The sequence below is a fragment of the Pipistrellus hanaki genome (assembly GCF_964339955.1).
Source record: "Pipistrellus hanaki genome assembly, chromosome: 13".
Lineage (NCBI taxonomy): Eukaryota > Metazoa > Chordata > Mammalia > Chiroptera > Vespertilionidae > Pipistrellus > Pipistrellus hanaki.
This window is the reverse complement of record NC_140515.1, coordinates 54,288,150-54,576,507: the sequence shown is the minus strand read 5'-3', so window position 1 is coordinate 54,576,507 and position 288,358 is coordinate 54,288,150. Positions and strand designations below refer to the sequence as shown.

The window sequence follows — 288,358 nt, the reverse complement described above, 5'->3', positions numbered from 1 at the left end:
CAACCAAGAAGAGAGGAGCCACTCTGAGCACATGGAGCAGAGGGAGTTGAATGCAGGGGACTTGTTACTGAGATGAGTGATGGAAATGCCGAGATGTCTGGGAGAGTGAAGGAACCTAGAGAACCTAGAGCAGGAAGCCACTCCAGACAAGGGACAAAGGAAGGAGGTGGTGTCATCAGAGTTCAGGACCGGGAGACACCTGGGAGAGGAGGCCTGGAACCAAGATGGGAGCTGGCCAAGGAGGCCTGGGGCCACCTGGGGCCACGGCATGAAGATCATTCTCAGCCCCGCCTTGCCCCTCCTGCTGCCTTCCCTGCATCTATTGCTACCTCCCACAGGCCGAGCCTCTGCAGAGGTCAGAAAGCAAGCTGGTCTGGGAAACGCAGTCCCCCGGAGTCAGCCCCCCGGAGGCACAGAGTGGGCCAGGGGAAGCACGGAAGAATCCATCGGAGCGCAAACAGGCCACGAAGAACCAGCACCCGTTCTCTGAAGGAAAAGAACAACCTTGTGGGGAAGAATTTAAGGGGCTATTCAAGGAGATGGTCGTGGGAGGCTGCTTTGAGGCGGCCAGATGGAAACCAAAGATGACAAGGGGGTATCCAATCAAGGGGGGACCGGCAAACGAGGAACAGCCCCCAGGCCTGGGCCAAGGCCCGGAGGCCCCCTGCACACAGGGGTCAGGGGAAGAGTGCAGAGTGGAGGGTGGCGATGAGGATGGGCCAGGCGACATTCAGAGGGTTTCAGAGAAGGAAAGATTAACAGCTGATTGCCTTCAATAGAGAAAGGATTTTGAAAAACTTAAAAAAACAAAACTCAAATAGTTTCTATTAACTTTTAGACAAAGCAAAAGATAAAAAAATAATAAATAAATAAAACCCTTTCTTTCTTTCTTTTTTTTAAAATATATTTTATTGATTTTTTCACAGAGAGAAAGGGAGAGAGATAGAGAGCCAGAAACGTCGATGAGAGAGAGAAACATCGACCAGCTGCCTCTTGCATACCCCCCACCGGGGATGTGCCCACAACCAAGGTACATGCCCTTGACCGGAATCGAACCTGGGACCTTTTAGTCCGCAGACCGATGCTCTACCACTGAGCCAAACCGGTTTCGGCATAAATAAAACCCTTTCAATGTTCCAGGATTATGCAAATATGTTTTCTTTGTGAATGGGCTAATGCTATGTTCCTGGTAGTTCCTTCAGAACAGATAAAGCCTGTTAAGAATGCTGAGTACCGTAGATTGTGTTTTCTGGATCAGTTTTCCCCTAAATCCTCTAGGCGACTTCACCCATGGAAATGAGTAACAGCTCTTGATTCCATTTTTACCTCTGCCACCAACACGACTGCTCACATCCCCTCCTCTCACCTTCCGTGGGGCCCTACCAGGCGTGTGTAAACGCCTGTGGAAGTGTGACTTGTTTCAAATGCATTTAAGTCCACACTTTTATGCACAGTTCAACTTATTGTGTACTTCTTTGTGAATACATGTTAATCAATCTTAAATTTTAATGAGATGGAATTCTCAGGAATAGATGGTTCCATAAACTGTAAACTTCCACGGGGCCTTGTACAATGTCATGAAAGCACAAATGCCTGCAATTTTTATGAGCAACAATTCAGTAAGTCTGTGTTTGGTTAATTTTTTATTAAAATTTTTTTTTAACTGGGAGCCAGAATTATGTTAATTGATATGGGCGTTAAAAAGATCCCCAGAAGTTCTCTTTCTAGTCAGGATGGCATAACTGGAGCCAGACTTATCTTCTGGCTGGTAAGGACTAGAAAACTGGCCTATGAACCAGGAGATCAGGGTTCAATTCCCAGTCAGGGCACATGCCTGGGTTGCAGGCTTAGTCCTCAGTGTGGAGTGTTCAGGAGGCAGCCGATCCATGATTCTCTCTCACCACTGATGTTTCTAGCTCTCTCTTCCTCTCCCCTCCTCTCTGAAATCAATAAAAATACATTAAAAACAAACTAGAAAACAGAACAACATATACAAGGCAACCATTTTCAGACACTGGGCAACACTGATCTCCGAGGAAAAGATCCAACAGGATGAACCTGTTAGCACCTGGCTCGCTCCCTGGAGGTGCTTTGGCAGGGAGAGGGGTCCAAGCAGCTCAGAGGGTTCAGTCTGAGCTGAAGAAACGAAGGCTTTCACTCAGAAGATGAAGGGGCTGGATTACTGAGGCATCGTGCTGGAGAGGCAGAAGCTGCTTAAATAAATAGTTCTTAAAAGTGCACAGAGATCCCCTTCCTCTTCCCCTCCTGCCCCGGGGTCTGTTGCTGATTACTAGGCTCACGAGCACAGAGAGAAGATCCTCAAAGCTGAGAGGAGAAAGCCTAGAGAGCTGTGAGCAAAATAGTTGACACCAGGCTGGGAGACGGTGACATTCGGATCGGCTGGAAGAGACCCCAGGTGAGTCTTCAGTGGAGACCCCAGGTGAGTCGCAGCTTGGAAGTGGAGCCGACCCCATCTTAGAATTACACCTAGCCTGATCCACCCTCGGGAAATTTCAAAGCTTAACAACAAACCTCAGGAGGATCAAGCTGCCCTGCAAGTAACTGCCTGCCATTTAAAGGTCCAACACCCTCTGAAGGTCACAACAAAATTTAGCCCTCGCAAGTGTAAGTTCACAATGTATAGCATCCACTCAAAACTTACTAAATATATAAAGAAATGGGACGATGGCCCAAGGCAGATAGTGGGAATAGCCATGGGGAAATAGAGATGGTGGGATTAAAGGACAAGAGCTTTAAAACAACAATTACTAATGATTCAAAGGAAGGCAGAGACACTATACACATAGAGGTGGAAGATATTAAAAAAAATCATATAAAACTTGTACAGACAAAAAATAAAATATCTGACATGAAACATTCACCAGAAAGGATTAGTAGTAGATTAGGTTAAAGAAAAAAAAAAAAACACTGAAGAAAAATGTTCACTGATCTTGAAGACATTGTGATCAAAACTAAGCTAAAGCACAGTGGGAGGAAGAGATTTTTAAAAAATAGTAGAAAAGTGGCTTGTGGGACAACACCAAGCAATCTAACCTATGTGTGTGAGAGTCCTAGAAGGAGATGGAAACGACAAAAAAAAAAAATTTTTTTTAAAGAAATAGCCCAAAATTTTCAAATGTAATGAATATTATAAACCCATAGATCCAAGAAGTTCAATAAATGCCAAACAAGATAATCACAAAGAAAACCACACTAAGATTCATTATATTCAAGTTTCTGAAAACCATGATTAAAAGAAAATCTTAAAAACAACAAGAGAAAAACTACATATTTATTACATAAAGGGGAACAAAGCTATGAATTTCACAGACTTCCGTTCATAAGCTATGCAAATCATAAACAATACAGTGACATCATTAAAGTGCTAAAAAAGGGAAAAAATACCCATCAACCTAGAATTTTATTTTCACACAATCACAGAGCTTTAAAATATATAAATCAAAAATTTAAAGGAGAAATAGACAAATCCCACAAATGACCACAAAAGCTCTCTGAGTATTGATTTGGGAGTTACAAATAATTTTAGCAAGTAGGCACATCCTAAAATACAGGGTCTTCAAATAATGAGGATCATGGGTGTGTCACTGAACCAGTTCCCTGCTGATAAACATTGAGATTGTCCCCAACTTTTCTTCCCTAAAATCACAATTTCCCTATAAATTCCTCACGCACCTTCGCTGTGAGGGGGTCTCCCTGCTCCCGGGGGAGGGGCTACTGCATCGTGGGAAGGGACATTCCCACCTTTGTCAGTACCGCCCAGGCCTTCTCCCTCCTCCACCTCCCTTTCCTCCACTACCACCTCTTACAGTTCTTACTCCCTCTTTTAACTCCTGTTCTTTTTCTTCTTTCTCCTCTTCCTCCTTTTCTTGTTCTTATCATCTCTTGTTGAAGTTTCAAAATAAGGGGTGAACGCAGTGGGGAAAGAGAGGAGGAATATTGAGGCTGTAAAAGGAGCGGGAGAGTGAAAGGAAGGGAAGGAGAAAGGGACAGCTGCAAATATGATGCCACGTCTCTCCACCCGCCAATAAAATTTCATTTGCCAATACCATTAAACTCACCATCTCGCGGATTTCATTTCGAGGAGTGTTACAGGCTGATGCTATAAAAGAAGAGGCTCCAAGGGCAGCCACAGTCCATATGTGTGGGGGACAGAAGCTGGCTGTAGTCATTTACCGCTTCCCCCAGCAGGAGAGGAGGGCTATGTCCTCCCCCCTGAACCTGACGGGGCCCTTTGACCACTTCCAGGGGTCTTCAAACTACGGCCCGCGGGCCACATGCGGCCCGCAGAGGAGTCTGATCCGGCCCGCCAGGATTTTTGGGCAGTGAGCGCAGCCGAGGTGTTACAGTAGGAATTAGTAGTTCATATAGTCCGGCCCTCCAGCTCTCTGAGGGACCGTGATCTCGCCCCCACTTTAAAAAGTTTGAGGACCCCTGAGTCTTAGACAATAAATTAGAGGGGAGTGACACTGCCCGAATTTTCAGGCTCACGTCTTACAGAACAGCAGCTTTCAGTGTCTCAAATCATCTCTTGGGATCCAGACACCAGGCCGTTTGGAGTCCAAGTGACCCGTAGAGAGACCCACGTGGAGAGAAGTGAAGGCCCCTGGCTCACAGCAGGCCTGGCACCCGAGTCATCTCGGGAGTGGGCCTTTTCACCACAGCCAGGCTTTCCCAGTGGCTGCCGAGAGCAGATAGGACACTGCCTCCGAGGCCTGCCTAGAATGAAGGTTCCCCGGGAAAATAAAGGAGGGTCCCTATTTTAAGACACTAAACTTCAGAGTGTCTTATTATCCAGTAATATATAACTATTATACTTCCTGGAAGTGACAGGCTCGCTTCCTTATTTTTGAGAAAATGTCTGCCAATACCTTCGCCTGTGAGTTGCTCATTCAAGCAACAAAGGTGTTCCATGAACAAAGTAGCTAGTTCATCGCCTGACTCAGACAATGGCACACGCACTTTCTGTGGAGATGAACACTGCGCTTGGACATGCCGTGTAAGTGCTTTCTGTCATTCCCATCCCATCACATAGAACATTAAAAAGGCGTGTACACGAGGACTGCAATTCGATGAACTTACTATTTTGTACTGGTTCATCAAAGACATTCTTAATTGCAATTGGTGGTTGTTTTTTCTCTTCAGGCTCAAGGGGAGTACAGTGACCACTGCTGCCTGGATTCATGCCATTGCTTCTGCCATTGCTTCTGCACCATCAGTGTCAATGCCAACCCAGAGGAAAGGCTATGAAGTCTTAGTGCTATTACAAAAATTGCTTTGATTGCTAAGACCCTTGGAAAGAGCTTCAGAGACCCCTGGGGTCCACAGAACATACTTTAAGATCTGCTGGTTATGGTTTACAAATATTGTTCCTATACATATCTTTTTTTAAAAAATATATATTTTATTGATTTTTTACAGAGAGGGAGAGAGAAGCATAGAGAGTTAGAAACATCGATGAGAGAGAATCATTGATCAGCTGCCTCTTGCACACCCCCTACTGGGGATGTGCCCGCAACCAAGGTACATGCCCTTGACCGGAATTGAACCACAGACCTTGCAGTCCGCAGGCCGACGCTCTATTCACTGAGCAAACCGGTTTTGGCCTTATACATATCTTTTTTGGTTCTCACAGAAGCCTTGGAGGTGGGCACTCCTGGGATACCCCTTTTGTAAGGAGGAGGAAACCGAGACTCTGGGAGATTAAATGCCTTGTCTCTGGCTTCGGAGAGGCAGGAACGGAGAGGGACTTGAAGGGAATTCTTGTATTTTCTCCCATGGATCTTGGGAGGGCATCAAGATGGAAAACACTCCATCTCCATTTCAACTCATCTACTGATCCTCAGTGGGCCCAGACTCCGGAGGCAAGGAGGGTGCTCAAACACATTGGCGAATTCGGGGCGGAGACCAGCAGCTTTGTGGGGTGGCTCAGGAGGAAGACATCAGTGAAGTGGACACTCCTCTCCCCCTCCTGGGCCCCTGATCTCTGAGGATGACTCATGGAAGATTCTTGGAGGCCAGTATGAGTCCTTCTTCTCTCTGTCCATCTCAAAGACGGGGATCTGCAGCGAGGGCCAGAGTGTGGAGGAATGAGCTCATGACTGCCTGTCTTTGAAATATTATTTACTATTTTGGTTTTTAAAATTGCCCAAGACTTGTCAATCCTGCTAGTGTAAGAACCACATGGCTGGGCCCGCTGAGTTCCGGACACCTGCTCGAGGCAAAGCTGTGTCCTCCAGCAAGTGAGGCCTGGTGCTGATTTATGGCTCATTTTCAGTACACAATGCTGCAATTTCGTCAAATGATAGCGGTATCGATTCCAGAAGATTTTCTTTGCTGAAATGCAGGGCTGAGGTGCTAAATGGAGCCTGAGAGTGAGTAACAGCACTTTGCACTTCATCGATTTCATCGTCTGATCCTCCATTTTGATGTAACCGCCCAGAGCCCCCCACCAGAGGCCCTGGGTCTTTGTTGCCTGGTTCACTGGCCCTCACTTCTCCATAGAGGGCACTGGCTGTGAATACAGGGCAGACTCTCCAAGGAGGCAGGGGTCCAAACAGGGTCACAAGGAACTTAATCACCCTCGTTGTTGGGAAAGTCAAAGCCTCTGTGAGGAGCAGATTTGGATTCTCCTTCTAAATACATTGACCATCTCCCTCTAGTCCCAGTCTCAGGACAGGAAACCAAGTACTACATTCAGGTTTGAAAACAAAACAGAAAGAGTGAATCAGTGAATAAATGAAAGAAAGAGTGAATGAATGAATGAGAGAGAGAAAGAGAAGAGAGGAAAGGAGGGAAGAACAGACAAGAGAAACAAGACAGGAAGAGAAGGAGGAAACAAAAAGAACAAGGAATTAAGGAAGGAAGGAAAGGAGGAAGGAAGGAAGAAAGGGAGAAAAGAAAGAAGGAAAGAGGGAAGGAAGGAAAGAGAGAAGGAAAGAAGGAAAAAAGGAAGGCTCCTATAATCAGAACAAGCACTGTCAAGGCAAGGTGAGCCATGCTTTAAGTAGAATCGAACTATCTGCCAGTTCCAGCATTACTGTGAGATTAGAATTCCCTGAGGAAGAATCTGAGAAGGAGGCTCCCTGTCAGAATCAACGGGCTGTCTTCCCATCACCCTTAATATTGGCCAGAGTGTTTTTGGAACAGAAGATACAAGGCTGGGCTTCTCAGCCAGAGAGAAGCTGGTGACGGTGGAGGGAGCCCCAGCAGGTTGGGAGAGTTCCAAAGGATCCCAACTGAGGAAGGGCAGGCTAAGGGGGTTGGGATCCTGAGGCCAGAAGAAGAAATCGTTGGGGTGCCTCACTGGTAAAATCTGCCTTCGGTGAAAGGAGATGACACCACTATCCCATTAATTTAGTCACTCAACAGATATTTATTGACCTATCAAGAGCAGACACTGCTGGTTTTTCTGGAGGAGACAGACTAGAAGGGGAGCAAATACTAAATGAATCGGTTGAAACACATATGTGAGTACAGTGTGGCCTATACTTTGTAAAGAAACAGAGAGAGAAGCAAGGGCCCCCAATTAGATGGGGTGGGCCCAGCATCAGAGAAATCCCTCCAGGTCTGAGGAATGAGAAGAACTTAGCAGGGAGAGCTGGAAAGGGGATTCCACACATCTGTGAAGCCCGGGGGCTTGTTGGTTTGAGGGACCACACAGGTCAGTGCGTGTGAGCCTGAGGAGAAGGAGAAGAAGGAGAAGCAGAAGGCAAACTCAGGTGGGGAGACTGTGCAGGGCCGAAGGAGCAACAGCAGGAGCCTGCAGGTCATCCTGAGTGTGACAGGAGGCCACTGGCGGGTTTTAAACAAGAAAGCAGTATGATCTGAATTGCCTTTAAAAGAATCCCTCTTAGTTCATGGAGCGCAGTTGGGTTGGAGAGGAGCTAAAGACGTGGGGGTGCAGTTATAGGGGACCTTGGTCACCCAGGCAAGAAACGATGGTGGCCCTGCCCAAGGGGAGAAGGAAAGAAATGGGAAGACTAGGGCAGCGGTCGGCAAACTCATTAGTCAACAGAGCCAAATGTATCAACAGGACAACCATTGAAATTACTTTGGAGAGCCACATTTTTTAAACGTAAACTTCTTCTAATGCCACTTCTTCCAAATAGACTCACCCAGGTGGTGGCATTTTGTGGAAGAGCCACACTCAAAGGGGCCAAAAAGTGCATGTGGCTCTCAAGCCACAGTGTGCCGACCACGGGACCAGGGTTTTAGTTTGGAAGAGTAGCCAGGACTCGGCAACGGGTTGGCTGTGGGAAGCAAAGGGCAAAGGATCTGACTCCCACGTCTCCAGTGGGGACAGCATTTCCTGAAAGTGGGGAGACCGAGGCTTGAGGAGGAGAAAGGCTTCCTTCCTGACCTGGGAGGCAGCGGACTCACTCCTCCAAAGACTCTGGGACTGGCTGGGCCACGGGCTCCCTGGCTCCCACCCCACCTGCAGAGTGTGTGGGCTGCGTGGCACTGAAGGGGATTGCCCTGCCGATGCCAGGGCTGCACACCCTGCCAAAGAAAAAGCCCGCATCCAGTGGCATGGATGAAGAAGCTGAATGGGACTGAGTTCGGGAAAAGATATCAGTATTCCCCGGGGTGACCTCAGGACTCCTCTCCCAAGGGGGACCATGATTTTGATTATTTATTTATATCACCAATTTTAAAAAAAACTTGTGCACAGAGCATTATGCTAAGTGAAATAAGCCAGGCAGAGAAAGATAAATATTGCATGGTCTCACTCATTTGTGGACTATAATGAACAACATAAACTGATGAACAAAAAAAGATCCAGAGACTGAGAAACATCAATCAGAACGTCAAAGCTCAGGGAAGGTAGTTGACAGTGTGGGTAAGGGGGAGAGATCAACCAAAGGACTTATATGCATGCATATAAGCCTAACCAATGGTCACAGACAACAGGGAGGTGGGGGCATAAATGGGGTATAAGGACACATATGCAATACCTTAATGAATAAAAAAAATAATTTAAAAAACGTGTGCACCATACGACGGTCTAGTGCAGTGATTTCCAAATTTTTTAACCACAACACACATGAGAAATACAGTTACATGCCCTCATGCACACATGTACACACATACCTGACTCCCCTGAAGCCATCCTCTCCCTCACTACGTGGAACCCATTCTGGTATTCTGTAAAAACTGTAAAACCTGGTCGTCTCAATCCACTAAATGGATGTTATAGCTAATGGGTTGTGACCTAAAATCTGAGCAGCACCAGCCCAGGGCACAGATTCCAAACTCCCAGGTGACTAGCAGACAACAGCAAACACAAATCTATGCTTCCCTGTTGCTCTACTTGAATGGTTTCCTGGGAGTAGTCAGATTGTTATTTATATGCTGTGCTCAAATGAACATAAATCATTTCGTTTTCACTTCTTTCTTTGGGGGATGTTTCTGCTACACAGAATAATAGTGGCTGATGCCCTTATCCCACGTCTTGGATGCCACTCTGTGAGATGGGATGTCATATTCACTGAGGCGGCAGCAGCCTTATGTGGGCCACCGATGCTTCATTGAGGGGAAATGTCTCTTTAAAAAATAAAAAAGGTCAGGTCAATAACTGGGCAGGTGACCTCTTGGTTTCCCAATTATTATTCTCAAGAGAAGTGTTTTGTGACTCTCCGAGGAGGGAAATATGATAAGAATATGCATCTTGGTCCCTAAACTATAGTTAGACATTTTAAAATTAGATTTGTTTAAGCAGACACCGATGCCAGCAATCTGAAGATAGCCAAGCACTGGGAGAGTGGGGGAGAGATGGGGAGAAATGGGGACCCGCAGTAGAGTTAGCTGATCTTTGGCACTGACATGGCTTGACCTTCAGCCTCAGATGCAATGTGCCTTAGGTTCTTAGTGGACTTTATTTTTAAAACAAGGCCTTTTTATTCTCAGAAGTAAAGGAGGCATTTGTAAAAAATGTATCAGATGCTAACAAAGCATAAGAAAAAAGAAAGAGTGAAGGAGGGAGGGAAGGAGGGAAACAGGGACTAAAGAAAAGGCAGAAAGAAAAAGAAAAAAACAAATTAAACTCAACTGGAACCCCATCCCCTGGAGAAAACCACTAATAACATTGTGGTGTGTATCTCTCGGTTAATGCCTCAAATTGCATCTGATCTCATGCACACAAGTTTCTCAAGATGAATTCTTGTTCTTTCAGCTCAATATACTTCCCCTTGCCTTCTCTCTGACCTAAGGGCTCCACTTTGATTCTCAGGCAAAGGTCCAAGATCTCACTGAGACTGCGGCTCATCAGCCTATAATAGACAGACAGACAGAAAGACAGTCAGACGGATAGATATAAAACCTCTGGCTCACTCCAAACTCAGCCTCGGCCAAGTAATTCCTATACAGTGTGAGGCCCCAAGATCTATCAAAATGCCAGGCACATAGTAAGCGCTCAATAAATGCGTGTGGCATTGAACTGAAAATGCTGAGTTCATTACTAGGTCTCTCCCAAGGACAGACGGAGGATATTTATTGATGATTTGGACCAGGCAGCAGGCTTTTAGAACATATGAGTCAGACTAGAGTGATTAACCTGTAAAGACATAAAATTTAGGAGGGCCCGGGCCGGTCTGTTTGCCTGCCAAGAAAGCCATTACATTCCCTGAGAGGAAATCAGAAATTCTCTGGTCTCCAGATGGCGAAGACCTTCCCAGGCTCAGTGCAGAAATACAGGGAGAGGGTCACTCTGGAGGGCACTGGGCCATTCATGCCCTAACCCTCACGGAGTCCAGGGTAGCAGCTGGGAACTGGAGGGAGATTCTTACACCATGCTCCCTCTCTTCCCTAAAAAACATTGCCTGAGGGTTTTGCCTCATTCCTGTAACAAGGACAGGCTTAGAACATTCCTCTGTGTCTTATCTTTCATCCCCTTCAGTCTGCAATGGCCTTCAGGTCTTGGGCTTGAATTTTCACGCACTCACAACTATTATATTCTGGGCTTCAGGGGTCTATGTGTTGTTGGATCAACTGGCAGGAAGTCATTAGTACTTCTCAAGGTGGACACTGTCTCTAATGGCTACGATTGGCCCCAAGGGAACTAGTCACTAGTTACTAGTATATCCTACTCCGAGACATCTTTCTGTAACCGATTTTGGGAAATTTGGTCCCTCGAGCTCACTCTTTTCAAGATTGGATTCTTCCAAATGAGATTTTCATGAGGTAGCCAATGCTGTTGGGGCTTCTCCTATTCCTGTTGGGGGGCTTGCCACTGTCCTCATGCTGGCTCCCCACCCCCAACTGCCATGGGCTTTCACTCCCAACAGCCAGCACCTGCGAAGGAAGGCTGCCCTTGGGTTTCTGGGGCCCTGGTTGCCTACGTGCACAGGGAACAGGAAGTGCTTGGGAACTTGCATTTGCTTAGGGGCAACCCTTGGCCAATAGCATGAATACAGAGTAAAGACACTGCAGCTCCTCTGCCCTCATTTGGGAAAACCTCCATGGCACCAGAGCCCCTGAGGATGAGAAAAAGTTACCTTCCTGTCCTGGAGATTTCTGCCTATATTATGGCTAGTGATCAAGGTTTCAGCTACACCCACTCCTGCCTCTGCCCCTGCCCTGCAGCTATAAGGTTACAGCCCTAACCCATTCCTGCCCTTCTTCCCTCCCCCCACCTTTGGCCACATGGACTGGACCAGGGAAGGGCACCCTTTGCAGATGTTGCCAATGTCTTGCTCCCTCTACTCTGCCCCTGAGTTCTCAGCAGTGACAGTGCCCAGCAAGCTGACGCTTCCCACCCCTGGAACTCTTCTCTGCCTAGAGACCTCTTCTGGCCTAGGGAGCTTGGTCAGAGCAATGGGGTGGGGGTGGAGGGAGGTTGACTTAGGGTTAGGGGCGGGAGTTGGGAGATAAAGGCTCCAGCCTCCCCCTCCTCCTCAGAGGACCCCCGGTGGGATGGAGCCCTCGGTGCTCCTTGGGAGAACCTGCTCCTTAGCACATCGTCATTAGACTTCCTCCCTCCCTGTCTCACCTCCCCGTTGTCCCAGCAAACCCCGAGACTGGGACCTGGGTGCAGCCAGTTGATCTGGGGTGTGATTCCAGGAAACAGGGTCAGGAAGTGGGGAAGCAAAGGCAAGAGGAGGAAACACAAGAAGGATGTGTTCGTGCACACGCGGCTTCCGGGAGGGGTCTGAGCGTGTGTATACCACCCTTGGGGCCAATCGTAGCCATTGGAGACAGTGTCCACTCTGAGAAGCACTAATGAGGGCGTTGGGGACGAGCCCACCCAATCTTTGCCTTGTTGGCGGAGCACTGCCACCGGAGGGAGCGTTCGGGTCCTGGCACCTCTGCACCGTCGCTGGAGAAAGCCTCAGGCAGGGCGACCCAGAAAGCCAGCCGTGTGCACAGGAACGTCTGCAGCGATCTCCAGGGTGGGCCCGAGGGGTGTGGCTGGGGCCAGCGGGGTCTGCTACTTCCCTGAGTGAACGAGGCCTTGAAGCTAATGCACAGCGAGGCCCGAAGAGCAGAGGCTCACGCTGCATCTGCAACACAACCCCACACCCTATTTTTGCCTCCGAGGAGCCCACTTTATTTCTAAGTGCCGGCCCCCGGAACTTGTCCTGTTTCTGGCTCCAGAGGCAGATTCAGGCTCTGCTCAGCTGACAAATATGGCCTCTTAGGTCACCTTCCTTTCAGTTTACAGAGGATTTGAGTCTTTATTATGTCAAAGAAAGGAGAAAAAACACACAAAAATAAATGGGATACTTATTACGGCATTACACATTACCATTGCGGGATACTGCGGCATATCTTTTTTTTTTTCCTGGTGAATTATTAATAAAGCCAGTTTTTGTTTAATGCCTGCTAATAATTTCTAAAAACAGACCTACAGCTTCAGCTGTAAATGCACGTTCATAAATCATTCCACTGAAACCCAATTGTATGGTTAGCAAAAATCTCTGACTATAAATCAACTTCATCTTTGCAACTTTCTCTCTGGAATCCCTGCAGAATGGCAGGCAGACCCAAGCAAGACCCGGGAAGGCAAGACAGAGACGTTGAAATAAGACTTCCTAGGTCGGTGTGTAACAGCCTTGTCCAACAAATATCGAAGAGGATGGGAGTCTGGGAAAAGGGCATGGAGACAAGTCACTTTCCTACTGCTGACTGTGGCTCAGGAAGGGCTGAGCAGTGCCACACGACCGCCCCTGAACACCATCAGGTGCCCAGCTGTTCCCTCCGATCAACCCTAAGGAAATGGTGTTCCGATCCCTAATGAACAGAGTAGAAAACTGAGGTGCAAAGAGGCCTGGTAAGTGGCAAAGCTAGGAATGGAACCCAGGATGGTGTTAATGGCTTTGACCTTGGTCTTCCAAGGACTCTTTATTGGCAATCAAGTGGACTTGAAATCCATATCGTTCTTCCCACGAAAGAAAGGAATAAAAAAATACATACAGAGAGGAATTTGGGGGATGGAAATAAGGAAGTTGGCAATGCCCACTTTGGAAATCCTCCCAGGGAGATTCTGGTGTCCTCTCATTAAGAGCCGCTCATTTGATGTTGGATAAACTGACCCATCCCCATGTTACCAGGTTACAGTCCTCTCCTGGGCAGCCCTCGAACAGTGGGTATTGACTCAGTGCCCACAATACTGGGCTGGACACGAGGTTCGATGGGGATCTGAACCACACATGGCCCCCCGCTCCGAGTCTACCGCAGGAGTAAGCACGAATCCGATATGAAATCTTCTCATGATGTCACACAGCTCATCTCAGACCCTTAGGACCAGATGACTGAGTTACCAGTAGAAGGAAGTAAGTGTTAACAAGGTTGCCAAAGTCTTGGGTGAATGTGCCGAGGTGCTAAAGTTCCGCAGATGGCAGCTGAGAGGGGTGACCGAGTATGCGGAGTGCCTCGGAGAAGCAGGGTTGGTGACCAGGGAAGGCAGCAATTGCCTGGAAGTTTCTGGAAAAGTGGAGAAATAGACACTGTGGAGAATGTGTGTGAGGCGGGCGGGGTGGCCAAGGGACTTGCCCACTTGGACGTCAAAGCACGTACTTTAGTTTGAGAAAAATTTCCCCCTCGGGCCCCATCTAAGAAACGTCTGATTATCATGAAAACACCACGTTCTCTCCTCATTCCCAGTTGGATGCATCTTCAAGAAACTCAATTCTGCCTCTGCCTCTCCCCTTAGCAAGCTGTTGAAATCCACCCCCGTAGGCCTGCAGCCCCTGACCCAGCTCACTCCCTACTGGCTTCAGTGGGTATCTGCTGTTGCCCACACCCCCTCAAAGATTCTCACTGCTCCCCGTGTGCCTTCAGCAAAAGACCCCCTCCCTCCACCTCCACCCGCCAACGCTGGGCCCGTTCCTCCCAGCCCGGCTGGAACAGTACATCCGGGTAAGCCTTCCCCAGCCACCGTGGCAGGAGGCATCTCTCCCTTCTCTCGGTGCCGCCGGGATGCATTGGGGAGAGTTTACAGCTAGTGCAGGCTAAGAACGTGGTGTCCCTTTACACCTGGCACTGCAGGGTGTCATGTGGGGGGACAGAGAAGCAGGATGAGGAGGGGTCAGGCAAGTCTGCACTGGCCCCCAATTTGGCATCCCGCTTGGCAAAGCAGACGCCCTTCGGCGACACTCCTGTGACCTGCGCTGGCCTGTGAGCCTTCTCCAACCCGCATGCTCACCACCTCAGACGCTGCCTCCCAATTGGGCAAGCGTTTCCGTAAAAGACGTTCTGGTAAATACCATTTTCTCCTTCCCACACGTTCCCCGTGAGTCGTGGCAGCTCTAATATGTCTGCAGTCTGGGCACCTGACCGCTGCCTGGCCCGTCCGGCCAGCCCGCTCCCGGCTCCGGGCTGAGCTGTGGGCTGCCGGCCTCCCCCACTAGCCGGAGACTCGGGCAGTCGGCCTCTGCACCTGCGCAGCCTGCACAGCACCGAGCAGCCCTCATCCTTGCTAACGAGGAGCCACCTGCAGAAGGGCTCACAGGGGGCTCACTCGCTGGTTTGCAGGACCCCCAGAGTGAACCCTCCATGCCCGAGGGGTGCTCAGGCCATGACAGCCTGAGAAGCATGGCACCAGCCCGGGCACATTCAGGTGAGCTCTTAGGATAACACCATCGAGGGAGAGCCCCAAGCCCACCAGGCCGGGTCCTGGACGAGCTGACCCCTCAGGGAGGCACGTGAGGAGCTCCCTGACTGGCAGCCCCCGCTCCTCCCAGAGGACTCGGGACACGCCTTCAGAAGCACAGGAGCAGGGAAGCACAGGACCACGGACACGCAGGACCACGGGAGCACAGGACCAGAGAAGCAGCGGAAACAGCAGAAGCGGCTGCTGCCCCGCTGGAAGGCAGCCCCTCCCACCAACACGCCTGGGCTCCTGGGGGCAGGCTCTGCTCTGGAAACCCAAGCCTGGAGGGTGTGGATGCAACTCTGGGCAGAGTCCAGCTCCCTTCCCTGGAACTGGAACAATCTAGAGGCACCCACAGGGGCCAGCTCCCCTCATCAATTCTGCATCTTCCTGAAAATGTACTTTCTGAGCCCCTTAATTGCATTTCAGAGATAACCCTGCAAGCGGAGTGGCAGGAAGAGAAACCATAGAGAGAGGCTGGTGGTCAGGCTCTTTCTTCTAAATCAATCAAACATCTGCGACTAATGCAGCTTTGGGCTGCTCCTCAGGAAGCATTAGCCCTATTAGCGGGGGCTGGCAGGAACACACCATGAGATATTTATGGCCTGAGCACATGTGCATTACCGCGGGGGCCGGGAGGAGACCGCGCAGGTCAGCACGTCGGCTCGCCTCACCTTGCCTTGCCTTGGGGTCCACGCCATGCTGGGGGACAGAGGCCAGGTTTCCGGTCTTGGTGCCACACACCCTGACACGTGCACACGCAGAGGCCTGTGCCTTCCAGTCCTAACTGGGACCAGAGCTGGAAGATGCAGGCAAGTCACCCCAGTGGTCTGGGCTCTGGGCCTCAGTCAGAACGTGACAGACCTGGGGAGATGCCCTCTGAAGTCCCCTCTCTGTGTGCGGTGCGGGGAGGAGAGATGTTGTACTTAGAGCCGCCACTGTCTCCTAGGGAAGACACCCTCCGGTTTGACCAGAGACCCGGGCGGTCTGGGAGCTGCCTGCGGGAGTGGGGAGTATAGTGACCGTGCAGAGGGAAGGGCAGCGCTCTCAGGAGGAGGGCACAGGAGGAAGACCGTGAGGAGCGGTGAGGGAGGACACAGGGTTGCGCAGGACTCCTCACAGTCCACCGATCGTTCATGAAGGTCCTGGAAGAAGCAAGCGCCTCACGCCCGGGGCCGCTTTGGAAGTAGAATCGGGAAGGAAATGTGCTCTGTGGTGGACAGAAATGGGGCTGAAGGTAACAGAAGAGTCACAAAGACAGGGCAGAGAACAAGAAAACCCAGGCGTGCGGAACCGGGCCTCAAGGGTGTCCCCGGGTGGAGGCAGAGCTGGGCACCTCCGCCCACATGGGGTTCAGACCAGCAATGAGAGGGCAAGACAGGCCAGTCCCCCCACCTCGTTCTCCGGTGGAGGTAAGAGCCAGGGTGGAAGCTGCAAACCAAAGAGGGGCTGAGAGAGGGAGCACTGGGCGCCCAGAAAGAGAGCAGGGGTCCCAACGGAGAGGAGCTGTGAGGGCCAGGAAGCTCAGCATGTGGTGCCCCTGTGCCCACCCTCTCCACACCCCCAGCACCACGACTCCCCCCTACTCTGCAGCTCAGAGCTTTTCTCTTGTCTTACTGATGAGGAATCTTGACAAAACAGTCTCCTTCCCACCGCTAGGAAGGTTCTAGGGAAGAGAGCTATTTCTTTGCTCGGCCTGTTGCATTCACTCCTTTCTCCTGCCTTTTTTTTTTTTTTTTTTTTTTTTTTTTTTTTAATATATTTTATTGATTTTTCACAGAGAGGAAGAGAGAGGGATAGAGAGTCAGAAACATCGATGAGAGAGAGTCATTGATCAGCTACCTCCTACTGGGGATGTGCCCGCAACCAGCCTGCCGGTTCAGAGGACAACGTGGAAGCCCTGAGTCCTCCAGGAAAACAGCCCCAAGCAGCCTCCACTCCCCAGCCCTGCACAAGCACATTTCTTTGCTCCTGTCCTAACATTAAAATTCATGAGCTTCTGCATTGCTCACCATCATGTGTGTTTGTTTGTTTTCATACAAACATGATTTCCCCATCTCAGTCTCCCGGGCCACTTCACACTGTGGGAATATATACAACTTCCTGTTGGCCCGCACAGGAAGTCGAAGGCCGGGTACCTGAAGTACAACTGGACAGCCAGCTCCAAGAGACAGCGGCCGCCCCCTCGGCCAGCGCCGCACCGGGCGACTACGAAGGGCGTGGGCTTTTAGCTTGTACCTCATCACCTGGCAAAGCCCTTGAACGTTGGCAAAACATCTTCACCACCTGAATGCCATCGCATTTGGGGTCACAATGAAATAAAAGCGGGGGGCGGGAGGGAGTTAGTATCCTCGTGTACAGAGAGATTCCAGGCAGCCTGAAGCTCTGGAACAAGAAAATGATGCAAGCAGAGCTGAGACTCCTTTCTCAGTTGCCTAGCCCGTGAAGCATCCTGCTTTAGGGCAGCTGGTCAGCCAGCCTAACCTGGGACAGGAACTCTGCCTTTCCAAGAGGACATGAGGAGAGATCCCTTGGAGACAAATCAATCCCACATCCAAAACACACACACACACACACACACACACACACACACACATACTCCTTGCCCTTTGGGCTTGCAAACTTGTATTTTAAAATCAAAGCCTTCAGGAGCAGCTCTGACACCATGCTGCCGGCTCATCTGTGCCCGCTGAGAGACCTCTGCACACACCCAGAGCTGGAAGGCCTGGCTTCTGGCCACAGGGCATGGAGGGCACCTTCTGAATACAGTGGAAGGAAAGTTGGGGGGAAATCAGGCTTTTCTATCAGTCCTCCCCACAGCCCTTCATTTATAGATTGAAAGCTGGACACTCTGGTTACATACCAAAAATCTCATCATAGGTTGGAAACATCCTAATTCAAAAATGCATGTAATGCACCGAACTTCATAGCTTAGCCTGGCCTACCTTAAATGTGCTCAGAGCACTCACATTAGCGACAGCTGGGCAGCATCTCTGACACATGAGCACATCAGTTTACCCTTATGATCGTGTGCCTGAGTGGGAGCTGCGGCCCTCGGCCACTGCCCAGCACCATGGGAGGGTCTCCTGCCGCATATTGCTAGCCCGGAAATGCAAAGCACGGTTGCTACTGAATGCGTATCGCTCTGGCACCATCTTAACGCAGAAAAATCCCAAGCAAGCCATCCTAACAAGATGGACTGTCTGTACTCTCTCTGCCTGGCCCGCTTCCCACTCCGCATCCTGCAGAGAGCAGCTCGATGGCCTTGAACTGGAAACGAGGGTGAGTGTGAGCAGCGCAGCTGTCCAGCAGAGCTCGGCGTCCGTGGTGAGTGGGTCTGCACGTGGACACAGAGCAGCACACGGCGGCCTGGAACCCTGGCCCGGGGGTCGCAGGGTAGCAGCCTGCACGTGAACCTCTTAGGAGAGAGCCATGGGGGCCGGTGTGCCTGTGTGTGTGGGTCAGTGACCCGGTCACTCCCCTGCCGCTCCGCACCGGGCCCCTGGCTGCCCCAGCAGTACACGGGGCTCCAGGGGGGCGGCTGTGTACCCCAGGATGTTCCCTGCATCACGCTGGGAAACCACTCTGAGACGCCGTTTCTTCATCCTCAGGGCAGGGTGAACCCCTGAGTCCCCTCAGCCTTCCTTGGGTTATGGAGATGGAGAATCACATCCTAAAATCTGTTTTCAAAGGGCATTAGGTCCTGACCCCGGGGGCAAGAGGAAGGAAACTGGAACCAACGCCCACAAATGGCCACGGCCCTTGTGGAGTAAGCAGGTCCCTGCAGGAGATGGGGGTCTGCATGCACAGGGGTCCCACTGCCCGGGGAGGCGGGCCAGGGGGCAGAGTGCCACCCGCCCTGCCTTCCGCCTCTGCGGGTGCCAGGTGAGCGCTCGCTAACTCAGTGGCCCCTGAGGGCCGGGCGCATGAACGAGGTGTCAAAAATGGGAGAGGCAGAGACAGGGGCCGCACAGGCCCAGTGTCACCAGAGCGTCCAGCTTTCAAGAGCCATTTCCTAATTGTTAGAAGTCGGCCACTAATTCCATTAAAACAGCAAAATCGCCTGACTCATCATGGGCGAAACCAAACTCGGTCTCTTGGGGTGTTGGGGACTGCGGGGAAGTGGCTGCTGGGGTGCCAGGGGTCCAGGGGTCCAGGGAGGGAGGGAGGGAGGGAGGGAGGGATCACTCCCTGCCATGGAGAGAGGATGCGGAGCCAGGAAGCCAGTGCGTGGTGCAGAGAGAGCCAGCGGGTGCAGCAGACTGCCTGAAGCCCGGCTGGAGAGCCCCCTCCTCCCAGCACCCGCCCTGTCTGTCTCCGAGGCCGGCAGCTGCAGCAGGATGACTTGCAGGTTTTGCTGGCAAAGCATCTTCCCTCTGGCGGGGGCAGCTCCACCAGCTGCTGCTTCCGTTGCCGAGGCTGCGGGGCCAGTGAGCAAGGCTGTGGGACAGGGGTGGCCTCCCCCTGCCCCCCATCACCCCCTCGGGCACCCCTGTCTACCTCTGCAGGTGCCGAGGACGGCCTGGCCAGTCCAGCCCTCCCAATCCTCTGATTCATCTTCCCTCCCCCGGGAACGGATCTCCTGTCAGGCTCTGCCTTGCCTGCCATTCCCTTCTCTGTGGGTGGATATTGGCTAATTGATTGGGTTCTTGTCGCTGCTTTCTGCTCCAAAGGCAGTCAGGAAGGTCCCCAGGCATCTCTTTGGAGGGGACGATGACGAAGGTGGCATGGCTTCTAATTGCCCTAAATCACACTCTCATGGAATTGGCGGGGGCCCTTCTCACACACCCCACCCCTGCTTTCACCCCGGAGCCCCCCCCAAAAACATACAGACAAGCGGGAATTCACCCAGGGGTCCCTACCCCACAACACCACTCCCCTCCCCCTTCCCTGAACAGAAATGCCTGCCTCTTTGAAACGAGAGATTAAAAAAGCCATTTCACACGCAGCTTAGAAACAGACTTGCGAGCGGAGGATCAGGCCGCTCCTCAGAAGGCTTGGTTTGTTTCTCCAAAATATCCCAACGTGTCGGTATAAAGAAGGACTGCTAAATCAAATGTTGCAAAAATAAATGATTCAAGTGCCCTGCTCCTCTCTTCAGCCGTCCTGAATCTGCAAACTTTAGACCCGTTGCAAAGTTTGTCCTGCACGCCGTCAACCAGCTCCACCGAAGGCACCTCGGCGGAACGCTCATCCCCCAAAGGGTTTCAATACAGAGGAGCGACGGCTTACAGCGCCCCGTGGCCTCCTCACGCACCCGCTTGTGTTAATAAAGTTAATAAGAGAAAAGCACTGCCATTCTCCATTCATCTGGATTGCCCTACAAAGAAATCAAAATCAAACGTTCACTACGAAAATCCATTTTGAAACGTGGACACGAAGAGACGCAGGCCGAGTACAGCCTCCATCGCTCGATGCACAAACTGGCCTCGGTGTGTCACCACACCTCTCCAGACGCCAGTGCCCTTTAGGCAAAATGAGGTAAAGATCACAGACTGGATGACTGTTCACCACACTTCTCCAGACGCCAGTTCCCTTTAGGCAAAATGGGGTTAAGATCACAGACGGGATGACTGTTCTGAGCGCCATGAAATAATGCACACGTTTCTGTGTGTAGATCCGACTTTAAGAAAGCATTGACACACATTCAGTGGTTCTGGTTCACACGTACCTCCCAGGAATGCTGGGAGAATGGAAGGGGGTGGTGGACATGGCAGTGACCTGTGACCTCTAGACCCACCAACTGTTAGAGGAGGACAACATGCTCACAGAGCAGGTGGCCCCCTATGCCCTCCTGTCGGGTCTTGGCGGGCAAGAGGCAGTGGTCAGGGGGCAGAGAAAAGGCTGAAGGAAGTCGGGTCCCACCTGCACCAGCTTAGGCGTCATTGAACTCCTCTGTCCAAGTTCACCTGCCCGAGGGGTAAGCACAATAATCATTTCTTCACATGGTGAGTGCCAACGGGGTGTGCTAACTATGCAAATACGACTGCCCACACCTCTCCTCCTGTCCAACGAGCCAGAGGCCTCTGCCCTTGTTCCTTCCTGTGCTCTCCGCAGCTGCTGCAGTCCAGCCAGCCACATCCCGTGAGAGGGCACCTGTGGGCCAAACATCACTGGACGAGGTGACCTGGATGTGGCAGAGGAGAGTCTGCCCTAAGGGTTCCAGGCCTTCTCAGGCTCTGGTCTCCCCATCTCTTCACAGATCACCCTCTTTCCCTCTCCCATAAGCCCCCACGTCCTTGTGTGTAAAAGGGAAAGAAATGAAATACCATGGAAGAGAAGAGTCAGGTCTGAGTAGGAGATTCAGGAGGCAGGGCAAGGACAGAAGTGGGTGCCATCACCCTTTGGAGCATCTTTCTCTGGCCCCAGCAGTGACGCCATGCACCCAGAGTCACAAGGAAAGTGGCATCCAGGACTGGCGCCGAGGCACCCGGACCCCAAGGTCGTGTGTCGCTCTCAGTGCGGCTGGAAGTGAGCTGTGGGGCGTTTGGGGGACCCATCACCCCATCTTCAGAGGACTTTCCGGGACACGCAGCTTACGCAGGCCCTGCACCACCCACACTGAGCGGCCACCCACGCCGGCTTCCTGCCCCCTCTGATGGGAGCTGGGCCACCTTGGCGCTGCCCCCAACAGGGAGGGCATGGAGGGTGGAGCTGATGCCCATTCTCCTAGGACCTGTTCTCCCAGTCCCGGTATTTAGGTCACCCTTCCCACTCGCTGCGATGACTCACCGCTCCCCTCTGTCACAGTCTGATAAAGAACTTGAGCCATTAAGAAATAGAACAAATTACTAAATGGGAGGCACAAGAGAAACCCAGGATTAAATTAGTTCATTATCCATAAATCATAGATGACACTTCCTCTGCCTGATTCTTGTCTCTACCTCTGTCTGCTAGACTTGACACAGCAACAGCCTCCTCTGGGCAGGAGGGCAGGGGCTCAGAGGAACCCTCTTTCCCCTGAATGGGAACCCCGGGGGTGGCAACCAGCTTCAAGCTGGGGCACAGGAGTTGGGCTGGCTCAGGCCTCTATTGGCTGAGGGCTGTTCTCTGCGCTATAAGATCTTGAAACCAAGTCGCAAGATTTCCAGGGTGGGCATTGCAGGGCTCACTGTGCCATGGGCAGGGTTCTGCTGCTGAAGTGGTGGGTAGGGCTGAGCCGAAATGACTGTGTCACTTCTGTGGGTCATGTCACTTCTGTGTGTCATGTCACCTCTGTGGGTCATGTGACCTCTGTAGGTCCTGTCACTTCTGTGGGTCATGTGACCTCTGTGGGTCATGTGACCTCTGTGGGTCCTGTCACTTCTGTGGGTCATGTCACCTCTGTGGGCCACATCACCCTTGAGGGTGTGTCCCTTCTGAGGGGCACATCAACTGTGGGGGTCACATTGCCCATAAAGGGTTGTGTCACCTCTGTGAGGTGAGAGGCATGTCACCTCTTCAGAGCACATGACATCTTCAGAGTCTGTGTCATCCCCGGCATGGGACACACCCTCTGAGGAATGTCTCGTCTCTCATGGGCGTGTCCCAGGACTGGGTCCCTTGATGCCCTTCTGTCACAGCAGGAAATGGGAAGCCTGGGTCTCTCCTGGGGCCAAGCCGGCTTGGAGTGGACCAGCCCACCCAGTGCCAAGGATGCCAGGGTGTCTGACCCCCAGCCCGGGAGGAGATCCCTGCCCTGCTCTCAGCCACGGCCTCTCCCTGCAGGTCTGTGAGCTTCCACCAACCAGAGGAGGCGGGAGCCGGGGCTGCACCTCCGGGGGCAGGGGAGGAGGAGACTGGGAGGAGGCCTGATGGGCTGGCAGGGAGTGGACCCAGGAGGGTTGTGGAAACGGACAGGAGAGAGAGGTGCCTCCCCCTGCTGGCCACAGTGGGGAACAGTGAAGCAAGACCCGGCTGGGAACTGATGGAAGACACTCAAGCTGCTGAGATGTTCAGTGGGATAAGGAGCCACTCCTAGGCCATGGGTCAGGGATTCCCGGACAAACGGCCGTCTTCTGGACTCTCCGTGCAAGGGTGTTCTCCTAACCAGAGCTTCCTGGGATTGTGCAAGAGGATGGAACTACCCCCCAAGTCACCCCGACATCCTTTCTGCCCTCCAAAGGGCTACTGTGTTCCAACGGTGACAGCAGGCTGGAGCGAGGGGCAGGGCAGTGGAAGGGGGACCACACAGCTTGCTGTGTGCTGAGCCCCTGCCAGCAAGAAGTGGGCACGGGTTCTTATATAAAAGCAGGAAGTGCCCTGCGCTGCAGGCCTGCCTCTCCGAGCCCAGCAGGGCCCCTGTGCTCATTTCACAGATGAGGAAACTGAGGCCCAGGAAGTGACTTGTCCACGCTGAGGCTGATTTTAACCCAGGTCTGAAGTTCGAAGCCCATGCCTGATGACATCGCCATGTGACCCCTGGGTCGGGGCCCAAGAGGGAGGCCGAGAGCGGGCTGTTTTCTGGCGGCAGCCAAAGCCGGCATCGGCAGCAGGGCTTGGTCTTGCCACACTGTCCTGGCCACGCTGACGTCCTAATTGGGAGGAAGGTCAGATTTTTCCACATTCTCGGTATCCCAATTCATCTTGTCCATTCTGGCTCTCAGACCTGATCACTTCCCACCCCTGCCTCTTGCTTAACTGTTCCCTGGGCGGAATTCCAGTCTCAGCCGGAAGGGCACCATTCCCACTGAAGGCAGAAGTCAGAGCCTCTCCGCCCTGCAGTCTGACCAGCTCCCGGCAGGGCAGCCGGCTCGCAGAGCCCGCCTGCGGCCCACATGCGGAGACAGCGCACTGGCCGGCACTGGAGCTCACTGGGACCTCACTGGGACCTCACCGGCCACTCGACCGACCCTGATCTGTGCAGCGTCGCGAAGCGCTGCCTCGGTTCCCTTCCCCTGAATGCATTATAAAGTCAGAGGGAGACGAAGAAGTCTTTTAAGAATCCCCCAGCTCTCTTCATTAGCATGCAGAACGCTTTCCTGGCAGCACACAGGCTGTGATAAAACGGGAAGCTTCTTAACACAACATATATTTAATCCGTGGCATTCGTTCCCACATGAAATTCAATTGGGTATTTTAAGGGCGTTAACAAGGGCCCTCGGCTCGAGCTGTGAAAGAAGTGCAGGTGTGGCAGAGACGCGCGGGTGACTGAGGTGCCTCATCAAGTGATAAAGGCGTCGCGGGGGCGAGGCTGAAGGACAAACCTTCATTCTAATTCTGCACGTCGTCGCAGAGGGTAAGAGAGCGGGTTGGACGATGCCCGGGCGATGTCATGACCCACGGCCGTTGAAAAAAAAAAAAAAATCAATGAAACTTGCTCATTTGTTCCGTCTCTCTGGGAGCTCTCATCCGGGTGACTGATGGATATACTGCAGCTTGGGCCTCTGACCCCCTGAAAAGCACATTCTAACCTAGAGAGACGGACAATACGCCGGCTAGCAAATGAAAGCAATACTTTCCGATCGGGGAGGAGGGCAGGTCCCGGAGAGGGCATTCAGGTAAAGCATCTGTGAGCAGTGACTAGTGTTGGAGGGGTGACCTGAGGCACCAGCAGAAGCCCACCTGCACAGAGGGGACAGCCTGTCCCCTGCTTCTGCTACAGAACTACAGGGAAAGGATGGCTGGGTGGGCTGCTCATGTGAGGGAGGTAGCCGTCATGGAGAGAAACAGAAAGCTGCACCCCCCCCCCCCACACACACACACACACACAAATGGGAGCACCCGGTGTCCAGGCCTTGTCATCATGAAAGCCAGCCGTTAGTAGAAAGAAAACAAGTGAGATATCTTAGTGTCGCTGAGATGAGGGAGGGTGGCTCAATGCCCATAACACAACCTTCTGATGATAATTAGATGAACTCGACTCCATCCAAATTAAGGGTTTTGTTTAAAACAAACAAACAAACAAACAAAAAAACCAACAACAACTAACAGCTAGGTGAAGACTTGGAGAAGACTTGCATTGTCTAAAGTGAAGGAATGACTCTGGAGAATAAGAATTGGCAAAGTATAGCCCAGCTCCAGCTGGTTGCCTGTTTTTGTAAAGCGAGTTCTTGCGGACACAGCCGTGCCCATTCGTTTATGTATCGGCTACGGCTGCCTTTGTGCTGCCTCATCTGCGCTGAGTAGCTGTGACACGTGGTATCTCGCCGCTTATGGGAAAAGTCTGGGGAGCTCTGATCTAAAATATATAGGGAAGGCGCAGGAAATACACCAGAAAAATGCCACGTCTGTGAATAGATCATTCACTGGAGAGGAAATGGACTGGCTAACGACACGTGATAACATGAGAAGCGATCCAGAAATGACTGAAGCCTGTTTGTGTCTGATTTTCTTACTTGCAGCTCAAGGCCTCCTGACCAGTAGGAACAGTTTGAGAGCTGTAGGGATGAGAGAGGTGAGGGAATCCACAGCTTACTTCCAAGTGGAGATTGGAAGGTAGCAAGCCTTAGAGAACCACACACCCCAACACACACACACACACACACACACACACCCCTGATAAGAGAGATACAGAAGAGAAATGGCTGAGGCTGTATCTATACCTGAGAGTCCCTGCAACCCCTGCCCTCGTGGGACAGAGCAGGTCTCAGTCAGTTCCCTAGACGCAGAGATTAAGAGGAGACTCTTGTGGAAGTCATTTATGCAGAAATGTGAAGAAAGTGAAGAGAGCAAGAAGGCTAGAGGCAGGCGCCAAGCCAGGATGCGGTCCTAGCCGGAGTCTAGTTTCATCCAGACCCCACAGGGAGCTCTGGAGCAGGGCCTGTACCGCAGTGCTGGTTCCGCCTGGAGGGCAATAAGAATAGTCCGTCTCTGTTCCTGATTCCGGGCACAGAGCTCCTGCCACCCTCGGGATCTGCAGAGTGATGAGTGTCTTTGGGATATTCACGTGCTGACTGGGGACTGGGGGCCTGTAGAGCTTTGGAGGTGTGCTGGGGGCCGGAAGACCAAACCCGGAGGAGAGGGTTGGAACTTTCAGCCCTCCCCCCGGACCTCTGGGGAGGGGGGAGAGGCCGGACATAAGTTTGATCACCAATGGCCAGTGATGGAAACCGCCATGCCTGTGTGATGAAACCTCCATGAAACGCCCTAAACGACGAGGTGGGAGCTTTCCGGCTGGCGAACAGCTCGGGGTCCCGGGAGGGCGGTGACCAGAGAGGGCATGGAGCCCCTTTCCCTCCCTTTCCTTGCCCCGTGTGTTTCTCCCCTTCAGCTCCTCCTGAATTGTATCCTTTATGATAAACCAGTACTGTAAGGAGCCATTCTCGTGGCCAAAACAAGACGAGCACAGCAGTAGTTCGGAGGAAGACTGTAGGCCACAGAGGGACAAGCACCTCATGGCAGATGCCAGTGTGGCAGAATGTCAATTGCATTGTGCATTGTCACATCAGGAGACTGTCGCCATCCCAGGGAGACCAGTGTGGACAATGACAGGAACCAGAGGCCCCTCACCACCACCATGGCCTGGGCTCCACATGGCGATATCCCAGGCGCAATGGGGACGAGGGAAAGCCCCGAATGGACTAAACTTAAGCTCTTCACCAGCAGGCAGCGTGGAACTGCAGGACAGAAATGGGAAACAGCTAAGGAAAAAGCTACATTGGCCTGCCTGGTCTCGGATTTGCAATCACCACGTGTGCTCCTACTCAGACATAAAAGGACGCCATTAACAGGAACACACTATCAGCAAGTTCATTCATCACGGCCATTTTCACACTTGCATGACCAACTACAATCCTGGTGGTTGAAGCGGAGGCCTCCCTACTTAATTAGAGTGTTTTCTCAGCTTAACAGTTCACCCCCTGCCCTGGGTCTGCCCCGGCTCTCAGTGAAAGATGAAGCGCTTGAACTTCACAAGTGTTCTTTGTAGGGGTTCCCTCTTCCTCGGGCGCAGGGCCATGTTGGGTGTTACCAGGACAATCGCTCATGGCTGAGCGATCAGGTCCATTTCCAACCATGTTCGCTAATGACGCGGCCTTGTCTATGAACAGCAAGGTGATGGGAGCATTGGTGATTCCCTCACAGGACGGCTGGGTGGCCCTAGAAAACGACTTCCCTTAACCTCAGTTCTCTCATTTGTACAGCGGGGATAATGATAGAACCTTCTTCGAAAACTTAAGTGACACGATGATGTAAAGCAGTGTTTCCCAAACTTCTCTCATGATGAGAATCACCTGGTGGAGTTGTTAAAACACAGATTCCTGAATCCCAACTAAGAAGTGCTAAACTAGAATTTTTGGGAACATATAGGTAAAATTGTATACTTAACTAGTGCTCTAAGACAGATGTTATATACAGAGCACTAAGTTAGGTATGCAATTTTACCTATATGTTCCCAAAAATTCTAGTTTAGCACTTCTTAGTTGGGATTGTTTTAACAACTCCACCAGGTGATTCTCATCATGAGAGAAGTTTGGGAAACACTGATGTAAAGTTTCCTGGAAGGGCCTGGCATGCAGCCCTCAATTAATACTGGGTATTAGTAAGTTAACATGTCATTGAGCTGGCGACCTTTTGGTGCATGGAACAATGCTCAACCAACTGAGCCACACTGGCCAGGGGAAATGGTAACTATTTTTTATTTATTTATATTTTATTGATTTTTTTCAGAGAGGAAGGGAGAGAGATAGAGAGCTAGAAATGTTGATGAGAGAGAAAATCGACCAGCTGCCTCCCGCACACCCCCCACGGGGGATGTGCCCGCAACCAAGGCACATGCCCCTGACCGGAATCGAACCCGGGACCTTCCAGTCCACAGACCGACGCTCCACCACTGAGCCAAACCGGTTTCGGCAATGGTAACTATTTTTAAAACTGTTACTGACACATCAAAACAGAAAAGTACACTTATTATAATTATATATCTTGACAGGTTTCCCTAAACAGAACACACTCCTCTAACCAGTACCCAGATCACAAAGGAAAACATTGCCAGGCCCCAAGAGCCCCTTCTCCTGCCCCTTCTGTCACAAGTCTCCCCACAATGGCATGACTTTTAAAAAATATATATATTTTATTGATTTTTTACAGAGAGGAAGAAATAGGGACCGAGAGCTAGAAACATCGATGAGAGAGAAACATTGATCAGCCGCCTCCTGCACAACCCCCACCGGGGATGTGCCCGCAACATGCCCCTGACCGGAATCGATCCTGGGACTCTTCAGTCCGCAGACGGACGCTCTATCCACTGAGCCAAACCGGTTTTGGCAATGGCATGACTTTTATTAGCATAGAAGTCCTGACTTCTACTAGCATAGACTTCTGCCTGATTTTGTAGGTACCGGTACATAAATAGACTCATCCTCTGCATATGCTTTTGTGCCTGGCTTCATTCACATTGCACACAGTTGTACCTGGTTCATATTCATTCTTTTATGCTGTTCCATTGTGTGAATACAACTTAATATACTTATCCATTCTTCCGTTTTATGGGCTTTGGGGAGGTTTCAAGTTCAAGGTGATTATGAGTAAAGTTAGGCTAGAAATTCTTGCCTAAGTCTTTTAAATTTAAACTTTTTTATTCGGAGATCATTGTAAATCCACATGCAGCTATAAGAAATGACACAGAGACACCCTGTGTGCCTTTTACCCAGATTCCCTCAGAGATAACATCTCGCGGAACCTTAGGACACTAACACCACCACGATACTGACACAATCCACCACGGATCTTGCTCAGATTTCCCCTGCTTTACTTGTATGTATGTATGGGAGTGTGAGTGCTGTATTCCATAAATCTGTATCATATGTGTAAGTTCATGCACCTGCCACCACATGGGTAAGACCCAGAACAGCTCCATCACCGACAGCCACTGAGGAACACGAGGGCAGCTTGAAGGTGAATGCCACGTCGAACGCAGTTTTGTGAGAAACCTGAGCCAGCACCACGAAGCTAAGCCACCCTGCATTTCTGACCCTTACGAACTGTGTGTGATGTTTCCTTGTTTTAAGCTCTAAGTACTGAGGTGATTTGTTATACAGAAATAGGCCATTATTACAGATATCTTGTATCAGATGCTTGTTAAAACGTAGACCTCTGAGCCTCATCCCAGATCTAGCATCTGCCCTTTGTAAGTGCCCCCTGGCGATTCTGACAGGCATTGTATATTTGAATCCCTGCTCTTACCCTTGGTGCCACGCCTAAAACACGGGCATAATCAGGCCTGCTTCTGAGAGTCCTTGTTTACCTTGTTTCCTGTCTGATCTCCGGGTTAGGGAGGGAATACACAGAGCACAGCAGCAGGCCCTCCGGGCGCCCTGCCCAGGCCCCCTCACCGTTTCAATGCAGGCCCAGTGGGTGGCGGGGGACCGAGGGCACCAGTCCCGCTTTGCCAGGACCTTTTCCTTACAGCTAGAGCTCATTTTGCTGCCCGCCCCCCACAGCCACCATCGGCTCCCTTGCCTCTCGCGTAGAGTGACTCAGAGCGGCAAGTCCTGCTCTCAGAATCTCCTCAGGAACGAAGTTCCCCTCACCTAGGCCAGGGGTCGGCAAACAGAACCAAATAGCAACAGGACAACGACTGAAATTTCTCCGGAGAGCCACATTTTTTAAACTTAAACTTCTTCTAACGCCACTTCTTCAAAATAGGCTCGCCCAGGCCGTGGTATTTTGTGGAAGAGCCACACTCAAGAAGCCAACGAGCCGCATGTGGCTCGCGAGCCGCAGTTTGCCCACCACTGACATAGGTGCCGCCTTGCTGGGGAGAACACCGTTTATTGGCTGCCTCCCCTTTTCCGGGTCAGGCCCCATCCCCCCGAAGTGGCTGCCTTCACAGTCCAAACACACGACGTACATCCACGTCCTGCCCCAGGGCCTGCTGGGGCAATCCAACGAAGACCAGTACCTCACTCAGTGTTGGCACATAGCATCTGCTCCGATAATGCCTTTCACTGTATTTTTTTAAATCGCATGTCTGGTGAGTGAAGGACACAAGAATAAAATAACTAGGCTCATGACAAACTGTGAGAAAGCATCTGTAGTGTGAAAAACTCAAAGACAGCTACCCAGACTCTCGAATACACAAAATCGACTACAAACCAGCACCAACAATAATGATTTCAAGAGGAAATACCAGAAATTGGTAATCGGGCAAACACGGGGGGAGAAGGGGTACCAGATGGCCAAGACGTGCGTGAAGAGAAGTTCCAGGTCAGCAGTGATCAGAGGAATTCACCTTCCAGCGAGGAGTCCTCTTACCCCCACCAGGAGGGCGAACGTTAGGACGGTGAGCAGGTGGGAGCTCGGCCCTGCTGGGGTACGTGACCTGGATCCACTTTTCCGAACAAGTTGCAGGCAGCACGTAGCAAAATTTAGAATCCATTGGCTCCAGCACCCAGCACACCCAGCCCTGGGCACACACATCTCATGGAGATGCTCACGAAGGAGCAGGTGGTTCGCTGCGGGGTTTCGATGACGGGGAGTTGGAAGCAGGCTGGCGGTGCTCACGGGGGAAATGGATGCGTGAACGGTGACAGCGCATGCTTCCGAGTCAGACTCGGCGCTCAGAAGCGAAGCAGACGACTACAGATCGACACGCAGAGTGAGAAATGCGGGAACCGGGATTTAGGGCAACGTTCCATGATGTAAATTACACACGAACCCAAGGCGGCCCTGAATATTTCACAAGGCTATATGTATAGCTGAGGACGTATATCAAGTACATCTGAAAGGGTGGCGGAGGGTGCGGTGGGGTGGAGAGTAAGCCTCAAGAAGTCTAAAAAAAAATGACTCAACTGAGAAGAGCAAATTTTAAAACATAGCATGCTAACGGGGGAGTACCTTTATGACCACGGGATAGGGAAAGGTCTCTTAACTAAGACATGCACATTATAAACCTTATAGGAAAAAGACCGATAAATCTGCCAACATTATCATTTAAAACCTTTAACTCAATAATCACCATGTAAAAAAAAAAAAAATGAAAAGATAAGCCACCGCCGAGGAAGAAGAGATTTGAAATGCATGTAATTGAAAATGGTAGGTATTATTTATCTCTTGGTATCACTCACTGGTATTATTTGGAGAACCCCACATAATAGTTCATTTTTATTAAGTATTCACAAAGCACCAGGCGCTGGTCTAGGCACTTTATTTGGATTGGATTCATTGCAAAGCGACAAGGAAAGTATAAATGGCAAAGGATATGCACAGACAGCTCAGGAGTTACCCTGTCACCCTGTGTCCTACCATCACAACACAGAACGTTTGTTCCCTCCTCACTAGACATACCCTGATTCTCCCCCAGACCTTGGGAGACAATGGGACTTAACGAGGAAGAGCCATGTTTACCTTGGGGAACCAATACCCGGGTCCACTCGGACCCTCTGTCTCCTCTTTGGTAGGAGGATAAGTCTTGGAGGTGTGGTTTAAAGTGCTCAGCACAGTATTCAACACACAACAAATACCCAATAAATAATCTAAAATAACAGTAGCTCACATGTAGTAAGGACACGATCCTGAGTGCGTGCTCTCTCTCTCTCTCTCTCTCCTTTCTCTCTCTCTCTCTCTCTCTCTCTCTCTCTCTCTCTCTCTCTCTCTCTCTCTCTCTCTCTCCATATATATTCTTATTTAATCCCCCACCGCAGTTTTCTTGGCTAGGTGCTGGCATCATTCCCATTTCACAGATAAGGAATTTGAATGTTGGGGTGCTTAGGAGCCCACCCAGGTCATGTGATGGGATCTGAAGCCAGGCTCACACCCTGGACCCCCACATGGCACCTTCTTCTGTGGTAAACGGGCAGGGCTTCCTAAACCCACCCCCTCACCCTCCCTTTCTACTTAACATAAAAAGTACCCGGAACTCTAGAAATGTTGTCTACTGAGGCCGAATGTGTTTCTGAATTAGTGCTTCTCAGGCTTGGATGTGCAAGTGAACAAGGGGGGGTGAGGGGAGGGGAGGGGCGGTCTGGTTACAAAGCGTATTCTAACCCAGCAGAGGGGGCGAGAAAGTGCACGGCTACCACGCTGCCAGGTGGCCAGAGGCTACTGGTCCCCACACCTCTCTGTGGAAGTGGCCCTGATGGTCACTGACCCCCTCGTGACACACCCAATGGGCTCCTCCTGGTAGCGTGATGGTCATGTTTGTGCTTGTACTTGGGGAGGACAAGAGGGAGGTTCTACTAGCTTTCAAACACGGCTCAGGTCTCACACTCAACAGAGGCCGGGCTCAGCACATCAAACAACAGATTAAATTCCTGTGGAGACTGCATTGTTTTAATACGAGACTGCTCAGCGTGACACGGAGGAGGAGGGTGACTATTCTGGGCCCCGATCCGGTGGCAGCTGAGTTACTGGATGAATCATGTGGCTTGAGAGAGTCACATAATGTGTTCATCAGGCCCGCGCTCCTCCTGTGAGTCAGACCCCGGTTCCTGGCGGTAAAGGCAGGGGGGATGTGCCCGAGGCCGGGAACTGAAGTGTTAGTGGACATGCCTTCCGCAGAGGAGATGGAGAGGGCCTGGAAGGCGGGCTGTTGTGGGGTTTGCGGGCTTTGCCTGGGGACAGGGTCAGGGGTCACCAGCATCGTAAGCCCTCTCTTCCCGGCCCCCCTCACCTGGCGGGAGGGGAAGCTCATGGAGGAGAGGCATGGCTCAGAGGGAGCCATCACAGAAACGCCCAGGCGGTCCCAGGCCAGGGAGGAGAAGGCGCAGTCCAACTAGGGGGGCCCTCATTTCCTCCTTCTCCACCCCCTGTGAGGCTGGCTCTCACCTTGCCAGGTCCCCGAGACAGGGCGGCCACGCACCAGCCTGGCCACACCCTGCCACCAGCAACAGTCTGTCTCCTGCTTCAGAAGTAAAAGCTGGACTGGCCCGTCTGGTCAGTGGGCGGGTGGCCAAGGCAGCCCAGGCCCCGAAACCTGTCCCCACCCTCCCCTCCCCTGCCAGGGCCCAGCCCCTCCTGGACCAGGCTCCAAAGCAGGGCCAGGCAGGCAGGCGCACACACTCACCTGCCAGCACAGACTCCGGCCAGAGGCACCTGCCCACCTCCTGCTGATCGTCCTCCATCTCCAGGAACATGCTTCTCTCTTGGCTCCAAAACAGTCCGAACTCCTGTGACCTCCTCACCATTCTGCAACGGAAGGACCAAGGAAGGACATTTAACCTTCACTAATGACCTTGGACAACGGGGCTTTGGACAGTGCGGTCCACTTAGCCGCACCTCGCCCTCCGCGTATTCGCCGGTTTCACACCCGCAGGTTTCGCATCCGCAGATTCAACCCCGCGGGGTGAAAACAGTATTTTCCAATTCGCAATCGCAGATTCCACCAATGGACAGGGCCAACCACAGTCAGAAATTATGGGCGTGCCCGGCCGGCGTGGCTCAGTGCTTGAGCGTTGACCTATGAACCAGAGGGTCATGGTTCAATTCCCATTCAGGACACAGGCCTAGGTTGTCGGCTTGGTCCCCAGTGTGGGGCGTGCAGGAGGCAGCCAACCCATGATTCTCTCTCATCATTGATGTTTCTCCTCATCTCTCCCTTCCTCTCTGAAATAAATTTTAAAAATTATATATTTTTTAAAAGTTATAGGCGTGCCCAGGTGGGGTCGTTCAGTGTTTGAGCTTGGATTTATGAACTAAGACAGTGGTCAGCAAACTCATTAGTCAACAGAGCCAAATATTAATAGTATATCGATGGAAATCTCTTCTGAGAGCCCAATATTTTAAACTTAAACTTCTTCTAACGCCACTTCTTCCGAATAGACTCGCCCAGGCCGTGGTATTTTGTGGAAGAGCCACACTCAAGAGGCCAAAGAGCCACATGTGGCTCGCGAGCTGCAGTTTGCCGACCACGGAACTAAGCGGTAACAGGTTTGATTCCTAAGCGGTAATACAGAGGCCACGTGACCGATGAACCCTGAGGGCAGGAGAAGGGAAGGAGCTAGCATCTGCCATCCCCATGTCAGGGTCAGCCTGACAGGCCACAGATCTATCAATAGAATCTGTGCCATTGTTCGGCATGATTATAATATTATTGAGTGTTTACCCAGCTCCTGGGTCTCTGTGGGACCACTGCCCTCAGGCTGCAGCGTCCACTTTGCCTAGCACAGGAGCCCCCGGGGTGCTTACGAGTTTTGGTCTTCTGGGGAAACCCTTAACCTGGGAATGTGGGGAACAGAGGGGCTCCTGGCCTAGCCCCCCTGTTCTTGAGAGGGGCACTCTGAGGTGTGATGGACACTGAGCCAAGAGGGCGCCCTCCCTCTCTGGGACATTGTTCCTCATTGCTCCCCTACCTGGCTCCTTCCCTGCGTGATCCCACTTCCCCAGTCTCCGCTGGCTTTTCCTGGGAGCATTTCCCATGGAAACACTTGCAGGCAAAGGCTCATCTCGGGATTTGCTTCCGAAGAACCAGACCAGAACACCACTTGGCGGTAAGTGCCAGAGCCTGAATTCAAATTCAGATTCAACTGTTCACCGTGTACACTGCCTCAAAGAGAGCCACCCACCAGAAACAATGACAACAACTTAACCGCAAACCACGAATAGGAAGACAGGAGACCTACGCTGAACTCTCGCCGATGCTAGGCTGTGTGAGCCCCCCACCCCGCAGGCCTCAGGACTCCTGCAGACTCTGGCGTGTCCTCCTCTGACACCATGCCCGGCGCCATGACCGTGGGGACCGTCATTAGAGTTTGGGGAGCTGGGAAAGAGCTCCCTTAGCCTGGCAATCTTTTCCCTCTCCAACCTCCTTGCAAAGGCTGCGAGCTGGCGGAGGAGCCTGAAGCTCTGTGCATTCCGTGGTTCCCTCTTCGGCAGCCAAAGGAAAGGGTGCATCTCTGAGGTGTGAATTCGCACCTCCCTGCTTCTCCCACTCGCCCGCCCCAGGAGGCGAAGATACCCGCCAGGGCACTTGCAGTCCCTACATTCACCAAAGTGGCACTGAAGCCAAACACCTGGAGGTGGGGGCAGGGAGGAGAGCCTGTGCCCTGTCTTACCATTTGGGGCAAATTGTCCTAGAACAGGGAGACAAAATGGTATCTTTGTTACTACAGCTACTGCTCTGGGAGCTGAAGGTGCCTCTTGGGACTTCCGGGTCACACAGTTGGGGGGGGGGGGGGGCGGGCAGGGAGAGCTACCTGACGGCGGTGCCCTTGAGGCCCGTGACCCCAGGGAGGCACCTGGCCAGGCTGAGGCTGCATGGACCAGCTGGAGGTGGGGGCACCCCTGCACCCCCTTGCTGTACCGGAAGCACAGATGCATGGAGCTCCTCCTCTCGCCATAGGAAAGCAGAGAACCAACAAAGGAGTGGCAGAAGGAGGCGGGCGGACAGGAAGAACTGGAGGGGAGGGATTGGTTAAGGAGGAAATGCAAATGTGCCCACAATGTTTATTTCTTTCAAAATCAAAGGATCCGAACGTGGCAAACTGCTAGCCTGTACTGAATCCAGGAGTGGGCTAGGTTATTCTCTCACCTTTTCTGTGCTTAACACATTTGTCAAAGAATAGAAAAAATATGGAGGCAGTGCTGCGCTCTGATGTGTATTCAGACAGGAGTCACGCCGAGTCTCCATCTTGCACACACTGGTTTCCACAGAGGCCAGCAGCCCATCCCCTTCTCCTTCCCCTCCCATCGCTAAATAATTTTCTCTGTGTGTAGAATTTATACAATCACAGCACATAGTCTTAGTGCCTTTTTCCAGAATTCAATGAGTTTTCTTATCAATGTAATTATTTCGACACATTGTTCGAGTTAATTAGCTCTCCTTACGTTGATTTACTGTGAGAGCAAAAATGTTCTTAAGCTCAACAAAAAAGATTTTTAGAAGTCAGCAACATACGAATGCATGTTTATTATTGAAATTCCAGTTTCAAAAAATATTTACCTGTATTTTCCAATCACCCTACCAACCACTACCCAGACATCAATTTTTAAATATTTTGTGTCTTTCCTTTTGATTACTGTTAAGTACAGGTGAAAATATGCGATTTATACAAATTCATATTCTCTCTTTTCCCCTTTGCATTGCACCATAAGCATTTTATCATACCACTGAGAATTTTTTCTGCGTATAATTTAAAAAATATATATATTTTATTGATTTTTTGCAGAGAGGAAGGGAGAGGGATAGAGAGTTAGAAACATCGACGAGAGAGAAACACGGATAAGCTGCCTCCTGCACATCCCCTACTGGGGATGTGCCGGCAACCAAGATACATGCCTTTGACCGGAACCGAACCTGGGACCTTTCAGTCCGCAGGCAGACGCTCTATCCACTGAGCCAAACTGGCTAGGGCTCTATGTATCATTTCAATGGTTCCCCAATATGCATTTGAATAAGTGCATGCTAAATGGTTCACATGGCCACCCCTCGCCAGCATTTTTCATGGCTGGTAATTTCGCCATTCCTGTGGAGCTGAGGCAAACAGCTCCGGGTGTGAATGAATCTTTGACCCCCAACTGTGTTTACTGTCTCAGGGCAGTTTCCTAGAATTGGAGTTAGCAGGCGAAAGGGTGTGTGCGAGGGCTCAGGTTCTTCCCACCGGCTGCCAGATTGCCTTCTAGAAAGAATGTGACTGTGGAATGTGGCCACCAGAGAGGCTCTGCCTACAGTCAGCGTGGCAAGGGTTTCGGAAACCTACCTCATTGGTTGAATTTGCTTTTCTCCCATCATCAGTGAACTTGAACATTCTCCCCCCACTGTCTTGAGCATTTTCATGTCTACTTTTTTAAAATATATATATATATTATTGATTTTTTACAGAGAGGAAGAGAGAGGGATAGAGAGTTAGGAACATCAATGAGAGAGAATCATCGATCAGCTGCCTCCTGCACACCCCCTACTGGGGACGTGTCCACAACCAAGGTACATGCCCTTGACCGGAATCGAACCTGCGACCTTTCAGTCCGCAGGCCGACGCTCTATCCACTGAGCCAAACCGGTTTTGGCTTCATGTCTACTTTTGCTTGTTTATGGTCTTTGCCCGAGTGGTCTCTAGAGACGGAGTTTTGTCCTGAGCCACAGGTATAAGGCCTTTACCTACTCAGGACTGCATCACTTTTTTTTTTTTTTTTTTTAATCTTAAAAAATCGTTTTGCCCATTTACCTTTTGCTTCTGCACCAGGTAAGTAGGTCTCGACTGAGATTCCTTGCATTTGCCCACCTCTCCAGATTTGGGGGCAGCAGTGTGCCCTCTGACCTCAGTGCTGTGATGGGCCCAAGAAAAGCCATTGATTTTCAATTTTTCTCCCACCTTCTCTTGGTTAAGGATGGAAGTAAAAACTTGCATGTCGGAGCTGAAACCAGAAGAGGTTTATTTTTTCAGGGGCTTTTCCATTCCAAATTCAATTTATCCAACGGTTGTAGGACCAGCCAACCATTAGAGAAGTTGGATTTGTAATTAAAAAGTTTCCAAAAATAAACCTCCAGGTCCAGATGGTTACACTGGAGAAGTCTACCGAGCATCAAAGAGTTTTGCTTTTTGTATTTTTTGTTAATGCTTTGCCTGAATAGTTTTCTAGATCTAATCCTCTTTCCATTATCACAGATTTTCCCTTTTAGCGAAAATAAATTGCTCACTTGTCTAGTTACATATTTCTTTATGACCTCCGTGTTGACACTGGAATGGGGGTTGTGGTTAGTCTAGTCCCGTAGTCGGCACACTGAGGCTCTCGAGCCACATGCAGCTCTTTGGCCCCTTGAGTGTGGCTCTTCCACAAAATACCACGGCCTGGGCAAGTCCATTTTGAAGAAGTGGTGTTAGAAGAAGTTTGTTTAAAAAATTTGGCTCTCCAAAGAAATTTCAATCGTTGTCCTGTGGATATTTGGCTCTGTGGACTAATGAGTTTGCCGACCACTGTTCTAGCCGAATAAACATCCTAGTCCATCACCACATTCCCCTCCTAGTTTAGCATATTTTCTTATTCCTCCATTGGAGCCTTAATTCACTTTCCCTTTCTCTATATCCTTTATGACTTTGCTTTTAGAAATGTAAACGTGTGCAGATAGAAACGAGTGAGTGCCATGACATGGATTTGGATTTTCACCAGCGTCGATTAAAAAAGGTCAGCAGGACAACCCTTCCTCGCTGTCCTGCTTGGCCAAACTCAAGTGTGGTTTCCCTAACTTCCTATCTGTGGCTGTGTGGAGGGCAGGTACCCGGAGCCAGGACTTAAGCTGGGGGCTCCTAGAGTCAGGGTGTCCTCCTTTGGAGTACCCTGTCTCCCTCTTCTGGGCTATAGCATTGCCAGGCAAAAAGGCCAGGAGCATGGATAGAGTGTGAGCCTGCGGAATGAAAGGTCCCAGATTCGATTCTTGTCAAGGGCATGTACCTTGGTTGCTGGCATATCCCTAGTAGGGGGTGTGCAAGAGGCAGCTGACCGATGATTGTCTCTCATTGATGTTTCTAACTATCACGCTCTCTTCCTCTCAGTAGAAAATCAACAAAATATATTTAAAAAAAAAAAAAAAAAAAAGGCCAGGAGCAGGGGACGGCCTTCAGCTCTGCTCCTGAGACACCCACAGGGCCTTGGGTCAGTGCAAGAGATGGGAAACTGGCTGGAGTCTCATTTCTGCACAAGCGGTGTGCAGGTTACCAGTGCTTAGTGGGTCTCCAGTTCCATATCCACAACCGGGATTTTAGAAGCAGCAGATGGAGATGGTGCTGTTGGTGCCAGAACCCGGCCTGGGTGTCCGCTGAGCAGGCCAGACCCTCCAGGACCTGCCTTGCTCTCGCTGACGTCTTCCTGTCTGGCTCCTCGGCCATTTCTCCAGCCTGGTCTGGTTACCCCCAATTCCAGAATAAACTACCCTGTTTAGAGCCCAGTTCCTCAGGTTGGTCTTTGCCAACAGCCTGGAGCTGGTCTGCCACGTGCTCGCCATCTTCCTTCTGCTCAGAGCAGCTTCAGCCTCTCGCCTGCACTTTGTCCCACTCCGCCGCCGCTGCCGGAGCAGACAGTGCCCAGAGCAGCCAAAGGTGAACGTGGCTGCCCCGGGAAGGGAGTGCCAAGAAAGTGAGGCTTTTTACTTTCCCGATTTATTCTGAACGTGGGGTTCTGCCTCCCCAGGGCTTTCCTTCTGTAACCTGACCCGGCCACACCCTGCTTCCACGAAGGAGCAGAGCGGGACAAGCCCCTGGAATCAGGGCGGCCAAATTCCCTGAGACCAGTCACCAGGTGAGCCTGCCTGCCTTCCCCTCCCCTCCCCCTAAGTAACAGGCTATCATGTGATCCTCCTGACCACCGCGGAGAACCTGATGATCTGGGAATCGCACTACCTCTGCGCAGGGAAGTGGCCCTTCCACTTTCCTGTCCAAGGCCCTTTCACAACCTGTCGCCGCCCCACTGAGGAGGGCGCTGTCCAGGCCCCAGCACGTAGCCTTTCTCAGGGAAGGACCTGAGAGTGTAAGGCTTAGTTCCTTTTTATCTCACCCCCGGGACTGTCACTAGGGTCGTGCGGTCTGCACACTGCACGACTCCCCAGGATGCCGTTTACACAGACCCGGGGGGAATGGGGCAAGGCCCTGCTCAGCTCACCCGTCACGCGTCTTGTCTCATCCTGAGCCCTCCTATCCATCCATATCCTGTGACTCAAAAATCAGGGTTTGGCCAACCATGGTCCACAGACCTGCCGCCTGGTTTTGTAAAGTTGTATCGGCACCCGGCCACACCCGTTCATTCACATATTGTCTATGGCCACTTTTGCGCTAAAAGGGCAGAGTTGAGTAATGCCAGCAGAGACTGTGTGGCCCTCAACATACAAAAACAAACAAACAAACAAAAAAACACTATCTGGCCCTTTGCAGAAAACATGTGAGACGGGTCATGGAGCCGTCTCTCTCAGTGCTAATGTGCTTAGTTTCCTTTCCTTGTCTTCTCCCTCTCCCCGCTGCCCGAAACTTACCATCACAACTTGTGTGAGAATGTGGCCAGGAGCCCTGTATCTCCCCTTTCTACCACACGGCAGGCCAACACTACACTATTATTTATAATATTTGGCAAAACTATGCAGAAGGAAGACTCAATGGGAATAACTCTGAAGGGAATGAGACGATTTGGGTTCCAAAGTCCCAGCTGACCCTTTGCTGTGTGATCTTGGGCAAGCCGCCTAACCTCTGTCATCTTCACTTTCTTTGTAGAACAGAGATGGTGTTTGGAGATACCTTTCAGATGTACGCGGTCTCATCCCCCACCCTCCCTACATACACGCCCACATTTGTTTGTTGCCCTGAGGATGAACTCCGAAGTCTTAGGAGGTACACAGCAGGAAGTTAGGGTGACCTACAGTGTTCTTGGCCCCCTTGGGTGAAAGGGCTGTGCTTTCTCTGTCTTCATCCGCAGGAAACCATCTTCCTCCAGGTACCTGAGTGACCTTCCCATCCCTCAAACTCACTGGGTCCCCAATTGTAGATTCTCTGCCAACCTCACCTCCAGGTGGTGCATCCTTTAAACCCATCCCTATCGGGGAGGGCACCTGTGTTTTTCCCAAGTGGGTCTCTTGGGAACTCTGATCCAGGCCATTATGGTGAGTTGCCATGAAAACTTGAAAAGCCATTAAAAAAAAAATAAAAAATTAAAAAAATTAAAAAAAAATATATATATATATTGATTTTTTACAGAGAGGAAGAGAGAGGGATAGTTAGAAACATTGATGAGAGAGAATCATCGATCAGCTACCTCTTGCACACCCCCTACTGGGGATGTGCCCGCAACCAAGGTACATGCCCTTGACCAGAATCAAACCTGGGACCTTCCAGTCCGCAGGCCGATGCTCTATCCATTGAGCCAAACTGGTTTCGGCAAAAAAGCCATTTTTAAGTGCGCCAGCTTCTTCTTTGCTGTGTCTGGCTGCTTGGTCTCCCCGCCAGCAAGCAGGTTAGGAGTTCGAAACCGCTATTTGGGAGTGCCCTGAGAATGGCAGCTGCTTGAATGCCCAGGGAGAGTTGCTGCAATTCCTCTGTCCAGGGCTGTATGTGCAAGGCTTGGTGGTGTTCGTTTGGGGTGCTCAGGCCTCATTCCCCTTCCTTGGTGCTCAGCTGTGTCTTTGATAGCAGAGATTGCTCAATAGGCGTGTGTGTGTGTGTGTGTGTGTGTGTGTGACACCTGCTTACTAATACTTAATGGCTGGCTGCTGTCCCCACAGGACAAAGAATAATGGGTGACGAGGAAAATGCCAGAGAGCCAGTTCACAGGTCACAGGACTGTGCTTTTCAGAATTCCAGGTCCCACTTCCTCAGTCTCAGTGTAGTAAACAACCCCTTATTAGTACCAGCTGATTGTGTCTAAACTCCTTCCTCACCAGCACTGGAGACTGGAGATAGGGGGAAATATAGCAGGAACATCAGGTTTTAGGGATTTTTAGGGGTCAGTTTTAGGGACTCATGAATAATTTCCACCAGCAACACACAATTTAAAAGCCTTCCTCCCTCAAGAGTTTTACTGATTTCCAGACAATAAAACACCACTGATCATATCCTATCGCTGGTTCTGAGTAATGTAGAATATTGCAGTGCTTTACTATCTGAAGTTGTTGGAACCTTCCTGATTTATGAGACTTGGGCATTTCTCAAGAATTTAACCATTTAGCTTAGTCAGAATTGACAGCAAGAGGACTATTAGATTACAATGAACCAGCATGGCTCCAACTGTATGAGAAATACAATTCCAGGGAGGGCAGAGGCCGCAGGAATCCGAGACCAACGAAATGAATGTTGCAAGCTTCTGGGGCCACTGGTGGGCAGGGCAAAGGCCTGTGAGGCCAGCAAAAGCTAAAGATTAAAAAAAAGAAGAAGAAAGAAAATGTGAAAGAGCAAAGACTTAACATGAGGGGAAAAAAAGCTAGAGATAGAAGGGCTTAAAGAGAACCAGCTTTGTAGACAAGCAGAAAGGCTTTCCAAATAGGTATGGACTCCATACTGTGTATGGTTTTCATCTCAGCTACATGGGGGGCCTCATTCTCTAAAAGCAATGCAAATACCACACCGCATGTCCTGCACTGGCTAATTCCCATCTAAGTTTCCGCAGGGAAGTGAAATATCCAGAGATTGCTCCACGTGGCCACAGCCGGCTGGTGGTAAGTCAAGTGAAAGTACGGAAATAAGACGCAAGCATGTCTTTGAGCAAGACAAGCCTCTACCTAGCCAAGTCACAAGCTTGTACACAAAGAACACTGGGCCGAAACCGGTTTGGCTCAGTGGATAGAGCTTCAGCCTGCGGACTGAAGGGTCCCGGGTTCCATTTTGGTCAAGGGCATGTACCTTGGTTGCGGGCACATCCCCAGTAGGGGGTGTGCAAGAGGCAGCTGATCGATGATTCTCTCTCATCGATGTTTCTAACTCTCTATCCCTCTCTCTTCCTCTCTGTAAAAAATTAATAAATTATTTTTTTTTATAAAAAGAACACTGATCTTAAAGTCTGGCCCAGGGGCCCCATTTCCTCCCACTGGTAATCATAAAAGGGACACTATCAAGAAACAATGATCGGAAGGCGCACCAGAGAACGAACAAAAGCAGCGGACTCAGGAAGGCAGTTGACCCGGGATCGAAGAACAGCATCTTCAGAGCTCTTAGCTTGAGAGGGGGCCACCGGGTAGGGAGGGGAAGACCCAAAACAATCAGCCGATAGCTTCTGCTGGCCTCACAGGCCTTTGCCCTGCCCGCCAGTGGCCCCGGAAGCTCGCAAGCGCAGCTATTGCAAAATGAGGGCGAGGCCTGGAGAGAGCCAGGGCGGGGAGCCTCCAGGTCGGGATAGAACTTCTGCCCACAGTTCTGACTGTCCGTATGGGGCAGACTCTAGCTGAGGATAAATAACCGAGACGGGATTTCCGCTGCCACTCAGAAACAGCATTTGTAGCTTGAGTGCAAAGCAACTGATAAAACCAAGCAAATAATTGACGTCCTATGTCAGACGCATTGGGCAGGGAATGTAGACTCGCAGGCTCTGCCGGCCCACAGATGGGCAGCATCAAATGTATTGTAGTGCCTCGACTCTGCGGCTTCCATGACTCAGGCAACTAGGGTCCGAGGCCTGCTGCTCTGAGAGTTGGCACAGTCCCCATCTCACGCTCACGTTTTGCTGAAACAGGCTGCACTTCAGTGCGCAGTGCTGTCTGGCTGCCTGCGTCTGTGGTGCTGGCCATATGAGGCTGCTGGACACATGAGGCTGCGAGGTCATCCAGAGGCAGCGATTCACTCAAGATCACTGAAAACTGTCTGCTGCTGGAGGAGGTCACAGGGTGACCAGAGAGCCGCCTGCCAGTCATCTCCTGCAGATTGGCCCAGGCGCCTCCCTCTGCCATCTTACTCTGGCCATGGTGCCCCATCCCTCCCTTGGAAAGTAGCATTTTCGTCTTGAATAGGTGGATGTTAAAGATCTGCGAGGGCTTCACGAGTCAGCATATAGCAAGCTGGTTGGCACAGGAAGGTGAAATATGTCACGTGGGTCTGGTATCTTGGTATCAACAGTGAACTGTTTCTATTGCTGTCACTTCCAATTATAAAAACACTCATAGGTCAGAACTAGGAAACAGCTCTTTGTGAACTGGACAAACAGAGCAGTAGTGTTTGTAATGCACTTCTGCCCCACCCGGGCCATTGTGACGAAGTCTCGCCCGTTACCAAGAAGAAAATGGGGCCCCTCAGTTAGCTTGTCTCCACAGCAAGTGTGCAGTCATACAATGTGGCAAGTCTGAATTAGAAGTCTCAGCCTTCACATCTGGCACCCAAGGGACCCCTCTGTCGAAATGAATGCGAGGTTTAATAAGGGATAAGGAGGCTTGGGTATTCTGATGGTTCCTTTTTCAGTAATGCTGATATTGATCACACATGTTGTCAACTTGAGCCATGCAATAAAACATTTTCCATCAACTTTTCACCTAATACTTTCAGCAGCCTAGATCCATTATTTCACTAGAAGTGACACAATGGTGTTTTCTTAACCCTATCGCTTCTCTGAAACTTAGCTGATTCCTGAGTGAAGACCTTTCCCTGATCAGGCTGACCTGACACACAAAGAAGTCAGAGTAAATGTCTCCATCTTCCAGTTAGAACTCCTCAAAATAATGGATTGGTGGGTGGCTCCAAAGGTGACTTTTTTTCTTAACTATCATTATGACATCATAAATTATGTATTTCATGCTTCAGTCCAGTGTTGTTCTTGTTCAAACTACTCCATGTTTGGTAGATGGGAGTCCCTCCCAGTTGGCTCCTGGGTCCTTTTGACATGACCTTACTCTTTTTTTAAGTATGACAGCTTCAGCATGTGAGTGAGAGGAGGGTGTAAGCTACCCAGAAGGAACCTGAGTATACATGTAAGCAGCCAAAGGCAAAGGCAATGTATCACCTTCTCCCCTGAAAACCCGAGGCATGCCAGATTTATTCCAAGTTGCTACTTTCCTGAAGAGGGGCACTGTTAGTCGCCTTGGAGAGGGAATCACCTTGGTTATGACCCTAATCTTGATTGCTTCCCTGCTTTCTGCCACAAGATGGTCCAGCCTCAAGTTGTCCTTTCCCTGCCCTGTCCAGTGGGAGAGGCTGGGTGCTAGGGTGGGCCTTACTGCCAGGTTGTGATTGATCCTAGGCCTTTTCAATGGACAAAGCTATGCCATATGTGTCTTTCAGAAAGAGAAAAATAGATCCCAGTATTTTACTGGTATTTCTAATTGAAACATACGACCCTAGGATTTTTATTTGACTTTAATGTTATATTTTCTCTTGTGCTAAAAATCTTGGCTCTGAATTCCATGGACATAATGTTCACTTTTTCATATATAAATACACTTTCAAATGGCACCACCAATAGCACTGCTAAAAACAACTCCCTCTCCTAGCAATTGTTTTTTTCTAATACCTTTATTGGGGGGGGGGGGTTATTCTTGTTATATTGAATCTAATGTGCCCTTCAAATATAAACATAAATATATAAAATACATATATGAAGACATTTCAAAAGTGTTTTCTAGGTAATATTCTGAAACCAATTCTAGATAAACTTTCTTTAAAAAAATTAGTTTTAGAAGAAAACAAATTATACTAAGGGATGTGTGAACACGGGGCCACGTGTGGAGGGCACAGCACTGCAGAGCAGCCTTTCCTCAGAATGCCTCGCGTTCTGAACACTCACTGGATCCATGGCCCTATAGTAACTGGTGGTAAATACACCGGGCCATCATTGAAAACTCAAGAACATGCACAGCAGTTGTCTTGTTGTGACGATCACAGTGAAATTCATTCTGTAAAATAACATTGGAGTACGTTGCGCATAGATTAGCAAAGATCAAATCCTGTGATTGATTTTGAAAAACATTTACCAACCACTGTATGTTCAGGAATTTGAGGACTGCTGATTTTCTCTGCTAGCTCAATCTTCACAAAATTACATATGCTTTAGCCGGAGGTAAAATTTAACTACTAAAAAGGATTATGACAACCTTTTTCAAATAAAGCAAAATGAGTCAGTAGGAAAATAAGTTCCACTTGACAACCGGGTACATCATTTTCCTGAACCACTTGGCCCATTTGTAGCTGAAACCCCATTTACTAAGTGAACCTAGAAACTGCCCCCCCCACCCCTGCCCCCTCCACAGAAACCTGTCATTTGTCCAGCAAACAGTAATTAAGGGAGACAGGCGAGTCTGTCAAACAAAAATACCAAAGTGTCACTCAAATTATTTGTACCACATGTGCTGGAATCTGGCCATCTAAACTATCAACTAAAAAGTAAAGGCTATTTTGGTTCTAAAGCAGGAAAATCAGACATGTCTTGGCTCTTACTTTGGCACTAACCTACTTAATCTGACAAGTGAGACAAATTCATTGGAAACCTATCTGTTTTGCTTCAGTGTAATCTGTATATATTGCTTATTCTTTTGAGGGGAAATGATGTTGAAAACATTCAGTCTTTTTGGCAGTTAATCAACAAGTCATACAACCTTATGTCTAACAGTCAGAAATTTCCTAATTAACCATTAAAAAAATGCAACAGTCAAAACCATGAAACAGTTATTTGCTCTAGGTTACTGTTTTTATTTCCATAACCACCTTTCTGCTAGACAAGAACATTAGCAAAACCTGAGTCAGAAACGCTGTGTCCGTGACAATCCTGTTCTTTTTTCTTCTTCCAGTTACCACATGGAGCTTTTTCACAGTTCCAGAGGTTCTCATTTTAAAACATCAAAAAAGTACTACAATTGATGGCAGTTGTTGTTAAATAAAGTTCAATCAACTTTACAGAATTTTAGTATAAATTCAAGCATGTAAATTAACACAAAACTTAAAAAAAAACACACACCAAACAAACCCAAGTGCTAGCTCACCTCTGGTGCCATGAGATGTAACAGCACTATCTGTTTTTATATTTAGTGGTAAAAATATAATCCAGTTTTAGCACCGATCTACAAGATTACATGTTAATGAAGAGATAGGATTTGGCTTACTGGAAGATAACAGTCCTACTATCCCTCAGTGAGGAAATCGGTTCACTTTGCTGCATCCTGGCTCACAGAAAAGACTAACACGTGAGGAAGAAGAATAGTCTTTGTTAAGGCTTTTCAGTACTTAGATCACCTAAGTCAGTGGTAGGCCAGTGGTCAGCAAACCGCTGCTCGCGAGCCACATGTGGCTCTTTGGCCCCTTGAGTGTCCTAACGCCACTTCTTCAAAATAGAATCGCCCAGGCCGAAAACTGACTTCTGCGAATGGGCCACGAAATTTCAATGGCACTGTACATATGTGCCCGCAGATGGCATTTTGTGGAAGAGCCACACTCAAGGGGCCAAAGAGCTGCATATGGCTTGCGAGCCGCGGTTTGCCGACCGCTGACCTAGGTATTACTGTTGTGTTTTGCTGGAAGTGGAGAATTGCATCACACATAGGAGATCCCCAGGAGTTACACCGTTGTAGATATGTCAGGCTGGATCACATTTAAAATGCTGACCATGGCTTCGCAGCCTTAGAGTAGAGGAAAATCAGAAAAATTAATGCTAGTGATCAATTCCTATTTTTTACCCAAAATGCTATCTCATCACTCCATTTCAAAAGTGAAGTATTCTAAAAAGGTGACACATTTTTACATAAAAACACATTGAATGTTGATGCATTATATATCAGTTATTAGACATGGCAAACACAAGCAAAGAAAATAAAGTGCGACTTTACAGTATATAAAACATAAATACAGAAATCACTTTTTAAAATAGGCAATATAGACTGAAATATAAAAAGTGCCTGACGTAGCAAAGTTAGACAGAAATGAAAAAAATTTCAGTTGAAAAAATTACCATTTCTCAGAACAGCAGAGCGACAAACAATCTTTTATTAAAGCTATTAGATTCGGAGGCTCGTGTATATTTTGGCTTTGTGAGGGAGAAAGAAAGGCATTCTTCTAGAAGGCACTAACTGGTTTAAGTGTGCAATCAGCTTCACAGAGAAAACAGGTGCAAAGTACAGCCAAGAAGACTGCCTGGTTCTGTTGTGTTCCTTCCTCTTCCCGGGGACTGGCTGATGCGGAGGAGCTCCGTCAGGCAGAGCTTCCCCCATCACCCGGCGCTCAGTCCACAGTGTCACAGATCTCCTTCACCTTGTGGTTGAAATCCTCAGGCTGATCTGCATACACATAATGCCCCGCTCCAAGGATGGCCTGGGAAAGGAAAAGCAGGTGGTCAGGGAGGAGAAGGATTTACTAAAGCAATGACATAAGCAAAGATGCTTATCAATGAAAGTCAGAACAGCTATATGTAAACAAAACACAGGGCTTGATGCCCCATATGGGGCGTGCAGGAGGCAGCTGATCAATGATTCTCTCTCATCTTGATGTTTCTATCTCTCTCTCCCTCTCCCTTCTTCTCTGAAATCAATTTAAAAAATAAAAAAGAATACTCTGGTTTCTCTCCAAATCGCATAATGACAACATCAGCTATGACTGTCCCATAGCTGTGGCTGGAGAGGGGGCAGGAGAAACGGTACAAACCCTGAAGGGGTGTGTGTGTGTGTGTGTGTGTGTGTGTACGCATACACGTGCATGCGTGCACAGAGTGGGAGGCCCCATGAACTCTGGTTCACGCTCTGTACAGCGTGCTGTCCCTCACTGTCTGTTTGATATTCTATGATATTTATTTTACGAAAGCACTAACCTGTAATAAAGTGAACAACTTGCTTTTTATGGGAAAAAAAGAAAAGAAAAAAAAGAATAAGCAACACTGTTCTGAGGCAACTAGGTACTATATAGGCTGGGGTAAAAGTAGGTTTACAGTTAGTTATTCATATGGAAAATAATAAAATTAATAAATAACAATGCAAGAATCAACTATTTCATGTACCCACAACTGTAAACCTACTTTTGCCAAAGTAGATATTTCTTTCAAATAAAGAATCTGAGAGAATAAAGAGGAAAAAAATCTATTGAGCTTCATTAAAATTTTAACATGCAAAAATAAAAAAAATAAACAAATAAACCATTCCAAATTGACCACTGAGACAGGGCCCGCAGAGAAACTGAACAAAGTGAGCATGTGTTGCTTTGGGAGGTGGGACGTGGCCAAGGTGCTACTGGACCTACCCCTCTTCCAGGCTCTCCCACCTCAAAGACACTGTGGCTCTGAGGTCAGGCACAGCCGAAAGAAGGGCAGTTCACCGCCTGGACATGAAGACCAGTGTGGGTCCAGTCCTACCCCATCACAGCGATCCCAGATCAGACCGAGGCTGCAGCACGCAGCTCAGGTGTGAAAGCATAGGTGGCCAGCAATCTCACTGAAGGCAAAGATCAGAACAGATCTCACCTAACTGAAAACCCCCGAAAGCCACCCACTTACTATTGTCTTCACGTATGAGTGTGGTCGTAAGGACTGGATGCTGGTGCCAGAATTGCCGTCTATGCAGGACCGGGCGCCGTAGATCACCGAGACTGGAATGTCAGGGTCCATTTTGCCGATTCGCTGGAGCATCGGCCTTTTTGCCCATCCATAGGGAATAGTCATGTTTCTGAACGCTGTCTCACCACTTTAAGAAAAAGAAGAGAATCGCACGGATGACTTTGGGGAGGAGCATGTATCAAAACAGACTCGAATTAAGTTTCTTCCTCACTTAACAAAAACCTCAGCTTAAACAGAAAGCAATTTAGTAGAAACTGTAAGGAACAACCCCACAGAAGATTTATACCTCTGTATACACCCTGCAGAAGGTGTGTGCTTTGTTGGAAAAACATGGATGTCCAAACTCTAGTTAATTAAAGCCAAATCAAAATTTGCAGCCCTAACTCCATGTTATTAAATGATTAAATTTCCTATGGGAATAGTTAAAATGTATTTTTTTCACTCTAACTTTTTTCAAATATAGAAGACAATTTTTCCACAGGTTCATAGCACCAGCTTTTTATAGGCCTATAGCAAGGTAAGAAATTAAAATTAAGCATTTTTTGTGTATTGTTTATATTTTTAACATTTGACATCTTAAAACCTTGCTGGCTGAGAAAGAATGTGCCTCCAGGAACTAGCCATTTCTTAGAGGTGGCAAAGGACTCCACAGGGAACATGCCTTTGATATGCAAACGAACGAGTGCAGAATCCCGCCTCTTTGGTTGCCCAAACAATCTAGGAGGCAATATTCCTCTGCCTTACCCATCCAGGACCAGATAACCAGCACCTAGAGACTATCCCCACTCTTTGAGCCTACCGTCCTTACTCCACTGACCAGTCCCAAATGCCACCCTGCCTGCTGGGTGCCTTTCTGGAAGACCCCATAGAGGCTCTGACCTATTTTCCCTTTGCTCCTGTCTTCTGTCTCCTGTCCAAAGCCTGGCCTTTCTGTGATCTCTTGGAACCTGTGAATATAATGAACTGCTTTCTTGAGTCTTTCCTGCTTCTTGTAATCATGGCTACACAACACTTTGCAAACTCCAAGGATAGACCCATTTTGCTGTCATTCCTGCTTTTCTTACAGTATTAGGCGTAATTTTGAATTGCCTTTTATGAAGGCTTTAAGGTCCACTGTAAGAAAGGCTACCACAGGCACAAGTAATCATGAAATGTAAGTGAAGAGTAAGACACTAAGACCATGTAGGAAAACACATGATGTATCTGGGATAGACCACTAAAAATTGTAGGAATAAGTCAAAGTGTGTAGACCTAATCTACCAGATCCTACTGCCTGAGTCACAAAACTATCTCTTGAGGACTCCAAGCCTCTCCAGCCTCCCTCTAACCCACTTTATTAAAGAGTGAGGCCATAGTCACACCTCAATAGCTTCCATAGTCTCAATCTTAAATGAAGTAGGTATACATATTCGCTATCAAAAGTTAGGGAGGAAAAAAGTGAGGGAGACTGACTCTGCATCTAGCCTCTCGGCCTTTCATACTCAAGTCTCCATCTTAGATAGGATGAGGTACCACTTGGGGGCCATGGCCCAGCTACATTAGATGCAGCCCAGAACTTCTAAGCCTGACTCTTGAAACAGAGCTCAGAAATCACATTTTTAACAAGCTCCAAGAATTCTGGTACACACAGAAGCATGAGAACTGGAGTGCTCACCTTCATACTCCCTTCTTGATCCTCAACCTACCAACTCTAGGGTCTTGTCTTTCGGGCTCTTCCTAACTCCCCACCATCTTTGGGCTCTGTTTTCTCCCTTGGTTCCTTGCACACAATATCCCTATTTTTTTCAGTCTTATTTGTGTGTTTTTTTAAAATAAGAAACACCCATGTTTGGCCTTCTTGCTCCCTCTAGCTACTATGTTCTCTCATTCTCTCTATCCTTGTAATTACTGTCAAAATACATGCAGGATCTCTCTTCCCCTACCCCCACTCTTTACTTACTCCTCACCATTAAGAGCTGCTTAGTAACAAGAGGTGCAATCATCAAATGAACTTAAAAAATGCTGCATAACATCTCCCCCGAACTTGGGAGATTTATTACCCTTAGCAGAATAAAAGGTCCTAAGAAGATCCACGATACAGAAAACTATTTAGATTGCTTAATCCAGCACTCTTTTTTGGGAGAACCTTCCTTTTCAGTTTGGGGATGTGGTTTTATATGAAGTCTTCTTTCTCTCAACTCTGACGGTCTCTTACAGATGCCTGAGACCAAGACTTCCTCAAGTGATCCATAAGCATTTTAGGGGAAGAAAACAGGCCTTACTTTTCAAACTCCTATCAGAATCCAGTATTTTACACAAAAAGTGCTCCAAGAATAGATGAGTAACTTAAGAATTAGTCATTTAACTACTAATAACATCTCCTAGACTATTAGCATATTTTCAAAAAAGAAAAGTCTAAACTATGAACACAGTGCAGTCAGAATGATAAGCCTTACCTTGGAGTCTGGACATTACAGTGGTAGATGTATTCTGTCACAGTGTCATCTTCAAACATTGAAGCATACTTCCGTTTGAAATCAGGCCTTAAACGCTGTACTAGACTTAAACCTATTTAACAGAAAATGAATGTTTTAAATGGTCAGTGTTTTAAATTATAATTGACTTATAGGTTAATACATAAAGTTTCAGTGTTTGCTTATATAATGAGCATTACATGCTTACAACATACGTATTCAAATGTATATTTTAGGTGGAAAGAAACATGTATCCTAGAAGCTGCTCTCCTCAAGTTCCCTAAGGAGAGCTCAAAGTAAGAATTCAAGTGTTCCACAGTGACCCACAGATGCTCTTTAATTCAAAAGCATTGTTTTCTAAGGTTTTCTAAGGTTTGTTTTTGTAGGAAAATAGATTCTATTAAACATAGCAGATGAACAGAGCAGCTCATATCTAAAATGAACTTATATTTTACCAAGAGGTATATATTTCTGTGGAAAAAATAAATTCAGGGCTTCTGCTTGGGTCACTAACAATACTCCAGGCACCCACAGTGGTCCTATGGCCCTGAGGGGAGAACAGGGACAAGGCCCCAAAGGAAAGAAGATGAAGAGCAGGAACCATATTTCTGGGGCCCAGGGACTAACCAGTTTCCCTTTCTGCTATCACTTCCTATTATTCTAGCAAGATCTTAGTTCTTTAATGACATTCCTTCCTATTTCTGAAGGAATCATGCAGCTCCATCAAGAATTTGTATGATGTAGTTAATAGTCTACATCAGTGGTCGGCAAACTGCAGAGCTACGTATGGTTTGCCGCTCTATTGACTAATGAGTTTGCCGACCACTGGTCTACATTACTCTCTAGTATCACCACCACCTTCATGTGCAAGCAATAAATGGGAGGCATCCATCCTCTACCACTGTCTCCTAATTTCTTTTCATACTTTATTTTTCTGATCAAGTCAAAACCATTTACTACAAAGATTCTTAGGTAGTTCAGAGGAGGTCCAGACCACCACCATCTATGACAAAAAGGAAGGAAACTGCCTTGGCTTTGAGACTAAAACAGAGGAGCTGAGAGTCAAATGAACCTAAATCAAAGACTAAGTACTGGTTTCTCAAAATATGACTGGAAACACAAGAGTTTCCAAAATCTTTGCAGAAAAGAACTTATCTGCTTAGCCCTCCGACATTATAGGATGAGAAAAGATTCTGTGAGTGTTGCCGTCATTTCCATGGTAGATCAAGTCAGGCTTCAAAATCTGCAGCTGGACATGACCTCTGCAGCTGACAGGACCTCTGCAGCTGGACAGGACCTCTGCAGCTGGACAGGACCTCTGCAGCTGGATATCATCAGCCTGACAAGTGCTCTTTAATGGCCACCAACAGGTCCACAGAGCACTCCCCCCAGCCCAGTCCCTCAAAGACTCCTCATTGAGGAGAAGGGTCTGGTTTCATTCATCTTTATGCATGGACTGGTACTTTTTAGAGGAGAAAAAGTAAGGTTCAGTTTTTCTCTTTGTTTTTAAGATGTTGACTAACAATGGTGATCAACAAATACTTCTTTACTGCTCATCTATAAACATTCTGCTTTCCTAGGGTACAGATCTAAACACTCACCAAAGGGTCCTGCAATCCTGAGGCCAGCTAAAGGGTTAAAGGGAGTCAATACTGCTCCCAGGGCTCTGATCCAGACTGGAATTGGTCTGTCTTGATCAGCAAGGTCCGGTCGCTCAGGGAAACCCCAAGGCTCCACTAAAATGAGATGATTTACCCTGTTGGGAAAAGAACAGATTTACGTTCATTTGGCAAATTCACCCCAGTGTCAAGAATTAACACAATTTATGAAATAAAGACAAAAGAACCACCTTTAACAACCTTCATATTACAGACAAGACCAAGGACTGAATAGGTTACATCATGTTCTTATCCTATCAGACAAGACCAAGGACTGAATAGGTTACATCATGTTCTTATCCTATCTAGTAATGGGTAAATATGCAAATTAACTGTCACTCCGTCACAATGCTGTGGTACCTATAGCCACAAGATGGCGGCGCCCAGTCCTCTCAGCCTCGCTGGAGTCCCCCAGTCCCACGGGGGTGCCACTGTGAGCAGGCAGCGTGAGCAGCCTGGTGGAATGACTGCTTCGTCATCCCACGAAATGCTTGCATCACTGCCCTGGCGACAAGGCACGCGTTCTGTGCCCACCCGTGGATAGGCCTCTGGGCCACGCAGAGGCTCTGGGCAGCGGGCGCAGAGTGGCCAGGCCCTGCAGAGAGTTACTGGTGCACGGATTCATTACATATAAACTAGTTACATATAAACTTTTGAGATGTGATAGGATTTGAGAGGATATCTAAGAGTATATGATACTGTGTGACTATTCTTGAGAAATTGTATTTGTTGTTGTTTAAGCTACACTCTGACAGATGACCACTCAGAAAAATCCAGTGGTTCAATCGATCTCAAGGCAGACACTGCAGAAATGACTGAAGATTAATATTACACTCATAAAATAGTTTAGGAGGCATTAGGAGTTTAAGTGGGTTCAAAAGAACTTTAAATTGACTTTTCACAAACATAAGGATAATGTAGTAAAATGGGCTGAAAGGTACTTCCCAGTTTTGGATGCTATTTTGGTGAGCAGCACACCTACCGTACCATGACATCATGCTAAACTGGCCGCAGATGCTATCCTTCCCTAATTCTCTTCCTTACCGACAAGAGGTAGAAACTTTCCAGTCTAAACTCATAAAATTGTTTCATATCACTAATAGTTTTATTTTTCCATCCTTTGAAACTGCTTTCTGATGAAAGAAAGCCGTAACTCCCAGAGTACTTCCTTCCAGTGGCTATATTATATAGTAAATAAATATATCATTACTATATTATATAGTAAATCACGCAGATCTAAGCAGAGCATAAGGGTCTTCTTGACACAGATGATATTCAATTGTAAACAAAACAGCCAACAAATGCCAGCAAAAATCTCTCAGGGATGAATTGACAATGATTCTAAAGTCCCCTTCCTAAGTCATAAATGAATCAGAAAAGTAAAGAAACCAGCACACAGGGTAAAGGTGGCTATTATTCCTGATATTAAATGTTTTTCTCTTTTGCCAGCACACTTTTGTTCTCACTGCATTTTCTCCAACAGAAAGTTTCAGCACACAGACCCAGAGCTCCCAGGGCCCTTGGAGAAGCCAGCCCAATCTTCTGTCTCACAGGTTTGAGAAGGAATCTGAGGTACACTGTGTGATCTGCTCCAGGACAAAAAGCTAGTAAATGTAGTACAAGGATTAAAATGCACATCTCCTGACTTCAGGATACTAACAGATGCCAACAAGCCATTGGGCAGAAGGCTCTCTCCTAAGGACAAGCTAAGCACAAAAAAGGAAGATATTAGTAAAGGCAAAGCCCTTCACTTTTATCAACTCTAGGCTGGTCCTAATACTACACTCTAGATTTCATAACACCAAGATTTGTAGAATGTAACTATGAATCTGCGTGGAAATGTGCCATGCAAGATATTTCTATAGACCTTGAGTGCCTTCAATCATAAAAGTTCTATGAGACTATCCTATATAAAAGGCTATATGCAAATCGACCGAACGGGGGAATGACCAGCTGCTATGATGTGCACTGACCACCAGGTGGCAGACACTCAGTGCCGGACCTGCCCCCTGGTGGTCAGTGCACTCCCACAGGGAGAGCACCACTCAGCCAGAATCCCGGTCCATGACTGGCGAGTGCAGCAGCAATGGTGGGAGCCTCTCCCGCCTCCACAACAGCACTAAGGGTGTTTGACTGCCGGCTTTGGCCTGCTCCCCAGTCAGACATTCCCCAAGGGCTCCTGGACTGCACAGGCTGGGATGAGGGACCTCTGAGTGCACAAATTTCGTGCATTGGGCCTCTAGTTATTTTTATAATAGTGTAAAGAAGGGGAATGGGAATGAGTTTGTTTTGTTTTAATGGCAGAGACTATTTCTGACATTTTGACTTCCTCCTAAATTCCTCTTATACAGCCCACATTGAGATTTGAGGAAGGGAAAGGTCAGAGGTATGAGCAGAATTTATGAACTAGCCACCAATTTGAAAGTGGCAAAGATTAATGTTAAAACATAGTATTATTGTCTTGGCCAGTTTTTCTCAGTGGTTAGAGTGTTGGCTCTCACATTGAAGGGTCACAGGTTCGATTCCAGTTAAAGGCACATATCTTGGTTGTAGGCTCGATCCCCAAGAGGCAACCAACTGATGTTTCTCTCGCTCTGTCTCTTCCCCTCCCTTTTACTCCCTCTAAAAATCAATGGAGAAAAATAGCCTCAGGTAAGGATTAAAAAAAAAAATGGTATTATTCATTATTGACTTACCTCGTAAAGAAAAAAAATTATTCTACCCTAAAAGATGACTAAACTTTTGTTAAAATCTGTTGTAGGATATTGCGCAGTCTGCTCTAGACTCTCACAGACCTGCTAACCCAAGAAGGAAGAGGACAAAGGAAAATTCGAGGGAGGGAAAGTCAAGTTAAGTGATTGTTTTGGTTTTGCCTTAAATTTGGCTTGCCTGTTTACTACGGATCTGTAAAATATCATCTTTAGGTAAGAATGGCAGCTTAACAAATGAGAATAAATTGCTCTAATAACTGATCCTGTGTCATCTGCCATTCTTACCTAGCATAGTGCTTAGCACATAGCAGATGATCAGTAAACATTTGGAGTCTTGTTGTCCACATTTCCTTTCAGTCCTTGTCTTTAGGATATATAAATTTTGTAAAATATAATCAAGTAAAAAGCAGAGGAGCTATCGAGTCTGGATTTCCTGGTTTCCCAGATGACATGAGAACATCACAATAAGTTCTCATATTAATCTTGCAGGTTGTTACTCACTAGTGGATAGTAAAATCCATTTAGTCAGAGCCAGTCTGGCCTGATTGTTTTTTAATAAAATTATATAATGTGGAGTAGAAAATATATGTGTATCATTGCACTAAACTTTGTTTCACACACACACACACACACACACACACACAACTCATACTGAGGGTTCTAGTAAAAAAAAGTTTGAAAATCATTTTTTTTAAAGTTCTACAATAATGTCTAAACTGGAGTTATATATATCATCTACTTCCACTACCTCAGAAAACAACTATTCCTTATTTTTTATTGTAAGGCTTTAAAATGAGAGACTGTGCAAAGTTATTAAATAATAAATATAAAGTAAATGTTAGATAGTACAGTAGCAAAAATAGAAAGACTACTGGAGAAGAATTCATTCCAGGAAGCTGGGAAGACAGTGACAAGAACCACATGAGCAGTGAGTAATTTGACTTTCATCCTCCAGGAAAGACTAACCACAGGTTTTTGTATCACAGGTTATTATAACCCTGCAGTAGACCAAGTTCCTAGGCTATCTTCTTGCCTCCTTTTCTAATGAAAAGATCATCTCATTTGATAGTAGTTATTTGGTTTTAATGTAGTATAACTAAATTAGTATAGTAGCAATCCAGACCCTGGCCTCTCATATTCTGCAGCTGATAGCATGATGGGATTGTTAGTTCACATCTAGGATTAAGAAATGGGTCCACCCAGACACCACATATGAGTCATCCTATCAGACACCTTTGTCAAGAATCAGAGACTGACTTGAACTACATGAAAAACAAAGAACCAGCAGAGCAGGAACAAGAGGACAATAGCCCATCAATTTCAAAACATAAAGAGGCCCTAACCAGTTTAGCTCAGCGGATAGAGTGTCGGCCTGTGGAATGAAGGGTCCCAGGTTCAATTCCGGTCAAGGGCATGTGTCCTGGTTGTGGGCACATCCCCAGGGGAGGGTGTGCAGGAGGCAGCTGATCTATGTTTCCCTGTCATGATGTTTCTAACTCTATCCTCTTCCTTCCTCTCTGTAAGAAATCAATAAAATATATTAAAAAAACAAACAAAAAAAAAACATAAAGAGGCACTCTTCTCCAGCTTAGTCATTAGAGTAGGTCCTGAGTTGGAAGATGGTGAGGTGATTGCAGTATAAAGGGCAAAGTGATGGACAACACACAAGCTCTAACCCCTTGGGACAGCTGAATCTAAGTGCTAACAAAGGTATAAAACCTGACTTTCATAAATTTTAAGTTCTGCCACTAACCACATATATTATAACAAGGAGAATATTCAGAGCAAGAACTAAAATGCATAAGGGAGTCTGCAGGACCTACTTATGCAACAAGGAAAGGAAAAAAAGGATCAGAAAGAACTCCAGTGAGTGAACAAATGAGCAATGCTCAGATGGAGGTAGGCTCAGGTATTTCCATTGCCTCCAAGCCACTGGGGGAGAATGGGACAGTCCGGAGCACAACAAACTAAATACCTCCAACTTCAGATCAAGTAGAACCACCTTTCTTCTCAAGAAAGGCTGAGAAGAAATGTTCAGCCCACCTCTGCAGAGTCTGGGGACAGAGCCAGGCAAGATCAAAAGGTCAGATGATCTGAAAACCTTTTCCTGAAGAAGTAAAGACCAGTTGTAACCTACTCTGTTGTAACTTGTAAACACTTTCTAAGTTAGTTACTTAGTGTCCTTTTCTTTAGTTTATAAGAAATACCTGAAAGTTGGATAAGAGACATCTAGAGTAGATAGTTCCATACTTGCTTAGTTGATACTGGTAAAATGTAAAATGAAGCATATTAAAAATTTTAAGAGTTTATTTGAGCAAAAACAAATGTGAATCAGGCAGTGCCAACCAGAAGTAGTTAGGAATGCTCCATTAAGCAAAAGGAAAGACTGGCTGTTTGTGATTCGTTGTCCTTAGTTTTTGATTTCATAACCTTGAGACATTTGCAGGCTTAGATTCTGATTTGCTTACATAGGCCATGGCATTGGAGCCACATCAGTCTAGTAGCCTCCTTGTTTCATTCATTTAAAACTGGGCACCCTTGCCGAAGCCAGTTTGGCTCAGTGGTAGAGCGTCGGTCTGCGGACTGAAGGGTCCCAGGTTCGATTCCGGTCAAGGCATGTACCTTGGTTGCAGGCACATCCCCAGTAGGAGGTGTGCAGGAGGCAGCTGATGGATGTTTCTCTCTCATCGATGTTTCTAACTCTCTATCCTTCTCCCTTCCTCTCTGTAAAATAATCAATAAAATATACTAAAAAAATAAATAAATAAAACTGGAACCCACTATGTGCCAAGCACAGGATTTTAACTGAACTTCATTAATGATTGGGGATATTTGACAATCCAGAGAATCTCATTATTTTGAAATTAACCTGCATTGAATAATTTAAGTTATGCAGTTAAGAATTCAGGATTGACTATTCAACACATTCTACTCAGAGTTCTACTCAATATTTGTTAGCAATCAGCCAATTTAAACATGCTAATTATTTCAAGCTTTCTCGTATTCATCTATTGCTAATATTTGGTGGTTCTTGATCCTGACACTTTAGTTTTATTTCTAGTATTAGGCACAAACATTCAAATCTCAATTTCTATAAATGTAGTCAGTCCAAGACTGGAATCACTGGCTTTGTTTTAGGTACCTATTCTGTCAACCATGTCATTCAAAATATGTTGCTATTCTCTTTTATAGGTAATTTTAAAGTGATCATTCCCTTCTGAAAATCCTTATTTCTTTAAACATTCACAACTGCAAGTGAAAAATCTCCCTAACTTAAGTAGCAGATAGCCACGAAGAGACCAGGATTCTAAGACTCAGGGGTTTCATAACCAGAGTCTGGCCCATGTCACATCTCCAAGGGATAAATACTACAAGAGAGACCTCATAAACATCTGTTACGAAACAAAGGAAGTTCAATCCCCACAAATACCCTGTTGTCTTATACCAGAAAAGTATCCACTTCCTTCTCTCAGTGACAAACATTTGTCCCTAAGCGTAGGAACAATTAAAGGCAGTAATCCCAAACAGCCAACCAGGCGAAGGAAATTTGATTTTTTTTTTTTTTTTAAAAAGAACTGATCTGCCAGTTGAAAAAACTATCACTGTCTAGCACACACAGGACCATAAACTCTCCACAAAAGTCAAGTGTAAATGTTGACGTTTAAATAAAGAATCTGTATAGAAAAGTTGGCTGTTCCAGAGGAAGAAAACCTCAGGTACACAGGGCTGCTGCCCCACATGTACATGGAGCTATGCAATGGGCAGCCTCAGGGGTGCATAAAGGCACTCTGAAAATGACCATCACCCAATGTCTCATGCACAGACCTCAATGTCACAGTTGGTTGCAATTTTGGATTTAAAAATTAGTCCAATGGAAAAAATTCCTTGGCAACCAAAAATGCTGATTATTATTTGGTTCTTTCCAAAAGATAAACAAAAAAATGAACTTTTCTTCCATTTTTTTTTAAAGCACTCTAACGTGATCTTCCTTCAGAGAAGTAACATAAATAATAGGAAATAACACAAGAAAATCAGGTAGAGAAAGGAGGAGATGCTACAAAGATTCTGAGGCAAAAACTTATTAATTAAATGACTAGAAAAATAGTTCTATAGCAATAAATGTTAGGACATAGTATAATTATAAAACCCTTTAAAATACACTATGCAGGTATATTTTCTGTAGTTTAGAGGAAACTAAAGCTTAGAGGTTAAGTGATTTTGCTCTAAGCCAAAACATAGCACTAGGTATTCTAATTTCTAACCTTCTGGTTTCCTATTACAGCTTATTTCAACCAGGAAAAACCTGTTGGATCCATAAGTCTAATGATAATAATAGTAATCAATATCACAACAACTTTTATTTGTGGCTTCAACTGTATATATTCTAAGTTTAACAAATAGAAAGTCCCTTCTTAAGCTTCTATCAATATGTAGCATGTGAAATAGGAAAATCTGACATCATTATTTCAGCTACTAAATTGGCCATTAATTGTAATGTGTTTAGGGTCTTTTAAGAGAATCTGTCTTGTAAGGCTCAGATACAAAGCACCAAAGATAGAAACTAGAGACTAGCACAGGTGCTTCTCTTGTGTCACCATTACTTACCTTTTCGGGTACTTCAGTGAGTAAGCAGCAGCCAAGAACCCACCCAGGTTGTGTCCAAGCAAGATCATTTTATCCAATCCTAGGGCACATCTCCACTCTTCAATGGATTCCACAAACTGATTCTCCACTTCTTCCGCTTCATTGTCAAACATGGGTCTACTACTCCGTCCAAAGCCCAACAGGTCAAAAGCATAGACGGGTCTATCAGTGCAAAGATCTTCATAGTTCAGTGCCCAGAGTCCAAGGCCTCCTCCAAAACCATGGAGAAGGACAAGTGGAGTCTTATTTGGAACATCGTAAGAGAACTTCAGTGTCCATATTTTATTTCCATTAGATATACGAACAGCTTCTTTTTTATATATACAGGGGACACCTAATAAGAACATAAAAGAAAAAAACTGCTCAACTTCACTACCTCTGAGAAGGGAAAGTATTCTCAGAACAATCAGAAATTAATAATCTACAAATCAACTGGTTGCCATTCATATGATCTTAGTCTTTATATCATTCCTTAAAAAAAAAAAGAAAAAAAAAAGTATACATTTCACTAAAGCAAGTAATTCTTAACTATCGTATTTTACATCTAAGAAGGACAATCCATCTCAGACAAGTCTCAAGTTCGTATGGTCAAGGTCTTTGGCAAGTCATGTAGTTCTTTGGACTTCTTTCCACATTCCTCAAATGAGAGTCCTTCACCCCTAGAAATGGAGAGGAACTCAATATTCACTGAATCCGTTATTTGGAGGTCTCTATACTTGCAAACAAAACAAAAGAATGCCACCTTGAATTTTTCTAACACTTGAAGATTAAGCATTGAAGACTAAATTGCAGACTCAAAAGAAACCTTTTTCCCTAAAAAGTAAATAATAAATTTAGGAAAGGATTAACAGTCTCGTATTTAAACACATAACTAAATCTTAAGTCATTTCAGAGTTTAGAGGAAAAAAGGTGACATGTTATGGTAGGCACTCCTCAGCATAAGTGACAATAGTGTGAGTTCAAGTCCAAAATTCTCTCTGGAAAGTGCAAATCATTATCATTTTGTAGTTATAAAAATTCTTACTTGCCTTTAATGCTGTAAGACTAAATACTTTAAATATCTCCCAAAAAGACTAAAGATGAAACTAATCTGAAATTCATTTACATTAAATTATTAACTGAATGGCTATACACTTTAGATGTCCCCTTGTTTATTTGATGTTCACTTGCAGTGGACAACCAATGGAGAGCCAAGTTCACCCCCTGCATTATCACTTGCTTTCATGTCTGATATTGGACTTGGGGCCAATTCTCACTCCTATCTGCATCCCTAGAACTTAGCAGTAGGAAATCAGTATGTTTGTTAAATGCATGAGGTGGGCATTTAGTAGCCTTCCTTATCTCCTATCAAGAATTTCTGTTTGTTTTTGAAGCTTTAATGAGGAAAAAAACAATACCAAGCTCAAGGACATTCACTGTGTTTAGTGTGTCACTGGGTCCAAGGTTGGGTGTATAATTAGCAAACAGGACAAACATGAACAAAGACACACACAGTTACAGAATGAAAACTGATGCCTGGCATGGTTAACTCTCGCTTCCGCATCAGTCAGCAGCACGCTGGGGAGTCCCAAGCCGATGGGAACTCATGTGCAGACTCTGGGCATTGCTGGTTGCCCTCCAACACATCCACCTTCAGCAGCACCTGGTACATCTTCCTCAGAAATTTCTCATCACGCTCAGATCCATGAGTTGGCCTTTTAGGCATCGCAACCAGATGCAAGGTATTAGCCACCTTGAAGTGCCAACCACTCCACCTTGGATATAATACGTGCCATGAACACAGTCAAGGTTGAACTCCACAGAGTTGATGAGGACCTAGGTAACCTGGAGGCACAGGGGAAGCCACGTCCCACCACATGTGAGCTTAGCAGTTTGTAAGAATTTTTTTAGTAAACCACAATGACGTCTTTCACAGCTTTATAGAGAAGAAGATTACCCAAACATATAGGGTAGAAATTTATTTTCATGCTGAAAATCCATGTCAGATGATTGGCTGTCCCTTCCTATGGCTATATTCAGTTATGGTCACCCACTCCTGAAGCATTCAAATGCACAAACAAGAAAATTCATTTGTGGTAGAGTGGATGAAAAACATACGTGACATACACAACAAGTACTTGCACATACACACACAACAATCATATATGTGAACTGCATCACTTAATCCACGCCTCTAAATTGTATCAGCAGAAGAGAACTACTGGTATACCATAAACACAATTGTTAAAGTATACCCACAGATACCTGGGAACACCTAGACAGCACAAGTCTGGGTGAATTACAGTGTCCATAAGAAAGAAAGAAACAAAAAGGTTTCCACACCATTATAAATGTAGAATTAAAGAGACCTAGAATACTAGAACTGAAAGGAATTTTAAGGAGCCTCCTACCCCCTTGTTTTATAGGTAAACATCAAGAAGCTGAGAAAAGTGACTTGCCAAAGATCTTGTAATCACCTGATTGCTGATCTAGGCCTAGACTAGGTTACCTTGTTCTGGTCCAGACCTTGTTCCATTCTACAAGACATGTGCTCTGGACTGGCTATAGCCCATTCCTAAAGCATAGTCTAGGAACTTCTGGGGAACCCTTAAGACTCTTTTAGGAGATCTATGAGGTCAAATCTATTTTGATAATAATAAAAATCCTATATAATAAAAGGGTAATATGCAAATTGTCCCCTCGACCAGGAGTTCGATCGAGGGGCAAGGCTAGCTGGACAACTGCCTACAGCCCCTACCCCAGCTGGTCTGGCCCCACTGGTCCCTATGAATTTGTGCACCAGGCCACTAGTATTTTATATTTGCCATTTCACTCTTATTCTTTGAGGGTACATAGTGGAATTTTCCAGAGATCACAAAAGATGTGATTATCAACAGTCTAAATGCAGAAGCAAATATGAGAATCCAGATGCCTTATATTAAGTCAGACAGTAAAGAGATTTGTAAGCATGTAAACAATGCTACACTTACTACATTTCTATTTGAAAAGTAGTTATTTTTAGAAAATGTTACGTCTTTTAACTGTATAGGTTTATTACTATTATTTTAAAATAAATTAATAAATTAACATATTTTAAATTACTCAGTCTTAATTTCTAATATCGTAAATGACACCTATTACCGGTACCTATAAACAAAGCTCCTTAGGGTCCTTACTAAGAATATAACAGATACCCAGACCAAAAAGTTTGGGAGCCCCTGCTCTTCTTGCTCATGACATGAAAAAGAAAAAAAAAAAAAAGTTCTGCAAACAACTAACATACCACAAAATCTTAAGTTTCAGGACAATATGAATACTGAACCTATTTTAGCAAACAACTGTTAATGTATAAGAAGAAGGCCTTACATTTTAAAATTTTCTCTTCAGCTTCTTTAAGTTGTGATGTAGACGTAGGGCACCATGTGGGAAGCCAACCAGTTAGCCATCCTGACCTAGAGCATCAAAACAAAACACAAAGAGGTGAGGTAATGCTCTTCTCAACTCCCGACTATTAGACAGAGAAGAAAAGCAGAATAGAAAACTTGTTGAGGGTGAAGCTATCTACATATGACAAAATTCACCTGATAAGAACAAAGCGTTGTGGTAAATACTGGATTACAGACATTTAACTCCAACTGTGACCCTACAAGTGAATATCAAAGTCTACCTATGTTATTCTAAATAATCGGGGGTTAAAAATGGACAGACCAAGAAAAGACAAACCCTGGCCCAGTAGCTCAGCAGTGTTTCCCAAAGTGTGGGACACATACCCCCAGGGGTACGGGAAGAGTTAGGTGGGGGTACACGTTGCACCGGAGTTTGGTGGGGGTATGCACTGCACTGTGCTTAGCTGCACCAAATTCCATGTTCTCATGAGTACGAGGGGTACTCGGCGTTACGAAAATTATAGAAGGGGTACACATATGTCAGAAGTTTGGGAAACAATGGATTAGAGCATTGTCCAAGATTTTGAGTTCAATCCAAGTCAGTGCACACACAAGAATCAACCAATAAATGCATACATAAGTGAAACAACAAATCCTGTTTCTCTCTCTTCCTTCCCCCAGCTCTCTCTCTCTCAAAATCAATAAATAAAAATTGGGAGGGGAGGAGAGACAAAAAAAGGCATTCCCCTTCCCACTGTCAGGCAGCCTCTTACCAGTGTGGAAGTGCAAGCAAGTCAGAGACCATGAGAGGGTATAAAATATAACTGCTATCAGGATTGAGAGAAATCTTATTAAAATATGAGATTGCTTTTATAATAAGGCTTCCAATCTAATAGTTAAAAGTAGGACATTAAAGCCATCTCCTGTTTGTATTTCCTCCTTTCTATGCAGGGGCAGGGGAAGTGGAGTAAACTTATAGGTGGCCTATGGTGGCAAATTCCAGGAAATCCCTCTCAATCTAGCTAAATGGTAATGAAAATTATATAAGTCCAGAAGAAGAGGGACTGACTAAATCTGATGGCTCTGGCTTCATTTCTCTGTAATCCTCTCTTCTGTACTTTTCCCAGGGATTGGCCCTCGTACAATCTGACTAGAATGAACTGGTTAATTTTAGTGAAAAAACTTTGGGTTTCAACAAACAGTAAATGAAAAAAATGACCTAGTCACCTGGCAGAAGATAGCTGAACAAAGAGAAAAAGGAACCAGGCCCGAGGCATCAGGCGAGAAAGGTGTGGGGAGGCTGGAAGTGACATGCCTTGATGTAGCCAGCCAAGGAGAGGATGGACCCTCAACTCCTGCCCTGGCATCAGCAGAAGTTGCTTTTGACTTGATCGCCATAGATGAATGAGCTTATGTTAGGACATAGTATAATTATAAAACCCTTTAAAATACACTAAGCTGGTATCCCTTACCCTGTGGCAGGGTCACTCCAGTTCATCACCACACTGCCTTCTCTTTTTGTCTCCTCTTCTGCCTGCCTATAATCTTCTCTGCCTATTACTTGAAAGAACACTAGTGAATCCATTTAGGGCCCACTCAGATAATTCAGAATCATCTCATGATCTTTAACTGAATCAGTTAAAAGTCTGCAAAGTCTTTGTCATATCAAGTACCATTCACAGGTTCCAAGGATTAGAACATGGCCATACCTTTGGAAAGCATTATCTTTGGGGACCACTGTCACAAATAGAACATGAAGTGTGTCCCCAGATAAAATAGGTAGAAACATCCAATGAACGGTAGCTAGCATTACACTGATGACAATAACAGTAAGTCACTAAGATGATGCTCCATCGTTATGCAGTAATTCCTAAAGGAAGAATGTTGGCCAAGGTTTAGAAGGGGTTCAAAGAATTGTCATTCTGCATCATTCCTTGCCTCAAAGTTAAGGCACCTACAATGGAAAACTCAGTCTTTCTCCAGCTCTTTACCTGACACCCTAGTATCCTTTATGTCATTCTTATTCTCGCTCTATTCTCTAGTCATACAATATCCCCTGTTCTCTTGCTTCTTGGTTCTGAACATCCTTGGAATGTGCATCTCCCCTTCCTTTCGTGATTCACTACACTTCTCACCAACCTCAGATTAGATTTCATTTCCCCAACAGGATTAGATCAAGGTGGCAAGATGGCACCCTATACTCAAACTTTATTTTCTTACTTCCCAAGTTGTGTTATAAAATTCTTATTTATTCACTAGAGGTTGGTGCATGGATTCGTGCACTGGTGGGGTCCCTTGGCCTGGCCTGTGGGGACTGGGCTGAAAATGGCTCTCTGTCATCCCCCAAAGGGTCCCAGATTGCAAGAGGGTGGTTCTCGGGTGACTCACCCCAGAATCGGGCTCCCTCCTCTTTGGTTCCGGGTGCATCACCTGAGAACCACAGCTATTAAGTCACTGCAGCTTGCAGCTCCTGCACTGAACATCTGCCCCCTCGTGGTCACTGCACATCATAGCTACCGGTTGGACAGTCAGTCGCTTAGGCCAGTGGTCGGCAAACTCATTAGTCAACAGAGTCAAATATCAACAGTACAATGGTTAAAATTTCTTTTGAAAGCTGAAAATTGACTTCTGTGTATGGGCCACGAAGTTTCAATCGCACTGTATGTGCATGCCTGCACATGGTATTTTGTGAAAGAGCCACACTCAAGGGGCCAAAGAGCCACATGTGGCTCGCGAGCCACAGTTTGCTGACCACTGGCTTAGGCTTTTATAAATATAGATTAGAATCCTTACCCAACTGTAATTTCCTTGAAAGTTAAGGACTTTGTGCTTATAATTGTATTCTCAATTTATATTCCTATACCTTGCATATTAATATACATTGATGATATGAACAAAAAAAAGTTATTGCTTCATCTAAAATGAACTGGTTGCAATGAATTACAAGAGGATCACTTGAGTAATAAAAGAATTTTCTGGGATGATAATGAAGGTCTCTATCTTGACCCAAAATACAACCCATTAACACTTAATATTTAAGCAATCTATATATATAAAAGCCAAGCGACTGGAACAATCGGCCACTATGACATGCACTGCGGCCAGCCAACCAGCACGATAGAGGCGTGCCGACCAGCCAACCTCCTGTAGCCTCTTCCCGCTGCCGGCCCTGACTGGCACCAATCTGGGCAGGCCAGCTAGGCCCCACCATGCACGAATTCATGCACCAGGCCTCCAGTTCATTCTAATAAAATGGTATACCAAAAAAAGTAAATGGCTGGATTTGATAACTGGTTGGATATAAAGGTATAATAGAGGCTTCCTAGTTTGTCTAAATGCCACTAATGACGTCACAGAACACATGAATAAGAATAGATGTGAGTAGAGAAATGTGCTAAGTTTTGGATGGGTTGACCCAGCATCCAGCTTTTCTCAGCTTTGTAGGCTCATCCTTCTACATTTCCCTTCTCTGTAGAGTTCCTTTGGGCATTATGTATAACAGGCACTCAGTAACTGTTTTCTGAATAATTAAGTCACTCACAATCCAGATTACTCTCATTCCAAGTTATCTCTGTTTCATAGATGTAAAAAGGTTCAGAAATATTAAATACCAGGCAGGTCCAAGAGTACACAGCTAGTAAGTTACACGACACAAGTAGAGATTTGAGTTCAAAGCCCCTTTTTCATTCAGGTGTCTGCCTTCTTTATACTATATGAGTTCTCATTGCCTGTAGGATAAAGTCATATCCCTTAGGTCTGCAGAGAAGATACATTATAGCCTGTATTAGAATGAGGCTCTACTCCAATGGTCTCTGCTGTTAGCGTTAGACCTAACCTCCTTTATTATCAGCATAAGGTAAGACCTCTAGGCATCTCCCACAAATGTTCCATATAACTTATTATCAAAGTATGAACTAATGTAAAACATTAATATTAGCCTATTTGTAAACATATAAACCTATTTACTAATCAGCAATGAACTTGTTAATTTATTCAACACCTTTCCAACTGTTGGATAAAAGCGATTAATAAGCAGTTAAAAGAATCTCATGATGTTTAGAGCTTAAAAAATTTAAAGCCATTATTGAGCTGAAGCTCCTTCATTCTTATCCAGGAATAGTCACAAAGTTCCATATGTGGTCACAAAAATATGAACTAGTACCAAGAAGTTAGTTACAACTCAGTCCCATCAATTTTTTAAAATATCCCTCAAATTTTACACAGTTCTTGTCAGAGAGAATCAAAGGCCAATACAAAACAAGGTAAAAGAAAATAAGTGATATGAACTATAATCTACTATTATTCCAACTGACACCATAGACATGCAAATTCCATCTTTGTTTCAATCTTAAAAAAAATAATTACATTCTACAATGTACAAGACACTAGAGTTTAAAATGTCATATTCCAGCCTGTAATACAGGAATTTTGTCTACCTCTCATCATAAAACCAACTTTCAAAGGACAGGATGTCTTATCCAAGAGGCAAAGTAATATTTTTACATTTGCAAGCTTAGAACATTACATTAAAAATTACATTAAAAGTTTTCAACCACTAATGCTCCTCTTGTTTTCATCAAAGCAGGTAATTTTTTTAAAGTGGAGTTTTACATATCTCTATAGGGTGAAAAGCAGAGGGTCTACATTTTCCATCCTTCAGCTGATCAATCTTCGTTCACAAGTTCCCACACCTTAGCTTGCTACCTCTATTACTCTCTAGAACACCCATCCAACCTCATCCCCTGTCTGTGAGGTAAATTAATCTCATCCTCAAAGGGACTCTGCCCCTGTCACACGATCTTCTGTGTCATTCACTGTTGTTCTGCATTTCTAGTCTAGGAGGACTAGAACTAAGGGCATAAGACTGAAGCTTGTCAGATATCCAAACATTCTTCTGAGGTCAAAAAATTAAAAGTAAAAATTAAACTCATGTGGCTCACCTATAAAAGAGTGACCAACACACCAAGATGTCTATGTGCAATTTATATTACATTGTAATTTAGACTGCTTAACAAATTCAAGTGACATTGCATGTTAGTCTCTTCATAGCTTTTGGAAAATAAACAGAAAAGCAAAATTTAACTTCCAGACTTTAAGCAGATAATCAAGAAACACCATCATCCATTACTGAGGCTCTAAATTCAGAAGTGACCCAAGTATCAATCATAATATAAAGTAAAGCCATTCACAGGGAGGACATTTGTAGACCATATATCTGGTAAGGGGTTAATATCTAAAATACATTTAAAAAAAAAACTGATACAACTCAATAACAACAAAAAAACTCAATCAAAATGGGCAAAAGATTTGAATAGACATTTTTCCAAAGAAGACACAGATGGCTCACAGCCAGTGTGGCTCAGTGTTTGAGCACTGACCTACGAACCAGGAGATCATGGTTCGATTCCTGGTCAGGGCACATGCCTGGGGTTAAAGGCTCAATCCCCAGTGTGGGGTGTGCAGGGACAGCCAATCAATGCTTCTCTCTCATCACTGATGTTTCTCTCCCTCTTTTCCTCTCCCTCTCTGAAATTAATAAAAATATATATTCAAAATAAATAAATAATATATCATTAATGTTGTACTTATGTCCTATCCAATCAACATTTAAGTTTCTTGGTAATTCCTGTTGTGTTCTCTAAGTCACTGGAATATCTATAGTATTACTAAACCTGAATTGCACAATCCATAAATATTGTGAAACAGTGAAAGAGGTTTCAAAGTATTCTGAAGAAAATGTACAAAAATCTGGCCAATTTCCACACACTCTTGGCCACTTAAATAACATTTCTAATTAGGTTATAAGTAAAAAGGATTTCATTATATTACAATTTTATAAATGGCCTCTATCCCTATGCTAGTACTGTTAAGAGAAAAAAATTAGGTTTATTATCGGTCTCTATAGGCTACTGTAAGCACAGTATTCTATCTCATTTAGAGCAACTATGAAGTTTGATTTTTGTTATAAATATTCCAATTAGAGGTGCATATATACATATTCCTCTGAAGTAATTCCTCAACCAATAAATGATTGAAAACTTCCAAATTGGACATTATAACACTTGGACAAATAAAAGCCTTCTTTCCTGAGAAATTACTTTCTAAATTCCATTCTTGGAAAAAGAAGAGAGAAAAAGAGAGAGAGAGAGAGAGAGAGAGAGGGAGGGAGACTCATATACCCATAATTTAAGGGATTAACATGCCAGTTTTAAAAAGTAAATAATACTTAAATGCCTTATCACTAACCTTTAGATCAATGACAACACAGGCCCTCTAATATATTGTAACACATTAACATTCTTTTAACATTTTTTTTTTCATTTCTAACCTGTAATTTTTACTTAAAAGGTCAGAGTTGGAGAATCAGTATTTTAGACACAGCTCTGTGCTGCTTTTCCCCACAATTGTTTCCTACCTTCTCTCACACAGTAAGCAAAGCATTCTGGAGTCAGACACAGCATCAAACATACTTAAAGCAAGCTACATGTGCAATCTTCAATTTCTACTGTAATTTAAATTGCTTAACAAATTCAAGTGACACTGCATATTAGTTCTGAAGTAAGTTTATCCAATAGCCCAGTGGTCGGCAAACTGAGGCTTGCGAGCAATGGTTTGTTGCTCTGTTGACTAATGAGTTTGCCGACCACTACCTTAGGAAAAAACACTTAAAAAACATTTTAATAATGTACTAATGTCTTTAACCTGAAGTCAAAACTTCTGGATAAGGGCAATGCTTTACACAGTCGTCGGCAAACTCATTAGTCAACAGAGCGGCAAACTGCGGCCCGAGACAGTTTGCTGACCTGCATGGCTCAGTGGTTGAGTGTGGCCCTAATTACCAGGAGGCCATGGTTTGATTCCATCAGGGAACATGCCTGAGTTGCGGGCTATATTTCCAGTGGGGGCAATGCAGGAGTCAGCCAATCAATGATTCTCTCATAACTGATGTTTCTAGCTTTCTCTCCCTTTCTCTTCCTCTCTAAAATAAAAAAAAAATACATTTTAAAAAATAAAGTAAGTTCATTCGCTAGATCTGGGATGGAGAACATCTGGCCAGCTGGCTGTATAAGGCCCACAAAACCATTTGACCTGGCCCTGCCAAGGCATTAGGTGTAAGTTAATTGTTTGACCAAATACAGCAGGCTAATTTTTAAGTTGATAATTTTGTAAGGCCTGCGAATGTTATAAATATCCAAATGGCCTTTGGCAAAAAAAGTTTCCCCACCCCTGCACTAGATCAAGAAAATTAAAAATCCCAGGCCTCAACTTGAATATTTTTTAATAAAATCATCTTTCCACACAATTTTTTATAATTCTTAATTAGAGGTGGGCAATTATAGAACCAGGGAGCTGGACTAAAAACCTAACAATATAATGTTTCTGAACTATTACCTTTTATAATAATAATAAAAGGGTAATATGCTAATTAGACTGGATGTCCTTCCAGACAAAGCCGCAGGGGGTGGGGCCACTGCAAAGGCCCTTGCACGAATTTCGTGCATTGGGCCTCTAGTAAATAATATAAGTCAAATCTTTAAGGACTCGTTCAGAGATGTATACAATTCTGAAATGTATTATCCAGTGTTGTTTTCCTTAAATGGACCATACCTTAATTTTTTATTAACTTTGTCACAGGACTGAAATCAGTATTTGCTGGTCTGTGATTGGCATTTTGGAGAACAGGAACAACGGTGAAGCCTGGGTTGGCTCATTCAAGGTCAAGAAATAGAATCATATTCCTAATCTCTCCAAAATGATCTAAGTTCATAATCCTAATTGTTGTCCTACTCAAATTCAAACTCTGAATTTTTAAGAATATATCTTTTGCTGTCCTTAGAATACCTTAGGATGAAAAAATTTAAGTTCCACAGCTGCAAAATATATAATCAACTATTAGGGTTTTTTTTAATCTTAATGTTTGTATTAGCATAAATGTATTTAATTCAGTAAAAATTATTGAACTTTATAAGGTCTCTTAAGGCTTCTACCAGACATCTGAGTAAAGCAAAAAAGCTTTGTACTCAATGGGCTGACAAAAAAATATACAAATAACTATACTACATGATCACTGTATCTCTCCTGCCAGGTAAGTATACAGTATAGTTACACATATAACTATACTACAAAAGATGGTATAAGTGCCATAAAGAAAAGTTTAGGAAAATAACAAGGACCTTTAAAGAAGGGAGGTGTGACTGCTTCATGACCTGCTTCGCTAGGAATTTATGATCAGATCCCTCTGAGAGGTTTCTGTTTTGGGTCAGAAACAGTAGTGTGAACTAAGCCATGGGGAAATGGAGCAAGGAACATGTTTAGGAAACCATGAAAGACACAGCTTGGCTAGAGCCCAGGCACAGAGAGGAAATATGACTCCAAAGACAGACAGAAGCCACACTGCCAGCAAAGGGGCTCTGAAGTCAGGCTGAGGATATGTAGTAAAGCCTCTGAATGTACCTGCACTACAAACAACACTGTGCTTCTTGGGGATATAAAAGTAATGAAATAACCTATGTTGAGAGCATAGGAACAGAATGATTCTGCAATAATCTAGAAAAGGAAGGAGGGTGCAGGTGGCTCCAGGTGACAGTGGGAATGGAGAGGTGATGTTGTGCTTAGAACCTACTGGATTTGGTAACAAACTTGGTATTCAGAGTGATGAAGAAGGGAGAGGGGAGTTAAAAAGACAGGCCATAGTTCTGAATCTGGATGACCAGAAGAATCCTAATAAAAGTGGCCTAATAAAGTTAGTGAAGTCCAAGGGGAGAACTGAGCATTTTGTATTGTTTAGTTCAGGGAAAGAAAGGTGTAAATAAGTTCCTGGTCTGGACATATTACATTTGAGAAAACAGGTGCAAAATTTGGCACACAATTAGACATGGCACTAAACTATTGAAGAGGACTCCATAATAAGGATGAGATTTCAATTTTCTCCACCAACAAGGAGATATATCAAGGAGTGTGAGTAAACAAGACAGAAACTGAAGATGAAGACAGAATCTTGGAGAATGACTAGGTTTAAAGAAGGGGAAAAAGAAGAGAACCTAATAAAAGTGACACTGGTCTGAAGTAAGACAAGAAGCAAGAGCTAGAATGTTTGTTCAAAATTTCAAAAAGGGATAGCCGTCATGCATTGGGGGGGGGGGGGGGGGGGGGGGAGGAGGCTCTCCAGCCAGTAGCTGGGCAATCACAGTCCGATTTCTTAACACAACGAAATCACAGGCCTCCTTTACATGAGTGCCTTCTTCACAAAGCAAAGTACCCGAGCTAGCCAGGGAAGAGGGACCTCATAAAGTCAGAAAATGGAAGAGGTGACCTCATGACACTCAGCAGTGTGGACAAAAAGTTGTCACTGTAATAAATCTATCTGAAGAAGCCTCTCAGAGGGATCTGATCATAAATTCCTAACGAAGCAGGTCATGAAGCAGTCACACCTCAGGCCTCAAAACTTCCATAATAAAAGATTATATTTGCTTTAAGAAAGCCCTGTCCATTGTTTTGTGCACCTGGGTTTACACACTTAAAAAAAGGGAAGGGGTAGCCATCTTTAGAGTATCAGACACTGAAAAGGACCCAGGAAATATAAGTACCAAGAAAAATAAAAGCCCACTGAGATGTGTCATTGAAGAGTTCTATGATTTTTAAGAAATCAGATGGCAAAGGTTTGGAAGATGGCAACAAAGAGGAGTCACTGGTTTTAACCGTCTTTTAAAAGATAGAAATCCACTCACTCTCTTATCTCCAAGAACTATACTCAAAGTCTAATGCAAATCCTGTAGGATACTGGTAAATCCATTGGAGGGAAAAGAGAGCGGGGAGACACACACACACACACCCTTATTTCTAGCATCTGAAGACTCCCATGGTGCAAATACTACCACCATAGCTGATTTGGAGCTGCCAATGCGTGTCAAAATTCCTGAGAACTTAGCAATGGCTGCCAGGATGAGCCAACTACAGCATCACTGCAAACCACCTATTTCATAGTCTACTCTGCAATGAGCAATTCTGTGACAGCTTTCCTCAGAATTCAATGGATACTTACTCATTCTCTAGGACAACCTTACTCTATTCACAGAAGTCTACTCTACTCTTGTTACATTTAGCTTTCTCAACTGTATTACAACGGAGAGGGAACAGATGTTGAAAGCCAATGGCTCCCAGGCATGCGTGTCTTTACTGAGAGTCACAAAGGAAAAAACAAGAATCATATGCTTAAAAAAAACATCTTCCTAAGACTTCTTATAATTGTTTCCTTTGCTAGTGTCATCTTTCCATCTAAACCTGAGAATTCTTAAGGATAGGAAACTTGATTCAAGACTTCTGTTTTCCACAATCTACTTGGCTGCTGGATTAGTTCTACTGTAGATTAACCAAAAAAATATTTAAAAAAAAAAAATACACACACACTGAGTAGCCAGATTAATATGATCTCTGAATGTATAATAATCTGGCCACTCAGTGTATATCCTATATAATAAAAGGCTAATGTGCAAATCGCCCCCTTGACCAGGAGTTGGACCAGTAGGCAGGCTGGCCAACAGCCCATGTCCCCTCCCCTTGGCTAGGCTGGCCTGACCCCACCTATGCACGAATTCATGCATCCAGCCTCTGTTTTTTAAACAGAGCTTTTTGTCAATGCAAGGAATAAATAAGAAAGTGGCAGTTGAATAAGTCAGATAAGTAAGAACAGAACAGCCCAAATTAGTTGCCATCCCAGTGAGAGGCAGGAGAGATAGGGGGAAGGCACGTTAGACTGAATGCAGACACTTAGGGACCTCAAATTCAGCCCTACTACTTACTAGTCCTGGGGGGGCCAGTGACCTCCCAGGTGCAGGTCTAACTGAAAACTGGGAACAGCGATACCTAACACACAGGGTCACCCTTAGAGTTCACATGAGCACATTTAGGAAGCACCCAGCAGGAGCACGTACTTGCTCTCCTGCTTGGTACAGTTCAGAAGGCCATACTAGTTTGGACACTGGCCACAGCTCGAGTGTATTGCCAAGAGTGCCAAGGAGACCAACCTCTGTTGTGGCACCCTGGCTAGTCAGCTGCTAGGGATTTTTTATAATCTGTTTCCTGTGACTTCCAGCCATCACCCAAAGCCACACATTCCTTTCACAGTCGTATTGCATCCCAAGCCCCACAACAACAGGGAGACAAAGGAGTCCACCTTAAAGCAGTCTCAAAAGCCAAAAGCACCTGACAAACTAGATGGAGACAAGCAACTCCTGTTTGTGTGACATTCAGCATCCTACCTGAACAAGGAAGCTCAAACACAAACAAACAACAAACAAAAAACTCATTTATCATATAATCAAAATTCAAGGGAACCACCTAATTTTTAGTATTTCAGAATTACCTCCAACCCTGCCTCCCTCCCCCAAAACACCATAATTTCCAAATTCTCCTGTCTCTTCATGGCACTCCACATTACCTTCTATCATTTAGATTGTTTCATATGCACATTTATCCAGACACCTGAAGGAGAATTGATATCAAAATGTTAAGCTTACAGGGGGGGCCCACAGAAGTTTATTACTCTCCAACATAAATTACTAGCCTTGAGACTACTAATGTTCAAAGCAAATGAATTTTTCCACTTATTAACTACTACTTATCCATCTGCTGACAGGTGCATCAAGTTGGTTTACAGGTGGAAAAGAGTAACTTAAACTTAGTATACATACAAAAAAGCTTCGCATTAGACATCTGTTTCCCAACGTTCATACAGTTTTCTAAATGTGTGTCCTTTGAGATACACATACGCAGTTTCCCAGTACATCCGATCGCTTGGAAGCAAAGGGACATCCTCCGTTTGAAAGATTCATTCTTAACTTGCTGACCACATCGGGGTTGACTTTGTACAAAGTAATGGTAAGTTTGACGTTTTCTGAAACCCAAAGCCATATATACCCACTTCTCTAAGCCCCGTTCCCTCGCTACGGGGTGCTCCCTCCCCGGTGAACCCCGGTCTGAGCCCGGGTGCTGGGGTGAGTCGGGGCTCTCCACACTCCCCCCCCCCCCGCCCCCCGAGCGCCCCAAGCAGCGCCGCCCCTCCCTCCAGGCTCTGGGGACGCCCGGCCCAGGCGGCACATCGGTCCGGGCCCCGGCTGGACAGCGCACAGCGCGCACCCGGACCCCGGTCCCTGCACCTGACCCCCCACCCCCAGGCACCGGAAACGGCCTGGGGGTGGGGGGTCAGGGGGGGACCCCGTGGCTCGGCCGTTTCCAGTGCCGGGGGGGAGGGGGTCAGGTGCAGGGACCGCTGGCCAGGGTCCGAGGCCGCCGCGGCCCCGGAGGAGAGCCGCCGCGGACGACGAGCCCGGCTCCGGGCGTCCGCCCACCGCCGCCGCCGCCGCCCCGCGGAGCCGCTTCCACACCACAGCGCGGCGGCCCCTCCGCGGGGTCAAGCGGCCCCTGGGCGCTGCCGGGGTCGGACTCGGTCACCTCCCGCGCCAGGTGCGGACCGGCAACCCGCCCGGGGCACAGCGGGCCGGGCGGCGCGCGGGAGCGGCCGGGCCAGGCCTCGGCGCCGCCCGGACGGACTCGGTCCCTGGCCCGCGTGGAAGGCGCGCGCCCGAGCCCCACCAGTCCCGGCCGCACTCACCTTTCGCCAATGTCCTCGTCCTCCGCCGCCATGGCCGCCGCTGCGCAAGCACCGAGCTCTGCCTCCTAGCCGGCGGACGGGCCGACTGGGCCGCTCGGGCCGCCGCCGCCCTTAAGGCCGCGCTCCGCGCGCATGCGTAGCCCGCCCACTCGCGCGACCCGGCGGCCCCGCGGCGCGCAGGCGCGTGCCCAGTCACTGCCCCCGCTCCCCGCCCCGGGCCGAACACCTGCAGCGCGTGCGTCATCACGTTCTACCGGCTCCTGCGTGGGTCAACCTGGAGCGTCTGGTGAGATTCGCCCGATAATTATGTAGTAACTCATCTCATTGAGGACTGGATTGATGCATCATCCGCTGGGCGGACTGACTGTTAGGCACTGGGCACCAGGCAGGCACCTGCTAGTACCACGATAGTAACTGATTAATGTTTTAGTGACGAATGGAAATGTCCTAATGGAGGTGATGTGCGGCCCTCCACCAGCCCTTGGATAGCCAAGGGGACAGCGAGACTCTCGGGACCCATCTATAGCCACTGCTATAGACGCTGGCATTACAATAGTGGTCAAGGCCAGCAACTTCCACCCGCGCTCTGTGTAAATGTACAGAGTATTTAGACAGATTGCTTGAGTGGGAATCACTGATGTAAATGTCAACATGCCTTGACCTGTTTTCAAGTCTTATAAGGAATCAGACACTGCCTATTTAGTATTCATCTATAGTAAATATTTACTGCGTACCTACTATGTGCCCCCTGTGCTAGGCGCTGAGAAACAAAGCACTGAAAAAGAGAGCGTACCTTTGCAGAGCCTACGCTAATGTAATACCTTTTATTTTTAATGCAGTTCATTGCTCTTCTTCCCTAAGCCTCCTCCCTCACTACACTCTTTCTCTCCTGGGTCCCTGTAATCCAAACTATCTCTATCCCCCTCAGATTCTCAGCCTTGTATGATTGCGATAGCTTTTTAATGAACATTAGTGAATATCCTCCCAACTACACTGAAAGTTCCTTGAGGTTAGGTTTGGTGTTTTCTGTATGATTTAGAGAAAATTAAAAAACAAAACAAAAAACCACTCATAATTCCTTGAGCATAGTCATAGCAATAAATATTTTGTGGTGTTTGAACCAATTTATAAATATTTTAGGGAAGACTAAGACATCCAAAACACTTTTTTTTTTTTTTAGGAATTCGTGGTATTGCTAGAGATTTGTAGTGTCTCTGCAGAAAAGGACCCTCCACAATCTCCACCTCTCAGACCATATCTATATTAGAGGCACCTCCTTCTATATTGGCCAGGCTGGTTATTGGGGACGCTGCTGCCTGGAGTACAGTCATTTAACAAAATCCAAAGATGTGGTGGCAATTCTTGCAGCACCTTCAGAAAGTTGGACTGACATACATGCGCTCTCAAAGGACTTTGTGGACCTGGAGCCTGCTCTCATGATGCCAATGGCTCCTGCACAGTGGGGGTGGGGGGGTGGATGGAAAGAAAAAGAGAGCTATCAGTGTCCTAACCCTTTTAGTGACATAACCAGTTACCTGGAGTGATCAGTCCTTATGTTGGAAGGTCACCAGTGCCTACTCTGAATTCTCCAAATCAGTCAGAGGTGAAACGTTGCAAGGCAAATACATTGTCTGCTTTTCCTACTCTGCCGCAGGGCTATGGAGTCTGGAGACCTGAATGCTGCCATTACGTCACCAAGACAAGTATGCCATGGGCGGATGACTGGTGCCCCACTGGTTTCAAGGTGGGTTTTAATTTCTGGCCCCTGTTCCCCACTCCCAACAGAGATTCTCCAGGGGAAATGTTGAACAACACCGCAGCCACCACAGGGTCTGGCTTTATCATAAATGTGCCAGGCAAACACTTGCAAGGCAGAATAAGGGTAAGGGCATGAAGGGTTTTCTGAGGGCTTCAATGGCCTGCCTGCCCTATAAGTGCTTATAAAATGCTATAATCAAACAAAATGAGGGAGCAAGTGTGGCAGGGAGATAAGAAGAACACGGGAAGGTAAAAGAAAATGATAGCTGGGTCTTGAAGAACACCAATGAGCTGTATGACCCACAAGGGGTAATGGGGAGGGGGACACGGGGACTGGGCTGGGGGAGAGGAAATCTCATGACTAGAGCTTCTCAAACTCTAATCGGTATCTTGTTAAATTGCAGGTTCAGACCCTGTAGGTCTGAGGTGGGGCCTGATTCTCTACTCACTGAGATGCTCCATTTCGAACCAGCTCCCAGGGATTGGGGGGGGGGGGGGGGGGGCAGCAGACCATCCTTGAAGTAGCGAGATTCTAGAGCAGCCTTACCCACTAGAACTTTCTGCAGTGCTGGAACTGTTCTAAATATAGTAGAGATGAGTTATGTATCTTTGAGGCATTTGAAATATGGCTAGTGCAGCTGAATTTTTAATTTTAATTACATTAAAGTTTAGAACACACAGAGCTAATGGCAACCAGGTTGGACAGCAAGGTGTAGATCTTATACTCCTCTGTCCATGAAAATGGGAGTTTAAGACTAGATGACTCCCAACATTCTTTCTGGCAGTCTATGGTTCCAAATTGTCTTCAAGGAATGTATGAAGATAGGGGTGGGAGATTGATGGGGGGACACTTGTTAAAGTCTGGAGTAAGGCCTGAGGGGTTGAGAGCTGCCCCATGGTGGAGCATGCAGCGTGTCCCCTAGAGGCTGGATTCTAGAACTCGGTGGTGGAGCTGCCCTCTGGAGACAAGAGACGGACTAGCCAATGAATGTCCATGGAACTCTCAGACCCACATAAAAGGCCTTCGTCAGCAAGATACAAATGTCAGGCCAGAAAGGAAGAGAGAATAATCTAACCACGTCAAAATTTAAAACAGCTTGGTTGGTGTGGTTTAGTGGTTGAATGTCAACCCATGAACCAGGAGGTCAGGGTTTGATTCCTGGTCAGTGCCCAGTTTCAGGCTCAGTAGCGGGCGTGCAGGAGACAGCTAAACAATGATTCTCATCATTGATGTTTCTATCTCTTCCTTCCTCTCTCTGAAATCAATAACTTTTTATTTTTATTTTTTAATTTGAAGCACCTCTGTGAAAAAAGACACAATATAACACAATGCAAAAATATGAAACAGACCAAGCTTTACTCTCTTTAATATATAAAGAAAATTGGATTGAAAAATAGATTTAAAAAATTCTTCTCAGGGGAGATAACTCTAAAGCCATAAACAGCCATATGATGCTGACACTGATCTGTGATCAAGGGAATGCACATTTAAACTATGATGATAAAAACGAGAAAGGTTCATGGTAATAAATATTGGCAAGATGTTAATCCATGGGGGACCGTTTCCACACAGTTGATAGGACTGCCAATTGATACAGCCATTTGGAAAACAGTTTGGGAATTATATGTAAAATTCATGCGCCCTCTACTAGCCCAGCAATTTAACTTGTGGGAGTCTGGCCTTTCTAATGTGCACAGAGATGTATAAAAGGATGTTTGTTACCTTCAGTATTCTAATAGCAGGGGGGAAAAAGAAATTAATCAGAATACCTATGAGGAAATAAACTCTAGCATGCCCATAATATGAAATACTGTGGCAACAATGAAGAAAAGTGAGGTAAATCTAATATGGAAAGCTCTCTAAAGCACGTTACATATAGAAAAATCAACATCCATGAAATATGAGCCAAAAGTTGATTCTTTGAAATTAATAAAATTGACAAACTCCTAGCTAACTGATCTAGAAAAAAACACACAAATGAACAATATCAGATTTGGTAAAGAGGATATCATCACAAATCCTACCCACATTAAAATGATAATTAGGCAATATTACAAACAGTTTTATGCCAATTAATTTGACAGTTCTTTGACACTTCTCACACTGAGAGTGGCAATGTGTTTTCCCTCCCCTGCAGTGTGAGCTGTGAGTTGTTTTGGCCACTAGAATGGGACGGAAGTGATGCTGTGTCTATTCCAATGCTGGGATGTAAGAGATCCGTGGCTTCAGTGTTTACCAAGTCATGTGTTTCTCTTGAAAGTCAGCTGCCCTGGCAAAAATCTAACTCCTGGGAGACCACCATGCTGTGAGAAAGTCCTACCTACCCACATAGAGAGAGAAACCATGTGGAGCCCTGGAGCAAAAGAGTTGTGAGGGAAGCCTTTAAAAATTTCCAGCTCCGTTTCTCCCCACGTGGTTAAAATATCTGCCCGAGTAAGCTTCAATTCCTGGCCCACAGAATTGTGAGAAAGTAGAATGGTCATTGTGTTAAGCTGCTGTATTGTAAGGTAGTTTGTTCTGTAGCAATAGATAGTTTCACCACAATTGTTTCGTATAGTGCTAGCCCTTTATCCGGCCAATGTATAATGCCGCTATTATGTAGCTGGTGTATTGAGTTCAAAGATTTATTTCAAAATAGTTTGTGTAGCTTCTGATGTTGAGGTCACTGCAGATTCAGATGCAGTTGTAAGAATAATATGAAGAGATCCCGTGTCTGCTCACATCTTTTGCCCATTTTCTAACTGTTGAGTTGTGAGAACTTTTTATATTTTCTGGGCACTAGCTCTTTGTCAGATGTGTGGTTTGAAAATATTTCCTCCAATATTAAGCTTGTCTTCTCATCTTCACATCGATTTTTGAAGAATAAACTTTTTTAATTTAATGAAACCTAATGTTTTGATTTTTGATGACTTAAACTTTTGATGTTGTCTAAGAACTTTTTGCCTAACCTGAGACCCCCAAAGATTTTCTCCTTTGTCTTTTTCTAAATGTTATGGCTTTATATGTTACATTTGACTCCGTGATCCATTTTGAGTTAATATTTGAATGAAGCGAGAGGTGCTTGTTTATTGCCCACGGATAGCTAATTGCTTGGGCACCATTTGTTGAAATAGAAATAGTCTTTAACGTATTATGATGTAGTCTCTTGTGCTCTTATAAAGAATACTAGAGGCCTTGTGCATGAAATTTATGCATGGAGGGGGTTTCTCTCAGCTCAGCCTGCACCCTTTCCAAATGGGAATCCCTTGAAGGATGTCTGACTGCCAGTTTAGGCCAGATTCCACATTCTCTCACAATCTGGGACTGCTGGCTCCTCACGGCACACCTACCTGCCTGCCTGATTACCCCTAACTGCCTCTGCCTGCCTGCTTGATTGCCCCTAACCTCTCTGCCTGCCTCTGCCTCTGGGCCTTTCTCTAGGCCTGATCCAAGCCTCTATGGCTCCTGCCAATGGAAAAAAAGAGAGAACTATCAGTGTCCTAACCCTTTTAGTAACCTTCTCTCTCTCTCTAGACTAGGGGTGTCGAACTCAATCAGAAAAGGGGCCAAAATCTAAAATCCAGCCTAAATCGCGGGCCGAATGGTTTACTGAACAGTCATAAACTGACAATGTCATAAACTGACAGCGGAGTGCAGTGATGACAGCGCGGTGTGGGCCACATTGCAAGGCCTGGTGGGTTGGATTTGGCCCGCGGGCTTTGTGTTTGACACATGTGCTCTAGAGTCTAGACTGTCATGTCTCTCTCTCTCTCTCTCTCTCTCTCTCTCTCTCTCTCTCTCTCTCTCTCTCTCTCTCTCTCTCTGTCTCTCTCTCTCTCTCTGGGCCTCGCCAGCAGCCACAGTGGCTGCTGATTAGGCCCTGCTTCTCTCTGGCCTCATCCAAAGCCGCTGAGGCTGTGCTGAGTTCAGCACTCTGCCTGGCCTGGGCAGAGGCTAACAACTTCACTGCACCAGCCCCACCCCACACCCTCCTGCTGCCTTCCCCCCTCCCCCCGCTTGGTGACTGGTCTTCCATCTGGTCTTTTAGGATATGATGGCCCCTGGTCTTTTATAATATAGATATGATGTGTGAACAATGACAGGCATTTTCCAGGGTAAGGAGATTTGTGGTTGTGGACGCGGAAGGCCTTATTCCCCCAGCTGGTGTGAGAGTTTCGGTGGAACAGCCTCTAGCCTTCAGTCTCTCACGAAGGTCATGCCCTTCAGAGGAAGGCTCACATCTGATCACAGATGCAGGTAGGGGTATTAAGGGCCTACTATTTCCACCCAAATTGGAATGATTCTGATGAGTCCGTTTCCGCTCCAGAGCGTTCTATGCCTGCGGCTGGAGAGCCTGCATCCACAGCTCAGCTTCTCCCTCTGCCTGATTCCACTTGCTCCCTCCTTTCCACAGGTGTGGATCTCAAGGGAACATTCAACTCAGTTTTAGAGACCGCTTCGTGCGGATTTCAAACTGACCCGTCTTCACTCTGACTGAATGATCAGCATGACGTTTGGCTTAGGTTTTGAGATTGGTGAAAAGGTTATGACTTGATGGTTTTTATACTACTGTTGTAGGAGTCAGTCACAACAGGAAAACACTCATGGGAAAATGTGCTCTCACAGAGCACACCACTGCGAAAGGAGAGTCAGCTGGAATGCAGGGAAAGGATAAATGCGAGTTGTAGGATGACCACCAGCGTGCATGTAAGAGGAAGAGATCACAGTGAGACAGGGTGAGAGCTGCATGATGCTGTCACCATAGTTTGTAGTGGCTCCAACACTGACCAGGAAGGTGGATGCGTGGGTGACTGTCCATAAGTACAGCAGGACCAAATCTCCCCCATCACCATGGGATAGGAAATCGGGTAGTCATGACCCTGCAATCATCCCAGCTCTCATGTTGATGTCCTCCTAACACCTTTCATGACGCCTTGGGAAAACCAGACTTAGAGACGAAAATCATAGGAGTGATTGTCCAACTTCAAGCTCAAATGCCAGTGGAGTTGGAGGCGGAAAAGGGAGCAGAAAGGAAGGGGCCAGAGAGGCTAGAATTCAGTTTCCAGTCATGTCCCCCGACCCCATGAAGTCAGACATTGAGAAGTGAATTTTAACAGTGTCCCCTTTCTCTACCTTTCATTTGATTAAAATGGAAAAAAGTCCTGGATTTGTATTGTCAGTAGGATCAGTGTTTTTAAAAAGGATTTTTTCCTACCACATTTCAGTTATTTTAACTTCTCTTTTTTTCTCCTGATTGTTTTTTCTTTCCTGATCAGTGCATGCCGAAATAATAGGCATTCTCACAGATCAGGAAAAAGTGTTACCCTCCCAAATGTTCACATTGAAAATGTAAGGTGCCTTTCCGTGCTTGAACTTCCAAGAGTGAAACCCATCTGCGTAGTCATTATTTATGCAAGGGCAGGTTTATACAGTAGCAGAATGTGTCCATAACCCATAATTCCCTCTGACATTCATGTCGCCTCACCATTTTGAGAAAATGCATCCTTCAGTTTAATACAGCTTACTGAATATCCATTCTGTTTAGTCTGCACTTGCGGTGGAAAACAAACAGCAACTGGTGTCTTGGCTCTATTATTGTACATTTTCTGACAAGTGGAAAATATCTGTTTGTGATGCAATACATACTTGGTTTTAAGTAATTCAGTAAATTGGCTTATTTAGCTTTCCGCTCTGCAGGGAACAATTTTCACCCACCATCGATTCCCCACTGAAATATGTTGTGATTGTTGATACCGGCAGCCGGAGGAACGTGGTGGTGGTTTGAATAAATGAGGAGTGAGTGGAAATGCTGTTAGTGAAAATGCAAAACTAGCCATGCTCATTTTGCTTACCTATGTGATGGGAGCCGGCCCTTGTCAGATCATGACAGTCTAGTGTTAAATGTTCAAGAACTTGGTGAGCTAGATGTTTGAAATTGAGGGTGTTTACACCACAGAGATTGTCAGTTTTTCAAATCAGGGTGTTTTTGTTTGTTTGAGGGCTGGTTTACCAGCACACCATTTCCTCCTCTACCTCAATGTAGGAGGGCTACAAAGGAGATGGCAGGCAAAGAAATGAAGGTTTTACAGGGAAAAGTGAATAAACACTGGTAAACTGAAAACACAAAGAATCAGATGACAAAGGTATAAATTTCTGTCAAAGTACTCAGGCATAGATAAGCACATTTAAGGCTGGTTATTAGGTTGAGCAAGTATGGTAATGACTCATGAAAGAGAGTTTCAGATAAGGCTTGTTTTCCTTTTTAAGTTGAAATATACAGCACAAAGCATAATGGTTATCACCAAGTTAACACCCACATAAGCACAATATGCAGCTAGAAGAACTTTATGAAGCCAATTTTCTGGGATAAAAAGGCACAATCTAGGAGGAAGCAATGGAAGGGGCAATCCACGCAGGCATGCAGCAAAAGAGCACCATAGCAGTACTGAGCTTCAAGAATTTCAGTTGGCACTGGCGGTATAGCTCATTTGGTTAGAGCAGTGGTTCTCAACCTTCCTAATACCGCGACCCTCATGTTGTGGTGACCGCCAACCATAAAATTATTTCATTGCTACTTCATAACTGTAATTTTGCTACTGTTAATGAATCATACTGTAAATATCTCTATTTTTCCAATGATCTTAGGCTCAACAACAGCAGTTCTCTATAAGACTCTAAGTGCTATGAAAGCTAGGACAATGTAGGACACATAGTGTTTGTTTAGTAATTATTTTTAGACTTGGATTGGATAGTACTGAATAAAATCTTTTGAAAGATGTTATGAATAGTGTTCCTACCTTAACTTCATCCAAGTTTTGCATCCATGATTTCATCTAATTTTTAAAAAATATATTTTATTGATTTTTTACAGAGAGGAAGAGAGAGGGATAGAGAGTTAGAAACATAGATGAGAGAGAATCATGGATCAGTTGCCTATTGCACACCCCCTACTGGGGATGTGCCCACAACCGAGGTACATGCCCTTGACGGGAATCGAACCCGGGACCTTTTTGTCCTCAGGCTGACGCTCTATCAACTGAGCCAAACTGGTCTCGGCGATTTCATCTAATTTTACTGCCTTCCCCAAAATACAACATTTATTGATAGTTTTGTACCAGTAACAGAATGTTAATTGAAAGGAACACATACTTACTGGTGCTATAGAGGGACAAGAAATAAATGATGTGATGAGCACTTTATTATTCATTTTATCAGAAGGCACTGCCTCAAGGAGGTGTTTCTTTCTTTTTTTTTTTTTTAATATATTTTATTGATTTTATATAGAGAGGAAGGGAGAGAGATAGATAGTTAGAAACATCGACGAGAGAGAGCCATTGATCAGCTGCCTCTTGCACACCCCCTACTGGGGATATGCCCGCAACCAAGGCACATGCCCTTGACCGGAATCGAACCCGGGACCCCTCAGTCCCCAAGCCGACGCTCTATCCATTGAGCCAAACCGGTTCTGGCAAGGAGGTGTTTCTTATTATCGAAGCACTTGCACAAGTACATTTGAGGCTGTTGACTTCTTTCAGAAATAGTAAATTGCGAATTTATTACATTAATGTTAATATACACAGCTTACGGCATGCATTTCATCAGACAGGAAATCAAAGGAGCTGAAGTAACACAAACAGAACAGAGCTGGTTTAGGTAATTTTTTCTTGCACGTGTACTTTTCCCTAAGACCTGCTTTAACCCCTACCCAGAAACCCTTTGATGACAGTCTTGCTTTTTATTAAAGTTGTTTCTTAGTAACTCCTTCAAATAACTTCCAATTGCACTTTTTCTGTGATTCTTTATGATTTACAAAAAGAGGTTCTGGTTAGTACAACCTGTTGTTTGATGTCCTGTTGCTTCTTTTTCTACTCACCCTAAAAAGACTCTAGACCTGATATTCTTGATGAGTTTGCTCAGTAACTCCATGGTTTTCCTCAATTTTCAAAGCAGTTTCCTTTCAACTACCTGTTATTTTTCTTACCTTGTTCCCATTAATGATCTTTTACCTACCTAGGACACTCCTAACACCTGCCTGACTCCTCCCCAGGTTCTTTTGTATTTGGTGAATTCTAAATCCTCTCACCAGTAAGGAGAGAGATAGATATTTATTATCTGTCCTCAGGTGTATGTGTGCCAGCCACAGCATGATATGCATCTATATGGGCGAGAGGGATTTTCAGAGGTTTTTACTCCAGCATGCCTAGAGTCAGACAGGTTATTGTTCATTTTTTAATTGAATTTATTGGGTTGACATTGGTTCACAAAACTATACAGGTTTCAAGTGTACAACTCAACAAAACATCATCTGCACCCTGGATTATGTATACTTGTTTGTTTGTTTTTTTTTTAAATCCTCACCTAAGGATATATTTTTTATTTATTTTAGAGAGAAGAAGAAAGAGAAGAGAAGAGAGAGAAACATCTGTTGGTTGCCTCCCCTATGCGTCCCAGGGATCAAATGCAATAGCCTAGGTATGTGCCCTGAACCAGAATCGAACCAGCAACCTTTTTGATGTATGGAACAATGTTCCAACCAACTGAGACACCGGCCAGGCCTGAATTATGCATTTTTGATACTTTCCTTTTCAGCCTGATTCTCTAACCTTGAGACAGGTTATAGTAGCCTAATTCAAGAAAGGCAAGTGGGAGATTGAAAATTTTAGCTCCTACCAGGGAGCAGGAAAGGAGGCAGCCCCACTCGCGCCACGCTGGCACAGCCATGGCATACTCAGCCCCACGTTGGGCATCATATGTGCCACGCCAGCTCAGCCAGGTTCGGTGAGCCTGAGAGGGGACGGTGAAGGATTGAGAAAAGACAGACAATAGAGCTGGGTCTGGGTGGGACGCTGCTCTCTGATGGAGAGACAGCGCCACAGTCTGTAAGCTGTCTCTTTATTTTATAACCAGACTCCGAGAGGCAAAGGGTGTGGTTACAACGTTCTCGTGCGTTTCGAATCTACTCAATTATATGCACCTAAACTCTATCAAGTCCTCATCATTCAGCCATGTGGGATCACATGTTCGGACCACAGGTTCAAGCTTACAACTATAGCCTTTGGCTATAATTGTGGTGGGAGGGCTTTGCCCTCCAAGCTAGCACTTGCACGTGGCTTTCCCATGAGAGGACCATGCCCTCTCATTAGTCTGAGGCTTGAACCCGTCCAAACGCTGGGGCCGCTCTCCGTACCCAATGAGGCAGGAGCCCTGTAGGTTGGCTTGGCTTGGCTTTAACAGCAGGTGATATTGTACAAATAACTGCTTTGCATATGACTTTCCTCTTTCGTAATGTGGGGATAGTGTTGTTGACCTCACAGATTATCCACTGTAAGAATCAAATACATTGCCTCATTTAAGACAGAGAAGACACAGTTAATAAATATTCTTTCCCAATCCACCAGACACACAATAGTCACTAAATAAATATTGTTAAATGGAGAAATAGCTAGAGCGCATGACTCCTAATTAGCATAGCGATTGATTAAGATCATGGGAGCCGGAGCTCAGACAGCCTGCCTTAAAATGCTATCTTAGTGACCTATGAGCTATGTGACTTTGGGGGATTAGTTACTATTACTATTGCCAATTTACTTTAATTTTGCTCAAATCTTGGGTGTGCTATGGTCTCCCACTCTTTCACCACCCTGCTTTCTGTTATCTAGGACAGTTTTGTGTTAGATGCCTGAGGGAGGGACCAACAATTTGCCCCCCTATACGGATGCCCACTGAACACCGCCATTTATTCAGTGAGCATGTCAGCTATTCTGAGCTTCAGCACAGTGTTTCCCTAAGGAGCTGTGGCTTCTGTCCCTTGACTTACATGGGAATTCGCGGGGAAAGACAGGAGCAGGTTCAATAAGCATATACTGTTTGACAGGTTTAAGGTTAAATTTTATATTTATGTAAATAAAATAAAAAACTGTATTTAGTGGGATCGTAAAGGATGGCAAGATCCTAGGGATTTCTTAGATAAGGGAAAGCCTCCGGGGGGTGACAGGCTGCAGCCTAGCTCTGAAGAGTAGATAGAGGCTGGTTCCCCAGAAAGAAGAGATGCAGGGGCCCTACAGTGAGGGGGGAGGGCACAACAGCTGGAGTAGAGGTGCAGGTGAAGGCCTTTCATGGTAGTGGAAGTGGTGGTTGAGGCTACAGCCATGCTAATCTCTGTTCACGGACTGAGCTTGTTTAATCCCTGTATAAATCGGTGAGTTTTAAACTATTATTATCCCCAATGGCAAATGAAGAACCTGAGACCCAGGAAAGTTAAGTCTGTGCAGATGAGTCACACGGCTGGTGATTGCATCAGAGCCTGATATTCTGTCTCCTTCTAGAGCACCAGGGAACGTGGCTGAAAAGAATGTGGAATTAGTAGAGGGGTGTGGCTCAAACACAGAGTTGTCTCCTGGACTGGACTCAACAGTTGAAGGAATGATGTTTTAGTGGCAGAATTCTAGACATGGACCGCCGGGAGGTGAAAGGATTTTCTCCTTTGGGAAGGGAGAGGGCTTCCCCTCTTCCCCACTTTCACAGCAAACCAGCTCTGCCTTCCAGACGGTGTACCCCCAGGGTGACTCTGCTGTACTTTGTGTGACCAGTACCAACTTTCCCTTTCAGGGTTTCAAACACTCATACCGGTCCATACTGAAAACCTCTTAACTCAGCGTGACCAAGACTCTGAGTATTCTCTTAGACCTGCAGTTTCCTCCCCGTGAAACATGGAGGCTGGATTAGATGATTTCTAAGGCCCCTTCCGCCTTAACTGTAGTATTCATCCTACGGATTCAGCATCGGAGTGACATCTCCTATAGGATGAGAGCAATAAAGGGAGCAGGGCAGGTCACAGCAGGAGTGCATGCTGTCTGGTCTTTCCTGGTCCCCCATCTCCCCTGCTCCAAATGAGAGTCTGGGAACTGTCTCTCTTACAAACAAGGGACATAGAACTTTTGTTTTTACAACATATTATAGGGAGGCAGTTAAAAACGTATTCCCCAGGTGTGTATTTACTGAAACAAAGCTGTCATAACTTTGAACATGACTCAGCAGTAGAGCAATAAACTTCCCTCAGAAGTTTCCCCCTGACCAATGAGGCAACTAGTAACAGGCAGAGGCACTTAAATAATGATGCTATTGATCTTTAAAGGCTGAATGCACAATGGGGGATGGGGAGGGGGCGGAAGGTGGGGTGGGAACCTGGTGGAGGGGGGAAGAAATGAGGAACCTTTGTAATAATATGAACATTAAAGATTGATTTAAAAAAATAAATAAATAAAGGCTGAATGCAGAAACATCAGAGTCAAGACATATACCCAGGAAGTAGCACCTGGGGCCTGGCTCTAAGTAATGGGGATAGGAGATTTTGTTTTTTAACTAACTGGACGGGAGCCTGCGCTTGCTCATGTCTGACTTCAACGCAATCACCCAGAGAGAATACCAGCTCAAGACATGCTTTTAGTGGAATCATCGTCAGAGGCAGAGAACACAATCGTTGATGTCCAGTTCAACCTTAAACCTTTGAGAATGGGTTTGATTTGTAAAACCAATTACAAAGTAAACCAGAGTCTTGTATACGGAATAAGGAAGATAATCAAGGAAGGGGTCCTCAAACTTTTTAAAGTGGGGGCCAGATCACGGTCCCTCAGAGAGCTGGAGGGCCGGACTATATGAACTACTACTAATTCCTACTGTAACACCTCGGCTGCGCTCACTGCCCAAAAAACCTGGCGGGCCGGATCAGACTCTTCTGCGGGCCGCATGTGGCCCGCGGGCCGTAGTTTGAAGACCCCTGAGAGGAATAATACCCCTCTGGACTTCATCTGGAGATGGTGGAATAGAACCCTCATGCCTACCTTTTTGCTGATAGATTTCTGTGTCTTTGTGATCTGTTGATATCAGTCATGCTCTAAGGCCTAAGGGGCCTAAGAAAAAGGATTTAGGAGGTCGTTTTAACAGCAGTGGTGTCGGTGGGACTGAGGAAGCAGCTGATTGGGAGGACTCTGGATCTGGAGGACTCTGGATATGGAGGGCAATGCCCATACACTGTTGTGAGCATTGTTCCTCTCTATTCCAAAGCATCAGGGAGCACTTTTCTGCTCCACAGTAGAGTAAAAATGTCTATTTGTGGATCTCTTCTCCACCCAGATGTTTGTTCCTTAGTCTCTGTGTCCTACATAATATATCAAGTTAATGTCTAAAAATGAATCAAATGGGCTTTTGCATAAATGGTGGTTGGACAAATAGAAAGTCACTTAGAAACCTCACATTGAAATAAACTCCTAACAGATCAGAAAACCAAATGTAAAACAGGAAACCAAATAATTGTGTATGGGTACTATGCTAAAGTTGTGGGTTCGATCCCTGGTCAAGCCATATACAAGAATCAATCAGCCAAAATTGGTTTGGCTCAGTGGATAGAGCGTCAGCCTGCGGACTGAAGGGTCCCAGGTTCGATTCCGGTCAAGGGCATGTACCTTGGTTGCGGGCACATCCCCGGTGGGGGGTGTGCAGGAGGCAGCTGATCGATGATTCTCTCTCATCGATGTTTCTAACTCTCTGTCTCTCTCCCTTCCTCTCTGTAAAAAGTCAATAAAATATATATATATATATATATTTAAAAAAGAATCAATCAGTGAACGCATAAATAAATGGAACAGCATTTCTCTCTCTCTCTCTCTCTCTCTCTCTCTTTCTCTCTCTCTCAAAATCAATAAATAAAAAAATAAAATGCATATGTATTTCCTAGATCTGTCCACTGAAAGAACCTAGAATCAATGCTACTCTAGTGGGAGTGAGCACTCCTTGCCCCCAGATCTTGGTTTCTAAATATCATTTCTCACCAATAAAGAGAACATTCTTATTCTTAGGAGATGGGTATTGAAATATTTAGGGGTGAAATGGAGTGAGCCTACCATTTTCAAATGCTTCAGCTGTGTGCATGTGGGTTGGTGGGTGGGTGGATGAGTGGACGAGTGATAAGGATCTAACTATTGCAGCAAGTAATCCTTTCTCCTGCACCTGACATAACCTCTGAAGAATTAGCTCCACCTGCCCACACTTTCTTGAGCACACGGCCTCCATTCTGAAAATGAACCAAAGCCTGGAGGAACACTCATAAAAAGATCAAAATTACTAAATTGCATGTCCCCGATGCTTAGAGATCCTAAACATAGACGATGCCATGGATGCTCTAATTTTCTGCTTAAAGCGCCTTAAGTTCTTTCAATTCAGATATTTAAAATAGAGCACCTGGGACTTCAGTCTTAGTAGTCAAAGGCATTTATTGAAATACCACTTCCCTGTGCTTTTGTTTGTGTGTTTATTTGGCTGTGACAGGTGAGAGCTTTCATTAGCAGTTACTGGCTTTGACGCAGCTTGGAATTGGGAAATAAGGATTCTCACTGAAGCTCTATAACTAACTTGGAATGTAGCTTTGGACATGTCACATCCCCTTTAGGGATCTTAATTTGTCAGCTGCCAATACAGGGATTGGACATGATTATTTTACACTGTAAGTTTCTGTGATTTTGAGTTTTCTCCAGATAGGATTTTGCATCTAAGAATAACAGGAGTAGAGCGAGAGTGAGAGAGAGAAAGGAGTGAGGCTTTATTGGGATATGAAGTGACACCTGGAGTAGGATAATTTTTTGACATCAATCTTGTGTCACATTCTTTAAGCATGTTAGAATGGATAAGGGTGACAAATGGTTCTTCAAGTATAAGAACAATATTTTGGTATATGATTTTATTTTTCATTATCCTTAGTTCCAACAATTATTTTCTTTTCAATCTAGAAGAAAAAGGATTGGTTCTGAGTAGCTCTGTGGCAGGCAGTTAGACCGACACGAGCAGAGCAAGAACATGGGACAGGTACAGAGGTCACCAGGGCAGAAAGCCACAGGTGTCTAGCAACAGGCAAAACTGGGAAAACAAAGATCTTCCCTTACCCCCATCCAGGGTAAACTTTTCCTCCCCAAGCATATTGCTGGTCATGGAGTTTAGACCCCATGACGTTTCAGATTGCCAGTCATGTGATTTGGATCCTCCCCTGACCTTTCCCCTAGTTTGCTGCTAGTCATGTGGGTTAGACACCCTTAGAAGAGAAAGAACAAGGGGGCCAGCAAATAGCCCTTTCTCTTTCTCTCTCTCTCTCTCCCTCTCTCTCTCTCTCTCTCTCTCTCTCTCTCTCTCTTTCTCTCTCTCTCTTTCTCTCTCTCTCTCCCTCTCTCTCAAAATCAATAAATAAAAAAATAAAATGCATATGTCTTTCCTAGATCTGTCCACTGAAAGAACCTTAATTGCATTAAAATAGGGCACCAGAAACACCAGAAAAGATATCAGACAGCGCCCTGAGACTAAGGGAAAGGGCTGTTCCCTTCTCAATTCTTGTCTTGCTCATGGGAAAGAATTCAAACAGGTGACCGACAGGAGCACTGTAGTTAATTTATGAAGGAAGCAAAACAATGTGTTTATTAAAGAAGTAAATCAGGCAAATCTATCAAAATACACCTGGCATAGAGCACAGGTGGGCATTCCCCGTGGCTGCAGCTCATGTGGTAGCCTGTACAGCTATGCCGGAGTTGGCTGAGGATTTGTAACACACCTCAGCTGGTGGTTTAATATGCTCCCATGCATATTAAATAACCTACCAGGGCAGGACAATTGAAAAGAGAGTGAACCTTCTGTTTACTCGCAAGACTGGGGATAATCAACAGTGACCACCCATCTAAAGGGGTTAGAATACAAATGCACCAAGCATGAAATCCTATTGAAAGCCACTTCATTCTCCTGATTATTCATTAGGGTTGCTCAGAGTCTGACAGACCTCCAAGGTCATTACTGTGAACATTACTTACCATTGTAATGTGGCAATGGAAAGTGTATTCTAAAAGAGTTCCGTTTAGTAGAAGTGTGCACGTACAGGAAGCCACCATTTTATTTGGGTGTGTGTGAATCCGCCCTTCTGCTGTGTGGTGTCAAAATAGGGATGTTGGAAGCAACCCTTCCAGAGTCGTCTTTGGTGCCTGGGTAGTGGGTATCTGCTCTCCATAAACTCCTGTGCAAAGAGGCCTGGAAGGAGAGGGCTGTGCTGATTGGGTGTGTATGTATGGGGGGGTGGGGAGTGGTGGAGGAAAAGCGTTGTGCTTGTTTGGAATTGGTTGAGTGGAGCAGCTTCAAGTCAACTCTTTTCACAGTATAAGTTGGAAGCACACTTTTCAACCATTTTTTCCCCTACCCCCTCAACACATACAACCAGGAGTGAGAGGTACTAAGAAATATAAACCCATTGAATATAAATGTATCTAATGAGTATTATGTTTAAATATCAGCTCTTCAAGCACTTTGAAATGACTGTCCAGAAACACCGTTTTCAGTACCCCCATCCTGGCTACCCCAACCTACATGTCTATAGCCCCAACTCTCAGGACTCGGGCTGCTCAGCCTAGGGACACTCCTATGGGTTTATCTGATGGTGTTGAGTGTACTGCTAGAGAAGTTATCCAAACAAGCTGACTGTACTAATATGTTAGAATCTAGTTTCTGGAAAAGCAGAAATGTCTGTATTCCCATCACAAACGGATTCCTTTCCTTATTCTAGATGTATGGCATTGTCCATGCCTGAAGCATTAGTTCCTAGATGTATGGCATTATGGTCCATGCCTGAAGCATTAGTTCTAGGAATGCAGTATAAATCCCCAGGAAGGTGTGGATTGGAGTGTGTAGTATGTGTGGGGAAGCTGGCTGATTGGTCTGATCCCTGAGCTTGTTGTACTGAGATGACTTAAAATGTTAGGTTCTTTGACCTTCTATTCAAAAGATGGAGCCGAATTCCCCTCCTCTTGATTGGCAGCTGGCCTTAGCGATCTAACAAGTAAAACAAGCAGAAATGATGGTATTTGACTTTAGGGATTAGGCCATCAGAAGGTATTACAGCTTCCTGCCTGTTCTCTTTCCTGTCCTTCCCTCTGCTGGACGCCACCTGCCATGTCAGGAGGACCTGGAAGCAGTCCTATGAAGAGGTCTGCGTGTAGGGAACCGAGGCCTCCTGCCAAAAGGTGAGTGAGCTGCCTTCGATGAGGGTGCATAGCCCTGCTGACATCTTGATAGCAATCGTGGGAGAGATCCTGAATCAGCACCACCCCGCTAAGCCACTTCTGCATTCCTGACTCTTACAAACTGGATGAGACAATAAGTCTTTGTTGTTTTAAGTTGCTGTGTCTGGGGGTAATTTGCTAAATAACACCTACTGGATGGTACTGTTGCTCAGCCACATACACCGTGAAGGGAACTGTCTCACCTGCAGAGGCCAGAGGCCATACAACTCTGCCCCAGTGCACTCTGGGAATTGGGCCCTTGACCATGGTTTCACACTGAGTGGCAGGCAGCTGCTCTCTGGATATTTGTGAGTTTAGTACTTTTACCCTTTCAAGTTACACTTCAATTTGAATAGTTGTTTTATTTTTCGGAAATACTAAGGGCAGAAAAAAGATCTTTCCCATCCATATCTCATTGAACTGACTGAGTAGCCAATATTATGTGCGTTTATTGCTTTGATTTTGAGAGTTTAAAATCCCATTAAGGTCACAAATGCTTTAGTAGGAAATTCAAATTTTCAGGGCCTTCCATGGTTCAGAGCACTAACATTTGACATGAATGGTAGACACCAGGGGCTCAGGGGCTCAAGTTAGAGTCAGAATGTTTTGCCTCCTGTGAAGGCAGAAAGTATATGCCAGCAATAAGGTGTCCTAAATGATGCATGATTTGTCACATGGCAGTTCTGTACCCCTGTCTCAAGGTGGGACTGAAGAAGATTCCCAGGAAAACCATTATTGGCAGCAGCACATTCAAAGCCCTGGCCATGAATGCTTCCTCCTCTCCCTTCCTCATGACCTTCTGTTCCTTGTTTCTCCAGCACATGCTTTGTCTTTCTGCCTCTGTACATTTGTACACGTCTGTCTTCTTTCTGAATGCCTGTCTACTCCACCCCCTATTCCCCACTTATCTCACATGTGTTCACAGGACCACATCCTCTCCTTTCCTCAAGGGCAGCACTTGGACGTCACATCTGCCATCAATCCCCCCAGCAGTCCCTCTAGCTCCAAGTAATTCATCCTCCCTCTGGTCTCCTATAGTAGATTGATTTGTTTCCTGCTCTAATTATTGACACTAATAAAAGAGAAAGATGCAAATTGACCATACCTCCGTGATGCCCACCAGCCAATCTGGAGTAAGTATTCAAATCAACCCAACAAAGATGGCGTGTTAATTTGCATATGCAGGCACAGAGCGAAGACTAAAGACGACTGAAGACTGAAGAGGCTTGGCTTCTCTGCTGCGGCCAGAGTGAAGGCCTGGGTCCCAGGTGCTGGAGGAAAACCGGTGCTGGCAACCAGGGGAAGGAAGGCCTATGGCAGGAAACTTTGTGCAACAGGCCTCTAGCTTATGTAATATCAATAATTGTGTGTGTAGATGCCTTGCTCTCCTAGATGTGTGTGAGTTCAGTGAGTGGTCACCAGTGAGTTGGTCCTTTATTCCAGAAAATAAAGTAATGCAGGAATTTTGAAAGTCACTGGATGAAACAAAGGTGGTTTTGGTTTTAGATTTTTCATCTGTCTTCATTTCGACTGTTTCTACTGGGTGAGGATGTGTAGAGTAGAAAAGAATTTCAGATCAAGAAAAGATAAGTATATACATCATCCCCAACCTGTTCTTGTGTGTGTGTGTGTGTGTGTGTGTGTGTGTGTGTAGATGATAGATAGATAGATAGATAGATAGATAGATAGATAGACATAAAATCTCCAGGAAATTTAAAATAAGCTGGTTTCCTTTGGGGAGAAATACTGAGTGGTTTGGGGATAGGAAGGGAGACCTATTCTCTTACAGCTCTTAAGTGGGTGTGTTATCCATTTAACTTTTTTAAAAATTAGAAGACACGTGACAAGGAAATCTAGTTATCATCTGTCCTCTTACAAAGTCTGTGTAACTCTGAAGGTCTGCTACCTGTGTGGGCTGTAGAATATGCTTCTGTTGGGAAGGCTCAGCTGTACTGATAGCAAGGCTACTCCTAATTGTTGGGAGATAATTCTACGTGGGCCTTTTGTGTGTAAGCACACCTACCGAGTAAAGGCCCTGGCATCATTGTCCTAAACTATCTATTGAAGGATACTTGCAGAGCAAATAGCCTTGATGGTGGAGCTAGTTTCTCCCTACGGAGCAGAGGGCAGATTTGTTTCCTGTGTAGGGTGATGTCTCCCTCAGAGGTAAGGTTGAGCAGTCTTGCTAGCAGCTCCTTTAAGAGACCAGGGTTACCTAAACTCAGATTCTTAGCTACGATGCAAACCCAGTGAGTATGCAGAATCCGCCTGGGCTGCTTCCTGTTACCCCTTGGAACTTGGGGGCGAGTGGAGCCGAGGCAACATGGAACTCATACCAACTGCTATGCAGTGAGTAATAAAGTCTTCTGTCTCCGACCCAGGAGTTTCCTGTCTTCATTCAGCACCCATGAAATTGTGAGATTGATTTATTAGCTCACAAATACGGTAAAACATTATGTCCTCTGTACTTCTTGACACTAATGATATAGATTTTGATAGTTGGAGCTACCCATCTTAATCAAAATCTAATATTTAGGGTGAGCACTTCTCCTCAGGTGAGCAGTTTCACAGAGAAATTCTATTATTTCAATGGCTTTATTCCAGGAATGTATTAGATACACAGAAGACACAGGAAAGACCCATTAGCCATTTAGCCTGTTCCCTGCTAAGACAAGAAATTGAAATAACACTGGGAGCTAAATTGTATCCTTGCTTGCTTGGCAGATGTCAAATGGGTCATTGCACTAGGTTACAGGTTTCCAGTAAAACACAGCAGAAAAAAAATAACACTTTCCCCAGAATATTCAAAATACTTATATGGCATATCGGCTACTCTAGCAAATAGTGTTTGTAGTCAACACGGGGAGGATGGAAACAATTTACATATTTTTTTCTAGAAGGATGAGATAGGTCTTTTAAATTATGAAAGACAGCAGAAACCGGTTTGGCTCAGTGGTAGAGTGTCGGTCTGCGGACTGAGGGGTCCCGGGTTCGATTCCGGTCAAGGGCATGTGCATTGGTTGCGGGCACATCTCCAGTAGAGGGGTGTGCAAGAGGCAGCTGGTCGATGTTTCTCTCTCATCGACGTTTCTAGCACTCTATCCCTCTCTCCTCCTCTCTGTAAAAAATCAATAAAAATATAATATGAAAAAAAAGGACAATTCATATTTAAAAAAAAAATTATGAAAGACACAGGAATGCAGGTAAGGTAGATAGCAGGGTGGGGAGGAGAGCAGGTATTAAATATGATGGTCAGAAAGGACCTCAGTGAGAAGGTGGGAGTTGATTCCTTTGAGGAAGGGGAGGAAGAAAAACCATTTCCATAACTAACAAAGAGCTTTTTAGGCCGAGGATCTAGCCAGGGCAAAGACCCCCAAGGTGGCAGGTGGGAGGGTGTCAAGTGAGTTCTAGGAAGAGCAGGGAGACCAAAGCGAGTGGGGCAGAGAAAAAGAACGGGTAGATAGGTTTCCTGAGACATAAGGGATGATGATGGGGCTGGGAGACCCTATAGACCACTGTAAGGAATTTGGCCTTATTGGATGTGAGGTTTAATAATAATATGAATTTGGGGTTTCACCGCCTGAAAATGAGTTACAACTAAAATGATCATTGCAAGTGATAAGAAAAAAGAGGAAAATGTGAAATACTACCTGCTCTCAGGTCTTGTACCCAGCGAGGCCTCGCCCTTCCCATGGAGGTCCCCACCCCTCGGCGGGACAGGCCTCGCCTCTCTCCTGCGGCCCCGCCCCCTCAGAGTGACAGCTCAGCGAGGCCTCGCCGGTCCTACCGTAGTCCCGCCTCCACTCAGAGTGACAGCCAATGAGACACGCCCCTCCCCTTTCCGGCTCCGCTACCACTCCACTTGACAGGCCCCGTAGGCCAACCCGGGTCCTCTTCTAGAGCGACACACGCACTAGGCCCCGCCCCCGCCACCGTGGTCCCGCCCCCGCAGGCCCCGCCCCGCCCCGCAGGCCCCGGCCCGCCCCTGCCTCCGGGTCTCCCCGGCACTCGGCCCGCCCCCCAGGACGTGGAGCGCCGCCGCGGCCGGTGAGTGGGGGAGGGGACCCGGGCCCCCTCGCTCCCCGCGGGCCAGCGCCCCACTCCGAACCCGGGGCGGCTCCGGGGACTCCTCCCGGCCGCCGCCCTTCCTCCCGGGGACCTGCCGGAGCCGGCGATCCCGGGGCTGGGGCGGGGGGCGGGGGTGCTCAGGTGGGGAGAGGGAGGAGGGAAGGTATGGAGGGGGAGTGGCTTCGCAGATGGCGGGGTGGGGACAGCCCGGGTGTGGGGAGGGGATGAGTCGGGCTGCGCGGTGGGTTGAGTAAAGGAATACAGTAGAAGGAAGGTGGCGAGGCCGAGCTCAGGATGGGGGGTTTCTCGGGGAGGGAGGTTCGGACCTTTGGGGAAGGTGGTCGTGAGAGGATGGAGGAGGCTGCGAAGCCTAGGAAGGGGCGTGTTTTTGGAAGGACCGGTTCACGGAGGCCCAGGATTTAGGTCTCCCCTGACCATCTGGGGTGCGGGGAATCTCAGGAAGGGCGTGGCGGGAGCGGGCTTGCGGGGTGATGGCGTTTCCAGGCTTCTGACTGGGACACGTCTCATACATACAGTTTAAATCATAGGTGCCAGGGAGGGGCCGTGCCTGGGACGCAGGAGACATATGCACCGAATGGGGTCCTCCTCCTGCAGTCATTTTCCTGGCGCTGCACAGAGCCAGCACCGGTGTGCGCTGTCTTCTGTCAAACCCTGTGTGAGCAGATGAGACAATGGAAGGAGGTCCGGGATTTTGAAAGTATAGTGGAGGTTTATTCAGTCTCATACACAGTTTTTATCACATTGGCTTAAGTCCTGCGGAGTTGTCATTCTAAAAAAATTTAATTTGAAAGAATCTTAGAATCGCGATGAAGAATGACATTTAAAAGCTTGAATATAATGTAAAGGTATGGGGGGGGGGAAGTACTTCAAAAAAGCACTGAAATTTCTCTTTCATTGTCAAAAACTTGGAAGAGAGAGATAAGTAGAAGAATGAAAATGAGAATCCCCATTAAATCTTGATACAATTCTTTTGTATTTCTTGTGTATTTAAATGCACCTATTACTTCATTGGGATCATATTATCTGTTACTTCATAATTATTTGGCTTTTTCCTCACCGTTTTCCCAGATCATTAAAAATTCTCCATACAAACTTTTTAAAACTGTTGTATATTACTTAGTTCATCGTCCAAATTCATTCTTTTATCACATACCAGAGTTCCAACTGTGGGCCACCTCGTGTGCTTGGAGGTGAGATTCAGGGTTGCTCCAGATTTTGAGACATTATTCAGCCAAAATGACCAAAGAACATAGTCTTGTCTCACCTCACCGGTCACTTCCACGCAAGACTCAGTTGGGTGACTGTGCAGCGTGCAGTCAGGCCTGGGCCGCTGTGGCCAGGCTGTCTTCAGTGCGCCCCGTCTCATCTCCTCCAGCTTCCTGTTGAGTCCTGAGGTCACGACGAGGTTCCCACCTACGTTCCTCAGGGAATGGGCCTCACCAGGCTCCCTACACTGTCGGCGTCTCTGAGAAACTTGAATGAGGGGGGGAGGGTGTGTGTGGTGCAGATTGTTCACTCCACTGTCAGCCTATCTACATAACCGAGAGGCGGCCGCCCTACATCCCAAGGAGGGCGTGTCCCACACTTGCTCTCATACTTACCTGCCTCTGGGAGGTTTAAGAGGATGCGGCTGGGCTGTCTCTCGGGGAGTCCTGTCCCGCTTCTCACCCTGGCCACTAGGATGGAAGCCCTCCGGTCCTCGAGCTCCATCAGTACGGCCCTTCCCTTGCCTCTCACGGACGCACTCCATTCTGCTTCCTGACGGAGTGGTTTTGTAATTGTATTTCACGCTTCTCCTTGGGTCTGAAACAAGTTGATTCCTAAAGACAGCCTTGTGCATTTTCTTATTGGCCTTTGGATTTCTGATAAATTCCACTTATTTTTTTTTCCCCTTTACCCAGACTCAGGAAGAGAGTAAAGGGCCCACTGTTACTTTTCGTTCATTGATAAAATATGCATATACGCCCCCCCCCCCCCCCCACACACACATACACACACATGGTTGAACTCGCAGTGGGTTTCTCTTCCTGTGTTTCAGTCCCCATGGTCAGGATTCACATCTTACTGTAGAAGTCAAATGATCCCAGGAGCTAATGTAAAAGACACACAGATCAGTAATCCCGCTCCTTTGTAGCGCTCTCCTCGGCCCTGTGTGCAGCTGTACACGTGCTAAAGAAGAACGGGGTGTGGGGTGGCTATCTGCCGGGCCTGTGCCCAAGGCCTGGGCGGAACCCGTCGCTCCATGCCGTAGTCATTGCTGGCTGCCGTCCCGGCTGACAGTCTGGACAAAAGGGGGACACTGGCTGTGGGAGTGGAAAGCCTTCTCCCTCCAGGCCCAAGAAGTCTGTATACGTTGAAAATGCTTGTTTCGATAGGCCCTAACTGGAACCTTTCTCTGCACCCACACTGAAAGCCCTCACGTGCCCCCATCTGGTAATCTGGTCCCACGTACTCACCTGGTGTGCACAGTGCCGGTGAACAAGCTCCCAGAAGCTCCTCTGGTGAAAGGAGATGGCAGAACTCAGCCTAGACCAGGGCTGCCACGAGGCTTCTTACCCGCAACATCGAACACTGGGTATTCCCATCCCTGGGGAGAAGTGGGATTCCAGCAGGCCCGGGTGCCGCTGGCCAGCGGACTGCACAGGACACGTCTGCATGGCCGGCCTCCTGTGCATGCCCGGCACAGAGAGGGGCAGAGGTCTCCCGGGGAGAGGGCATCCGCAGGTGTGACTGGCTGGACAGGGAGGGACAGCTGTCCTGAGCAGAAGGCGCAGGAGCCGTGCTCAGGGCTGCAGGGACAGGAAAAAGGGAGCACGGGTGGTATAAGAGGACTCCTGCCTCTTAGGTAACCCGGACTGTCAGCACAGTGTGGCCCGATGAATGGCACATGTTATCTCGGCCATCAGTGTGGGGAGAGGCCTGGTTTTCTGCCACTGGGTTCTCTCTGTCTTTCAACCTCAGCAAATCTGAGAAGGGAAAAGTATCTTGTTGTTAACTTTGCTTTTCTTTTGCTAGTAAATGTGAGCATCCTTTTAAATGTGTGTCGGCCACTTGTATTTCTTCTTTTGTGACGTGCTTTCAGTGTTTTTGAATTTTGTGGTTGTTGAATTTGTAAGAACTCTTTGTAAATCAGGTATTGTGACACCTTTGTCGGTAATGTACTGAAAATCCTACTAAGGTTGTGCCTCTGCAATAAATATAGGGATGCATATAGTCTTTCAAATTATATTCTTTCAAATTGGTGCATTTAGGATATGTTGTTTTTATATTATATACTAGAGTCAGGCTGGCCTGCCCTGATGGGGTGGGGAGGGGCAATCGGAGGGGGGGCAGGAGATACCGATTGTGTGGGGGGTTGGCTGGGGGGAGGGGCTGTGGGCGGTTGGCTGGTCCCACCCCCTGATTGAACTCCTGTTCAAGGGGACAATTTCATATTAGTCTTTTATTATATAGGATATGTATATGTATGTACACATTATACATATAGGAGAAAAAAAACTATGTAGTGCCTAACTTCTCAAGTTATTTGCCAAATGTTGCATTTCCAGTTTAATATATATCTAGCATCTATGGATCATCTCTCTCCATCTCCTTCTGGTCTAGAGTTTGAACATTAGACACAATTAAAATGCTCTAATGAAAAAAGAATGTGCCTTGAGGAATAAAAGGGAGATTGTATCTCAAGTGAGAATAAATCAATGAGCAAATATTTACTATGAGTTTGTACAATAAATAGTGTTCATATATACGTTTAAAAAGGAAACCTGCTTTTCATATCTCAGAAAGATTGTCTTATGACCCGGCAATTACGAGGTAGGCCTTTTATTACATGCCAGTGCATACCTGGTAGAAAACTTTGACCTTTGATGCCATGCACATATGCCCTGCTGACCAATTCCTTGTTCCCTTCACCTAACCAGTCTTCTCATCGCTGCTGTTTGTTCATGCACAGTTATTCTTTCCATGTCTCTGGTTAGGAACCCGGGCGCCATCCATTTATCTTCACAAGTTGTAGGCTGTCTACCTCCCTTCCTTCCTTCCCAGAAAGTTTGTTCCCCTCCTCAGGAGGCCGATTGGGGGCAGGGCTGGCCCAGGTTATTGCTGAGGTACTTAGCCCAGGTGTCAGGACCATTTGATGCTTCTGCTATTAGACTGGGAGCTCCTCAAAAGTAAGATGGAGACCTTATTTATTTTGTGCTTTCCAGACTATCATAGCTTGGTTCACAGTAAGCACGTGATTCATGGTGGTTGTGTTTGATATTTTCATTTAAAAGATGATGATGCTTATCTCATAGTCTACTGGTAGAGTAACATTTTTCCCCAACATTTTTTTTTTTAAATGAAAGATTCCAGAAGTTCAGGGGAGTTGAAAGAATACCAGGAAGATCACCCATATTCTTGCTCCCTAAGTTTACCTATTGGGAATCCTATCACTCTGACACCTAGCTAGTCCTCTGCTCAGAAACCGACAGTGACTCCTACTGGCCGTAGGGTCAGGTGTAAATGACAGCATTAAGTATTCTTAAATCTACACTGTCCTGATTCTCACTTAATTGATTTATACATGTCATTCCCCTGTGTAGCACAGCTTCTCCCTTTGCTTGATCCAAAACTTCTACACATTAAGTGTTCTGAGTTCCATAGCTCTAACTGCCATCTGTATAAATGCTGACTATATCATTAGCTGTTTGGAGGTGAGTACTAGGTCCTAGTTTGATCTGGTTTCCTTTATAGAGCCTCGTGTGTTGACTTTTGATTTGGTTGGTATCTTTAATAGTATTCCTGATACATTTGTAGTATAATTTGAAAATAACATTGATTTATAGTACCTGTGTTGCCCAAACAAAACTTATGCTCTGTTAGAAAAAAAACAAAGCTTATGTGTCCAAGCTAGACAACCTGGTCAGCTTGCTGCAAGATTTCCCCCAAAGAAAGGAAAGGCGTTCTATGGTGTTGGTCACTCCTTTTGTGATTGTTCTAGAAAACTGATTTATACTTGTCCTTTGGAGTCATACAAACTTACTCCAAGTTCAAAGTTAGAATAAGTAAGTCTCCAGTCTGAAGATCGCCCCCTGAGAATCTCTGGGTCAGGGAGATTCATATGAGAAATATTTTACAGAGAGGCCAATGGGCCTTAGTGACTGACAGCATTTGGGGGTCTCCAGTTGACTCTTATTTTTCAAGCTTGGAAACAGAGATCAAGGTAACAGAGAAAGCTGATGCTGGGAGATCAACTCTATACCGAAACATGAAATTGAACTGTGTCAGTTCCCTTCTCATAACAAATGAATGACTCCCAACATATATTGGACAAGGCCCAGTTCCTCTGTAATCATGGGTCCTTGTTAGTTACCAGCTCTTTCCCGTCCTCCCTCCACCCTTCACACAGATAATGCACCTTTTCTGAGTCTTGGCTAGTTTTCGTTATTTTATTTTATTTTAAAAATATTGAAGGAATGAACTTAAAAAAGTTATTTTTATTGATTTTATTTTATTTTATTTTATTTTATTTTATTTTTATTTTTATTTTTTTAGAAAGAAAGAGAGAGGGATAGAGAGAAACATCGATCAGCTGCCTCTTGTAGCGCCCAGCCCACAACCCGGGCATGTGTTCTGACTGGGAATTGAACCGGTGATCTCTTGGTTCATAGGTTAGTACTCAACCCCTGAGCCACACTGGTGGACTATTTTTCATTATTATTTTGTAGGGCAATACAGCTTTCTCTACTGAGGATGCCTTCCATTATCTGTGTGGCAAACTCCTATTCATTCTTCTAAATCCTGTTCTGCTGTTGTGTTCTTTATAAATAGTTTCAATGCCTCCTGTGCAAGAGCACATTTTATACTGTTACTTTTCTGTTATCTGAATGTCTTCCCTATTGGATTCTGAGCTGCTTACGGAAGTGGATGGTGTTCCCTCATCTTTGTAGAGGGCCTGACTCACACGTGTGCTTGAACCATTGGTTAAGCTGGTCATATAACCCAGCTGGATCATGAGAAATTTTGCTTTATCTTGGAAGTCAAAATTAGATCTAACAAAGAGAAAACGCAAATACAATTTATATGTTTCTCTTTGCCATTATATCCCATGTGTGCCTTTTATTTTATTTTAATTTTTAGCAAGTTTGTCAAAGATGAAAGTGACCTTATCAGCTCTGGATACTTTCGAGAGTTCCTTCACACCTCTGGTAGTCATCGAACTTGCTAAGGATGTCAAAGATGAAACCAAGGAATGGCTGAAAAACAGAATTACCATGAAAAAGAAAGATGGGGGTGAGTAAAAGAAGTAGTATTCAGACTTACTCATGCTCAGTGACTAAAAATTTTTTCAAGTGTGTTTTACAATTTTTTATAGATATATTTCTAAAATTAATGTTGTTTCTTCAGTCTTTATTATTTCAGAAAGGAAGGGAGAGGGAGAGAGAGATAGAAACTCAATGATGAGAGAAAATCATTGATCAGCTGCCTCCTGAACGCTCCACCCTGGGGATCAAGCCCACAACCCGGGCATGTGCCCTGACCAGGAATCGAACTGTGACCTCCTGGTTCATAGGTCAATGCTCAAACACTGAGCCACATTAACTGGGCTTAACAGCTACTCTTAACTTTTGGAAACCTACTAAAGAAAACTATCATTAAATTCAATCAACTGTAGACATTTATGGGAAAAATCATTGAAAATTATTTATTTGATATTTAACATTCACACAATCTACAATATTATAGTTCAATGTAATTGTGTAACATTTGAGGCATTTTTACTAGGATATTTTATTTCAAATTAATTTTCTTAAATTCTGATCTGTTATTTTTTATATTAGAAACTTTATATCCCTATCCTTTATAATTAGTACAAATTTATATATAGAACTAGTGAATATTGAATTCTTGTCTCATATTTATTTCTAGTTTGAGTAACTGGCAAGCCACTTATTATTGCATTTTCCAGCTTTGACTTTTATTTCAAAAAGCTATAAAGAACCTGCCATCTCCAACTTACTTATCTTTCCTATTTATTTGGAAAATGGATTTAAATTGTTAATATAATTTATTTTCTTTCTACCAAACTAGAGACATCATCTTTATTTAGAAAGTTTTCATTTTGAAACTTTTATGTTTGTCTCTTTCTAAGGTTGTGCCTACCTTTTGTTTTCAAAGGTGCCCAGCTGTTGTTTAGACCGCTGTTAAATAAATACGAGAAAGAAACAGTGGAGAACCAGAACTTATATCTTGTTGGTGCCTCCAATATTAGATTGCTGCTGGGGGCAGAAGCAGTGGGATTGGTAAAGGAGTGCAACGATAACACCATGAGAGCCTTCACCTACGGAACCCGACACAACTTCAAAGAATTTGATGGTGAGTCCTGGGATGATTGCTATCGAAATTACTTTATCAAAGAGAATTTTTTTGATGAATAGATCAGGGGTCAGCAAACTTTTTTAGCAAAGCGTATATAGAAATATTTGAGGCTGTGTGAGTCATACAAATCACGATTATTCAACACTGCTATTGTAAGGTAAAACAATATAAGAAGCTTTATATTTTGCTAAATTTACCACTTTTCTATTTTGCTTACTCCTTATGTTAGTCAGTTATTGTGTATATCATTATTTTCACAACCCCAGGTTATTTGAATATTAACTTTATTTTGGCTATTACTGAGAAAATAACGAGATTTTTGCTTTTATTTTAGATAACAACGATGATTTCCTCACAATGGCAGAACGTCAATTCATTATCAAACATGAACTTGAAAATCTTAGAGCCAAAGATGAAAAAATGATCCCCGGCTACCCCCAGGCAAAGTTGTATCCAGGAAAATCTTTATGTAAGTGTTTACCTCAACCAGCTTCATGAATACACGTTCTAATGCAATTACTTTTTCTTCATAGACATAAATAACAGAGGGGCTTTATTTATTACTGAGAAACTTACACTACTTTACAGTAATTTACCTTTCCATGAACATATCTTTTGCCTTTACATTATATTGCAGGTATTATTGTTTTTATTATTATATTTTTAATTGAATTTATCAGGGTGACATTGGTTAATACATTATATTGCACGCTTTCAATCAATATATTTGTTATACATGGTTTTTACTTCTTATTATCAAGGTCTCACAGCATTCAGTTAGTGTGAAGCTGAGTGTGAACACCTGGACATATTACTCAGTTAAAATGAGCAAAGTTCCCTTTATGCCCAAGCACTGTGCTATAATGAAAATCTGTGGAGGAATAAAAATGGAGACCTGGTGTTTACCTGGAGCTCTCTCTCCACCTTCTCTCATCTCCCTGGTATGAACACAAGCAAACATGGAAAGGGTAGGAAGAGTCACATATATATTTATATGTGTATGATTTTGCTGGGTACACCATGTATATGTACAGGGTGTCCCCCCAAAATGTATACATGACTAACAGCTAATAGCTCAATTGGTGTTCTTTTCTTTTCAGATGTAACCCATTGGAATTAATAATTATTCAAAGTATGTGTACATTTTTGGGGACACCCTGTATATATAAACACACACACATGTATATACACGCACTGTGTTTTGCTACATACATACTTGCAGTGAAAATAATACGGGAATATAAGGATGTATTTTGAAAGCACAGGTTTCCCCAAGAAGCAGTTTTTCCTTACTAAGACAAAAGGGGGCTGCTCACACCAAAATGCTGGAGTCGGGAGTGGCCCGGGAGGGGGTGCAGGGACACAGCAGCAGCTGCAAAAACTGCGGGGTGCAGAGGGCCCCATCTCCATGTGCAGAGGCTGCTGCCAGCCTTCTCTCCCTGTGGGGACTCTGTGCTCCTCACTCTGCTGAGGCTGGTTCCAGGCAGCACGCCCTGCCCCTCCCTGTTGCACAGACACACAGTGAGGAGGGCGAGAGAGATTTCTGTTTTTACTTTTGAACTAAGCACATCACATAGCCAAAGGCAGAAGCAGTACTGTTAGCATTGTTATTGCCTGCTTTAATTTAGAGGGTTCGGTTGTAAGCCAGGTTACTGATAGTCCCCCTTCAATCAGATTTTGCGTTGGTTAGCTCATTGTTAAAGGGCTGTAACAGGAATAACCCTAGTGCTTGACAAGGGATCCTTCAGCCTACTTGAAGGAAGGAATCCTGGTTGAAGTTGTTCCTTTCTATAAATAGGCCCGAAGAGCATCATATTTTCCTTTGAAGGTAAGGCTCGTGTTAATTGCATTTTTAGCTGACATCAGAAGGTTGAAGGATTTTTTTTAAAACCCTCTATTTTTAGAAGCTGAAACCAGAACCATGTTTTTGGCGTTGATGGTGACGAGAAGCCCAATAATTTAGGACCTGTGGCTTTATATTCTCTTCACAGCCCTATTTTTAGAAGTATTCAAGCTGGTTTTTATGCCTGGCTGGGAAGTCTTCTACAGTAGAACGGAGTCATTTAAAAAGAAAAAGAACTTAGAAATAATAAGATAATAATTTAGATGCTGTAGATCAGTTCAAAAAAGTTAAAAAAAATTTGATGTAGTAACTGAAAAGGATAATAACAGGAAGAATGAATATGCTATAGTTGTGCGTCCTTAAGAACAAGAGAAGAATCAGAACAGAATGACTTTCACTAAGATTAGCTAAGAAAAAAGTCCACAGAAACTCTTTAGAATAAAAATATCTAAAGGTGGGTTGGATAGCACCAAAGACTCATTTGACTTCAAGCTTATACCTTTTCCAATCACTAAGGAGGATATCATTACAACCCAACCTTTTAAAAACTGTTCCTCTTTATAGCTTACATGAGAAACAATTGTATGAAGAACCATAATTAAGACTTTTTTAGACCCAGACTTTTTAGTATCAGATATCTCCTTTTTATTGTTATCCTTTCTTTTATTTCTAAGAAGTTAGGTTTACTTTTAAAATTAGTAAATCTGGGGATTTTATGAGAGGACCTATGTCCTAAGAACACACTGCCTCTTTGTCCTCCTATGTAGTAACTAGAGGCCTGGTGCACGAAATTTGTGCACTGAGGGGGTAGGGTCCCTCAGCCCTGCCTGCGCCCTCTCACAGTCTGGAAGCTCTTGGGGGAAGTCTGACTGATGGCTTAGGTGGCAGTTGGACATTCTTAGCGCTGCTGCAGAGGCGGGAGAGGCTCCTGCCACTGCCACTGCGCTCTCCAGCCATGAGCCTGGCTTCTGGCTGAGCGGTGCTCCCCCTGTAGGAGGCACTGACTACCAAAGAACAGCTCCTGTGTTGAGCGTCTGCCCCCCGTGGTCAGGGCACATCATAGCAGACAGTCGTTCTGCTGTTCAGTAGATTTGCATATTAGGGTTTTATTTTGTTATATTTACTAAATGAGAAAAGATTACCAAACAATGTGTATAGAATAATCCCATTTATATATATATATATATATATATATATATATATATATATATATATATATAAATATATAAATATACATATACATATTTGTACATATGTATGTGTGTGTATATATACATATATTTTTTGAAATCTGCTTATACACTAAATTGCTATTTACAGTGGTTATTTTTTTGGGGAGGAAGTGGTTATTTTGGGCATCTCATTCTGATTTGTACATTTCTGTATGGTTTAAAATTTTACATCGTGCTGAGACCGGTTTGGCTCAATGGATAGAGCGTTGGCTTGGAGACTGGAAGGTCCCGGGTTCGATTCCGGTCAAGGGCATGTACCTTGGTTGCGGGCACATCCCCAGTAGGGGGTGTGCAAGAGGCAGCTGATTGATGACTCTCTCTCATCGATGTTTCTAACTCTCTCTCTCTCCCTTCCTCTCTGTAAAAAATCAATAAAATATATTTTTTAAAAAATAAAATAAAATTTTACATCGACTTGTATTGCTTTCATAGTCAAAGGAAATAGTCCAGATAGTGCGGTTCTGGAGAACAAAAGGAGTGTGCGCCTGTGCGGAGGCAGTGCGCGCTTGCTCTCGGCGGAGCACTCCTCACTGACCCGAGTGGCCCCGCAGCACCACATGGAGAGTGTCATGAGCCATCGCCAATTCATTCTATGTTGTTTGGCACCTTTCCCTCTGCAGTGAGAAGACTGCTCACGTCTGGCATCGTGATCCAGGTGTTTCCACTGCATGACAACGAGGCCCTGAAGAAGCTGGAGGACTCGTGGTACACCGGGTTTAATCTAAAGTATCAGCCCATAGGTACGTGCCCATGCCCGTTCCCGCAGAGAGAGGAAGACCTACCAACGAAAAGCCGGCCTTCAGCAGTGGTGTCATCCCGCTGGGACTCACGAGGCAGGGCTCACCAGCTGCATGCTGGGAAAACAGGGGGCAGGGGAGTAGGAGGGGCTAATGACCTGTTTATCTATTTCTAATATGATTTTAGATGGACTGAATTACAGGCTTTCTCTCAATGTCCCCAAAACACAGGCAGTTCAGAGTGTCCTTCACGAGCGCATGTCAGAGTTGGAGTGGAACAGGTTCTATGAGAACTGAGTGTGAATATTTTGTATTTGAAAATTTCAGTTTCTTTAGAGCTAGTCATTTGGAGTTAGTCAAATTATGCTCATTCTTAGGTGCCGACTTGTGGGCCTAAATATCTAAGGAGGAGGGTTTATAAGTATCGTACATATTGCTGTTGACGATCCATTTTCTCGGAATACAGTGATAATAATAACCGTGAATTTATTTGGTGTGTGTTGAACCTATTTTGTATAAATAAACTTATTTAATACAGGTGTCTGAATTTTGGGGTTTAGATTTTTTTAAGGATAAAATTATATTTAAGCTGGTAGATTGTACCGTATTACTTACTATCAGTTTTTCCTTAAAGGATATTTTTCTTTTGATTTTATTTAAGGGAATCCCTCTAAAATGATTTTCTTTTTTTATTTCCATTCTGAAAACAACTATTACAATATAGCTGAACAAAAATTGTTTTTCAGACTACATTTTGAAATTGTATTCTGAATAAATTTTTGGTAGCCTTTGAAAGGAATAGTTTTGTTTTTGATAGTTCCCGGTGACACCGTAGTCATCTCATGTTACACTATGACATTTTTAAAATTTTGGCAGTTAGGTGGCGGTGAATTTAAATATTGCTTCTAGGTCTTGGTAGTGAAGTATTTATTAGCTGCTTTTTGAAAGTAAGGGGAGAGAAGGAGTTGATGGTGAAGGCTGAGCCTGGCTGAGGTGAGGGGTCTGAGGCCTCTGGGGTGCTGGGACTGGTGATTGTACCTGGGGCACAGGCAGATATTGAACTTCAAAGAGGATGATCATGTGATTTGGAGCCCAGGACCATGAGCACCTTTTTTTTTTTTTTTTTTTTTTTTTCACATTGCTTCTGATTTTAACCTGATTCAGATCGAGACAACCTCACACACCCGTTGTTTATACATGTTGGCGTTTAACTGGTGATAAATGCCACCTAGGTTAGCGAGAAAAAAAATAAGGATAAGAGAAAATAGCTGATCTCAGTTTATTCTAACCCGCAGCCATAGACTGATCTGACACATGACCTTAAGAAAATTACATGTTAACCATGTGTAATTGAGCTGGAAATAACTTCAACTGCTGCACCTCCCCCACCCGTGGCACCCCACCCGGTCCCAGGGCAGGTGCTTGTCCAGTCCACACGCTCACCCACGTGGCTGCGGCCGACAAAGGACGCAGTGTGGGCGGCCTCTCTCGGATTAGACGGCTTGTGTCTAATTCACAGAAAATTAACCGTGATGTTGCTTGGACCTTCTTCCTGGTGCTCAAAAGAAGGTGTGGGTAATGTTCTAGGAGTCAGTATGTAGAACATTGCTCTGCACTTTTGATTAATTTTTCTTTAATGTATTGAAAGATTTGCCATGACACATGAGTGAAAGTTTATATCTTTAGGTAGGGGGAACAGGATACCATGCGCGGGGAGTCTTTTTGAAAAGAACATGTGTGACTACAGTTTTAAAGTTGGAGAAAAGTGGAGAAAAGCATAAATTAAAAGGGGAGTGCAAGTTTAAATGTTTTATTGGCCATGGCCGAATTTAATTGAGGACCTTGGAGATTTGGGACAAACCCCTTGGTGATTTTTGCCTTTGGGAAGAAGCTTCCATCAGATGAGGAAATAAAGAGGAAGTAGATTCGGGGTGCCTGGCAGAGCCTGGCCCTGAGCCGGGGGAAGTGTCAGACATACAATACAGATAAATGGGGTCTTTGTACTGGTTTAGCATGAGGATGGGCTTAGCATCACACACTGATTGGGAAATTATGGTATTAAGTGAGCCCCACTTAACTAAAGAAATGAGTCAGCTTAGTTGAAAAGATAAGAAAAGAAAGTCTTTGGTAGTCTGCAATTAAGGTCTTTTTTTCCCTTTTTTTTCCTCCTCCTCCTCCTCCTCCTCCTCCTCCTCCTCCTTCTCCTCCTCCTCCTCCTCCTTCTTCTTCTTTTTCTTCTTTTCCCTTTTATTACAGATGGTATCCGTGGCTACTTTGGGGAAACCATCGCTCTTTACTTTGGATTTTTGGAGTATTTTACTTTTGCCTTGATCCCCATGGCGGTCATTGGGCTGCCTTACTACTTGTTTGTGTGGGAAGACTATGACAAGTATGTGATCTTCGCCTCCTTCAACCTGATCTGGTCCACAGTGATCCTGGAAGTGTGGAAGCGTGCCTGTGCCAGCATGACCTACAGGTGGGGGACCCTGGTCATGAAGAGGCAGTTCGAGGAGCCCCGGCCAGGATTCCACGGGGTCCTGGGCATCAATTCGGTCACGGGCAGGGAGGAGCCGCTCTACCCCAGCTACAAGAGGCAGCTGCGCATCTACCTGGTCTCTCTGCCGTTCGTGTGCCTCTGTCTCTACTTCTCTCTGTACATCATGATGATTTACTTCGACATGGAGGCCTGGGCCTTGGGTGTCCACGAGAACAGCGGGTCTGAGTGGACCAACGTCCTGTTGTACGTGCCCAGCATCATCTACGCCATCGTGATTGAGATCATGAACCGCCTCTATCGCTATGCTGCCGAGTTTTTAACTTCGTGGGGTAAGACTTGGTGTTTTATTTTTATCTCACGCGTCAGTAAGAAATATTGCTTCCATCATGGGATTCAGATAACTGCTGCCTCACAAAGCAGATGGATGCTGCTCTGGGCTCCTTATAGAGTCGTGAGGAGAAGTCCTGGGCTCTGTAAGCTCCAGTGATCTTCAGTAATCTCCGAGTAACGGTCATCACCGCTCTCATTCACTGAGTGTTAGTTACTCTAGCCTCGGAGTAACTAACCTCCTCAGCACACGTGAAAGACACATTTCACCATTCTCACCTCCTCAGGACACGTGAAAGGCACGTCTCACCATTTTATGGATAAAGGTACTGAGACGTCACAAGGTTTAGACCACAGATGGTAGAGCCAGGCTAATCCACACCTCTCTGTTCTAAACCTGTGCTCCTGGTACTATGCCGCTGGGTTTTATGCTAACGGGAAAGTAGATTGGATTATCTTCCTGAAACTCTGGACGGGTGAACTTTGTCTAAGTATCTGAAAACCAGCTGTCTAGTCGTGCCAGGCACGGAGCGCTGCCGTTGAACTCAGTGAGGTGTTCATGTGTGTCTGCGGTAAGAGAGGAACCTGCTTACAGGTTAAAAACAGCCTTGTTAGGCCCTCCAGCCTCTCATTTACTTATTCATTCAAGCAAGCAAACATGTTATTATTCCCTAGGAAGAATCTAGACCTTAACCACGAAGATATTTTTAAAAATATATTTTATTGATTTTTTACAGAGAGGAAGGGAGAGGGATAGAGAGCTAGAAACATAGATGAGAGAGAAACATCGACCAGCTTCCTCCTGCACACCCCCTTCTTGGGATGTGCCCACAACCAATATACATGCTGGAATCGAACCTGGGACCTTTCAGTCCAGAGACCGACGCTCTATCCACTGAGCCATGAAATATCTTCGGCAACCGTGAAGATATTTTAAATTACTTTTGATAGCCATGTAACGGCAGCTGCTACCGTTTAGTGAGTGCTCTTCTCTGCTGAACTGGGCTAAGCGTGTGTATTCTTTCTAACCCTGACAGTGACCCTGGGAGGAGGGTGGTGTCCGCTCTGTTTTGTAGACAGGGAGGCTGAGTGCCCCAGGTCACATGACTTTCCCACGTTAGACAGTGGCTGAGTGGCTGGGTTGGGTTTCCAATCCAGGTCAGCCTAACACTGCCTCTCCGTGCACAGTAACACTTCTCAGCGGAACCTTCCTTTGTTCTTCTGTCCTGCTGTTCCAGGACCTGCACTGTGTCCCCTCTTCCTGGCTGAGGATGGAAATTTGAGTTGCCCTTTAAGCTAAGCCTTTCAAACCACACACACTGGAAAAAACTTTCTTTATTGCCCTTCTCCTTAGGCAGGGGTGAGGAACCTTTTTTTCTGCCAAGGGCCATTTGGATATTTATAACATTTGAGGGCCATAAAAATATCAACTTAAAAATTAGCCTGGCCCTAGCTGGTTTGGCTCAGTGGATAGAACATTGGCCTTCGGACTGAAGGGTCCCGGCTCAACTCCATGACCAGGGCTGTGGGCTCTATCCCCAGTAGGGGCATGCAGGAGGCAGCCAATCAATGATTCTCTCTCATCATTGATGTTTCTCTCTCTCTCTCCCTCTCCCTTCCTCTCTGAAATCAATAAAAATATATTTTAAAAAATTAGCCTGCTGTATTCGCTCAAACATTTAATTAGCTCACCCCTAATTTCTTGGCAGGGCCAGACCAAATGATTTTGAGGGCCATCTATGGCCTGTGGGCTGGACGTTCCCCACCCCTGCTGTAGAGGTTGCTATCAGCTTCACCATCCCCACTTCTCTGGGGTCTTTCTCTGGGTATCTGTCTATGGGATCATTTGCCAACACATCCCACATTTCTTTGTAGCAGTAAGATTGAAAAAATAGTTTCAGACTGCAGTGATACTGTGGTAGTCCCCCAAATGTGTCTTAACCTTTGTTTCCTCCTTGTCGGATACTCCTAGTGGTGAGCCGTAGCCATGATTGACATCCTGGTGCATTTACTGACTGAGGCTCGGTGGTTGACATCCTGCCCACAGTGCAGGTCTCACCTCACCACAGTGCTCCCTACTGTTAACTTATCTGAGAGAAATGACCTCTCCTTTTGATGTTTTAGAGAATCACAGATTGGAGTCTGCCTACCAGAATCATCTAATTTTGAAAGTTTTAGTGGTAAGTAGAGTTTTCATATACAAATTCATTTTAATTGTGTAATTAAAGAATACCATTGAACACATCAAGCACCCAGCCTGTTTTGTCTTCCGGACGGAAAGTATAGTGTTAGTCACCGGTGACTGACAGGGCGCTTAACGTGTTAACATTTAGGAATATAAATATGAAGACTTGCTTCTAATTTCAAGATACCAGATAGTTAATATATTTTGAGCAAGTAGACAAGGATTGATTGATGGGTGTGTTTATATCTACATTCAAGCCTATATGATAAAATTCTAATATGCAAGTCTACTGAACGGCAAAACCACTGGTCGCTATGATGCACACTGACCACCAAGGGGCAGATGCTCAATACAGGAGCTGCCCCTTGGCGGTCAGACAGAAGCTGGGCTCATGGCTGGCAATGCAGCGGCCGTGGCAGGAGCCTCTCCACCTCCTCTGCAGCAGTGTTAAGGACCCCTCCTGGGGAGTGGGCCTACGCCAACAGGCGAACATCCCCCGAGGGGTGCTGGACTGCGAGAGGGAGCAGGCTGCTAGCTGTCTTCTAAATGTGCATGTGGTTTAAGGCTTCAAATGTAGAAATTTGTGTATAGCCCATTTCTATTTATGTAAAAAGCTAATTATCTACTTTATAGTCATGTTTCTCTTCTCTTGGGTGACTTCTTTGAATGCTTCACCATTCAACAATTGCTGCAGTTATACACAGTTCATTTAGTGATAGAACGTTAAATTATTTTTCGATTAATTTTGGTGAAGAATGCTGAGAGTTGAGGTTCCCAGCATGCTCTGATGGGCAGAAGGAGAGAGATGGAGAGTAGGCCCTGTGTAACTTGCTTGTAGGTTGTGTAAAAGCTCACACATTCTGCCTCTCTCCGCCATCATTATAAACAACAAAGATGTGCCGGCTTGAAAGCACCTCACTTATCAGGAGGCATCTGTACCATAACTGAGAATCAAGACAGATGCATGGAGTCCTCTGAATGTGCAACTGTAACTGATTTAACACAGTTCATGTACTTGACTCTCCAAGGCAGAGATTGAGGCCCCCACTGAGAAAAAGTCTTTGTTTAGCTGTAGAAATCATTTTGAGAAGCCATTTATCTTGTTTTTCAGCCCTTAAAAGATCAGAAACTACCATTGGGAAGGGGGTTGGGTTTCTGGAAGTAGGTAAATTTATAGAGGCAAGAGGGGGCTTGGAAATAGAAAACCTGTCATAATAGGTGCTCATAATTTAGTGGTGTAGCAATTTGGACATTTGTGCATATCTAAAAAGGCTCATTCTAGCCCCACAAAGTAATTGATATTCAACATATTGATGTCGAATCAGCACGGAAGTTACCTTCTCTGTTCTCTGTGTGAGGTTCAGGGGAACAGGGAATGCATTAAAAAGATCATTCACATTGATTTCAACATGGAGCCTTTGCCCTTAGAGGTAAAACGCTCCATTTGGCTTGAAGAATCCAGTTACTTGTGGGACTTCATTATTCTCTGACATTTCAGATACGTTGACCGGTGACTGACTGCCTTGTGAAAAGACTCACATGTCAGGGTCTGCTTGTGTTCCCTGGGTCTCTCCCTTCCTTTTTAATCTTATGGGGAGAGCATTTCCCACTTTCCCAGGCTTTCGCTTTCCACCTCCTACTCTGACTTAGCCCTCCCCCCTCCCCTGGCTGCATTGATCTTATTGCTGACTCTCTGCAGTGACTCCCTCTTCCCTCACTAACGAAGTGCCCGCAGCCATACCCAAAGCAGTCTTGTCTCAGGAAGTAGCCAGCATGAGGCTGGAGGCAGGGAGGAAACCCATTGGTGCAGGGTGTGGTTGCAGATTCTTGAGCAGGAGAACTGCGTGAAGAAATGGCACGTGTTATGGGGGATCCCAGCCCGGAACTGTGTCTGAGCAGGGCAGGGGCATCTCAGGCCTGTGGTGACAAAGATGCCTCCCGCACTCGGCTGGCTGTTACAGCTGGTCTCTCTTGTTGGTGCCACCCATCTACCTAGGCATCTCCTCTTCACGGTGAGGAGTCTCAGGTCTGTGGGTACAAGGAGGCTTCTGGGCTGGGCTACTTCTGGTGGAGGGGTTGGCGGTCCTTCTTGCTGGTGCTGCCCGGCCATCCTCACAGACCCCCTCGGGGAAGGCAGTGGGGGGCCTGCGGGAAGGAGGGAAGGAGAGCATAGCCCCTGGCGGCTCATTGTGAGTGGGGGTCCTGATAGTTCCTCTTGGTTCATCTGCTGTTTTCAAGCTTCTAAGTGGGTGAGTGGGGAAAGAACCCGCCTGGGCCACCTGGGTTGCCAGGTTGGAGGTGGGGAATGGTGGGCCTCGGTCTCCCTCTTGTAAGAACAGAGTAGAAACAGGAGCATCAGCTGCACTGGTGCTGTGTTATCACCCGGTCCTGGGTCATTCCCCAGCCGGTTCCGGCCTCTGGGTCTCCTCTGAGTGCCTCCTGCATCATGTGCAGGGTTTATAGACCGCCCACTGAGGAGGAGGAGGGAGAACAGGGCTGGAAGTCTCTCGTTGAGTTTTTAAATGCAGTGCTGACAGTTGTACTAGTAAATGTAAAGTACTGGGAAGCAACACTAAATGTTGTTACCATTTTTTTTTTGCCAGTTCAACTTTCTGAATTGCTTTGCCTCACTCTTCTACATCGCCTTCGTCCTGAAGGACATGAAGCTCTTACGTCAGGTGAGTGTGAATGGCAGAAGGTATCCATTCTTCAGGCCTTAGAGGCGGTTTCTTATAGCCAGGCAATGCAGTCCCTTCCCATTATTACTTTTACAAATAAAACCTTTTCAATTTTGTCTGTTTCTAAGCCCAGTTCTAATTAAAAACAGAAAACCCACCAGGACCGTGTAGTGTACTCAACTGAAAAGAAAATAATGGAAGCTAACCAACTTGTAAAATTAATGATACTATAGGGCAGTAAAATGGAACATGTAGTTCCTATATATTTGTATCTGTATAGAATTGTAAGAACAGTTCTAACAAAACATATTTTTTAAACTTCTGTGTGTGTCTCAGGGTGGGGGTGATTGGTGTAGCCTTACATAGGTCTGATACATTTCAATTTTAAATTATAGGTGGTTGTACTTTAGAGACCAGCAGATCCTTTTCTGAAATGTTAAGAACATCTGACATATATTTATTACTGTGTATGTTTGAGTCAGCTGCCAGGAGGGCTGCTCCCTCCTGATGTCAATGTCCTGTGACTTCTTGGTATTTATATGAGAACTTGGGATCATTTGTCAGGAAATTAAAAAAAAAATTATATAACAGAGAAAGTTTAGTATTTTGTAGTTATGGTCCTAACAGCTTGCATAAAAGTAAATTAAATGTTGTGCTCTTAAGAATTGCACTCTACATATTGCTACTTTTTAAAAGTTATTTTTGAAAATGGAAAAAGTAGTTGGATGCACATACCTTCCCCAGTCCCACCTACAGTGTTAGTGGGGTGTGACTTTACATTTCTTACACTGTAGAGAGTCTCCTTCATATAAAGGGGACAGACGGATGGGAGAGGATTCTTAAAAAAATAGAATTCTAATATCAGCAAAGAAGTTGTGTGATGGGAACACTGATACCCATCTGGGGAGAGTAGAAATTGACACACCACCTCTGGTGTGGTATAGTCTTCTTAGTGCAATGGAGCCTTAACTCATCTCTACTAAGTCATCAGAGGTGGGTGAAGATTCAGATGTGCAGGTACCCAAAGAGCAGCATGTGTGGTAGTTCAGGTTGGAAATAACACCTGCATTCAACAACAGTGCCTGGGCTACATAAGGAAAGAATTTTTATTGGCATAGGAAAGTGCTTACAATATGTAACGAGAGGGGGGAAAAATACAAAGCTGTATATAGTATATGGTTGATTATTCTACTTTAATTTCTACATATGATTGGAAATGTCCAAGATGTTAGCAGTGGTTCTGTCCTGTTTGTGGAGTCATGGGTGACTTTTTTTTTTTTTTTTTTTTTAACAGTGGATGGGGGATGTATTCATTTGATAATATTCTTAATGTTGTTGCAAAACTATTATTTTTCCAAAATTGGCAACATCATTTAGATATTCAAATTTTGTAGCCAGGATGATATAACAACAGCAACAACAACAAAATTTAAGGAAATTTGTTCTACTGATTCATAACTGGTTTATTTTTTATTATAATACTATTTGTATTATAATCTTTTTGTATTTGAATCTAAGTCTTCCCTGCTGAAAAATAAACCCAGATTAGAAACATCATTCCAACCCCTAACTTTTCTGAAACTAGCTTTTCCAACAATAGCATACTATTTCTTTGCATAATTGTGCACATGGGGTGGTTTTACTAACCCACACTGGCAAACATGTATGTGCTTCTCCTCAGAGCCTGGCCACGCTCCTGATCATGTCCCAGATCCTGAACCAGGTTGTGGAGTCTCTGCTGCCTTATTGGCTCCAGAGGAAGCACCACGTGCAAGTGAAGAAGAAGGTGCAGGCTCTGAAGGCTGACATCGATGCCACGTTGTACGAACAGGTCATCCTGGAAAAGGAAATGGGCACGTATTTGGTAAGCTTGCATCTGGTTGAGTTTCGCATTGACTCAATGTGCATGACAGTCACGTACCACGTACATACACACACGTAAGCACTCACGGTCTCAGCTCAGTGCTCTCCAGCCGGGGAAGGGCTACTGTCCTGAATCTGAAGTTATGGCTAAAACGCAGAGGATGAGCTTGGGGAACCCCGTGAGTGCTCTGCGGAGGTGCTGGGAACAGCAGCCAGAGCCGGTGGGGCTGGGGGTGAGACGGCCATGGGGCCAGAAGCTTGGCTCGCTTCAGATGCAAAGAAAAGATTGAACGTGGGTTCTGGAAATATCGGAGGGAACTTTGTAAAGTGTGTGGTTGTCTAACCACTGTGCTGCACACTTGAAACTAATACAAAATAATATGTAAACTGTAATTGAAAAACTTTTAAAAAATTTTTTTAAACAAAAGAAAATATTGAAGTCCATCACTAAAAATGAAGATTGATTTATAGCTTAAGTTACTGAGTGCTATTGTAAAAATAAAATAGTTCCTAAGAAGTCTGAATTTTTTTAGGAACTATAAGGAGATCATTGGAGAGTCATAAAATCTAACCATGTATTTAGTGTACTTTTATTGGGCTCTGGCTACATTCACCACTTCTGTAGTGGGGGCTGGTGTTGGGGTCACATTTGCTTTAGGTCATTATTTCTTATGTCCTGCACCTACCTTCTTGGTATGGTATAGTCTCTTAGTGCAATGGAGCCTTTGGAGAGAGCCCACCCCCATTCAGCTTCCATAGTCTTGTTTTTCATCATGAATGAATTCATCTCCTGATAACTGAACTAACTTTCTTACTTAGTTTTTTTCTCATATGCTTAAGAATTTTAGTTTGTATGTTCATCTGGAGTAGGAATTTATTCTCTCTCTTTCTCTCCCTCCTCTACCCACCTCCCCACTCCTGCTCACTACATCTCATATGCTAGCAATGCCAGGCAGAGCTTGGCATGACTGCTGGGCTGCCCGGCGGCACATCTGAGAGACATTATCTGCACGTCTCTGCAGAGGCTCAACCTTTTACTCTCTGAGCCAAACCAGCACAATTTTGAAAGCTGAGCATAGGCTATGACGGTTTCTTAACACCGAGTTGTGGTAAAACCCGCTTGATTGCTAAGATTTTTACTCTTTCCCCACTCTTGATTACTTCACTCTTCAGAGAATTAGATCAATGCTATATCACTGGGCATATTTTAAAGCCACATCTGTATGCTGCAACACAACGTAAGGAGGTGCTTCCTGGAGCCAAAGGCAACCAAAGAGCAGTTTAGAAATTGCTCGCCACTGAATCCCCAGCTGAGCATCCACCGGCCAGCTCCCAACATACATGTGCTCGGTGCTGCTCTTTGGCGAGCCTTGGAAACTGCCAGAGAGACTCACTTGAAATCCCTGGGCCCGGGCTTCATCCAAGTAGCCAGAGCATCTAACTCTATAACTAAGTTAGGAAATTCTCTATTTCAGCAAAATATAAAATACGAATAGAAACTGACTAGAAGTAGAATCTGCCAAAACCGGTTTGGCTCAGTGGTAGAGCGTCGGTCTGTGGACTGAAAGGTCCCAGGTTCGATTCCGGACAAGGGCATGTACATTGGTTGCGGGCACATCCCCAGTAGGGGGTGTGCAGGAGGCAGCTGGTCGATGTTTCTCTCTCATCGACGTTTCTAGCTTTCTATCTTTCTCCCTTCCTCTCTGTAAAATATAAATAAAATATATTTTAAAAAAACACACAAAAAAAACACAAAAAACTGACTAGAAGTAGAATCTGACTTATACTAAAGCTCTCAGCACCGGAGTCTAATTGTATGTCTTGGAGAAAGACGGACTCTGAGATGCAGTAATAATAATGATTCGTTTCACAATATCCATGTTTAATATTGCTTTAAAATATCGTGATGAGTATTTTTCTTACACCCAAGTTGTCATTGCGTGTGCATAGGGGGCTCATGGGGAGGTCTGCAGTGCGGCCTTAGGCGACATGGCGATTACGACCCAGCATAAAGCGCTGCTCAGCTTCCCTCGGGCCAGAGTAAAGGTGATTGTGAACAACAGGCCTCTAGGGAGGCATTCGAGTGGTGCGTCCCTGAGTCCAGTGAGAGGCGGCGGTCTTACTCAGGTGACAACTCAGTGCGTAAGCATCCTTCTTCAGTGAGGCCTTCGTTGTCCAGTCAGTAAAGATCATTGAGTAACTCACCCCGCACTGTTAGTATCTCTAGTTGTTGAGGGTACGCAACGACTATTGCCCCCTCCTCCTTTGGACTAAACCCGTGGTCGGCAAACTGCGGCTCTCGAGCCACATGAGGCTCTTTGGCCCCTTGAGTGTGGCTCTCCCACAAAACACCACGGCCTGGGCGAGTCTGTTTGGAAGAAGTGGCGTTAGAAGAAGTTTAAGTTTAAAAAATGTGGCTCTCCAAAGAAATTTCAATCGTTGTACTGATATTTGGCTCTGTGGACTAATGAGTTTGCTGACCACTAGTCCAGCGTTTTTCAACCGCTGTTCCGCGGCACACTAGAGATGTTGCCTGGTGTGCCGTAGGTGCAGACAAGACAAGAATTTTATAATTTTTCACTATTTTGTTTACTTAATATTTCATAATAAAGTAATTATAAAATACTTTCTTTGTGTTTATTTGATTCCTATTCAAGAGAATTACTTTATATATAGTCAATATAGGCACAGAGTTAAATTTTTTAACATTTTCTAATGGTGGTGTGCCTCGTGATTTTTTTCATGAAACAAGTGTGCCTTTGCCCAAAAAAAGGTTGAAAAACACTGCACTAGTCTAAACCTTTACAAACATTCGCAAAGGTTTTTAAACATGGTTTCAGAGGGATTCTCCATGCTTCCGTGGTCTCCTTATTTCCTGCTGTGGGCTCCTTTCTTTGGCCTCTTTGATGTATATATCACTTTCCTTAGGGTGACTCTGGGGAGTTTCCTTGTCCTATCAGCTTTGTTTTCCTTTACTTTTAATAGAATTGTGATAAATGTCTAATACCACAAAATTCACTATTTTAAAATGTACATTTTAGATTTTTTAAAAATAAGTTCACAAGATATGTAACCACTATCTAATTCCAGAACTTTTTCATCATCCCCCCAAAGAAACTTATAACCATTTTCCTTTTTTTTTTTTTTAAATTAAATTTATTGAAGTGACTTTGGTTAATAGGGTCATATAGGTTTAAGATGTGGATTTCTAGGTTACAAGATCTATTGAATATATATTTCACTGTGTGCCCACCATCCAAAGTCAAATAATCTTTCATCACCTCCACCCCCACAGGAGAAGCCTGTAGCACTGGGGGAGGGGGCCCTCAGTGAGGCTGAATAAAGATGAGCCGTCTGAGCAGAGTCCACAAGGTCCCACTGTCCGCATCGGGAGGTGACTTCTCTTTGGAATGAGGCTTGGTGAGACCTCCGGCCCCTCTGCCCCCTGTGCCCCTGGGCGTGCCTGTTGTTACTTTTACGGCTGCTGTGGACCTGGGAGCAGGAGGTGAATCTCGAGTGAATTTAAATGCACAAGGCTGAGCTGTTTTTCTCTACTCAGTGCTGCCTGAGGTGCTACTAGCTGTGGTAAATTTCACAGTGCTGACAAAGGAGATCCTGACAACTTTTGCCCTTTTTGTTTGGAGGGGCCAGCTTCTGGAGGTCCTTACTCTGTCCTTTTTGCTGGCACCACACTATTAGTTTTTCCTTTGGAAGGCGAGGGACTAGAGTTCTGGGGTGCCCATACTGTGAGGGCCATCATATAAGATTTTGTTTTTAATTTTTAATTTTTTTTTTTTTCTTTCAGAGAGGAAAGAAAAGGGAGAGAGAGAGAGAGAGAGAGAGAAACATCAACAATGAGAAAGAATCACTGATTGGCTGCCTCCTTCACGCCCCCTACTGAGTATCAAGCCCACAACCCAGCATATGCCCTTGACCAGAATCAAACCCAGGACCCTTCAGTCCACAGGCTAAAGCTCTACCCACTGAGCTAAACCAGCCAGGACTCTTCTTAAGTTAAATTTAGCGGGATGACATTGGTAAGTTATTCTCATTAGACGGTATTAAACAATGCCTGTTTTCTCCTTGTGGCTCACAATTCCAGGGCACCTTCGATGACTACCTGGAGCTCTTGCTGCAGTTTGGCTACGTGAGCCTTTTCTCCTGTGTTTACCCGCTAGCAGCGGCCTTCGCTGTGCTCAACAACTTCACCGAAGTTAATTCCGACGCCTTAAAAATGTGCAGAGTCTTCAAACGGCCATTCGCAGAGCCTTCGGCCAGTATTGGTGTATGGCAGGTAATTATTTGAGAGAAAAAAATATTCCTCTAAAAGAAATAACAGAACGAGGCATTGTGATTTAAAACAAAGAGCCCAAAGGAGAGATTTGGGGAAACTGATTTCATTCTCGCTCGGCCACCAAACAGCTGTGTGACCTCAATAAGCCACCAACTTCCTCTGGGCCTCGCCTTTCTTATTTTTAAAATTGGGGGCAGGGGTGAGGCAGGTAAAATATGATCTTTATGACTCCTTTCAGGTGTAAAACTTGGACAATTTTCTAGGAGAGTAGCCAGCGGGGCCTTCACTCACGTAACGAGATTCTCCCCACTGCAGTGTCAGAAGAGAGTGGCACAGTACTTTCCAAATGCTTAGAGGAAAGTACTGTCAATACAGAATCTTATATTCACAGAAAGCATTCTTTAGGAGCAAAGGAGAGGGCCAGACACTCTCAAATGAAGGAAAACCAATACGAGGTTTTTTATTTTCAGGGGACCTATCCTACAAGTAGGACTGAAAGTTCTCAAAACTAAGGAAATTATAAAAGTAGGAATCTGGAGACATTAGAAAGAAATAAACTTGCTAAGCAAAAATACAAGTCAATACAATAGATTTTCCTTCTCTTCTTGAGTCTTTAAAGTTATGTAATGATTCTAAATACTATATGTAGAGAACATATTTAGGCAATTATATTACACACTAGAAGCCTGGTGCACAAATTCGTGCATGGCTGGGTTCTGGCTGGCCTGCCCGGATCGGGTTTGGGGGGAGGCAGTCAGGGGTGGGATCAGCCTGGGGGAGGGGCCACAGGCAGTTCACAGCCCCCTGGCTGAACTCCTGGTCAAGGGAACAATTTGCATATTAGCCTTTTATTATATAGGATAAGGAATGGTAAAGGGAGGTAAGATTTCTATATTTTACTCGAGCTGATAAATAACACAAGTAAAAAGAAAAAAATATATATATATACACACATACATATAAAATATAATGTAACTATATATGTGTGTGTATGATATATATATATATATATATATATATATATATATATATATATATACACTTACTTAGAGCAACTCCTAGAAAGCTATACAAAACATATATTCAAAAACACAGATAAATCAAAATGGAATATCAAAAAATGTTTCGGTAACTCATGATAAGACAAGAAGCACACAGCAGTTTTAATTTCTGGTTCTTTTGCTTCCAGTTGGCCTTTGAGACAATGAGTGTGATCTCCGTGGTCACTAACTGCGCTCTGATTGGAATGTCGCCCCAAGTGGATGCCCTCTTTCCAGAGTCAAAAACAGACCTCATTTTGATTGTTGTCGCAGTGGAGGTAAGTGAGAGCTTAACTCCTTCAAATCGTTTCTACATCAGATGCCTCCGTCATTCCAAAGCAGTGATGTCTCTGGCTGGCGATTTAGCCACATGCATTTACTGGTATGAAAGCAACGCCGTTCAGGTGACGGGAAGACAGGAGTCTGAGGCTGTGCATTCCTGGTGATCACCGGGGATTGAAAAATGGTCACCATGGCGCAAACAGGGAAGTGACTTTCCCTGCCGGGTCAGGGCTGAGTAGATAAATCTTATTTGAAACTCGAGGCCCGATGCAGGAGAATTCCTGCAAGCGCAGGCCTTCCTTCCTCTGGCTGCTGGCACTGGCTTCCCTCTGGCCACCGGGCTTCATCCAGAAGGATGTTGGGAATGACATCAGGTCTAATTAGCATATTATCCTTTTTTATTATAGATAGAATTCTGTAGCTTTAATATGGTGAATTTTTTTTTAAGTCTAACCTAGAGATTTGTAACTTCTACTTTCTCAAACAAATCCAAAGAAAATATTTTTTTGAGAAAAATTCATGTTTAAGTCTCATTTCCAACAGGTATGGAGCCCATTGTGAAACATTCTAAAACTCCAAAGCGTGCTGTCAAAGCGTGTGTAGGAGGACTCTTAGTTTCCCATACAAAGCACAAGCTGGCTGTCTCTGTACTGCTTAGAAACCATTTAATTATGTTTCTGACTATGGATTGCTGGACCGTCTTAAAAATCAAAGCACTTACCAATCACAAACAAGAATTTGCAGGCAATTTTTTGTTGCTAGTGATTTTAGTTCTCAGGAATATTGTGACCTTCTAGTTGTAGACATTTAAAACATACGAGAGTGGTGAAAATTTGTTAAAGCAAACTTTGCAGGAACATAAAGTCGTGATTCATAGACCTAAGGTCTCAGGACTTAGGGCTGACCAGAAGAAAAAAAAAAAAATGAAATCCTGGAATTCATTTGTACATTCAAATGTGCACTTGTACATTTCCAGTAGTGGCTGAAGAAATACAGTCTGCTTTGCTCTATTTTGCTCTTTTAGCATATTTGATAGGAATCTGTGCTTGTGATAGATGCTATATGTAGAATATTCGTGTTAGAGAATGGTTTTAGACGGCAGTGTGTAGGAGGGGAAAGAGAATGGCTCTGGCAGATAAAAGTAGGTCGGTTTTGGACTAGTGAGTTGAATAGGATTTTGGAGAGCTATTTGCAAGGCTGATTTATTACCTGTGGAAGTGAGAGATCAAAACAGAGAGGGCCCTTAGCCAGGGGATGGCCAGCTGGCCAGGCTCATGATGTAGCGCGTCTTGATTTAGGATATGGCCCTTCACTTCGCAGATCTAGCAGTTTGTCTTTGCCTGTAGTACAATCATGGCTAACTAGACTTTTGGGACTGATTTATGCTTAAACTAATGAGACTCACAAGGGATTGATGAGAATACCCAGTAGTTCATTTACAGAAGAAGATACCCGTTGAGCATCTTTTCATGGATTGTAAATGTTTTCATTTGTAAATCTTCTTTGGAGAAATGTCTATTCAAATCCTTGTCCATTTTTAAATTATGTTGTTTGTTTTTTAGTTGTTGAGTTGTAGAGTTCTTTATATATTATAAACATTAACCCCTCATCAGACATATGACTTTTAATATTTGCTTCTATTCTGAAGGTTGCCTTTTCACTCTGTTGATATTATCCTTTGATGCACAAAAGCCCAACTTCTCTATTTTCTCTCTCTCTCTTTTTTTTCTCTGTCTTTGTTTTTAGTGTTATAGTTAGGAAATCATTGACAAATCTAATGTTGTGCAGATTTTGTCCTTTGTTTTCTTCTAGATTTATAGTTTTAGGTCTTAAATCTAGACCTTTGATTTATTTTGAGTTAACTTTTATATATGATATAAGGTAAATCATTCTTCTGCATGTAGCTATCCAATTTTCCAGCATCATTTGTTGAAAAGCAAATGGTCTTGGCACCCCTGTCAAAAACCGCATATGTGAAGGTTTGTTTCTGGGCTCTTTATTTTATTCCATTGGTCTGTATATCTATATTGTCTTTTCATGCATTTTATTGAGGGTATGATTGACATACATAAAGCTGTATATATTTAATGTATATACAAGTTAACAAAATAAGTAATATCTGTCTTTTTGCCAGTACTACACTGCTTTGATTTTCATAGCTTTATAGTACATTTTTAAATCAGGAAGTGTGAGACCCCCAATTTTTTAAGATTGTTTTGGCTATTTGGTTGTATGTTTATAGTAACTATAGCAACTTATTTTCTGACTTTTGAAAAAGCTATTGATCAAAAGTTGAATTATATAGGCACAGATTGGTATTAAACTAAATCCTCCCCTTCTGCCACCATTAATGCATTTAAAGATTTATTTATTTTTACTTTATTGACATTTGAAAGAACCCTCACTTTGTTTTCTAAATTGGGGATTTTCTGTGTCAGAACAAAATCAAGCTCAGAGAAAGTGTTAGAAGTACCCAAAAAATTAGTAAGTTAGCTAATTTTATTCTAGCATTGCTGAGACCTGTGCTGAATGCCATCTGGTCTTGTAATGAATCCAAAAAGTAGAAAGTTTACAAATAACTTTGAAAATATAAGTTTTGTTGCTTATTACTATATGTTTGTAAAATCATACTGAAATTCTAATTTAGTATGTTATAGGAAAGTCATGAGAGTCATCACTGGATCAAATTAACATGTTTCTGTTTATAAGGTTTTCTCTTTGATCTGCAGTGTCTTCAAATTGGGGAGTAAAATCTTAAAATTATAATTTCCCTATTTTTTCCGCTGCATTCTAGATAAATTGTTAGTTTATCAAGTTAAAAATGTTTTGCTAGTAGCATATTAAATAAATAGCATGCTGTACTTTCCTATATTCATACATGGCTCCTGAAAGAGTAGAACTTTTACTAATTCAAAAAAGCCATAATAAATAAGTCACAAATAAATAGAAACAAACAAATAAATCGTTAACATCTTGATGTAAAAAGTAACTTAAGATATTTTATTTTAAAAGATTTTCCCTCCAAATTAGGTAAAATTTAAAAGAAATTCATGTTATCAGAATTTTTTAAACTAAGAAAACTAAGAAAAATATAACTATGATGTTGATGTTGATTGAGAACTAGTGTCCTCATATTCAGTTCAATTGTTTTTCTGGTTCACATTTTTGAAGCCAGCAAACTTTAATTTTATTTATTATTTATTATTTATTATTTATTATTTATTATTTATTATTATTTATAATAATTAAATAATATTAAATATTTTATAATAATTAAATCAATGCGGCACATAGTTGAGTAAAAGGCAAATATGATCATTACTCTGTGCTAGTAACTCAATGTCATATTACAACTTTTGTGTATTTACTGCCATCTAGTGTTGCCTTAAAAAATGACTGAAATTTCACTTTTTTACAAAAGGAAATTTATTGGGATAACATTGGTTAATAACATATACATTTCAGGTGTACAACTTTATCATATAACATCGGTGTGTGCTAATGTATGTCCACCTATAGACTAAGAGAATAGCCTACCAATATAAAACACTGTGTTGGAACCACATGAAAATGCAGTTTTTTAGGTTAAAAAATATTCAAATACTGGCAATGTCATAAAGTCCAGCCCACAGGATCAAATCAATATTCAAATAATTTCTTTTATATAATCATCATGGTCCTCACTCTTGAGGCAAATTTAGTTTACTTCTTTGATGTGATTTCAAGCAAAGGGTCACTTTTTTAAATGCAGAATTCCACAGGGATCTCCAATTCCTAAAAACTAGAAAAAACCTACAATCTTGTAAGTATCAAATGTTCGGCAATACCTTATTTTAGTATTAAATGCATTCATGGTTTTCTTTTAATTCTGAACTTGGCAAGATGTGCCAATTAAACATATTGGAGACCAACAGTTCCTTTTCTAAGATGCACATGAATGAACTACTCACCCAGAAGCTACAATGCGCTTCTGATCCTTAGGTCGTGGTGAGCCGCAAGGCCGTCTGCACCATGCGTGCTCCATTGATAGTTTTGAAAACATTGCTTAATTGCAGTTTCTTCTTCTTTAAATAAATGTTCGGTGATTTTATTTTTCTACAGCTGCATAGAAACGAAATTGGTTCTCAGTTGTTTGTAGTGACTGAGAGTGTCTTCTGAGAGTGGACTCAGCCCTCTGCTCTTTCATGCCTTGACTCACAGGGTTTATTTTCCTATTTAAAAAAAAAATAGTTTCAGATTTAAAGAAAAGTATAATACAGACGCAAGCACAATACAGATAATTCCTACATACCCTTCATTAGGAGTAACTACTATTTTGAGCATTTTGCCACATAGACACCTTTCTTTCTCTCTGTCTCTCAATTGATTTATATTCACACCTGTGTTTATATCTACCCATGGATATCCCAAACTAGGGAGAGTCTGTCCCTGCACTGCCTCTTAGTGCATCACAGCCCTGGGCCAGTTACCTTGACCTGCAAGCCTATTTGCTTGACTGCAGACCCGAGGCGAGTGCAGCTTCCACTGCAGGGATGCTCTGAGGAGTAGAAAGGGCACATGTATAACCCTCATCACAAGGGTCTGGCATTGAGCACATGTGCAATCAATTGCAGGTCTTACAAGCAGGATATAGGTACTCTTATATTTGTGAAATGCCAAACACAGACCTGGGCATCGGTCGAGGCACAGGGAAGTGAGCTGCATCTGTATTACACTTTTGTTAGCAGGCTCAGCAATGGCAGAATGAACTTTGGTTGTCTTTGTTATCATCGCCATCATCATTTGTTACGCGGGCATGATAGCATGGACATAGCTTGGGGTGTCAGAGTCGGGAGGTGGCTGGATTAGAATCTCAGCTCTTCCTCTGAACTCTGCAGTGTCCTGGCTTCCTCCGAGGCAGAATGAAGACATTGGCAATGTGCACCTAAGTGATGGGCACCAGGTCTGACACAGAGGAGGAAGTGAAAAGGTGATCACTTAACAGTACCGCCGTTGTTACTGAGTTAGCCCTTTAGCAGTTAGCTCCTATGTCTGCATCAGCTCAATGACTCATTTCCATGGGCGTGGTCCTCCATGATACTGAATTGGTTTGGTTTGTGTTTCGGTTCCTTGTTTGTATGTTAACCACCTCCTCTGTGACCTTGTTTGCATCCCATGTTATGACTCCATTTTTCTCCTCTTCTTGGTCTTGTTTCTACAGCTGAGTCCAGCCCTCCCTCCTTCCCACCCTTCACTCATCCAGTGCTGCTGATTCTGACTTCTGGATCTCTCCTTAATCTTTCTTCCCTGTTGCTGTTGGCATGGATTGAGTTCGGGCGCTCACCATTTCTCCTCTAGACTTAGCTTTTTAGATAGTTTTATTGGGGTTTATTCTCATACCACACAATTTACGCAGTTCAGGTGCACATTCCACGGTTCTTACCTAGACCTTTACAGCAGATCTTCTCTAGCCTTCCAGTCTTCATGCTCTCTCCTCTGCCCCCACACCCTCTGCGGCGGGAGGGGTCATTCCAAAACAAAATCCTGGTCCTGTTTCTCCACTGCTACAGGCCTCACAGGAATCCCCATGACTTAGCAAAAAATGCCTCAGTGGGAGATCAATTCTATACAGCCCTCTCTCCCTGCTATCCATTCCACCCTTGGACATCCCACAGCCCTTCCTGCAAGTAGCTGCTAGCATTCACTGAAGCTGTAGGACCACGTGTGCTCCTCCCACCAGGCTCAGATTCCTGAGAGCATGGGTAAGGGCAGCACGCAGTAGCATTCAGTAAATGAGAAATGTCCATTGAAGTACGTTAACTTACTTTTCAAGTGATTAAGCCATTGTTTGTTAAATCTTCATTAATGAATGAGTGAGTCAGGCACATATAGGTGATTTTCAGTGAACATATAGTTAGTGGTGGTTAAGAATTGACTTCAACTTTATAATTGAAGACTTTTATGTGCCTTTGGAAGTATAACAAAACTCTCAGGCAGAACATGGAATTATAGTATTTATAAGAAATAGTGAACTTGCCGAAACTGGTTTGGCTCAGTGGATAGAGTGTCGGCCTGCGGACTGAAGGGTCCTGGGTTCAATTCCAGTCAAGGGTATGTACCTTGGTTGCGGGCATATCCCCAGAAGGGGGTGTGCAAGAGGCAGCTGATCGATGACTCTCTCTCATGGATGTTTCTAACTCTCTATCTCTCTCCCTTCCTCTCTGAAAAAAAAAAGAGAAAAAAAAAATCAATAAAATATATTTTAAAAAAAGAAAAGAAAAGAAATAGTGAACTGAATTAGGCAGTATGATACAGTGGTTGAGAATGTGGGCTCTGGGTTCAAATCCTGACTCCACCTTTGGCAGGCTGTGTGTCCTTAAATGAGTTTTGTAGCTAGAGTAGTCACAGGGATGAATGCATATGGCATGCTTACTGCATTGCTTGGCAGGATTAAGTATTCAGTATGTTAGTCATTGTTACTGTTGTTTCAGAAAAAAAAAACACCTCTCTTCTAGAAGTCTCTACCTAATTGAAAGGTCTGTTTAAACTCAGAATTCAATTTAAAAAATTGCCTGGGAAGTTTTAAAATTGAATTATACTTATCTATATTTATCTGGTCACTACCAACTATATTCAATGGGCACTGCTTCCCAGTGTTGGAGCAGGTGCTGGGTTCCTGGGAAGGTAAAGAAGGGTTTGGACTTGTGGAGTAGGGTACTTTTGAATAGAATTACTGAACTGGGTTTTTTCTCTTCCTGCTTTGGTTTCCTCTATTCCTGTGATAATCTTGGTAATTTTCTGGTTTGTCTATGGGCTGTCCCCCTCTTGAGTTTTATCCAAATGAAACACTGCTCTGTGTAGTGTTGCTGGTGTGGGGAGGATTAAAGACAGTCATTACTAACCATAGCCCTGGCGTTAGCAGTGCTCGCCCACTGGGTCCCCCAAGAGGTGAACCACAGTGCAGGGGAGGGCTTCCAAAGACCAGCTCTCTCCATCCTCCCGGGCAGAGTCCAGACTGGCCTAGGCTCCCGGCCCACCCAGCGGTGGGGGCCCGGGGACAATGCTCACTCACCGAGCTAAGTGCTCACCAAAAGGCAGTTTGTCCCCCAATCTGCTTACATGTGGCGTTCTTGTTACTGCAATTGGCATCGTTTAATGAAATGAATGAAAGCCGGTGAAATGTGTGTGCTAACACAGAAAGAGCCGTCCTTTCCGGGAAAACCTTTGGAAAGACTCCATAAAGACATGTTACTATCCGATTGGGTGAAGATGAGGCAATTATAAAAGATTAGGGGAAAATCATAAAATATAGACAGCTTCCAGACTCTGTTTCCACATGGCTTCACGCGTATCTTTGTTTTCACTCTTTTTCAAAGAAAGGGAACCTGGGAATCTTTGACCTTGAATTGTGTATTTGTGAACGAAGACGGTGAGAAAATGTCACTGGATTTGCTCAAAGGAGAGGGAGGCGGGGACCCTGTGTTATAAAACTTGCAAATAAATGTACTTTCAATGTTTGCTAAATTAAAATCTGAAAGATATTCATTTTTAAACGATCCCCCATTCTAGCAAACTTTTTTTGATTAACTGAGGAATTATGCATCCCAGGTGTGGAGTTTTAAATGAGCTTTTTCTGTGTGTGGAGGGCTCAGTGTGGAATTAAGGGCCCAGCTTTGGCATTAGTCAGAAATGCAAAATCTTTGTGTTGTTAAAGAGCCCGAGGCCCTCTAAACCCATGGTTAGTACATAATCTGTTTAAATATGACTGCTGACGTCCAGTTTTTGTAAATTAGCTTAGGTTGCATTCTTTTAAGGTATTAACATTGGTTAACCTAACCCTCTCTCTTGGCTTAGAAACTTTAGGAAAGTCAAGTCTCATACCACTGAAAGAGATCAGTTTATATTCAGGATGGAGTTGTTTTCCATTTGTTTTTAGTATTAACCTTCTATTTATGCCAGTAATACAACTGTTCCATTTCTGATTATAGAAATGGCCACAAATTCTTCCTCTCTCTGCAGCCAGCCCTTTGCACTGTGACTTTGTCTCTCCCCACTCCTCCCCCCCCCCCAACCCCAGGCACCACCACCCCCATCCCCACCCCTGCCCCGCATCAGGAAGTGAACTCTATTTCCCCCAGTCTTTTATCTAGGCTTGGCCATGTGACTTGTCTGGCCAATTAGACGTTAGCAAACATGTGCTGGGGGCTTGCTACTCTTTGGAACCCAGGACTGGCCACCATGGAAGGTCATATGGAGCAGAGAGCTGCTGTCTCATCTGAGGCTCTCCTGGACTAATAGGCTGCCAATCATCAGACATGCGCCTGGGGCCATCCGTGGCTGAGAGTGATGACCAAATGTATGGATTAAAATCCATCCAAGACCCTCTGTGATGGCCACTGGACAGTTGGACATATCTGTACTGGGTCCTCCCTCAGTGGCAGGATCACAGGAGTTAATTTGCTCATGCATCCGGGTCAGTCCCTTGAGAACATCTGTTTTGTGAGTTTGGTGTATATATCACCAATTGAAGAAGAAGTAATACTCTGTCTGTGAGTTTGTAATCTAATTGTAATGTGCTCTGTGGATATGGTTACAGAGATTGATGGAAGTTCTAAAGAGAAACAGAATTCAAGGGCCATTATAAACAAGGCACAGTGGTGCTCATTTTTAAGAACATGCATTCTGCAATGTCTTGGGGGGGGGGGATCTTGCCTAGGTATGATATGATTTATGATATAGTATGACATGGTATGATATATGATATTATAGAATCCTGGGCTTCTCTCTAATTTCTCTCACCCCACAGCATACAGCTGGTTTCTAATGTATTTAAAATTCATGCCCTTATTTTAAGTTTTAGCAAAATATTGCTTTTCTCTTTTAAACCACAGAAAGACTATAAACCAATTCTGGTTGAAACATGGTCAGCAGACTGCTATTAGTTCACAGACTGTTTATTATAGGTCTACAGTGAGATAAGCATAGAAATGGAGGGCAAGCATTTGGAAATTTCTAAGCCAGTTTGACATTTAAGCATGCGATCCGTGGGCTTGTCTTGTGAACAAGTATAGACCAGTTAGAGTAGTGTCCACTTTGCATGGTTGAGCAGCATGTGGTTACATGCATATGTATTAGTCTGCTCTGGCTGCATAACAAAATACCACAGTCTAGGTGGCTTAACCCACAGAAGTTTATTTCTGACAGTTCTGGAGGCTGGATGTCCAAGCTTGAGGTGTCATCAGGGTAGATTTCATTCTGAGGCATCTTCCCTGCTTGCAGGTGGCCACCATCTTGCTGTGTGCTCATAAAGTCTTTTCTTTGTGTGCATGTGGAGAAAGAGAGAGAGAGAGAGAGAGAGAGAGAGAGAGAGAGATCGCTCTCTATGGTGTCTTTTTAAAAATATATATTTTATTGAGAGAGTTAGAAACATAGATAAGAGAGAAACATCGATCAGCTGGCTCCTGCACACCCCCTACTGGGGATGTGCCTGCAAACAAGGTACATGCCCTTGACGGGAATCGAACCTGGGACCCTTTAGTCCACTGGCTGATGCTCTATCCACTGAGCCAAATGGGCCAGGGCTGGTGTCTTTTCTTATGAAGACAGTAGTCCTATTCTATCAGGACCCCATTCTTATGACCTCTTTTAACCCTAATTACCTCCTTGTAAGCCCTATCTCCAGAGTCTCATGGGGGGAGGGGCTGTGAGGGCTTCAACATACGAATTCCGGAGGGACACAATTCAGTCTAAGAACTGTAGGACCACATGTAGGTCCATAGGGACTGGGGATTTACAAGGTTGGTCCTTCACCACAGATAATTTGAGAAGCTCTGCCGTTGACGTGTGGAGCCCATCAATGTAATCACAAGTAAATACTACTATACTGAAGCAGGAAACCTTAGGATTAGGTTAAAATGTTTAAATATTTATGAGATGGATGTATCTTCGCAGTCAGTAAAATTGTTTTGTGTGAGATGTTGACTCTGTAGAAGAGATTAGAGGAAAAACCAGAAAAGAGGTATTGGATAGTTCATTCCCACCGAGGCCTGCCTTCAAGCTTAATGTCACTGCAGGGTCGGCTGCTCTTGCAGCGTAGCTTCCTGTCTGTGCAGCCAGCTCGAGAATCAGTGCCTGCCTCTGCCCTCCCCCAGCTCTGGCCTCCAGCTGCCTGAGGGCATCTCCCCAGGCCATCCTCAGAAATCAGCCTCTCAGCCTCTCAGAAGGAGGACGGCCACTCTTGTGCCTCCTTCTTTCCCTGTAGGTTATAGCTTCACAAATAGGTTGTTAGCTTCCAGGTGACTCATTTTGAAGCCGTGGAATATTTTTGGTTTCCCTCTTTTCCTTTGGAGATTTCTTTTGTCTCCCACCTGCTGATTCTGCCTCCGGGTGCCTCCTCCACCCATTCACTCCTCCCTTAGCTGCCGCCCCTGCAGCTGGCTACTGTGGTGGGACCTTGTCCGGCGGGGTGAGCATCTAAACGCTCCCCGGGCCTTGGATTCTTCCCATATTCAGTCTCATATTTGTAAAGCGTGGTTCTGTCAGTATAACCTTTAAAAAAAACATTTTGCTTTTAATCTATGTGTGTCTGTATATGTCAAGTGTGTTACAATCAGGTCTTTTTAAATACAAATCTGATCAACTCCGAGTTTTAACTGGGGTGTTCGAGCATTTATGTTGAATCTGGTTACTGACATAGTTAGATTTTATTCTACCACCTTGCTCTGTATTTACCATTTGCCCCATTGCTATTTGTTCTCTTTTCTGCCTTTGAATTCCTAGCAGCTTGTGTGCGTGTCTGGGTGTGTGTTTCCATTTTTTTTTCCTCCTGTGTTAGAATTAACTGAAACTCTTAATCTTGTTATCTCACTGATTACTTTAAGGCTTATAGAATACATTTTTATTTTATCGTAGTCTACCCCCAAGAGGCATTATACCACTTCATGTACAACAAGAATATGCTTTCTGATTATTCACCCCTGGCCGGTGAGTGGGGTGACAGCCTTGATGCAGGAAGCAGGAGTGACTCTGGTGGACTCACCCACCTACTTTAGTGAGAGATGGTGGTCTACAGCCCAGCGGCTCTTCCTGGTCCATGTGGTGGGCGCGGGTGAGGAGACGGGAGTAAAGGATTGGGGTGGGGGGCAGAGGTCCTTCATTCAGGAGCCACCTGCATCCCACTCCACACTCAGCTCAGAACCGGGGCTGTCCTGTAAGGAAGGCACAGTCAGAGCTCGCCACCCCCTGGGTTTATCCCAAGGACTGGGCTTTGCAGTTCAGCCCTGGGTCTCCCTCCAGAGAAGCCCATGGTCACGTTCTTGCCCCACTACAGACAGGAGCCACTCTCCCCCGCTCGGGCATGGAGGCCAGCTCAGGCTGCGCCTTCCAAAACTACCAGAAATGAAGACATCAGCCCAAACCGAGCGAGGGTCCTCCGCCTGGCCCGAGTGTCCGCAGCCGTGAGTCACACGTGAAGAAGGATGCGGAAGGTTATTGGATAAAAGATTGTTTCAGGCCGAGGTAGGGGCAGGATGGTAGACGGACGTTAACTTAATATGGAAGAGATTATGGAGGCTCCACTCGCAGGCTAATAGAATTGGAGATGGCAGCCGGAGCTAGGACCATGTTAAAACATTTGTCTGAGATTTTGCAGATACTGTCAAGTCAGTACATAAATTGATATATGGACTATATTTTGTGAATTTTTTGAAAAAAAATCTAATTTGTGTTACTAGTGCAGCAGTAACACAGCTAAACAACCATAATGCATAAATAAATTATGTTGGCAATGTAATAATGCTCATTTTTTATTTTGTGCATGTTACACTCCATTATTTTATTGCCATTGGCCCTTTTTGCATTAGACCTGTTTCACGTAAAGCCATAATCTGAAAATAAAATCATTAAAGTGATAATGAAATTTTGAATGTTGCTTATAAAAATTCACTAATGGGTCACGGGAATTAGACTCTACTGTTCTTGCTTATTACAAAGGGGGAGAGCAATTGGGTGGTTAATTTTTGTCATCTTGAGGACAGTATGCTTATACTGAAACTAAATATGATTGTGTCCTACTATTTAAAAAGATAATTTTTCCCCCCATTTTAGCTGGAGATAAGCATAGCGTGCAGAATGTAAATGCTGGCCGACTTAGTGGGACAGTTGGGGAGTTTCTATGTAAATCTGGTCGGTTTAATGAACCATCGGGTGTATCACATTTTCCAACTCTACAAGCTAACTCCCTTGCACACAGTGACATGCTTAGTTAGGTCCCGGGACTAGAAGAAGGTGCCGTCAGATGACAGCAAGGTAATGACCTCATGATTTTTATTTTCATTGAAATCATTATTAAGATAATAGTAGGTTCACATGCATTTGTAAGAAGTAATGCACAGAGATCCCTGCACCCTCCCCCCAGTCTCTTCCAGGGCTAACGTTCTGTAGAACTCTAGAGCCATGTTGCAGATCAGGGTATTGACATCGATATAATCTGCCGATCTTGTTTAGATTTTCCCAGTTTGTGTGGATTTAGTTCTACACAATTTTATCCCATGTGTAGTTTGCATGTTCACAGACAGATACAGAGCAGTTCCGTCAGCACAAGGCTCCCTCTCGTCCTTTCATAACCACACCCATCTCTCACCTCTCCACCCCTCCTTCTCCATCTCCTACCCTGGCACCCACCAACCTGTTCTCCATTTCCCGGTCGGTGAGTGTTGTACCCTTTTGGGATGGACTTTTTTTTTCACCCAGCACGCTTCCCTGGAGATTCCTCCAAGTTAATATGTGTATCAATAGCTTGATCCTTTTCCCTGTTGGGTATTGTTCCATGGTATGTGTGTACCACCGTGTATCTAACCACCTACTCATTGAAGGACCTCTGGGCTCATTCCAGATTTAGGGGCTGCTACAAATAAAGCTACCCTGCCCATTTCATACACGTTTTGGGTGAGCATAGGTTTTCATTTCTTCAGATAAATATCCGAGAGTAACATTGCTGGGCTGTGTGGTGATTGCACGTTTCGTTTTACAAGAAGCTCCCAAACTGTTTTTTGCAGAGTGATCCAGTTTCTCACATCCTTACCAGAATGGTGGAGTCACTCATTTCTATTCCAGCCATTCTGATGGGTTTGCATTGAGAGCTCGTTGTGGTTTAATTTGCATTTTTCTGATGGCCAATGAGTTACCTATATGTTCCTGTGCTTATTTGCCCTCTGTCTGTCCTCTTCTGTGAAATGTCTGTCCATGTCTTTTGCCCATTTTCGAACTGGATTTCTTTTTTAAATAGTTGGGTTTTAAAAGTTCTTTATGACATGGGAGATTCTGCGCAGAGGATGGTTGGATTGTGTGTGGGTGTGGTGACAGGAGACTGCAAGGGAGGAGGACAAAGGCAGAGAGACCAGTTAGGAGGCCATGGCAATGATCCTGGACAGAGACGGCGGTGCCCTGAATCAGAGTAATAAACGTGGAGGCAGCAGCAGTGGTTTGGTTCTGGATATTTGTTCAAGGCAAATTCGAAAGGATCTGATTATAGGTTCCAGGTGGGATGGAGCAAAAGCAGGCCTCACGGAAGACCCCCGGTTTGTCCCGAGCACCTTAGAGAACAGAATTGCCCTTCCTGAGACGAGAACACCATTATAAACATGTAGAACCAATAAGGTCTAGATAGCAACACCAGAGCAACTCTGTTCAATGCTGAGGATTAATAAACATACAGTAAAGTGCATGAAGGCGTGCTCATCTTAAATTGTTCATTTGTAGGAATAAATAGATTTTTTTTCATAAAGATTTGAGGGGAGACGTTTTTCTTAGATTTCTTTCATTATTGACATCTTAAGTTCTTTACCATTTTAGCTCTTCTGAGAAACAAGGTGCATCTATCTCTGCTACAAATTGAAATATAAAATTGATTTGTTCTGCAAGTATCTTTCATCCCTCTTACGCAGACTCCCCATTTCCGGGCCCTGTTGGGGAATAAGAACGTGTTCTTTTGTTAAGCCTAAGTAAAAGGTGTGAAACTGCAGAATCAGGGAGATTGCAGCAAACCCCACTGACTAACGTTTGTGTGTGTCACCCCCTTCTCTTGAACATCTGTCACAAAACGGCCGTGTTGGCTCTGTGACCTGAGAGGTGAGTGTGAAAAGGGCACGTGAGGAAACTGTGACACCACATTCCTGAGGCTTTGATGTGGTGTGATTCGGGGTCTCGCTGGGGCCTGAGTAAACCCCTGGAGATGATGACATCTCATGACGTGCTTACTCCTCAGTCAACTCACTAGTGAAATAACGTCAAGGGCCCAGCCTGCAGGCAATCCTCATGCCATGCAGGACAAGGGCTCTGGTAATTTAAGCAATTTCAATCTGCAGCTGAGTTTCCCATCGAAAAAGTGATGTGAGAGAGAATTGTATCCTGACCAGGGATCCAAGGTTCACCATTGCATAGTATTTCCCCAACACGTTGCATTGGACTATATTTGTTTTCAGCTGTAAACGGTTGCTGTTTAGTATAAGACTAAATAGGTTTACTAAAGCAGATCAGAGATACTGTCATTGCATTGAGAGGGTTCAGAAGTTCATTCAGAATGATTTTTACCATTATCTTTGAAAGAAACTTTGGACCAGTTTGGTAATTTGTTGAGAATTGATTCAATAATAATTATCTAGCCCTAACCTGTTTGGCTCAATGGATAGAGCATCGGCCTGCAGACTGAAGGGTCCCAGGTTTGATTCCAGTCAAGGGCATGTACATTGGTTGCGGGCACATCCCCAATAGGGGGTGTGCAAGAGGCAGCTGATCAATGTTTCTCTCTCATCGATGTTTCTAACTCTCTATCCCTCTCCCTTCCTCTCTGTAAAAAATCAATAATTTATATATATTTTTTTTAAAAAAATAATTATCTAGAAGGACTTTTTTTCTCTAAATGAGTTTAACTAATCTGATTTTTCAAAAAAACCAACAAGCAATGCCTTGCTTAGTTAGCAATAGCAGAAAATATATTCCGTCCCAGCCACAGCTATAATTAGGTACCAATTACATTATCCAGCTGTGATTGTCATAATTGTTATTTACATTTCTTAGTGGAGGTATTTCATGCTTTTTCTTTGGATCCTTTGCACTTGGCTTGTTGTTGGTATTGCTTTTCTGGACCTCAGATCGCCAGCACTTGATTGCATCATCATATAACGAGATCTCAAGCCTCAGCACCGACGGCAGCCATGGCCAGGTCTGCTGCTCCATAAAAATCCTTCTCTCTCAGCCATGACATTGCCTCACTGGAGTGAGGCTTTTAACAGGATGCATGGCTGTGCAGTGGTGCAGCCTTTCTCTACATGGCAGCCTTGAAAAGTCTAAGCAGATCTTAGCTGGCCGAGCAGCCACAGCATCCTACAGACTTGGGCCAGGATTGGCCTAAAGCCCGTTAGAAACTAATCCTTTTAACATTTCTTCCAAGAGGATTTTGGAGCCTTTTGAGAGCATTATTTTTTTTTTTTTTTTTTTTTTAATGTTGCGGTTACAGCTCACTCCCCTTTGCCGAATCCCATTCTCTATTCCAGTCCCGTGCATCACGTGGCTTCGCTGTTCGGTGACTGTCCCCTTGGCTTCTTGCTGCTTGAGCTTCTGATTGTCTTGGGAGGAAGCAGGTGAAGTTGCTTTGTGACTTTGGGTCTCTGGACCTGTTCCCCTCTCCTCACTGCTGGGATGAGCACGGTAGTGAGCTCTTGATGAGATTGGTATTTTCCAAGAGGAAAAGGACTAGGTGATACAAAACCTAAAAAGAAATTATCAAAATAAAGTATTGTAGAATCTTCCTTTAACTATCTAAGGGTGAAAGGTGTTTTAAACCACTAGAGGGAGCCCATATTGTTCCGATTTCTGAATCCTAGCAAGTTTAACAGCTCGCTTTGATTGGCCAGAGAAAAGGGCACAAACAGGGATGTGCACATGCTTAATTGTAACGTCCGCCTTCAGTTAGCTTTAAGGTGACAATGGGAGGTCACCAGAGGGAGACCAGTGTCTACACTGGTGGTCTCCCACTCCACGGCACAGGAGGCCATGTGAGTGAAGTCATTGGAGCCAGGACCTCGCCAGGGTACCTGGTTCTCCTGCTCCCCTTGTCTGTCACACTCATGGTCATCTCCCATCCCTCCCTCCCACCATCCCCTGGGCAGACTGAGTTCCATCCTGCAGAATATCAGTCTTGTGTCAACATTATGCTGGGTTCTGGGCAAATTGGAAGGTGACTAATACAACTGTCTATCATGGCAGCATAGAATCTTTCTTCCTCTCCAGCCATCTTTCTTTTTGCTTCCAATCTGCTGGTTCTTGCTTCCATGGCTTGGGACTGCCCCTTCCTCTGTTTAGTGCTCCTGTCTGCCTGCTGAAGTCCAAGGCTTCCTTTGAGGCCCAATCGGAGAAAGACTTCCTCTGGCACGCCTTCCTTGGTAAACACATTTCTTTATAATCAAGGTCCTTGTGTGGGGGTATATAATTTGAACCGCACTTGAATATACGTTGCCATGGAAATGTTTTGTATTTGCTTCATGCCTGGATTCCTCACTTGTGATAGATTGTAAACTCTCTGTGACAGGGTTATGTCTTCTGCGTTCCAGCTATTTTACCCATAAGGCCTAGCATTGCTTAGGAACTCCCGTGGTAAATACCGATTTCAGCTGTGTTCTGAATTTTACTACGTAGAAGGCACCAGCACCATTGTCAGGAACATGAAGACATCTTATGAGAAAAACCAAGGCAAACCCTTTAGCTGCCCCCCCTCCAGCTCTACAACGCTGGGGGAGAAGGGTGATTACATCTGTGGTGTGATTTTAGCTTTTTCCTCAGTATCCACCACCACCTGAAGTCAGTTAGGGCTGGGAACTTACTCAAACACCCCAAGGACTACAGCCTCGAGTCCAGAACCAGCTGACGATGTAGGAACATGTAGATATGCCCAATAGCTCCCCGGGAAGTGGGAGGGGAAGACCGCTCCCACCGTGGTCCGCTTCACCTGCCCTCGGCCAGCCCGCGGCCGGTCCCTGCTCAGAGCCTCATCCTGCTGCAAGGCCACTTCGCGGTGCAGAGCAAGCGCCCGGTACTCCTTGCTTTAAAAAATGCACAAGCGGAATTCCATGATACTTAAATCCTTTGAAAGTAATTACTACATTGTGTGTTTTTTTTTTAATTTTTTTATTTTATTGATTTTTTTTTACAGAGAGGAAGAGAGAGGAATAGAGAGTTAGAAACATCGATGAGAGAGAATCATCGAGCAGCTGCCCCCTGCACACCCCCTACTGGGGATGTGCCTGCAACCAAGGTACATGCCCTTGACCGGAATTGAACCTGGGACCCTTGAGTCCGCAGGCCGACGCTCTATCCACTGAGCCAAACCAGTCTCGGCTAATTACTAGATTGTTAATGACTTCATTGGCAGCTGAGAATTCATCCTGATAGGGACAAGATCTCTGTCATTCCACATAAAAAGGGCAGAGATGATGCAACGAAATTAGAAATTAAGCATCAACATGTACCATGATTTTCACTTTGGATCCTTTAATTTCATGTTTATGTTAGCTTAATTTGTATTGTTGTTGTTTTTTCCCCCCCACCTCTTCCTTTGAATATATCATAACAAGCAATGCAAAAATATTATATCTGGGGCGAATTCTACAGTTCTACCAATAAACTCGTGCAGGGAGCAGCCTTCTCCCCTATAAACAACACCGGGCATATGAAGGGTGTGCAGGAGGGCAGAGGGCACCTGGGCAGAGGGGGGGACCGCTTCAAAGGGAGCCCAGAGAGGTGGGCATTTCCTGCTGGGGGGCTCAGCCTGAGAGGGAGGCCCCTCCTCTTCGGGACCTGGCCTTTCCATGGTCAGGAAAACAGCTTCAGGAAGGAATTTTGTTGTGTTTGCCTCGTGTCCTATTTATATTTAGATATTTAATTCCTCTGGAAACTATTTTTTGTTTTTAAAGTAGGAGTCCAACTTTGTATATCCCAAAGGAATAGCCATTTATATTTATTTCCTTTTTAAACAAACCATCTTTTTCAGTAACCTAAAAAAGGTTTTATCACATATGTTTTGAGAATCTGTTCTGTTTCACTGATCCATTTGTCTCTTTCTGGGCCAATTGATATTGTTTCGATTGTGGTTATTATAGTAAGTTTTAGTATTTTTCCCTAAATTTTTTCCTCCTACTTGCCCCCCTTACAAATTTGTTATTAATTTTTATATATTTATTTTTCCAAATGAACTTTATAATTACTTAGTTTAGTTTCAACAAAATCTGTTGGTTTCTGATTGCAGTTGAATTAAATTTCTATGTGAATCTGGGGAAGATTTAATACTTTGTGATGAGTTTGCCTAAGAACACTGCATTCAGGATCTCCATTAATCAATGCCTTGTTCTATGTTCTTCAATAAAATTTTGTTTTTCATCATATAAGCCCTGTACCTTTCTTATTTTCCTTTGATAAATTGTATTGCTCTTATGAATAGTATTTTTCTAATCAATTTCCATGTCTTGCCAGTATACAGAAAAGCTTTTAAAACATATTTATATCCAACAACTACTAAGCTTTTATTTGCTGCTGCAAATAGAGATGTTTGCTCTTCCAGTACCTATACCATTTGTTATATCTTCTCTTATTGCATTAGTTAGGGTCATGTTGAATAGTAAGCATCCCTGTGTTAGCCTTGAATGGTAATGGCCTCAATATTTCACCATTACCTAGGTTGTTTGTTGTAAGATTGTAGTAAATGGCCTTGATATTATTTAAATATCTTTTTCTATTTTAGGGAGTTGTTTGTTTTTTTGTTTTGGTTAGGAATGGCAATTGAATTATACCAAATGTTTTTTAGCCTCTATGTTTTATTGATATTGTTTTTATGTTTTCACTGTAAAAAAAATAAATGTAATAAATATGTTGATAGCTTTCCTAGTGGTGGGTAATCCCTGCATTCTTGAAATAAACAATGCTTGGTCATGTAATATCATTCTGTTAATTCACTACTGCGTTCTATGTGCCAGTACTGTATTTAGAATTTTTGCATCTATATTTATAGTGAAATTGGTCTTTTTTTTTTTTTAAATCAGGTTTTAGTTTTAAGTATATTCTAGCTTCTTAGAGTTAATTGGGGTAGTTTTCCATTCTTTTCTATGGCCCAGACCAGTTTGAGGACACAGTATCTGTTCTCTGATTATGTCTACTGTCCAATGTTAATAAGAGTTTTGGATACTAACAAGCTTTTAACCTTTACCATTGTGATCTTAAAATATCTTAGTGCTTTAAACTTTGAAGGGAAGTCTCTAAAATGCTTGTTTTCCCCTCTTATTCAAACTGCCAAGATTTGGGCTATTTTATTGTTTTTTGTTTTTGTTTTGTTTTTTTTGCTTGTGTTTGCATGAAAAGCTTTAGAGTTTTAGTATTAAGCTGAAAGCTTTTGCAACAGGAAGGAATCCATGGAGGGGGGTGCTTTTCATACAGTGTCCAAGCATACTGTATGTTGTATAGTTGGAGATGTGAGAAGGGGAAGGGACCTACATTTAGCAGGAAAAGGAGGGCAGGGCTGGTTGTTGAAAGCCTGGCTCCAGCTCCAACTCCCTGCAGGCTGGGTGACTTTCATTGAGCAAACCCCTGAGCGTTAAGTCGCTTTCCTCATCTCTGTGTCATGTGGATGACCGCCTAATACACCACTCTGAGGATCAGAAGAAGGAATGCTCAGAAGCATCTAAATCCTTAAAGCACTGTGTTGTTACAAAGGTTACTTCACAGGGTTATTCTTATCAAGTAATTCATATAATAGGAAACATCTTTCATGAAAGGAGATTTTTATTTGCAAATGTTTATTTGGGTAGTTGTTGATTTATGATTAGACAGTCTTTTTTTGGTCAGGTTTTAAAGTGTGTTAAGTCATCTCAGGTTTAAAGATGTTACCCTGTACCCCAGTGAGCCGGCCAGGCCACACTGTAGCATCCTGGGATCATTAGCAATCGTAAGAAAGTGAACAAAACACCAGCTCATTGATTTTTGTGGGCATCCCTACACTTTCTGTCTTTTTCTTGTCCTCGTGGAGAGAGAGAAAGGCTTTTCTCATGTCCTTTACTTAGTCACCTGGAAATAGAGACCTCCCCTCCCCCCACTTTATTTTGTAGCAAAATGCTCCTCTCGCACAAAAACAGAAAAGAAGCATTTTCTCCAGCGTGTACTCACAGCACCAGTTAACTGAGTCACCACACGTGTTAAGCACCTGAAATGGACGTTAGTAAAGAGTCCAGCCTGGCAAACTGCGTATAATCTCCTCAGCGTCACGGGGAGAACTTGCCACATCCTCCTTGGCCTCTCGTGTCTGCAGTGAAAGGTGTATAATCAGTTCCTTTAGTCCACACCAGGCCCCTACCCGCTATGTGATCAGCTGTGCCATATACTTGGTCGTGCCCACTGGGGGAGAGAAGAGCCTCCAGCTCCTTAATCAGTCAAGGGTAACATTGGCTCAGGAATCATCTGAGCGGCTGAATGTTCCTTCGTGTCGCATGGTTAGGAGCCAGGCCTGTGCTGAGTGCTGTCCAGGGTGCAGCAGCGGGACCGACTGCGGGAATCTCGCTGCAGAAGTGAGGCCCCTCTGATGCAATGCCTTTTTGCAATGCAAATGAGAGCAACGAAGCAGGGCATCTGAAGGAAATATCACAAAATCCCCAACACTACAAAAATATCCGGCCTTTAACCTCATTGGGAAAAGGGCCCAGGGCCTGGAAGCAGATCTTTTTCCAGGGGACCGAGTCACTTAAGAGATCATGCTTTTCACACCAAATGAACACACACAGAGAGAAGAGGCTCAAGGTCTTTTTGAAGGAACGGCCTGGTGGGATTTCTGCTCTGTGGCATTTGGTGCTGATCACTTATCAGTGCCCAGACCACAGAAAGCTTATAGCATAAAATCATTTGTTCCTAAGAGAAGATATAAGGAAATAATTCTTAAACATGACAAAAATTGAATCTCTGAAGAGACAAATTCAATAGCAGTTTCTTTCCTCAACATCCATGTCCTAGTTCTTGAATTGCCTGCCCATGACTCATCTCTCCGGGAAACTAGCCTCCGTCTCTGACTGCCGTGGGTGCAGCCGTGGCTCCCGGTGGAAACAGCCGTGGCTTCTGGTGGACATGTGCCCCACCCTTGTCCCAGGATGAGCAGTGAGCACCCAGCCTGGGCGCCACCATGCCCCTCTTCCTTGGAGGGATTGGAGCTGCCACCAGGGGCCACTCGGCCTGGTCTGGCTGCTCCTGGAGCCGGGACCTGTGAACTTGGGGGCTATTGTCGGGGTCTGCTTTGGTCACACAGCCTGGGGAGCAACAAGAGCCCCTCTGGAGATAGATGGGAACTCGGAAAAGAGGCCTCAGGGGCCGTGGAGGGCCAGCACGTTCCTCTGGCGTGGCGTCCTGCGTTGTCGCTGAGGCCTGGCGGTCCCGGGAGCAGTTCCTGGCGCAGAGTGGTCCATGAAGTAGCTGGCTGCGCGCTGGGGAGCAGGTGGCATCAACCAGGTGTCTGTTCAAGTGCTTCCAACCCTGAGATCCCATTAAGGCGCAAATTACGTGTGTCCCAGTCCTTGGCAAATTTAAAAACCTATTTGACAAAATTTTCTGCTTATAGTTGACCAAGCATATCGAGTTCCTCTGACAATCACATTTAGGTTTATGAAAGTAATACATATTCATAATTCTGAAGGTCAAATATTTCCTTAAGAGCATAGTAATAACAAAATTACAGGTCACTGCTTTCTTCCCATTTCTTCTAGTTGCATCTACATTTCTAAAAATCATGTTCAGTTTTACTGACTCCCCTGCTAAATAGCATGAGCAGCCGAAACCGGTTTGGCTCAGGGGTAGAGCGTCGGTCTGCAGACTGAAAGGTCCCAGGTTCGATTCCGGTCAAGGGCATGTGCATTGGTTGCGGGCACATCCCCGGTGGGGGATGTGCAAGAGGCAGCTGGTCGATGTTTGTCTCTCGTCGACGTTTCTAGCTCTCTATCTCTCTCCCTTCCTCTCTGTAAAAAATCAATAAAATATATTTAAAAAAAAAAATAGCATGAGCAGTGTGAGGTGCTCACACTTACCACATACTTCTGTCTCTCCATCCTCCCCATGTAGCTTTACATCACAGTTTTGGGTTAAATTAATATTGAATGATTATGTTATTATGTAACTTCTAGAGGCCCAGTGCATGAAATTTGTGCTCTTGGTGGGGGGGTATCCCTCAGCCCAGCCTGGACCCTCTCCAATCTGGGACATCCCTCTCACAATCTGGGACTGCTGGCTCCCAACCACTCATCTACCTGCCCTCCTGCCTGATTGCCCCTAACCACTTCTGCCTGCCAGCCTAATGACCTCCTAACCATTCCCCTGCCAGCCTGATCAATACTTAGCTGCTCCCCTGCCAGCCCAATCACCCCCAACTGCCCTCCCCTGCCAGCCTGATCACCCTATCTGTCCTCTCCTGCTAACCCAGTAACCCCCAAATGCCCTCCCTGGTTGCCCCTAACTGCCCTTCCCTGCAGGCCTGGTTACCCCTAATTGCCCTCCCCTGCCGGCCTAGTCACTCCCAACTGCCCTCCCCTGCTGGTCTGATTGCCCACAACTACCTTCCCCTGCCAGCCATCTTGTGGAGGCCATCTTTGACCACATGGGGGCAGCCATCTTGTATGAGGGTGTGAGGGTCAATTTGCATATTACCTCTTTATTATATAGAATTACTTACAGTTAAGCATATAACGTGCTGTGATTATATTTCCTTAAGCATTGGTGAGGTGATCATTGCCTTATATTTAATCTACTTGGTTTTCTACGTGCCTATGATGGATTCTTTCCTAAACTCAGTGCGCTTAAACACGTCTGGTAACTTACATGTGCTCTCCTCTGTTGTCTTCCTGGGAGAGCTTACTCCGGGCATCATGGTGTCCGGTCCCGACCTTGGCAGCTCACTTTCTAAATCTGCTGTGAGGCTCTCATCCTCACTTCTAAGTTCCTGAGAATTGACTTCCCATTGCTCCAACACCGGTTCCTAATCCCTTTCTCCTCGGTTGGTACCTGGCAGAGGAATGTTAGGATCCTGCGTGTCTGAAAGCTTCCCCGTGGCCATCTTCCCTCCAGGTTTGGAAGGCTCTGCTCTGTCGCCTGCGGCGATGCTGGGAGGCTGACACCAGGCTCGCCCTGTCTTCCACCGCGATCTGCTCAGTCTGTCCTAGATGCTTTTCGTTTATCTACCTCATGTTGAAATTTCGTAGTGATATGTCTCAGTGGGTTGGGCTTCTTTTCTCTTTCCCATCCATTGAGCTTGACACATGCAAGCTCCTGTTCTTCAGTTCTGTGACATTCCTTGAATTATTTCTTTGAAAATTATCTTTCTCCATCTTTTATCTCCTCTCTTCCTGGGCCTCCATTGCATTATCTGGATTTATCATTTGTTGTGTATTTCTCTCCCCCTCCCCACCTCGCCCAATTTTCTGTCTCCCTTTTTGTTCATTTTGATTGTTTTAGTCTGTTTTGAGATTTTCCCAACTGTATTTTCTCATTCTTCTGTTGAATTTATTTCTGTTGTCATTTGTTTAATGGCCAAGAGCAACTGTATCTTCTAATTTTTCTGTAGAATTTATTTCTGTTGTCATTTGTTTAATGTCCAAGAGCTTTTTGTTCTCTGGATGATCTCACCCCCTTTAAAAATAGTATTCTGCACTTTGCTTCCTGAGCGCACTGTCATTTCTCTGAAGTTTTCTTCTGGTCCCTGCCTTGTCTGTCTCCTCCTAATTCCCCTTTCAGTGTTATAGCGTTTTCATTGCGGGGGAGGGGGGTTTGGGCTGGTTCTGCTGGCCAGGAGAGAGCGTCACGGGAGCCCGACAGAGGTCACTGGGTCTGGACACAGAGGGCTTTCATTTAGTGAGGTTTGGGAGCAGAGGAGAGAAGAAAGGAGAGAAGAGGAGAGGGGAAGGGAGGGGAGGGGAGGGGAGGGGAGGGGAGGGGAGGAGAGGAGAAATAAGCTCATCTGTTTATTCCAGAAGTGTCTCAAATCCCAGTATTACATTTTGATTTTAACCATTTGGTAATTAACTTTTCTCCTACTCGGTCTGTCTAATACTTATTTAGAAATGCCTGCAGCTTTTTCAAACTTCCTCTTCCCTCTAAAAGCTCTGGTCAGGGCGATGTACCAATCAGATTTCCCTGAGGGTCATTACTTGTCTGGTTCTGTTTTTGTCATGGAGTTCTGTGAATGTGTGTAATTTTTACTACATTGTTTAATTTTAGATTGGCCACATTCTGAATTGTTACATCCAAGTTCTAATGTTTCTGTTTTGTTTCTGCCTCCACCTACTTGAGGATGGAAGTAACTACAAACGTAGAACTGTGTACAGGAAATTAGGCTAAGAAACTTCCAGAAACTGTGTGGACTAACAGGGACAGTATGTTCTTAACCACCCACAGGAGATGAGAAATTCAATACAGTCGGGCCTTCAGTCTGGCCTTGCTGTTCTCCCTCCATCTGAAGGAGAAGGGGGAAGGTAAAGCATCTTTTTGTTATTAAACAAAATAAAGCATAAACATTCTTCTTTAGAAAAACACATTTTTAAAATCAAGCTCAAAGTTGACTTTGTTATGTAATTCCTTGAATGGGGAACCTTGGTTTGCATAACAATCAGTGTCCTCAAGAATGGTTTTAGAAAATGTGCAGAATAGGCCTTCAGATGGTTCAATGTCATTGCTAAAGTGCCCTCACGGGTAGAGGCCCTTCTGCAAGGGCTTGGCTTTGCTTTCTGATGCTTTCACCTTAAAATAAGGATAGGATTTGGAAATAGATTGGCATTTGGCATGTAAATCACCTAGTAAACTTTTTCAACTACTTGATTTCTCAAGCTTTTGCCAAATGTTGGGTCATGGTCAATTTATTTTTGAATTATCTATTGTACAACGTACACATGGTGTAAATATTCCATATTGTTTCAAATGAGAAAAAAAACTATATCAAGCAAGAACACGACACTGGGGTGAAAGTTAAGCATTTATGAAATTAAGTACTTGTGCCTGAAAACTTCTCTTCGCCTAGAAGGCCACCTACATTATCGTAGGCACAAGCCATCAGAGCAGGTAGTGCCACTAGGAGGCAGGATCCGAACCTCAGTTTCCTCACCTGCCAAATGGGAATGTAGTGTATTTTGTGAACATTAAATGAGTAGGCACTGTATTCAAGAGTCATTCTAAAAAATAGGAACTGCTTCCCCAGGGACTGGCGGCAGGGAAGTAGCCTCAAGACTCTCCCACCCTCACCCACCATGTGAGCCCATGGTGGGCTGGTTGGCTGTCAGCTGCCAAGTCAAAGGGTTCCGTTCCAGTGTAAGTCATCCTTCTCCCTTTCCTGCTAAAAACCAGTAATACGCACCTTCTGTGTGAACATTATACTTAGTCCGAACAGGAAGACATGTCACCTACTTTCCCATGTGTAGTACCAACACATGATCACATGCCAAGCCCTCTGACAGCAAGGGAGGTGTAAGGGCATTTAAGACAAGGAGTACCTTACCCCAGGCCATTCCCTCCCATTGAGCTCACCACAAGGACAGTGGCCCAGGGTCTCCGGGAGCATTCGATCCCTTGATCTACATTGTGATTGTTGCATTTGATTCACAAGTGACTTTTATGTGATTATATATTGACTTGACACTTAAAAAAATAACCATCAGGCTCCGCCGGCGTGGCTCAGTGGTTGAGCATCAACCTATGAACCAGGAGGTCACGGTTTGATTCTTGGTCAGAGCACATGCCTCAGTTGCAGGCTCAATCCCCTGTACAGGGCATGCAGGAGGCAGCCCATAGATGATTCTCTCATCATTGATGTTTTTGTCTCTCTCTCCCTCTCCCTTCCTCAATAAAAATATATTTAAAAAAAATAACCATCAGTTGTTCTCAACTACTTTCTTAATAAGGTAAACTGAGGATAATAATAGTGGATCTGTCTTATTCCTCCCAGTAGTTGTTAAAACTTTATTAAAAAAAAACAAAACAAAAAAAAACTTTTATACCTAGGGAAAGTGTGGGAATACCCATGGGAACACACCAAATACAGAAATGTTACTAGTACAGCTGGTTACAGGTAGAGTTGTAACACGCCTGGTGTATGCCCTGAAGAGCCATCCTCTGCAGCTGAGGGACACAGTGAGGTTTCAGAGTAGAACATGTCGACTCGCAAGGACTATTCTGTTTCCTGTGCATAGAATTTTGAGATTTTGAGACTTTGTACCCCAAAATGAGACATCTTATGGTAAGTAATTTTTAAAAAGTGTTTTATTTGTGCTCAATGTCTTCATATTTCTTTTGCAATTGGATGCACCTGTTCTGTGAGTTAAGCCCGGGGTTGAATGTTTGATGTTGTTTACACAGGTTTCCAGCTGCGGGGGGAGTGTTTTCTGGGCCACCACAGCCGTGTTATGTAAGAGAGGAAGTCATGATGTCATCCTTCCAAAAATACTCCACTGAAAAAACATTTTGCAACCGGAATAGGTCCGTTTAGCTATGTAATGCTAAAATCCTTGTAATCTTGATGTACAATGTACATTTTTAACTTGATACTTGATATTTAGAGCATTTTTCATTTTACAGAAAAATTACATTGAAAGTACAGAGTCACCATATACCCCAGTGCCCCCAGTTTCCCCTCCTATTCATCTTTCATTAGTATGGCACATTAGTTATAGTTGATAAACCAATATTGATCTGTTATTAACTAAGGCCCAGTTTACATGAGGGTTCACTCTGTGATGACCTTGGGCTCAGCTTCTCCCTGGGGACTACAACCCTACACAAGGCACTCTCCCGGAAGGTCACCTGCTTTCCTTAAAGGTCACGTGCTGGCCTTAGTGCGAGGGTAGAACCTGCAGTTACTTGTCTGACGAGGCGCCATGAGAAAGGGCTCCCGGTGGCCCCAGGTTTCCTGAGGACGGTCCTCTAATGCGCTCACCTTGGTGCGGACTCCCTGGCCCACCCTTCCTTTGTGGGATGACCATGACTTTGGCCCCTCTCTGAGGCTCCTTTGGGAGGTCCCTTCCTTTGTCTCAGTAGACTCGAGCTGCACTTTCTGCTCCATCAGAAGTTCTGGCAAATTCTCTTGTTTTCCAGCCTCATTTTTTTTTTTTTTAATTTAAAGAACATATACTTCTGTCATTTCAGGGGGGCCTGGGGAAGTGGAAGAAGTAGATGTGCATGCTACTATCTTAAAATGAAAAATTCTGAGGGTTTTTTTCCTTGAGAACCTAATTGCATACATTTTTTTTTCAATCTGGACTCCATTAACCATTTCTTATTGATTGGCATTTGGCATGTAATTCGTCTGGTAATCATCAGAAGATGCTTTTCTGAGCGAGTTTCTTTTATTCAGTGGTGGCTGGCTCTGAATGGGAAGAGGTACCACTGTAGAAATCAAATTAGCTTTTCAGAATTTCAAGAATTCAACTCTAATTTGCATTTTCTATTTCCGAAGAGAGGGTTGGGGACACACTGCTATAAACACAGCTGCTGCTGTCGATCACGTCGTGAGTTTTCTAGTTTTTGTAAAATGAAATGGCCCTGCTCACCCTCTGTGCACCTGGCACAAGATCTGAGGGCTGGCAGCCCTGCAGGGACCAAAGGTGAGGGGCGTGCTGCTGGCAGAGTGGGTGGTACCCACCGCTGGCGCTGGGAGGCGTTCCACTGCCGAGCGCTCATCTCCTCTTCTTCCCTCTCCTAACCAAGGCACCCTATAATCACTACTTGAAGCACATTGTTTGGAGTGCCAACTCCTTTGTATGTATTAGTTTTAAAATTCTGCCCATTTGCCCTAGCCGGTTTGGCTCAGTGGATAGAATGTTGGCCCGAGAACTGAAGGGTCCCAGGTTCGATACAGGTCAAGGGCATGTACCTCGGTTGTTGGCTCAATCCCTGGCCCTGGTTGAGGCACATTTGTCTCTCTCACATCGATGTTTCTCTCTCTGTGTCTCTCCCACTCCCTTCCACTCTTTCTGTCTTTTAAAAAAAAATAATTTTATTGTGTTTTTTTTTTTCTTTTGTTTTTACAGAGAGGAAGGGAGAGGGTCAGAAACACCGATGAGAAAGAAACATCAATCAACTGCCTCCTGCACACTTCCTATTGGGGATGTGCCTGCAACCAAGGTACATGCCCTTGACCAGAATCGAACCTGGAACCTTTGAATCCGCAGGCTCATGCTCTATCCACTGAGCCAAACCAGTCAGGGTTCCTTTCCACTCTTTCTAAAAATCAATGGGAAAATATCCTCAGGCGAAGATTAACAAAAAAGGAAATAAAGATAAAATCTATTTTTAGCCGAAACAGGTTTGGCTCAATGGATAGAGTGTCAGACTGCGGACTGAAAGGTCCCGGGTTCGATTCCGGTCAAGGGCGTGTACCTTGGTTGCAGGCACATCCCCAGTAGGGGGTGTGCAAGAGGCAGCTGATTGATGATTCTCTCTCATCGATGTTTCTAACTCTCTATCCCTCTCTCTTCCTCTCTGTAAAAAATCAATAAAATATATTTAAAAAATGATCATTTCTTTTTAAAAAATCTATTTTTAAAAAACAAAATAAAATTCTGCCCATCCCTCTCCTCCCCACTCCCCCCCGCCCCCAAATGTTTTTTCTCTCCTTTACTTTGTTTAGGATATAATTATGTGAGTTTTACTTTAAAAGAAGATGGTTGGTGAAAATCACAGTCGTGGCCCAGAAATTGTCTTTCTCTTTTCATAGACAGACTATGAAAAGCCCGCCAGCTATTCATTTTGAGTATGTTTTCCTACAAATCTGCACAGATTCGTATTTCATCTAAGGTCTTCTTTTATTTATGAAAACAAGCTGAAATGCTTTTTTTATCATTTCCCCCCCCCTCAGTTCAGTTAGCATAGTTTTTAGCCTTAAAACAGATTTGCTGTGCGGAAAATATAAACAAGACTTTAAAAATTAAGCTTTGGAAACTTGGTGGATGTCTTACATGGTCCTTCCCTGACCACGGAGACAGTGTTGGCTCATTTCTGCCTCTTCTCACCCCAAGCTGCCGTGGTGTCCTCCCCACCCCATTCATTCCCAGGCATCCAAGCTTGTCAGCGAAAGCGTTTGCTAGCACCGGCTCATAAATTAACTAACATAAATTAACTGACATAAATTAACTAACAGGTGTCTGTGAATGGGGATGCTCCTACATCCTCCCAGCGGTGTTTTCACTCTTTAAAAAATGACGTGTTTAAACCAAACAAACTGTAAGATTGGCGGAACTTCTGGGTGTGTGGCCAAGTCAGGGTTGGGGGAGGGCATGGTTGCGGCAGAAGATTTGGGAGGTAAGGATGTGGGGGAAGAAGGCCACCTCTGAGCACCGTAGCCCTTCAGACACACTCTCCGCGCATTTGCAGGATGAGTGAATGAAAACCGATCGCCGGGCTCTGGGGCACCAGTTGTCTGGTCTGGGTCTGCACTGGGCACATGGACAGGTGTGACCAGGTGGGTGGGTTAGGAGCCGGACAGGTGTCACTCACTGGTGAAGTGAGGGATCCCTGTGTTCTTTTTCACGTACGTGTTTTTCCCATGAAAAGTCACACATGTCTGCTAAATACCAAAGATGAAGAGATCGCCCATAGCACCGCCATCCAAAGGAACCCGCCGGGACAAGCTGGCACATGTTACAAACACCTTCTCACTAATTCCCACCGGGAGCCCGAGGGAGAGAGAGCGGGGTCCGATTTGTCAGGAGAGAGGAAGGAGGCCAGTGCCCGGGTCACGACGGGGCTTTGACAACTTCAGGACAAGCCGTTTCTCAAGAATATGGAAGACGTCTTTTGTTAATTTCCTGCAGAGGTTAAGTGACATTATAGCCCAGTAGTCTAGTGGAATGAAGTCATGGCACAGGGTGGCTTTTTCTGAATGATTCATTTGTTCTTTGTAGGTTATATTCAAGTTCCTGTTAATTCAATTCGCTTAGTTCAGAATCAGAACATACGCTGCACCTGATCCGGGCTGGATTATCCACTTGTTTTCCCTCGATGGGCACCCAATCAGCGTCCTCTAGTATCTTCTCTGGTGGTGGCAACCCCGTTTCTGTGCAGCCTGCCCAGCCCTGGTCCTCCGCATCTCTTGTTGGTACCCGGCAGTGCCTGGCCTGCCTTGGGGTTCTGCCAATTTTCTCATCTTTGGATGGAACTATTGCTCGTTTTGGTATGATGCTGACTTCCTTCATCACTTCATGCGTCTCCTAGGAGATAGCCACATGTTATTTATCCTTCATCCTTCTTTTGGAAATGTGACAGTAAAAAACTCATTTCATTTCTCAGCTGTCTTTTTGTTGTTGTTGTTGTTGTTGTTAGTAATTCAATGCCACTTTTCTTAGAGGCTGTCTCATCTCCTTCACTGATATTTCTTAATGTCTTTTATGTCTTACCTTTAAAATTATTTCACAGCCTTTCGTATTTAACAACTCATGCTATCATGAGGCAACTTTATTTTCTGATCGTTCAGATTTCTGCGGGTGTTGATCCTGGGTCACAAAATGCGGTTAGAATTGGAGACCCATGTGGGAGCTGGGGTTGTGCGTCTAACAGGCTGACCATTGGAAGCAGTCCTGGTGGCTTATTTCTGTCCCAGAGGGCAAGAAGCAGAGTTATAAGCTTCCTGTTGTTGTAGAGAACCTCTTTATGATGTTGAGGTTGAAGAGAAATCACATTTAGCCACGCTGTAAGTTTCTCGTGTTATAATGGACTAGAGGCCCCGTGCACGGAATTCATGCACAGGGTGGGTGGGGGGTGAGGGAGGGTCCCTCAGCCCAGCCTGAGCCCTCTCACAGTCCGGGACCCCTCGCTCCTTACCACCCACCCACCTGCTTGCTGCTCCTCACCTCTTGGCTCGCTGCTCCTTAGCCCTGCCACAGAGGCGGGAGAGTTTCCTGCCACCGGCGCTACGCTAGCCAGCTGTGAGCCCGGCTCCTGGCTGAGCAACACTCCCCCTGTGGGAGCACGCTGACCACCAGTGGGCAGCTCTGTGTTGAGCATCTGCCCCTTGTGGTCAGTGCTCTTCATAGCGACCAGTTGTTCCGCCGGTCCTTCTGCAGTTGGGTTGATTGCATATTAGGCTTTTATTATATAGCATACACTCTGCACATTATAAAGGATGCTCTCTGCATTTCTGTGTACCTGCCTGGCAGTATTTGGAGTCAGCAGTGTAATCTAGTGTATCACTATCAGTCACTTCGTCAAGATTTATTAGTTATTATTTCATGAAATAAAACTACACAAGGTTCTATTGAGGATGCAGAGGATTCGGGGCACCTGCTGCTTCAGACACATGCAAATCTTATGGAGCTCGGCCTGAGGCACAGCCCACGGAGGATGTTTCTGGGTAAAGAACAAAGTGACCGAATGTCGTATGCTAAGGTGCCTTGGCTGTTAAGACCCAGAAAGGGAAAAACATTGTGTGGAAGACTGTCCAGAATAATCTTTCTTTTTTCCTATAAAACAGTGAAGGCAGCCTATGGTATCCATTTAAGGGAATAACTGATTTGAAAAGAATAGAGCAAAGCAGTCAGTAATGACTGAAGGGGCCACAGGGGGTGGACTAACTGTACCTCATGGGCCTGGTTGATCTTTGATGCACTGCAGGCCAGTCATTAGAAACTGCCCGAGATTAATGAGCAGGGCTGCAGGCTGCTCAGCTACCGATCTGTTTCCTTGCCCATGCGGTCAAATGTGGCGCATCAACGTGTACTCTCTCTTGTTTCCAGCACGCTCTCCTGGCTTTGAAGTTTATACTTGCCTTCGCCATCCATGACAAACCACAGCACATCCAGCTGAAACTGGCCAGATTGGAATTTGAGTCTTTGGAGGCGCTGAAGCAGCAGGTAAGGGCAGCTGTCCTGAAAATAAACGGGTTTCTCTGGCAAAGGCCAGGAGACGCAGTCCAGAGCGCTGGCTCTCAGCATGTCCTCCGGCCTCGACCTGACCAGGTTAATGCGCACAGAAGACTCCCGTTGAGGAGGGCATCGCCAAACCCACATCCCAGTAATGTGAGCCGTCGTAGGTTAATGAACTAAATAAGCTAAGCAACAACAATACTCGAGCAATGTCAAACAAAGAATAGGGCTGGCATTCAGCAAACAACAGAGGCTTCCAAGAATCACCCTGGGTGCTCCTCACAGCTTCTGTCTGCCTCCTACAGGAATGTGAAGTAGGGCGAAGGGAGTAAATAGAATCCTGAGTGTCTTGCGGAGGGAGGGAGAATAAGACAGTGTGGGCAGAAACAGTAAAAATGCCAAGAAGTGGCCTCTTCCCATGATTTCCACATTCTACTAGAGACCAAAGAAATGAGAGAGAGAGAGAGAGAGAGAGAGAGAGAGAGAGAGAGAGAGAGAGAGAACACACATATCATGCTGAAACTTACCAGTTCTTTCTCACGGGCAAGGGTTTGAATAATTCCTTCACTTCCCCCATGCCATTCACATACTTCCCCCCCTTTTCTCCTCCTCCTCCTCCTTCTCCTCCTCCTTTTATTTATTTATTTATTTATTTATTTATTACAAACATTCATATGTTTTTTATTTAAGGAAAAAAAATTAAACATCAGATGGAATCTTCAGAGTGAAATTTATTCTCCCATTACATGTATTTTAGACATAAAGCTTGAGGCCGTGAATCAGGTGGGGAAACCAAGGTGCCGAAGGAGCAGGTGGAACTCGCTTATAAATTCCCCAGGAAGCCTCCGTAAGGCCCAGGGGGCGAGACCGAGACAAGGACAGGCCTGCCGGCTGCTACCTTGGCAGCCCGCTCAGCACTGAGAGCCCTTGTTCCACTCTCACTCACAGGTCAGGCTGAGGCCGCAGGGCGTGGGGCAGAGGAGTAGATGGAAGGGGGGCGGTGGGCAGGGCACAGCCCCGCCACCCAGTGAGGCGCCTTTGCTCCTTGGTCTTTGCAAGGAGCCCGTGGGCACAGACAGCTGCAGGGGCCTCGATGCTCAGACCCTCAACTTACACGTGTCCTCCTTCCTGAGACCGCATTGCCCCAGGATGCCCGTGAGTCCTGGCTCTTCCCGCTGTTCATCATCTCTCCTTGCACAGGTGTCTTCCGCCCACTTTGCAGAAGGGACCGTCTTGAACCCTATCATGTGCCTTGTCCCCAGAGTGAGAATCTCCCAGGTGACAGAGAGCCTTCCAAAACCGAGGGGCACAGCACCCCAACCTCCCGCCCACCAAACCACATTGTCTCCTTAAGAGATGCATTTTTAAACGTCATCCAGAAACCTATGTCTAATAATTGTTTATTAAAATGTATATTATATTTATACTCGAGGTCCAGTGCACAACATTCGTGCACTGGGGGGTGGGGGGAGGTGGTCCCTCAGCCTGTCCTGCACCCTCTCACAGTCCGGGACTCCTTGGGGGATATCTGCCTGCCGGCTTAGGCCCGATCCCCCCCAGGGCTCTCGCAGTCCAGGACCCCTGGCTTCTTACTGCCCGCCTACAGTGGAGGCGGGAGAGACTGCGGCCACTGCTGCTGCGCTCGCCAGCCATGATCCCAGCTTCTGACTGAGTGGTGCTCCCCTGTGGGAGGCACTGACCACCAGGGGGCAGCTCCTGAGTTGAGTGTCTGCCCCCTGGTGGTCAGTGCGCATCATAGCGACCAGTCATTCTGCCATTCGGTCAATTTGCATATTAGCATTTTATTAAATAGGATAATTTTAATCATTTATGCATCAGTGATAATTGTATGACCAGTCAGTGGAGAAGAAAATTTTAAATACTCACAGTACAGGACATTGTTTTAAACTTCTAAATTTTCATTTATGAGCATATTATAATTTCAAGCAAGCAAATATATTTTGGTAAGATACATTTCTTTGGGAGAAATAGAAAGAATTTGACTTCAAAGAGGAAAAAAGGCAAGACATAAAATTGTTACTGTTAATTATCATATTTGTGTATTTTTAAATGTGTGATGGTGGGTATCACATTAGTATAGTATTTATTAGACTTGGGTATCTTTAAAAGAGTGATCTAACATTTTATTTATAAATGTCATTATTCACAGTATACTAGTAATTACATTTTTGCAAATATTTCATTACTGATGAAAATGTTAGATGTCAACTTATAATTGTGAGGAAAGGCAAGTAGCATCCAAAAGATGTAGGGGGTATATAAGCAAAACATTTAAAACTGTAAGCATTGTCATTGTCCGCTGACTACATTCCTAGTGAGATGTCACCGACGGGCAGGCAGCTGTGGTCAGCACGCGCACACCTTTGCCCAGGTCAAGGCCAGTCTGGCTCTGTGTTAGTAACGCTCTCCTCTCACCAGGAGTTCACGTGCTCGTATGTTTGTCTGAAAGCAGAGGGTCTTTATTGATGTTGGATATTATTAACATGCCTCATGGTACTGACTACATTTACCTAGGAGCTGTTTTGTAGGCTTTGAGGGGGCTCACGGGTATTCGTGTTTATTAAAAATCTGGCTAAATGATCTCTCTAGTCCTCTCAGCTCCTAGAGTCCTCCCTCTTCAGACACGCCCTGCCTGGCCGTGCAGCAAAGCCCTCATTCAGAGGCACACTTTATTTACACTCATCTCACCAAAATCCTGTCTCCTGTTATTTAAGAAGAAGAAAAATACCTAAAAGGCTGTAAGTCCCTCTGGGCCTTTTTCTCCCGCGGACATAGACGCGAGTCTCTGATGAGCATCACCTTCTGACACACCCGGTTCCGGTGCTGAGTTTGCCGCGAGGGCCCTGGAGGCACAGGGATGTGGGAAAGGCTCTGCCTCAGCGCCTTTATCAAATGCCTTCGGACAGGACATGACTTTAAATCACAGCGTGTGCGGCTCCTGTCTCCGCTCCTTCGAGTGGGCAGGAGCCAGGGCTTCCAGGACCTTGTCTGCAAACCGGGAAGAAGTGTCCCCCCTCCACTGCTTCCTTGTTAAAGTGACAACCTGAGAGGACAAGGTCCAGGGTAGAAGCTGGACTGAGCTCTGTCCCAGCTACCCCCCCCCCACCCTTGTGCTGGCCCACGTTCACGCTGGGCACACTCCGCACCGCTGCGGGGCCGAGTTCGCGCTGCTGTCAGTCGGCACAGAGACTGTCATCATCTTGCCACTGCCCAGAGCCCCCCAAGAGGCCGGACGGTCCAGGTGTGAAAGGTCACCTGCTTTGTGCTTTTCAGAAACTCAAATGAACTGGTGTGTCTTCGGTTTACTTGCGGAACCATTGGCATTTCTAGGGTGTAGAATTTTTCTTGTTTTTCTTTAATCGACCCACTGGGCTTTTCCCAGGCATCCAAGGCGGGGAGAGCGTCCGCCCTGTCCTCTGGAGTTGTGGAAAGCTTCCTTAAGAACAAATCTCATTAATGCCTAGCCTGTCTCCAGACTCGCTATGAAGTGGCCAGAAATTGACAGCAAGCTTGTCAATAGAAATTATTATGTACGATCAGTTATTATGTTGTATTTAATTTATATTGGAATTGCTGCTTTTCGACTCACTTTCCATTTTAGGGACAAAATGCAATTGAGAAATTTAAGTCAGCAGGGTTCTTAAACTGGGCTGTGCAGCCTGAACGTAGAACTTCAGAAAAATGCGTGTGCCCAGGCCCCACCCTCTGACGTTCCTAATTCCCTAGATCTGAGGCGGGTGGGCACCTCCATCTATAAAACCCTTCCTTTTGGGCCATGTCCTCCCCACTCTCCCCCCCCCCGCACCAGCCCCCAGCAAAGACAGACCCCGGGCATGAGTGCCCAGAACAAGTGAGTCCTGGGTCAAGTTCAGCCTGTGAAGCAGCCCGGGAGCCTCTTTGCAATCCAGTTTTTGTGTCCTTAACTGAAGGCGGGACCCCGTGGTCTGTGGGAAGGCTCGGGCTCACCTGTCTACAGCCCGCTCTTGTGTGGTTTAGGGCAGGACCGGGGGTCCCTGTGGAAGCGCTCTGAGGGCCCCAGCTATCCCTCAGCTCGGGGGTGGGGGTGGTGAGTGCAGGGGTGAAGGAAGAGAGGTCCTGACAGCAGCTGTCTTTCACTGTCAGGAAAGTGTGGCGTCTCTGAATACACAGGCAAAGCAGATGTACTTAAGGAGAGAGGCAGACTGGGCGGAATCAGACTGTTTGCTCTGCAAAGGGCATTTTCAAACGATCGGGTTTCACTGGGGAGACCTTTACAAAGACTCCTAGACAGTAAACACCATCCTAGGAATGCCCTTTTATTTCTTTTCAAACTGATTTATTCAACGCTCAGTAATTAAAAAAACCAAAATTTTATTCTTTGTTGTTGAGAGATTACAAATGTCCCCCACTTTTTTTTCCCCTCCATTGCCCCTCCACCTGGTTCCCGCCCCTCCCAGGCCTCATATGTGGAATCTAAAGCTCAGTCATTTTAAGATTCAATTAAAAATAGAAAGGAGTCAAGGCACGGGACGGGATGGCCCGGAGCACAAGCACCCACATCCCAGGCTCAGTCACCACAGAACTGGCCTCTGGGCAGCCAGCCCTCCCGGGAGGGAGCCACACCCACAGAGGCAGAGCCGGTCCAAATGGAGCCTCTGAGGCAGATAACAGCCCAGGAAATCAGTTGAAAGAAGGAGATAAGGGCTTTCGGAGGGCACCACATGCTAATTATAGCCTCGGTGACCTCAGATCAGATGTGGGACCCTGGACAGGGAGGCCGCGTGCCAGCCTGCATTAGGCAATGCCTTTGTTCTCCAGGTTCAGTGCATTTCAGCCGACTCCAGCAGTGCCCGGAGCCTCTGGACCTCTCCCTCCCTGCGTCTGTGCTCCGAGTGATGTAGACAAGTCAGCATTTTTAGTGGAAAGTTGAAAGTTTCACACATAGAATGAGGGTGTGAAGTATTTGGCGGTTGAACATGTATCACATGTTGGTCTGTCAGCGTGACCTGAGGATGAAATGCTGCAAACCTGGCTGCTGAGAACCCCGGGGCAGGCGGAGCGGAGCCTCAGTCCTTGGGGAGGAGGTGGTCTGTTTCCCAGGCCCTCGAGGGAAAGGTAAACCAAGTTCGGCGTTTCGGGAGTTCAGGTGGCCCTCTGAGCTGGGCTGTCACCTCTTCCTGCGTCAGGCGACTTGACCTTTCTGTGTCATAGTTTCCCCAACACCGAAATGAACCCAAGGAAAACGATGCCCACATGTAAGGTGGATAAGGCTGAAGGGAATCAGTGTGACTAGGACACAGTGAGAAGAAGTGGGGGGGAAGGAGGGGAAATGAGGACAGTGATGGTGATGTTGATGGTGATGGAGGGGAAGGATCACCTCACACTTGGGCGCCCTGCATTGTTGGGTAAGCCAGAATGGAATTCTGGGATAAAAAGGTACCCCTAAGACCAGGTTAGATGACCAGTCACAATTCCACCTCTGTGGAAACCCCACCTGTTCTCCTGACCTGAGCACAGCTGTTAAAACCTCAGAGGGTAGGAACAGCTGGCATGGGTGGGCACGTGAGCCAGGCACTGTTCCCAGCCTTCTGCATGAGCCAGGGCTCCTCAGAACAGGTCTTGGGGTATGATTTATCTCCAATGCACAAATGCTAGCTTTCTTCAAAGGTGATTCATGCTGTAACACAGACTGGCTCCTGGCGCCTCTTCAGTCCCCTCTCCTGTCACTTCTTCCTCTTCCGGTTGGGCCCAGCGGGGTTGCACTGCTCATGGGTTCCCCAGCACCCCTGCTACCTCGGGACTCTGCCATCAGCTTCACCCACCTCCAGGGGAACCTCCCCTTTGTTGTGTGATAGGGACTTGTCCATTTCTATGCGTTCACTTCACTGCCTCTGGCCAGGTGATGGCTTACCCCGTGACCCCTCACCCAGCCCAGGACCGGATGCCCCGTAGACTCTGAATGAATCTCCACTTAATCAAACTGAATTTGTTGACGCATACCTAGTTGAGAAGCTAATATATTAAGCAAACGACAAATGATGTCCTTGGACAAAAAAAGAGAAATCTTAAAATAGGCCTCTGGCAGAAATGGAAACAGTTAGGTCACGTGCCTGTCTGGGATCCCTGGGGAGGAGGATGCCTTCTGAGGAATTGTATGTGAGCGCTTTGTAAGGACCCCAAACCCTTGAGTTTGGTAAAGCTCAAACCCTATTTTATTTTTAACAAGATCAACTGTGTTTGACATTGGTAACACAAAGGTGGCTCCCAAAAGACTATAAAATAACCCCAAACCAAGGCAGATAGAATTCTGAAATAGTTTATTTCGTACAAATTCAGACTCTGGAACAATCCCGTCCTTAACCGTTGATAGGTAGACTTTTCCCAGCATTCTCTGTTCTCACCAGAGATAAAAGTCTTCCAAGTGCAGGGGGCCATCCAGACGTTAAAAGGAGCTGCTTCGGTAGAGCTCTAGAAAGCCTCGGACCACTCTGCTTCACTAGTGAATCTCTATACGTCACTCCTTATCTTATTCCCCTGGATTTCTAAGGAAAATTGAAAATGTGTGTATCTCAATTATTCTCCCCAGTGTAAGAAACAAGCCAAATCAGATTCGTATTTTACTTACAGAAATTACTGGATGGGCCACGAAACAGGATAACATTTAGCATCTTCCTGGTCGCCCTATGAATGTGGGTCAGGAGCAGTGTTGGCAGGGGGCTGGTGGCCCAGATCCACTCCCCACAGACGGGCCCAGGCGGGCTGTGCTGGAGAGGAGACACCTGAGCTTCAGACCAGTTCACAGATGGCAGTAAAATGTGTCTGTGTTTGTAAAGAAAACACTCGCTCCGTAATAAATCCTAGAGGTTTCAGAATGCTTAAAACTATATATTGAAAAGGAAAAGATATCTATTGGTAAGATGTTAAAAGTTCCAAGAGCCCCAATCGCAGATTCTGTTCCAGATTAATAATTCCATTGTCTGGAGGGCCAACGGGTGCGAGAGCAGGTCTTCCTTTCCCAGGTAAAGCCTGTTGTTTTTACCAGATGTTCTAGGATAGTAAAACTATGTTGCTGATTTCATCAGGGTCAAAGACGTTTGTCTGTGACCACCAGACTAGCAGCTTTATATTTGTTGAATGAGTGAGTCAGTAATTCAGTGAACATTACTAGGCAGAAGCCCCATTCTTTTTTGCCCTTTTCTATTACTAAATTCTAGCCCTTTGACTTTGAAATTATCTTCTGAGTATTAATTTGGGATTCAGGAACTCATTATTGAGCGCTTACCATGCCAGCAAACCACTTTATTTTAACTTTTGTTTTTAATTACTAGTATATTGCTAAAACAGAAAACCTTTTACTTAATGTAATAAACAGTATTATTTTCCATTGATTTCCAATGCTACCGAACCTCAGATATGATTGGATATTATGTCATGCAATAAATGTAAACCTAAGAGATTGGGATGAAAATATACTGATTGATAGGCTAAGAAATTTAGACTTTTAACTACAGCTCTAAGTGATTTGCCTCTGTCTCATAAGACTAGAATGCAGAAGACAAGAAATGTTTGGATTTAAGAAGTTTTTTTTTTTAAATATTACCTAATTAAAGGAAAATTATCACTTTGCATTAATAAGGCTCTAAGAACACAAATAGTCAATCATAATGAATTCGTATGTAAGGCAAAATTAAAATACAGATATGAAAATTCAACAACAAATATTAATTGAGTACAATCTATGATCAAAGCCAAAAATGTAAATTACCAGAAATTCCCTGCATTATCTATTTGTCAAATGTTAGAGCGGGAAAACCTCTTGGCCCTGTGCCAAGCCCTGATGTGACATTCACCATGGTTGTCTGCTGCAGAGATGGTCCCGGAGTCCCTGTCTCCTTGGGGAGTGGCACACAGTAGGTTCTCAAACAGCTAGCTTACCTTCTCTTTCAAATCCCTTTTGTCAAGGAGTCGCCCTGACAGGGTTTTAACTGACAGCACAAACCACTTAATGGGCTGATGTTTGAACAGCTTGTCTTGTGATTCCTTGCATCAGCTACATGGACTCGCCTCCCAGCGGGGTGGGTGAGTTGGATTCAGAGAACGGGTCTGGATTATTCTGCTCCGGCAGTTCCCCAGGACAGTGGTCGGCAAGCTCATTAGTCCACAGAGCCAAATATCAACAGGACAACGATTGAAATGTCTTTGGAGAGCCGAAAACTGACTTCTGCGCATGGGCCACGAAGTTTCAATGGCACTGTATGTGCGCGCCCACACGTGGTATATTTTGTGGAAGAGCCACACTCAAGGGGCCAAAGCGGTTTGCCAACCACTGATCCAGGAGAATCAGGAAATGAATTAGTCTTGGATTTTCCTGAGTTGCCCTTGCTGATGCCTTTTGTCTGTGGGATAAAAGGATGTGAACAGGTGAAGAAAGCAAGCGGTGTACCAGACCTGCTATACGCCATTAGGTTCCAAAATTCAGTTCCAGATCCCATCATCTTCTCTTTCCTCTTTCCTTCCAGAAGTCTGTTTCCTGTCATATTCTCCGATCCTAAAGTGTGGCTGGGAGGAAACGAATTTTCCCCTCATGAATTTTTGAGTTTTTATTTATTTTTTATGGGTGGATGTCCATTAGAGTCTATAAGGCAGTTACTATCTGCCAGGAAACTGTTATCAGGGCTCTAACTTTAAATTCTTGATCCCCATCCCCTAAAAAAAAAAAAAAAAAAAACAATTTGGAAAAAAATCCCTTACTTGTTATTTGGAAAAGAAACGCATCTCAGCATTGTCTTCACTTCTCCGTTCAAGTAGCTTCAGGCAGTGTTTGTGTGGGCAGGTCTGCAGGCTGTTTTGTTGGCGTTGTCTTGAAGGAAAAAAAAAAAAAAGATAGGCGTATTTTTAATTTGCGCGTCTGGTTTTAGTCACCGGCATGGGGAAGATGATCTGCCGAATGTCTGGGAGACAGCTCCGCCCCCTCTCCAGGCTCATGTGCTAGATACTGTTATGATTGGAGGCAGAACAAATCCAGATTGCCTTTTTTGACTCCTTGGACTAATGGGTTCACTCACTTTTAATGCATGTGGTAGAAAACCATTTCCAAAAACATCAATCTGGGTTATTTACATTTTGTTTGGGATCGCTGTGCACAAATCATTTCTGTGGAAAACGACGTGCGATTAAACAATTACAATTGGAGAAACTCACGAAGGGATTGTCATTTTTATTCACAGTCTGTACCAAAACATTGGCCTCAGATGAAGCATTTTGGTTCTCTGAGGATATGTAATGTGCCCAGAGCAGGAAGGGAGGTTTGCGTGCCTTGGGGACTAAGAGAATAGCTTTTTGGAATCAGGTGTATGTCTCAGGAATCCCAGCTTCACCGTTTACTCAGTAACTCTGGGCAAGTTACCAAACCTCTCTGGGCCTCAGTTTCTTGCTCTGTAAAGTGGGCACAATGACAGGAACACTGCACAGGGTGAGCAAGTAGAGTCAGGCCCAGGCAGGCCGCTGAGTCAGTAGCTTTCGCATCATTTTCTACAAGAGCAGCTGGGTGTAAAAACAGAGTGCAACCAAGAACATCTTAGCCATTAGGAGATAAAATTACATTCCATCCTTGGCAGTGGCTGGTTTTCATGCTCTGTCCTTTGAGATCTTGCAGAAGAGAAGTGACTGCCTACTCTGATACTCGACCTGCTTTCTGGCCATGAGCACTCTCACATCCCTCCTTAAACGTAGTTGCTGTCCAGCTATATTTTAACCAAAACCAAGTCATCTTGAAATGCTAACCAACCAAAACTAATTTGGATTTCAAATGACTTTCTGGAAATGAAGAGCAGGGTCAGGTGGGTGGGCAGTGGCCTTCCTTCAGAAGTTACAGTGAGGCTCTTGTGGATGGTTCTCCTTGGGCTCATGCTTGAACGGATAAGTCTTTGCTCTTTCAGGGACAGAATTCACCGAGTAGTGGATCTGAATAAATTAGAGCATGATTTTCTAATAGGAATAACACTATGTGTCTGGCCAGTGTGGCTCAGTGGTTGGGCGTCCACCCATGAACCGGGAGGTCATGGTTCGATTCCTGGTCAGGGCACATGCCCAGATTGCAGGCTCAATCCCCGTGTGTGTGTGTGTGTGTGTGTGTGTGTGTGTGTGTGCAGAAGGCAGCTGATCAATGATTCTCTCTTATCATTGATGTTTCGATATCTCTCTCCCTCTCCCTTCCTCTCTGAAATCAATACAAAATCTATTTTAGAAAAGACTGATGCCATGAGTTCAACATGCTGGAACTGAGCATTTTTCTACAGAATCTTTATGTGTATGGCACTCACCCTTTCCCTTCGTTTGCCCCTCCTCTCTCTACTCCCCATCTCAGCTCTTCTTCTTCTTCTTCTTCTTCTTCTTCTTCTTCTTCTTCTTCTTCTTCGTCTTCTTCTTCTTCTTTTTTTTTTTTTTTTTTTTCAAAAAAGGAAAAGGTTAACACACAGAGTGGCTATTCTTTGAATTTGATGTTATCTGACTGCCCTCCATTCTTTGTGCCTATGTTACTATTTGCATCCTCTTTTTCTTTCTTCATTTCCTTCAAGCAAATTATCTTGCTTTTTCCTTTGTTTATCTTTGCAGATGCTCATGCATCTCATTTTTTAATCCTGCTGGGTCTGTCTTCTAGTCTTTGAGGCACGTGGTCTCCAGCCCTTTCCTGGGACGGCCTCCGGCCTGGCGGTCAGCGCTCTCAGCAGCACCTTTGCTTGGGCCGCTCTGTGTTGAGATGCCTTCCCTCACGAGGCTGCCCTCTCTTGGGGCGGGTGGGCGGTGGTGGTGAGGGCCTGCTGTTGGGGCTTCACAGCCCTCCCATCCAGCTGCCAGTGGCCCATTCTGGCCAGGCGTGCTTGGCGAATCCCTCCCAGGATGGTCGGCCGGTCCCTGCAGGGGCCTGGAGAGCTGCCGGCCATCTTCCTGGTAACAGCCAGGAGGAGAAACTAGATGTAGCTCAGGTGCTGCTGCGAGGGATGCAGCCCTACAGCCAGCTTCACTCTGTTCTCTCAGGAGCCTGGTCTGCCTCCGCTGACGGTCATACACGAATTCACTTCCAACTGTTGCCACACTAGGTGGCAAGCAAGGAGCCCGCCCTGCATTGACCCAGACCCAATGTGCATGAGTTCCAGGGAGAGAAAACCTCCCGTCTTCTCCCGTGGCCTCTCCTGTGGGCTTGGGCAGAGGAGGGGGGAAAGGACAGGAAACAGAAAGCTGAGCATCTGAGAGCCCTACCGGAAGTTGCCTCCGCATCCTATCAGGAGTGTTTTATCTCCAAGCACGAGGTTTTTTCTGGCTGTGCCAGAGCAAAGATTTTGTTTGAGATCAGAGTGCACATAATTTTCACTGTTCAAACCAGGCAGGGGATAAAGACAACGGTGTGCCATTTGTATGGTTTCCTTCATTTGATAAAAAGAAGGATGCTCTAACTGCGAGAGGGCGTAGGGCGTGGGCAGCGCCCGCTGTAGAGATGAGCAGTGCCTTGGAAATGCTGGAATGCATGGTCAGTGGACGCTGTTCCGGCAGCTGGTCCGCTGCTGGCCGTATTGGCTCTTCTCAGCCATTGCCAGCAGCCGTGCCTGGGACAGAAAACCACCAGGAGTCTTGGCCATTGTATCCGGCTGCCTCCCTTTCCACATTCTCTTAAAACCAACAGCTTCGGCCTTGGCCACCGCTGTCAAGCTCTCAGTTACCAGCACCCCTCAGGCTCCCCGGATTCCCTGTCAAACCACGTGGGCTTGGTGAGAGGTGTTACGTGGTTAGAGTTAGAATCCTTATGGGAGGCAGGGTGGGTCTGAAATTCATTTCTGTTTGGTTGTGGGATCTGGTTGGTTTTCCATCCATAGCTTTAGGAGTCTCAGTTAAGCCATCAGATGTCCAGACACCCCTGTTATTTGGACTTATTAGTTAAAAATGCATGCATACATACATACATTCTCTCTGTCCACAGACACAGGATGCTCAGGTCAAACAGTTTTCCTGTAGAGAGGGAATAAAACACCTAATTTTTTATGAGTTCAGGACATCTTAACACAATGGCAGTGGCAGGAAGAAATGGTTGGTTGGCCCATAGCTCATCCCCTTGAAACTAATTTTTTTCTGAGAAACAGTAACTCCAAAATGCAGTTGTGTCTGAGCCTAAAAATGCAGACCGGGGCGTCTTTAAACGGTCCTCCATTAGACTTGAGACCATCTGCTTGTTTGCAGCCGGAGTATAAATTTTCCACTGTTGTGAGCGCCGTGGCGATGGCACCGCTCCAGAGAGAGAGGCGGCCCGAGTGGGAGCCCGAGGGAGCTCCGCCAGCCTGCTCTGCGCGGCCCTTCGGCTCACTTCCACGGATGCGATTCCAGAACAAAGAGGATGTCTTTTCAAAACTGAGCTCCGCTCCTCCCACCCCCTCCCGGGCTCCCAAGGGGTCAAGTCTCCCTGCACCTGCCTTCGGGCGCCGTCAGCCGTAAGACCGCTGTCAACCCCGGGGCGATCTGCTTTGGATGGGCTGCACCTACAACGAGGCCAGCCTCTCCCACAGGAAATTCACCGGGCAGGAAGGTGGTGTCACGTCTGGCACCACCCTGGGCCGGGCCTCCCTCTGATCCTGAGGGTAGTCAGTTCTGATTGAACATTGTAGTCGGACTGTATCTACGCCTCTCCGGTTTCCCACGTGGCTACGATGAAGGGTAATAGCAAATCCAAACACCGATTGCCTTTAACCAACTCGCCTGAGTCCCAGCCTGGACTCTGGCTCGGAGCGGCCATGGCAGCTCAGGCAGGTCTCAGGCCCTCTGCTTTGTCTTCATCACTGAACGGCGGGCCCAGACCAGGCGATCCCCCAGGTGCCTGGCTCTCCAGGGCAGCCTTCAGGGACATGGGTGCACACTGCAGGGCAGCTTGACCTCTGGCTCCTCCCTGAGGGGCTCACCGGGCAGTCACGTGATCAGCTGCCCCCTCCCGTCCCCCGTCCCCGACCCACCCCCTAACCAAGAGGGAGTCGGGGATGTGGGGAATGGAAGTCGGTGTCACATCATCTCTTCGCTGCAGCGTTACGGATTAATTTGAACGTTTTAAGGGCACAGCTCTGTGGGTAGCCAGGGTGTGAGGAAGTGGTTTGCCTTGGGAGGGACTTCCGGCACACCTGTCTCTAGCGAGCCTCCGGCAGATCTGGGCCATCCGGAGTTGGCTGTCCCACGACCCGTCATGTCACTAATAACCGGTGTTCCTGCCAGTCATACGGGTGCTAGAGGTAATTCTCTTGGTGCTAATAACGTAACAGCATGGCGGTGTGACTGTGGTTGGAAATCAGTGATAGACAGGCGGTGGCTGCTCCTGTTTGGGCTCAGGGCATTGCAATGGCTGCCTCTGAAACTGTGGCGCTGGTCCCTTTAACTGAACATCCAGATGTGTAAATGAGCTGGGTGTGTGCACACATCTGCACATGGTGTGCTCACGGTGTTTCCAGTGTGTTTTTGGGAGCGAAGGCCCGGACTCGGCTGGACCGTGCAGCCTGCTCTGGGACGCAGTAGCTCTGCGTTGCCCTGGGCCCGGCTGCAGGCCCGGGGAGGGGTGCCGGAAGGTGGCCCTGAGCGGTTGCCATGGCAGGTGGGTTCTCCTTGCTCCCCCGAGAGCTGCGTTTCTGCACCGGGAAGGGGTACGTGGGTATCGCGGTGACAGCCTGTGCGTAGCCTGCTCTCACGCTGACGGCCCGCTTCCCTGGGTGGCTTCTCCTCCCCTCCTCTCCACAGCACACTTTTGAGAAGGATTAGCATAATTATTTCACCGTAACTACTGAGCCACTTGAAGCAAATGAGAGGGAAACTGTTCTTTCCCTCAGGCCCAAAGAAGTAGTAATCACCTTCCGCAAAGGAGCGGGTGAAAAGAGAGCCATCGCAGAATTCCTGTGTCACGTACTGTGACCCGCAGGGGAGTGACATCCCATCACGTTACCAGTCTGTTGATGAGCAGCCAGCCCCAGCTTCCGCTCTCGCTCAGGCAGAGGAGACTGTCCGAGGCATGGGTCCCGGGCATGGCAATCATCTGGGGTTGGGGCGTTCAGTCAGTTGAATAAGTGTGAGGAGTCAGTAGTTTGGAATGCAGAACAGGGTGATCATCTGTAGTTAAGTTTATGGAGAGCTGGCAAGTCCTACAAGAAACAGTGAGGCTCATCTAAACATTGCTGCGGGTTGACCTCGGGTCCGGAGAAGGAGGGAGGGGTGTGCAGTCCAGGAACGGGCCCCTTCACATCTCGGGGCACGGGGCACCCCTGTCCAGCAGCTCCAACCACCCCCTCCAGCTTGTGTGGAGATGGCACCTGCTTCTCGCTCTCCCCACAGCGGGAGCAGCCCGCCCTCCTGATGCCCCAGCCCAGCCCCGTGCGCCCAGAGGGCCTCTCTTCTCCCCAAGACAAGACCAGCTGAGGCCCATCGCCCTTGGTCTTGACGGAGAGGGAGGAGTCAGGCACAGGTGTGGAGGAAGGCTAACTGTCATGGGCTCCCGTCTGACATCTGACAGCTGCTGAGTGTTACTGTGTTTCTCTGGAACATTTCAAACCTCTTGTGACCCCCGCGACTTCTCGGCAGTGCTCAGGGTTCCACCTGTGCTGAGCACTCACTGTTTGCAAGGTCCAGAGTGCAGGCTGGGCAGCGAGCGGGGGAGGGACTTGGCCAACAGCAGACGGCAACACTGAGCAGGGTGAACGGAGGCTCCGCAGACCCTCCGGCGGCGGACAGGGGAGGCGTGTGGAATCCTGGGTGGGTGTGGGAGGAGGCAGTTTGCCTTGGAGCTGCCTGGAGCAGAACTAAACCCTCAGGAGATGGCAGCCGAGTCTTGGTGATGGTTTGTGGTAGGGCACTGGCTTCCCACTCGAAATGACAGTTATCTCATCACCATCAACGAGGACAGCAGGGGGTGTTCGAGGCTGTGCCCCCAAACCAGCTGGTGCCCGCAGCACCTGCTTTCATGGGCACAGGGACCTCCCTCTCGGAGCCCTCTTCCTCCTCAGTAAAACGGGGGTTAGGGTGCCACCTTCTCGGAGCCACTGTGCAGAGTAAGATGAAATAGCAGTGCCCACGCCTGGCACTCACGGAGAGTAAGTGCACCCAAGCCTGCGTCTGACAACGATGGCCCCTGGACACGTCTGAGCCTGCGAGGGGAAGGCTGTGTCAGAGGGAGACGTTGGTACGCACCTTAGTTATCACATGTTTACCAGTCCTGACCATTGCTACATGCATGGGAAGGACCCCGTTCTGTAGTCAGAACAAGAAAGCCATCATGTAGAATCATCGCGAGTTCAGTTCCCTCATTTTTCCAACCTGAGAACAGCCTGGGATGTTTTGTAACCGTCCATTTTGCCTGAAACAAATTGGACCGTGAAACTGCTGGTCTGTGAAATGATTGAACAAATTAGAAATGTGCGTAAACAGCCAGACAGAATTAGCGAGGAGTGGAGCAGGAGCAGAACTCACTAACAAAGGAGGGTCGTGAATTGTATTTGCGCCGTATTTTTGTGTTTGCCTTTCCCCTCCTTTTAAAAAATGTAACGTGTCTTCATGCGGAGGGATTTAATGGCAGGACGGTAGCCTAGATGGGCGCCTGGAATCTTAAGAGTTTTTGTTTGTTTTTGGAGATGGAACTCTGTCCTCCTGGGGACTGTGAGTGACTGCAGACGCTGGGAAGTGGGTGTTTTCCGTGCTGGTTCTTGGTATTCTGCCCTGGCAGATCCTCTGTGAATGCTGCAGCATCTACTTGGGGGGAAATACTATGGAAACTAAAAATAACTAAATAAGTAAATAAAATAAAAGTGTGCAGGACCAAGATTATAGATACTTTTAGGATGAAACAAAATCAATATTATTTTTTAAAATCTCGTACTAGCCGAAGCCGGTTTGGCTCAGTGGTAGAGCGTCGGTCTGCGGACTGAAAGGTCCCAGGTTCAATTCCGGTCAAGGGCATGTACATTGGTTTCGGGCACATCCCCGGTAGGGGGTGTGCAAGAGGCAGCTGGCTGATGTTTCTCTCTCATCGACGTTTCTAACTCTCTATCTCTCTCCCTTCCTCTCTGTTAAAAATCAATAAAATATATTTTTTAAAAAATAATAAAATAAAAAATAAAAATAAAAACCTCGTTCTGGTAAATACTGGACTAGGCACTGAAATACGGTTCTAGAAAAACAGACAGAGGCCGACTCGAGACCATCAGGAAAGATGATGAGGGGAAAGAAAAGTTCTTTGCAGAATCTGCAGGCTAGCCTTGCGGGTGACAGCGTCCCTGCTCCCCACCCGGCCATGCTGGCTCCCCACCCAGAGCCTGAGCCGGAGCTGCTCTCTCACGGACCTCAGGTGTCACAGACCGGATGGGAGGGGGTGCAGGGCCCCGACTTGCCCAGCCCCCAGCCAGCCCGTTCCCTCGGGCAGCATCACCCCCTGGCTTGGCCACGTGGCCACTTCTGCCTACGTCTCTGGGCACGACTCCATGGGAAAGCAAGTCCACACATCCCTAACACTTATCACATCCACTAGGACCATGGTCGGCAAACTGCGGCTCGCAAGCCACATGTGGCTCTTTGGCCCCTTGAGTGTGGCTCTTCCACAAAATACCATGGCCTGAGCGAGTCTATTCTGAAGAAGTGGCGTTAGAAGAAGTTTAACTTTAAAAAATGTGGCTCTCCAAAAGAATGTCGATTGTTGTCCTGTTGGTATCTGGCTCTGTTGACTAATGAGTTTGCCGACCACTGGACTGGGACTTCCTAGCTCACATACTCCATTCACTCCTGCCTCTTCCAAATCACATATTTTAAAACAATGGAAAATATAAGAAAAGCATAAACCCATTTAAAATGTTGGAGAACAAGAAAATGTACCATCCACTAACTTAAAAAAAAAAAAAAAAGATTGAGAAATTTCTATAAAATGGAAACAGCCAAAAGGTTGACAGAGAACAGGCAGTGCTGCACCTGTAAGGTGGGCAACACCGAGAAGGACCGAGAAGGGACCTTCCCCAGGCGCCTTCTCTCACCCAGCAGCACCGTCCCGGCTCTGGCATCGCCTCCTGGTTTGCGTCGCCAGCATGGACAGCGAGTCCATCAAACGTGAAAACACACACGAGCGCAAGGGTGGGTTTTTTGTTTGTTTTTTTTGTCTGTTTGGGGTTTTTTTTTTTGGTCATTGTTTTCCATAAATTCCAGCTGGTGTTCTTGCTAGCCAGGAAGGTCCAGCTCTGACATTTTGGAGGGGATTAAACATTCCTGGCAGGATGGAAGGAAGCCAGGAGAACACACGTCCTGGGGAGGCCTCGGTCAGGAGGTGAGAGGAAGAATGCGACACAGGGGAAAGGAAAATTCGAGCTACTGGTGCTGTGTGTATAACAGGAAGGCTTCCCATCGAGGGTAAATCTGGTCTCGCCGGGGGAAGCTGGACACGCAGAAAAAGTCCCAGGTCACAGGAAGCCTGCTCCTGCCCACGGGGCCGCGGGGCCCTGGCCGCCCGGCAGGAAGGATGGTGTCACGTTGGCACCTGTTTCTAAGATGTGAGAGCAAATCTGCCAACACTCACCAGCCCTCCCAGTCGCCCTGGACCTCCCCTGGCTCTTGAAAATGAAGTGTGAGAGAAACAAGTGACAAAACCCTGGGCGGGCCCACACCTTTGCCTGCCCCGGAGTGTTCTCGCTGGACTAGCTCGGTCCCCAGGCTTGTGCAGAGACAGAATCCTTCAGGGTTGGTTGGGGTGGAGAGCACAGGCGTGATGGCCTTACACTGGAAAAGGCAGATGAGCGACAGAGAGCTGGCAAGGGAGGAGGGGGCGAGGGCTGAGCCGGCCGGCCACAGGGGCCTCTGCTCACAGGAGGTAACTCAGGTTGCTTCTCTGCTGAGCTTCTCTGCTGAGCTCAGGAGGGGGGCCTGGTGCTGTTTCGTGCTGGAGGTGGAGATGTTATGACCAAAAGGAAAGGGGAGCCAATAGCTGCATGGAGCGTCAGAGGGCACGCTTTGGGGTCTACGGGAGGCTTCGGATGTGTATAACAGCCAGTTATATCAGTGGAAAGTACCGCGGTACACGAGGAGAAGGAACTTGTCCGACAGTCAGCCAGTGTCACCAGGAGACCCTTCAGTTACTGTTCCCGGGAGAAAAGCATGCCCACGGACCCTGCAGACGGAGTGCCGTGAACAGCACATCTGGCACATGTAGCGGAGAAGGTGCCCAGGAACTTACAGGAGAACCTAAGAATGACGAGATTCAGGAACTCTCAGAGCCTGTGATGTTTCTGAGTTGTTCCCATATAATATTTAATAAAAGTTATTAATGTCTACTCGAAGGGCGGTGTGACAAGCAGGCCCTAAGCAGGCCTGCCCAGCGCCATCATGAAGGGCCTGGGCAGGCGTTGTCTGTTTCCCCCGCCCAGGCATTTTCAGCACGTTGGCTCTCATGGTGGCCATAGGTGGAGGGGAGGAAGGTGGCTTCTCTTCAGAGTCTGTATATTAGGGAGAAAGTCCTCACTGGCCAGGATTTCCCTCCAGCCCCACCGGCCAGGATGTAATTAGTAGCTCATGCCCAGCTATCGGGGCCTGAGGTGGTACCTGGCATTGGTGACTTCTCCAGTGAACAGAGGGCTCCTACGCCTCCGGGAAGGAGGAAGCGGAGGAGAGCACTGAGCCTGGTGGGGGGAAGGCACTGAGCAGCAACCCCAGGGAATGCATCCCGTTCTGATAGGCTGGTGTTTGCAGCGAGCTCTGAGGGTCCGGAAAGTGCACCCTCAATGGGAGAGGCATGAAGTGAAGACACAGAAAAGAGGGAGAGGGGGTGGGCTGCTCTGCATGAAGACTTCAGGGATGAAGGTCAAAAGGAGACGTTAGCCCAGCAGGCGTGGCTTAGTGGTTTAGCATCGACCTGTGATCCAGGAGGTCACGGTTTGATTACCTGCCAGGGCACAGGCCTGGGTGGGGGGCTTGACCCCAGGAGGGGGCGTGCAGGAGGCAGCTGATGGATGTTCCTCTCACATCCATGTTTCTATCTCTATCCCTCTCCTTTCCTCTCTCCCTAAAATAATCTATAAAAACACTTAAAAATACATTTTAATAAAAAAATGTAGAAAGGGAGACGTTAACATTAAATCAAAATAAACGAAGGTTTCACATTTAATTGGTTTTTAAAAATCGGTCACAAAAAAAGAGGCAGGAGACATCTGGCCAAATGAAGTGCATGGGAGGAAAGCAGGCCTGTCTCCTTGGCTGCAGGTTCAAAGGAGCTGGAAGCCAGACTGCCAAGAAGCTTATGTAACCAGAGGCCTCTGCAGGAGCACAGTTCCGAACAGAGGGGCGCGACCCCAGGCCTCCGGGGGCTCAGCCGTGACCACCTCTCCCCCCAATCCCTTTCCCTGGACTTTTCCGCCACCTTCATTCCTCGGCGTCACACTGTCACTGCTCAGAAAGCCCCTTTCGGTGATGGTGACAGTGATGGCTCTGCAGACACCATCCTCCATTCACACAGCCAATGCTTCCTTCCTCAGCCTTTCCTGACCCCCCAACCTCCTGACCCCCGACCCCCTGACCCCCAGCCCCCTGACCCCCAACCCCTGGCCCCGAGTAGAATCACTCACTGCCGCCTTGCTTCCCCACCGAGCTCCCGCCTAGCACTTACCGCCCCTCAGCCCTGCACCTCTTGCTGTTGGCCCCAAGCCCTACTCTGAGGGGCTGGGAGGACCCCGCCGGTGCCTGGCAGGAGGGGGAGGTACTCATGGCTGTTCTTGGTATAAAGGGTTCATCAGGGAGGGTGCCAGCCGATTCTGGGCACACGGAGTGGTGTCTCCACCTCCCAGGTGCCTGCCCCTGGGCCTTCTCGGTGCAGATCGGCTTTGAGCAGGTCTGGGCTGGGGCCCAGCTTCTGCCTCAGGACGGGCTCCCGGGAGAAGCTGGGATTTCCCCCGAGCTCCCTGCGCAGGCCCCGAGGCAGGGGAGCCGCAGAGTCAGCCTGGTGGCCAGAGGCCCTTGTGATGCCTCATGTAGAATAATAAATTAGCTGGTGGGGTATTTCCATTATTTTGGAAAGAACCCCAGAGATCCTTTGGGGTTTGGTCAGAAACAGGGATGAGCGCATTCGTTTGCACACGCCACCTCTGGGCCTCACCCTGACACCACTTCCCTCCTTGGCATCCTGGGGTCTCGACTCGTCAAGGCCGAGAGGGACAGTGAGTCCCAGTCTATGAGGCTCCCCGACGATGGCTCCCACACTTCACTTCAGTGAAACGGGTTGCTGCCATTTGGAAAACCCGGTCTCAGCTCATCTGATCCTGACACCCAGGCCACAGGCCGGGTCTCCCCTAAGCCAGACCCCTCAGGAGAAACCTGCACTCGCGTGTCAGCCACGAATGCTCCCATTTCTTCATCCGGCCTCTGTGTTCTGAGCACTCCAGGATCTCGGATTTCCTTGCTCTCCGAGGCCTACAGCTCACCTGTCTGCAAAAAAGGCATTTCTCCCTCACTGACCAGGCTGCGTCCTTTTCCTCCGAGAAAAGCTCCCATCCGGTTTGGGATGGCAGGAAAAAGGCGAAGACGTGTCCCCTGGGTGTGGGCAAGCCTCTCTTTGGGGGTGCGAGCCCAGCCATGGCCGACCACAGGACTCAGGGGACCCCTGCTGGGGCTGGGGCAGGCTGTGCTCGCCCGGGGGCTCTGGCGCCTGCCACCAAACACGCAGCTTGGAGATGAAGGCTGACCAGATGGTGCTCTCGGCCTTGGCAGGTCACCACCCTCTCTGGGCTCATCTCCCGTGGGACCCTGCTGGCCCTGACCTTGGCCCATGTGCTGTGAGAGTAGAGTGCTGTGCTGCCCCCTCCCTCTCCCCCCAACACCCTCCCCCCCCCCTCGTTTCCTGGGCGTCCAGAAAGGAAGGGAGTGATGTCCTGAGGGCCGGCACACCCTTCCTCCTGGGCCTTTGCCAACAGGCAGACGACAGCGGCCACTCCCTCAGGACGGGTGCTGAGAAAGTCCTGTCCAGGAGGTGCCTCCTGCAGCCCAGAGCTGCTTGTCGTCCGGGTGGTCTGAACGCCCGGATCAATGTCCTGGCAACATCACCGGATGTGCCAGTTCACGGCTGGCGGTGACCCATCAGACTGCCCACCTCCCTCTCTTCTGACCAACAGCCCAGCACCGCACTGAGGCTGAGCCCGGACAGAGGCGCTCCCCTGCGTGCACCGCAGGGAACCCCTCCCCCACAGAGCTGGTCGCTCCAAAGGGACAGGAACCTGGTCATTTTCCCTCTGACTTGGGACCAGCTGGTCACGTGCTATTTTCACAGGATTATTTGTGTGTGGAGAGGAAATGCTTTCCCCTTTCTTACTCAGAATTGGTGTGACCTTCATCCGTCTTTCTGTCCTGATCCCGTCTGTGTCTTCCTCCCCCTGACCTCCTAGTGATGTGGTCATGAGGAGCGTGGCCGATCGCCCTTCCGAACGTGTCTGTCATCGTTCTTACGTGTTTCCATTATTTGGCTTCCTTATACTTAGCCATAGCTTGCTTTTGACCTTGGGGACACTGACTCTCTTTATTCCCAATTGCAATTCCGTTCTGTAGATTCTGTCTACATTCTGACCTGATCCTACGTGGTGGGGGTCACCCGGGCCTGGGCCCCTGAGAAGACCGAGTGTGAGCACCTTTCCCCCAGGCCTGGCCGTGGGCCCTGCCCTCTGCCCCGTTTGGGGATGTCCCAGGGCACTGGAGCCCACTGCTCCCGTCCTCCACATTCACCTCTGGACGTCTCCAAATCATCCACTCAGTTCAGCTGCTGTTAAGTAACACCTGTTACCAGTTTTCTCGCGTCTAATGAAGGAGACATGCTTCTGGGACATCTCTTGTTCCTGAATAATGTATTAATATTTGCTCTCCCCGTCACGTGTTTGGTCCTGTGCACATCATCCTCAGCATTACGCTTCCCGCTCTTCACGTCTCCTCGCTGGAGATGTTCCGCAGCCTCCCCATCGCTGGCCTCGCCCGGTCTCAGCAGTTCTCCCACCTGTGATTTTGCCAACTAACTTCCCACTGTATTTCCCACATTTTCTCATTTTTGCGCCCTTTACAACCCTTTAAGGGGAAAATGATTTCTTTTTTTATATAATATATTTTTACTGATTTCTGAGAGGAAGGGAGATTGAGAGAGAGAAAGACATCAATGGTGAGAGAGAATCATTGATTGGCTGCCTTCTGCACGCCCCCACACTGGGGATCAAAACCGCAACCCAGGCGTGTGCCCTTGCCTGGAATCGAACCTGGGACTTTTCAGTCCACAGACCCATGCTCTATCCACTGAGCCAAACCAGCTTGGGCAAACGTGATTTCTTTTCTAAAATTAACTCCTAAACATCCTGGAATTTTAAAATCTTGCTGAAATTTGTGCTTTCATGTCAGGTTAGGGGTTAGTGTGATGTGTTCTAGACCCAGACTCCCTTAACTTAGAGATGTAGGGGAAACACACAAATCTGAGCTGGGTGGGACAGGACAAAACTGAAGCCTCACCAAGAATCCAAAAAGTCCCGGCAAACCCTGGCGGGATGGCAGGGTGGTCCCGCTGAGCGGGAACCGGAATATCAAAGCACAGGGGGCCCGTGCATAGCTGGGTGCTGTGATGACAGAACACACCCAGGACAGCACCTGGACGCACCTCAGGCAGGGGCTGGGCAGCCTGCAGGCTAGCCACTTAGGTGCTGGAGACTGACAGCCCGTACTCGAACCTTCTATGAGCTGTGTGACCTCGGGCAGGTTTCTCAACCTCTCTGTGCCTCACATCTCTAGCCTTTAAAATGCTAATGGCATGTCTCTCACAGGGTGAATGAGAGCAAAGGAGTGGATGTATGTGTCATTAGAACAGGGCTTGGCATGTGAGTGATCTAGCTGTTGGCCACTGTGAACGTAAGTAACAGGGAGATAATAAAATATAATAGACACGAAAAGTTACGTCAACAAAGCAGGAGGAAAAGGTTGCGATGTACAAGGACCATTAGAAATTCAGGGCATGAGCAAGCTAGGAGGAAAGTAGCAAGAGTCCCACAAAGTGGGCGCAGAGGATCACGTGTGGAGCCCGGGGCTGGCGCTCTGGACACACCTCCGGAGCCTCACCTCCTGTGGGCACCGTCGATGGCCTATGTCCTTCCCCCGCTGAAACCGGGGCTGCCCGGGAAGGGCCTGCCACGTCGGCTGCTCAGGGATCTCACGTGTGTTTTGGGTAGATGGACAGGACCGCACGTAGGTGCCGTCGCTTCCAGAAAATGCCAGCACCCGCTGATGGGTGTAGGACAGAGGTGACGAGCGGCTCTGGCGAGGCCGTGGGCACCTCTCCATGTTTCCCAGACCCAGCGGGGCGGCTCCCTCTCTCGTCAGCTTCGCTTTGTCTTTTTTCTGTTAGCATTCGGGGTTCAGCATGTCCAGCCACCTGTAAACCCCAGGCCTGTGGCTTTGGCAGGCAGTAATAATTAACAGCCCGGATCTAACAGCCAATCAATGGCACCGGCTCCCTGCCCCAGAGGCACTAGAAGCGTCTGGAAAGCCAGCCTCGGGCTCCCACGGGCCCCTCTCTCCTGAGCGATCGGTTTGCATGCTCAGAAGCACCTGCGAAGGCACACTGCTCTCCTTTTGAAAATTTTGCTCTGCAACCCAGATCCGCAGAGCATGCAGGGCTCGGAAGCTCCCCGACGTCGACATGAAAACGTTTTCTTGGAAGCTGAGCTGACATTGTCCTCCTCGGGGCCAGTTTGCGCCGGTAACGACCTCGTGCAGGGGCTGGACGCGAGCACGGGCATTGCACCGGCCTCGAGCCGCCCGCCCCGTCCTGCAGCCGGGTCTCCGCCCTCCTGGAGGAGCCATGGTTTGCAGCTGGGACCAAGCTGGCACTGGGGCCACCTTCCTGATGGCCCCTGAGTTTCCTCCTCTCCCCTCCTCCACCAGCTGTCCCTGCAGACCTCCTCCCCTCCTCAGAGCCACCCCCGAGGCCCTCGGTCCCTCTGAGTGAGAGTCTTGCAGGGGAGGGGGGGAGGGAAGGGTGCTGGGGCCAGGTCTGCGTAGTTGCCAGGGCAGGTAACGAAACCCTGGAACTTCTGACATAAAGTGCACGCTCTGGTGTGTTTCTGTGACCCCATACATGTGATAGACACATGTGCGGTCCAGAGACTGGGAGAACATGGGTGTGTCCATCTACATACACAAGAAAGGAGGCCACACCTGCCCATCCTACCAGGCTCAGACCACGCCCAGTCAGACCTCCGTGGGCGCTGCGATAGGCCGGAGCTCGGTGGTCCCGCCTCCACGGTATTTATAGAGCCCCCCTCCCCCCCCCCAGCCCCACGTCCCTGTTGTTAGAGCTTCGGTAGGCGCCTGCTCTCCCGAGGGACGTGCTGTGCTCACGTGTGCAGCACCTGCACGAGGTGGTTACCTGCACACCGGGTGGGACAGGGCATTTACAGCAGGAAAAATAAAGCCTAGTGCCCTGGCCGCTTGAGCTCAGTGGATAGCGCATCGGCCTGTGGACTGAAGGGCACTTACCTCCGCTGCAGGCTTGATACCCTGCAGGTGCGGGAGGCAGTCAATTGATGTCTCTCTCTCTCTCTCTCTCTCATCGATGTTTTTCTCTGTCCCCTTCGCTTCCACTCTCTCTCTAAAAAAAAAAGGGGGGGGGGGGTAGATATCCTCAGATGAGCATTAACAACAAAAAAACCAGATAGTACGAATGGAGTGCAGGGATTAACACAGAGGGATGTGGGGGTGACAGGTGATGCTGCTACAGAGAAAAGTGGGGCCTCCTTCCGTCCAGAGCCTGTGGCAGCCCATGTTGTGGCACGTCTGGTCCTGTGTTACAACGTGGTTTAAGCTGCTTTTGGCCACGCGGGGCAGAGTCTGGGAGGGGGTCAGGATAACGGAGGCGACAGCACTAAGGTGGGGCTGGGGGTGAGGAGGCGGGTGTGCCTGGCAGGTGTCCACAGGGCCCAGGGCAGACTGGGCGCAGAGCCCACGGTGACCTCTGAGGTTCCGGTCTGTAGCCAGGTGGAGTGGCCCCTGAGATGGGGACGCAGGAGTGGGGGTGGGCTTCAGAGCACCAGCACGTTCGGTTGTCAGCAAGTTTTCACATTTTGTCAAACATCAACATGAACCGCCATGAACAGTGGCTGCCGAGGGATGCTCTGCCCTCGGCCCCCCACCGCTGCTCCGCTGGCATCGCTGGCCCAGCAGAGCTGGCGTTTGCGGCATTGTGGTAGGCTATGTCAGAATACTGCCGTTCGAGGCCAGCCTGCCCCAGATCTAACCAATAGAAGGCCTTGGTCAGAACATGGTACTTCCGAAGGCCTGTTCTTCACCTCCCCTTTGCACCTGAATTGCGGGACCCTCGCCTAATTCTGCCCTGACTCTGCTGCATGACCTCAGACACGGTGGTTAGCCTTGTCAGGGACAGACAGGCCTTGCTCGTGCCTGTCAGGGGCAAGGGCACGGTCTTGGGGGGGGGGGGGGTTGGCGGGGGGGGGGCCTCAGCTCCCATCCTGCCCGGCCCCTTCCTCTGGGCAGAGCTGGAGAAGAGGCCGCCTTTCAGGCCGGGTTCGCCCACCTACAGCCGTGGTCAGCAAACTGCGGCTCTGTTGACTAATGAGTTTGCTGACCACTGATCTTCGGGATAGACTCGCCGGGAGGAGCTTGCAAAAAGAACGCTGGTGCCCAGGCCACACCCCTTAAATCCCAGCGGAGGGAGCTGGAGATGTAGGGACTGGGGATTGCCACCCTCTGTCACTTGTCACAGGCAGGTGTGGGCACCTGAGACCTGTGGGGAGGGGGGTCCGGGGGGGGGGGGGGGGGGACAGGGGCAGGCCCCAGGCATTGATGCTGAAGCTGAACTGGCCAGAGAAGCCAGTTCCTGTTTGAGCTGCTGCCCCAGGACGGCCAGGCTCCAGCAGCCAGCAGCCACTGAGAGGGCCAGCTGCAGAGGCCCCGGTGAGCGGGAGAGGAAGGCACAGGTGGAGGCCCTCTGTGTGTTGCTGTTGCTCTGGGGGAGGGGTGACGGAGTAGCTGCTGACAGATTTCATATCGGGTAATAATGGCAGCGATGGGTCGTGATCTCCTGAGTGCTGTGCATGGGGGATTCCGTGCTGACTGTGGCCTGGCCAGCGGCCAGGGAGGGTCTGCCCCAGGCCTGGGAGGGGAGGGTCTGCCCCAGGCCTGGGGAAGCATCCCGGCTCTCAAACCATCTCGCTGCTCCTCCACGGGGAGCGGGCGTGGCATATAGGCACTCGCTCAGGTTCAGCTGCGCTTTGGCCAACACTTGGTGACTAGGCTCCTGTTATAACCATTACTAACAGCGACGCGAAAACTCAGCTGGCGCTGCTCAGAGAGTGACTGGGAACACGAGTGTTTAATGAGCCATGAGTTGGGGAGGATTTTATTCTCCATCTGATGCTTTTTGTAGGAAAGAAGTGAGCACCGCTCTCCTGCTTATGTTTAATAAGGTTTTAATTTAAGAATCCCAAAGAAGCCAGGTTTGTTTTAAGAGAGACGCAGAGGTACAAGCCCCAGGCCCTCCCGCAGCCTGGCGAAGGCCCCCAGGCGACAGTCCCTTTGGGGATTGGGTCACGGACCCAGCCCTGAGGGACCCAGCCATGGAGGGAGGGGCTGAGTGGTTTGTCCCAACACACAGCTGATCACTGTGGCTTCCAAGCAGCCCTGCTCTGGGACCTGGGACGGGAGGGGAGGCAGAGGGCGGGCAGGTGCTCTGAGCAGACAGAGCCTGCACCCGGCCTGAGGCCGGACAGAGCGGTGGCCGGCATCCTACCTTTGCTGCGAGCAGCGCAGTTCAGTGTAGATGACCTGTGACCTGTGACCTCCTGACAGGCCCGTCCTCTCAGGAGCTGCCCTGCCCAGGCAGGCTCTGCAGGTGAGAGGGTGTGGAGTCCCTCCTCCTGGCCTGGGTACCCCCTCTGCCAGCCAACCTTGGGCCTGAGCGGAGGGGAACTCCAAAAGCTATACTGAAGTCCCTTCCGGCCGGAGGTGCAGGGGAGAGAATCCATCAATGGGCCCATCCCCCGCCGCTGCGGAGCAGGGGCCCCTCGGGAGGGCTGCCTGATGCCCGGGGTCTCCCAGCGCCGCCGCCCACACACATGGGGGCGGAGGGGGCAGCTGCGCCTCACAGCGAGCCTCCAGGCTCCTGGCATCAGAACGCATTTGATCCCACCCACATTGACTTTCCTCCCCGCGCGGAACGCTGGGAGGTGCGGCTGGAAGGTTCTGGGACAGCTAGGGAGTGTTGTTCTCTCCCCCCTCCCCCAATAGAAGATGAATTATTAAGGTCTCCTAAGTGTCTGACGACACTGCCTGGCAGATAGGCTGAGTGTTAGTTTTCTGGGCATCTTTCGCTTCAGTCGTTCACAGGGCGTGCAGTGACAGAGAAGGCGCAGAGGCACACAGCACCTGCTGGGACACGGGGCGCGCAGCTCTGTTTCTCCGTCACGGTCTGCATCGTCCTGCCAGGCTGAAGCCGCACGCACAGGGCAGCTGTGGTCCCTGTGCAGGCACGTCCTGAGGCCGGTGTCGCTCTCATGCCACCCTCCGCTCTAGGCCTGCGGGAACGTGACCCCGCCCAGCCCCCTGCCCATCACACGCCATCCCCTGGACCCAGCTTCCATGTGGCCGCGGCAGGGCCAGGCAGTGCCCCCAGCCCAGGTGGAGGGGTCCGCCTCCAGGAGCCCATCTCTGCCCGCCCGGTGGGGACAGAGCAGAGGCAGAGAGGGGAGAGCCGTCCCTGTGAAGTGGGGCCTCCTGAGGGGGACCGGGGTGAAGAGGAGGCCGAGGCTCTGCTTCAGGCTGAGGAAGGCTTCCTCCCCTGAGAGCGAGGGAGCGGGCACCACGTCCGGCTCCACGTGGACACGGACTCCAAACTGGGCAGCCGAGTTCCCAGCGCCAGCAGCGCGGCTCTCCGAGGCCTGCTTCTCCCACAAATAAATAGCTGCTGTCAGAATCCCCGGCCTGTGTGGTAAGCCCCATTCCAGAGTAGCAGGTGGTCCTGTGGGCAGCGCCCGGGACAGAGGAGGCTGGGGCCTGCGGGGCCCCAGGGTGCAGGCCCCTCCCTCTGAGCTGGACTTGCCCGGGAGGGACCCCATAGGCTGTCCCCATGGCATTGGGCAGGGTGGCGCTGTGGCCGCAGGGACGAAGGGCCAGTAAAGTTGCTGTTTGGAGGCCTGTGCGCTGGACAGGGACCTCATGGACAGTCACCCCCACAGCCACCTGCTGACTATGCCCCCAGGGCAGACATGGCACCAGGCTCACAGAGGTCAAATGCCACGTTTGCTCGGTTCAAGAGGCAGAGCAGGGACGTGGCCCGTCCATGCTCAGACCCCTGCACTGCCGCCCCTGACCCCGGGCCCAGGAAGAAGGTCACCCAGCTGCTTCTCCTGTCAGCGTCTTTGCAATCCCGCCAGCCTGCCTCACACGTTTCCACCCGCTCCCTGGGCCCATCTCGTCCGGTCCAGGCACTTAGAGGAAGCCTTGGGCAGCATCAGGGGGTCACAGCGTCTCGGGGTGCCTTGATGGCTTAGGAACACGTGGCCCAGGGCCTCCCGCAGAAGGTGGGAGTCCTGCCACCATCCAGGTGCCACCCCCCGGGCTGGCGAGGCTCACCCTGTGTTCTCTCCACAGCAGATGAAGCTGGTGGCCGAGAACCTGAAGGAGGAAGGTGGGAAGGAGAAGGCGACCTGAACGAGGCAGAGGGCACCGAGCGGCTGAGCGGCTCCCAGCCCAGACCCAGGGCTCAGCCAGACGCAGCAGCTCCCTGTGGCAGCACCCACTCCTCCCAACGTAGGGTCCCGGCTCAGGGCCCGGAAGGGGGCACTGGGCCCCAGCTCCTGGCAGCTCCCCACCCTCACCTCCCCCCGCCCCAAGCCCACTGCCCCGGTTTCTGCCCAGGCCCCACACTCCATTCCGCACACCGCACTTCACTGCTGCCCTGAGCCTCTCGTGCGGACCAACCACCAGCTCTCCATGGAGCCCCTTGCGGGACAGTCACCCCCACCCCCCGCCGCCCAGGGCCCGTGGGGCGGGGTGGCGGCCCGGGTGCGAGCCATGCTGAAGGGGGCTCTGCCCGGCCTCCGTTCTGAGAGAGGGTGGACAAGAGGCAGGATTTTCAATTCCCGACAGCTCTACCTCTCTCCTGGTTCTGTTTTGCAATATGTTAGACACTAGTCAGCAGAAGCAATAGTTTCAGCTATTAAAGCTCCTCTCTGCTCCCACTTCCCTCGAGTGGACTGTGAAGGCCCCGGGTTCTGGGAGGGGCCTAGGTCCTTCAAGGGGAAGCCTAAGTGGGGAGGCTGAGCTTGGGGCTGGGCACCTGGTGCCACTTCCAAAGCCTGCAGCTGGAGCTCGGGCTGTTCTGGGGCTGGTGGGGGGGGGGGGGACCTGCTGCCATGGGGCGCCTGGCCAGGGCTGCGGGGCTGCTTCCATGCACAGGGTGCCAGGCGGAGAGCCAGCTGCCACACCCGGCTCCTGGTGTGGCTGACACCTGTGGAGGAGGGGCCTTAGCCAGGGGTGCTGCGCCCCCCAGCTGTGCCCTGGGCTGGACCCCTCACAGGCACAGTGTGGGTCACCGGGGTCTGACCCTCCAGGCACAAGGCAGCGGCTGGAGCCCGCTGCTCCCCGCCTGGGGCCCAGGCACTAGGACCGCCTGCAAGGGCAGGGCCTGGCTTCCTTCCTCTGCCAGCTGCACACACTCCGCCTGTGAAACAGCCACCCCCTGCCCCTCCCCTCTACCTGCTCCCCCTCCTCTTGCCCTCCATCCCCCTTCCCGGGACCCTCAGAAAGCTGCAGGCACCTCGGCCACTGGGTCGGCAGGAGGAAATGAGGGCTTCAGCCTAGACCTGTCCCCTCCCTGAGGGCCGGCCCGGGTCCCTCCCCATCGGGATGGGAGTGGCCTCAGCCAGTCAAGCATCATGTTTTGGGGAGCTGGCCACCATCTGCCACTCTTTGCTGCCCAGTTGGTCCTGCCAGGCCACTGCGCTTGCCAGCATGCCTGTCTCTGCTTGGTCTGAGGCATCAAGGCCCATGTTCGAGTTCAGTGGTCGAGGCTTAGGAACAACCTCCTGATTTAAACCAGCACGTGGTCCCCGCCACTATGGTCCTTGTATCCCAGTCTGAGTGCCTCGGACCCAGCTCCCCGTCTCCCCCGGTCACATGAGCACAGTGGGTGGGGGCAGTGGGTTCCAGATGTGAACTCCCTGCTCATTCACAGGGAGGTTTCTGTCTGTCCCCCTCCCTCCCACTCACTCTCGAAAAGTCAGTGGAAAGATCAGGCCTGTGCCTATTGGAGACTGGGGAGACCCACCCAGCTCTGCCCTCCTGCCTGGGCCTCAGCACCCCCAGGTGTAACCGGGAGATGGCAATAGCGGGGGCAGAGCCTGACACTGTGGACTGTGTCCCCTTCCCCGGAGGAAGCTCACAGCACTGGGGAAGGGAAACTGCCATCAAACCTCCACATCTTGTGGTCGATCACGAGGCCACACACCAACCAGCAAACTGGGGAGAGCACCCCCTTCCCCCGCGTGAGGCCGGGGTGGGGGTGGGGGTGGGGAGGGCGGCATTGTCCTGGTGGTCTCCTTGGTCCAGTCAAGACAAGGACCTCGGGGTGTGGAGCCGTGAAGGGTGCCTCGGCTCCGCCCACCCCCGCTCCCGAGCACCTGCCACTGGAGATGCCCCCACGCGAGGGGCGGGACACGGAAGAAACAGGACGGGACACCGTTCTATTGCTGAACACCAAGATGCCACTTTATTGTCGGGATTTTCTCCCACTTGTCACAGGCCTGTCCGGGTCCACACGATGAGGAAAATCAACCCGCAGTGCACGCGGCTGGCCAGGTCAGCTGACCGTTCTGTATGCTCTTCACACACACCAGCTCTTAACGTGGCAGAAATACCTTTAATTCGACTCAGTCTCACAGCTATTCTTAAAGTCGGTGTCAAGATTGTCACATCTTTAAATACAGATAGAATTGTCAGAAGTACATATTTTATATATATATTTATATATATATATATACACACATATGTATATATGTACACACACATACAGAAAAATACAAGACTGAATTGTCCACAATATTTAATTTACACACTACTGTAACTCTATGCAACTTCTGAAGACAGGTTAAGGTGATACAAGAAACTGTTAGAGCAAGTAAGTAGTTTGGTCCAATATTATCTTAATGTAATGGTGATTCGCTCCCTCTCTTTTATGGGACAACATACGATGACATACAACACATGCACAGTCATTCACTTAGGAACACATGAGGAAGACGCCACTCAGACTACCATCTGTCTACCCAGAGGGCCAACCAACCAAACACGACTAATAAGGCTATAATACAGCTATGCAGCATAAATGGTCAACACTGCTGATCCTAAAGTGAGCACCATATATACATCTGAATATAAAAAAACACAATGGAAACCGAACACATACGGGTTCAAAGGTGCCATTCCCAGGCTATACATAATCACAGGAAAAAGTATTTACAATTACTTGGAAAACAGCTGCAACAAAGAGTTTATTGCCAATGCCCTTTATAAACGTCTCTCCTATGTTTAATACAGATGTTACGCTCACTGTCTACGTGAACCACACATCTTATTTCTGGCCCTTTAGAAGATCCCTGCTCAAGAATTTCAAGCAAATGTGTTCTATGGCTTCACCCACACACCTTGCCTCAGAGCTTTCGATTATAAATACCACATTGAACTAGAGCTATAGCTTAAAACACATCTAGCCTAGGTCTAGAGAAAGTAAAAGTATTTGAAGTATCCTCTTTACTTAAGTCTAGTTAAGTATACAGTGAAATTCAGAGTTCTGAGTAAAAGAGATGGACGCTCAGGTAGCAGGGTCAGTGTCTGTGTTTCTGGAGGAGCTGTGCCCGGTAGAGGGCCGGCCCCTGGGGCTCTGCCACTGTGGGACCAGACACCTCACCGGAGGCCGATGAGCGAGGGGAGGCCCGGGCCCAGCCGCGTCCTGTGGCCAGTGTGGCTCAGCATCTAAGACCCCCTCGGGGAACAGCAAAGAAAAGGGGCCCGTGGCCCCTTCCGCAATCAGCGACGTGCAATACACCGTGCCCCACAGACACAGTGTGTCTCGCAAGATGATTATCTGGTCAGAAGGAGTCTCTGTGCGGGAATAGTTTCGTAAAGCGAGAGTTCTTGATTATATTGTTTTGGCAGGAAGGCAGAGTGAAAAATATTTCCAGCAAAAAAACAAAACTGAAGCAGGTTTTGTGCAGTTTTGTTCGCTGATTGTGTGTATTTTTTGATTAGTCAATTGTCATAGCTAATGGTGGGCCACGACTGAGCTAAAGGATATAAAATGGAAATAACAAAAGAGTCAACCTAATTACCAACCTCGTAAAAATCAATCCGTGTGTGTATGTATGTGTTTATATATGTTTTTTCGTTGCCCGGGTTTGGACTTTGCCCACCTCTGTGTGCACTCTGCCTCCATGTTAGGCCCTACAGCTTCTTCTATCTACATGGTTCTGAGGGAGACCCTGGGCTGTGCCCTGCGGGAAGGAGCTTACAGGAGCGTCATTTTGTTCTGTTAAACAGACACACTCTATAAGTAGAGTTAAGACATCATCAGTTCGCACATTACAAAATAAGATTGTCTGCTTGTCATTTACCACTACAGGGGAAGCTGCCATATAAATCTAAGTACTTCATCTCACCTAGTACAAAACGAGAAAATCTGTCTCAGTTAATTTTTAAGAGCCCAAGCTTTTGTCACACGATAGCTTAAGACAAACAGGTGTGGGTATGTTGAAATCTCGGTTTAAGGTTCTAGTGCAGACGTCGGCTGTACTCGGTCCGGCGCAGCCTCGGGAAGCTGGCAGGCACGTCCGCGGGCTCCGGGCCTGTCGGCATCTCACCGTTATTGCTTTGGTTCTGTATCGGACACCAGGGTGTGCCCAGGGCACGGAGTCTCCGTGTAACAGAAGGTCAGGACAGGGATTTAGATTTTTGCAACAAGGAAATACAAGCGTGTTTTCTCTGTCTAGGTTAAGTGCGGAACATCCAATTTCTAAGTGCTCCATTGGGATTAGGTTCCAAATATACATTTTAATTTAATCCTGATCATCCACACTAAAATTCTGAATGTAAAAGTGACACGAGAGGTTGACTTTCGGCGGGGACAGAAAGCAGTGTCTAGCAGCAGCATGCACAAAGACCATGCATTGTCACGGCGCCAGGCGAACGACGGGAAACATAATAAATAACTGCCCGCTGGGAGGAGAACCGGGAGGGAGACAGTGAAGGAGCCGGTCTTCACCGCTCGGAGCAGGAAGCGTGCGGGGGCCGGAGGGCCGCCGTCAGATGACGTGGCAGCAGGTGGCCGGGCTGGAGGCGCACAGCAGCCCCTCCTTGGGGTTCCGCTGGATGTTCACAGAGATGGTCTTTTCGCACAGAGGTAGCTGGAGCACGTTGTTCTTCAGGTTCTTGCTCTGGATCCGCTCGAGCTCGGCGGCGCTGTCCGCCACGTGGCCGGAGAAGAACTTGAGGCTGCCCACCACGGGCGCCTGGCCCGGGCTCCCCGCGGAGCCGATGCACATCTTCCACGTGGACTTCTCCTGGACCTTGACGCTGGAGAAGGACAGGCCGTGCTGCGGGTCCAGAATGTACCTGGTGCCCCCGTGCAGCTGGGAGCCCAGGCAGAGGCCCATGAGTTTGAGGCTCTGCACCAGCTCCCCGGCGCTGCGCGAGGCCAGCTGCGTGGAGTTGGCGGGGCCGGCGCAGCGGCGGGTGCTGCCCGAGGTGCCCCCCGGGGCGCCGCCCGAGCCGCCCGAGGGGCTGCCCCCGCCCGCGCTGTTCTCGCCGGGGCTGGCCTTGTCCGCGCCGCCGCCGCTGTTGCCGGGCTTGCTCTGGCCGCCGCCGTCGCCCTCGCTGCCCGGCGGCCCCTCGCTGCTGTCCCGGCGGTGCCAGGAGTAGGCGAAGCCGCCGTCCTTGTCCAGCCGCCGGCGGCTCTCCGAGTCGTCGTCGCTGGTCTCGGAGCTGCTGCAGCTGGAGCCGCGGCCCTGGCTTTTCCGGCGGTGGTAGCGCTTGTGCACCGTGCCCGGGGACGCGATGTTCATCTTCAGCCGGCTCAGCTTGGGCGGCAGGTTCTCGTCCATGTCGAACTCGTCGTCCGACTCCCCCTCCTCGAAGATCTGGTTCAGCACCGGGGCGCTCTTCCTCGAGGTCAGCCGGTTGGTGACCGAGGGCTTGCGGCGCAGGACCACCTGTGTGGACAGGGACATGGGCTTCTTGTCCTCCTCGTCCTCCTCCTCGTCCTCCTCCACCCGGAACAGGCACTTGCGCCCGCTGGCCGTGGGCTTCAGGCTGGCGGGCGGCACCGCGGACAGCGCCGGGCCGGCCAGCTCGGGGAGCTCGTCCTTCTTGGCCGCGTCGCACAGGCCTTTGCTCCGGTGGCCGTTGAGGACGCTGTCGGCCGCCCGCGCGGGAGCCGGAGGGACCGTCGCGTGGGACAGGGGCGTGGCGGTGAGGTCGTCCTCCAGGTCCTGGGGCACGTCGATTTTGGTGGGCCACGACTGCCTGTGTGACGGACGGGAAAGGGACACGCATGTAATCGTATGCAGACTTTGTTCAAGCACAGTATACACAACTCCTGGGACAAACTCCGCACACTGAAAAGAAAAGAAGAAATGGCAGCCATGCAAACTCATGCAGCGCCCCGTGAACGTCAGCAGGGATGCCCGAGGGGCACGCGGGTTCTGAACGCAGCTCAGCCTGTGCTCGTTGGCCAAAAACTTCGTCCCAGCTCTCAGGAAAGGTCTGCAAAGGGCGCCTCTTCTATACAACAGTTTACACGCCAAGAAAAACATTTTGTAAAAGCAAAACCTGAACACCACTCACTCTGTCCCTCTGGGTCTTAGATCTCAGCCCTTGATGGAGCATCGCTAGGAAGATTCACCTAAAATTTCCATCCTCCTTTTTGTAAAAGTCTGGTATTTACAAAGATAAATGGAAATAATTGAATCGATTTAACATGAGAATGGTGGAGAAAAGAGTCAGTGAATGCTGGCATATATCAATCTCCTCACCAATAAAGAAATGAAATCGGCAAAACAAATACTTCTATTTTAAATGCTCACGCAAGAGTACTGGATAGCAAAATCCACTATGACATAAACTTTGATTTTATTCCCCAATCTGGAATCACTCAAGTAACAAGAACCCTGCTTGGTAACTAAAGAAAAAGACTTTTGAAAATGAGGTCTCTGGCTTGTTCTGAATAAACGTCTCGGAACTCTCAGCTGTCCTCCCTGCCCAGGGGACCAGCGGACGCCAGACACATTTACAACAGCCACTTCCACACGATGACGTTTTCATTTCACACCAGTTATGTGATCCTAGAAATAACACCTCATTAAATCTATAGCTTGGTAAAACTCATAGGAATTTATAACCGACATCCTGTCCCCAACTCAGAGCCGGATCACATTCCCTTGAGGGTGGAGGGCCATCCGCTGACGTCACTGCGTGGTAGTTTATAGAAGCTGAGTGTCCGATCATGTGTGTGAGGTCAAGCAGTGTCTCCGGACAAGTCCTCCCCCAACACCATGGCACCCGGTGAGACTCGAGGTCCCAGAGCAGCCGCACACACTGTGCTTTCAGCCACCAGAACATCACCCCATGGCCCCTGGGGAGCCCATGGCGGGTGTGTGTGTGTGTGTGTGTGTGTGTGGTTCTGACTCGCCAGAGCAGCAGCCAGTCCCTTCGAGAAGGATGGGGAGGGCGCAGCCTGATAAAGGCGCCCCTCTCCTCCCTTCCCACCCCGGAAACAGGATGGGTGAGGGCTGCAGCTGTCGTGGTCGTGCTGACCATTAGGTATCCTCAGCAACAGAGCCAGGCCAGGCCCAGGGTCTGGACACCAAAGTCACAGTGCTGTAAGAGAAGGAAGCAAGCAGACACAGGAGGAAGGCAGGCCTGCAGGGCGTCCCCACTCCAGAATCCCCAGGAGGGGCCAGGAAACTGTGGGAGGCTCTGATGCTTCTTTATAGCTGCCATTGGCTTTGCAATTTCCAGAAGTAAAACCAGTTTAACTCAGTTACTATTTGATCACTTTTGGATCGAGTTCTGTTCTGTCTCACTGAACAGACAACAAGCTCAAATCCAAATGTCCCTTCTCCGGAAGAACTGGGTGGCTCCCGACTTGGTGGCCCAGCATGGGGTGACTACTCGGAGGCTGTGCTTTCCACCAGAGGGCTCAGCAGGACGAGGCTGACCCGCCCTCTCCGTGTCACTCTCCTGCTCTGTCCCTGCGCCCAGGCCTCTTCCAGGCCGACACAGACAGCGTGCCTAGTTTCCATTACAGAAGAATGCGTGCGGGACACCAAGTTCCTACACTGCTTCCAGCTCAGACCTCTCACTCTTCTTCTTCAGTCACCAGGACTGCTTTCTTCTCTCTCCTCTGCGCTCCAGGCTTTTGAATCACTACAGTTCCACGGGTTACTTTATCTGAATATGAATTCTAATAAATTTCCTAATGATGATGTAAAAAGTAACCCTTCCTACGCTCCGATTTTAAACAGAAAGCTAGCATGGCAGGAGAAAAGGAACCTGGGAGGAGGATGGAGAGCTCAGGACGGAGGAGGGAAGAAGGGACAGGGTGGTGACAGGCCCACCACAGGCAGCGAACAGGGAGCCGGTTGGACGCACCACAGGCCCTAACTCATCTGGCCTCGCCACACCCCCGGAGGCAGACGGTGCGACTCCCCTCACCTCACACACAGCTCAGCAGCTGAGTCAGAGGTTAAGTGACCTTCCCAGGTCATCGGCCAATAAATCAACCGGCTCATCTGACTGTCAAATCCCTGAAATCCTGAGACCACATCACGGCCCAGAAATGCCCTGTTGTTTTAAAAAGTTATTTCAAATGACTGAGGGAAAACTGGCCTTGTTCCTGGAATAAAAGAATAAAGAAAAGAATTTATTAATACGTGTCAGACCTAGAAGAGTTCAATGAAAATAAACTACAGGCACCCTGGCTGGAGACCGAGTCTCCAGACAAGTTCCTGGCCCCGGAGCCCGCGGCATCCTCGGTGGCGGAGGCTCCGGCCCCCGCGCTGGGGAGAGCCGGCCATCGCCGTGCACGCTCTGGCCCGGAGTGAGGAAGCAATTAAGCAAACAAACAAACAACGTTCACTATTTCAAAACGTTAACTTACTAAAATCAGTGAAGATTTTTTCTCACCTAAACTGGGCCTTGATGTTGCTGGGGCTGGCAGATCTGGTTTGGATTTCTTTCTCTTGCTTCTCCCTCAGGATCCTTTCGGCGAGCAAGAAGTACGTGGCCGTGATGTGGTTGTACCTGTTGGTCTCCAGGGCTCTGGAGAACAGGGAGAGGGCACAGAGACCTCAGCAGATTTAAAAAAAAAACAAACCTGCATCAAAATATTCTGTAAGAAAAATCCAAAATGCTGCTGGCATGTGGGCTAGATGTCAGGTTTAGGTGCATAAAAGGAAATGAGGCTTCAAGAATGTACATGTTATCCAACCCTCGACTCTGGGTCAAAGTCCTTGTTGTCGCTGAGCTGGCTCACTTGCTGCCACCAGCTGTGTGAAAGGGGTGATATGCATGTGCCCTGAGACACTGATACCAATCACAAAATCAGGGAGTTTTTACTCTTACACTCTCTTGGCATTTATTGGGATTTTATATATTAATGCATTGTTTCAATGTAACCAAGAGCCTGTCATTAGCGTCTTCTTTGCCTATGTTTTCATTCATCCAGTCCAAAACTGATGCTCTGAGAACCGAGCGCCGCCACCGGGGCTGGGGAGCTGCTGGGGGAGCAAGGCCCTCCGGGGTGACCCTGCCTGCTCCCCTGCAGCTGGCCTTCCAGTCAAGGGCAGGAGCAGGCGATGGGCCCGCCAGGCCCAGAACTACCCAGCCAGGCTTGTCAGGAGCTTTCTGTCGTTAGTGAAAATGCACAATGAGCACTAGGAAAGAAGCGACACGGGATCACTTTTCACATGTGCACCTGGGCCACAGTCTAACGGGCGGGCGCGCTGAGGACAGACTCCAAAGCAAGAGCCCATGAGAGCCAACACACGCGAGTCTCTGGTGCAGGGTCACCCACAGAGGAGGCTCACGCTGCTCACGCTGTGGGCGCGGTAAGACCAGGACCGCCTGGGAGGGCAGCTCTGGCGTCCAGATCCCCACTTCCCTCCGGCGCATGCTCACAGGTGGATGGGCACACGGAACCTCCTGAACCACTTGATGAGCGCTCCTTTTGGGTTTATAACTGAATTTACATGAATTAAATAGTGCTGTGATTTATTTAGTTAAGCCAAGAACATTAAGCCAATTCGGGGAGACAAAAATAGCCTTCTATCGTATATCTATTCAAAAACGAACCATCATTTCCTACACACTACTAAAGTGCGTGTCCTTGGCAAGCCACTCTTCCCATCGCACCAGCTGTTTCAATGGGGTAAATAACATCTGACCTTTCCTTAGAGGTCCTAGGACCTCTGCGGAAATGAATCAACGCTAAAGGAAAGCACTGGATCTTTATATTATCCTTGACTCTAAACGGCTCAGGTTATTTTAAAGAGTTAGGTGATTTCTAAGCCCTTTAGGCTCTGCAGTCCCTCTGTGGTGTTGGGGGCTCAGTTAATAACTTGTGGGCCTTGTGGGTCCCAGGCGGTGCTCTTCAAGGACCAGAGAGCAAGTGTTTCAGATTTTGAGGGTCATGTGGTCTCACAGATACGCTGCAGGAGCACATGCAGCGTGGACAAAACATGCAATGGGTGGGCACGACTGTGGTTCACTAACACTCCACTCACATAAACGCATGACTGGCCCCCACATGCCAACCCCTGACTTTGGGGACTTGAGATGATGCCCCATTCTCCCTGCTCACTGTGGGAACCAGTGAGGGACATGGAATGAAGAAGGATACTGCTATGGGCAAGGCATATACTGGGATACAAAGCAGTGTGCACCCCTTGTCACGAGTACAAAAATAAACAGAATACAACAAAACCTAAGAGGCGGGACCTGGGCAGGGAACGCTACAGATAAATGACATGACCTGTCAGCTGGATCTCTAGCCATCACACAGGGCCACAGGCCCTGGCAGGCACAGAGAGAGCCCGTTGCAAGCGTCTGAACCCACGGCCCCATGCAGGTGAGCGGTGACATACTCGACAATGGCGTCCCGATCCGCTATGTCCCCGAGCACCATGCGCTGAATGATGCTGTTGTGCTCCTCCTCCGAGAGGTTCTTGTAGGACACCAGGGGGATGTTATACTTGGTGGCTGGCGAAGGGTCCACACCCTGAAGCCAAGGATGGTTTTCGATCTCTTCTAGAGAGGCCCTTCTCTTGGGATCTCTCTGTAGCATCCGGGTGATCAGGCTGGAAAGGGAAGCAAGTCCATTGTTCAAACAAAGGTAGTTCTTTGAAAAAGTCTAATAAGATAATAAACCGGAGGCAGAATTGCACAAGACAAAAATAAGAGAAGGCAACGGGTGTCGATATTAGAATGAAAAAAGACAACACCCCCACTAATCTATAGACGTAACAGATATAATTAGAGGATATTATAAATACTTGAGAGCAAAAAACCTGAAAATTTAGGTAAAATGAACAAGTTCCCGGCACTATCCCTCCAGGGAGCATACCCTTGCCATTCCCTTCTCTCTCTCCTTCCCCCAAGGCTCGTATTCCCTAACCTCTAAGGGGCCCCATGAAATTTTTGCTATGATCAATAAATTCTTGCTTGCTTTTCCATTAAGAAGAAGAAAAAAAAGGATGAGTTCCTTGAAAAACACAACTTTGCCAAACTGACACAGGAGAAAGTAGAAAACTGAGTGGTCCAATGATTACTAAAGATAATTCCTCTTGGAGGGAGAAACAGAAGGTTTCTTTCTAACTTATTAGAACCATTCTATTTCTTAAGCTGGATAACAGGTACAGATGTATTCATTTTATTTCAGAAACATTTTAAACATTCTTGTGAATGACGTATTTCAATATAAAAATAAGTTTTTGCGTAGAGGCTGTGGATTGCAAACATTTAACATGCACACAACATATAGTATCCTGCTTCCTGGGGCAGAGAAGAATAATAGGGCATAAACATCGCCATCATCAACATTCTTATCAGGTGCTTCCTCTGTGCGGCGGGCTGAGCTAAGAGCTTTTACAGACATTAACAATAACCCTAAAAGGTAGGTTCTATTATTCTCACATCATTAGTAAAGCGAGAAGACAGTATTTGAATCCAGAGAGTTTGAACACCTACGTTCTTAACAATCCACCACATGGCCTAAGATGGAGCTCCACCTGAAGAAATCTTCCAACTCAGATTTCCTTCTATCCACCCCCCTCCCCCATTACAGTTGACATTCAATACTGTATTAGTTTCAGGGGTACAGCATAGTGATTAGACATTTCTATAATCACAAAGTGATCCCCCATAAGTCTACTACCCACCCATCAGGCAACACACATAGTTACCAGCTGATTGGGAGAAACTCAAAACTATGTTACTACACCAAAATCATTTAAGTACCCTGTTTCCCCGAAAATAAGACAGTGTCTTATATTAATTTTTTCTCCCAAAGTTGCGCTAGGTCTTATTTTCAGGGGATGTCTTATCTTTCCATGCGCTAGGTCTTGTTTTCGGAGGATGTCTTATTTTTGGGGAAACACGGTAGTAGGTATACTCTCAGCCAAGCTTATTTCAAAGTATCACCCACAAGGTCAATGAAATCTGGAACTTCCAACAGTTCCTTTATTTCCACTATATTCCTTACTACACATATCCGAGTCCTGTGTAGTACTTTAAATCCAAAACAATCAACTTGAGTGTATTTTTGTGGCTTCCCGTAGTCACATGAACCAAACAGAGCTCTTTAGATCCTAGGAGCACAGGGATCCCCGAGTCTGTCATGGAGACATCTATACACTGTCTCCAGTTAGTTAGTGGGTGGGAATAAAATTATGAGACACACTATGGAAATCCCCAAATGGTGTGTTGATCGTCTATTTCAGAAATGCCCTAATTCTTCTCTGGAACTTAAAATAATCCCAGGTGGCCGTGCTCGTTGCTGATGCAAACAGTGGTTCTCGAGGTAATGTCTCATTTCAAGTGAAAGTAACCCCCTCCCCTGGAGCCTGTAGAAGCACATGATGAGCCTCTTAAAACTGGCATATTGAAGCAACACAGTAATACACTCTGTATCCAATATCAAATTTCAAATCATATTCTGGGGTTAACTCCCCAAAACACCCTTTTCAAGATCAGAAATATTAAGTTCAAAAATTAAAATAAACACTTTTTTTTTACTTACTCTTTACACTCTTTAGACACATGGGATGGGACCGTGTATTTACAATCCATGATCATTGTCAATGTTTCACTGTCATTGGCCTCTTGAAAGGGTGGCTGCCCGCACACCAACATGAAAAGGATCACTCCCAGACTCCATATATCTACAAATCAAAGACATACTGCTAAGTATTGGACTAGTCAGAAAACCAAAAGCACTTGGTTAAAGGAAACAATAGTATTTTATTTTGAACAGTCAAAAGCACTTATATCTCAAAGTAAAAAGACTAGGGAGACAGATTAAGCCCCAGTGAGATAGAGGTGATATCTGTCTTGTTCACTGTTTAGTTCACTTAAGGCCCAAGCGAGTGCCAGGCACACAGTGAATGGTCAATAAATGTTGACTAAAGATACGAATTAATTATTTTGTTAACGGCAAGAGGGTCAACTGGAAAATGCCTATCAAGGTTCACAAATCATGGGCAGGCACGGCTGTAGTCCCATCACATTACCCACCAGAGGAAAAGCTAAGAGGGTAATAGTCTGAGACTTGGAAAGGATTTTGCCTAAGGTCTGTTTATCTCGGCTGTTCTTCACCTTGATCCGGATCCTGGTGAGATAACCAGATCTTACAACTCATGATCTTTTATAGATAAGGAAATTGCTGCTTGAAGAGAAGAGAAACGTTCCTGGCCGTCAATGAGGGAATGTTCCTGACTGTCAATGAGAGGATGAGGATGAAGGTTTAAGTCATCAGAAGCACACTCTGGCTTAACGGTAGGACCTCCGTAATACAGCTGTGGAAACACTGGGGAAGGCAGCGAGCGTCCTGTCACCGTGAATGCTCCAGCAGAGGCTGGGCAGCCACCTGTCCGGTCGCTGCAGAAGGCGCCCTGCACTCTGCAAGGCCGGACTAGTCACATCCCAGGACCCTTTCGCTCCAGCAATAGACTAACCCCTATGATTAAAAGCAATCCCTTACTTCTTATACGAATAAAAAACAAAGCTGTCAATCGGATGGAAAAATATCTTTTTCAGACAAAAAAAAATCCATTTAGAAAGGGTATCATATGAATTAATTCATTCCAAAAAATAAAATATAGGCAGATTATATCAACATTCACATAAGAGAGAAATTCAAGAAGCTTTCCAGACCACCAAAGGCTTGGAGAATGGAGCAGGCCATCTGGCCTGTGAATACTCGACTGCTCCAAGAGAGTTAAACCTTGTTCATAAAACGTATTTTCCTCGGTCCAAACTAAACAAAGGCACAAACACAAAAGCTACACACACACCATGATTCTTAGAATGTACATTAAGTTTTCCTAAGGATGCTCCAATGGAAATTAGCGAGGCAGACAGAAAACTCCACTAAAATTAAAACATTTATACAAACGAGAATGAAAGGAACCTAAGGATCTTCCAGTCCGAACCCGTGGCGTTGTGTGTTGGATCCATGAGTTATGGGTCCCTGCCCCAAAACAGATGGCTGGCTCAGCCACCATTCCACTGACCTGCATCATCTACCTTGACCTTGGACTCCAGAGGGCCATCCCCTTCAAAGTCAAACATCCCGAGTAATGTGGCTAGTGGCACCTGCTCTGTAACCATCCAGCGAGAAGAACTGATTACCCTATTAGTACCTTTCAAATATTTTTCATGGAAATTTATATAGGTTGATGTTTAACTTAAACCTTCTTTGTAGAACTGAACCTGCTGTTTTTGGTCACCTTGCCCCAACTCTCAAGCCACCACCGTGAACAAGTGGCAATTGCAATTATTCTCCCTTTAATCAATATGCCTTTCATTTTACATGATATCAACTATCACGTAAACCCCCCTTTTCTCTAATGCTCATCACACAGGGGGATTTTTCAGCAAGTTTTTGTGCATAATATACACTTGACTGTCTCCTCTCCAAAGAAGGAGGGTTTAAAATGGCTCACCTGAAAAAATGTGCATAAACATAAAAATTAGGATTAAAACAAAAATGTTCTTCTGTTGTTAATACTGACAATGTCTAACACTACTTGCTACTATGCCCAAACCTAACCATGAATATGTATTATATTTAAGATATGATAAATTGTATCATTCCGAAGACATCCTACAAACGCATTTTTTATAAAATGAATTTGGTTCATTATTTCTTCTACCACCTCCTACTTTCCCTGTGGATAAAGTAGTTTGGTTTTTACTTTTTCTCTGTGCTAAACTGGAGATGCTATCTGACAGTGACAATTACACAAAACTGATGTTTTAAAACTATAATGAGTAATATAAATATCGACTAATGATGCCCAAATCCTCATCTGGTTAAACACCACTTTCTTTTCTGTTAAATATTAACCTCAGCAGCAACAAGCACATCCAATTATTTGGCAATGTTCTCTTCAAGACCATCTGCCCAAGCAAACGAGCACTGCTGATTAGGAAGTGACGCATGACCAGGAGTTACAAAATAAAACCAACATAAATATATACACTGTCTCCAGTTAGGTTTCAAACCATTTCTGAACATGGAAATGCTGACGACTGGGAAACTTAGGAATACAGTGCCATGCAGTGTGACGTCATGGTCCGGAGCAGCGCCTCTGGGGAACACAGCGTCACCAAGAGGGCAGTTTTAGAAGGCAAACGACCCAGCCCTAGCTGGGTTGGCTCAGTGCAGTGGGTAGAGCGTCGGCCTGCAGACTGAAGGGTCCTAGGTTCCATTCTGGTCAAGGGCACATGCCCGGGTTTCGGGCCTGATCCCCAGTAGGGGGCGTGTAGGAGGCAGCTGATCAATGATTCTCTCATCACTTCTCTCTCTCCCCTCCCCTCTCTCTTTCTCTTTCTCTCTCTCTCTTTCTCCCCTTACCCCTCTGAAATCAATTTTAAAAAATATTTAAAAAAACAAAAAAGGGCAAATGACCCTCTCACCGACAAGGTGAGTATTCAGGGGCCATTTATTCCATTTACTTATCTTCCAGACGTTTTATTTCTCTTTGTACTCTATGTTTAGCTCTTTGAATCATTTTATTTTTTTCAACCTAGGGGCCAAAGGTCAGAGATAAGTATCGCTAAACAAATGCTAAGTGGTATGCCTTTAACCTGTCTTTGACATGAACAGTAACTTCCTCTTAGGGCGGCAGTGGGCCTGAAAGGACTGAAATGGACGCAGCCAGAGCCCAGCACACAGGAAGGGCAGGGAGGGCCCGGAGGCAGAGGGGGTTGCTGCTGCCCTGCTCCCGTTCGAACCGGGCAGGCCCTGGTCCAGCACGGCGGACATGGAGGTACCCTTGCCCTGACGGGGCTCCAATTCCCGTGAGAAACAGACAGCACGGTGACGTATATACATCCCATATATACATCCAATTCCCGTGAGAAACAGACAGCAGGTAACAGAAACAGGAAGTAGGTAAGCTCAAAGGGCACAAAGCCAGAGAGAGAAGAGCCCCTAGAGACAGGCGAGAGGAACAAGGAGGCCTCAGGGGCACAGGCTAAAGGAAGGGGTGAGTCAGGAGAGTGGATCCCCAGGACAGATTCTCTATTACGTTCCCCCACAAACGGGGAGGGAGGCAGTACTTTTCTTAATAAAAACTCACGTCAGTGGATATTTTAAATGATCTTTTTTCATTTTAAAAAGTTTACCAATAAAACTACAAACTCTCAAGGTACAGGTCACAGCCTCAGCCTGAGATCCTAGGCGCACAGGGATCCCCCGAGTCTGTCATTGGGGGTTTGGGGTAGGGAGGTGAGAGAAAGAGCATGGAACATTATTCTCATTTTTTAAAACGTTCAAAGAATTCCCTACTCATAGTAAAGGTACACGGGTTAACAAGCACCAATCAGCCACCTGAAAAATCAAACTTAATGTTGACACTATTTGAAACACATGCTTTGAATTCATACCTAGCTATAGACTCTTGATTAATAAAAATGGAAAAAAGAAAATATCAATAAGTACAGTTCCTTTGAATATATATATATCCCGCAGAGAGGTAGGGAGAGGGAGCGAGAGACAGAAACATCAATGATGAGAATCACTGGTTGGCTGCCTCTTGCACATTCCCCACTGGGGATGGAGCCTGCAACCTGGGCATGTGCCCCGACAGGGAGTCCAACTGTGACCTCCTGGTTCATAGGTCGACACTCAACCACTAAGTCACACTGGTCAGGCCCTTTGGTGTGTGTGTGTGTGTGTGTGTGTGTGTGTGTTTGTTTTTAAATCTTCCCAAAATAAAAAAATCTTCCAACTCATGGAACTGTGGAAAAGGGTGCAAGCTGGCAAAGTCTTTGTTAGTATAAAGGGTGGAGTTGCTGGTGCCCCGACGGGCCCTGAAGCTGGAACTCAGAGCACAGCCGTGAGCACTGAGGCCACCTCTGCCAGCTTTCAGCAGGTCCGGTTACCATCACACAACTGAACTCGGCCGTTTCCAGCGTTAGAGATGGAGTCTCCATCACAACGCTCACTGCAAGCAGGCTAAGAGAAGATCAAATTGAAAACAAAACGAAAGAACAAGCTAATGATTAATTTGAGGACAAGCAATTGCCACGGGGGATGGGGTGGGGGGAATGCCCTGACTACTGAGATCTTCTAAACATCATTTCTGAAGTGAATTTTCTAGGCAGCAAAAATAAAAAAAATGGGGATTAGAGAGCAGTAAGAACGGAAGGCCAGAAGTACGGTTCTAGGTGGAAACCTCTATTTCTGTCTCTCACCAGTGTAGCCATGAGTCATGGCAGAAGCAGTGGGAATAGAATGTTCTAAAACCACGACAGGGGAGCAGGGACCGGCACCTTTCACCACGTTACAACCGGCAGGATTTATGCAACCACTTCTCAGTTCCAACTGTGCTCACCAGCAACGGACACGTGACCCGGAGCGAACATAAAAGGCAATGCTTTCTGAGAACAGCAAGGACGGCTGCAGACGGCCGAGGGTGAGACCGAGGAAGCCCGCTTCTTGTATAATATTCACAAGCCTAAGGCCCACGGTCTGCTGATGTGGATTCTGTCTACACAGTAAGAGCGACTCAGGTGCATTCACCATCACCTAGAGCTTTGGTTCCTAAGGATCCTTTGTGAATGAGATCAGTGGCTGGCGCTAAGGGACGTGACTAGAGACCGTTCTGAAAGTAGCTCATCTGAATGAACAGAGTAGGAATGAACGCAGAAGAGGAATGAAGAATTTGGACAAGTCCATGTTTTAGGATGTCTCTGTTATTCCTGGTGTTATCAACATTCTAGTGAGAAGCAAAGTCTTATTACTTAACAAGGGAATTATTTCTTCTCTTAAAAAAATAAAAATAAGGCCCTAACCGATTTGGCTCGGTGAATAGAGTGTCGACCTGCGGACTGAAGGGTCCCAGGTTCGATTCCAGTCAAGGGCATGTACCTTGGTTGTGGGCACATCCCCAGTAAAGTGCAGGAGGCAGCTGATCGATGTTTCTCTCTCATCGATATTTCTAGCTCTCTATCCCTCTCCCTTCCTCTCTGTAAAAAATAAATAAAAATAAAAATAAGGATGAGTGCCATCATCCCATATATACATTAAAAAATGCCTTTCCCGCATCAAACATCAATGCTGCCCAAACTAGCTTATCATCTCACCCAACCTGTTTGTCTCCATTTGTGTTCTAGCCTGGTCAGTGCAACTCCACCCAATCAAAACCTTGGAGACATCCCAGACTCTCCATTCTGTGGGTTCTCTGACTCCCCCGTCAGGGAGATTCTGCCAGGGCCTGTGCTTAGAACCCTCAGAGGCCCCGAGTGACCTGGTGAGTGACCTGGCGAGTGACCTGGCGAGCTGGGCCACCTGGCGGTTCAGCATCCCTACAATGAGCTGTAGTTACAGGTGCAGAGAGCCTCAGATGCAGGCTGTGTCCCCACAGGAGGTAGTCCTGCCCAACAGGGCAGAGCCCCCAAAAGGCAGCTGAGGTGGAGGTGGACGGTTCCTCTCCTTCAAATGACAGCTGAGCGAGAAAGGAGGGTAGGGAGTGTGGAGGGTGTGTACAGGGGGTGGGGCCATCACTGAAGACACGCTGCATTTCGCTGTAGTTGCGTCAGGCCTGGTGCAAACCTGTTTCACAGTCAGAAGGAAACAGGAAAAGGTTCCAGGAGTCACAGGGTTATCGAGCACACACCGGAGGACTGCCCAGGTTAACAACCCAACCCAGAGAAGCAGGAGAGGACTGCACCTCAGCGCTCCTTCACAAGTAACTTCAGGACTCTGACCTTGGGGCCCCTCAGGAGGTGACCTTGCCGAGTGAAGAGGGAAAGATAACCCAGGCTGAGACAGATCGCGGTCTGACTTCTTTCAGCAGAGTCCTGGGTTCAAATTCTACTTTGGCCACTTCATTAGCCATGTATTCCGGGCCTGGTTTTTCTGCATCTTACGTCTCTCCTCTGGGAAGTGCGACACCCCACTCCTCTGGTAACGTCAGAGGGGGGGTCTGGGCAGACGGGTGCACGATGGCTGCACAGCCTGCGAGGACTGATAAAAACAGTGACTCTACCTGCAGGGGACGGCTAGAAAAGCAAAGAGGAGCTTATACTTTTCATTGGAAATACATCTGTATTATTTGAATTATCTTATAAGAGCATTCATTTACTACTTATAAAAACTTTTTTAAATTTACTGCGCTTGAGAGAATATTACTATGATGTGTACACACTTTAACTGCATAAGCACAAAGCTCTTTATAGGAACATAAAAGGCAGTAAAGCCTGGACACGTCCCTCCTCACGAGATGGTTCTCAGCCCGTGCGCGGGGGACGGGCTTCGCGAGGGGTTATCTTCATTGTCATTGTTAGCACAAACAACTTCCCTCGAGGATTTAAAAGCTCAAACATTCAACTCACGGATGTTTCAGAAAACCCCCAAATAGTTTTATAAAATGTGATGGGAGGAAAAAGGGGGACTGAGGGGCCACAGAACCCCAGCCCCAGCCCAGCTTTCCGGTGGCAGCTCAGCAGCACAGGGTCCAGGCGGGGGTCGGGCCTCGGAAGGTGAGTGCTGTAGGTCTCCTCCCTCGAGTTCCGGCTCCCTGCTTCAGCACAAACCTGAGGGTTCTCGATGGAAAGGGGACCCTGAGCCAGAGCTCCAGGCACCCACCCGGGGACATTCCCAGACAGTCAGTCTGGATGCTCTGGCTGGCTTGAAATTCCCATCTAGCCAGAGCTATTTCTAAATACGTGGGTGAAGCAACCGTTACAAAGTTGTACCTTACCACAATCTGGCCTTTTTTAAAAAAAAAAAAAAAAACACCTGATGGGAAAATATCCTTGGGTGCGCGTGTGGCTCAGTGGTTGAGCGTCAACCTATGAAGCAAGAGGTCATGGTTCGATTCCCGGTCAGAGCATGTGCAGGTGTGCAGGAGACAGGCAATCGATTACTCTCATAGTTGATGTTTCTACCTCCCTCTCCCTCTCTGAAATCAATAAAAATATATTAAAGAAAAAACAAACCACCTGGTGAGAAAGGGTTTCAGGTGGTCCATACTATTCCTGTGAAATCACGCCTCTGAGCCTCTCTACGAGGGAATCACAGCTTTCATTGGACTCATAGTGAGTCTAGAACTCACTAAATATACAGACAGAAGGCATGAGGAGGTGAGCAGAGACCAAGAGGAGCAGGGAGGGGACCACCATTAAACGCTAAAGAAGTATAGAAGAATGTACATTTTCACTTCTGGTTATTATTTAAATACGAACACTTCACCAATTTACGTGTCATCCTTACGCAGGGGCCATGCTAATCTCTGTATCGTTCCAACTTTTAGTACACGTGCTGCCGAAGCCAGCACCATTTTCATTTCTGTAGTCCATCCCTGTACTGTGGATTCAGTTACACAAACGTGGCGAGCTTGTCCTGTTTGCCAGGTGATGAGGACGGGCACAGATAGGATATAAACAGACACACAGTTCCCTCTCTCAAGGACCCTGCTATTGAGCAAGAGGGACAGGGAGCCATCTGGAGTGTGCAAGACTTGGCATCGCCCCATCCAATTCCAAAGGGAAGAGGCCATCGGAGCATGTGCCCTCTGCATTTCACCCTCTGTTTTTAGCCGCCTACAACCCCCTCTTCTTTTTATCCAACTGATGTGCCCACCATGTGCCCGGTGCCTCTGTAAAGAGTCTCACTCCACACTCTTGTCTTCCTTCTTTGCAGACACCGCCACACATCCTGAGGTCTTCCTGAGGCTCCAACTCTAAATAGCACTGAATTAAAACTGTAAACTATTAAATTAGGCACTGTCTTGGACTGTACATCACATCACTATAAGGCCAATAAATCAAGATAGATTGGGTAAGACAAAGGGAGTGACACAGAAAATGGTTCCATAGAACGGTGGCAGTCGGAGAGGTAAAAACAGTGACGGACACGTATGGGTGCATCTCTGCTGATGAGCAGGCTCTGCTCTGTGGCACCTGTTCTACTTCTGCTCTCTTCCTCACCTTCGTCACCGAAGTCATCCTTAACCTGTGAGGGTCCGAGTGACAGCAGCCCAGCCCCTGAAGGAACTAACCCAAGAAGTGACTCTGCATGATGATGTTACTGTTTCTCAAGAAGCCACTTCCTGACGTGAGCAGACGGGGTTTCCCTAGACACTGTCACTACCGGGTCCCCTCAGGGCCATCTTGGAGTGAGCACAGAGAGTCAGGCAGCACAGCACCCTGATGTATAATAAGTAGATAGGCGTGTTCTGCAGCAATTCTTAAAAACATGACAAGAGCTCCGCCTGGCCAACTGGAGTTGAGTCTGCGCAGTGATGGGTATTCCTTTTGTTGTTGTTAATCCTCACCCAAGGATATTTTCCCATTGATTTTTGGAGAGAGTGGAAGGGAGGGAGGAGGGGGAGAGAGCGAACATCAATGTGGGAAAGACACATCGATTGGTTGTCCCCCACACGGTCCCTGACCAGCTGCAATAGAAGTATGTGCACCTGGTGGAAATCGAACCTTTGACCCTTCAGTACACAGGCCAACACTCTACCCACTGAGCCAAACTGGCTAGGGTGCGATCTGTATTCTAACAGGATTCCAAATGTATTGTTAATTTGTTCTCACTACTGATTTTCTGTTCTACAAACTAGACTTTCTTCGGCAGGTTTATGTTTCTTCTCTCCAGCCCACTTGCCCTCAGAAACACAAAAAAAAAGCTTTAAGAAATACCCGAGCTGATGTGCTGTTTCCACCTGCTAAAGGTTCTTTCTCCTGTGAAAGCATGTGGCTTCGGTTTCTACATGGATTCCTGTGTTAAAACAGTGACTGTTTGGGCGATCTGAAAAGCTCTCTGAAGATCCAAGAAACGAACCAGTTATCAAATAAATACCAAGACTTTCATGTTTTATTTTATCGAACATTTAACACACACTCAGAAAAGTGCCTACGTTAGAAGCTAACCTACTCCCTAAAGACAAATAACCTGACATTCGGAAAGTTAAATACAACTAAAACCGTGGGGCAGAGAAACACAGGAGCAGAGGTCTCGGGCCTGCCCCTCCTCCCGGTTTCCCACGGCAGCCATTTCAGAGCTCCTCCCGAGGACAGATGTCCCAAGGAGAAGAGAGCACCTCGGAAGGAAGAAGGCCGATCCTTGCACCAGCTCCGGGACGGCAGCCTCAGCACCAGAGAAACATGCCATCCCGCGATCCCTCCAAGAGGAGGTGCTGCGACGCACCGCTGACCACGGAGGCCGTGCCTGCCTCTGCCTGAGCTCCGTTCTTCACCTGCCCTATGCATCCATCTATCCCCATGACAGCCCTAAGGCAGGCCCTACAGTTACCCCGATTTCACCGGGGAAGCTAGGGAAAGGAGGCAGGTGAGGCAGGAGAAGGCAGTGGTGGGGCCCCGCACCTACAGCGCAGGGGGTGAGGCCGCCAGGAAGTGGTATGGGGGCAAGAGCGCCCGGGGCCAGGGGAGGGAAGGTGGAGGGGCTGAGGCAGGGGTGCCCGTGGATTGTGGCTAACGGCCAGGAGGCGGAGTGGCTGGAGCTGAGCGGGCAGCTGGGAGACAGGGGGAGGGATCAGTCAGGAAGCCAGTTCTGAGGGCCATGCTGGGCACCGGGAGGGCTCTCGTTTTGGTTCCGATGAATTGGGAGGTCTTGAAAGTGTTCTGAACTGAGGGGTGGCGTGAACAGACTGAATGGAAGGGCAGATGAAAGGAAAATGATGAGCACAGCTTTCTTTCGGCACCAAAACACAACTACATGTTCTTGTGCCCTTTTTGAAGCTAGATGTTACATTCCCGCCCCTCCAATACTACCTCTTTAAAGAACCTGAGAATTAAAATGCTGGACTCTATTTTTCCACAAGTAACTAAAAATACGGGAATCTAGGGTTCAAGTCAATGGTAGGTAGGGCTGGACGCACGTCGGGAGCCCAGAGAAGCTTCTAGGTGTGGCCACACCAAGGTGATGGGAATCAGGATCTTTAGGGGTGGGGCCAGGGCAAGGTGGGATGTTTTGTTTTCATCTTCCCTAGTGAGATCGACGGGTGGTGAGCTGAGAACGGCCTGTTTAAAGCTTACCGTACCACCGGGACAGCAGAGCGAATTATACTTTTCAAAGAAGCATCCACCTCTACTTCATTTGACCGGGGCTTATGACAGGGAGAGCAACCAGCAGCAGGACTAAACAAGCAGCAGGGAAAACATCAACACTCAAAACTGTTTCTACCACCTTTCCCAGGCCCATCACTGAAGAACCAATGACTGCGTTAGCCTGAAATAACCATGTTTATGGTACCTATACCATTACATTTCACCCATTACATTTCAGGCTCAAGAACCTTTACTACACACACTAAACTCAACAGTAGCTTAATCATAAAACCCAAGGCACAGAAACTTGCCTACCTGCTTCCCAAATACAATCATACAACAGTCACATGACAGGCCTGCATAATGTAAATGCAGAACTAACACTGAATAAAGCGCCTTTATTTACAGAGCGCTGGTGCCAGATGAATGAACTCTGATTTCGGAAATGAATGTTACTTCTCACAAGCATGTGCAGCTTCAGAAAGTTTAGGAGAGGGTTTTTGTTTATGCTCGTGGCTTCGCATGACTCACGATGACGATACGCTTTGTAAAAGGGATCTCTCAGAGTACGTGGCCTTGCCCCCGGTGGCTGGGTTGGGAGCGTGTGTGGCACATTTGCATGGATATGCTTTTCAATTCTTGACGAATGAATGCCATGTGTGTGACTGTGCCGGAACCCAGATGGCCATGCAGCTTCCACTGGGCAGGAACAATGCAAGCTTTATGTTTACTTCAAAATGAAATAAACAAGGGACTATGTTCAATTGAACAGACCAACTTCCCTCCCTCGGCCGAGAAGAGGCACAAATCTTCCCTCAGAACGTATGATCCCCATCTCCACGCTCGGAACTAAAACCGTGCCACCGCCTAAGGTCTCCCAATCGGAACCCACGAGGCCCATGTGTCCAGCGCAGCAGTGGAAGCGTCACTAATCTAACCTGGAACCAGGTCAGGAAACGCTGGCCCACAGCAGGACATGTGCCTCCAGGGGCGGCTGCTGAGCTGGGAAGTGAAACTGTCCACGCTCAGACCGGGTGCAGCTTGGGGAGCCCTGGGAAATAGAAGCAACCAGCCCCTGACATAAATTATAACAGCAGATGTACAGAAACCAGAGGAAATTTCCAGTCCATTAGGCCTACGTCCAAGTTCTATCCCAAAGGTATCGTGGCTTAGGCTGTACTATCTGTATGGGAAGGAGTAATCCTTTACAAAATCCTCAGGGGAAGTATTTAAATATGTGAACAGATTCTCCATGTGTTGCTGCAATCAGGTCTTCTGGGGCCACCCATTTTCTAGATCCTCTAGGGCAGCGGTCGCCAAGCTTTCGGACCTCACCGACCACCAGTGTCCGCAGACCGCTGATTGGCAACCTCTATTCTAGAAGACTCTTAAGGAGGGCGTGTGAGATATTTTATCCGAGGTCTAGAGCAGAGAGAGGAGTAACTACCTCAGTGCATTAAACGTGGCTTCTAGTCTAACCACCTCTTGGCCTGAATATGTCAAGGTTTCCCAAAACTCGCATACAAACCATAAGCTGCATAGAAATCAACAGTCCAGAATGTCTTGGCTTACGTTTTACTAATCTATTTCTTCACAGCAAGCACCTCTCTTCGGATAGACCAGACAGTCATTTTTAAATTCACACTAGGTTCTGAGAGGTGCTTCATGAGTAGTAAATTGGTCCAGAGAAAGAGTAATTAGAGATGCTTAAGCACACAATTCTAAGATGTGTCCACCAAAACTTAAGGCATCACTGAGCCAGGGAAAGTGAAGAACCGCTCTCTGAAACAAACACAAGTGCATGCTTTGAACATGGGGAAGGCTAACTGCTCTCACCTCAGCGGACACGGGATCATTTCTGGCTAATTACCTGATTTTAAAATTGCTTTTATTCCTAAAATTACAGTGTAAGACTGATCTTCGTTAGCTTGCAGGTGAACACTGAAAACGTACAGTGTGTTTCTATCATAGCGACTTTCATTCCCAGACCATAATTACTAAATATGAAGCAAAAACAACCCTACACACCCCAGGACGTCTACAGTGGAATACCTGCCTCCCGGAAACCATTCCTCAGCCCTTTCCTTTCCAGAGCACAGAGTCTAACTTGTAAGCCGTGTCTTGTTGTACATGATACCATGATGCCCGTAGCTGATCTCTGTCTTACAGATGAAGAAATGAGAGAGCAAGTACACTGTCCAGGGTAGCAACCAATAAATGGTTCCAATGACCAAATCCTCGCATTGCACTGTAATCTTCGTGGTACCTTTACAACACGGGTCTCAGTGACTGTTAAAGGGATTCCCAGAAAGGAAATGACTAGAACAGTGGTCGGCAAACCGAGCCACATATGGCTCTTTGGCCCCTTGAGTTTTTAGGAGTACCCTAATTAAGTTAATAACAATGTACCTACCTATATTGTTTAAGCTTAAAAAATCTGGCTCTCAAAAGAAATTTCAGCCAAAACCGGTTTGTCTCAATGGATAGAGCATCAGACTGCAAACTGAAAAGTCCTGGGTTCGATTCCAGTCAAGGGCATGTACCTTGGTTGCGGGCACATCCCCAGTAGGGGATGTGCAAGAGGCAGCTGATCAATGATTCTCTCTCATCGACGTTTCTAGCTCTCTATCTCTCTCCCTTCCTCTCTGTAAAAGATCAATAAAATATATTTAAAAAAAAAAAAAAAGAATTTTCAATTGTTGTGCTGTTGATAGTTGGCTCTATTGACTAATGAGTTTGCCAACCACTGGACTAGAAGAACCTAAGAAGATTGGAAAAGCACCCAGACCTTTAAAAATAATTATAATAACCAGATAAGAGATTACCTTAAATGATACCTTACACGTTTTCCTTTGTTCTGACAAAAAAAATACCTTATGAACATTTGACATTTAAAAGGTAAAATAAACTAATGGCCAACTTTAGGGCTCTATGGCATTCATAAAACTCAATCTGTTCATGAAGATGTATTTTAATAGAAATTATCTTAGAAATTATTTTTTGATTAAACACACACACACACACACACACATATATATACACACAAAACAATTGACCTGACCCCCCGGCCTGTAGCCACTAAAATTCAAGCGAGCAGATGTTGGCAGGTGACCTACCTACGGCAGGCGCATCATACTCATCCCCAAGCAGGATCTCTGGAGCAGAATACGCGAGAGAGCCACAGCTGGTGGTGAGCTTCTTCCCTGGCTGAAACTTGTTGCTGAAACCGAAGTCCGTCAGCTTCACAAGACCTTGCTTTTCAAAGAAGACCACATTCTCGGGTTTCAAGTCCCTGTGAACCACGTGCAGTTTATGGCAATAAGAGATAGCATGAACTATCTGAGCAAAGTACTTCTTGGCCAAGTCTTCGTTCAGGCCCTCCTCGTGTTTCATTATGTAATCGAACATATCTCCTCCGTCCCCAAGCTCCAGGATGAGATACAGTTTGGTCTGGGTGTCGATCACCTCATAGAGGCGCACGATGTTGGGATGCTGCACCAGTTTCATGCACCTCACTTCCTGGAAGAGGTGGCCAGTGGCCAGCGTGTCCAGCTTTGTCTTGTCAATAACTTTCACGGCCACCTTCTCGCCTGTGAAGACGTGCCTGGCCAGCTTGACCACCGCAAAGTGACCGCGGCCCAGGGTCTTATCCAGATCATACAGCCCGGCAATCTTCCCGTCGTACCCCCGCTTGAACCCCGCCATGCTGGTCCCACGGAGGAAGCACTACTCAGACTGCTGGGAACGTGTCTTCTCAGAGAAGAAGATCTGGTGAAGATAAGGAATTCATTTTCAGTGTTGCCCTGGGCATCTACAAAATAAAAGGAGAAACAAAATTAAGTTTCTATAACATTTCCTTTTATAATTTCATTTAAAAAAAAGATTTTTAAGAGAAGCTTGAAGTAAATACGTGGAAACCCAATTTTCATTTCAAAGCCCACACCCTTTATAAACATTGGGCTACTCTAAACAATGTTATATTTAAGATAATATCTTAGGAGTTAAAATGTCAACTATAAAAGAGGCATAGTGTCAATCTCCCATGCAAACGGAAATGATATGAATCACATATCTATAACTACCCCCCACCCATATATATATATATATATATTTAAATAAACAAAGTAAGTCAAAACATGCGAAATGTTTCTGGACAGTAGTTCCCCCAAAAAAAGTTTAATTCAAGCATATTTTTCAAAAATAGAACCCTAAGCTAACTCCAGAGGTCAGAAAAGTATCTTTAAATCTTTAAATTTAATTAATTATAAGGCCAGTAAGTATTCTTCTTTTTATTATTGATTTTTTACAGAGAGGAAGAGAGAGGTATAGAGAGTCAGAAACATCAATGAGAGAGAATCATCTATCAGCTGCCTCCTGCACACCCCCCACTGGGATGTGCCCGCAACCAAAGTACATGCCCCTGACCGGAATCGAACCCGGGACCTTTCAGTCCGCAGGCCAGTGCTCTATCCACTGAGCCAAACCAGTTTCGGCAAGGCAGTAATTATTCGTAAAATTCTACCCAATCGATGTTACTATTGCAAATACAACTTCAGTTTTCAAAACAAACTTCTTCAGGATGCCCCAAGTTATATAATACATTTTTTTTTTCATCTATCACTTTAGTTTAGATGCAATTCCTGGCAAGTAGATATATAAATCACATTTTATAAGTAAATCTGTTTGTTTAAATTAAATTTTAACTTAATTAGTTGAAATTTTTATTATAAAAGTAGTAAATGAATAGAGAGTAAGGAAAAAAGTCTTTTTGGGGGTACCCAGAGGTAATCACGATTAACGCTATGACATTTCTCTTCCCAAAAGTGTGCCAGCAAAAGGGCCCTAGGAAATAATTTTTAGTCTACTAGCAAGTTCATGGGAACGAATCTTACGGGATCTCTTTGTAAAGACAGACTGCCCTGTGGTAAAAGGATTCATCCCTCTCACTATCAAATAATTTACTTTCTTTGTACACATATGCCTTTTTCAGTGTCTACTGTGTACCTAAAAATAGGACATCGTAATTATCTGAAGGTTGGGAGGAAAAATATCCTTGTTAGTGTGCATCTCTTAAAGTATTAGTCCTCTGTTCCTCTGTCTAATCTCACCATCAAGTGTCTTTTGAGTTAGTGTAGGAAACAACTAGGTCTTTTTTGATCTCTGAGGATCTCGCAGTGCCCGAACCACTGTGAACACCAATGCCCACGGTTGAGACATAAAGCAAAGGTGACTTTGTACTGGCTCCGAGACATACCCAGCAAACTGCATATTGAATAGTCCTTCTTATTTCTGTGTTTTGTTAGTTGCTTTTTTCTCCTAAAAGAAAACACAGAAAAGTATTTTAGTTTAGTTCCATTTGTTTTAAATTTGCTTCAAGTCAAATTATATGCCCTAAGGCTGGACCCAACCATATAAAAACGGCATACTTGTCTTTAGTGACCGTCTCCCATTACCCTTCTCCCCCCTGTGAACTGCACCGGCTCCAGGAATCTTTGTAGTCAACGGGAATTGCACAGTGAACGGAGACCTACAGATGGTTCCAGGTAGACAGGTCAGAAAGACTGCTCCCCCGGAAGGAGGAGGAAATGATAATACTGAACAACACTAAACTGGCCGTTTTCTAAATGCCTCCTGGCAGCAGGCACCAAATCCGTACGTCAGACTCCTCACTGAGAGCCTAAGGGTGGGCACAGTGGGGCTCGAGGTGCCCACTAATCAGCAGTCCAGGGCTCCAACCCACTTAGCCTGGCACCCAAGCCCAACCTGCCGCAGAAGCCCCTCCAGGCTCAGAAACTCTCACTCCAAAAGTTCAGGAGGGCAACCTTTCCCACCCGGTCCTCCAGCAAGCCAGCAGAAGTCCATGCAATGCCACCACCGGGGAGCACACCAAACCTTTGCACCCAGAGGCTTTCTACCTGGTAGCAAAGAAGAAACTATCACTATGGACTCAGATTATGTGAGCAGCTCGCTGACATCACGCTCTTGGCACAGTGAGGGAGGAGTGACTGGAGGAAGCCTCGCAGGCCTTTCCAGGACACTCAGTATCACACAACTGAGAGGTCTAAGCAGTCATAATACTAGGCCAGAGGCAATTTATGCAATACACGATGGGTGCGTGTCCGTAATCATGAATTCAAGTTCACAGGAGCTTGGGGGAAAGTAGGCAGGAAAGGTGAAAGGAGAAGGAAAGGTGGGTGTGAAAACAAGTGTATTGCTGGGAACGAGGGAATGGACAGAGATGGAGACGGTTCTATAGCGCAAAGAGGGGCCAGCAAAGTCAAGGGCACACAGGCCTGCCATCCAATGCCAGGTGACCCCTGGGATGCACCCGGTCCTTCAGCTCCAAGTGGGATACAGTAGCTCCTCCCATCCCCTGTGCCTGCTTCTCTCTTTCAGTAGCCTTTGTTTCACCCCCAGTCTCTATGGCGAGGCACTGTGATGGTCCAGTGAGGTTGGCACTGGTTCCGGAGACCAACGATGGGACTGGAATCCCTGCTCACCAATCACTAGCCAGGGGACCTGGGCAAACCCTGATCTCTATGTATGGTCAGTTTCCTCATTAGAAACTACAGTGTGAAAACAGAACATGGGTTGTGCTAGGGATTACCTGAGTTAATGTAGGTAAAGTGTTTAGATAAAGGCTAGCATAGAGCAAGCATGCATTAGGCACCATCACCACCACCATCGCTGTTCTGATGACTGCGTCCTCCCTCACCCAAGTAGACACTTTCAGTCTTCCCTTCTACTTCAAGAGAACGCGTTTACTGAGCTATTATCTCTGTGGCTTTCATAAAAACCCTGCTGTTCATTTTCCTAGCATGTATGAAATTGAAAATGGGTGCTGTACGACTGATAAAAGGAAATAATGTCTCCAGTTGAGCATCAAAGTCTGATGATTTTTCAATAGAACATTGCACAAAATCTAAGCACTTGCTTTTAAATTGATGCTAAGATGACTTTCTATCAAATCTATCCTTCAAAAAAGGACTATTTCTTTACATTTTTTTCCCATCAAAGTAATATATTCTTACAGAAAAAAATCTCAAAAAATACAGACTAGAAAGCAGGAAATAAAGAGGGTATCCACAGTCCTACCACTGAAGATCAGCACTGTTAATCTCTCGGAGGTCTTTCTGCAAAGATTCATATGCAACTTATTTTTTTGTCTTACAAAGATGTGACCATACTGTACAGAACTTTATAAGCTGTTTCCTGCTTTTTCTCCTGCCCTATCATTTTCCTTTTAGTATTTTTGTTTCAAGTATGAAAGGAATATCTCAGCATATAACCTGTTAACGTTCTGGTAAACGGCCTTCCAAATTATTTTCTAGATCTAATATACGTCCAGACAAATCTTTTTAAATAAAATGGAATGCCCTCGAGTGTGGGCACCCGGACCCAGAGGGGGAGCTGTATCCATTTTTTAAGTGTTTCTCCTCCCAAAATAACACAAGTTCGCTTTAGACAATTTGGAAACTACAGAAAAGCACAAGAGCGGCGGAACTCCACTATAATCTCACGTTGAATGACCTCCCTTTGGGTTTGAGTACATATCCTGCAAACCCATGCTTCCTTACAACACTAAGATGCCGCACATAAAGAGTTGGTTTTTCTTCTAGATGATGCACATCTTCGCATGCACCCAAGCATTATAATTCAGTATTTATAATGATTACAGAGCTAAGATGGCATCTTCCAAATAGGAAAAGCACTAAGTTCGGCCGTCCTAAAGCAGCCTTCTCGTTTGGCATAAGCTCACACATGCATGAAACCAGCCTGGACCTAAAGGAGACAGCCCAAGGAGTCGAGCGTGTTCACATCTGAGGAAGAGGTATAGTGCGTGTTGCAAGAACACGCCGATGTGCTCCGGCGAGGGGAGCAGAAGCAGGCTGTGTGCGGGCGGGCGTGGCTGCAGGAGAGGAAGGAAGTGTGGGCGGCCCCACACACATTTTGCAAGCTGCTGAAAACAGTTGTAGAACCAGCCTCTGCTAAACCTCCTGTCATTTTGGAAGTCACCCTGTTATTCTTGTCAAAATTCTCTTTTAGCTCGTCACCGACATCACCGCCACTGCAGCGTGGTCTGTGGATCAAACAATGTCTGCGACCCACACCTCCCCCGGGAGGGGTGAGGGCAGAATGGCCCAGTGAACTGAGGCGGCTCCGCCTGGATAACTCGGAACCAAGCCATGGCACAAGACAGGAGGGGAACAAAAAGGACCATGTGCAAAAACTAGGCCACTTTTATAACCTCTCTGTTTTGTATGGGATAGTACAAACTTCCCCACAAAATCAGACCACCAATATTCAAATGTACAAAAACCTCCCAAACAAATGACATGCTTTTTTTAAAAAATATGTGCCCTCGCCCTAGCTGATCTGGCTTAGTGGTAGAGTGTCGGCCTGCGGACTGAAGGTCACAGGTTCAATCCTGGTCAAGGGCATGTACCTCGGTCGCAGGCTTGATCCCCAGCCCAGGTCAGGAGGCGTACAGAAGCAACCCATCAATGTATCTCTCTCTCATTGATGTTTCTCTCTCTGTCTCTGCCCCTCCCTTCAACTCTCTCTAAACATCAATGGAAAAATATCCTCCACTGAGGATTAACAACTACAAAAAATGTGCCCTCTATTTCAAACAACTACAAGAGTTTTTGAAAAGCCACGCTAAAACTAGACTTAAGCTTCTTACATGTAGAAATTATCTGGTTATCTTCCTCAAATATAAAAACGGAAAACTGTAATTCTTACTCAGGGGAAATATCAGACAAAAGAGCCAACTTGAGTGGCGGAACTGGCATTCCCTCAGTGAATATTAGCCCTTGACCTTGCCTCCAAACTTTCAAAGGCGCCTCGCACAGAAATGGCATAGGCTGAAAGGAAGACAGAAGGCGAGATCCTAGGAAATATCAACAACCTCCAGGTCAAGCAAAGGAAGCCCAACCCTGCTGATCTCTTCATCCCAAGTAAACAATAGTCCACATTTCTGGAATAGCACTCCTCTCCCTGGCAGTTGCCAATATAAGCTATTGATAGAAATCCAAGATGAAGAAGTAGTTCCAAGATTATGGAAGAATCCAGAGTTTTTCACTGGATTGGACGATTATCACTAGATGGTGATCAGGCAGTAGCAGTCTGCAGTCACTGGATAGCATTAAGATGGGAACTATAAATTAAAAAGTTAAAGTCAGTTACTTACTATGAGAAATGTCCTACCAGGCAAAACTAGTACCTCCAAATGTCTAACAAAGTATTTCCCAAGGGAAAGTAACTGCCTGCTAAGGTCTGTTCTGAAAGTTTTCTTCGAAGTGGTCAATTTTAATGGACTCAGGGGTCACTGAGGTGACCAGGAGCGCCAGGCTGAAGAGCCTGCTCCAGTCCCGCCAGGCAGTGATGGGGTTGCCAATGCATATCGATCCCCTGAAGAACTGGGTTAAGTCATCTTTATTTCCCCCAAGTAAAACAAGCTATCGTCCAAGACAGCCTCAGGTGCAGGAATCAATGTATTCAGGAACCAGACATCTATTAACTGATGGAAAGTAGAACTACTCTGTATTTGCAGAAATAAAAGGGTTAACAACCACACAATAAAACCTGGATCAGTAGCACAGGTAACAAGTTCAAATTCCTAAAAGGTAGTGCCTCTCGTTAATGGATGAAAAATGCTAAGCATGTCACTATGTCTACACCAAAGGGTAAGTGAGACTTTTAAAAATTAGTATGGTGACAGCCCAGGTCTAAAGTGCTCACATAATGAATAATGACTGAAGCAAAAGCTGATGGGTAGAATTTACTCCAAAATCAAGTCAACCATAGTTACTTCTTTGCCAGGAAAACAGAACTTAGGTCGGAAGTTATGAAGACTTTAAAAACTTAATAATCAAACCTCTCTTCCAAAGCTTTTATTAACACTGTCAGAACCCATTCTGACTGCCTATCCATCCCCCTCCCCCCACACACACACACCCCACTGATATTGTGACGAAGATGGTTATTAAGATACTAGAGGCCTGGTGTACGAAATCCATGCAAAGAGCTCGGCCCTCCACAGCCCCAGCTTTGTCTGGACTGTCGTGCGCTGTTCGGTCGATTTGCATATTACGCTTTTATTATCACAGATGGTCAGTCATGGCTGGTGTGGCTCAGTTGGATGGAAGTTGTCCCATGCACAAAAAGGTTGCCTGTTCCATTCCCAGTTAAGGGTACATGCCTGGGACTGTGGGCTCGATCCCCAGTAGGGGGCATGCAGGAAGCAACCAATCGATGGTGCATCCTCACATTGATGCTTCTCTCTCTCTCTCTCCCCCTTTCCCTTTCTCTATCTCTAAAAATCAATAAACTATTTAAAAAAAAAAAAAGATATAGAAAAAAAGAAGGGTGAAACAGAAAAAAAATAAATCAATCCATAAACACCTAACATTTCACTGGCTGACTGAAAGAATCATTTGAGGACTTTCTCACACAGTGAGACTGCAAATTACCTTTCTGAAAAGCAATTTGGCAAAACATGTATGAGGAACCTTAAAATGATGCATACACTTAATTTTAAAATCTTACTGTGAGGTTTATGTCTTAATGAAATAAATACAAGGACAAATATTTATACTCAGCAATGTTCAGTTATATTTATATTTGCAAAATAATCACAAATAACCTAAAGGTCTACAATAAGAAAATAGTTAAGTTGTGATACACCTAACATTAACATTATGCTGCTGTTTTTTGAGGCTATTTAACCTCGTGGAGAAATTCTCACAATAAAATAGTAAGAAAAAAAACTCCCATGCCAAGTCTCATGGCATAGGATCCCAACTTTTTTGAAAAATCATATAATTTGCACATGCTTTTATGTTAAAAATACCAAAATACTAAATTGATAAGATTATAGAATCTTTTTCTCTTTACTAGTATGCTTTTTAAGTTTTTTGGCAGTGAATATGTACTGCTTTTTATAACCTAGGAAAGGTAGAGGTTATTAATTTTTTTACTTTCTGTACACAATTTACTTTCCCATTGAGATCTGTGAGATAAACCAATTTCCCTGAAAATACAATGTCTAAACCCTATTTATGTCATGTTAATAAACAAGACATTCAGTGAAATAGCTTGCTTCTTTCGAGGGAGGAATAAGGTATGCAATTCCTGCAGGCTGAGGAAGCAACAGGTACATGGAGTCTGTTTTCATCAGCAAAAATTATCTGAGCCCTAACTGTGTAGGACACAACCCAATCGTTAGATGCTTACAAAGAAGTTATCTACGTAGAAAAGTGAATAAATATTTATACAAGGCAGCCCAGGCCAGCTATGCCAAAGGAAGTGCAGAGGATACAGAAGGCAGGACCCCGTGGACAGAGGCAGCCCACAAGCCACGGCTTGCCCTCCCATGGGAGTCACAGACACTGTTCCTGAAAGTGGGGGAGCAGGCGGACAGCAGACCACTGGCTGACTCTGCAAAGGACACCAGTTGAGGTACAAGGGAGGTAAGTTCAGCAGGGCTAAGAAGGATGATCCTGAAAAATACCTCATGGTTCACCATTTAGGCAACAACCATGAAATCTCACCTGCTCAAAATGAATGGAAAACTTGGGGAGGCTCTGTTTTCTAGTTAAAAACTTTATCCTTTCCAAAACTGCCACTTTAATGCACTTTGCAAATTACATTCCCTCCATTTATTTCTAAAAAGGATTTTTCTTCACAACATGAGCAAATACTCACAAAACAGGAAGGCAAAGGAGAGAATCAAGCTCTAACACAGCAGACTGAATGTTCTCATTCCAAACTTCTCCAGCTGCACTTACTCACAAGGCTTTCTGCCAATAAGGAGAGAACTGTCTAACCTGTAGAAAGTGAAGTAAAACAGAAAGTTAAACCTTAAAGTTCAACCTCTCTGCTTTGGTCCAAGTAAAAAAAATAAATGACTAAAAATGGCTACATAATATTTTGACTATTTCGAAAAGAGACCCACAAAAACATTACACTCTGCTACACAATTTGCCCACCAATTATTTAATACGTTGTCCTAACTCTAAAATGAACTTTCTCTCACAGGGCTGTCAAGTCCAGCACGGGGAATATAGTCAACGATATTGTAATAACTATGTATGGTGTCAGGCAGATAATATAGTCAATGATATTGTAATAACTATGTTTGGTGTCAGGCAGATGCCAGACTTACCGGGGTGATCACGTGGTAATCACGTCTAATCACTACGTTGTACAGCTGAAATAATATAATACTGTATGTCCACTATAATTGAAAGAAAAGTGATTAATAAAATGAACTTTACCTAGCTAAATTATACAGTAAAACTTACATTGTGTAAAATGTAATCTCTAATATGGAAGGACCAAGGTGGCTAAATATTAATTAATTAAGCTCAGTTAGATCTATTATTCAAACACGTTCCCCTTGCTGTGCAATATGAAAACAATATGATGGCCTGAAGGGTGTGTATACACAGAAGGGGCGGGACATCAGAGAGGAGCTGGACAGCACCCTAAGATTCGGCATTTCAAAATACCACATGGTCAACTTTTCTCTTAAAGCCACCATACAGGTACACTTTAAAAATGATCAAGATTCATTTAGTTAGCAAATATAAGGAGCAGCATCCCAACGCAATGGGTCCAGTACCACGGGACCTGGAGCCTAACCCATGACCCAACTTCTCAAACAGGCGTGTCTTTATAAAACAGAGATGCTGGCCACCCTGGACAGGGACTGTGCAAGCTGGAATAATACACAGGAGCAAGGTGTGAGTGTGATCAAAATCACACATATTTGCACACCTTTTCCGAACTGGCCTTCCTCCCAGGAGAGTCCAGTGCTGAGGGGCTGCACACTCAGCTCCCCATCTTGTTTTGATACCAGTAGCCTCACTCTTAAACAGGCCCAACGAACTGCCCCCACACCTCTCTGCTGGACGTGCAAGGGGGGGTCCCTGCCTCGAGGTGTCTCCAATCTGGAGTTCAGAGAAGGTGATTTTCCTGAGTTTGAACTAAGAACTGAGCATGGTTTTGGTGGGAAAAGGGCTTTCCAGCAGGGACCTGAGAGGGCTGGGTGTGTCTGGGGCACAGGAGACGAGGTCAGCCAGGGAGGCACGGGGCAGATACCCACCGGCCGGCACGCCAGTTGATATTCCTCAGGGCTGGCTGGCTCTGCCTGTGCTTAGAGGTCACCTTCCTGACCACCACACTCTCCCACACCCCTGTGCCCTCTCGCAGCAAGCACCCCGTCCTTTTTCATTACAGCCCTTATCACAGTCGCGGTTACATAACTGTGTGATGATGTGATAAATAATCTGTGTTCCCCACTAGAATAAACTCGAAGCTAAGTCCAGGGAAGGCCCAGGTCTGTTTTATTCAGTTCTGTATCCCGGAGCCTGCTGAGTGTATAGCCGACCCCAAATCCACAGCGAACACTTTATGGAGGGAACAAATGAAAGCTGGCACAAAGAAGCCGACCCAAGAAGTGTCCCGAGCCGGGCACAGCAATCAGAGATGGCAGCTCAACAAACCACTCTGGCAGCAAAGCGGAGTTGAGACTAGAGCTGGGAAGGAGACAGCCGAAAATGGCTCAGGTGAATGAAGACAAAGATGAGGGCCGCCAGGAACTGGCAGTGAGGAGGAGGAGGGGACGGAGGAGACACATTTTGGAAGCAGAGTCTACGAACTCAATGCTCAGGGGCAGGTCAGAGGGGACCGGGGGTGAGCCCGGTGGGGAGTGGTAGCAGGTAGCGCCACTCACTGGACCGGGAACACAGGAAGGAAGACACATTTCCTGAGCACCAACATGTGAGCACAGCGTAGAAGATGTGCTTGTGGCCCTCAAGCGCTATGACTGTAAGACTATTTAGATCCAACCCAGCTGCATTAAAATGGGATGGTTTCTATTCACAGGCTGACAAAAATTCACACACTCAAGTTTTTAGATTTTTTTCAAGCTTCTTCATCGACATTCTTCCCGGGTACACGGGCTATGCCCAAGGCATGCCTCTGGTCTGGGGACGGAGAAATCAAAGGTCTCTGCCTTCAAGGACCTGGCCATCCTTTGGGCTTGAGAAAGGTAACTCCGTGATCGGAGGCCCACGGAGGCATGTCCTGTAAGCTACACTCCGGAGCAGGGATTTCCTAACCTGCGACCCATTTCCCGGCCAGCGTGTGGCCGAGAGTGGCCGTAGGAGCCCGCCTTTGGCAAGACCCACAGACCAATGTGGCCTGAGGCTGGAGACACTCCGGAACATAAGACATCACGGCGCATGGGCAGACGATGCCCTCTGACTCCGAAATCACTACCGAGGAGCCACGGAGCGGCAGCCTGGGCGCCGGGGATGAGGCCTGGCCTGTCGAGAAAGCCTACCTGAGCAGAGGCCCGATGCTGGTGCCAAAGCAGAATCGCGGGAGGCTCTGGAAGTGACAGCAGAGGGATACACGTTCAGGAACAATAAAGCAGAAATCCTCTTTAGCTGCGGTGCTCCCATACCACCAGCAAAAGTATGGTCTCCCATGGGACAGAAGGCCTCTACCCCAAGCACGTGGACAGAGAAACGGATGAGGGAGGGGCCGAGTGTGGGTTATACAGACTCAGGTCTCGGTGCAGACAGCACCCCTCGGGCCTTCAATCAGTGTTCACTGAGTCCCGGGCACTTCACATCAGCTCCTCCCAAAAGATAGCAAAATCCCCGGACCCGTCCCCCTCCATCCCCAAAGCGATGGCCCTACTCCCCCCCCTTCCTTTTCCTATTCTTTCAAAAAAGAACAGCTGCACCGTTTCTACCTCAGCTCCCTTTCACCCACTTGGATCTGAGTTCTCCCCTCCACTACTTGGCCTTGACTTCTCAGCCTCCCTGAACTCTGAGAGCCCTACCTGTCCTCCACGTTCAGCCATCGGCCCCTCTGGGAAGCCTTCCCAAGTCAGACTCCTTGTCCCCATCTCCGTGCTTCTGCGGGATTTGCCTAAACCTCACCGAAGCATTCACCAGACCCCAACGGCCTGTGAGCTATTGCTGCCCTCTAACCCGGTGCCCCAGAAACAGACACACAAAGGCTCCATGAATAAATGATCGTAGGTTAAGTTTACATTCAAAACTGCTAGAATCCAGTCAACATTTCCTCCTGAACTGCTCTAAGAATTGACCCGCACATACGCCCAGGCTGGGAAGGACCTTAATTCTCGGTAATATCAATAGTTTCCCTAGAAAAGCATGTTGGCTAAAACGCTATCTTTTGGTTGTTAAAGCACACAGGGCTGGCATACAGCTAAATCGAGACTCTAAGAGTTCCTTACCTATGTTTTTAATTCCTGTGATTCTGACCACGTGCCAAGTTCACGGGTACCCTTTTCTCCCGAAGAGTGCCCTGAGCTCCTAGGCTCCGACAGGCTGCTGCCGCGGAGAAATCCTGCCTTATTTATCCCAAAGCGCAGACTGCTGCCTATCGACAAAACAAACACCTCTTATTTTCTATTTAGTTTCACTTTCACACCAAACAGCCGCCGTAAACTTCGGACAAATAGTATTTCCTGCGCCGAGGACAAATAGAAAGCCCTTCCATTTTAACAAAGGCATTTAAAAGCCTTCGTTTCGGGATTCTGGGATTCTACTGGAACCCCAAAGGCCCATCTAGATTGCAGTTCTAGAAAAATGAAAATCAGTATAACTTCTGGGTCCTCATAGGCTTTTCTATGAATGGATCTCACTGCAAGAAATTGTGTTCAGAATAGTAAAAAAAGAAATTAATGGGGCGAGAGTAATTTTTGGTGCATAAAATTTTAAAGAAGAGACAACGATACGTTTGCAACAGGGAAAGGTGGCACCGCAAAGCCTCCGCCTGGGAAGCCTGGAAAATGGAGCATGAAGAGAAGTGAACAAACACCGAGCATTTCATTTTCAGTCACTGCACGGCTTCCATACATGACCTTGGGAATGACATGTGCCTGCTCTCATGTCTAGTTCTGTAAAATGGGAATGTCATCTGTTTTCCTGGGGAAAGTTAAACAGCCGGATAAAAGAATCAATACTTTTTTTTTTTTTAAAGGGGAACTTGTCTAATTAGCAATGCTTTAAACACCACTTGTACAGTACATTCCTCTTCGAGAACCCCATTCCAAGAGAAATATTTAAGCAGACGTTGAAGACAGATTTCCTTAAGGGAATGATTTTATAAATCTGGAAGGCAATGTAACAAGATTATAAATTAACAGAGCGGTTACATAAGCCTTGACAACCCCAGGCTTTAAAGTACACCGATATACATTCTGATGAATTAGACGGACTTGGGAATAGTGTCCCAACTCTGCATATATTGGACCCAAACTGAGGAATCTGACGTTTGATTGGAATTGGGTGGAAATTCAATAGGACGTTCAACATTTGGGGTTCCATCACTTGCAATCCATGCTTCTCCCTCTCACAAGAAAATAAGAAAGGCATTAAGTCAGCTTTAACAAGGGCTCCTAAAACTCTGAGAATGCATTCAATTAAATAAGGAGTGGGGGGGGAAATGCACCAGGGACTGGGGATAATGGCCGAGAAAAGTAGCGCGAGCTGTCAGGGGGGAAATCGGAGGGAGGGGACTAAGTGTGTGGATATGGGATCTGACAGTTTGACAGATCCCATATCCACAGACATCTACAGATTTAAGAACCCTGCTGATAAATTTCCCCCAAATGCTGGACTTGACACCAAGTCCCTAGGAAGCTATCAGGTTGCATCTGGTCCAACTGTCAGGACCAGCACAGCTTCAGGAACCCCCCAGGGGAGAAGAAAAGGCTGTCACTCTCCCGGATCCCAAGTCCAAGGAAAAGGCAGCAGGTCTTTGTAAAATGGTCCAGGAAGAAATCAACAGGCGAGGACTGCGGGAACGAACGGAGGTTTCCCAATCTGAAAAAATCCTAGCTCTCCCTCGGGAATGGCACTGCTCCTCCTTCCTTACCCCGTTGCCCTTTCTCTGCCGACAACAATATCCCCATTCTATTGTAAGGCTGCAGTGGTGCCGAGGAAGCCCCTTGCTGCAGCCAGATTTCCCGATTCGTTGTGAAAAAAGGAAAACACATTCGGAGAATACACACACTGCACGGGAAGAGCTGGGGCGCGGGGGCCCTGCGGACGCCGCACTCGGCCCGCTCCGGGGCGGGGAGGGGATGCGGGCGCCTCCCGAGGTGCCGCAATCCCGCCGCGGCCGCAAGGGCAGGGCCTCCTCCGGGCGCCCGCGGCCGCTCGCCGCAGTGACGGCTCCCGCCCGGGCCCCGCCGCCGCCGCCTCGCTGCCAGGCCGCGTCGCCGTCGCACCGGGTCGGGGCCGCCGCAGCCCGGGCCCCGCATCAGCCCGGGCCGCGCTGCAGCCGACGCGGGGAGCGCGGAACGCGCAACTTACTTTCCGCCAGCGGCGGGCACCCTTGCACGGGCGGCCGGCCCCGCAACGGCGGAGGCCCGCTGCGCACCCCCGCCCAGGGCCGCCGCGCTCGGCCGCGATCGGCGCTCCCCCTACCTCAGCCCGCGGGCGGGCGTCCGTCCGCAGCGGCCGCGGCTCCGAAGACTCCCTCCCGGCCGCCGATTCCCCGCACCCAGAGCTAATCATAATACCGAGCGGGCGGGCGGCCGGCGGCGGGGAGGGGCGGGGCCGAGCTGCGCCTGCGCGGGACGCGCGTCACTGTGACGCCAGCGCGGGGGCGGGGCTCGCGAGGGGCGGGGCGGGGCGCACCTGCGTGCCCTGCTGCTCGGGGCTGGAGGGCATCCGGGAAGCAGAGTCTGGGGTGCGGGCGGGCGGTTAGGAGGCCGGCGAGGACCCCGAGGAGGATCGGGGACGGTGAAAGGAGGAAGCGCCAGGGACTCGGGATAATGGCCGAGAAAAGTAGCGCGAGCTGTCAGGGGGGAAATAGGAGGGGGGGGACTAAGTCTGTGTCCTGGGGCGGGAGGGATGGGGGTGGGGGGCCTGAAGGTGGCACGCACCTTGTGCCCTTTTGAAGGTTCACCCCAGCTTCCGGTCCAGGTTTAATCAAGGAGAGAGAAAAAAATTAATTATACATTCATATATATGTACACCGTTGTTTTCCCTCTGGAGTTTGTTCTTCCTGGGAACCCAAATGGAAGAAGGAATTTTAATTGTGGTGCTACTTAAACAAAAAGAGAAAAAGCTCAGCATCTGAATGCAGCTCTGGCTTGAAAGGCCAGCGAGGAGACAGGGCTCGGCCAGGCTGCCTCTTCCTGAGACAGCGTTGAAAGGCAAAAGGTCGTGAAAAGTGTGAAAGCATATAAAGTCACACGCCAGGCATTAAGCATGACATCCATGCCCTGATGGCTCAGCTCAGCTCTGCCCAGTTATCAGATGCCACCTCTGGCTGTGAGGTCCGTGCTGCCGAGTGGCCCACCTCCTCCTGACTATAAGAGAACAGACCATCTTCGTCAGGGAGGTAGTCATCCACACAATGCCAGAATACCCCGCGGCCGATTTCACCAGAGGCCACCCGACCTTCACAATTAACTGGATGGTTCAGCTCCTGGAACAGGCTTCTGCCTCCCACCTTGCACGTGGACGCTTGGTGCTCAGGGAGCCCAGCAATCCCGCATTCCTGGAAGAAGGGACTTGCCTGATGCCATGGTTCACCAACCTGCTTTTCCCTCTCTGTTTCTTCCTTCTTTCCAAATATCAGCATGGGGGGGAGGGGAGAAATGCCACGCTCAGGGTCTCCCAAGGGAGTGCCAGCGGTTGAAGGCCTCCACCTCCACCGCCAGGCCTGTAGCCCCTGAGCTATATAACAATAACCACAACACAACGGCTGTCACAGTCAAGCCCTCAGAAGACAGCATTTATTTATATTGCGGCTACATGTAACTCCAGTTTTGAATACATTCTGCAAGGGAAACCAGGGCATAAGAAGAGCAGAACAATAAATGAAAAGGAACAGAATAAGAAGTTGATGTAAATAACGTCAGTTCCAACGCTCTTCCAGAGAGAGGGGTGCAGCACGGGGCCTGCAGTAAATCATCTATTCATCCCCAGTGATTCTTGAGAATCCCCAGTGCTGCTGGCAAGAACAGGACCTGTCTTGGGTTCCACACCATAAAGATGGCGGCATGATCTGATTATGCTTCGGCAATATTAAAAAAAAAAATGCTCCAGTACAAAGTAATGTATTATTACTTAATTTTGAATTTAAGCAAATATGTTTATTGGTAATGAAGAACACACACACACACACACACACACACACACACTTCTCCAGTCTGCCCTAGAGCCATCTCCAACAAACACAAACTGCTTTTTAAAATGTGAGGTCTTTTTATGGACGGGCGGGAAGCTTTAATTAGATATCCAGCACTCTACAGAACAAGATGGAGCACGCAGGCTTGCGGTACCGTCTCTGCGATTCAGATCTCAAAAATAACATAATGCCACCAATTTAAGGAAGAAGTTGTTTATTGGAGGGAAACCGGGGAGACGCTACAAATGAGCTCAAGATGTGAAAAGCAAGAAGATTCATGAAAAGAGCTGCTGTTTGTATATGAAAGCCCTCCCAAAGCAGCACGTGTGGCAAGGTTGTCTGCTCTAGATAGTGTCAATTTCATAATTTATTAAAAGTGTTAAATATATTTAAAACAGCAGGGTACTGGACATCCGCATATACTTCCTGTTTTGAGTTGTAGCATTCCTTGTACGTGGTTAGGCATTTTGTACATTGATACTTGTGCGTTTCTGAATGCCAGCTTCATCCCAATAGGACCGAAATACTGCCTCATTGGAATGGACTGAAGAATTCCTCAAAGACTCTGTGGTTTCTCTGTTGTAAGACTTCCACGTGACTCGTATGCAGGTTAGCATTTGAGATCAACTGTTGATGGGATTAAATGAGTCTTTCCATGTTATGAGAACAGTGCCTGACACTTAATGAGCAGCACATTAATGAATATTTTTTAAATGAGTACCATAGGCTATTGCCAAGATATACAAAGTTTAATTTGGGCCAAAAGAAGCATGCCCGTGTTTCTCCAACAAATAAACCCTGCTTAACCCTTTGTCCAGACACTCTCACGCAGGCTGCCAAGCCCTTTATGCTCTGGCTCCTTCCTTCCTTTCCTCTGTATCTATTCTCCATGAGCACCATGTCTCCAGCCTTCCCAGTTCTCAGAAAGGGAATTGCTTTTTCACACCTCTGAGCCTTTGCCCATTCTGTTCCCTCTGCCTGGAACTGTCACCCACCCCTTTTCTCCACTTTCTACTCTTGCAACCTCCTGCATTTCTACTTACCCTTCAAAGCCCAGCTCTAGTGTCACCTCCCCTGTTCTGCTCCCTCCCCAGCCCATCAGAGCCAGGCGTTCTCTGGACCCAAACACCTGGCACATATCACTTACAATGTTTATCATGGGGTGTTTTTTTATTCAACGAAAGTGTAATTGACATCAAATATCATAGGGTTTTATAACTGTTTAGTGTCCCATTTTCTCCCTTTGCAACTTAAACTCCTAGAGGACAAGGGTTTTATTTTATTCAAATTTCTATGGATGCCACTCATCATTGATGTTGTAAGCAGGCAGCTCAAGGGCTTGCACCACAGTCTTGAATGTTGTTTTTACACAGGCCCTTTAAGAACATGAATTGGCTGAGATCATTTGAAAATTGAGAGCTCTGTTTAACAATTTTATTGAGGGATAAATTGCATACCACAAAATTCACCTACAATACATGGTAATTCAGTGATGTTTAGTGTATTTATAAAGGCAGGCAACCATCGCCCCAACCCACTTTTAGAATATTTCCATCACTCCCAAAAAGTTTTCTCATATGCATTTGCATTCAGTCACATTCTTATTTCCAGTCTTTGGCAACCAATGATTTGCCTTCTCTAGAAATGTCATATAAATGGAATCAGACAATGTGTAGTCTTTGTCTGGCTTCTTACACTCAGCCGGTTGACCCAATACTAGAATAGTATTCTAATATGCAGGTGCACTACATTTTCTTTATGCATTTACCAAGTGATGAACACTTCATTATCCAGATTTTTGCATTGTAGATAATGCTGCTATGAATAAAGATTAACATACAGTATGTCACTGGGTGGAATTGTTGAGTCTTGTCGTAACTGTAAGTTGAACATTGTAAGGAACTGACCATTTGTTTTCTGAAGTGACCGTACCATTTTGCATTCTCAACACCCAGATCATAAAAGGAACAAGACCAATCCCCCAGAAGCCTTCTTGTGCCCCAAGGGTAGCCGCTCCTGACTCCTTATAACATACTTCCTCTACTTCAGCTTCATGTCAATGGGATCATACAGAGTGTGTGCTTCTGCACCTGCCTTTTTCACTTGCAGCATGAATAGGAAAGAAAAAGAAACTGTGTTTGAGCAGCTCAAATGTTCTAACAAGTGACTCAATTAACTATGAGGAAACCAAGACTGTCAGTGAAGAGATAACCCACCTGTCATTAACTACCCACTTGTCCTTCAGCCATGGGCAATCAAGAGACATGACCAGCAGGACTAGTAACAAGTGTACTTCATCATAAGAGATATTCCACTATTTTAAAGTCAAAGCCACGTGACCATCAAATGCCCGGACACAAATGCATGCCTGTTGTGTTGTCTGGAGTGGGATCTCAAGGCCCCTGCTGGGCCAGGCCTTCACCTTCAGCTGCTGGACTATAAGGAGTCTTGGGCTGGGTGGTAGGTTCCTCAGAGGGGAGCTGGGATGAGCAGAACTCCCAGGCAGTGCAGGGTACCTGTCATTGCAGAATAAGCTCAGCGTTTTAACATCTGCACAGAGCACTGGGTGGGTGCTGCTCAGCGCTGCTCTTCACCGTGACTATTAAGGTGGGGTGGCCTCTGGTGAAATTGGCCATGGGGTATTCTGGCATTGTGTGGATGACTACAGCTCAAGTGGCGTATCTGTCCTGACGAAGGTGAGACTGGTCTGTCCCCTTACAGTCAGGAAGAGGTGGGCCACTCGGCAGCACGGACCCCACAGCTGGAGGAGGCATCTGATAAATGGACAGAGCTGAGCTGAACCATCAGGGCATGGATGTCAAAGCAGCCAACGTTTATTTCCTTAGGACAGTCTTGCAAATAAAGCTTTACTCAGCTCCAGCTCACAGTCCTTTTTAACTGTCTAACCCTGCTTCAAAATCAAGGACAGTTAGTAATTATACAAAAATTAAAAATTAAAAATAAATAGAAGCAGGATAGAGAAAGTTGATTCAAGACTCAAGACTGACACTCTCCCAGAAATAGCAGCCCTGTATTCACTCCAACGTTCACTTCCTTGCCTGCCTGGGCTATAGAGATCATCAAAGCTAATGGTTCACTTTTCCAGCCTCCTTTGCAAGTAGGGGTGACCATATGATCCAGTCTGGCCAGTAAGATTTGGGTGGAATTCAGCTGGAATGGTGATAGGAGGCTGGGGGGAGGGGGGAGGGAGTTGGGGAAAACTCTTGCTTTTCTGGCACAAAGGGACAGCTGCAGCTGTTCTGGCCTCCCTTTCCTCCTGCCCTGATTGGGCATCATGCCTGGAATAGGAGCTGCCATCTTGCAACCACCAACGAGAGACCCAGGGAATCACAGCAGTGCTGGCTCCAGACCTCTTGAGCTGCTGAACAAATGCTAACAGCTGCCTGCTCCAGACGTCTTGTTTGGTGGGAAAAAAAAACTGGAAAACTCTGTTCATTATGCTTACTTATAGCTGAAAGTGTTCTTAACTAATACCACTAGTATAAACCATTACTTGTCGTGGATAGGCAACAAGGACAAAGCCGAGGGCTGTGAGGATTTTCCGGGTCTGGTTAATACATTAGAAAGAAGCTGTGGGCACTCGTTCTCAAAAGCAAGGGAGGCAGCCCTAGCTGGTTTGGCTCAGTGGATAGAGTGTCGGCCTGTGGACCAAAGGGTCCCAGGTTTGATTCCAGTCAAGGGCACTTACCTCGGTTGCAGGTTCCTCCCCAGCCCAGAAGCTGGTTGGGGCTTGTGCAGGAAGCAACCAATCAATGTGTTTCTTTCACATCGATTTTTCTCTTTGTCTTTCCCTCTCTTCCATTCTCCTTAAAAATCAATGCAAAATATCCTCCAGTGAGGACTAAACAAACAAAAGCAAGGGAGGCAGCAAGTCAAAACAGCACAAGCCAACTTGAAGGGGCTTCAAGATGGGGACAACTTAGCATCAAAAACAATTACTTCAATGGATCAAATTGAGATTAAAAATGAATAAAGGAAAATAACCAAGCAGTTACCCTGCCTTTCTGATATGAACTATATTTTAGAACAGCCAAAGAGGTTTAACTTTAAAAAAAAAAAAAATGTTGAAAAGGGAAGAACCACCTAGACTTCAGAAAGTGATGGAAAGATAGGATAGGAGATATGGTAGGAGTTATGCAGGCACCAGCCACCATCCCTCCTCCTCCTCCTCCTCCTCCTCCTCCTCCTCCTCCTCCTCCTCCTCCACCACCACCTTCTCCTCTTTGTCTTTTTTCTTCTCCTCCTCCTCTTCCTCTTTCTCCTCTTTTTCCTTTCTCTTTTCACCACCTCTGGAATGGCCAGCCTGAGATTTTATTTGTCCTCCTCATCTGCTCCTCTATCCTGCCCCTTTGAACAGAGGCAAGTTGGGGGTGTTCATGGTGGTGAAAGGAACAAAGACTGCTGGCAAGAGCTGAGCCCTCCTTCCTGGCACACACTCTCACAGCGCATGGAGACTTGACTCATGCACCTGAAGATGACTAACCTCTGATCCTCAATCAGTACTCCGGGCCCCTCCCGACAGTGGCCCTTTGCCTAGACCTGATGCTAATTAGTAGATCTCACTCTGCAATACGGAGGATGGGGGTGGGTTATTCATGATAATCCCCATAATTCCTAAATAGTGAACTCTCAGTTAGCTAAGGTAATGGAGAATGTATGTGAGCTCAGAGGCATAGAACGGCCAGGAAATAAGCAAATCCAAACAGAGTGAAAAATAGGATGGTTTCTTTTGCAATCAACAAGCTATGTCTAACTCTATGCCAAATGAGGTCAACCAAAAGGGCCTAATCCAGACTTCAGGGGTTAATCGTGGTCATAAACTGGGGTAGGGAGGTAATCACTAGACTAAGCCAATCCAGGTTTAATGGACATGAAATGTGCCATCCCTAAATGTCTATAAACTCAGGCCTAAAAAGTTCAAATCATTAATATTTCTTTAAAAAACTACTTTTCAAAAGACTCACCCACTGCTAGTTCCGGTAGGAAAATATCAGTTTTATTATCATTGTCATCATATATCCAACATTGACAATAGCCTACCCCAGCTGAAAGGCCGTTTAGAAAAGGAGAAAGGCTAGCAACTCCTGGCCCTGAGGCCCCGTGCAGGGCTCAGAGGCAGCTCCCTCAGCGTCCTAAGCATCGGGGACATGAAAACTCTAAGCCGTGTGTTACCCTCAAGAAGGTTACAGCTCCTTTGCTGCCCAGGTGGTCTGGAGTAGGTGCCAATACACAGCGGAATCAGAGCCAGAGAGGAAAAGGAAGTCTACACATAATTGCTTTTGGCCGAACGCTTTTGCTCTGCAGCTTTCAGATCCACCGGTATTTCAGTTCCACGAGGGCATGTTTGTTCACCTCTGTAGCTCCAGCACCTTGACTGATGCAAGGTGCACAGGGTCAGATCTCAACAAATATTTGTCAAACGAAGGAACCGATGGGCATGCTGTGTCATGCGTAGTTGGAGAAAGAAAATGGAGGGGCAGGGATGTGAACTGATATATTTGAGTTGTAGTCATCAATTCAGCTTTTGCCCGCAGGACTCATTACAGTTAGTTAGTTGCTCATAAAACATAGACAAACCCCTGTCTTGGTGTTCTGTAATATTTTCTAGAAGGTAGGAAAATAGACAAACGTGATTAAATAACATATATGTGTTAGAACTACTAAAGATAAGACTTGACTCATGTCTAAAAAGCAGTGTCTATTCACAAAATTACAGACATGAAGAACATTTTCTTAGAAGAGTAGACGCAGGGGGTAGAGCCTTGACTTGGATGTCTTCCACAGTGAGATGAGCCTCAGAGCCCCTTTCTCTCATACCAGGCAGCTGCCTTGCTCTGCAACCATAGCGTGTCTGTTAATTGTCTTATATAAGTAGAGGACACAACAAGGAATTTATATAGGTCAGAGAATATCTTAAAATTCCAAGCAGAAGAGCTGTTAACGAATTTAGTTGAGGGTGTCTTGCCACCAGAAAAATGAGAGACCTTTCCAACACACCTTTGGCTGTTTGCTCGTCAAGAGAAGTCACACATTTTCTCTCTGTAAAAAGTGTCAAAATGAAAAAGGGGGGGGGAAAGAGCTTTGTGCAGTTTCACTCCTGATGGGCTGAGGACTGGGACTGTTTTTAAATTTGGAATATATTGCGATTACCCTAGAGAACCAAGAGAAAGCTCTCCTCGGGGGAGGGGCATGAGGTCATGGCCTTTTGTTCCAAGTCAGGGACACCACACAGGGCGAGGGCTGAGACGCTGAGGCGCAGGCACACTCTCACCCGTGGGAAAAAGAAAGTGCCCTGTTTCTCCCGTTTTTAGCAATGCTTATGAGGACTTGCCAAACATGTCTGTGTCCGCTACAGCCACTCCTGTTTGACCTTTCACGGTGAAGCTCCTAGTTTTTTTTTTTACCATGTCGTAGGACTGCCTGCATTGCAAATCCTATTGGCTTTCCCCCCTGTGGGTAATTTCCGGGTGAATTTCTGAGATGACTCCATTTGGAATATGTGGGTTCCCAAGAAGCCTCGACAGAAGCCTCAGTCCAATGATGTGACTTTGGGTCCTGCTGGGCCCTTGCTTACCTAGAACTCTGTGCAGTAGAAGCCGACCTTGAACTTCGACTACTCGAGTGTCGTCCAACCTTGGTCAAGGCCTTGGTCTGGCATTGGTATCCTGAGAGTCACAATACCACCTCCAAGGTTGCAGAGTTAATTAACCTTGGAGGTACAAAGGGCTGAAGGGCTGTAGCTTTTTGGGCATGGATGGCCGTTAACCTTGAACATGCTCATGCCTCTCTAATCAACAACCCCACTTTCCAGCCCTTTGCCGGTTCTGCCCTAAAGAACACCCTTCCCCCTGGCACAGAAGGTACGATTGAGCAAGTTCTCTGTTGTATGACAGGAAATCTGGAAATAACCCAACTGTCCACTGGTGGATTAAAACAATGTATACACTGGAATATAATGCAGCTAAAAATGATGAGGCAGCCCTCTGCTTTCTAACAGCAAGTTTCTCAAAACATATTTCTGAGAAAAGGAAAATTGCAGAATGCCACAAACACATATATGTAAAATCCCAACCCAAACACTCCTATGTGATTTCTCTAGGAATGTGTGTGTGCAAATACGATGCAGGTGTTCTGGCTGGGCACAGCACAGCTACATGAGACGTCAGCCTTGTTGGGGATGTTTTGATATTTTACAGTGTGTCCCATGTATACAGTAAAAAAGCATCACCTGTAATAGCAGCATATGTATTTATATGTAACTAGAGGCCTGATGCATGAAATTTGTGCAAGGGGCTTGGCCCTTGCAGCCCCAGCTTTGTCCAGAAGGTCTCCGGAAGGATGTCTGATCTAATTAGCATATTATGATTTTATTATTGATATCTAACATAAGCAATGTATAGTAATTTATAATTATGATAACATTTATTTTGTGATTTATTACACTTTGCAATAGTAACCTGTAACTTTAATTTATACTATTTATAATGTATAGAGAAAATACAAGAGAATTACTCTGCAGCATCAAGCATACAGATGCCTGGGTCGCACCCCCAGATGTTCTAATTCCTGTGTGTTTGGGGTTTCACCCAGGAATTTGCATTTTTCGTGTGGTGTCTCTGCTGCTGTTGATGGTCCGGGATTCAGACTTTGAGACCATCTTATTTTAAAAGCTTCTCCTCCCACTGCGTGGCACACATGAACCACTCAGGGATCTGTGGAAGCAAGATGCTGCCGCCACGGGGCTGGGAGGGGCTGGCGTTCTGTCTCTAACTGCTAATGCTGCCAGCCCTCCGCCCCACTGTGCAGCTTGCCTAGAGCAGGCTTAGAAATGGGTGGAAGCACGGTGGGGGCAGAAGGAACCTCAGAGAGGAGGGCAGACGTGTGGAGGCAGAATGGGGGAGGCAAGGGGGACCAGTGGGACCCAAGGGGCATCTATGGAGCCCAGAAAGCATCTTGATGTCAGGCTGAGGACCCAGCACGTGGTCCAGCGCAGCTACCAGTGGCTTTAGGAAGGGGCCCAGTGTCCTGACCTCAAAGAGAGGAGAGAACGAACGTGGGGTGGGAGCTGAGAGGGCCAAGGCCATGGTCCCAGGTACAGGGGTCTGGGGAGCAGCCAACAATCCAGAGCTGGGCCTGACTGTGCGGTCAGGACTCCCCTGCAAGCCAGACCCCCTCGCCCAAGCAGGAGGAGGGAGGTGATCCTGATGCTTCGCTCAGACAGAGACGTGGTCCTGAATCACAGCTGCTTCCTAGTCAGTCGGCAGTGGACCAAGGGCTGCTGCCCACCTTTGTGGGACCAGGGAGTCTCTTCTGAGGGAGAAGCCAGCGTCCCCTTCTTCTGTGTGAAATGGCGCTTCCCCAACATGGTAGAAGAAAGCTTTGCAATAACAGGACTCAGACTAGCTCCTTCACCTTCCCAGAGGTCGTCAGGACAAAGTCCCAATGCAGGTCAGAATGAGGACACAGGCTGGCGCGAGGCAGGGACGGGGCGGTGCAAAACCCCGCTTCCTTGGGTCCTGTTCGACTCCTCAGTTGGTTACTTGACTCTGAGTAGCTCATTCTCTCCTTCTCTTTGCAGGAAGAGAAGGAGCCACCCACTTCCCCACCCCCCAACCCCCCACCCCGAACTCCTGTCTAGAATGACTGAAGAGCAGCAGGCTCCCAAGAGCACCCGGTTTGCATTTCCAGCTTCAGAGGCAGCTTCTCCCCCTCTCCCGGCGGGCAGCTGAGGTTCAGAGGGGGTCACAGGGTGTGGGCAAGGTGACGGGAGAGGCATGACCTTCCCGGTCCCGCCGGATTGCACGTCTCCCTCCCCCATCCCACATGTGACAATGACCAGAGGCCTCAGGGAACCGAGGGGACCCTGCACTGCCCCTGGAGGACCCGCATGTGATCCATGTTGGCAGCTGTGTGTGTGAGCGCGGGCCAGCGGGAGCTTGCTGTCCGATCTGTTTGAGTTGCATCTGAAGGAAACACAAGCGGGCACCGGCATTAAAACTTGACAGGCCGGCTCCGATTGCAGCTCAGCGGCCTTATCTTGGCGGGGGGACGGTTACATACAAAACTGAGAATCCAGTTCTGTTGCGAGGCTGTGCTGATGGGTCATTATAGCTTTTGCAATGTGATCTTGCCCATTGAAAACGAAACTTACACACGCACGCGAATATTTTCTAAACCAAGTTATCTCATTATTTTTAACACAACACTGTTTTTAAATTAGAAAAGCAATGCATGCTATTATAGAAAATGGAGGAGGCACAATAAAAACAAAAGTTACCCGTCATCTCTCTACCCAGAACTTTCTATTTTGAAGAAGAAATTGGATGAATTCTTTCCTTAGAGAAACCGTGTGTTTGGAATAGTCTTTGATTTTCCTAAAAGTTGCAAGGGTAATACAGAATTCCCACATACACAACACCCAGAGTTAACATCGTGCATAACTATGGGAGTGTGTCAACATGGAGAAATTAATATGGGTACAAAGTTAGCTAAATGGCAAAGTGTATTCAGATTTCCCCAGTTTTTCCACAAAGGCCCCTTTTCAGGCTCAGGGTCCCATCCGGGGTATGGCATTGAGTAGACTTAGTGCTCAGCTTCATGTCTCCATCCTCCCCAAGTGTATATTCTTTGATATTTTTGAGCTACCGAATGAAGTGTCGACTACCTATATTTGTGCCTGCTGTGTGGTGTGGCAAGCGTCTTAGTCCTTCTGAGCTGCCACAAAGTTCATTCTGTCAACAACTACTTCTTGCGTGTCAGACACTGCTGTGCAGGACTGAGTCCACCTAGCAACGGGTCCAGCACTGTCCCTGCCCTCACGGAGCCTGTCATAGTGAGGAAGAGTCACCAGTAACAAACTGCACAGTGAGAGCTCGGCTGGGTGCTGTGAGGTGTGGTTCCAGGGTCTAGAACAGTGGTCGGCAAACTCATTGGTCAACGGAGCCAAATATCAACAGTACAACAATTGACATTTCTTTGGAGAGCCACATTTTTTAAACTTAAACTTCTTCTAACACCACTTCTTCAAAGTAGACTCACCCAGGCCGTGGTATTTTGTGGAAGAGCCACACTCAAGGGGCCAAAGAGCGCATGCAGCTCCCGAGCCGCGGTTTGCCTACCACAGGGGTAGGAGACCTCACCTGGTGCCAGGGAGAGTTCCCCTCGGGGAGTGACATTTAAACTGTCTGTGAATGATGAGTGGAGGCTCAGACGAGGCCAAAAAGAAAGCCAGGCGGAGGACATAGCCCGGGCAGAAGCCATGAGGGGCAAAGAGTGCTGCCATGGTCCCTTGTGCAGAGGAGGAGGCCCTTCGTAAGCATGGTTGACTGGATGAAAGAAGTTCTCAGTTCCCAGTATATTTTCAGGATGTTTACTTAAAAGAATAAAAAACCCAACCAAAAACACTTGCCAACAGCGCCATCATGGCCGCCAGTCTCCAGTCGCTATCAGAGCGATGCTTCAGCATCACTGGGAGTCTCCAGGTCACCTTCCTTCTCTCCCTCAGCCCCTGGGACAGCCCAGCAGGTAGTTACCCAGTCACTCTGGTTGGAGCGGATGGTGCTCTGCTCTCCTGGCATAGACCAGCTTCCTCACACTGTCACCTACACCACCCTCAGCGCCAGGTGGGTCCCTCACTGCTGCCTGGGGCCCTGCTGCTCTGGCTTCCACCTCAGCTTTGTGCCTTGTGACAGCTGAGCCTTGTCACAATGAGCCTGTTTGCCCGCAGGACACACCCTTTCCTCCTGCGAGGCTCTGCAGACCTAGGAGCCTCTCTGCATGACTGCTGTTCTGTGTCACTTGGTGGCTGGCTACCAAGAGGTCGCCAGCACTCTCGGTGACTTGGAAGGCCACTGGGGGCTCCCGTGTTTGACGGGAGGCTGGAGAACTAATCTTGGAGCTCCTGAAGGCTGGGCATCAGGCATGGTATGGCCCGTGTGCTGCTGCTACGTGGAGTGTGACCTCCACCTGCGCTGGCATCACTGCACCCCTCACACTCTCATCAGTATCTGGAAGGAATGGCCTGGGCATGGACAGGAGGATCTGCCCGTGTGATTTTCCTCACTCTCAAGGCCACACATTAAGACAAATCCCAAAGAGTGACTGGAATAGAATCAGACAGATAGTTGGCTGCAAGACCCGCCTGAACTATGACAAATGTTCACTATAATAATTTTATTTCTTTGGCCATCACCTAAGGACTGGTCCCTCTGAGCCAAACCCTGTGGTGGGCATCGAAGGCCCCAAGGTGAACGCAACACAGAACCTCCTCTCCAGGGGTCTGCCTTTACTCCAGGGGGAGCCGATGGAAACCTATTGGCACTGGAAGAGCCTCCAGCGTGTCCGTGCAGCTGCGTACGGCAGGGTGGCTCCTTCTGCGTGGGGAGGGCAGGGGCTGGCGAGAACGCTGCTAGTGGAGGTAATCCTGGAGCTGTGTCCTGAAGGCGGGTGGTTTGGCTGGCAGGCGGCTTGCAGACGTGTTTGGGCAGAAGATGAGAACATTCAGGCAGCGAGAGCAGCAGATGCCAGCACACGGAGGTGTGAAGCGGGCACCAGGTTTGGGGAGTTGTACGTTATGTGCTAGGGCTGGAATTCCCAGTTTGAATGAATTCTGGCAACAACAAGAAAATGAAGGTTGCTCAAATAGGGCTGGGACGCCCCCTCGGACTTTGGATTTCCTTCTCTGGGGAAATATGGTAGCCACTAGCCAAATGCGGCAGTTTGAATCTGAATTCCAATTTCAATTCATTGAAATAAAAGACAACTACAAATTCAGCTCCTCAGACACACTGGCCACATACAAGGACTCAACAGCCACCTGTGGTTAGGGTAAGGTGACCAGATGTCCTGCTTTTGGTGGGACGTCTGGTCACCTTAGGTTAGGGGTTATGGCCCTGAACAGCCGGATATGGGACGCACCCATCGCTGCAGGAAGTCCTATTGAGCAGGGCTGCATTAGGCAGCAGCGATCACAGGCATCTTAGAGGCAGGGGAATGATGGCATTGAGCCCTCCCCGAGGCACCTGAGGGTGGATCAGACGGGAGGGGCACATCTGAAGGCTAGAGACAAGTTTGGAGACGATTGCAGCCGCTTAGCCAAGGGGGCTGTCCCACCAGAGGAACTGTCCCCTTGTTCTCGCCCAAAGCTGAGTGGTGAATTAATTATTCAGGGTGACTAATGTCTCCCCTCAGTCTCGATGTCCTCTCGCCCAGCTGGAGAGACAGCAGTCCCCAAAGGATCAGAAGCTGGCGAATTTGGGCAGCCAACCCAGTGGCAAAGGACCCCCTTTCATCTCCGGTCGGTTCTGGGGCTGCTGATACAATCCGGGCTGTGTGATAGACACAAGGACCCCAGTGTAGCAATCACACGCTCAGGCCCTCCTCACTCCCCGGCAGAGGGACAGGACACACATTTTGTCACCATGAACGTCGGGTCAGGTGTTCACCCGAACCCCCAGTTGCTCATTGTCCTTATCACTGGAGCTGCAGGCGTTGGGAGGCTAAGACCACAGGTATGTCCTCTGAGCCCCGATTACTGCAGCAAGCTCTGTTCCGTTTCCCTAGCCGCAGGCAGCTGTAGAGATGGAGGATGGAAATGTCGACACATGCTCGCTCTATTGTAATGAATGACAAAGTGTTCAGGGTGCCACTGACTCAGAGGAGCATCTGACGTTCCTCCGGAGACCTCTGGCTTCCGAGGGCGTGAGTGTGCCTGTGTGAACCTCGCTGGAGTGTGTGGACATCAGTCTCATGCTCCTGGCTGAGTCAGAGGCAGAGCTGGGAGGCCTGGTCCAAGGCCTAGGCTCGCCGGTCAGCTAAAGACAGACGCTTCTCCCTCAGACCCACAGCCCTCACTGCAAGCCAAGCCCCGTCCTAAACACCTTGAGGTATTAGTTCATTTAATCCTCACAAGAATGCATAAAGCTGGTGCTATTCTTTTTTTTAATATGGTTTTTTAATTGATTTCAGAGAGAGGAAGGGAGAGGAGAAGGATAGAATCATTGATCGGCTGCCTCCTGCACAGCCCCTACTGGGGATCGAGCCAGCAACTTGGGCATATGCCCTGACCGGGAGTTGAATCGTGACCTCCTGGTTCATGAGCTGATGCTCAACCACTGAGCTACATCGGCCGGGCACTGGTGCTATTATTATTCATACGTGAAAGAGGAGGACACTGAGTTGTGGAGGGGAGGCCACTTGCCCCTGTTTATATGGCTGCCAGTATTCAACCCCGGTGCTCCCTCCCCCGACTCCACCATGGGCACACTGTGAGCTGCTGAGCAGCACAGAAAAATGGGGGCCGAGGCCCTGTGGAGGGTATTTCTGTTGTTAGTGCTATAATTATCCTGACAGTGATGCCGTGAGGGGACATGAGCTCCTTTGGGGGGGGGGGGGCGGGGAGAGGCTGGCACAAGCACCCCACACGCACACCAAGTCAGCATCCCTTCTAACTGTTCCAAACAAGGAGGTCTTGCTACCCTCAGAACCGGATGTGGCTATGATGAGGCTCCTGTCCCTGTTCTTCCACGTCCTTGGAGGCGTGGTCACACGTGAACATACCTCTCTGAGAGGCAGTCCTAGTATGCGGCATGCTGGCGCAGAGCTGGCAATGCACACCTGCAGGCATTCCCGCTGGGCCCAGGGCCACCTGCCTGTGTGCCCACCCACGCAGCTCCCACTGCAGGGAGCTGGGCCGAGCCAGGCCCTATTGCCTCACTGCCAGCTTCAGTGGGCCAGCGTGGGTGAGTCAGAGGATGGCTTTGGTTGCTGAACACACTGCTTAGAGATGCAAGTGCTGCCGAGGACGGAGTCCCTCTGAAAGGACTCACTAATGCAACTCTGGCCCTGAGGTCAAGATAGAAATCTGAAATCTCGGCATCCACAGAGCTTTTTTGGTTGGGTGCAATCAGTACCCTGTATCAGAATTTACATGTAATGGGGACATCCAGGAGCATCTCCGGCTTTAGGTCTAGCATGGATCCAGGAGCTGAAAGAGTGTCATTGGACTTGTTTTCTCTTGGTCTCTCAGCTCTGCCATCCACTGTGGCTCCCCTCCTGAGCCCCGTGTTGTGGCTTTCTCCCTACGGACAGCTAGATGGCTGCAGAATGACTACCTTCAGGGTTCTGCTCAGAGGGAAAGAGTAAAAAACTCTTCTGGTGGCTTCCACAAAAATTTCCAAGATTCACTCTGATTGGACTGGCTTAGGGCTGTGGTTGGCAAACCGCGGCTCTCGAGCCACATGCGGCTCTTTGGCCCCTTGTGTGTGGCTCTTCCACAAAATACCACGGCCTGGGCAAGTCTATTTTGAAGAAGTGGCATTAGAAGAAGTTGAAGTTTAAAAAATGTGGCTCTCCAAAGAAATGTCAATTGTTGTCCTGTTGATAGTTGGCTCTGTGGACTAATGAGTTTGCCGACCACTTACCTGTCCTTGAACCAATCATTGCTGATGGGGGATGAGCTCTATACTCCTGAAGGATGAAGATAAGACAGATCCTTACACACAAATTAGAAGTCTTACTGGACAAAAGGGAGCAGGTGCTAAGTTGTCAGGCCACAGACAGCCATCCAGTAGATGAGGAAATCACCCTCAATGAGACATGGAGAAGTGAAGGGATGACGGGGGGGCTACACAGCAAGAAAGCAGCAGAGTGAGGACCTTAGACCCATCCTTCCACCGTTAACATTACTGACTGCCACATCCCTTTCTCCGAGGGTGACTCGGTCACATGGCAGAGCTTAGGTCCCCTCCTTGGCACTGCCCACCTCCCAGCGATAGCTGGCCTTCCTCCAAAACACTCAGAGGCAGAGTGGGCCTTCTTTTTGGATCAGGCCTCAGAGGGCCGGTGCCTCTCAGAGCTTCCGCTCAGCTGACCATCCTGTTCCTCAAATTCTCCTTCCTTGTCACCTCATCGAAAAGCACATTGGGTGCCCTCGACATTGGATTGGCTTTATCATAATCTTAATGACCTGTACTTAGTAGTAACAAGTAGTTAGTCCCCATTATCTTTCCACTTCTGGTTTGGGATTTGGTTACCGTCAGTAAAGAGCCAGATTCTAGCAGAAAATGCCGTGAGTCTTTCATCTACCTGCAGATAGAGAGAGGAATTCACCTGAAATACAGATTCTTGATCCAGGCCCCACAAAACTTTCGAATTTTCTGGACCAAGCTTCGAAAAGGAAACCCAGGGGACCACTAAATGCAGGGCCATCACATCAGTTGGAGGTGGGATGGATGGTTGTTATTTCATTTTTAAATTTAAAATAGTAACATAAACACAGGGCAATGAATTCAAGAGAACAAAAGAGCTTATGGGGAAACGCAAATTTCCTACCCAGTTTCACCCCTCAGGGTGATCTCTCTTATCAGCATCTGCTTAGCTTCGCTCCAATTATCTCTGTGACTGTCTAATTACCCCTTTTCACAAGTATAACTTTTCCCTGTGTCTTAAATCAGATTCCCTAGAAGCGCCCGAGATGGAATTCAGATGCATGTGATTTCTTGGTGGAAGGGGTGAGGGGTGGAAGAGTGGGGGGGGGGGGGGTCTGAGTAGGAGGGAGCAAGGGAAGCAAAGATGGGGTCTCAGCCAGAGTCAGCTTTGGCCTAATACCCCTGGGCTCTGGTGGAAATCTCATCACAGAACTGAGCCGCGCGGGCCACCCCCCAAACCCTCTTGAGGCCAAGGGACTTCAGTCAGTCCTGGGCTGGGCTGCCCTGAGTGGTGCAGTCACCTTCCCAGCGAGTCAGCCTGGGGAAGGGTCCTCTGGGAGCTGATTCCAGCCAACACCGGGCAGGGGCGCGGAGAGTGCACTGCAAAGGGGGTCTGAGTGGGGCAGAAGCACTACCCTCTTTGGGTGATTTCTTCGGAATGTATGCCAAAGAGTGGGATCGCTGGATGAAAAAGTGGAACATGCATATCACTCTATAAATCTCTTTTCGTGGTGCAGAAAATTGAGGCATTAATACTTTATCGTGAAGCAATCTGTCAAACATGACAGCCAGCAAGGCAGGCCCTGAGCTGATGGAACTGAATATGGGGGGGGGGGGGAGGGGGGGGAGGTTTCGAAAGGATAAGAGAGCTGTTTCCCAGGCCTGGCAAGCCAAGGGTTTCTTGCAGAGAGGGAAGGCATTGGGGGGGGGGGGGGGGGGGGGAAGGTGCGGGGGGGAGCAGACAGCAAGGGGAGAAGCTGCTCGTGGGATAAAGTTGTTGGGCATCTGGCCATGGTGGGTACATGACATTGAACAGGGAGGGGGCAGAGCCTGGGGTGGGGAGACTGGGGGTAAATGTCCTCATGCTTGGAAGAAACCAATTATTCTTGTACTTAGATCCTGTGTTTTCCTTTATCCAGTATCTTCATAGCTATGAAAGTTTCAAACCAATCGGAGGTGCAATGCAGAAAGACACTGCCTCCCACTCCCCATGGTAGCCCATTGGCCACGGTAACCCCAGTCAATGGTCTGATAACAATAGGTGTTTTGTTTTGCTCTTTTGGAGGGAGTGAAGCTGTTTCTCCTCCTTCGCGTCCACCAGTGTTTGCAGCTTTCAGACTCGATGGCGTGTAAATAACAGCAGAGATAAAGGTCTCCATCCCGAGCAGAGCCTTCCTCCCAGGCAACGGGCCCTGGAGGACCCACTCCCGCCGCGGGGAGAGACCTGGGCTATTCCCATGGGGCCTGGTGCTCTGGGAGCCTGTCTGGCTTCTACGCCTCTCTCACCCCCCTCCCCCTCCACACCCCTTTTCTGAGCAGAGGCACGTTTTCTAAGGTTTCTCAGCCACTTCTTTCCCTGCCATGCGTCATCAAAGATGCTTCAAGCTCATCTCTCCAAGTTTCCATTTCTCAAAATGCAATGTTAGAGACTTTGCTGTTTTCCTTCAAACGGCAATAATAGACCAACGTGTTTAATCCTGAAGAGCCAGAAAGGAATCTCCTGTTTACCCGAAATCCAAACAAGGAAGCTCAAGGAGCCAGCTGATGTTCCACAGGTCACTCTTCCGATGAAGAGGCAGGTACAACGGAAACACTTTGAATGGGGGATTGAGTCCCAAAAGCAATGCCCAGAGCGATCTGCAGCCTTGTCTGCAGTTCCTGACGCTCCTGCATCTACAGGACTACGTGAGACCATCACACAAGGAGAGGGAGAGTGTCCAGGCTCTGCCCGGTTCTGGCCCACGGAGCCCACGGCACTGTGGTGGTACCCAGGTGGCGTATGGTCAGCAGGTGCACCCTGTTATTGGATTCCTTGAACCTTTACCATGCTAAGCACGCTTCCAGATTCCACGTGGATTTCATAGTCCCACTACTTGGGTTTTGAGGACACACTCTACACTATGTGGAAATCACAGCACAAGTGACCATCGCGCAGAGCAATGTAGATGCAAAGAACTAGAAGTTCAAAGGGTTGGAGGAGTTGCATGCAGATGTGGCAGCTTCTATACGGGGTTATAGGGTGGGCTTCCTGGAGGAGGAAGGGACATCTGTATTTGAATTCTAAGGGGGGGTGATAATTGGCAGGTGGAGCGGGAACCAGGTGGGCGGGTGGGGGACAGACATTTTAGGTGGGGGAATCGGGAGCAAAGATGCCTGCATTATAGCTGTGTGCAGGGTGGTGGGATCTCACACACTCAATGTTGAGAGGAAGAAGCCAGCTGCTGTGGGATTCCATCTCACAAAGCCTTTGAAAAGGCCAGCGGAATGGTAGCCATTAGAGACTCACGGGTAGTGGTAAAAGGGCTAAAGGACAGCAAGGGAGTCTTTACCGTGAGAGACCAGCAGGGTTCCTCCGAGCAGGGAGGGAGCACTGTGACCAGGCTGCTGGCCTGGGTGGCGATCGAACAGGTGCTTATCCTCCCATAATTCATTCAGCTTTACGGGTACGTGCCCCGCCCTTTTGTGCTGTTACGCTGCATGTCCCAGAGCCCACAACAAGCTCCCCTGTCTGTGCTCTGCCCCGGTGAAACAGTTATGCGTCCCATGCCTTCTCGAAGGGGACTGTCCTCTTGGGGACTTAGTTCACCGGGTTTCCTGTGGCCTTAGCTCTGTGCTGGGCTCAAGGAAACACAGGGCTTTGTGGATTCTCCGCCTTTTCACGTTGCTTCGGTGAGAGTGATGTTCTCTTCTTGCTTCCTGCATCCTAGGTGGGATTTGCATGTTACATCTCATGCTTAAACACGGTTTGAGAGAAAGCAGTCTTGGCCAGAAAGCGTAAGGCTGGGCAAGAGGGTGCCTGAAGGGTTGTCAGGAAAGCAGGGAGGAGGGCTGGGCTGCCAGGAGGCGGGGCTGGGAAGGTCGCGGTTGAGTTTGGAAGGCCATGGGGAGCAGCTTGTCAGCAGGAGAGGAGAGAGGCTGGGGCACAGTGCCACCAGCTGGGGCCAGGGCAGGAGTCCAGCTGAGCCGCACAAAGGCCTGAGCAGTGGAGAGCAGGAGGAAGGGGAAAGGAGGAGGGATGCAAGCAGCATTTGAGGCTGATGGGGAGCGGGGAGGGAGGACCATGATCAATGGTAAGAGTCGAAGCACATCCTGGACAGGGGTAGTGTGGGGAGCGGGCCAAGATATCGTCAGTCAAGAAGTGATGGTTGTGGGGACATGGATACCGCATTTGGTACCGGATAAGGACACATGCAGACCGTTTGAAGTGGGGAGTTATAAATATTAGAACTCCTTCTCAGAGCTGCCAGGGTTCATTAAGAAAGCAGGGACGGGACCGGTGACACCTTCCAGGTAATGTGCACCCTGGAAGGCGAGACGCCCCCGCCGCACACGGGGCTGCGTGTAATCAGTTTGGGCCTGGCATTCATAGTTAATGGCCTGTCTTCTCCTTTGCAACCGATTAACATCACGGAGCTCACTCTGTGCGCACCGTCTGTTAGTAGCTGCCTTTCCCTCATCCATCATCTCTTCCCTGCCCTGGGGATGGCCATGAGTGCAGGTCCATGGAGCCCCAGGGACTTTTCCCGGGGTGTCTAGTCATCAGTACATGTTTTATTCTGCTAACCTCACTCTCACCGGCGTGCCATGAGGGCTTCTTCCATACGTTTGAGATCCAGCTTTGGAGTCTGGGAGAAGAGCCCTGTGATGTTGTCACAGCAGTATTGCTGACTCTGTGACTTTTTAGGGATGCCTCGGCCCTAATTCTAAACCTCTAACTTTTTACATTTGATTTATTTGAACAGTTTGTGCCTTGAAACTTATGTGAAAACTCAGCCAAAGCACTGGGGGCAAGTTCCAGTGTATTCCTAGAACTATGGAATTAAATTCCTCAAAATTGGAAAATACGAACGTCAGTGTGTTGGCAGGGGAGTCTTTTCGTTTCTAATGGCCTGGGTTTCATTGGCGCCATGTGCTCCGCTGCTGCGTGGGAGGGAACGGAAGGAACTTCCTTGTGATGCTCTGAGAGCTCCCGGGGACCAGAGGGAGGGCCATTCCACCATCCTCTCCTGGGCCTCAGGGAGGCCGGGCCCAGTGACACATTAAGATAAATGGACCACAGCAGAGAGGTATTTCGCTAGGGGAGAAGCATGGAGGGGAAAACCATGGGCAGTGTGTGGGTTTGTTAGTAACGTTTTAATACTGAGGGTCAGCAATGCCTGCGTCTGTTTTCCCCAATCCCTACACAGATGCTTTTTATACACCCGAGAAGCTAAGGATGTACAACTTCTCTGGCTGTTTTCTTTCCCTCTTCCTTGTCGGCTGTGATTATGGCCTTTTCATAAAATGGCGGCGCTGTTCCCAAGTCTGCCTGTGGTGTGGCGTTTCAGACGCACCAGCAGTGAGAAGCGCCTGGTTCTTGTATTGCCCATGGAAACAGGTGGTGCTTACTTTATTTCTCCACGGCCTTTGCTTTTCATTCACTTGCCCTTATGGTGTTCCTTTTTTCTCTAAGGTTGAGCAAAGTCAAGGTTTAACATTTTTGGATGCTCTTAAATTTTTAGCTCAGTGAGAGTTGTTTTTTTTGTTTTTTTTTTTGCAAGTGCGAAAATAAACGAAGACCACCCAAATGAGAACAGGCAAAGGCTATTTTTTTCCGAGCTTATAATAGCAAGGGAGTCAGCACCATTGCTGCCTTTGGCAGAGACTCCAAGGCAGGCGGGGAAATGGGGAAGCTTTCTAGTGGAATAAGGGAGGGCCTGAGACGTGCCCTGATTGGAGGCTGGGGGACGCTGAAGGGGGTAATTAGAAGGGGGGGCGTCCCATGTGATTGGTTAGGGGAGCATGTTGGACATTTGGCTGTCTCTGATTGGTATTGAACTGGAAGCAGGTTGAAGAGGCTGTGGGTGGAGGGAATAGCCAAAAAACAGGGAAGCTGGCAGTTATGGACCAAGGACTGGCTTAGTTCTGGGCCAGCCTCTCAGAGGCTGTACCGTGGCTCCCCGAGCTTCTTATGTGATCAGAACCCTATTGTCATACGTGGTCTGGCTGTTGTCCATGTGCCCATTCAGTCTCTCACATGTGTATATAACCATGTCCCCACCATTCAGAACAAAGTAAACCAGGATTTGTGTGATTGAAATGTAATTAGTGTGTTTGAGCACATGGTGTTCAAAATATGTTACAGCCGCTTCCTATTTACGGAAGGACCCCTGTATTTAGGGAGGTAATTGTTTGAAGTGGTCAATGTAATACAAGGAGTTATATCCAGGAAAAATGCTTGCCAGATGTTCATGCAAGATGTGATTTCCCCCCCTCCTTGTTACGTTTCTCTAATTTGAAGGAAGAAGAGAATGCAAAAAGAGGAGAGAGCACAAGATGAGTGAGGCCACGAAATCTGGGTGAAAGAGGGTGTGACAAAGAGGAAGTCTGGAGGAGCTGTGTGGAGCACAGGAAGGGAATTGCTAGGGGTCAGAGGGAGGAAGAGGAAAAGCAATTGATTGAGGGGTAAAGGGTGGGAGATTTCTAACAATAAGTCAAAGACTTGGCTGCCATCACACCCTATTCCTTTATAATGCTTCATTTCTACTTCCCAGAAATACAATTCTTAGCTGGGTATATCGCTAAGCTGAGAAAAAAAGAAAAAGACTATTTCCCAGTCTCCCTTGCAGTAGGTGTGGCCATGTGACTATTTCCTGACCAATGGGATGTGTGCAACATTAGGATTGTCCTCTTATTAGTTGGAGGATGCCCTCTTCTTTTTTACTGCTGGAATGTGCACATAGTAATGGTGAGTCTTTTTGGATCATTTAGATGAGGCCAATACCTGAGGGGTAATAGAGAACAAGATTGAAAGAGACTGGGTCTCTCCACTATACGCCATCATCCCTGCCCTGGACAGCTTATATCTAGATTGTTACAGGAGTGAGAAGTAACTTCCATCTGGTTTAAGACACTGCCATGTGCATCTCTCTCATATGATGTCCCCTCTGTCTATGAGACTTCTCTTTTCCATCTAACTATGTATGTCTCTTCTCCATCTACCCACTTATGTGCTCTTCCATACGTAGTAAAATTTCATACTTTGCCTCCCAGTCCTCCCCTTGGAATGTGCCTTGAGACAAGCTTGCTGGCCTTGTCCCCAAAGCCTGCATGGGGAGTAGCCTAAGGAGGAAGCAAAGCGAACACATCAATGCCATGCGGGCCTTTTGGCCCAGGCTTTATCGCATCCACCAATGAGCCAACATGTTACCACACTTGAACCCCAGACTTCCATACCCTGGGGGCCATGACCACTGCAGGCTTCTGGTCTAAGCATGCCATGAAGCTGGTTTAAGGGTCTCATGGCCATCCTTTCTTGCATACAGCTTGACAGTTTTAAAGCTCAGGACAACTTTTTTTTGGTTCAGAATGGAAGCATCTGTGCTAAGCATCATGGTTCTGTTCCAAATTTAGTTTCTGCTCATCAGCTGTGTGGATATAATGTAGGTATATTTCTATTCTTTTCTTTTTCAATCTCTTAGAATCAAGCTAGAGTCAATTCACTCTTCTATTCCCGCCTCTCTTCTCCCCCCCCCCCCCCCACACACACACACATACACACACTTGGTGAGCCTCAAAGAGGCTCAGCTGCCTGCATGCCTACTCTTTGTAAAACAAGGACCACTTACTTTCCTGGCCTAGTGCATAATTAAATTAATATTCATGAAGCTTGCTGAGCTGTTCCAGACACAAGCCATTACCCACAACATTGCACTGTATTCCAGCGGGCCCCTTCTACTGCTAATTGCTGGAGCTCCAGCGTTCCTTGCCCTGGTGTGTGCAGAGGATGGCCAAACAATGGTCTCTCTACTGCTTCCTCTGGCCTGGTTAATTCTTGCCAGACTTGCTGTTCTCAAGGCTAGAAATCATGCCAGCTGAATGGGCTTTGTGTTTGGGGTATGGCCTTAAAGAGTGCCAAATCCGTTTTAAATCCAGTTATATGAAATGTGCGTCAATAATTTTCCACTGGGTGAGTTAAAATAATGCCTGCCCTGCTGCCTGAACTTCTTTCAGTTCCTCACTGTAACTTGATTAAGAATCATCCAAGAAACATCATGTATATTTTCCCCATGCTGTTACCTTCAGGGTTCCTCAAGGAGCTGCCACCACCAGAGTCCAGTGCCAGGACTCTACTGAAGGGACTAAGATGGATCGAGGGCTGCATTTTAAACTTCCAGCATTTCCAACAACAAAATCTGGGCTTCTCTTCTCTCCTCTCTCTGTTTCTCTGTCTCGCTGTCTTTCTCTCTCACAAATGCACAAACACACACTAGTTGAATTCTTGTCCCCATCTTTTCACATACAACTCATTCCCACCAGCCCATCCTTAATACCTGCTGTCCAGCAAAGTTTGGCTAAGGAGTTGCTCCATTTCAGGAGCATTCTGGCAGGCAGTGTGTTTTTCTTGACTGCGTTCCAGATGGATGTTTCCGGCCTCGTTGTTGACCGTGGGACACACACGTAGGCTCTTGTTTCCCCTCATTCTTCTTCGGGCACCAAGTTTCTCTGTGTTTCAGTGGCCACGGAAATCTCTCCTCTAAGCACATCCTGTCCAACACAAAGACCAAAAACATCCCAACTAGAAGCCTGGCTGCAACAGTCACGCTTGTTTCTTAGTGCCCAAGTTACCCCGATTTTACACATTCTAACGGCAGGTGTCCTATTGGCCAAGAGGGGGGGCGGCATTCTGTTGTAGGATAACCATGTCCTGATCATACCTCATGTCTCTGAATGGATGCCAAACCGTAATGCACATCTCATTCTTTAGGAGACCCAAACGAGTCTATCAAACACTGGTCCCCTGGCCAAGATGACAACTGGCTTGACAACGATGCTGCTTGATCTCCATGTTTGTTTCAGCATCTTTGCCAAAGCCTCATATTCTTCTATCTTCTCTGGAGAAGGTCGGGAAGCTCAACCCTCCCCTTTGTCCCACTTCATAATGAATCTAGGGCCAGGAGATGAAGGCAATTTCCTCAGAAAATTTCCTTCTAGGAAAGTCCCAGAAGGTCTATTTATCCAGAGACCTAGGAACCCCTAACCTGACCACCACACTCCAAGTCCAGAAGAGGGGCAGAAAATGTCTATCCTTCCTACAGGGTTCTTGCCTTAGACCTTCTTAAGGGGTATGTTCTCTGCAGGTGAGTTAGGTTGTCCTGGGTCCCAGGCTATGTATCCATCATACAAATTCCCTGGCCTCCTTCCCAACTTCTGCGTGTGCTCTTTGAGTCACCATGGCCAGCACCTTGGCTGTTGCAGCCCGGGGCCATTCCCCACTGGCACTCTTCTGGATAAACAGAGCGGTATCCCCCTGAGACCCACGTTCCCACCCCCTGTGTATTCTCAACTCATTTTAGCACACAAATATTGGATGTCCACTCTGTGCCAGACAACACAGGCAGTGTGTTCTTTTTTTAAAAAAAAAATACATTTTTATTGATTTTAAAGCGAAGAGGGGAAATGGATAGAGAAATAGAAACATCAATGAGAGAGAAACATCAATTGGCTGCCTCCTGCAGGCCCTCTATTGGGGATCAAACCCACAACCGGGCAAGTGTTCTAACCAGGAATCAAACCCTGATCTCCAGGTTCATGGGCCAATGTTCAACCACTGAGCCACACAGGCCAGGCAGGCAGTGTGTTCTTAACAGCTTTTGAGTCTTGTATCTCTTTGAAATTCCATGACAGCTGTGGACCCTCTCTCTGGAAAAACGCATGGAATATAAATTTTTCTCAACAACCTCTTGAAACCAGACAAGATTCTAGGTTAAGAATCTGCTGAATGAAAACAAGTGCATGAGACTTTGACACACTTGGGGTGAGATCTAGCTTTGCCATTTATCAACAGTAGAACAGTGGGGGAAACCCCTCCAGTTCTCCAAACCTGTTTGTTCACCCATAAAAATGGGACTGGTAATGCTTGCCTTACCCTCATGGCATCATAGTGAGGTTTTATAAGAGAATAGATATAAATATAGACAATGTTATACCTGGGCACTTTGCACACATGAGAGTTAATGGAGATTTCAAAACTCACTTTTTGAGAGAAGGAAAGTTTTGTGATGGCCAATGTTTTACAAATGAAAATTTGAGGTGGACTAAATGACAGATTTTGCCAAATCGAATCTAATGTTATAATTAGGCAGAGAGAAGAAAACGATCAAATATTAGGAACTATTGAGGTTCCTGGATCTTGTGAAGGCTCTGAGTCCAACTTAGGGAGCCACTCATTTACCAACATGGTGAAGAGCTACCTTGGCCCTCATTCCTGGAAGCATTCCTGTTGGTTGATGCCTCTCCAAGGACTGCAACACTCACATGGGGACACCGATTCAGCTGGAAATCCAATACAACCAAGATTCATTTGGCTCAGAACTAATCCAGGGGGAAGGTGTTGTGGGCATTAAAGTATATCCCCTTCCATAGCAGTTCTCCAGGGTTTTGGCCTTTATTTAGACTCTCACAAGATGATTTTAGGTTGAGAGTTTTGAGGATGCTGCCAGAGGTTGATAGGTTCAGAGGATCAGAGCCCACATTCTGTTGTGAGGAAAGTGGTGAAGGACCCAAGGCTTGGCTTCCATTAGCCTTTGGTAGTTTTGTTGACACTCAAACCTGGAGCTGATATTCCACTCATAGATGGGGAAGGAAGACCAACTGGACGTTTTCTGTCCATAATCAGTTCCCAAGAGATTTCTAGAAGCTCTTCAAAATGACATTTGGTTGTGTTTACTTCTAAAAGCAGAGCACGGTAGCTTGGTGTGCAAAAGGTATGTCAGCAGGCCTGTGTGCCAAAGGTTTGAGCGTCACTAAAGCTTGGGAAGCCAGGGAGGGAGGGCAGGAGGAAGGAGGTAATGAAGGCCAACAGAAAATCAAAGGCAGTGAAAGCCCAATGTCAGCAGTTCCCAGAGGAACAGGAACTGGATCTGTAGCTGGTGATTAGAGTGGGAACATGGTCTAGGAAGCGCATGTCATGTGGGCTGGAATGCCTTCTTCACAGGGGCATTTCATGGGACGTATCTGACCTCCTTCTTCCTTATTTACAACTTTACTGGGTTGATAAATATTGCACTAAACTTTTTTTCCCAGGTGAGAAAAAAAAATAACAACATTGGCTGTTCGGAGAGTCAGTAAGACACGGTGTAACATTAAGGATTAAATCATATAAAAAAAATCAATTTGAAAATACAAGAAACATTTGTATCAGGCTTTACAACAAACCTCAGATAGGTAGACTTTTAATTCTTTTAACCCTCATGACAGTCCTTCATGGCAGAATAAACAGACAGCTTTTATTAACCTCATTATGTAATGGAACGAAGGCTCTGTGGGGTGTCCAAGACCACAGCTGTCCCGTCTCAGCATTGTGGTTCTCTTCAAGCCATCAGGCCACAGCAGGGGGCAAGGAGGAAGCTCTGGGTCAAGACCTGGTCAAGGGAAAGAGGTTGGGGTTGGGGACACGGGCTCCTAGGAGGTCCCACGTCACGTGCCAGAAACACCAGGTACAATCAGGGCTGGTTGAATAGATGTGAGGGCCAGCTCGCTCCTTGCCAGTCTCAGCCATGGAACGGCCAGCTGGGATTGTTGCATTGAAAGTGACCCTTGGGTCTGAGTGTCTCCACTGTCCCCTGCTGCTGCTGTGACTCACAGACTGGCTTCTATCAGGCTCCCATCTTCCCCCCCCCCTTTTTTTTTTTCTGGCACCACAGATAGTTCCTAGTTAGAATGTGTTTATCCGTTTAGCATAGGTAGATGGGACCTTGGTAAGGTACGTTTTGATAGGGCAGAATGTTCGGGAAAGTTCCAGGTGGCTCAAACTTGCTGAGGAAAGACTGGCCTGGAGCTAGAACAGAGCCAGGAAGAAGGGAGATCCCATGTTTGTGGATTAACCTTGTTTCCTGCAACTTGGCTCCCTTAGCTCCCTGGTTCTAGGAGGGAGACCAGTTTGGAGGAGACTATTCTGAAGAAAACTGTGCGGGGGCGCACAAGGCACATACAAAACGTTTTCCCACGATTGGTACTCCTTTTTGTTATTCTAGGGCTGAGGATAGAGCTTAACATTTGCCAAAATAAAATCAATCTTTATTTGATTTAACTTTTGAAAAGGGATAAATCCAATGGTGTGGTGGTAAATGTTTAACAACTTGCCCTCCAGGGGGGTAAGGGGGTCGCCTGATTGTGAGATTTCCTGATTTCTGTGGTGTAATTATGCTTATTGTGCCTGATTACCCATGTGACATTGCTGAACATGACATTGGGAAGAGGCATGCACCATCAGCTTTCTTGAGCCAGTAGGAGCCAGTTCCAGCACACCATTGGTTAAAGTGAGGGATAAGCCAACAGACAGAATCAAAGGGCGGCAGCTCATGTGAAGTTGGAATGGGTTAGACCCGTGGTTGGCAACCTGCGGCTTGCGAGCCACATGAGGCTTTTTGGCCCCTTGAGTGTGGCTCTTCCACAAAATACCACCGCCTGGGCGAGTCTATTTTGAAGAAGTGGTGTTAGAAGAAGTTTAAGTTTAAAAAATTTGGCTCTCCAAAGAAATGTCAATCATTGTACTGTTGATATTTGGCTCTGTGGACTAATGAGTTTGCCGACTACTGGGTTAGACTAAGGGGTAGGAGAAAAGGAGGCAGAGTGAAAGCAGGCCGGTCACAGAGAAGAGTTAATTGGCAGAGAAAGGCTGGTGCGAATGGAGAGGGTCACCCACGTGTTTTACAGGATGAATCTTGGTAGTGAGAGGGCAGGGCAGGGCGAGGATAAACTCTGCACTCCACTGTGGGGCAGGGCGGAATTATCCTCCATTTTGTGTAACTGGACCCTAGCCCTCACCCAACCAATCAGGGTCAGCCAAAGCAGTGACATCACCACCGGTGTAAAACCCTGGGGCTTGGCGAAATTCGGCCTCTCTTTCCCCATACTGTCGGCGTGAGGGGGACAGAGCCCATGCTAGCATGGCAGAGGCTCTTATGTTTATTGCATCGGACTTGGCCCCCTGGTGGTCCTTGGGGATCACAAAGTCTGGGCATAACATATCCATCCCTCTCCCACATGTGAGGGGCCCTCTAGGAGAGGATTCCACGTCTCTCCTGCCTGTGAGGGGCCCTCCAGGGAGGTCGGAACGTCTTAGAGCTCACAGTTTCTCTCTTGTGATGCCAAGACCCTTCAGAAACACGGAAACCTGCTCAGAAGGCTGCTGCCCAGGTTCTGTTACACCAATAACAGTACAGCCAGCCTGGCCAAACTGTCTCCCGTGCCATGAAGTACTGAAGGAGGCATGCCTGGGCCTACTTGGCCCATAGGAGGCTGAAGTAAAATCAAAGCACCAGGATCAATGGAGGCTTTTCCTTCTCTCTGGTGTGAGCCTTCACGTGCAAGCATATTTTCCATCCAGAATTATTGCTTAGAGAAGAACGATCCAAGCATATCTGTGGACCAGGTGTTCAATCCATTTAGTCCCAGAGCCAAGAGAAACCATTTTCTGGGCACTGGAAAGAAGAAAGGGGAGGGTGCCAATTAATAATCATCTTTCAGCGTTGTTTCTGCTCACCCAAGGGACTGGGCTTTGTCTGTCCACTGGGCAATGGAACCTCATTTCTGCGGAGCATTTTTCTGGCAATTCTGAGAGAAGTCACCCAGTGGGGCGTTTTAAAGCTGGAGGATTTCCTCTGTCAGAGCTTTCCCTGCAGCAGGGTCCTTAGGAAGCTAATGCAGGCAGGGGAAAATGAGAAACTCAGCAACTCAACCCTGGAGGGGGACACGGAGGGCCGTGGGATGTCACATAACCAGGCTGATGGATTTTTCACAGAATCGATGGGCATTTTGGCAGAATTGTCCTGAGTGGCTGGTTGCTTAGGCGATGTGCAGACACAGCTTTCTTTTAACTCAACGGGATGCCGATGATCTTTTCCTTTGCCTGCCAGACCCTCGGGGAAATAAATCTGTATATCCTAGGGGGGTGCCTATATCTCCTTGGTGAGTGAAATAAAACCAAAGGGACCATTTATTACCCTGATCAGGAGAAAAGAACGGTTGATTTTCCTTCCAGAGCAGTCACTGATCTATCCAATCTATTAAAGAATAATTGAGCCAGCAACAATCACTTCCATGAGTATCTACTAATTACACCGCTCTATAAACAGTCTCTGCATTCACACATGCCAGTTGCTAAAAATGGATCATTACACCACCAAGGGTGCCGCTGGAGTTTGACTATTTCCAGATTCAGAAGACCTAACCCTGAGAATTGGGGACTGTTATTTATTAACCCTTTCCCGACTGTGCCCTAACCTGCATATCTTATATTCTGAAACCTTTGTTTTCATCCAAATTCAAGTCCTTCGTTAACATTCTTTCCTGTTACCAATATCTTCTGTTATCACTCTCATAAGGTATTTCAAAATATACCACTTCCCTTAAATGATTCACCCATATCTTTAGTCTTATTCAGCAAACTCCCAGATAATGGACAAAAAAAAGCACCACAAACCACGCCTGATTCAACCCACTGAGAGATAGTGGACAAAAAAAAGGAACCATGGCCGAAACCGGTGTGGCTCGGTGGATAGAGCATCGGCCTGCGGACTGAAAGGTCCTGGGTTCGATTCCGGTCAAGGGCATGTACCTGGGTTGCGGGCATATCCCTAGTGTGCAGGAGGCAGCTGATCAATGACTCTCTTTCATCGATGCTTCTAGCTCTCTATCCCTCTCTCCTATTCTCTGTAAAAAAAAAATCAATAAAATATATTTTTTTTAAAAAAAAGGAACCATGAACCAAGCCTGATTCAGTCCATTGAGGCCTCCATTTTTCCCTCTTAAATGAGGAAGTTGCATTATATGTCAATTAGGATTAGATTTACCTGCAACAGAGACCAAGATGATAGTGGCTTAAATTAAACACAGAGTTATTTCTCTTCCCTCATAGTGAAACGTGACTGTAAAGAGTACAGGGCTGGTACAGTAACTCCATGCTCATTAAGAATCCAGGCTGCTACCTTCTTGCTCTGCCATCCTCCAAACACTACTTCCACCTATTAATCTAATGTGTAGCCAATATGCCCGCATCGCTGCCATCCATGAATAGGGGCTTATTACCTCTCTAAAATGGCACCACCAGAAGTAATACCCAACACTCCCATTTATGGAGCACTAGATAGCCACCAGGGAGGCTGGGAAACGGAGTGTTTATTCTGAGAAGCCATTGACCAGATGAACATTGGAGATTCTTTTACTATTGAGGAAAAGGAGAACAGAAGAGAGAGAAAAGCTATCTGTCTCTACTGAAGATAAGACGGTGATTTTTAAACTATGTCTTCAAAATCCTATGGTTCGGTATGTTGCAGAGGGGTTACTATGGACTTGGGATGGGGGATGTATGGGTAAATTTGCATAGGATCAAAGAAAACTTCTCAAAATCAGAAGTTATGGGTGCCTGCTTTGAAGTGCAATTGTATTAGAATATTTATGATAGGTGGCAGTGGTCTGGAGAGAGAGCCATTGGCAGTTAGTTGACTGGTAAGAATTTTAGGGCTTCTGGAAAGGGTGCTTCCAATGGTACCCTGGGTTGGACAAGGGGAGATCTGATTCTGGAGCAGGATGCCAATACTGGACAAGGACACATTGAGCTGATGTGAGACTAGTTTTCAACATCAGTGCATTTTATAGCACTAACAGAAGCAACAGCCACTGGCAACTGGGCCCTGATATTGGACTTATAAGATTGCATATTTTTCTCTATGAATGAGTTGTGATCCAAGTGATAGTTACAGTAGAGTTTCTCAGCCTTGGCATCATGGACATTCTGGGCCATTGTTGTTGTTGTTGTTGTTGTTGTTGTTGTTGTTGTGTATTGCTGTAATGTGCAATATAGGCTGCTTAGCAGCATCCCTGGTCTCTACTCAGCAGATGCCAGTAGTACCCCTCTCATTTCAAAAACTGAAAACACCTCCGGGCATTGTCGAAGGTCCCCTGGGTGTAAAATCACCCAGTTGTGAACCACTGGGGTTAGAATCCAGGTAATGGTGCCCATTTTTGTACCTTACTAATGGTTGTGAGATTTGGTACCAATTCTTTTGTAAGTTAAATAGACTACATATCAAAGGCCTTAATAGGTTCACGATATTGACTTAATAATCCCATTTCTGCCCAGCTGGCATGGCTCAGTGGTTGAGCATCAACCAATGAACCACGAGGTCACAGTTCAGTTCCCGGTCATGGCACATTCCCAGGTTGTGAGCTTGATCCCCAGTGTGGGACTTTCAAAAGGCAACTGATCAATGATTCTCTCTCATCATTGATGTTTCTGTCTCTCTCTCCCTCTCCCTTCCTCTCTGAAATTAATAAAGATATATTAAAAGAAAAAGAAACATAACCCCATTTCTTGGGCTCTGCCCTGAGGAAACAATTAGTAAGAAGCTTTCTTTCTAAAGGTGTTCATTGCAGTATTGTTTTCAATAGAGAATAATTGCAAACTACAAAAATATTAAACAATAGGAAAGAATTAGGTAAACCATGGTAGATCAATGCACCCACTCAAATGTGTTTATGAGCATATAATAACACGGGGAAATAGTTATGACATAATGAAGTGAGCAAACAAAACCTATAGAAAAAAAAAGAAAAGAAGGAAATTATTAAAATGATAGATTCTGAGGAATGTGATTATGAATAATTTCTTCCTTCCTTCCTTCCTTCCTTCCTTCCTTCCTTCCTTCCATTTTCCTATAGTTTACAAAATTGCTAAGCTCAATATACAATAAATGACTTCATGCCAAACTACAAAAACAAAACTTTTTAAAGAATAATTCTAATTAAAAAAAAAAAAATGGTGCTCAAAGAAGGAAAGCTGTGCCCACAGCACTTTTTGGAGAACAGTGCCCATCCTGGAGGATCCACAGACCCTTCTGAGCTGAACATTCCTCTAAGCACATGCTCTTGGGAGAGAGGCCAAACAGATGTTCCTTCATGCACACAGCTGCTACCTTTGTGCCAAGTGACCCTGCCACGTTGGCCACACCCATTGAACCAGGAATTCCTATTAAAGGCTCTCATAGGCTGGGTAGAAGGAAATTCAACCACCTATGGGAAGGCTTGACCCCAGGCTCTGTCAAATAGGAGCCTTCAATATTGGATAGTGAAAAATGGGGCCAATCAGATCCTGTTTCAGAGAGTGAATGAGAAAACTCCCTGAAGAAGTGTCTCTGCCCACTCCTGAGTGATTAACAAGAACCAGACCATTAAGCAGCTGTGAATCCTGAACAATGAGAGCTATTATTCTGGGTCCTCCCTGAAACCACAAAGATGGGTGTCCATATGCCTTCACTTTTTTTTTTTAACAGGAAGCTTTGACCACAATAGAGATCCAGGCAGAGTGGGGCTCTAATGAAGCTTGTCTCCCTTTTGGTGTGCAAACGTTTAGGGGTTTTTTTTTAAATGTTTACGGTCAAATTTAACTGTAGAAAAGTTGTAAAAATTGACATTCTTCTCTACCATGCATGAGAGAACTCCCTAGATTCGAGTTTATACTAGACACTAAGTTTTCTTGAAAGTTCTGCAAAGTCAGTGACATTCTGCAATCTTTCAGGGAAGACCCACACTATCCTATACAGAAGGCTTTCTTTCCACAACAACTCCATCTGAGAACTCAGGACCAAAGGCTGCCCCCCAAGGGCCCAAAAGACCCAAATTTAGATATGCCTATGTCTCAGATCAGCCTGTTACTTCTGTCAGCCAAGGAATACACATCTGGCCAAACAACTCTCTATTACTTGTGACCTAGGCTGGATTCATCGCTGACCTAGATAGAGAACACTTCTGATCTCATCACCAGCTTCGGAACCACCTGTCCTGGCTAAACAGGTCACCCATGCAGTTGGAACCATCGGCACTCACCTAGCTTTCTTCTTGCCAGTTTCCTAATACAAAAATATTTCCTACTTTGCACTGCGTGCAAAAAAAGAGGGTATGGATATCTTTTGCATATTTTTATCTGATGGCCAAGTAGCTTATTTTTTAAATTTTATTTATTTATTTTTAAATATATTTTATTGATTTTGTACAGAGAGGAAGGGAGAGATATAGAGAGTTAGAAACATCGATGAGAGAGTCATCGATCAGCTGCCTCTTGCACACCCCCTACTGGGGATATGCCCACAACCAAGGTACATGCCCTTGACCGGAATCGAACCCAGGACCCTTCAGTCCCCAAGCTGATGCTCTATCCATTGAGCCAAACCGGTCTCGGCCAAATTCAGTCATTCTTAATAAGTTACTTCCCCACAGGAAGGAAGGAAGGAAGGAAGGAAGGAAGGAAGGAAGGAAGGAAGGAAGGAAGGAAAGCAATTTGCATGCACCAGGAGGATTCTTGTACCCCACCAGGGCCTCTGAGCCCACGTTGACATGGTTGTATTGGCAAAACTGTATAACACCACCCTGCTCTGAGAGGGCCAAAGTCCTGGAGAATTTGGGCTCTGTGGTGGAAAAGACCAATTGTCCAAACCCTGCTTCTGCCCAGTGGAAAGCAGCCCTTCAAACCACGAGGGTCCTTCTGAGGCATCAGCTCTGGCCTCTGGGACAACTTTTCTAGAAAGAGCTTGCCACGTGAGCTGCAAGCATGGGAGCCGTCTTTTCCCAAGGAGGTTTCAATGCTGATGAGTAACGAGCAGCTCTGCCCTTTCCGGACACTTTAACCACAGCCAAGCTGCCCCTGGCAAGGATGGTGGTGCACGTGAGGCAATGGTTTTAGACCCTCCTGCTTGGCTGAGCTCCGCTCCTCTCAGACCTCTTGTCCTAGGATCCTCCCAGCATCCGCCCTGTTTTTTCCTGTCTCTTCTGTCTAATTCCACACCACCCGCTGGCTCTAGGACCCTCTTGGGATTCCCCAACTTGGACCTTCTCATGCTTTCATTTGTAACTTGTACTCACTCCCTTGTTCTCCCTCTACCTGTCCATTTCAGGTAACCACTCACCCAACCACCCCCAGTTCCAGCTCCAGCTCCAGCGGGCCAGAGGAAAGGTGGGGTGCAGCAAAACGAAATCCTTAAGGCTCTTGAACCCAGACATCTCTGTTCCTTGGCCTGCCATAGTTAACCATCATGTATGCTTGGGAACAAGTCATGTTCAGCTTCATGGCTCGGATCTGTACTTTCCAGGAACTGAGCATATGAGTGCATATGAGGTTGACGGTCAGCTGCTTAAATAATGAATTATTTCCCTCTGGATGGGGATAGCCATTGTCCCACCACCCTAACTACCTAGACCCCTTCCCCAGAATGCCCTGGGCCTTTCCCTAAACCAGCAACTTCAGGGGCAATGCCTGGCCAAGCTGGGGTGGGAGTGGGGATAGGGCCCCTGTTCTATACCCTGGCCAACATCCATTTTGATGGGCAGATATCTGAGTCATACATCTTAATTCATACATCTTAAATATCAACCATATGCCGGTGATCCTCAGACTTAGGGCTTTCCCTATAAAAACATGGAAAAGAAAGAGTCAGACAAGTGACTGCCCTGCCGGAAGCTTCCCTTCTCAAAGGCTGCCCCAGGAGGCATGAAGGCATGCAAGAAGCACATGATCCAGTAAACACTGCTTTTGCCAAGTCCCTGGAGGCCCTAGAGGTTGGGTGCTAATACAGCTCAGGCCATCAATAAGGCATGTGGTCCGTGTAGGTCATTGCCAAGCACCGTCATGATGGAAAGCAAAGAAAATATATGACCCCGATAGACCAATGAGGAATTTCAGCCCCTTCTCCAAACAGGAAGCACGCCTCAATCTCTTCTCTCTCTTGTCTCTCAGAAGGACTTGGTTTCCTCACCGGCAAAATGAGGATCCTAGGAGTGACCCCCTTAGGAGAAAGTGGGGAAACCCACACTGGGAATAGTATTGGGTGGTCTGGCCTCCCCCTGAAGCTTCGGATTTTTGGCCGCTGTCACATGGTCACCTTTGTTTTACTTCTCAGCCCCGGAGAGGGCGCGCGGCCAGCAGGCCAGCAGCGGGAACAGAAAACAGCTCCAGGAATTCAAGGCCTTGACCGGAGGAAACAGCAGACGCGTGTGTCGGATTCTGCCCGGACACGGGCTTTTTTCGGGTGCTCACAGGAAGATGACCTGTGTCAAGCTTTCTGCCGTTTGGGCCGAGTTCAGGATTGTTCTTCAGGGAGACCTCTTCCTGAGCAATAAGGAACACATGCGTTTCCCCAGCATCCTGTGGGGGTGGGGCGGGAAGAGCAGCTGGGTGGTCTGGGGCTGGGCCATGTGTCTGGGGACGGCTGGTGGGACTGGAGGCATCTGGGGGTGTTACTGATTCCTAGATTTAGTGGGAAGCTCCCAGGGAAGAAGGAAGAGGTAGGCCAGACATGAGGCATTGTATCTGCCAGTGTGGGAGGTCACCAGGCTGGGTCATACCCTTTGGACCTGGAGAGGATGGGAAGCCACGGGGAGAAAGAGCAGGAGGAGTTGAACTCGGGCCCAGCTGGAGGAGGGGGCAGATTCTCTAGGTTGCTGGAACCGTGGAGTCCACACTGAACTGTGAGCCTCTCCTTGATCAGCCCCGCATGTGCACAATGCAGTCCCCCTGCCCCCACGCCTCACCTTCCCCAGGTGCTGTCCTGGCAGGTGGACCCACCATCCCAGGTGATAGGCCACACACACCATCAGAGGCATCCTTGCCATCCAGCCTGGGGACACACCCATTGGGCCTGCCCACGGAGAACTCTATTCATAAAGATGTTTACCCAAGCCCAGCCAGGGTGGCTCAGCATCAACCCCTGAACCAAGAGGTCACCAGTCCAATTCCCAGTCAGGGCACATGCCCAGGTTGCAGCTTGGTCCCCAGTAGGGGGCGTGCGGGAGGAGACCTATCGATGTTTCTCTCTCAAGGATGTTTCTATCTCTCTATCCCACTCCCTTCCTCTCTCTCTAAAATCAATTTTTTTAAAAACTTTTTTTTAAAAAAGATGTTTACCCATGAGAGAAGTGCTTGAGATGTGGTCTTGAGATGATAAAAATACACACAACCTTTTAAAACCATGGCAACACAAGAGGCAGGAATGCTGCAAACTACGGTGCATTTGAAATATGGCTCTGGGCTGCAGGTTTGAAAATCAGGTTCATTAGGGAAACCGCTGGAGGGAATAGAGTCCTGCCTTCATTCTCACCTATATCATGTCCCAGTCCCGAGTTCCAAGCCCAACCCCCAATAAACATTTGTTGGTTCTGTGAGGGAAAGAGTGTGGCACAGGCATTTCTTAGTCTGTGCTCCTGTCCATCCTTCACCCTCCTTTCTCTCAGTCTGAACAGTCAGATAGTTAACAGCTTCGTGGCTCGTGTTACTTCTCCAGCCTTCCTTGTGCTACTGGCCTCAATTACTAGCCTCCGCTCTTCACCTTTTCTGCATCCACACCCTTTGCCACGTGACTTTGCAGATCCTCCCACAGCCTTGGGAGGGGAACACTGTCCCGCCCCTTGACCTTGGGCTTGCCCGGGGGTTTCTAGCAGCTGTGACACATTCTGTGGTTTGAAATGTGCTTGTGTGCTTGGGCGTGTCGCCTTGTGCCTCTAGCATTGCCAAGGGAAGAACATGCACCAGCTAGCTTGCCGGTCCCGGGAAGATGAGGCATGTGAAACAGATCTGGACCCAAACTGCAGCCTGGAACCCAACCCAGCTCATTCCAGCCAAGATCAACCAAGCCGCAGAGGACCTACAATGTATGAACAGGAAACAAATGCTTGTTGGTGTGTTATTGAGGTTTCGAGGGGTTTGGTACCCAGTAATAGCTGCTAGATTCACCTCCCAGTGCTTTTTGGGAACCCAGACAGGAGGAAGCTTTCTGGGAAAAGGAGCCTTCCCGTGAAGTCCTGTCTCAGGAGAGCATTCCTTACGTACGGAGTCTTGCTCAGGATGTAACACTCACTGTGACTCACCTTCCCCAGAAGGCATTAGTGTGTTAGTAATAACAGTAGTTATCTTTCACCTGGGGTTTTATAAGCAGGAGGTAACTGCAATGCACAACTATCCTAGGAGGGGGGTAGGCCGGGATTATCATGTTCATTCTGCAAAGAGAAAATAGAGACCAGACAAGGTGGGTGACTCACCAGGACTGGCCCAGGAGGCAGCTGTCGGAAGGAAGAAGGAGTTTAGGAGTTCCTCGTACCCAGGGGGAAGTCACGTGTATGTGGGCACACACCCTTGTGGGCAGGCACCAATTATAAAATTTAAAAAATAAAAAAAATGAAACAGGAAAATGCAAAAAGCATATAAAAATAAAAATTCCCATTCTACCTAGTAGTATGCTGATTCATTTATCCTTGCTACTCTTCATGTGTGTATATTTATTCTATATTTTTAAAGTTAGAATCTTACTGTATATAGGAGAGCATTTCCCATGGCATTTAAAGCCTAACTTGTCTAAGCATTCTCTATTATTTTAATGTAGCTTGTTTCTACTTTTTTTTTTTTTAATCATTAAAAACCATCTTTTGGTGGACAGTTTTGTTGGTACAGGAGATAATTTATGTATTCAGTGCATGGCACCCGGTATGTGCTTATCAAATGGTAGCTAGCATAAATATTTGCCTAAGTCCTTTATAAGTTCCTTGGAATAAACTTCTAGGGGGAACTTCTGGGCTAATGAGTTTTAACGTTTCGATGGTTTTTAATAGCTAAAACTATTGTTTTCCAGAAGAGATCTCCCAGTTCCCGTCGCTAACAACAGTGCTGTGGGCGTTCATCTCGCAGCCTCCTCCCCAGGACCACGCAGTTTCTTAAAGAAAGCGTTGGTAACTTGATAGATGAAAAATAGTCATTCATTGGCACATCTTTGTATTATTAGCGAGGCTAAAAATTCCTGCATAATTATTAACCATCAGCAACAGGATGACTCAGGGTGAGGCAGCTGGGCCTGAGCCCGATATAATAAATAGTTTTGCATGAATGAATGACTGAAGGTGGGCCACGCGGTGGGTGTTGGGTAGAATTGCTGAGGCGTGGAGCTGAAGCGTGGACTCTATGGACAGGATTTAGTCCTGGTCCTCTCTCGCTCCACTGTCCAGATACATTCCCAGTTACAGTCTGGAAGCAGCAGGGAGCCTTCAGGAAAATGAATAAATATCCCAGGAGGAACTTGTTTCGGCAAGTGCTGCATAACCATGGCGATCCCTACCAATACCTTGGCTCCCCTGAAAAAATGTGAAGTTAGCCCGGCCGGGGTGACTCAGTAGTTGAGTGTCAACCTATGAACCAGGAGATCACGGGTCAAATCCCAGTCAGAGCACATGCCCAGATTTTGAGCTCAAACCCCAGTGGGGGGCATGCAGGAGGCAGCCAATCAATGATTGTCTCTCATCATTGATGTTTCTCTTTCTCTCTCCCTCTCTCCTCCTCTCTGAAAACAACAAAAAATATACATATATATTTTTTAAATACAGGATGCTCAGTTTCATCTGAATGTCAGATAAGCAACAAACAGTGTTTTAACATAAGCGTAGCCCATGAGATATTTGAGACATGCTCACACTAAAATATGATTCATCTTCTGAGTGCCCTCTCTCTTATCTGGCAGCCCTACCTTGAGGGCCTGGGAATGGAGGGACAGGAGGACGGCTTGCACCTTTTCAAACCCATTTTACCCTACAAATGGGAAGTGTTTTGCTATTAGTCTCCACTCACTCCCATCCCCTATCCCCCCACTCCTGGCCCTGGCCTGTGTGGGTCACCGGCGATAGATGGATGTGACCTTATGCAACCCGCCTGCCTGGGCTGCAGCTGAACTGCCGCCCACGCAGCCACACTCCTTGGCATCAGCAGGGCACTTACCGAAAGCGTGGATGCCAGAAAAATCCCCAGGTCCTAAGACAAACCAGGACGGAAATGTTGTGTAGCTGCTGGGAGCATTTGATTCTTAGATCAAGGGCCTAGGAGACCCAGGCCTCTCCCCGCGATACAGAGCCACATTCCTGTGTCAGCTTATTTATTTTGGTGCCGCTAAATGCCACTTTTATTACTAATAATACCTTGCCCTCATGGTGTGCTTTTCATCCGGGGATCTCCAGGTGCAGCACAGCCCTGTAACCCCTGGATTCTGTAATTCCACAGAACACTTCTTCAAGGTACAACAAGCCATCCTTCTTGGAACAGATATGGACAGAAGAAATTACTTGAGTCCAAACCAGAGCTGGGTGATGGGCAGGAGGGTCCATGTCCACCACCCCACTTTATTACACTGTTGGCCTTCTTAAAAAAAAAAATCCCAGCATGTAGCACAATGACTGGCACATGGCAGGTTCCCAATACTGTTTGCTAAATGAATGAATGAGTAATGAACAAATGAAGGAACTGGACGTTAACGGTGGGTTCCTTCCTTTGCCGCATTTCCTTGTGGGCGGGCTGCATAGCAGTCGCTGTTCATCCTATGCCATGTACGCTCGGATGATTTTGCATTTCTGGGCTCTCCTGGTGCTTCCACTGCCAGCAGCACCCGTGTGTCCTCGCCAGAGGAGGCTCAGGGGCACCGGAGCAACGCTGGCTGCATGTCCTGCATTCCCACCTGCTGCTGGCACGGATGGCTGAGGAGTGCTGCGCTCGAAACGCTCCAACTTCCTCATCCCACATGGGGACACTTAGGGGGGACCTGCACTGTGCCCCTGAGGGACTGGGCCAACATCCCCTTCTGGGCATTCTGCCTGACATCTTACCCTTTGTTCTCCTTGCCTGCCCAGCCCTATATCCCCGTCCTAAGGGACACGTAGAACACTGACTAACACCCCTAATGAGCCACTTTCACCAGAATCTTCCCTCAGGGTCTGCTTTGGGGGAGCCCAGCTTTCTAGGCCATGGCACATTTCCCCAGTGATGGTGACTTTTCCCCTGCACCAGCATTATAATGGGGGGCAGGGGGCAACAACAACCCATCTTACTATTGGATAAGAAGCAACAGAAGATGGAGAACAGTTGGGACTTGGCATCCACTGGGGCCAGAATATACACCCTCAGCTTGGAATTTTCTGAGAAAAGAGTACAAGGATGGACCACTGCAAAGCAAGCTTCTCTCTCTTTCTTTCTTTTTTTTTTCTTTTTTTTGTTGTTGTTTTTTTTACAGAGAGGAAGGGAGAGGGATAGAGTTAGAAACATCGATCAGCTGCCTCCTGCACACCCCCCACTGGGTATGTGCTCATAACCAAGGTATTGTACATGCTCTTGACCAGAACCGAACCTGGGACCCTTGAGTCCGCAGGCCGATGCTCTATCCACTGAGCCAAACCGGTTAGGGCAAGCTTCACATTCTTATGCACACACGCACGTGGCCCTTCTCATAGGATCCCCACCTGTGAAAAGGGCTGTCTTCAGACAAACCTCTGCAGGAGCCAGGAGTCCAGACCAGCAGTTGCTAAATGACCAAGGCAGGTCCCTACGGGGAGGTCAGGACCCAGATCAAGGGGTTCTGGTAACAAAACGGGGGGGGGGGGGGGTAGAGTGAAGAAATTGAGCCATGTGATGGGGTCGGTGGCCATGTTTCCCACAGAGGGCTTTTAAAGCGTTCTTTGGGGCTTTTTGATGCTAAGACTTCCCGTTTACAGAGACTGAGTTCACATGTGGGGGGCGGGAGTTGCTGTCCCTCTTTCCATCCCAGGGTTTCAGGCAGACAAGATGGAAAGGCATTGAATAACTCTCCTGGCTGTGCTATAAGGACCATGGCAAGGTTGGGGGTCCCTGTGCCCTCAGACATTGCATTGGTTTGTTGTATTTGAAAGGCCCCTGGTGCTGAGGCTGTAACCTACTTCGGAGGAAAACATTTATAATTAACATTGCTTTAACACTTCACTTTCTAGGGTATTTGTGGATGACACAGTCATATATCTGCCTTTTTATAGTGCTTCACAGCAGAGCACAAGACCTTCTGGCTGACACCTCATAGATCATCAAAATTAAGACCTCTAGGCAAGCAGGAGAAAGTAGGGCGGGGGTGGGGTGGGGTAAGGACAGCCGCCGGTGAGGACGCCAACAGCTTCCAAGTTAACTTTCCTTTAGAGAGAGACCATGTCCATCAAGGGCCCAATGATTCTCTTTTCAGAATGATTAGTGGAAAACCCTTTGCACTGAAAGTGGCTTTCCGCGGGAACCTCACACTTGTTATTACACAGCAGCCACGTACGTATCTCTGTGGAGATTACAATGACACACCAAGAACGTAACGTTGCCCAAGCAAAACCATTTCTAATATTAACAATGCACCCACCACACGCTACGAAGAGCTATGAGCGTCTCTGGTCCATAAGTCATGCTGACTATAATTCATTTTAAAGCATTTATAGATTCCACGTTTGCCTAAGAAATACTCATCTTCTAACCACCTGCAGTTTACAAAAAAAATTTGCTTAAGCATAATTATGTTTCCTTTAACTGGGCAACAATAAATCTAACACCAAGGCAGACCACCAGTGGGCATTATGAAGAAAAGCACATGAAAATACGTAATTCCTGGGAAAGGGGCCTGCTGTACTTCACATGTGACATCTACCAGTCGTAAGTATGCATCCTGCCTGTGTAAAGATGATTTGTTTGCTGTAAAACTAGAAACCGTCCTTGGCTATCTAATACTTCAAGAAACTGTATTTGTGCGCTAACCGATTTGGCTCAGTGGATAGAGCATCGGCCTGTGGACTCAAGGGCCCCGGGTTCAATTCCGGTCAAGGGCATGTACCATGTTTGTGGGCACATCGCCAGGTAGAAGGTGTGCAGGAGGCAGCTGATTGATGTTTCTCTCTCATTGATGTTTCTAACTCTCCCTCTCTCTTCCTTTCTGTAAAAAAATCAATAAAATATATTTTAAAAAAACAAAGAAACTGTATTGGGTCCTCAAAGAACCTGTGTGAAGCTGGCCCTCTCTGGAAACTAGAAAAGCTCTCCGAATCACAGAACAGGTGTAATGAAAATGGTTCCATTCAACGCAGCTGGCAAGTGACAAACTGAGGAATTAATGCTTGGCACCATGGCTCAAGGGGCTAAAATGAATCCAGGTGTGGTTGCCAGAGGTTCATGTTCCCTCCCCGCCTCCCCAATAAAGACATTTCTGTTTCTAGATGTTTAACACAATACAAATTATCGATATGGGCAGTACGAATTATAAGATCGTGATGAAGATTAATCAACTAAAACAAGAACTGTGTCATGTGCATGCAATGACATTTTTAAAGGAGGAAAACCTGAATCATGCAATTCTTTCACACCCTTCGGGCTTGGAAAACCCACCGGGCCTCCAGAAGGCCTCTCTCCCCTAGGAAACGCTGTCTCTGAATCCCAGCGGGAAGGGAACACTGAGTCCATCCTATCCATCAGCTGCAAGCTCCTTTGCTGATTTCAGTTCAGAGGATTGCAACAGGGTGTGCTGCTGATGGCTCCGCCAGTAGCTCCTGACAGAAGTCCCCTGAGCATGTGTTTGAGGCGCTCTTCAGTAGTTCTGAGTAGTTCTTTTTAACTCTTTAGCTAAACATTGTTTCGAAGAATTATGCTTGCAAGGACCCCCACCCCACCGCTGCCCAAAAGGAGGGAGCTGCAAGCACCTTGCCGGGTAATTCAGGCGTCCCCTCCCTTGGGATAAACAAATAATTGCCGGAGGCTTGGTTTTGTGAGATGTCTCTTGAGTTGTAGGTACACAGCAGAACATTCTGGAACTAAAATCATTCAACTTCAGTGCAGCTGAAAAGGTCCATGTTGCTTTTAGCCACTTAATGCATGCAATGAGCTAGTTAGTTCAGTGGTGGCAAACGCATCAGTCCACAGAGCCAAATATCAATAGGACAACAATTGAAATTTCTTTTGAGAGCGAAATATTTTGAACTTAAACTTCTTCTAACGCCACTTCTTCAAAACAGACTCGCCCAGCCCATGGTATTTTGTGGGAGAGCCACACTCAAGAGGCCAAAGAGCCGCATGTGGCTCGCGAGCCACAGTTTGCCGACCACAGAGCTAGTTGATCTTTTTTCAAAGGAGGAGCAAATTATTCTTAACAGGAAGACATCCTTGTTTCCATGGCAACCCACAACAACCTGAAAGGAATGGTCCCCACCAGCCCTACAGCCAATTGCTGCTTCCTCCCTGATTGGTGGCTGATGGAAATGAACTCAAGAGATGGAGGTCAGCCAGCCAGGCGTCAACCTCCAACGGCTTGGCCCACGACACCCCAGCTCTCCTGTGTGAAAGCCAGGCTAAATCTGGAAATCAGCAAGCCAGGATGAAAGGGGATTCTCCATCTTTCATAAACATCAGCTGTCTCATCATCGTGTCAGAATCTTTGCTGGAGACTTTAAAATGATATCAACAGAAAATTATGAACATAAGAAGAAAAGGCTGATTTTTTTCTTAATTGAATTTCCTTTCAAAGTCCAGCATCATCTGACATTTTGGGGTCTCTTTTTCCTGTCTATACAAAAAGGAGCAAGAGACCGTAATCGTGTGGTTTCCTATGCACTTACACCCAAGAGCCCCCTCCCCGCAAACTGGCCAAAGGTGACAACCGGAAGAAGGTTAGTTTCCATTGTTCTTTAGCAGACATCCAGTCGGCCCAACTGGACCCGGGCCACAAAACGGGCTTTGTAACAAAGGATCCTGACCTTTACGTTGAGAGGGAGCAGCAATTCTTGTCCCTCAGCCCCAGGACCAGTAGCATTTTTGAAGATGAAGAAGAGAAGCAAGAAAAAGAAAATTCCCTGAGAGGTGGGTAAGGGGATTCTTGCCTGCCACCATTTGGGGAATTCTTGCACCTTCCCCACTCACGAAGTGGCTGCAGTTTGCTCTCGGCTGTCAGCGACTAACTGTGTGGTATGAAATGTAACACCCATCCGTCCGCTGGCGTCCTCTTCCCTGTCTTCTTTTGTCAACCGTGTGACATTCACACCATCACGTGGCACTTGTACCATGCACCAAATACATGCCTGCTGGTCTCCGGACGCGTCCAGGGAGAAACTGAGCATTATAACCCCAAAAGGAAGCAGGACAGGAAGGAAAGGGAGCTCTGCCCCCTGCTGTTGCTGATCCTTAAGATGCCCCCAAAGGCGTGGTACAGGGGCGATGGAAAGAAAGCCTCCTGTCTTCTGGGAAAATGAAAAGCAAGCTGGAGAGGGGTGGGGCACCTGCTGTGAGGATGGAGACAGCCGCTCTCAGCCCTACCTTCCCTTCACACACGTCCTTTCTTGAAGTCCAGCATTCCAATCTGTAGCCGACCATGTCCAGTTACACTTCCGTGACTCTTTCTGATTTTAATTACTAAATGATGCAGCGTTAAAGTTAGTGCCGGTGGGATTGTCCATGGGGAAAAGCCGAACTGTGCGTGAAAGCACTGGATGTAGAAGTCTCTACTGCAGGCAGGCCTGGGGGATTGCCCACCACCTTCACGCTCACAGTGGGAAGACAGCTGACAGAATGCTGTGGGGACGGCTGGTCAGAGGGCACACGCTACCTGGGAGCCAGGATCACTAGCTCTGTTGGCATGAAGATGCTGAACGAGACTAGACTGCCCGGTGACCGATACACTAGCCAGGACCCACATAAAGCCACTGCCAATGGCTGCATCCATCCGGGACCTTGTAAAGTGCTGATCTCATTTGCACTCCCCTCCTCTGGGCACACCCAAGACCTCTATCCCCGCCCATGACCCCCGCTGCCCTCTTCCACCCACACAAACACCAAAGGGAGGGGCCGCTTCCCTGGTCGCGCTGTCCTTCCTTCCTGTCATGTATGCAGGATGAAAGGCTTTTCCTTTGACCGGGTGAACTTGAACCTGCTGGCCATGCCTTTCCAGGCAGCGGGCGGGGAAGGCTTCTGAGTCACCCTGAGAGAGATGAGGTGTGGGGGTTGGTGAAGGGACCCAGTTTCTTAAAATGGCCCTGCGCCCCTGACATGGGCTTGAGCAAAGGTCGAGTTTTACAGAAGTAAGGTCATGGCTTTCCCCGGGGGCCTGCCTTCCTGCCAAGCTCCCCTGGAGTTATCCCGAGAAGCGGCTTAGCCCCGTGGTGGCCAGGGGCATGGACGCGAGGGCCAGACGGCAGGGCCAGGTGCCCATCTCGGCTCTGCCGGCGGCAGGTTCTGAGACCCTGGACAAGCCATTGAGCTTCCCAGTGCCTCAAGTCTTGTATGTGAAGTGGGGAGATGGGGTACTGCCTTCCCGCTGCATGCGGTTGTCAAGAGGACTCCACTGGTTACTCTCCATCAAGCGTTTGAACCAGTGCCCGGTCCCTGTGGGCATTCTGTGTTCGCTCCTGCATTCCCACCTGGACAGGCAGGCCAGCTCACAGGGGAGATCTTTGCCGCTGCTCAGGGGGACCCCCTTGCACTCGGAAGGGTCCCACATTTAGTTTAATGCTTTGTCAGCATCTTGGAATTCTTATTAATCTTATCTTTGAACTTGTTTGTTTTAAGGGAAGTCAATGAGACAGTGAAGCGTGCACAGGAGTGGGGCTGTGGGAGCCACGTGTCTGTGCCTTGCTGCCCCATCTCTCACAGCATTTGCGACACCCTGTGAGCACTGCGTTCCATGGCACACACAGTGCCTGAGATCCAAAGCGAACTCAAGTGAAGCGTGTTACCTGCAGGACTGGCTCAGGGAAGGGGGGCGGGGGGAGGATACCACCCACAGCCCAGAGAGACCCTGCTGCTGTTCAGACCTTTCTTAACCCACCGTTGTTTTCAAGGTTAGGGTTATGCAGGAAGAAGACAACAGTGGGCTAAGAAAGGCCCAGGCACCCCAGCACATGCCTGTGTTACTTCCCTGTTGAACTGGCCACTCACACTGGACATGATGACAGAAAGAAAGGGAAAGGTGGGGCAACCCGAGTTTCTTTTCCTTCCAGTCCTTGTCTGTTCCTCGGCAAGGGGAAGGCAGAGAGTGTTGGTAGAATGTGCACCAAGAAGTGAAATCAGAAGTTCTAAGCAGCATTTCCACCGCTCGGATAGGAATGAAATATGCCCCAGTACATGCATGATAATGTAGAAAGTATGAACTGTGTCATTTTGGTGATTCCACATCTGAGTTAAAAGTTCTTACTAGGATATGTGCATTTAAAACTGTCGTGGAATAATATAAAGTCTGTGCATTTAAAACTGTCATAGTATAATACAAAGTATGTGCATTTAAAACTGTCGTGTTTGATGGTAAATTCATGCTTATAATATTTATTTCTATTATTTATTTGTTTGTTTGTTTCTGAGAACAGCCTTGACAGAAAATAAAAAAAACAATTCAGAAGAAAGGTGGAAAGCTCTATAATTTTGTACCTTTAATGGCCCGTGCCTTTTTTAAACAAGGGGGTCCCACATTTCCATTTTGTGCTAGGCCCTGGAAATAGGAAGCAGACCAGGCCCACAGGCTAACTCCGTGATGCTGTTTCTCAGGAGCCTCTGTTTCAGCCTCAGCTCCCTTCCAGCTGGGAAGAGTTGAAGAGAGGGGGTGGGGAGGCAGAAGCGGGGGCTGCTCGGGTGATGGCAGCTGGGATCTGTCTTCCCAAGGGCACTTAATGCCCTCTGAGGCCCCCTGACCACCTACGAACAGAACTGGCACCAGCCGAGAGCATGCCATGGTCTCCATCCACCCCTGAAAGGCAATTCCAGCCAGAGGAGGGGACGCTGATACTGGAGACCCACAGGGCGAGGTGGGCACTGCCCGCCAGGACTCAGGCCTGAGGACCAGCCTGGCGCTTTGTTGTGAGTGGCAGAAGTAGAGCAGGGTTGTCATTTCTCTTCCTCGGATCAAAACCAGACAGATCGCCTGTGTGGCTTACCAGGCAATAAGTGGATAACACCAGTGAATGTCAGTGCAAATTACACTCCAGCCTCCTGTCGTCAGCTTGGTGCTGCTTCTTGTCACTTTAATGCAAAGAGACAGCATGAAGCTGATAACAAGCCAGAGGGTGGGGGATCAGAGGGGGTGGCTGTGTCAGGGACAGGAAAATGCATGTTGCAGAGACACATTCAAGACAGTAAAAACCCCGTGATTGCTTTGATTGCCTGTTGAAAAGGGGGCATTTAAAAGTCATCTGGACAATGCTTCTTATATGCCCACAAAACTGAGGAGCTTCCTCATCCATCTACTTACCCACCCATCCATCCATCCATCCACCCACCCACCCACCCACCCACCTTCATCCATCCCGTCATCCATCCTCATCTGCTAACGGGAGCTGGACGGCCTCTCAGCACACTGGAATTCTGAGGGACCCAGGGGATCTCCATCTACTGCTCACAGCCACTTTCCCAGGGCTGCTTCTGAGAAGCTTGAAGCTCTTGGCAGCAAACATCTCTCTTCTTAGTATAAAAACAAGGGCATTGACGAAACTCGTTTGGCTCAGGGGATAGAGCGTCGGTCTGCGGACTGGAGGGTCCCAGGTTCGATTCTGGTCAAGGGCATGTGCATTAGTTGCGGGCACATTCCCAGTAGGGGGGGGGGGGGGGGGTGCAAGAGGCAGCTGGTCGATGTTTCTTTCTCATTGATGTTTCTAGCTCTCTATCCCTCTCCCTTCCTCTCTGTAAAAAATCAATAAAATATATATTTTTAAAAACAAGGGCATTAAGGGCCTTTTCATTTTGCCCCAAACAGCCCAGTGATTGCCTAAAGTCTTCAGCTCTACTCAATTAAGTTGCATTTTCTAAGCTGGTGGGGGAATGTTACTGTGTCAGAGGCCCTGTGCTGAGAGACAAGGTCTCCCCTTCCAGCCCTGGAGAGAGAGAGAGAGAGGAAGTCTTGCCTTTGGCCTGCCAGGATTTGAGTGGGTCCATCTGTCTTGAAGTCTGCAAGGCTCAGCTCCCATTGACATGCAGCCTCACAGAATTCTCTGCCCATTCCATGCACACGAGGAACTGAGGCAGTCAGACAGGCCTTCCCTTGGCTGTGCTGGCAAGCTAATATCGGAGGAATTGGGAAAGAAACTAAAGAAGTAATGCGATGGGCCACATCTTGTATATCATCTTAGGTTGGTCAGTGACTTGGTTCTCTCTTTTGACTGGTGCTCCAACAGTTCCTGGATGCCCTCTAATTTGGACTTAGATGAAATTCCTCACCACGGGGCATGGGATCTGGCTCCCTGGACAGTCATCAGGGGCTGGATAAACCAAGGGAGCTAACTCCCCATGGGGTGAATACTGGCCTAGGACTGTGGTCAGCAATCTGTGGTTTGAGAGCCTCATGAGGCTCTTTGGCCCCTTGAGTGTGGCTCTTCCACAAACTACCACAGCCTGGGAAGGTCTATTTTTGAAGAAGTGGCGTTAGAAGAAGTTTAAGTTAAAAAAAAATTTGGCTCTCAAAAGAAATTTCAATCATTGTCCTGTTGATATTTGGCTCTGTTGACTAATGAGTTTGCTGACCACTGACCTGAGAGATAGATGGTGGAAGAGGGGCAGACAAATTCCTCCACCTTCCTTTCTCCCAGGAATGACCCTGGATCACGATTCCTTCTTACAGCCATCCCATAGAAGCACCTTGCTAAGTGGACTGGTGTCCCCTCACTGCTCAGGGTGAAAGAGGAATGTGAAACATTACATTGCTGGACTCCTTGTCTCACCACCTTTCTTTTCCTCACCTCCATTGCCCTGGCCTTGTGCTTTCCATCTAAATTATCAGAACATTGATCCTTTCTCAGGTGTTGCTTTTTGTAAGACACGAAGTAATGTTTACTCAACACCTGCTATGGGCCCATGGGTGCTTTGAGGGCATTCAAAACTGAGCATGGACCTTGGAGAACTCATTCAGACAAACAGGAAATGTGTCCCAAGGTCATCTAGAAAATCAGAAGCAGGGTGGGAGTGCAATTGTTGAAACTGTAGTGGTAAACAGCTGTTGAGAAAAAGAAAAGGAGGGAGCTCAGTGGAGATGGGGTGGCCTCTGGTCTCCTGGGGCCCAATGAAGAAAAGAGGGGTGTCTATATTCCTTTACACTTTACACTAGATTCCAGGCCCCCAACTTGGTCCCCAGATTGGAAAAGATTTCTGTTTTGGAGGTTTAGCTCATGCAACAATTCAGTGCTTTCTTCATAGCAGAAGTCATTACGGAGAGAAGGAAGGACAGCTTTCACTACCAGTATGCTCGTTATCTATTGCTACATAGCAAATTACTCCAAAACTTCGTGGCTTGAAACATCAGTAAACAATTATTATCTCTCACAGTTTCTGCGGGTCAGGAATTTGGGAGCAGCTTGGCTGGTGGATCAGGCTCTGGTCTCTCACGGAGTTAAGGTCAGAAGTCAGCTGGGGCTGTCAGCTGAAGGTCTGATTAGAGCTGGTGGAACCAGTTCCAAGATGTCTTACAAGCATGGCTGTTAGCAGGAGACCTGAGTTCATCTCCATGAGAACCTATCTCCAGGGTCAGGAGAGTCTTCTTATGACATGGCGTCCCCTAAAGCAAGCGATCTGGGAGACCCGTGCAGAAGCCACATGTCATTTAGGACTTACCGTCAGAAGTCACTCACTGTTCTATTGGTCACATAAGAATGCCCAGATTCAATGTAGGCAGAGCATGGGTACCAGGTGAGAATTCTAGGGGGTGGGTGAGGGAGGGGGAGAGAGGGAGGAGAGGGAAAGGGACATTCTTGGAGACTGGGCGACAATAGGATCCTGGAACATCAGAGCTGGGAGAGTTCTTAGAGATCTGTTTCCACGACCTGATTTAGTAGCTAAGAAACCCAGAGGTCAGAGCAGCTCACAGCAGGTCACTCTCTGAATCATCTGTTCACACTTAATTCGGGACTCACTGGTGGCCAAAGGAAGCACATGTTAAGAGCCCATGTGAGAATTCTAGTCCATGGTCACCCAGCATCAGCACACTGATAAAGTCAGCAGTGACATTTAAATAAGAGCTGCTGAATGAATCCATAGCAAAGCTGAGGCAAGAGTCCATTCACTTCAAACCTACTTAATGAGTGCTTAGTTCCTGCCTGGTACTGTCTGGGCACTGGCATACAGGTGAGTCAAAATGTGTTCCTGCTCTGATGGAACTTGGGGAGAAGACAGACACCCAACATACAGCCCCACAGATAACAGGAATGTTACAACTATGGCAAGTGCTTTGAAGAGGAGGCAGAAGCACTGTGAGTTTGCTGAGTTTGTTCCAGCCAAGGAGGTTCGAAGGAAGGGATGATTCAGTTATCTCCTAACCCAGTGGTCGGCAAACTCATTAGTCCACAGAGCCAAATATCAACAGTACAACGATTAGAATTTCTTTCGAGAGCCACATTTTTTAAGCTTAAACTTCTTCTAATGCCACTTCCTTAAAATAGACTCGCCCAGGCTGTGGTATTTTTGTGGAAGAGCCACACTCAAGGGGCCAAAGAGCCGCCTGTGGCTCGTGAGCTGCAGTTTGCTGACCACGGTCCTAACCTGAAAGCGAGTTCTACTGTCCACCAGATGACGAATTTTGTTCACAATTTGTTTTTCAGATGTCTTATTTTCCACCTTCATTTGAGTATTTTTTTTTTTAAATACACTGAGTGGCCAGATTATTATGGTCTCTGAACCATATATAATAATTGTATATCCTATATAATAAAAGGCTAATATGCAAATTGTCCCCTTGACTAGGAGTTTGACCAGCAGGCAGGCTGGCCAACCGCCCATGTTCCCTCCCTGTGGCCAGGCTGGCTGGACCCCACCCATGCACGAATTCATGCACTGGGCCTCTAATATATATATATATATATATATATATATATATATATATATATATATATATATATGAACACTGAGTGGCCAGATTATTCGTTCAGAGATCATAATAATCTGGCCACTCAGTGTATATATACACATATGAAATCATCAGCAGACTCAAGATAAAGAACATATCTACCATCCCAAGAAGTGTCTTCATGCCCCATTGCAATCCTCTGCTGGTTCCCTGGACCTTCCTCCCAAGGCAACCACTAATTTGCTTTTTAGCTACAACCGATTAGTTTGCAAACTTTTCTAAAGTTTTATATACATTATTTTTTTTTTTTGCATAGCTTCTTTCACTCAGCATGATTATTTTGATTCTTCCATGTTCTTGTTGGTATCACTCGTTTCTCCGTTTTTGTTGCTATGTCATATTCCATTGCACGGGATATACCACAATGTGTTTGGTTATTTTGTTCATATTATATTATGTCATTATTGATGGGCTTACTGTTTTTTAGCTATTACAAATAAAGCTGCTGTGAACATTCATGCAAAAGTCTTTGTATGGGCTGTGTTTTCTCTTTTGTTGGGTAAATACCTAGGAATGGGGTGGCTAAGACATATGGCAGGTCTACACGGAACGTTTGAAGACTGTTTTCCAATGCCATTTGTTTGTAAAGCCAGTTTTTGTTTTTAGAGCCATGTGGTATGTGGGGAATCAGTGAGATGCTTGGAAGTGAATGTTCGACTTCCCTTATTCTGAGGCAATCAGCACGGCATGGCGGCTGCCCGCTGATTGGTGTCAGCCCCGCCAGTTAGAAAGGAGGCTGACACCACAAGATGGAGAAACCAGGAGGCAGAATCCGAGGGCCCCCGCCTGGCTGATGGCCGGGGGGAGAGGACTCTGAACCCTCCTACTTTCTGCTTTGAAGCATTTAAGTGGAAATTAAATTGGATTGGCTCTTTGTGGATAATTCACCCTCTTCTTGTGATTTTTGAAAATAGGGGACATGAGAGAACGTAGGTCCGAGCGGAGTTTGAAGTTTGGGGCCGTTTCCTTGATGTTTTGACTTTGAAGCGCCTTATTGTGAATACATTCAGCCTTTGTTTCACCTTCCCCTGCTGAACAATGCCAGCGAGCTAGGAGGAAATTTCCAGCGGGGATAAGGAGCTTTTCTTTGATCCGAGCACCAATCAGGCTCCATTCAGCCAATAAAGGAGTCGGATTGACAAGCGCCTGTCTGGTTCCAAACCCCATGTCATAGTTAATAGAACGGGCAGCGGCCTGACAGGTGTCTAACCACCTTCTTCCCCCTCCCCCAGGGCCCAGGCACAGGGGATTGAAGGAGCATCCTTCTGACAGCCATTCACGCCAGGCATATTTTTATACTTCCACTGACAGCTCCCGCCCTCGGAGATGTCTGGCACTTGGCCATGCTAAGGGCAGACACCCTGGAAAGCCGGGAGTACCTGGGCTTGGGGAGGAGCGTAGTGCGGGGACAGTGCTGATCCACTGCTCTCCGAGCTCATTCGTCATCCTCACGATGCAGAATAAACGAGGTCAAGCATCCGGCCCCCGGGAGCTGCCAGCACCTGCCAACCGCCCCGGAGCAGGTGGCAGCTTCTCCGGGGATGGCCATCACCTGTCTCTCAGAAACGCCCCGCCCTGTGGCTGGATGGCTAGCTTAGCTGACGGTGCGGCTTGAGGAAATCCACCATGGAAAGTTCACGTTCACAGTCACCACGACCTCAAACGGAAGTGGTGACTGCCCCCACCCTCCCTCCGCCCCGCCCCACCTCAGGGCCTCTCTGTGGCCAGGCCTGGCCAATCTCTAGCGGTGTCACTTTAGCGACAGCCCTAGCAGCGGTCCTACGAATTATTCTCTCCCCCCCGTCCCCCATTGTTGGTTTTAGGCTTCCTTCTTAAAAATGAAGCTGCTTCCTATTTTGTTATGTGGGGTTCCACTGACCCCCTTCCCAGCCCCAAACATGACCTGGGTAACTTGTTCGCACTGAACCTTCCGGGCTGGGGCCACACACCTCAACCTGGGGCCGAGCCTCCGCACCTCAGCTCCTCGTGAACTCCCAATGGCCTTGGCTGAACTGGTACAGACGCGGGCACAGCTGAAAGCGATGTCACCATTGATGGCAGGTTGGAGGAAGGAGGGCCAATCCCTGCCAAGCACCCTGGTTCTCCTGCAGGTGGCAGATAGTGACCCCAAGGCATTTCCTTCTTGGTCTCCCCCTCCTCAGGGGTGCTGGTCACACTGGGGAAATAAACATCCTGTTGATTTTATTGTCTCCAAACCCTTGGTCCTGGGGCTGAATGATGGCAGTTGTCATGGCAGCAAGCAACGCTTTTATGATCGTCTGTGGCCTTTCCCCACCCCCAGGAAATGCTTAGCATGACTCTGGGCCTCCAGTGTAGTTCTGGGCCTTGTCTTTTGGGAATGGGTGCTCCCCTGGCCGTGGAGGTGGGGCGGGGAATTTCAGTGGGTTCGGAGGGACAGATGATGCATGGGAAAGAGTGGGGAGAGAAGAGAATGAGGAGAGGCAAACTTGGGTGTGTGTTGCGGGGATTGGAACATGGGGACAGATTGTCACTGGGAGACAGAAGAGGAAGGGGAAAGGAAACAGGAAAGAAGACGGGAACAGAGAGAAACAGAGAGGGGACATGGGGGGAGGGGAGATGAGGAGCTCTTTGCAGGCATGCGCCTGCAATCATGGGGCCCATCACATCTTCCTGCACTGGGCTGCTCAGTGCCCTGTGCCCTATGCCCTGTGCCCTGTGCCCTGTGCCCTGTGCCCTCGGCCAGACCACAAGTTTCTGGGGGGTGAGGACAGCTTTGTTCCTCAGTCCCTGGCTAGCAATGCAATGCTGAATGAATAAATGCATGAAAGGACATTCAGTTTTTACACATTGCTCGTACTGAATAAGGCTCTGGGGGGCTGATCTGTGGGACTCAAAATCACTACATCTGATGGTCAAACGCGCATGCGGTTTGTGGATTTATTCTGATAAATGCCGCTTCGAGGAAGAGCAGAGACGTGTATTAGCGGATCAGACTGGTCGGTGAGGTCTCCTCCCTGAGGGCAATCCTCCCCGTTCTGGGCCCCCTCTGGCGGAAGCACAGCAGGTGTCACTGGCCAGCACTGGCCTCTCAGCTGCAAACACCCCAGCCCACCCCCACTCTTGAAAGGCCAACTGCAAAAGCAAACGCAGTTTGCCTCTGCCATGCTTTTGGCTGCATCCTGGCCTTGGCATTAAAATAGCTCCGGGGATGTGCAGCCAGCGCTCCTGTGTGTGTGTGTGTGTGTGTGTGTGTGTGTGTGTGCATGGCCAGGATTTCCTGTGCCCCCGCCTCCTGGTTTCTGCTCTGCATCTGACCTGGTCCCCTTCATTCCTGACTTTCTCCCTCCCCACCGCTTGTTCCAGATCTGTGGGCCAGATCTTGCGGGAATGTTCCAGGAAATGGGAACATTTAAGCTGCAGCCAGACAGGGGTTCGAATTCCAGCGTGGCCACGTCCGGCTCTGCAGCCTCGGGCAGTTTACCTCCCTGGGGGTCCGGTTTTCTTCTGGAAACTGTGAGAGCACATGAAGGTGATTTAGCCCAGAGCCTGGCACAGGTAAAGGGGCAAGAAATGGAAGCAACTGGGGACAAGCCTCTCCCCTCCCCCAGGCTCAGTGTGTCCTGAGTGGCACCCCCCCTGCTTCCCATATGCCCCCCTCCACAGCCTCCTCCTCCGACGTGGATGCCTGCTGCCCCGGGTCTGCCCCTGAGCCCGGCAAGCACCACCTCTGCATGGAGGCTTCTGGGCCCCCCTCCCACCCTAGTCAAAAGGACCGTCTGTGCCCGGGATGCAGCAGGACGGATGTTCTAACCCCGACGGACACTTTAACGGAGGGAGGTGATGTCTGGCCAAGGCCCAGGGACGTCGTCTCACCAAAGCCCAGGCTGCCATCGTCCAGGACTTCCCAAATGTCTGGGACCCGGTGCCCGCTTTGGCCAAGCGGCCAGGAACTAGCCCAACCCCCAAAGTGGGACTAGTGGTAGCCATTCCGGCGGCCGCAGGCCTAGTGGGGAAGATCTTTATTTTTGAACTTGAGGCCATCCTCTTAGGCAAGTGCTAGGCCCATGGGTGTGTGCATTCTGGCTACCTTCGCATAGCAAGCGAGAGGCAAAAGGAGGGAAGAGCGCCCCCTGGAGCTCTTCGTGCACATGTCCCCTTCCTCCTCCCTGGCTGCCGGGGAGCCTGGAGAGCCAGGAGAGGATCCTGTCCCAGGGTCCAGAGATCAGGGCCCGACCCAGCTCTGCTCATGACTCATGACTCGTGCGTGGCACAGTGCAGGTCACTGCCCTCTGTCGTGGCCATAAGCCGCAATCCACTCGGCCTCTCCCTCCCGCGTCATGGTGACTCGGAGGATTAAGGAGGGAAGGTGCGCCGAGCTGGGTGAATGCGAGCTTTGTTTCCATGCTGGTTCCTCGGATTATCCCGCAAAGCCCAGGAGAAACAGCAGAGGTCAAAGTTCTCCCGAGTGAACTGAGGTCTGGGCTGCAGGAGGCGCCTCTCCCAGGGGGGCTCTGAGCTCGGCATCTGTGTCACCCTCACCAGAGGCCCAGGAGACACACTACAAAGGAGGTGGGGGGGGGGGTGAACATTCTCCAAGCTCAGGCCACATGCCAGTGGCATTTCACCTGGCAAGTCAGCCGACGGCTCTTGCTGGGGCTTTTGGAACTTTCCAGGAGCAAACACCACTGATGGACGTGGTGTGAGCGGGACGGATGCTGTGTCTCCGGGATGGATGCTGGTCTTGCTCTCTGTCCTGGTCATGGAAAAACCCCACGGCACCAGCTCTAGGTGCTGGTGGCAGAGGCTAGAACCCTGGGAGGACGGGGGAGGGACAGGCCAGATGGGCTGCTGGCGGCGGCCCTGCTCCACTGAGCCAAGTCCAGGACTCCACCTCCCTCGGTGCCGCAGCTCTTCCAGCTCAAGATGTGGAGCTTCCTCTGTGGAAGCTCTGCCCAGGACTCAACCGATCCCCCAAGGAATCAGTTTCATGTTGTCGTACGGTCGGTATTTGGCTCTGTTGACTAGTGAGTTTGCCCACCACTGCTCTGGCAGGACTCCAGCAGCTGGTGGAGAAGCTGGTGCCTGCGAGTGCCGGGAAGTGGTGAGTGGACAGTGGGAGGAACCATCTCCACCGGCCCACCGTCCATCCCGAGCCCACTCATTCTCCCAGGACCTGCTGCCTCTGCTCTGGATTCTGCTGGGGCAGTGGTCGGCAAACTATTAGCCAGCAGAGCCAAATATCAACAGGACAACGATTGGCATTTCTCTGGAGAGCCACATTTTTTTAAACTCAAGCTTCTTCTCACGCCACTTCTTCAACATAGACTCGCCCAGGCCGTGGTCTTTTGTGGAAGAGCCGCACTCAAGGGGCCAAAGAGCCTCATGTGGCTCGCGAGCTGCAGTTTGCCGGCCACTGTGCTGGGGGATCCACTCTGTGACGATTGCACATTAGCTCCCGGTGTCGCAGCTTCCACTGCCTTGTATCGGCACCTGGTTCTTATGCTTGTCATGGGTTCCTCCAAGTTCCTCAATCTTTTGGTTGGTGATCCCACTGCCCCCAACTGCCCACAGCCACTATGATTCATTTTTATTTCTGTATTGCTTCTGTCATTTCGGTGGGATGGGGGGGGGGGGAGTGAGGTACACACCAGTGTGTCCATAGCTATGTTAAACTTCAAGACATTTATTCTGCATTTAGAATCATTTCCTGAGAATAGGTTGCTAGAGATGGGGTGATTGCATCAGAGAGTGGGAACATTTTTGAGCTTGCTGAAACACGTTTGAAACTGCTTACTAGACAGCCGGGAGAGAGCCGAGTTCCAATCTTAATTCCTTCACTTGCCCGCTGTGGAACCTAAGTGAGTTAGGGAACTTCTCTGAACCTCAGTTTCCTTGTCAGTAAAATGGGCATGGCAATAGTACCAAAAAAATAAAGTGAAGCCCTAGGGTTTGGCTCAGTGGATAGAGCATCGGCCTGTGGACCCAAGGGTCCCGGGGTTCGATTCCGGTCAAGGGTACATACTTGATTGCAGGCTCCTCCCTCACCTTGGCCCTGGTCAGGGCTCATGCAGGAGGCAACCAATCAATGTGTTTCTCTCATATCGATATTTCGCTGTCTTCCCTTCTTCCTTCCACTCACTCTAAAAATCAATGGAAAAATATCCTTGGGTGAGGATTAAAATAAATAAATAAATAAATAATAATGGGAGGGTGTCCCCACGGCCAAGCCCATAAACAGTGCGTGATGGATGCTGTTAGTCAGCGTGGTTTCGAATGAGTGGTTTGTAGGCATCAAAGAACTGTGCACTCAATTAGGTGCTTGGAAAAGCACCCCCTGGATTGGTCACCGGCATTTCACACGCTCAGATAAATCACTTCCCAGCTTGGCACCTCCACCTCCAAAGACAGATCCTCCTTCCCACCTGTCTGTCTGCAAAGATTCACTGTGACACAGACATGCTTCCATCAGAATCTCAGGAAAGGCGAGGTCTCAGGACCAGCTTCAGACTGAGCGCCTACAAGCTGACTCCTCCCTCTGAACTCGGCCAAGGGCAAACTCCTGTGGAAGAAAATACCTGACCCGTATTCTGGGCCATCACCCAGAAATTTAAATCTTCCTCAGCTGAGATGTGGGTTCTCAGGACTTGCTTTTCCTATTTGTCAACTTATGAGCCAGAAATTCCCAGCAAACCTGCTGGGGGAAGCGGGCTGAGCCCTCCCCAAGGCCCAAGGGGGCGGGGGGTGGGGCGGGGGCGGCGGGGATGTTTCTGCTCTGCCCGGAGGAGAGGCCAGAGCGTGCTCTTGCTAGGACCTCTGAAGTCTCTGGCCCAGGGGCTCCACGTCCTGGGGGCCGGGGGTCAGGAAGCAGAAAGGGTGAGAATGTGGACAGAGAATCCGGCTCCCTGGCCCAGAGAGAGGTTTGTACTTGGAGAACCAAGGCAGGCCCAGCATGAGGCCAGCCAGGGCCCGCACTGTGAGAGCTCACCCAGGCAGGGTTCTGACAGGCGGGACCTGAGGCAAAGTGAGGGGTGGGGTGGGTGGGGCATTTGGAGAAATAACAGGAAGTGATAAGGCAAGCACAAGGTCTGAAAGGTGTATTTTAGTTTATCTTATTTTATTGTAAGGGATTTCACTTCACTTTTGTTTTGATTCAGTAAGTAGTAAACAAACAAGAGGCAGGTCTGAACGCGATGACGGAGAGCTGGCCTTTGCATAGTATGAGGAATCATGTTTGAATCTCTTCCTTCCTTCCCCTTTCCTGGCCCCAGAGCTGACAGCCACCTTAGACCCCACAGCCAGGTCCCGGCAAGGACTACGATGTCACCTCCATGAAGTATCAGGCCTCCTCCTCCTCCTCCTCCTCCTCAGAGTAACCACTCCCAGAATGCAAAGCGGGGTCTGGAGAGGTCCAGGGACTAGGCCTTGGCCACTCGGAGGAGCTGGTCTGAGCAGATTTGGCAGCGACGCAGCGGGCCCCGTCGGCTGTCACAGGAGCCGAGGGACATTCGGTGCCATTTGCACAGAGCCACATTTCCGACTTGAGTGAAAGAAGAATCTCGAACAATATATAGATTTTTCAGTGACTCGAGGCTTGCTCTTGCCAGCTCATAGAATAAAGCGTATTTTTACAGCTGGGAGGATGAGTCTCTGGAAGATGGCATTTACCATGGAAACGCTGACACAGCCTCTCACTCCCTTCACGGTGATTACAAACCTCGTTTCAATTTGTTTTTCTTTATTTTGAGCTGCCGTTGTTTGCAAGCCCATGAGGCCCTCTGGCTGTGACAGGAAAGGAAATGCTGCCCTCTGTCGGAAACAAGAGGGAAATGCTTTTGACCTGCTGCAAAGTGGTGCGAATCTGGGTTCGGGCGAACCTTGGGCACCGAGAAAACCTGGTGACAATCTTACCAGGAAAGAAATCCCTGCAGGACATACCTTGTTTCCTAGGGAAAGGCAGGCCCCGGAGAGAAAGAGGTAATAAAAGGTGCTTTTTATCAAACCAGAGGCCACTGGGGGATTCTGGGAGCAGGTGTGGACTCTGCACCTTGGGCATCAGCCGGCAGGGTTGGGAGGAAGCCAGTCGCTGGGTGCAGGCTGCTCCACACAAATGCTCGTGCACCTGTGGCCTGCTGGCCAGCACTGGCTCCAGCGGCCACAGGGGTCCTCGGGCCGAGATGCAGGTTGAGGCCTTGTCACCTTGAGACCCCAGGGGACTCCAGCAGCTACTTAGCTGCCTGCTGCACCCACTCATCATGATGACTTTTATTCTCCTTTATCGGCATATTTTATGACCCTGGAATTCGGGGGCGCGTACCCTCTGTTGATTCAAGGCTTGCTGTCTCTGCTGAACCAAAAGCTCAGGAGTCCTCCTAACTCTGTGGTCGGCAAACTGCGGCTCGCGAGCCACGTGTGGCTCTTTGGCCCCTTGAGTGTGGCTCTTCCACAAAACACCACGGCCTGGGCGAGTCTATGTTGAAGAAGTGGCGTTAGAAGAAGTTTAAGTTTAAAAAATGTGGCTCTCCAAAGAAATGCCAATCGTTGTCCTGTTGATATTTGGCTCTGCCGACCACTGTCCTAACCAAATGCCCAAGAACGTCTTTCTGCTCCCAGATGCCTTCACTGATGAGGAAATCCATGATGGACCTGGCCACACTTCTCATCCTGCGGGTGGGAGCGCAGCAGCCTGAGAGCTGAGGCGTTCTGATATTTCCCCACCAGCATGAGGCTTCCTTCAACCGCACAGATCCCAGCAGAATGTGGCCGGATGCATTTCCCCCATTCTGCCCACAGCCAGAGTGTCCCACAGACACCCGGTGGGCAGAGACCCTCCTCACGACAGGAGATCAGAGACCGAAGAAGGCTGGCAGGGCTGCTAGTAGCCATAGTACATTCTTAACGGTCATAGCACGCACCAGGATGTTACGGGCGCTGAGAAGTCCCGCACGGAAGAAATCCAAGGAACGTTGTTTTCCTCGGTGTTTCTCCTTTCCCCACCCGACCATGTCTTCCTGGAACATCTGCTACCATCCTGTAAAAGGTTAGCCTTTTACCTGTCCTTTTTTCCCCTTACTGGATCTGAAAAAAATTATTTTTATTTTACAGAAAGTTTTACATTGCACACTGTAGGAAAACTGGAAAAAGGCACATAAGCAAACAGGAGAGGAGAGTGTGGAGGCACAAGCACTGCGGAGGGAGTGAGTGTGGACGAGTGTGTGTCAGTGCTTAGCAGTCCTTCAGGCAGAGCGGTTGTCGTAGCGAGAGCCAGCCTGCATTCCCCACACTGACTACAGCTCTGTGACCCTGGTTCTAGGTGGCAGCTTCCATAAAATAAACCACCTCTCAGCCAACAATGGCTAGAGCACATGTGTCAAACACAAGGCCCGCGGGCCAAATCCGGCCGGCCAGGCCTTGCAATGTGGCCCGCACCGCGCTGTCATCACTGTACTCCGCTGTCAGTTTATGACATTGTCAGTTTATGACTGTTCAGTAAACCATTCGGCCCGCGATTTAGGCTGGATTTTAGATTTTGGCCCCTTCTCTGATTGAGTTCGACACCCCTAGGCTAGAGACTCATTTTGAATCGTTCCCGAAACCCCCAGGGAGAGGAACATTCCTTTTGATTCTCCCCCTTTCTTTGTTGGGATCCCTAGCGAAGGATCCAAAGAGGGACCGGTCGAGTTTTGTTCTTGTAAGGATTACTATAAACTCACGGGTTTCATCCCATCCATTGCCACGGCCATATACTGCACTGCGTTAATGTTGATGTCCTGGTTTTCCGTGTTTAGTCAGGGGGAGACCTTCTGGCTGACCCCTGGCTGCCTTTGGGAAGGTTCCGGTGATATTTGACAGCTTCCTCCTTTGCTTGCATGACCACGTGTCCCTCTGGTTGCCTCCCACATTCTCTGCCTCGGGTGTGGGATCGGCCATTTTCCAAGGAGCCCTGGTTCCTCTGGGAAATGATAGGGAAAGACAAACATTCGGGCCGGAAGCCCCTTCATTGCTTCAGGCCTTGTCAGCAAACGGGGCCACGAAACACTTTTTTAAAGAAATGCTTCTTTTAAGAAGGAAAGGATGACGTACTGATGTTTTCTGTTTAACTATAAGGTGATAGGGTTTTTCCACGATGGCATTTCTTTGATTGGAGCTCTTTCTTCTAATGCCCTACGAGCTTTCTTGTCCTCCTTTTTTTTTTTTTTTTTTTTTTTTGTTGTTGTTGTTGTTAATATATTTTATTGACTTTTCACAGAGAGGAAGAGAGAGGGATAGAGAGTTAGAAACATCGATGAGAGAGAATCATCGATCAGCTGCCTCTTGCACACCCCCTACTGGGGATGCGCCCACAACCAAGGTACATGCCCTTGACCAGAATCAAACCCAGGACCTTTCAGTCCCCAGGCCGACGCTCTATCCACTGAGCCAAACTGGTCCCAGCTCTTGTCCTCCTTAATGTGGGTGGTACAGAACCACGACCTAGACCCCCCGGGCTCAGGTCCGTCCTTGGCTTCCCTCCTCTTACGTTCCCATCTGAGCGCCTTCCCGCTCTGACCTGCGAGGAGTGGTCTGATCTTCCCCCGTTGGAGCTAACGTGGCGGAAATGAGGTGGCTTCCGGGGATGTGGTGAACGTCTTCCCACCCAGGACCTGCTCCAGGTCACAGGAGCCGCTAGGTTCCTTAACACCAGCCATTTCCATGCAAACGCCCCCCACCCTTCCCAGGAAATCA

The 288,358-nt window shown here is 47.2% G+C and overlaps 3 protein-coding genes and 2 long non-coding RNA genes across 13 annotated transcripts; 2 read left to right on the top strand and 3 right to left on the bottom strand.

Annotated features, from left to right (window-relative positions):
- Positions 1 to 46,017: 46,017 nt before the first annotated feature.
- ABHD5 (abhydrolase domain containing 5, lysophosphatidic acid acyltransferase) lies at positions 46,018 to 76,480 on the bottom strand. Of its 3 annotated transcripts, none has more exons than XR_014796719.1 (8): positions 76,325 to 76,480; positions 63,695 to 63,780; positions 60,311 to 60,683; positions 52,938 to 53,092; positions 51,319 to 51,430; positions 48,824 to 49,010; positions 46,808 to 47,652; positions 46,018 to 46,647 (listed from the first exon to the last, which is right to left on the bottom strand). XR_014796719.1 is itself a non-coding variant. In XM_084903250.1 (7 exons), the coding sequence occupies exons 1-7, from the start codon at positions 76,354 to 76,356 to the stop codon at positions 47,563 to 47,565; spliced, it is 1,035 nt and encodes a 344-aa protein (XP_084759376.1). In that variant the 5' UTR covers positions 76,357 to 76,480; the 3' UTR covers positions 46,018 to 47,562. The 3 variants fall into 3 exon arrangements, 1 of the variants encoding a protein (XP_084759376.1); XR_014796720.1 differs by having other exon boundaries at positions 47,370 to 47,652; XM_084903250.1 differs by having other exon boundaries at positions 46,018 to 47,652.
- A 13-nt stretch (positions 76,481 to 76,493) lies between these two features.
- On the top strand, positions 76,494 to 84,587 carry LOC311632122. The gene is made up of 3 exons (XR_014796722.1): positions 76,494 to 76,610; positions 77,979 to 78,068; positions 82,477 to 84,587. It is a non-coding gene; the product is annotated as an uncharacterized lncRNA (long non-coding RNA).
- A 13,514-nt stretch (positions 84,588 to 98,101) lies between these two features.
- Positions 98,102 to 185,727, top strand: ANO10 (anoctamin 10). 2 transcript variants are annotated; one of them, XM_084903193.1, is made up of 13 exons: positions 98,102 to 98,191; positions 104,354 to 104,506; positions 105,392 to 105,589; positions 105,927 to 106,061; positions 109,288 to 109,407; positions 111,661 to 112,230; positions 114,353 to 114,408; positions 117,017 to 117,091; positions 118,773 to 118,955; positions 123,057 to 123,248; positions 124,438 to 124,566; positions 156,331 to 156,447; positions 185,122 to 185,727. In XM_084903193.1, exons 2-13 carry the CDS (start codon positions 104,368 to 104,370, stop codon positions 185,179 to 185,181), a joined length of 1,974 nt encoding a protein of 657 aa, XP_084759319.1. In that variant the 5' UTR covers positions 98,102 to 98,191; positions 104,354 to 104,367; the 3' UTR covers positions 185,182 to 185,727. The 2 variants fall into 2 exon arrangements, with proteins under 2 accessions (XP_084759319.1, XP_084759318.1); XM_084903192.1 differs by lacking the exon at positions 185,122 to 185,727 and adding an exon at positions 157,660 to 157,827.
- On the bottom strand, positions 162,683 to 165,655 carry LOC311632121. The gene is made up of 2 exons (XR_014796721.1): positions 163,085 to 165,655; positions 162,683 to 163,001 (listed from the first exon to the last, which is right to left on the bottom strand). It is a non-coding gene; the product is annotated as an uncharacterized lncRNA (long non-coding RNA).
- Positions 185,728 to 187,212: 1,485 nt separating the features above from the next.
- SNRK (SNF related kinase) lies at positions 187,213 to 225,932 on the bottom strand. 6 transcript variants are annotated; one of them, XM_084903190.1, is made up of 9 exons: positions 225,804 to 225,929; positions 222,677 to 222,723; positions 213,578 to 213,639; positions 212,009 to 212,134; positions 211,440 to 211,913; positions 197,819 to 197,960; positions 195,666 to 195,878; positions 193,708 to 193,842; positions 187,213 to 191,046 (listed from the first exon to the last, which is right to left on the bottom strand). In XM_084903190.1, exons 1-9 carry the CDS (start codon positions 225,891 to 225,893, stop codon positions 189,828 to 189,830), a joined length of 2,508 nt encoding a protein of 835 aa, XP_084759316.1. In that variant the 5' UTR covers positions 225,894 to 225,929; the 3' UTR covers positions 187,213 to 189,827. The 6 variants fall into 6 exon arrangements, with proteins under 6 accessions (XP_084759316.1, XP_084759313.1, XP_084759312.1 ...); XM_084903187.1 differs by having other exon boundaries at positions 211,440 to 212,134; positions 225,804 to 225,881; XM_084903186.1 differs by lacking the exon at positions 222,677 to 222,723 and adding an exon at positions 220,033 to 220,154 and having other exon boundaries at positions 211,440 to 212,134; positions 225,804 to 225,875.
- Between the last annotated feature and the right edge of the window lie 62,426 nt (positions 225,933 to 288,358).

Coding starts and splice junctions, on each gene's coding strand:
- ABHD5 (XM_084903250.1), bottom strand. CDS start 76,356: ATGGCGGCGGAGGACGAGGACATTGGCGAAAG. Junction 53,093..60,310: donor TCACTGAAGTACCCGAAAAG/GTAAGTAATGGT, acceptor TTTTCCCAACAG/GGTAAATCATCTCATTTTAG. Junction 49,011..51,318: donor TGTAATGTCCAGACTCCAAG/GTAAGGCTTATC, acceptor TTTTTCTTAAAG/TGGTGAGACAGCGTTCAGAA.
- ANO10 (XM_084903192.1), top strand. CDS start 104,368: ATGAAAGTGACCTTATCAGCTCTGGATACTTTCGAGAGTTCCTTCACA. Junction 118,956..123,056: donor AGGAAATGGGCACGTATTTG/GTAAGCTTGCAT, acceptor TCACAATTCCAG/GGCACCTTCGATGACTACCT. Junction 156,448..157,659: donor TGGAGGCGCTGAAGCAGCAG/GTAAGGGCAGCT, acceptor CTCCTTGCACAG/GTGTCTTCCGCCCACTTTGC.
- SNRK (XM_084903190.1), bottom strand. CDS start 225,893: ATGATTAGCTCTGGGTGCGGGGAATCGGCGGCCGGGAGGGAGTCTTCG. Junction 195,879..197,818: donor GTGTCTAAAGAGTGTAAAGA/GTAAGTAAAAAA, acceptor TTCCCTTTCCAG/CCTGATCACCCGGATGCTAC. Junction 193,843..195,665: donor GATCGGGACGCCATTGTCGA/GTATGTCACCGC, acceptor CCTGTTCTCCAG/AGCCCTGGAGACCAACAGGT.